The following is a 288,358-nucleotide window of genomic DNA, read 5'->3' on the forward strand; positions in this document are numbered from 1 at the left end:
TTAAGATTTGTCCTAAAAGCTGGAAACCTCCAACCTGCAAATGGGGAGTTCGTCTTTAGCATTGTGCCACATGACCCTGCTCTCATAACAACAACAGTTGTATCACTGTACACAAGTAGTACTGCTTCACCCAGCCAAACCACAGTTATGAACTTTCCTCTCATTTCCAAATCTCCATCAATTCAGCCTTCAGCGCAGGTCACCAAGGCTGTGCCAAAGTTCAAGGGCCGCAATCGTTGGGGTAACTCGAACCGCAGTGACTCACATGCCACTACTATGCTTAAACCAACTCATAGTCAGGAAGTTGTTCCAATGAGGAACCAACCAGTGAGAGTTGAGTCAGTGTCCCAGAGCAGCTCCTCCTCCAACCCCATGCTCATCATCCTCCCTCTGCTCGCTCTTCTACTTGTGGTCATTGTAGTCATATTGGTGTTACTACTGAGGCGAAACCAGCAGAAAAAGAAAAAACATTTGAATGGTGCCTCTGCTCCTAAAGCCTCTTCTGATAGAAGACACTTTGAAGGTCATCCAGAGAGGACTGCAGTGGTTCCTTTAGTGACTGTAACCCCTCTCAGCCCAAGCAACCCTGGTAGTCCTGCTCTGACGAGACTCCAGACAGGCAACCCTGCCTATGGGCAATCCATGACTCTGTACTCCTTTGGTGACATGGATCTTGAAGCCACTCAGTTCTGCAGGACCACAAACCCCACGTTGCAGCACAATCAGTACTGGGTGTGAGCTATAATCCTGTGGACAAGGATCAAATCCATCACAGTGTTTTAGTTAAAATTATTTTACATTGTTACTAGTTGACTGAATCTTTTATTGTTGGAGCAAGGTGGTAGACAAAACAACAGCTAATTTACTTGTTTGTTTTTGTAGCCGGGTCACAATTGTGCTGCTTGGATCAGCACTTTTTCAGTCTAAATCCCCATTTTTTTCACCTGGCATAAGCTTACTGAGGTTAAACCACTACCTTTCCCTTTTTTATGATGCTAGATTTAACAAGTCTGGTTCATTTGCACTCAACTTTAATAGTTTCCTTAAAAGTGGATTAAACAAGCCAAATTGAACAAGATGAACCCCTTCATTCAAATTTGACAGATGAGGTGTAGCCACAAACCTCCATAATGAGATGAGCTATAATTAACAATATACTTTTTTTTTTTAAACTTTTAAAGAGTATTCTGAAGTGCAAACCATTGGTATGGGAGCAAGCAGTGATATTGAGGAACCATAACGAAGGAGAACTCTCAAAACTAAACTGCACTAGACTGGACTAGCGTTGTGGGTGACTTCTGCTTTATGCTAGGCAAATAGACCACCACACTAAAAAAAAGGCCAAGTGTAGGAGTTGAGGCTGAGAGGTGGTGGGGGAGAAAACAGTCATGAAGGGCAAAAGGAAGAGAGGGGAATTACCAGAAGTTAGCTAGTGGGAAGTTGGAGTTGTGATCCATTTCCGTGTGTTAAGCACTATGTTTTAAATCATTATGACTACTAGATATTCTAGTATGTAATGCATTTGCTCACTGCTGGTCTTGCCAGCCAGAAGTGTAGCTTTAAGCACAAGTTTTGTTTTTTTTTAGATTTGACCGTCATTGCAAAAGCACAGCTATTGTTTTTTTTTTTTACACGAAGTGTTGGAAACACTGCTGATACAAAAACAGACCTGTGTGCAACAGCAACTAGAAACTGTGTGGTCGCATGCAAGACTTCTAGAGCGCCTTGGCTTGGAACTAGAATGCGGTAAACCTCAGAAAATTTTCAGTCTCATTTGTCGTTGTTCTGAAAAGCGCATTGTTGTCATGGTATTGAAAAAATGTGTCTCCCTGAGAGACTGAGCATGGAGGTGCGTACACACCGAGGCATGGATAGTCAATGAGACTGTCACTGGCACGAGTCTGATAGTTGTGGTCAGGGCATTGTAAACTTTAATTTACATGGTTCATCCAAAAAAAGATAAGCAAATAAGATACATACTCTGCAGCTCACTATGGGTGCTGTAAAGTTGTCCTGATTTCACCTAACACTGAGGAAAGTCCAGTGTCTATCACACTTTGTTTGAAACAATATGGTTAATCTACTATGGCAATACTCTAATGGGGATTTTAATGGATTATTGTAATTGATTAATTACTGATTAATAAAATGGATGTCTTGTCTTCCTTTCCCATCAGCAGGGCTGGGTGTAATTATTCACCCAAATCGGTGTCCCTGCTTTTGTCTACCTCAGACATCTAGGAGTGAACCGGGCAACCAAAACATGCTCAGAAAACTATTTACAAGACAGAATGTGTTATATAACTAAACACTGAGACTGCATTAAGGTACTATCTGCTTTTATTACAACATACAAGTATTTATTTCTATATCCAACTCATGTATTGTATGTATTTAAACAGAAATGTGGTACATAATTTGTTTATGGTTATTCATATTATATTAAGTACAATTATTGATTTTTTTTTTGGTATCTCAGGTATTGGGAGATTACATTAGACACTGAAGCTGCATTACACTGTTTGTTATGAGCACATGACGTAACTGTATGTTACAGTTAGCACTGACTTGTTGCAAAAACACTGTTACTATTTTCTTATTTATATATTTACATGTTGAGCTACTGAAAGCATTTGCAGTGCGTGAAAAAACAGTGCATGTTTTGCACCTAATTAAATCACAGTAAACTCATATTTCATCTGTTTGTATTCATGTTGTATGTTTAACAGTTTTTTTGGCCCATGGATCTTAAAGTGGGGTCTGGGATCTGGGGTCTGTGATGTACATATAACTAGGGGGTCTTAGACTGTATTGCTTTTTTAAAATCACATGATGGTGGTGGAGATTACTAAGAATTAAAATTACATCTGTGCAGTAATCATATGGGGTAACTTGGAAATTCTTTTAACCTGGAAGGGGTCCCTGGCTGCAAAAAGTTTAAGAACCCTTGTTTTAGGCTATACCACGTTGTCCTTGTAATTATATATTGTGTACCACATTTTACCATTTAATTTCAAATCCACTGTCCACACAGTGCTACTTTTTTTTTTACACTACATATACACTGCATTGTATAGATCTAGCTTTTTCCTTATTTGAAAGGGCAGTTTTCCCAGCAGCATCTATTGTTTTACCATCTGGATTTCTCCTCTTCATTTAGCTGAGCTCATACTGCAGGGAACATGAGGAAAGGAAGGAAAATGAATATCCTTTCAGGATGTAATTGCTATGGTATGTCTCTTCACGTGCTTAATTACTGTGATTTTAGAAGCCCTAAGGTACTGAATGTGCTATTTGAAGGCAGCAGAACTGAATTTGGTGAATTAAATGGTTCACAAGGCGAATCCCAGGAGACTAAATGTGTAATGTTTGAAGGGTTTGTGCAGAGGAGAAAACAAAGGAGAGGCTGAGTGATAGCAAATATGTGCAGAAAATGTGCAGATTACACAATCATGCAACTAATCTTAACATTTTGAGATTACTACAGAGAGTATCGGAAGGCTTCAGTATATGTGGCCTTGTTCTCAAGTGCTCAGGTAAACTAAGGGGATATAGTTTAGTCTAGGCCTTTTGTCTGGGCCATTATCTTTTTAGAATTGTTAATCACTTTTCTGTTCTTTGAAAACTAAATATAGCACAGTAGTTAATTAGCTATACCTTTTGTAGCTTCTTTACCCTGTGATGTACAGGTAACTCCAGAATTATTGGTACCCTTCAAAAGAAAATATTATGTAAAATAAACATTACACACAACGATTCAAGTTTATCATTCAAACAGTTGAATAAAGTATAATAATAAATAAACAGTTGAATCCTCTAACAAGGGTCATTCTCAAAATATAAAGTTGCACACATCATCCATTTGACTTCCATAGCTGTGGAGAACAACCAAAGATTTTAACACAAAGGGTTAACATAAAGGTTTACCTCTAAAGGTTCAAGTCAAATACTCTAGAATTAGGTCCAAGTGAACTGAAAAATGTTGGGGCTTTTTATTTTAATGGAAAATCTAGATCAGACTAGAAAATGCTGATGTGAATCACTCTACTTAAGCACTTGAAGCACACAATATGTATCTTATAGTTTTTAATACCACTGTCTAATATCAACTATTTGACAAATCTAGGCAAGGAAACTTGCAGTCTTACAGTAACTGTTGTAGGCCCATACAAATCTAGGGCAATAGTCTGAAGATACCTGGACACAGAAATGATTCAGTGAATTCAGTGTTGCATATTTAATGTTTTGCATTGGTATGAATTGAAGAGGGACGTCCACCTGCACAAACTTAGGAATATAAAGGAGCTTGAAATGTTCTACAAGGTCTCCAACATTGTTACCTACTGTAGTTAGAGGCTCAGACCTCTTATTGTCTCCAAGGAAGCAAGATGCATGGTAAAATTGTAGAAGATCAAAGCAACCGTGTTATAATTTTAAAGATGTTTCACTCATCTGAGGGACTTGGTCATTTGAATGGTGTTGAATCATGGAAAATTCCCCAGTATTTACAGTTCTGTATTTAACCCATGATGTCATGAAAAAGATGACGACACTTATTGACATCTGGAGGTGTGAACTGGTTAAAATGTTACCATGACATTGTAGTACACAGATAACATTACAATGACCTGGGTGTTGACAAGCCTTCAAAGAAATGCACTAAAATTCGACTGTGTCCATTCAATTATCTTCAGTAACCGCTTTTATCCTGGTCAGGGTGGTGGTCTGTCTGGAGCTTATCCAGGGAACAAGGCAGTCCATCACAGGGCACCATACATACACAATCAAATCTAGGGGCAATACTGAGCAGCCAGTCCATCTCATGGTTTGTTTTTGGGAGATGGGGGAAACTGGAGAACCTGGAGGAACCCGGACACAGGGAGAACATGCAAAGAAATGACACTTAGGCAGTAACCCAAGCTCAGGCTTGACCCGGTAACCCTGGAGCTGTGAGGCAGTAACGTTACCAAGACCACCATTGTCAAGGCCAAGACTAGCCAACATGAGTCAACACTGAGTCTTGAGGAGTTTGGTATTAAGGCCAAAGACCGAGTCAAGACTGAGACAGAAAAGCATCAAATCTTTTTCAAGACCAAGCCTTTACTTTAAATAGGTGGCTTCAACTGTGCATTGCGCCAATGATTAGGATATGTTTTCTAGAAGAAGGAGTTACCTCTTGTCAGCTTTTTGCATGTGAAAAGAAAAGACAACTCAAATCTTAATTTTACAAACTCTCAGTTGAGACCAAGACCATATTCAGCAAGACCAATGCCCAAGACTGAGACCAAATACAAATGCCAATAAGTCCAAGACAAGTCCAAGCCAAGACAGAAAAAGTCTTGGGACTGGACTCGAATCCTACTGCCCTAATTTTAAAATTCGTGACAGACAGGTGGCTAAATGGCTTCAGGAACTGCTCGTTAAAGAGAATCATAGGAGCAACTGACTGCTACATAATCACTTTAGGCAAACTGAAAGCATGAAGTGGTCTGAATATTCAGAGAAAAACAACAGTTAAGGTGGGATGTTCTCTGGATGACTCATAATGCGATAACACAGTTCTCTGCTAGAATCATTACCCTGCATTGTTAAACAGACAAATCATCACCATAAATCACACCTCAAATGCAGATAACTCACAAGGCATGCCTGTAACTAGTACTATTTATAAATGTGAATAAATGAGTTTCCAGCTAAACTCATTTGCTTATGATGCTCATGGAATAGATGGCTATCTGAATGAATGAATCTGGTGCTGTTATTCAGTCCAGAGTGGGCCATGCTGCATTTGTGGTCTGGAACATTGTGCTCATTGTGCAAACTCAGGCAGTAAACTCGCAGAGAGGCAACTAACCACTCAGCCTCAAGAGAGCCGCTTGGTGATGTTGCAGTTGCTCCATGACGATTTGGCATGTGGTCTTGCACACACCCTACACTGTGTTTTATGCATTGCATTCTTTTAGAAAAATGTGTACCATGAGGGACTTTTAAAGCCATTTTCACCCAACATACTGTCCATTGGTAATGTTGCTAATGTTGTCAGGTGTAGAAGCATGTCTCTACAAACATCTACTACAATAAATTCAACTTAACCATATTTGAAGTATTTTTGATACAGTAAAATCAGTTGTGCTAATTGCAGATCGTAAAAACAAACCAAACCCAGTTTGCATATTTGTAATAGATGCCTAGCCTGTGATTTTTGAGCGTATTTTTACAAATAAATTATTTGACTAGGTGGTTCCAACAAAAGACATTAAACTTTCAAGAAACACCTACACTTTTACACTCAAGACTTCCAGATACAATAAATATGCAAATTGGAAACTTCTCCACTCCATTTACCTGTTTAAATCCATGGCATGTATTTGCATATTTGAATGATAGGCTTTTTTGGTTTTAATAACTGATCATGCAATAAGATACGCCTGCCACAAAACCTAACCAGATTTAGTGAGGTTTTTAGCTCCTGTGTTTTTTTTTAAGAATACAAGAAGTATGCTGTGCTCCTCCAAAAGAATTTAATTATAAATCTCAGAATTTTACTTCACTCATCATTTAATATCTGAAGGATATTCAGTGTCTGTGTCACATCCCCATGATTTCTCAGTAGAGAAAAATGGAAGATTTGACCTCGATTTAACAATATATCTACAAGACATTAAAATGAAATATTGATGTATTTCTAAAAGCTCCAAAACATAAAGACAAATCAACAGAAACAGCCTGTGTAGAAACTCTTGTTCTGAAGAAGGGAGCCTATGAGATCTAGCAGAGTGAGAAGAGAGAGATGCATAACGACATGCATTTTATTATCTCGTTATAATTTACATTCCATTCAGGCACACAGTCAGTGTCTAAATACTAATGTGAAGATAGTGACATGGCTGAAAGTGCTTTTTCAGCTCTGTGTGGAAAGCTCTGAAACTCTCAGGCAATATCCATTTTATCTCCAGTCTTAATTGTTATTTGAGATATAAATCAGTGATAGTGATACCAAATCAACTGCAGAGAAGCATGTGTGTGTGTGTGGGTGTGAGTGAAAAATGCAGGCCTCTTGGTGAGCAGCCAGAGGGAGGAGGAAACAGTCAGTTTTTTTTTTTCTTTTCTTTTTTTCTTCAGACATGAATGAAGTCCCGCTGGACAGGGCTTCCTGAGAAGGGCTATAAAAACAAAGCAAAAAAAAAAAAAAAAAAGAGCTAACAAAGAATTCCTAGCGGTCCCACATTCCTCAGCTTGCTACCAGGTAGAGCTGACACACTCGGCCTCACGCACATCACCTCATGTGAAGGAAAAACAACAGCTGAGAGGCGTGTAAAGGTCTTTACATTGCCTCAATCAACATGACGAAAATGTGTTTAAGGCTATAAAACGTGCAAGTTGAAATGTGATCTGATTGCGGTATTGGATGAGGTGTTGTTATGTTCAAGTGGTTTGTGATCTTTGAGTTCTGCAGGCTGAGTGGAATGCGTTTAGAATTCACTGGAGAGCGGGCAGGTCTGGCTAATGGCCCGTAACACACTGCTGCGACTGCCTCATGTGCTATTTGTTTGCTTAAGCGCCGCCTGCTCAAGCTCTGAAAAATCAACACTGCCATTAATATAATGTTTCCAATTATGATTACTGAGTTGTGGTTTTTTTGGTTGTTTTTTTTTGTGTGTGTGTGTATATGTTTACATCTCTCTAAAACTTTTCAGCTGTGTCTATTAATTAGAGGTTTAATGCAACGACACTATCTGTATCTGTTTAGTGCTACAAATATCTGTATCTGAATTCAGATTCAGTTTTATTTTTATTTAAATTAAAGTAAATACGAGCTCTACCACTAAACAAACAAACTGGAAACACTGGGAAAAACATAGAGGTGGAAATGCCTCTATTTTCGGTAAATTCTGCCTCTGACAGTTCCTCACCCTCAGCTACATCACTCAAGTTTATAACTGGTTAGCAGTTATTTTTGTTTGGACCTTCCCATGATAACTGTTAATGAATTAAGTTTGTTATATTGCCCAAAACATAAACAAACTAGTAGCTTAATTTAAACCACAGTGACCTTGAACAGGTAGTTACACCTCATAAGGTGTAATGAGCAGATGATTTGGATCGATGCATCGATTTAAAAGTCAAATGAATCAATGCACAAATTATAAATTGATTATAATAAATTATATTAATTATAAATCAATTATTATCAAAAAAGTACAGACAACTGTCGAGAAAAAATTATACATATTTTTCTGTTGTGTGCAAGCAGGCCAGCAAGGTGATTTGGCCATAACTCTAAATATAAATATTAATATAAATAGAATAAAATCTCTACGTCATCATCGTTCATGAATTAACAGTAAGCCTATCCCAGATTTTGAACAAAGTTGGTCACATATTGATTATCAAATCGAATCATATCGTATTGTAGCAGATTCAGTGGAATCAAAAAAACGAACTGTTGCCTTGAGAATAGAAATCGTATTGTATCGCGTGGAAGCCTGAGATTTATAAAGGACCACTGCTTTTTGTGTCTCTGACTTGTGTACCTTTCTCACACGCATTCTTAAAAACAAAACCAAAAAAACAGTCATTAACAGTCGTGTGTGTTACTTGGCACTCTACTGTGAGTGACTTGTCTTCGGCTTGCTTGATTGTTCTGCCTAGCTGTATCAGACAAGTCATCTGACACAGAAGCCTCCAGACACAGAAGATTCAGGAAACAGGAAACACCACATCTCAAGACAAAAGCGGAAGCTAATGATTCAGGAAACAGGGCTCTTGAATAAGAGTGCCAAGACTCTTATTCACAATATTCTCATACTCATCATACTTTCCACACACTTACTTACGTACAGTCTTTACTCTTCTACACCTGTATACTGTAATGATTTATTATCCCGCTATAATTAAGGATCATAGTGAGTCTTTTGAGTCTGGTTCCTCTCAAGGTTTTTTCTCCCTCGTGTTGTCTCAGGGAATTATTTGCCACTGTCTCCTCTGATTAGCTCATTATGGATCTAAATCTACATCTTGATTTCTGTAAAGCTACTTAGCGAAAATGCCAATGAATCTGTAATATGTACTACGGTATAACAGGAGATTCATTTACACTTCTTGAGGCGTTTCTGTGATTTGTAGCAAAAGTGGGACGAATGCAAAAACTGCAAGTCAAGCTGATGACAAAGACAGAACAGCTGGATTTTCACCATGAGAAATGTGTTGGCTCATCATTTCAGGCTCAGCATCTGGCCTCACACAAGTTCCAGCCACCTCACCAAGAAGTAGCAATGGAAGAAAGAAGGTCAGGTGGCAAACTTTAGGATCTCCTAGGCTTTAGGCATGTGCTGGGAATTGCTTATGCAGTTTATCACTATATTCAACTATTGGAGCATCTACCACAGGTGTTCTGACATCTGTCCTTCTCAATGGCAACAATCTAATAATAGCAACAGGAGTTTCATAAAATAGTTAAAGAATACATACAACTGAAATCTGCAACACAAGAGCTGGGAGTTTCACAGTACAAAGGGTAAATGTGATTGTGACTCACACGCGACGTGGCTGTCGGAAGCACCCACTAAAAGATTAAATGACGCCAGTCTGCAACCATATACTCCTCTTCACCTTTAACACTTAAACATAAAGCCTCAATGACTCATCTTAAACAGGAGACATTTCCTATGGTAAAATTTTCCCTCAGACCAAAGTTTCATACATGACATGAAACTCAGTGACATGATAGTCAGCTTTCCGTAATACATAATCCTATTGGTTAGAAGGTGTGGATTAATTTTCTAAAATATCAGGGCAATAATGGAATAAATGACTTTAAAAGAGGTAAAATAGTAAAATAACATCACTCTGCTTTGCATCACATCACCCTGTCTTTGATTAGTTTCCTCAAACAGCACGTCCTATCACGTGTTATTCCTTACTGTACGACAATACAGACAATTAAAGTAAAGTTTAAAAAGCATGCTACCTGATCACACAAGCAGTCACAAACTGGTAAAAACGAATCTTATTGCAATGGGTCAGTTTATTTTAGAAGATGCAAAGTGAGGAAGTTAGGCAGAAAGAAGAAGTTGATGTGTGACTACAAGCCTGAAATAAAACGTTCCTATCTTGGCGTACGTAATGTGTATGGAACTTAATCAAATGCAGAACTATTCTCAATGTGACAGTTTCAAAAGGTATTTTTGTTCCAACTTGTGCTAAATGATCATCAGGTCTACAATCGTTGATCTCTGATCACCATCATCCCTAAACAGACAGGTATTACACACGTAAATAACTCCAGGTTGGTTTATTTGACCACTGTAGCCATGTCTGGTTCTACTGTACCTGAAGGTCATCACTGATGCCCTGAAGTTTGCGCACACAGCAATAATTGTGTTGATGATGCAATCTGACTCAGTACTGCACACTACAACCACTCTAATAAGCTCTATGTAACATACCTGACAAATAAAACTGCTTCTGATTCCTGTCTGCGACTGAATGGCATCTGCTACCACCACTGTGTGTAGAAAAGCAAACTCTTTATGCTTGTAGCTTCCTGATAGTGGACTCATGTTCTTTATAGTTACACATATCTCTATATTATTATTATAATATCACTATTATACCACAGCACAGATGAATTTGCGATTCTGATTGGTCAAGCTCGGACAGTAGTGCTGGCTAAAAGGCAAATCACAGGTTTATATTAGAAAAAGTGCATTAATACGTTATTTCTACAGCGACTGTAGGATGCGCCACATGAACGGATTTTAAACAAGCATTGATATGACAAATTGTTCTGCGAGGAGACATTTATTTACCATTTATGGAAGGAGTCTCCAGTGTCAGCACTTTGTAAGAGTCAGTTACAAGGTTTTCCAAAAGGAAAGTAAGAAAGATGACAAACAATTTTTTTCTTATTAACTTTCAGAGAGAAAAAAACAGACAGACTGGGTGAGAGAATGATCATTTATAAGCTGCTGTAACACTAGTGATTGCAGAACTACCTTGTTTTGTGACATTCCATAACATTAAATGTAACTACAAAAAATTTAGCATTACCAAATTGCTGTAGTATAAGTAGAATAATACATTTGGGAGTGTGTTATTATAGGAAAATAATCAATGATTGAGTGGTGTGATGCAGCCTGATGCAAAGTGGAGTTACAGTTACTACCCTGAAATTGATTACTTTGCAATAACAGCACATTTAGAACCCCTGTATTGCTGTAAGCTAATGCTTAAGCCTTCAGCAGGACCCTTAACCCTCTCTGTTCCAGAGGTGCTGTAACATGGCTGACCTGCATGCTGCCCCAAATTACTTACAAGCTGGCATTTGTAAAGAAAAATTTCACAGTACTATACTCGCTGTCCTTCTTTTCTTTAAATTATTCACATTATCCAAATCCTGGGATACATGTGACATTAAGCAAAGCGCAGAGTGAAGCTCTGTACAGCTGTTGGGTGGAATTGGGATTTTGTTTTCCTATTATGGCCTTTCGCTCTGACTCATGGCTACAGCATTTAACTGGAGGGTGGAACAGGAATCAGGCTTAATCTGAGCAAAAAAATCTTGGCACTCCAAATCAGTCAAGTCAAAAAGCAAAAACAGAACGTCCTCACACTGGATGTTCTGCAGTTTTACTGCATGCATCCTAACTTAAAGTTACAGCATTTATATATGTCCAGTATACATATAAATTATAAGGACTTTCTTTCCCTAATTGTGCTTCATACGATCGTTATTTGTGACAATAGATACATGACGTAAAGTTTTGACCTCTCTGTTAGGACACTGCTGTTTACTCATAGCATCTGGAAAGTATGTCCGGTAAGGCTGACGCTATCCAGTAAAATGTCATTCACAGATGCATGCCTGGGTAGGAATTTTTATTTTTTTTATTTTTAAAGCATCCTCTTTAATAACATCTTCAGTTGCAATCTTCAGTTTCATGCTTTGGCATTAAAATGCTGAAACACACTGGGCACTCTCCTTCTGGTTGCATGTGCAAAAGTTTGCATACCCTCAGGACAAAATAAAACTAAAAACATTTCATTTCACCAACACAAGTAACTAAAATGGTTCACCCACATTTCATTTATTTTTTTTAAATTACATTTATAATTATATTTTTTTCTTGTAAAATAAAAAAAAATGTAAAATAGGGGTACAGATTTTCTTATTTCTTATAAGGAATAATGCACTTGTATATATTTTCTAATTTTATTGAGTATTATGGCAAAAGATAAAGGATAAAATTAAAAATAAATAACTAAGTTAATTAATTTTTTAAAAATGTATTTCAAAATACATCACTTTAATTCATTTTTACTGTTATGACTTTTTTCTTAACATTTGATGTTAGCATTTTAATAAGCATTTTAAAAATTCTGTTTCACAGAACAATAATCCTGCACATTAAATTTTATTTCTCCCTTTATATGTAACCAATAAACACTTTAATATGACAACAGACAAACTGGAGTGATACAAGAAGATTTATGCACATTTATGCAAATTAATTTTTTGTTTTTGTGAAATAAGCAGCCAAAAGATGCACCAGGTACATCGCTATCATTACTACAAACAAGCTCTCTTTGACTTTTAGCATTCATTAACAGCTCATGGCTGTTTTGTGGCTCAAGCTGGTTTTTGTTTTTGCCTGTAGATGTCGAATGTTGTCTTTGGTCAGCTGGAAATGAAATGTTCCCATGTTCCTGAAAATTTGTACAGGAATTTGCCGCTTGTTTAAAAGAAGGCTTATTCATTGTCTTGACCAGCAGAAAAGTGAGACCGTCAAGTTGCGATCAAGTAGCAGCAGGTTCGCTTGGCATGGAGCCCTGATGTCCATCCTGCTGAAAGCAGAGAGTGTTTCTGTGTTTACAAGGAGAGCTGAGGACTGCATAACCGTGCCAGGGCCGAAGAGACAAAGAGCCAAGCCTGGCACACAGGCCATATTCCCACGCCATGGCCCTCAGGCAGCAAGTACTCTCAGTACCGTAACACTCAGATCAGCAGTTCACAGCTTCCATTTCTCTAATCTACTGCTGCAACTTACAGACTTAACACTTATCTGGAAATATTTTTATCTTGCAGTCAACACTTTCAGAATATGTAACTGTCTGGCAGATGGTGTGGAAATGCCTGGTCTAGTTTAAACATATACTGCAGCCATTCAACAGTCATTTTCATATCATTCATTTACCATTAACTAGAAAACCAAGTGCTCCTTCAAGAAGACAAATACAGTGGTAGAGTAGTCTCCACACACACACACACACACACTGTAAGGGGGGTGTCAAACTCAGTTTCAAATGACCATAATTTATGCCTATTCATGCTTCTGTTTATTAACACCAATAACTTATGCTCTGAAAGTACAACAGGACGTTTCTGTGAAAACGACGGCAAACGGAAACTATTCCACTGTACGCAGTATGAGATGTTATACCACAGCGCAGCAGAATTCTCATATTTTAATGGTCAGAAGGTGTGCATTATTTTTGTGTAACAGCACATCTGACCATAGTTCTGGGTTGGAACATGATTAATAAGTTTAATACACTAGCTCTAATATGTTATTGTTTCTATATGGGACTTGTATGGCAGATTCTCCACAGAATCTAAGACTAATTAAAAATACATAAAAAATGTTTAAGACAGAAAAATATATAATCATTAATATGGTGAAGTAGACATTTAACATTTATGGAAAGAGTCTTGAAAGTCAGCACTTTGTAACAGTCTTGGTGCTTTGCAAAGTTCAGGACAGAGGAGTTTCCAGTTTCTTGGTAAAATGACTGTATTTTTTGTGAGAGATAAAAAGGGAAGGAGAGAGAGAGAGAGAGAGAGGGAGAGGCCAGTGAGGGAATGACTGTTTTTTTGCTGATATAATTTAAGTGATAAAAGGAACTAATTTGTCTCTGGGACATTCCACAACAAAAAACTTAGTTATAAATTGTTAAAATGTGCAACATGTCATCCATTAAGAAAGAAAGTGAACATTGAAACCACAATCGTTGTGGTACAAGTGGAATAACACACTCCTGACTGTGCTGTCATATGAAAATAATCCGCATAACACCAACCTAGCGTGGATTATTTTCATCTAACCGTCTTTCATGTGATATTCCTGACACAGCTGACTAAAGGTTTTGTTTATATATGTTTTCCAAATATCAAAAATATATACTTTTAGAAAGAGATGAAGTAAGAGCATATTACATGGATTTATCTGTACTAAAAGCATACATTTCCTGCCTTCGAGTTCATTGATGGCTCTGTTTAACATAATTGTAGGTCTCTACACTAGGTGATACATTTTTGCGATTTGGAGTGAATCATTGAAGCGCACTAAAGACAAACACCTGACATATTTCTGATTCTTTTCTTTTAAACACATCTCTGACTTGCATCAAACGCAGCAGATAGGCGCTGGATTTCCGCAGCGTTTCAGGCCTGTGAGACACACACACTTTACAGGTGCTGTTTGAAAGGCAGGAAGTCACTACTATTGTGAAAAACACTGAAACGTTGAGCGGTAGGTCCTAAGGCCTGCCTCAGTATTATTTTTTGCAAGTTTCTCCTGGTTGGCAAATAGGCCTTGTGTCAGACACATGTGTCTTAGGACATCCAAGATACTAATGTTTAAATGTGCAGCAAGTGTTTAAAATGTTTTGGCAAAATTAGAATAAATTAGAATAAATGTGATTAAACTCAAATAAAAATAACACTATATTCTGCACTTTCCAAAATAGTGACATTTTGTTTAATTACTATAAGAACACAGGTTTGTTTTCCAAACCTTTTTACCAAATCTGTGTATCTGAGAGCTTTGAAATGTCTAAGCTAAAACAACAACAGGCATGTGACTGTACATTTATATCAACAAGAATACAGTCAACAAACGATAGTGCACTGGACTGAGACGAGATGTTTAAACTGACAAAGAACTGACAAAGAAATTCAAAGAAACAAGGCAGGTTAAGAGTGAAAGTGCAGTGGAACGAACAGTTCCTTAAGAAACAGGAAAAAACATTTAGTGAAATTCTTGCTCAGCATCTGACAGAGAAATCTGGCATCAGATTTAAAGCTTCAACCGAGACAAACAGTCTTGTTTGTGTAGCAGAAAGGCAAAGCATTATTACAACCAGCAGAATCCACAAGGTGTCCAGGGGATATGAAAGAGGCAGGAGAAAATTTACATCACATTCAGAAAGGGAAATTCACTGATACTTTGTTTTCCTTTCAATATTAATGACTTCACGTACACAGTTTGACCATAATGAAGCTTAATGTCACTAAATATCTACATAAAGGTATAGGCAGAAATGTAGTACACTCTGTATAATCTTCCCTGATATACTATTGAAGCCAATGCTGATGAACATTTTGCGAAAATCACGTCATTTATAGGCAGCAGTGAACTGATATACTGAATTAATCAGTGTATTACTACTGAATAACAAACAAATTTCAAAAAGAAAAGACATCATAGGGCTGAGTTACGTGCAGGGTTTATTTTGGAAAAAAGAATGAACATTTCTGAACAAAGAAGGTTTTTTTTTTGCTCAATCACAATGTTAAATAAAACATTTATGATTAAATAAATGAAAATCTCAGGGGTCAGTCCTCTCCGGGGTCGAAGTCTCGCACGTCCGGTTTATCAGATGTGTCCATGATGAAACACAGAAGTGGAGTCCTGAGTGAGCGGCATGTTTTAGTTTGTTATCTCTTGCTTTATTTAGATCCCTGCACGCTGACACTGATCCATGTGTCATGGGAATATTTTCATATCTCTTAACGAATGATTGGGCAATCAACCCAGGGCACAACTGGTTTTGCTTAATCCTGTTTTTTTGGACTGTTACTGAAAATATCGTGGGAGAAAATCAGTTCGAGAGCCAAATTAGGGCATAATTCTGTTCCCACGTTTCCTCCTAATGGAACACGCACAACTTCTGTCTTACTTTAGCAGCCAGGTCAAAAAATAAGGCCTTATAAAACATCTTAGAATAAGTACAATATATATTGTATATAACATTAATTAAAAGAAATAATAAAAATATCAGTAAAGACAGGGCTGAAAGGCACGGCAAAGAGAAGACAGCTACTCATCAGATCTCTGTAAACATTTTGAAAAAGCTCACCTAACCTGGAAGCGCTCGAGCGTTCTGAAGGTTGGCACGAAACAGCGCTGGAGCTCCTGACGTGATTTATAATCATATGTTGTGAGTAAATAAACTACTGTGTTAGTAAAGCAGAAATTGTGCTTTCCAATGGAATGCTTGTCATCCTGAGCACTATTAGTTCCACAGAGCTGTAATGTAACGTTCTCCTAGCTGTCAAAAGCCTCTGCCCTCCCTCTTTTAATCTGGAAATCACTACCTCTCCTAGAGAGGGTTAATGCTATCTTGTCACATACTTTCTCCCCTATGCTTTAGTTAGCCCCATTTAGCTGTGACAAGACATTCATCATGTGGCTAAGAAATTCATAGAAATATCAGAGAGGAAGGTTCTCTCGGTTTAGCGCATTGCTAAAGTAGAGGCTGGCTAACGTTCACCTCGCTCCTGGGAAAAGGATGAAGGGTGTGTGGTGGATTTAGGCGTTGTCATACTGCCTGAGCGCCTCCTCCAGCTTGCCTGTGACTTTCTGGAAGAAGCTGATTTGCTGCTGCAGGTAGTGCTGCATCTGGGCCTTGAAGTCGCGCACGCGGATCTGGTGGAAGTGCTGGATCTCGGCTAGCGTGGCAAACGAGATGATGTTGCAGCGCTCGGCGATGCCTTCGGCCTGCTGCCTCTCCATCTTGCCCTCCTCCACGTGTTTCTGGCTCTCTTTCACCTTGGTCAGAGCGCCTGCGGGAACACAGCGGGGTTAGATATTAGAATAATACTAAAACATATAGAACCAGTGGGGAACATGAAGAGGTGTTTTTATTTTTTCTGGCACTTTCTGTCCGTTGTGACAAAACAAGACACCTCAGAGTATACTTTTAGATTTTAAACTTCCAGTGAATAATAACTGCTGCCTTGTGTAAACTCGTGCAAGTTGACTTACTTTATGTACACAGCTCAACTACTAAATAAAGAAATGGTGTGAAACACGCAATGTTCAAAACTACAGTTACTGTAATGTACATAATATGACATAATATGATAAACACAGAGGAAAATTATAGTTAAATACACAAAAAAGAGCAGCATTTGTTTGTTGGTTGTTTTATTACACATGTACTCTCCTAACCTAGTGAATTTTTATCCTGATGTGTCACTAAGCTTAGTGAGATAATCATTATTCTTCACTTGTGTACGTGTGTGATCTGCATGCATAATAACAAAGCCTAAGATCATTCAAAGTAAAAATTGTAAAAAGTTGCATAAAATCCTGAACAGCACTAAGAGAAGCATTTGTACAGTCAGCATGTAGGAATGTTACGTTTTTCACAACTGCTTACAGTTTGTTTCATTTCTCAATAACCGAAACGTCATACATTTTGAAATCAGTGGAAGACCACAGACCTTAGCAAACACTAAAGAACGTTTCTCTACACGTCAGTATGATTCAATGTCAATTCCAAAGACAAAATTATGAAAAAAGGCACTTTTTTCAGTGTTTGCAATCAGCTCTTACGTAAATCAACATAACTCTTGCAGTCACGTAGGCAGAATTTTATGCTTGGAGTCTATTTTTTTGTCGCTTGCCCAAGTGGAATGTTAGTAGATTCTAGTAGCCATGATAATGTGAGTTCTACACTTTTGTTCGTCTGAAACTGCGATAAAAGGCTGTAATTAATCTGAAAGTCAATATACACAAGGCTACACAATGTATTTAATACACGTAACAACGTAATAAGGCTGCAACTATTCGTTTTTGTGGTTTCTGAATATGCTTGAGTAGTCTGAAGGGATAAGAAAAGCTCAAGATTAAATTCACTTTAATGATTTAATAAAAGAATACAAATCATTTGCAAGGCTCCTTAAGTTGAACATCATACTAAATTTGTTTATAGTAGACTGTAAAAATAGCAAATTTCCAAGTCGATTGCTTGCATAACAAAATGACAAAATTACATTTCTCATGACTTGCCTGAAGAAATAAAACAAGAAATAAAGAAATATAATGTTGACATCTAATTGAAGGTGAAATAACAGCCTCAATGCCATGTGAAAAGTTTAGGAAAACGTTTCTTATGCTGCTCTGGTCTTCTGAAATTGTGAAGGTGAAGGAAATGAGACTGATACAAATATGAGCCTTGTATAGCTTTCATTCACGTTTTCTTTTATTCATCACTCGTATGACAAAATTACAGTTTCCCCAAACTTTGGATGTTTTCACACGGTTGTGTAGCCGGTTTTGATTTTGCTTTACAGTGAAATATAAGTAGTTGAGGTTAAACGTTTCACACTGTCAGTGACGTACACTTGTATAGAAAGGTTTGTGGGCACCCCTTACAGTACATATCTTATTTATTGTTGACATGAAAAGAACTAAACACAATCTCTGCAAACATTAGTGTACAGTTGCTTTATATTTGATGAAAAAAAATGTGCAAAAGTTTAGACACCCTACCTAGTCAGTACTTCGTAACACTCCCTTTGGCAGATATCAATGCTTGTAATCACTTTTTGCCGCTAGCTAGTAGTCTTTCTATTCCTTGCAGAATGCTTCTAGTTATAAGATGTTCTTGGGTTGTTTTGCATGCACAGCATATTTAAGATCTACCTACATACCTTCAGAAAGTTAAATGCATAAAATAAAAATGCATTTAAGCATAATTATTATACACACAAAAGCCACATATTTTTTTTTTTTTTTAAATTTCAGGACCAACTGCAGTAAATAAATACTTCGATAAACAATTCATTAGAGATATTTTGCTCCTGCTGATGTACACCAGCTTGTACATTATGAGAAGTAAGATCAGTGCAGTAAGAAACATATTGGAGAAGTGTGTGGATTTCATTTCACAGTGGTAAGTGGCAGCGGTTAAGAAGCTGGGGTGTTTTTTTTTTGCATATCATTTGCACATGGAGGTGTGTATTATTTTGAGAAATCTGTTAGGCGGAATTTAAGAGCAGAAATGTGTGAAAGCAACTGAGGACAAACCAACATTAGCTATAGGACAGTGCAATGTTTCCTAACCCGAGTCGCTGAGTAGCCTTGCACTAAACATTTTTATTGGTTCAGCACAACTGCCCCAACTTATCAGCTAATTAACCCCTTCAATAATTTACATGCAATTGTTAGAACGGAGAAGCACTGCAGTGCTTCAGGAACAAAACTTGAAAACTAACTTAGTTTGACCAGCTGATAAAGACTTTATCATCACATGTATTATTAGGATTGATAAAGGTGAGTGTGACTTGAGGGGAAAAAAAAAAAAAGCATGGTACTCAGAATAACAGTATATCAGAATAGAAACTGTCAGCGTGACACAATAAAGTCATGAGGACATGAGCAAGATTTGACTATCTATGGGCATTTGGCAAACACTGAAATATTTACATATGCCCTAGAGCGCTGTTTCACAATCCCAGGCCCAGAAAACTACAGCGCTGCAGTTTAAAGTTTGCTCTCCTCTAACACACACGATCTACACATACAGGACATGACCTTCCTTAAAAAAAAGACTTCCTGCTGAAAAAAATTAATTCTGTTCAAACAATTAAACACGGATACCAAACACTAAAGACTGGACCATTTATTTAACGAGTAACATTATCATAAATGTACACCTACTAAAGACTGACTTTAATGCCAGCTCTTTTGTTTCTCATACGGCATAACCTTGCCCAAAGTAAAGCACTGACGTTTTCTCAGCTCAGACAGTGTGGGTAAGTTCTGACCAGAACGCCACAATCAAGCAGCCAGCAAAACTAATCTCACACAACCTTAAATATGTTATTAATAAGCTTATCAGACATGATGCACAAGCTCAAGATAGCAGCGTGTATCTGTATCTACTCTTGTGTTCCCTAAAGACACTCGTTTAAAGACAAGCAAGTTTACGGTCAACAGCAATCAATCCAGTCATAAAGGACAGAACAGGTATAATTATAGAAAGCAAAATGCATATAAACTACTTTAATGCTTAAAAAATAACACTGGATTGACCAAAAAAAAAAAAACAAAAAAAAAAAAAAACAATTCATTAATAAAGATTTGCTGTTGTGTTATTTTCTTGAAACAGCTTGTCTATGATGAGGTTAATGATGTGGTAAATTTTAAACTCTTCCCATCTAATAGCTCCTACACAACAGATCCCCAGTGTTAATGTGAATGAACACATAGTATGCCAAATCTGCTTTCTAGCCAGAATATTCTAACGCCCATCATGTTTGCTCTAGGCTTGAGATCTTCTGCAGTGTACCATCACTGACTGATGACAGTATCACTTGTGGCAGATGCTGTCTCTAGTGAAAGATAAGAGGGCTTGGCCAGAAATACGCAGTGTGTGGCATTTACATGTTACATCATTGCAGCAAAAAAATGCCAGAAGCTGGTTACAAGTCAGCTGTAGCAGCTCATCGCCAACATTAGCATTTAGTCAGTTTTTAACAAGGCCATTAATGCTTGCAGCAGTGAAGTCGGGGCCGTAAATAAACCTAACCAGTTATTAGCTGCGACTAAGCTCATTACAAAATTGAAGTTATTACATAAATTACACATGCATGTTTTCTGCGAGGGAAGCTAAGATGCATCAGAGATAAATGTTTTTTTGCCAGACAACAGTATACGACTGCAAAATAAACTAAAAGGAAACACATATTGCAGGATACAACACATTTCTGTTGATTTTTAAGCTGCAGACACCATGTTTTCTGACAATCCTACTCGCCAACCAAAGCGATAGACAGATTTGACCAAACTTAATGGTTGTCTTTGGTTATGAACTGTGCTGTCTGGTCAACATCTTTGCTCAACGGTTAAGGCTCTGGGCTACTGATCAGAAGGTCAGGGTTCAAGCCGCATTACCGCCAAGTTGCCACTGTTGGGCCCTTAAGCAAGGCCCTTAACCCTCTCTGCTCCAGAGGCACCATATAATGGCCGACCCTGCACTCTGACCCTAACTTCCTAACAAACTGGGATATGCAAAGTTTTCACTGTGCTGTAATGTATATGTGACAAATAAAGGCTTCTTTTGCTAGACCATACGTTTAAATGTGAGTTTATGGCATGTTTTACTAGTACCATTAGTGTTTAAGTTGTAACAGTGCCGTACGCAATATGCTCCTGTGTTATGGGATTTTTGCATGTGAGTCGACAATTGCTAAATGATCAGCGATGAAGCGGAGAAGCAAGAGGACTCGGCACAGAGACAATTGCTAGCATGCCCGCCTCCAAGGTGAGGCCATGAGGCAACATAATGCATCGGCTCTGACGAACATTTGCTAACTTTGGTTAACAAACATACAGAAGCAAAAAGGAGTGTATTATGTGTGTTAATATAAGGTGTAACCTCCCTCAGATAGACAGAAAAAGCAAGATAAAAGATAAGGAGCAAATGTGAGCATAACACTCTCACTGTAAAACCCTGTAGCAGGAACTGACACATTTCTACACTATCTTTGTAAGTGTCTTTATCTAGTAAATGTGAGCAAGGCAAAAATACAGAACAGTCAACACTGAAAAGCAGGCTTTTTTCAAACCAAGCTATGCCAGAAAGTTTCATTTTAGACAAGTACTACCCTGTGCTTGTGTCTGAAAACACAAATTTGTTAAATTCCTACAGGAATCAAATCAATGACAATTTATTGAGACAGAATCCCTGAAATAAAATCTAACAGGAAATGATGTGAGAGAGTGAATAAAACAATTGTGCAGTGACGGTTCATCCATCCACCTAATTCTGTCTCAGAAGCTCAAGGCAGTGAGTTTAGAGCATTTCAGTAGGATCAGCATTCGAGCAGGCAACAAGGTGGCCAAACAGAGCCGTGTGAAAATAAGCTGTGTGGATATTTTCAAGGACAGGAAGTAGGTTCTACGTAATTAGAACACAGAGTTCTCACTACTGACTGACAGGCAATAAACAAAGCAGCACTTTGGCACACAAAAATGTTCAAACCGAATGACGTAACCTCTTGTAACAACACTTGAAGAGAAACTCCAGCAGCTGAACACGCACAATTAATTAAAATCAATAATTCATTTCTGAAAAGATAAATTTTTTACATCTACACCTACAAGTAAGCACATAAAAGATCAAGAGATGATTTCAAGTTTGGCTCAATATTAAGTCCAAAGAGCTGTCACTGCCAGTGAAGCAAGCCATTGTTAGGCTGAAATATCAAAATAAATCCATGAGAAAGAGAGAGAGCAAAAACATTAGGTGTAGGCAAAATGAACTATTTGGTACATTCCTAAAAATACTGAATGCACTGGTGGGCTCAGGAACACCAAAAGGCCCAGAAGACCACAGAAAACAACTGTGGTATATTCTTTCGCTGATGAAGGAAAACACCTTCGCGACAGTTGGCCAGATCAAGAACACCATCCAGGAGGTAGGTGTTTCTGTGTCAAAGTCAGCAATCAAGAGAAGACTTCACCGGAGTAAATACAGAGGGGTTTACCAACAGATGTAAACCATTAGCAAGCCTCAAAAACACGAAGACCAGACTGGAGTTTGCCACAAAACCGTGTAATAAGCCTGTACAGTTCTGCACAACATCTTCTGGACAAAGATCAAGACAATCACCTGACCTGAATACAGCAAAAATAACAATAACCCTGTCAATATCAAAACATGTACGCACCTGACTGGTGTAACAAAATTTGTTTTTCATAAACATTGCATCAGTTCACACTGCATCAGAAACAATGCAGAAATTCAATCTAATCCTTCCATGATGTGATGAATATGTATTGTGAGTGAAGCGGGGGTTTTTCTAGCTCAGTGAGTCAGTCAGGCCACCATGAAAGCAGACTTCCTCTGCGTTGATCGACACAGCATAATAAAATGCGTCTGGAGTGTCACTTCCATGAAAGTTCCTAGGGAATTGGGCCATGTCCATTTAAATGCTTTTTAATGTCAGGTGCGTAATCAAACTTCTGCATTCCTGTCTTTCCACGAGTGAACAGTCTATATCTTAAAAGTCCCAACTGATACCAGCAATGCTGTGTCACAGTGTTGTCACGTGTTTCACTTAACATTCACCTACAATTAACTTGATCTGAAATCTACACAGTTCTGGTGCAAACACCATCATGGTACTAGACAAACAGTTCTGGACATTTTAAAGTGGGACTTTTATCCCTACATGTCGAACACTGTACATCACGTGACCACTCTGAATGCAAATCGATGACTAATTAACACAGTCATTAATTATTATATACATACACAGTGCACTTATTACCATCCTGCATATGTACGTCACTGGAGCAATTTAAATCCAATAGTGAGATTTTTGTTATTACTTATTATTACCATAATAATATGTAAGGAATAAAACATAACCAATCAGAATTGAGCATTCATCAGACTTGTGGTACTTTAATTATTGATACATGTTGCAGTTGTGTGTCTTTAATCTAGTTCAACAGACAGAAAGTAATGCTGAATTTCATTACACAATTCTGCACTGCATAACAAAGTTATTTTTACACAGTCTAATGCTGTATAAAGTAAATTTAACACAGTCTGTTCAGTTTTGTATCTTATAGACACGTTTTATTTAGTGCAGCGTCACGCAGCCCAGCACAGAAAGAATTCAGCGACACAGATGTTTGACTTCCTTTCTCACTGAAGGAAAACATGCAGGACATTCCTAAATCACCCATCCCCCAAAACGCTGCACATCCAGACGTCTGGCAACAGCAGTCTTTTCATTAGAGACACCCAGAGTAAATAACAAGCGTCTGGAAGTAAGATTTTCATTTTCTGCTTTAATTCAGAATCATCTTTTCTTACATTCATTCAGCTTAACTGATCCTAAAGCTGCACTTGTATAAAGGCTTCTTATAAAAACACTAAGGACTGAAAAAAAAAAAAAAAAAGGAGGTTCTAAAGAGCGAGTGGCAGAAGCTTGTGTTTTTCACCTCTACCGTCTACCACTGTCGCATTAACATCCTCTCCTCTAGGAGAGAAGCACCAATCTGGGTGAGCAAAGTCTAGTACATCCTGCCGAAGGTGAAAGAATCAAACAGCTAAAGGTTTTTTAATTAAGGGCCACAACTGCTTCAATACGCCTGACTCAAGTCACAAAGCCTGGTGCATCACACTGACAGAGACAGCTATAGACTCATCACATGAAAAGAAGGTGCTAAAATGACATCAGAAAGAAGAATAAAACCTGGTGCATCACACTGATAGAGGCAGCAATAGACTCATCACATGAAAAGAAGGTGCTAAAATGACATCAGAAAGAAGAATAAAGCCTGGTACATTTTGATAAAATAAGATAAATTAATATAAATATTGAAAAATAAGATTACATAAAAGTTTAAAAGGTAAAAATATACAAATGTATGCATAGAACAGATACAAATAGTAAAACAATATAGTATCATATAGCAACATCTATAGCTATACTAAGAAGTACAGTATACTATACTGCAGTTCTATACAGTGTGACGGTTCTATATACAGTATTAAAAATAACAGAATAGATTATAGAACTAGACTATGACAGAAAAAGGACAGAAGTAGATTAAAGAACTAGCACTTGACATCTTTCAACAAAATGGACTCCTATCAATGCATACGTGATATTCTATAACAAAACACTGCTCCTGAGGGAAGCTTCTCTCACTGTGCAAATGACTCACTACGACCAAGGCCGTGGTCATTATGAACGAGGCGTGCTCAAACTGATTCATTCCAAGTATCATATAGATTTCACTAGCATGTACTAATTTTCTTCCTCTTCCTTGTATTTAACATTTGTTTAAGCATTTTCATAGTTTATGCTGCTGGCACTGTGCTCTTCCTGTAGTCGTGCAAATTGTAACATTTAAAAGCACCACCTGCAATACTGCACTTGTTCAGGACAGCTGATACAAAACCACAGAGAGAATGCAAGCTTGTAAGCGTGCAGAGGTGATTTTATCTTTGCACAACCCTCACAGACGTCACGTCCGAGGTCTCAAGTCCACGCCTATTCAACTGTGGTCATCCTGCAATTCAGCATGTTACAAGAGCAAATGTGTCTGCTCTTGTACCATGCTCCCTGTGGTTGATGTATACTATTCAATAAATTCTGAAATAGAAAAGCTGTAAATCAAACATATTTTTAATTCTTTTTTCCCCCCACAATTAATACCTTACCATACACAAATTCACCATTTTTGTTAATTGTGATAATGAAAGACTGTTACACAAAAAGTTACACAAACTTTTGTACTGTGTATATATATCTGTGTAAACTGTGATATGAAGTATATACTATGCATTGTTTTGCATTGTTTATGATACTGAAATAAAAAGTAGTCTTTTCAGTCATAATTTTTCTTCATTAAAATTTTGTTCAAAATATTCTGAGAATTGAAATTAAATGAATCATGAAGCTAGTATCATGAACAGAATCTATACGTTGTGATATACGGTTTCCGTTCAAATTTGCCAAAAAGCTTTTGGCTATAATCGCCGTCCCTGATGAATCTGAAAGTGATACATGTCAAATCATTTACACAAAACATAAACCACTTGTGCACTACTTCAGAAGCCATCTGAGGAGAAGTTTAAAGCCATCATACGAAAGAGTTTATTAAAGACCTTTAACAGACTGGTGAATCAGAGTAGAGAGAGGAAACACGTGTTCACCACTCAGCACATTCGACCCTCTTTTGTAAAAGCAGCTGGAAAATCTGTTGATGTAGACGGTTTTCTGAAACTGTAGAATGATCTGTGGTCACATGCTGGACCAGTTCCTTATACTGACATGAGAATTAAGCAGAACGTATCTTTCTGCTGAATTTTTAACTGCTCATAAATGGAAACAGAAGAAAGGGCATTCCTGAAAGTCAAGAGCAATGTGGAAGGACGTGTGCTAAAGGCCTGTAATGTCTAATGGATGTTTTATAGTGATTCAGATCAATACGTTATGGTCATCCACACAAGCAGATCATGTTTCATTTGCCCCCAATGGATAAGAGATCCAGAAAAATGATCTAATGAAAACATGATCCACATAAAAAGGCATCTGTATTCTAAGGCTAGATCATTGATGTTTATTGATTACAAATTACATTTTAATCAAAATGACTTTATATATTTGGTCTTTCATTTCAGTGCAATGGTCAGCGCATTTGTAGTGGTGTAACAATGCATTGTGATGCAAAAATATGATGTGCATCGTGGAAATGTGAGATATCAGCATTGTATTAATTCTGCATCTGATGCAATTACACTGTTTGAACATCAGAGGTCCCAAGCTGCACAACCCATAGAGTTAAAATATATAGAGGGCATGCTGGTCACATGATCGCACTGGTCAGCCTGTGCCATAACCACCAATCACTTGTGAAGTGACTGATACTATGATACACATTATATGACCGACATGCGTTATACGTTGTGTGATTACATGACCACGTTATAAGAGTTAAAAAGAGCTCTTCAGTAGCTTTCAAATGACACCAGTCCCGCACTGCTGCGATCTACAGTGCCCAAGAAAAAGACCACGGAAGCCGGGCATTTTAGCCGACTTTGGAGCTCTATTTCTGGTTAAAATGACGCCTCAGGCACTGCTACAGAGCACATTATGTCTCAAACAATCATTTTCTCCAGGTCACAAACTTTATTTTTTCAATCAAATTTAAATGTATATTTCTGTAAGATCAAGACATTTTGTTTACAATATTAAACCTATGTTTGTAGAAATTTTTTATTTGTTTAGTTTCATACAAACAAAAATGTACATTGTTCTGCAAGTTTATGATTCAGAAATAGAAAATAATCTTTTCAGTCAAAATTCTGCTTCATTATAATTTTGTTCCAAATATTCAAAGAATCGAAATGAATAGAACTATTAAGCCGATTCTGTGAATTGAATCAAATCGTGACCAGAGTGTGTCAGTTATGATGATAGTGAAACAGCACTCAAGATCAGTTACTTCCCAAAAGCAGAGGAAATGGCCTTGCAGCATCTTTTAGCTTTAGGTTGGGGAAGAAAACCAAGAATGTGAGAAAGATGTCAAGTGACCGCATTACAATATCCTATATTGTTACAAAATACAGGATTATACGTCCTGCAAACCAACCAGGTTCCTGCCTTTTCTCTCCAAAAGTAGCCTTCGATCAAATAAAAGCACAATAACAACACTAGCTTGCTCTTACTGGCCCTCACGCCTTGTTACTGTTAATAGATACTTTGTGGTTTCTTTTGGGTGCGAGTTCAAAGTAATGGTGCTACATGTGAAATTGTCGGTGGAACACAATTAATTTACAACTCTAAACGCTCTTCATGAACATCAGTAAATGCAAAGTACAGGATTCAGAAAAACAGGTTCAATAATTTATATGAAGGGCACTTGTGTAAAAGTTTAAACACACACACAAACTCCTTGCTGTTCAATCAGGACAGACTTCACAGAAAACATAAAAGAAAATCAACAAAGATCAAGAATTATCAGGGTGATATGATCAAAATATCATACAATAAAGGTTGATATTTCTATGATACACGATACGTATCACGATATAAGTTTGCTAACAAACCAAAAGCAAAAGTGTTGCATTTGATTATAAACTGAGTTTAATGATCATTTATTTCTGTAGATATTACAGTAACATTGAAAAGAAGGGAAAGGGTGTTAAGGTTTTTTTTTTTCCCCAAAAAAAGGACAAAATTTTCACATCAAACCAGATGCTTCCAATCAGAGCTTATCACTGTCAGGTTAAAAAACATACAAATATACATAAAGATATGACATTAGATAAGCACTACAGCCAGGCCAGTGAAGATGGGGCAATGGCAAACTCTTGACTTCAGGATTGCTCAAAAAAAAAAAAAAAAGAAAAAAGAAAAGAAAAGAAAAGAAAAATCACTCTGCAAAGTTGTAGGATGCTCTGAAGTCATAGCTAGAAATCAAGTCATATTCAATGAGCACATCCTTCACTTTATGTGGAAGACTGCAAAGGTGTTTCATCAAATAACATTAGTACTAAAAGGGCAGCTGACAACCAAATGACCTCCGTGTTGTTATATTATCTTTCAGTTTGTTCTAACACGTTTCCAGCTGAAGAGGGAGGAGTGAACGCTGGAGCAGGACCATAAAAAGATTGTTTCTGAACAAAATGAACCAAAATGAAAAATGAATCGCTTCTAATTTAGTTACAGCATCAAGGTTTGCTGCATAAGCTTGAAGCAGATTAAATTTAAACATGGCTACATATCAAACATTTGTTTTTTGAAAGTCAGTAAAGGCATAGTTTTTTTTTTTTTTTTTAATTTTCTGGTTGTCAACAGGGCAAGTATGAAAATAAACTAATAGTCTGAATATGAAATCTGTTTATCCAGTGCACCTGCGCTACTGATTAGTCCACCCCTGAATATACTGTGCTGTTCATCACACACTATTTTGTTATTGCACACACATTAGTTCCATTTGTGGATTGAGGTAAGCTCATTTTTAGTGCAACACTTGATGGTGCTGAAATAAAAGGTTTGTAGGACTGCGTCATTTCCTAAACCTAACCCTAACCCTAGGTAGAGAAAGTGGTTAATCAAGTCTATTAAAAAACCTTAATAAAACCTACAATCCTGGATAATCCTTTCTTTTAGCATTTTTACCTCATGAAAAATAAGAACCTAGTGAGCATCTGTGAGTAACAAATGTCACGTGAGAGAAGAACAGTTAACAGAGGACCAGTTTTAAAATTGTTACACTGTGATATCATCTTACTGCATGATAAAAGATTTGACAGTCACCATGACAAGAAAATTTATTACTGGCACGTGTTCAACTGACAAGATGAGATTTATAGAGTACTCACCTGTGAACACAGACTGAATAATAAGTAATGATATTCTTTCTAGTAATATAAGATTTTTAGACAATGATCTGGTGATTAGAGATCTCGAAAGGTTAAAGTAGAGTGATCACACTAAACGGCCAGTGAAAAGCTCACTGAGTTACAGCTGAGTCAGCATGATGTCTCTACTGGTGCCACCACACAGCCTCTCAGCAGTTATATCTCTATAGTGATGCAGTTAGCACTCAATCAAAACATCTGATAATGTTTATAGTATTTTGTCCATGAGCCATTCCTCTCCTATAAAAGCAAAAGTGCCATGAACTAGTGTTTTGTTAGTCAAATCTAAACCAAAAGCCAAATCGCAACCTTAATTTCCTTAAAAACACAACACTAGGATTGGAGAAACCCTTTCCCCAAGACTCTGTAATCTTGTACGCTTAGGCCTGAAACTGTTTCTCTAGTAGGGATGTACCTGAATATATTATTTGGATTGAACAGATAACTTATTCTAAACAGATACAAATACAGGTATGAATACAAGGTGCATTACTGTTTTTTTTTAATAAAAAGCTTGCCAGGAATCTAGTAGAAGTGAGCGATCATATATGAGTTTGCGAGATAAAGAAAGAGAACATTCATTAACATGAACATGAGTCACTGCATGATGCAGTTACAGTGTTCGTGCATTTATCTTTAGCAACCCCCTGGTCAGGATTGTGGTGGAGCGGTAAAATTAGGCTAGTATTTGCTTGCACCAACTAAATTTCCTTGAAAATATCAGGGGCAGATACAAACCAAAAATAATAAATGCATGTGCAAAAAAAAAAAAAAAACAAAAAAAAAAAACAGTCCCATGCCAACCTATCTGAGACCTATATTGATATTTTAGACAGTGCTTACTTTGGGTTTAAATCAGATGGAAACACAAACATTTGAAGCACTAAACAGACACAGATAGAGGCAGTGTGTTCACCCCTATTCTTTACTAACAAAGTAACAGATGACTCAGTCTGTGCAGCTGAGTCACACTTCAATCAGCTTTTGTGGCGTTAGACAAAACATAAGAGTTATGAAAGGGCAACAACCTTGATAGAGTTGTGTAAGGAGCAAAAATCCTGCACAAGGTGGGTGTTAATGATGGCATTTAATGATTAATGTGAAGTTCCTTATATATTTTGGATTAATAGATGGTTAGGCTAAAGTCAGTGTTGGATTCTGAAGAAGAAAATGTTATTTCATCATGACTTGAGAATGTCGTCTATTTAATATCAATCAATATCAACCTTTCAAAATTACCCACTTTAAGTTACCAAGGTGCTCAAGGTGGGACCATGATATAGCTATGCAATCTGTGGTTTTATTATAAATTAGTATTTTTATAAAGTGACAGGAATGGAAATCACTTTGAACTACTGTCAAACTTACTATTTTAACAGCTATGTTATATATATATATATATATATATATATATATATATACAAAGTGAACAGTCAATTCTCAAAGTTGATGTGTTGGAAGCAGGAAAAAATGGGTAAGCGTAAGGATCTGAGGAACTTTGACAAGGGCCACATTGTGATGGCTAGATGACTGAATCAGAAAATCTCCAAAACGGCAAGTTTTGTGGAGTGTTCCCGGTATGCAGTGGTTAGTATCCACCAAAAGTGGTCCAAGGAAGGACAACCGGTGAATCGGTGGCAGGATCATGAGAACCCAAGGCTCACTGATGCATGTGGGGTGCAAATGCTAGCTCGTCTGGTCTGATCCTACAGAATAGCTATTTTAGCACAAATTGCTGAAAAAGTTAATGCTGGCTATGATAGAAAGGTGTCAGGATACACAGTTCATCACAGCTTGCTGCGGATGGGGCTGTGTAGCCGCAGACTGGTCAGAGTGCCCATGCTGACCCCTGTCCACCGCTGAAAGCACCTACAATGGGTATGTGAGCATCAGAACCACGGAGCAATGGAAGACAGTGGCCTGGTCTGATGAATCACGATTTCTTTTACGTAATTTGGACGGCTGGGTGCGTGTGCATCCTTTGACATGTACCACCTACATAAACGATGTTGAAGACCAAGTACACCCCTTCATAGCAACGGTATTCCCTAATGGCAGTGGCCTCTTCAGCAGGATAATGCGCCCTGCCACATTACAAAAATTGTTCAGGAATGGTTTGAGGAACACGACAAAGAGTTGAAGGTGTTCACTTGGTCTCCAAATTCCCCAGATCTCAATCCGATCAAGCATCTGTGGGATGTGCTGGACAAACAAGTCGCCACCTCACAACATACAGGACTAAAAGGATCTGCTGCTAATGTCTTGATGCCTGACACCACACCTTCAGAGGTCTTGTGGAGTCCATGCCTTGACGGATCAGAGCCGTTTTGGTGGCAAAACGGGGACCTACACAATATTAGGCAGGTGGTTTTAATGTTATGGCTAATTGGTGTGTGTGTGTACACACACACACAGCATAGCTTCGCTATTATAATTAAATGTGGTCCTAAGTGGTTTCAATTTCAATCTTTGTGCTTGCAGGTTGAATGTATCTGCTTGCACAAGAAATACATGTCAATTAAAAATAGAATCCTAATAATTAACGTGACCATTTACTTCTTTCTGTTGGCTATGTTGGTCAGTCGGCTGATTTGTTTAGACTGTTCATTTGAAATCTGCTTCTACCCATGATTGTTACAGACTAAAGTCCGAAGGTCATGCTATGACACTGCATAAGCACTCTATATCTGCATATAGGTAGCTACTGTATGTGTATGTTCAGGCCACACTTCAAGTACACTGCAAAATGAATCCACAGACAGCGCTGAGAGCGAAGTTACAGTCTACAAACTCTCTTATTAGATTATTCTTAGATAGTATTAGAGTAGTTGCTGTAATGTGGGATTGAAAATAGCTCTGGGATCTGTGATTTTTCTTTATTGTGTTCTAGTGTTTGAGATCACAACTTACAACTGGTATAACATTAATTACCCAGAATCAGAAGCCTGCTGCTAAAGTAGGACCATTGGCTACACTATATAAACAGTGGATTATGTTCCACCAAGAAACACACACACTATCAATAGGTCCTCTGTGTGTGTTTGCCAATGGAAAAACACACAAGTCACGTCAGCAGAGATGCAGTCCAGGTGACTTGGCATTCAAACGAAACCAGTAGCAGACTACGCTTGTGGGTTTCAAGCAAACAAATGGGGTCATGCAAACACCCACTGTGGTTTAGACAAGCCCAACCATTTCAGCTCCTCTGGATATGAAAATATGAGCATGTGCTACATACCTTTCTGAACATGGATGATGTCAGGGTAGTTGGCGAGATGTCCTTGGTACAGTGCCAGAAGATCCATCACCGGGTCCACATCTTGTTTCGGCTGCTCCACAAAGTAGTCTCCGATGGCTTCATAAGCCTCACCAGTGTACGCAATTGCGTGGTTCAGACTGGCCGAGTACGTCTGCTGGTCAAGCTCAAAAGCTTGGCTGAGATACTTAAACGCCTGGCCGACTTTCTGATATTCCTTCTTAAATCCAGTGATCTGTTTCCTCGCAAACTCATTGAGCGTGGCATTCACCTGGATCACACTATCGTCCATTTTTTTGGTGAAGCCCTTAAATCCGTCGATCTTGCTCTCGACTTCTTGGAAGTCGAGCGAGGAGTTCGGCGGGCTGATTGTAAGGAAGAAATTCGCTCCGACCATCTCGTCCTTCTCTGCCTTCCTCTTGCCTTGCTTCCAGCTCTTTTCGTCGGTGCTGCTGCAGGTGAGAAAGTGTTGGAAAACATCACACCTGGCCAGCACCGGGTGGCTCGTCATGTGGTTCATCCACCATATCAGACCTTTCCTTCTCTTTGAAATGAAATCCTCCTCGAAGCGGCCTGTAGCCTGCTTCTCAGGGATGTGTGGAACTGAAATAACTGGGAACTTCTCAACCAACCGAGTGTACAGCCAGTCAAAATGCTTATATCTTCGGTTCACTGGGTTTTGCGTATGCGTTGGGGTTAGTTTATACGAGATGTAGCTTTTCATGCCCTTAAATTTCGTCTGCTTGGTCGGATCATCGATGGTACAAAGGAAAGGGTACGGGTTTTCCTGCCACTCTGGGCCATACTGACCCATCACCACACAGATCTTATCGCCATCCTTGACAAACCCGGATGCTTCACCAAGCACAAACGCCTCGCCTCCTGACTTCACAAAAGTAGAGAACCTGTTGAGGTTCCTGCCAACCGTAGCCGAACTCTTGGCTTGTTGAGCATTGCCACCTCGGGCCATCGAGGACGTAGACACCCTGTAAGTGTTGGGTCCGTTATTTTCGAAATCGTGAAGACCTCCACGCGTAACACCTGGTTCATCAGCCACTGTAGAGCTGTCATCCCAGTCATCATCCCAGTCATCATCACTCCCTTGGCTGGCTGGGTAACTCTGCTGCTGCTGCTGCTGTTGTAGTGGAGGTGGTGCTGGGAAACCACTTGCAAAAGTCGACGTATAGCTTCCTGCAGAAATGTTGTTGACCCTCTGAGAGCTCTGGTGCGCATCGACAGAAGTGCTGTTGTTATATGAAGAGGCTGTTTGGTTCTTCAGGATCTCCACATAGGACGCAGGGAAGAGTCCCCTCTGCCCGGTACTGTTCAGTCCCTCCAGCCAGCCCTCTATGTCCTGCTCACTGTACAGAGTCACTATCTCATTCTCTTTAACCGATATCTCTCCGGGGTTTTCAGAAGTAAAGTCGTACAACACTCTCGCTCGTAGACCCGCCATTATAAAACAAATAATAAGCTTAATAATAAGCTGAGCAGTAAAATCCTTTCCGCTGGCTAGCGACCCAGCTAGCGAGCTAACTGTGGTAAATAAACGCGCTAGTCTGACGAGCACAAACCAACTCGCGCGCTCGACTCAACTTTTCTGCGTCGCTTACGTGTCAGAGACCACACTGAGAACCGTCCGGTTTCTTCGTCTATCCCTGGAAAACTTGCGAACTCGTATCCTGAGTCCATTAACAAGGTGTTTTTTTTATTATTAAAATCCCACACCACGGCGTAGAGAAATCAGGTCTCCATCGCTTGACTCTGTAGCTCACAGTGAGCAGTAACGTTAGCCGCGCGCGCCCGTCCCACTCACACCCGAGCGGTCTTCCCTCTACAACAGCGCCTTACATCATCAGGACGAGTCATCGAGGGCGGAGCTGAGCGACCAATCAGGCAGCGCCAGTAATTCCCTAGTGGGCGGGGATAACACTGAACTCAACAGGGCCCTCAGTTTTAGGGCAACTAAATGTCTTTGTATGCTGTAGTATTACAATCTTCCTTTACTAGAACTGCAGGACCCAAACCTCTTCCAGCATGACAATACCCCTGTGTACAAAGTGAGGTCTATAAAGACATGGTTTGCCAAGGTTGGTGTGGAAGAACTCGAGTGGCCTGCACAGAGCCCTGACCTCAACACCACTGAACACCTTTGGGATGAACTGTAACGCCAACTGGACCCCGGGCCTCCTCGCCTAACATCAGTGCATAACAGTAACTAACTTGTCTTGTCGACATTTCCCAGCATTAACTGTGACTATAAATAGCTAGAAAGCTGCTGTGGTATATGAGGAACAAAACACTTTGGAACATACTGTTACAAGAGAAGAATCTATAGCTTCATATCAGGCCACATCACACCATATCATTGTGGATTATTTTCTCATAACAGCATGTCCATACATATTAACACATACATACTGTACATACATATATACATACATACTGTACAGACTGTATATACATGCATACATGCATACATACATACATACATACATACATATTAAGCCACACACTGGCGGCTTTGCATGACAGTCTATATGTCCATCTATATAACAGATAACACAAGATCATTTTAACACTGTAACAGTGTGTTTTTAATACTGCTTGTCATTGGGCCTTGCTCAAGACTACAGCATGAACTGGCTGGGTGTCATAACTAGTTTATAGCAAGTATGTGTCTGTGTGTGTATGTTTGTGTTTGTGTGTGTGTGTTTTTGGGGTTGCATAAGTGCTTAAGAAATGTTAAAACTGATCTGTTCTAATTAAATTGCTTACATGTACAGTTAAGTCAAAAGTCATGCCACCTGAATAAGAAGTGTGTGTGTTCGTGTGTGTGTTTGTGTGTTGGGGTTGCATAAGTGCTTAAGAAATGTTAAAACGAATTTGTTCTAATTAAGTTGCTTATATGTACACTTAAGTCAAGTCATGCCTCCTGAATAAGAAATGTGTGTGTGTGTGTGTGTTTGTGTGAGTGTGTGTTGGGGTTGCGTAAGTGCTTAAAAAATGTTAAAACTGATTTGTTCTAATTAAATTGCTTACATGTACAGTTAAGTCAAAAGTCATGCCACCTGAATAAGAAAAGGAAAATGCTATTGCCTCTATTTTACAATTGAGCCAAAATCAACATAACAAAACAAAAAACAAGAAGTCATGTTATTTTCATGAGTCCTTCGCTCTCTAGATCTGATCGGAAGAAGGCAGTGCATGAAGTGCATGGCCAAGCAAGACAATGTCAGGAAGAATGGAGGATTGCTCATAGGACACAAAAGGTTGTAAAGGCAAAGGGTTGGCATACCACAAGTTATTGGAGAATATTTTTTTACATTCAAAAAGGGAAAGACAAAGTATAAATATTTTAACATGTGCTATTTCATTGTGTGCAGAAATATTAAGTAATAATATGAGATATTAAACTGGAGTGAATTAAGATTAAAACACAGCACCAAGGTTTAAATGCATATATTTATTATCGATCTACACTTCCATCCATCTTTCAAATGTAAAAAATATAGTGTTTCATATTTATTTTGCACATATTGGAAAACAGTATATTGTATGTTGTCAAAATTGTCAAATATATGCAAAATATTACACTGTTGTGCACACTGGCCTTATTCACATTGATTACAGCACACTACACAATCAATCATCTCCTTTTACCACTCAGAGAATAACCCCACAATCTTAAAATGACATCCATTCCTTCCTCGATGCATGTGGTCAAGACTCAGAAAGCTTTGCCAAGAGCTAATCAGATGCTGCCCACCATCTTTCTTTGGTTTCCACCACCAGTATTCCATCAAGACACAGCATGGCTCGCAGGTCTCCTGCCTGCATTTGATGATCAGGCAGCTGATACTGTCTGGTGAAGCTTCGTGACACGAAGCCGTGCTCGTCCATCCGTGCCCCGTGTTGCCCTCGGACCATCAGCCACCCCTCAAACACCTGGATAAGAATGTCTTCGGGTTTGAACTGGGTCACATCCAGGAGGATTCGGAACAGGGGCTCCCCTAAATCCTCGTCACTGCCTACAATTCCAGTACTGCTTCTGGTATCCAGTTTAAGCTCCTGGAGTCCAGGTCCTGGCAAGGCAAACAAGTGATGGATTTCTCTACACTTTTCTAGGTCCATTTTTTCAAAATGCTTCTTGTGCCTTGCCGGGCATGAGATTCCATGAGAAATGGTGACTCCCTGTTCTGCCATGGCACCCAGAGGTTCAAATTTGTTGTGTTACTGCTTGTATCTGACCAAGTCAAGTTAGGTTGAAGTAAATCTATAATAAGACCAGCTTATGTTTCTGAACCATGGGGGCAGTGGGCTGGTGCTGACGTGGTCCTTTTTTTAGAGTGAGCAAGAATGTGGTCACGTGTTAATGCCTGGTCTAACATAAAACGGAAATGAGATGAGTAAATAGAATTGTCATGCATTCAAAGCAAATAATAACCTTAGAAGGTTATTTAAAACATGCTTATAAGCCATGTATCAAAAGTCCCACATTTATGGATAAATGCAGATCACTACTTTCCATATAAAGACAATTTACTTGATTTCATTATTGGTACAGGGAGCAAAAAGGGCAAACATGGTGAAAGGATTATCTCAAGCGTGTAAGAAATAGATGTTTACTCTGTCCCATCAAGTAACTGATTGGATTGGTGTAAGTACACCTTAATACAGGTGTATAAATATCTGGGATACAGCAAAATATCGACTGTCTGGGGGTCCTGAATACACAAGTGGGACATGCTTGATTTTAGTTATTAAACAAAATATTAATTCAATTAAATATGAACAGTACAACATTTTTGCACATCACTGCTGCCACCTTGTGGTGTGCTTTAATACTACAAAAGGAAAAAGTCTAACTATTCACTATACTGTATGTGAGTTTAGCTGTTAGTATTTTTCACACTCACTACTGTGGTCATTAAGTGGGAGCAATATAAAAACCAGGTAAATATAAATTTGTAACATGAGCACTTTAATATCCCCAGCTTATTATTCTCTTAAGAATGATGCATCCGGAACAGTGTTGCTGTATGCAGGGGCTTCTTATGTTCATTTTTATAAGGAATATAGTTTTATGACCTTGGACAGTTTATTCAATTTGCCCATAATGGCTTTGTTTAAGAGTGTTGAGAGTTTGCAGAGGGCAGAAATGCATTGATTTACATATTTCTTATCAGCATCTTTACCTATTTGCCTCAAGACTTGTTGAGCCAAAATTGGGTGCCAACATTGGCCCAGTGTAATTCTGTCCAATGGGTAAAAACTGGCAACATTAGACCACCAGGAGCAGCAGACTTTAAATCCACCTTGCTGAAGTTAGCCCAACATTGGGCCAATGTCAGGCAACGTTGATCCTATATCAGCCAAAGTTGGACTAATGTCAGTTTTGGACCAATGTTGGTTTAAAGTCAGCCATTCTCTTGGGCCAATGTTGGTCCAATTAACTTTTAGCCACCTTTAAATCCACTTTGCCAACAGTTCAAATTTAGGTCCACCGAGCAAACAAGTGTGCTCTGCCTCCAAACCTGTATTGTCAATGACCTATAATAGTGATTAATAATGAATAATAGTGATTCTGCTGTTCTTTTCCATATAACTGAATTATACTGGAATTTTAATAGCAGCCAGATGAACTTGTGGTACCTTTGCACAGTACTCAAACATGAAAATAGCTGTAGACCATATTTTAACTTGATGTCAACATACAAATAACTCTTGCTTTTTGTTTCAGGTTGTTCAACGTGAATCAGATGTTATGTTACAAGCCCTTGAGGCAGTGCCATGGCATCATATGTTTTCATTCATTGTCTACTGTAGGTGTGAAAAACTGCATAATCCAATTAGCAAGGTTTATTTTGGAGGATGGTTGCTGCTCAGCTGATAATCTCTGGAGGGAAGAAGTACACTAATCTATGGCTCTTCTAGTTGTTGTGCTCTTCTCTCTCTCTCCTTCTTATTCTCTCTGTCTCTCCCTCCCTCCCTGTTTGTTTTTTAGTCTGAAATGAAGTAAGTGGTCTCCTCCTATTTTGTGAGGAGATAAAAGCAGAACACGGACCACCTCTCCTGCATGTTGACTTGCAGATCTTTAGGGCTTTGTCTCATTACAACAGCAAGATCTTCATTCACTTCCACCAGCTCAGCGTGTTTGGTTGTCGTCGGTGACGCTGTTGCTAGGCACCGTAGATGGCTGAACACATTCAGCTCTCCATTGCGTTGTGCAGGATTGCCTTTTACACGGTAAGAGCTGTGCAGTGTGACTTCATGTGAGATTGCTTAATGTGAGTTATCAGTTTCTTTGATTTAATCACTCTAAGGATTGGCCCACTGGGACATAATGAGGTTGAGATTGATAGGATTGAATGGCACCTGAAAGTGCACCCTGTAAAACCATTCACTTTTTAATGGTTCTATGTAACCTCCTTTTAATGGTTCTTTAACCTTCTGTGTAACTATAACCTCTCTAATTATGTCAGTTCAACTTATATTTACTGCATACTAGTTATCTAATTTATTCTACATTTTATTAACTTACAATTTAAACTTAAAATAACTCTGTGAACATTTAAAAGCTTCTAAATTACTTTCTTTTTTAAAGTTAAAACAACAAATGATATATATATTAGAGACTGTACTCTGCATTCAGTGTTTGCAATGGATACAGCCATCCATCCCATCTTTACACTGCATTAAGAAGAATTAATTTCAGTTTGTTTCTTGTCTTCGAAGACTTCAAGAGCTGTCGCTGTACAAGTTTACCCCCTGAAACCCCAGCTTATTATCCAGCTATTTCTCTTAAAGCATATTACTCAGTGCCAGCAGTTACACTAATAGAAAATATACAATCTTATGAGAGTGTAAATATAAGTCTGGATCCGCCGACAGATCCTGGTACTTTAAAGGATTAATAAACATGGGTTGTCTAACTGTGACAGATAATATTTCAGTCAATTATTAGGTAGGGCACTTTTGTAACCTTCAAAAAAAAAAAATTATTACACCACATTAGCTTTCACTCATCTCATTGTCATTAGAAGTCTTTAAAGTCTAGTAGGTGTACATGACAGTTTAAACTGCAAGCTAGATATTTCACCTGCTCTGCTGCTAAATTAATTGTAAATAATATTGTTTCCAGAAAAATCCACCTTAAGAAATGAAACGCATATAAATACAGGAAATAGAGCTTCTAATATCATGGGGAAAAAATCAAGGATATGCTTTTAATTATTAAAAGAGAAAGAGAGAACGAATGTCTGTTTTTTTTTTAATTTTATTTCTACCGGTTTTTCATTACTTCCGATGAGTATTTTTGTCCCAAAGGTCTTCTTTGAAATGATTATGGATTACCTGACTATTACACTAGTTTAGTAAATGTTTTACTCTCATTCACTGATCTGAAACTGAATAGGAAGAGCTAAACTATTGTCCTTATAACACTGAAGCAACACAACACAATTGAGGTTAGATCTACAGAGCATGTCCTGGCATGCACAATTGTATCATGACTCAAACCAGCTGTCAGAATCATCTTCATAACATCATAACATTAAATTCCTCTAGCCAATTATCATTTTATGATGGGCAAAACTGAAATTCTCATGTTACCCTCTGACAATTTTAAACCTTGTGCTAAGTAGATTCAAGTGCTGTGACACGTGTAAGATGTCCAAAGTACTCATGCACAACTGTGTACAATGTGGAAAAAGTGTGGCCTGGCTAAACAATGACTATGGCGTGTCCAGGCAACAGCTGTGACTCTGAGGCTGGAAGCCTTAATGCTCCTCATTAGACCCCTGAAGTGGTTTCATTAAGACACCAGTGGTGGGCCAAACCGCAGGGCTTGTAGTCATGTTCCAGACTTTTGACACACACACCTTGGCTTTGCCAAGAGTTACCTTTTATTCACACTGTATTGCTCTCACTCTCAAAAATGTCTCAGATCACAGAGAGACATGGTTATTATAGCAAAAGCAATACACAAAAATGCAAACAAAGTTGACAAACACAAAATACAAGAAACACAAATGACAAGGAGAAAAAAGTGAACCGGAACCTGAAAACCAGTAGGAAACCTGAAGACATGTCTGATTAGGAGCTGTGAAACCCAGTTTGGAATTGATACAAGTTAACACAGTAATACAATTTTCACAAAGACACAACACACTGTATGTGTATATACAGATTAGAAGAATCAAGTGAAATTACCTACACACAGGTGACAGTATTAGATCAGTAATCCAAGCTCGGAGGATCGGAGACCCTGAAGCTGTGAGGTAGCAATGCTCCAGTGAGCTCGGAGCATCATAAAATAATGTGATAATATGATACTAATGCTTTTGAACCCTGGAGTATCCATTCTACATTTTAGTGTTCCCATGTAACTCATCAGCTAATTAACAAGCCTGGAATGAGTTGAATTTGAGTGTTAGCAAAGGGTAGGAAACAACAAACAATGCAATATGTAGTACTTCAGGACCAGGATTGAAAATAGAGATTAAAGTCACAGTGCAGTATAGCTGAGTGGGAAGCCAGTAGCACTTTCTTTTGGATGTTCTGTCTATTTTTGACATGACCCCTTACAGCTGTTCTGATGTAAAATTTGTCCAGTGTGACAGGCTATAGAGCATGAGAAATTTTTATTTATTTATTTATTTATTTTTTTTAATGGGGCCCCTTTAACATTATTTAAATTTGCACAGCAAATACTTTACTTTACTGTAGACAGAGTTTACACCCACATTACACTTTTTTTTTAAATTGCCATTACATTCTGGTCGAAATTTTCTATCTGAATAATAACTTTGGAAGGTTGTGGTTTCCACCCCTGTAACTCTTTAGAAAAATCACAACCCAGACCCCACTTCTAGAACCATGAAAATAGATGGCACAGCATTAAATGCCTGGCATAATAGAGTATAAAAGCCCAGCATGGATTAACTGGATTAAGTGTGGATTAAAAGATGGTTTGAAGAAAGAACCATTTGGAACCTTTGATATAAAGGCGATAATTGAGGTTAATTCCCTTCACTCTAGTATAACTCTTGTTGCAGTATATGTTACAGTGTTAAGGATGGATGTAGCTCGCCTAATGTGAATTTTTACATTTACATCATATACACTCTATACACAAAAGAATTTGTTCTAGCAAATTAAGTCTTCAGTTTGTCCCTCTGGCGGAACCTCTAAAGCAGGGGTGTCCAATCTTAGCCACAAAGCGCCAGTGAGAGTGCAGGTTTTCATTCCACTCCAGCATGAGCCACACCTGATTCCACCTGTTTAATCAGTTGATCTTGGCTTTCAGTAGACTCAGGTGTGGCTTGTGCTTTGTTGGAATGAAAACCTGCGCCCACACCGGCCCTTTCTGGATACGATTAGACACCTCTGCTCTAAAGATTCGTAAAGATTCCCTATCAAATCTATCTATCTCAAAGTACCCTTGAGACCATTTTTATCAGAGCTGCAGACCATTTATTAGTAAAATACACAGGAAGCTTTGCATATGAAAGAAAGTAGGTGACGTTTGCACAGCAGTAGAAGTTTTCCCCATTAACTTAAGAGAATTCACCAGAAGTCAACCTTCAGGATCTGTTTTTTGGGAGAAGATAGTTTGTAGTTTGGGAGGAGACAGTTTTTAGTTTGGGAGGAGACAGTTTGTAGTTTGTAACCTAGTGAGCCAATATCAGAATGTATTTCTGATAGACTTCAAAACACTATTGTAAGTTACTCTGGATAAGGGCATCTGCCAAATGCCATAAATGTAAATGTAAATGTAAATAAAGAAATTTGAAGATCCCAAATTCCTTTTTATGACCAAAGAACTGTTTCACGTTTCGCCACTGTGTGGCACCATTTCATCAAATATAATCCCAACCCAAGCATGTACTCATATACAGCAGATTAGCATGGTCATTGTCTTGTCCAGAGAACAACTAAAATGAACTAAATTCTGAGAGATCTGTTTTTCTTTTATTATAGCACATCTCATAGATAGCTGCTTATTATGTCTATCTCTAGAGTAAAGTTTTAGTGCTCTTTAAACACATTACCCAATCAGTCTGGCTAAGACTAACTATAAGGAAACTACAGAAATGAGCTGTCATGAGGAACGAATGAAAAAGACGTGGACATTATTATATTGATCCAGTAATAATCTGTCCTGAAGTGCACACACTATACTGCAACCTGTTGTCCAACACTGCTAAAACACATGGGAGTACGATGACTTGCTAAACCATGTGCTTGTTCTTTTAAATACTACTTTTTATATATTTATATTTAATGTCTGCAAAAAACAAGCTAGTTTCTGTTATCATTTTCATTATAATAGCCGTAGACAATCATTCTCTCATCATCTTTTTTGTCTCTCTCTCTCTCTCTAGTTAATAAGATTAAAAAAAATGCTTGTTAAGTTGCTGAGAAACCTGCAAGCTCAAAGACTTTCCTGTGGTGGAAAACTACTGACAGTAACACTGGATTCTTCTTCTGAAGGGTTCAATAAGCATCTCCTTACAGAAAACTTCGCCATATCAATGATTAGAAGTTTATATCTTCGTTGATAACAACACGTTTTTTAAATCCATTTATTATTAGTCTTATATCATTGTGAAGTGTCTGCCTTATAAATCACGGTGAATGAGCTGTTACTATAGAAACAATAGTGTATTAGAAAGTGTTCATTAATATAAACCTGTATTTTGCCTTGCAGTCAGAATTTCTGTCAGACCTGCTTTTATATAAAATGAATCAACACCTTCTGACCAATCAGATTCGAGAATTCAACAGTACTGTGTATAAGCAGTGATACAAATATTCAGAAACCACTGTGTGATAATTAGAACAGCCACATTTAAACATGAGGACTGCAGTAAAAACTCCTCTAACCCATAAATTTGAAGAAATGATTTATACTATGCATATAGTGTGTTATTGTGTATCTGTGAATTTTTGGCACATGCTTCCACTTTGTATGCTGCCAAAGTAATAATATTACCAGTAGACTCAGCCTGACAGTAATTAAACCAGTAATACAGTCTGTACTTCTGAATGATGTACTAATGAATATCTTCTGGATGCATGTTGCCTATGATGCATGCCGCTTTATGTATCTACGCATGTGCTTTGATAATGGGTGGGCTTGGCGCTGTGGGCTCCAGTCTGGTTTGAATTTACTATTTCGTAAGCAGTGAGACTGTTTTCGAGATGTTGGATCCAAGAGGAATTGATAAAAATGAAATAACAAACAAATGAATAAGAATTCAAATCTGGTGTATAAACACCAAAGAGACCAGCAATTGGATTTTTTTTGCAGGATACAAGATTCCAGGGTCATTTATACATAATAAAGTCTTGGATGCAGAGAAACAGCCAGTGTCCTGCCAGAGGAACAGAACATTGGAACAGAAGAATATTTCAGCTAGCAACATGTTTATTACTGATATAATTAGTGGTATGCAAGTGATCATGAAACACATTCACACTATTCTCTGAATATCCACAGATGTGTCTTAGGCCACTTAGGCTAAAATTGGACTAGCAATTTTAATTACTTTAATTTTAATGTAGTATATTATGTAACCCTTTTTAAAAGTCAACTATAAATAAAAGGAGCCAGCTTTATAAGTCAGCTTAGAAAGGTCAGCTTTAAATAAAATGAGTCAACTTAAAAAAAACAGAAGTACATTTTAAATCAAAGAATCTTATCTTGAAATAAAAAAATTAACTTTAAAACAAGAAGTCAATTTTAAGTAAAAGAAATCAACTTTAAGTAAGAGAAGTGAAATTTAAATGACAAAACTTAACTTTAAGTAAAAGGAGCCAAAAGTAAATTAAAAAGTCAATTTAAAAAGAGAAGTGAATTTTAAATAAAAAGTCAGCTTTAAAAAAGATTGTTATCAGTAGACTGTCAAGTACAGTCTACTTTTAAACAGTCTACTTTAAATAAAAAAAAGTCTGAATAAGTCTTATCTTTGGTGCATGGCACTTACTGCACTTATTTTTTTACTTTGTTGATGTATGACCTCAGCAATAGAGGCCCAGGTCTGGTTTGAATACTATTATGTAATTGTTAACGTTGAACAGTATTTTCCAACCCAGTCCTCGGGGCTCTCCTCCCTACATGGTCCAGATTTTGTAGTTTAGATGTTCACACCTGAAGCAGGTGTTCACAACTTGTGCTGATTTGTCTGTTGGAAAGAAAATGCATCTCTGCATAGTCTTCCAGATGTGAGTGGGTGAAGAACATTTTTCCAATGAGAATTTCAGTCCAAGTTTAACAGTTTATTCAGCACATTGCAACCAAGACTGCTTCTTAAAGGAGGCACAATATAGAGTAGACTCTGTGGAAGGATATATCAAATTCAGCTTTATTCAACCAGAGGAATCCCTCAAACTGTTAGTAGTCAATTTAATTCTACTGAAGGGGGGGTGGGGTGGATGCACCATTGGTAATATGCTAGCTTGCTAGTCACCTAAATTAGTATTAGCTAATTTCATTGTCATTGTGACAATAGCTGTTTTTACATTTATCTATGTGTAGGTGATTCCAAGATTGACATGCTATTTAGTTCTTGTAACTCTTTATTTTTTTAATGTTCTAATTTTTTTTTCTAAAACTGAATCTAAGAGAAGATGCCTTAAACCATCTGAAAATTGGTTAACCCTCCTCATTCAAAAACAAGCGTTCAGCACAAGGGTGCTGACAATGGCTGCATTTTGCTCTTAAATGAGTAACAGGTTTCAAAGCTAGCCCAGGATTAGCAAATACACAAGATATGATTAACTAGCATATAATATCTCTAATATCTCTTATATCTATAATATCTCTGTTGTGTCAACAAAATATATCAATATCAATGAAAATAAAGAAGAAGAAAAAAGGATTGTGAGAATGTCCTTTTCTTCTTCCCGTGATCATCAAGAAATTTGGATGATACAACTTCCTGTTGAATAAAAATGTACATTTTTCATCATTTATAATGGATGTCTACAAAGAAAAATATGTTTTAAGCATCAGATGGATTTACAAATGAGCAGTTTATGACTTTAGAAACTTTTGATTGATTATTAATTATTACTGGTTAAATATTGTCTAAGCCTGGCTTTACACTGTATGACAAGTGATCTTACTGCTGCTTACACTTCAAGATTTGAGCTCTGAATGCAACAGCAGAGATTGGATGATCAAATACTCATTGTGTACAAATGCCTCATGAAGTAGGTGTTTATACTGGCTGAGCACTGACTCCAGAGAGAAATAGACATAGGCCTAGGCCTAGGAAAACCTTCTCTAATGAAGACAACACTTAGGGCACAACAGTGTCTGCCACCAGAGCTGTAGAACAGTAGACATGTAGTTGACCATACACATATACAACACTTGTTGTATAGCACAGACAACTACACATATCTGCTCTTTATTCCCAATATAGTCCATACTGTTGCTGCCATCTATCTTTTATATCCTTTATATTATATTTTTATATTTTTCCTTTTTCTACTTGTATACAAGTAAATTCTGGTTCATGTAATTTCTATTTTTATGTCACGGACAGTGATAAAAAGCATTTCACTGCATATCGTAGTGTGTTTGGTTGTGTGTAAAATTTGAATTTGAATTGTTGTCACCTTATACATGTGCTCATGAACACTACTGAAGAGCTTTGAAGTCAGGCAAAACTAGCGTGAGGATAATCCATTGATTATCAACTGACAGCAGCTATTCATAAGGTAATGGATCTAGGTAACTGCCTCTAGTTCTACTCCAGATGCAGCAGGAATGTTCTGATTTGCAGTAATTCCTTATGTATGTCCACAACTCTTACATCCTGAATCCATGTTTCCTCTGGCAATATGGAATGTGTTTGGGAGCACAAACACATGGAGTTGTCCCTTCCTGCATATGGATCAGGTGTGTTAGATCATGGAAATACAAAAATGCAGGGATGTTGGCCTGTTTAACAAATTCTTTTGAATTTCTTGTAACACATTACAGTCAGCAATGTGGGCTGTCTGGAATGTTCCGCTCATACAGAATTTTATAATGAAAGGAAACAAATTTTTTTCTAATGACTTATCGAGATCTCATTTGTTTTTGTTACTGAATTCTGTTTGCAAGATTTCTCACTGTCCATCTCACACTACAGAGGAGTTCTAATAAAGATAAAGTAAGACATGATTAGCTCTGCGTCTGTCCTAGCGTCTACTGCAGCTTTAGGAGAAGATTGTTCAGTCAGGTTTTTTTTTTTTTTTTTAATGCATATATTATGCAGGTTCGGATGCTTTCCACATAGGGGGAGTTTAGAAGTGAAGGAAAAATAGCCTTCTCTTTATAAACTCAGTATTATAGATTTGAGAGTGGTTCCCAGGCTCTGTGACACATATGATCTAATATACTACTATGTCCTCAGATAGTATGACATGACATTCCTCGTGTCAACAGACAGCAGGTTTTTTCCCAGCCTTCACAGAGGTGTGGTTAAATGTTGGTTTTGGCACTTAAGAACCTTTTGTCTCACAGTGTAGTTCAAATCCCCCGATCCCCTAGTATAGGAAAAACATGTAGGGCTGAAGGCTCACCCCTCAGGCAGCATGCTGGTTTCATCCCAAATTGGTTGTATGGATGACTGGAATAGTTGTGGACATGTAAACATTTTACATTGACCCAGCAGCTTTTGTGGCATTATTGAATGCTTGATTCTCATTTAGTCTGAAGGTATTGATTTATTTCCTATCACAGCAGCTCTGATGGTAGTTCCAACAGCAAGGTTTATATTAATTTGCGCTTTCTAATATGATATCATTCCTGTAGTACACAGGGCATTGTATGGCTCCATGTTCCATCTAAATGGATTAACAAACCTGTGGGATTGTTGCCGTGGTAAAGCTTTCTGTGAGGAGACATTTATTTAGCATTATTGGAGAGATTCTTCAGTGTCAGCCCAAGAAAGTTTCAGGACAGATGTCTTTGCACTCTGCAGTTTCTCAGTAAGAGGACAAGCTGCATTGTTTTTCTCTTTTTAACTTCAAGACAGAAAAAAGAGAGGCTGGTGAGGGAGTGACTGTTTACAGCTGTTAGAATGTAATTGATAACATGAACTGACTTGTTCTGTGGGTGATGCACATCATTAAATGTAATTATAAATGGAATGAAAAGTATGATGTGTCGTACTTTAATGAATAAAAAAAGATTATATTGTTGGCAAATTGTTGTGGTATTTCAGGGTGTGCTGTTATTGGAAAGGAATCAACTTCAGGATTTTTTTATTCCTATTTCTGTCATGTTTTATTACTTACTTCATATACAGTGGTATGGGTTGATTTTGGGAGATATACTAGAAATGCTGTATACTGGGGTATTTGGACATATTGGTGGTAAATTTGCATTACTTTCCATAGTAGTAATAAGGCATGAGTAATAAAAATCCTTATATCCTTAAATGCTTTTAAAAATCCTTATATCCTTAAATGAGATCAGTGAAATACACCATGTTAGTCTAATTTTTAGACACAGACCTTAAGAGCACCGAAATGTATACTCAGCATTAAGTAGTTAATAGTAGACTTCATTAGAAGTTTAAACAGGTCTGTGTGTATATGAAGTAGGAAAGCAGTTTAAAATGTCGTGTTAGATGAATACTAGTAATTGCAACCAACTAATCCAGTCACAAACAAAACAGTCACATCCTGATTTGCTAAGATCCCAAATAAAGAGTACTAAGATCCACAAAATTGCCTTTTTATTTTGCTCATTTAAAAGGTGAAAAACTTCATATGCAATGTTTAGAATTCTTGAGTTTACACATGCAGGCCTTTACGAAATCAGGCCTTGATATCTCAAGAAAAGTGGAGAAAGAAATGAGGCAATATTGTCACTTGGTATTAAAACCAGAAATAGTGGACATGTTAAATCTGGTAACAATTACGAGAGCAACTCTAAATAATATAGTGATAAACTGTTACAAAAAACCGACTAAGCATATTTTGTGTGCTGTGGTGGTAGCCATCTTCTGAGGTACCCTGACACATGGAACCAAAACTAGTGATGGACTTTACAGTATAGATCATGCATATTATACTGAGTAACATTTAGATATATTTTTATCCGAATTTGTGATTACTCACAAAATGTTTGGAAATTGTATTAGGAAAACATTAACAGGTGCAAAGGGTGTCAAAGATGTTTAGTAGCATTGAGAACCATGGCAATGAGTTCTCATTAGCCTTGTGGTCTTTGAAACATGCACAGACATCAGATGTCTCACAGGGAGGTGAAAGGCTCTCATTACCATCATTGAAACAATGCTGAAATTCATTGTCATGCATTTTTGCCTAATTGACTATTTTGGTGTGGGGTCCCTTGGATGGGTTCAACCTTTACCCTACCATGGGGGTCAGGATGGGGACTAAGTGGGCATTCAGCTGCACCCAGCAAGAACCTTCCGGAGGTTCTTTGATGGAAAAAGACCATTTGGAGCTTAGAGACCACAATGGCTGCCATTATGGATCCTTCCCTCCTGAAGGTGATTTTGTATTCGGATTGAAAATAGCCACAGTGAGAGAGATGTATAGAGGATGTTTGTTAAATATTCCAACAGTATAGTGTGTGGGGTGTGTTTTTTGTGGTGTGGCAATGAAGGGTGAAGGGGGACGGCTGGAACCTGCCAGCACATGAAGGGGCTATAGCTATTTGCATAATAAACTGTTGACACAAACTCCCTCTAATGAAGGCCTATTCAAGTTGCCGAACTCTGTACAATGAAGTTCCTGGGAATAAGCATGCTCTTGTATTGCAAAGGTTAACATGTTGGGTATATTGGCTGCCTTTGAAATTTGATGAAGAAGCATGTTAGAAATTGTTGGCCCTTTTTTCCCACAGGCAAGATATGTGGTTGGCTAACTACATTGGCCTAATATGTGTTTATGCTAGGTTTATCAGTTAACGTTGAGAAATGTCAAAGTGACATGGTAATTAATTATGTCTTGAATGATCATGGCAGACTTTTAGCTTTAATTAGTTTGAGTGATAATGCACATAAAGAAATCAAATTAGTTAGGAGGGGCTGTTTGGTTTGATATGAATGGTTTGATATGAATGTGTTTATAAAGAAAAAATTTCCATACTTCATTTCTGGAAAATTCGATTGGAACAAGATTTGTGAAAGAAAAATTTGGCCTCAGAGCCACAGAACTGATGGTCTGTAAAAAAAACTGTGATGCATGATATAGTGGGTACCCTATATCATATTTTGATTTCAGGGTACCCCGCACCCTGTTGGCCTTCTTACATTCATTCATTCAAAAGGAGGCCCTCAGGCTTTGATCCTCTATGTTGGTGCGCAAAATATCTTTTTGTCTACTTTATGTGTTGAAAACCAAAATTTTGGCCGCCTTATGCTAATATGCTCAAACTAATCATCCTTTCCAGTGATGACATTTATATTCCGTAAAGCATACTTCTCTAGACTCCTGTTTCACCCCCATTGCTCTTCTCTTGCTCCCTATAAGGTAGCTTTTGAGTATAAATGTTGCCGTGGGATGAAAGGGGAAGAAACATGAAAACACCCCCCAACCCTTAATCCTGGTTCTTGTACATTGTTAACACGGTGACGGAGTTAAATTTGTTCCGGCATAATCTTGAGATGGATAAATGTTTACTCTTTATTTCTCTAGGGAAGACAATGTGGGTCCTGATATTCTCTCAAAGGCTCTGCAGGACGTGCTGTTCAGATCATATTTCTCATGTCGCCATTTCTTTCTCTCCTGACCAATTATGCAGAAGGACAGGATTACCCAACATTTGTGTGAGAATGAGTGCCAACAAAAACATTTCACAGTAGGTTAACCATCCTTTGTTTTGCTGTCAGATTGGAAAAAGAGTCAAAGTAGTACGGAAGTAAAGACTTTCTTGGGGCTATTTTAGTTAACCTGGGAGTAATTATTACAGGGAGCACGAAACCATGGTACAAAGGTTAATAAGTACAGAAAATTCTCAGTGTGGCTGGAGATAAACTTTTGGACAGTAACCTGCTTGAGAGATGGTATGAATGGGACCCAGAGGGCCATGTGGTGAATGGTGGAGCTGCCAATATTCTTGGACCCATCACTGACATGCCTCACTTAAACCCTTCTGGACAGACTCAATGTGCTCTTTGAGTGACATTTTCCAGCCCCTCTTAACATCAGTTTGAATATAAGGCCTAAAATTAGTTTTACATCCTGCTCATCCTGAGTACATCTCTAGTGCTAATATATAAGTGACCTCTTTTCCCTGAGCTACAGAAAACTAGCTTTTAAAAATCAGTATTTATCAAAAATAGAATTAAGGATGAACTTGGGTTATTCAGTTCTGGAATGTCCAGAGTAAAGTATATTGTGTAGGAGAGTCATTGAAGGAACTTACCCTTCACAATGGCAATGGAATTGGCCCACTTTGTTCAGTCTGTGAACTGTGCAGCTTACTGCTTATTGCTATATCCAGATGGTCATGGTGAGGGAACAAACAGTTCCCCCTGCTGTAGGATCTCTCAATAGGCCGTCTAGACCAGCCATTCCAGACAGATACAGCCTCCCATCAAATTAGTGTTTGTCAGATTTATGATAATGGTTTGCAACTGCCTACCCATTGGTGACATCAAGATTTACAGCTGCACCCCCCTCTTGCACTATTTGGGGGTCTGATCACCTCCCCACACCCTTCAGTGGCCCCGGGGGCTACAGCCAAACAAAACGACCCTGGAAAAAACAACTTTCTGGGGAGACTGAGCTAACCAAGGTAGGTCATACATAGGGTTTGATAATCCTCCATGACAAGGCTGAAATTTGTGGAACATGGGCCGTGTCTGGTACTGCTCCTGTTTTTGGGTAAAGGGGTGAGGAAGCTATGATGAGGGACTCGAGGGGGAGTTGCAGACGCCTGTGTATGTGGATTACTGGGGCTCTTTCATGTGGCTAGCCAGTGGTAACCTGATCTAGGCATGGGGACTCGGTGGGAATCACCTTTTGACTGATACTCCAGTCCATTCTTAGTCCAAATGTTTTTCCAAGGCTGCTCTTAAGCTCTGATCTTACCTCTGACAGATGTGCAGCTATTACTATGATTTTAGGAAAAAGGTCACAGCCAATTATTTATAACAGCCAACACTATTTCATATTATTACCCTATAAGTAGTATCCTCAGGATGCAGCTTAACTCTATGCTCACCTAAAGCATTAGAAATCATGGCTATTTCTTAGAAAGGAAGCATAATTAACCAGAATTGAGGTGTCTGACAGAACTACTAATAGTGAGTACTATATTTTGTTTTGGAAGAAGACCATTCTCCTTGTGTCCATATGGGTTTCTTCTGGGTCCTCTGGTTTTCATCCCACTTCTCTGTCCATAACACTACTGGCAATTGTCAGTACTGTATAGTAAATTCTGGCTTTCATGTTGCTGGTCTTTCTATTCTTGCTGAAGTGGTGACATTTCAGCATGGACATAACTAAATGCTGAGTTTCCTCCCTTGAGATGCTTTGCCAGGCCTTTGCTGCAGCCGCCTTCAGTTGTTGCTTGCTTGTGGGCCTTTCTGCCTTCAGTTTTGCCTTCAGTAAATGAAATGCATGCTCAATTGGGTTGAGGTCATCTGACATTTAAGAACATTTTATTTCTTTGCCTTAAGAAGTCCTTGGGTTGCTTTCACGGTATGTTTTGGATCATGAGCCCTTCCTTTCCTTCTCCATACTTTTCTCTTCCCATCTTTCTGGTACGAGTTAATTTTGCATCAGAACTGGTCAGGCTTTTTTTAGAGGCCTTTAGCAAAGTCTAATCTGGCCTTTCAGTTCTTGAGTGTTACCATTGGTTTACACCTTGAGGTAAACCATCTGTATTTATATTCATGAAGGCGTCTCTTGATCATAGACTTTGACAATGGTAAGCCTATCTCCTCAAGAGTGTTCTTGACTTGGCTATATGTTGTGGAGGGGTTTTTCTTCAACAAGGAAAGAATTCTGAGATCATCCACTTTAGTTTTCTTCCATGGTCTTTCAGGTCTTTTGTTGTTGCTGAGCTCACCAGTGCATTTCTTCTGTTTGGAATCAATTCCAGACCTTTTATCTCCTTAATTTGTCATGAAATAAGGAGGAAACAGGCCACACCTGGCCATGAAACTGCTTATTAGTCAATTGCCCAATTACTTTTGAGCCTCTGAAAATGGAGGGACTCCAGTTAAAAATGGCTATAATTCCTAAACAGTTAGATCAATATTTTTGTTAAACCCCTTGAATTAAAGCTGAAAGTCTACACTTCAATCACATCTTGATTGCTTCATTTCAAATCTATTGTGGTGGTGTACAGAGGCAAAATTACGAAAATTGTGTTGCTGTCCAAATACTTGGACCTGACTGTATATCGATAACAAACATTTTAAATATAACGTGACATCCTGTCTTTTTGCACTCCATTCATGTCAAAAATATAGAATATATACACTGAGCGGACACTTAACAACAGAACTATAGATCATTCCATCTCTCTAATTTCACTGAGCAGTCAGGAAGAATGACCGATGCCACAAAGGCTCTATTTGGTCAGCATTCCATTTACATGGGAACTATGGAAATCGTTTAGTGCTATTTTTTTATTTTGTTTTATTTCTGTACAATGCTACAGTGTTATTATCCCAAAATATCTACTATTCTTGAACAAATCAAAGGCTGGTCTGATCATTTTAGTCATAGCAGGATAGTAATTTCTGTGATTTTTACAAGCAGAGTTTGCCTTTTCCATTGGAGAGCACTTTGCCTACTGCTACACACCATAATTGTGGACATCTACACCAATTTGTGGGCATCTACACCAATTTTCTTTGTGGACATCTACACCAAACAAACAAAAAATGATCAATCATGAAATGATGTGTGCAAACAAATAATATATTCACATGCCTTCATACTGTTTTTACTGGGAGCCCATTAGAAGGAAATAAAGATCCCACAAGCTAATGTAATGGGTTATTTTAACAGATATAGTTAATGCTCTCAGTAATGACCGATGCACTTTACATTTTATACAGAGCAATATATAAAAAGTATATATCAATATCTTAGAGAAAGTGTGGTGTTCTCTAAATAAATGTCTGATACTCTCAGCAAGTGTAATGCAAACACAGTGTAATGGGTTTGTTGGGGAAAAAAAAGCATGCTAGCACCTTCCTTTTCCCAAGTAAATTTATAGCCTTTTGGATGCAAGAGGGTTATCATGATGGAGCCATGCAAATATTTAATCGTCCTGAAAAAATAAAAATACTATGTAGTCAAGTGGCAATCTCTTTCTTTCTTTCTTTCTTTCTAACAACTTGTAGACCCAATGTTCTGTAAAAATATCACCCCTATTCCATATTTGTAGCTAAAATATACACTTTGAAAAACTTAAAAGAAATTCCTGGGGTTTGGTAGATCTCCCTTACTGATGCATCTATCACTGTGAAAATAATTTGAATTTTTATTGTTTTGTCTGTTTTACTAGATAAAGTTTCCAATACTGAGTTGAGCTTGATATTTGGAAAGATAGCTAGGGGGTGCTGTGGCCTAACATAGTGACGCGTACTGTTGCTGTGGCTGTCTGGACCTACAGCATGGCCTCACACAAACACATGGGTCACAAGCCTGAAAACAGACTCAGGGAATTGGCTGTGGTACAGGGATTCCCACAGAGACAATGGCAAGCATGACTGTAAGTTCACAATATCTGACAAGGATCAAGATTTTGTAATCTTTTAACAATACTTTTAAATTGGATACTTCTTAACTTCTTATATTTTTTGGATACACGGAAAACATCTGTGTTGGACGCTGACACAAAGTGAGAAAGAGAATGTCTAACAGCTCTGTGTGTGAAAAAAAAAAAAAACCTTTCTTACAAATATCAGAAGACTTCAATGGATTCTGCCTGAGCAGGGTTTGCACAACAGGCATGACAGTTGAGTAACCAGTCTGTGGTTGGTATGGCGACAACAAAGGGTGGACACAACAGTCTCGCCAGCATTTATTTTTCATCCTCTCTAAATGTGGCATGCCACCTCCCTGGCACAAACTCCACTATACCAGGCCCTATCTAGCTGCATCTGCCCCCTGTAAGGCTGTCAGTCCTCTGTCTAAGCCACAAACATCAATATGAAGGGTGGGGAAAAGATGAATGAAGGTCTCCCCACCACCACCACCACCCCCCATTCTCGACCGAGACGGCAGCAGCTTCTCACTATGGATTGCTGTGCAGTCGGGGGCAGTGTTATGACTGGTGTGTGTTACACACGTATCAGTTAGCACTATTGCTGCTTTGCTCCATCTGGACACCCATATAAAGGACTGTCATTTCAAAGGTCACTGGAGAGCCATGCAGACAAGTGTTGCTAGTGGTCGTCTGGGCAGGGAAGGGTCACGGCTGGAAAGAGTGTGCTCAGTGAGGGAATGCCAGGTCTATGCTGGCTCGCCTGGGTCCTCCCTGCTGTCTGTGTTGCTGTGTCTGCGACTATTCTCTGCTCCCCTCCCCCCAGCCTTGCTTCTTCAATCCCGCTGGCTTCTCCTTTAATCGTCCAGAAAAACAACCGAAAACAAAAACTGCCTGAAAAACCTTGGAAAGGCACCTTATGATGATTACTGCGCAGAAACAGATGATGTGTATTTGATATTTGTTTGGGTATTGATTATGCACTTGTATTTATGCTCATTCTTCTGCACTATAGCAGCAATAGTCTCATTGGACACTTTTCCAGACACATTAAATCTGGTCCTAGTCAAATATCTAATGGAACTTTAGTCTAATTAGTTTAATTAATGTTTGTGAAAGTACAGCCAGTGCATTACGTCATAGGCAAATAGATTTCCTTGAAGGATAATTATTTAAATACATATGACACATTTAGTTAATAAAAACTTGAAGGAGAATCCCTTTAGGAAGTGAGAACCCCCTGATTAGACAAAGGACCTTTACAGAACCTTTTCCACCCCAGGATTACATACCACACTCTTAACATTATTCCAGAGAAGGACAAGTTAACGTCAGTAACTATAATTGTTAACTATTTTCCACAACAAGAATTTTTCCACATAATGGTAACATTTGTGGTGGGAAATTTCTTTTAGCTGGTTAAAGAGACTTTATTCAAATGGTTCTTTAGGGAACAAAAGACAACTCTTTTAAGACCTCACTCTAAAGAACTTCTAGCATATTTAGTTTTAAGAGTGTAGTGTAGAAAAGTAACTGCAATTTGTTCAAAAGATTAGGACAATTAGGATTAGGATTATTGGTATTGAGAATTTATTTTGAGAGCAAATGATTTCATACACATTCATTTGCAATAATAGCTATAAACATTTATTACATGCTTATAACTGTATGTTCAAATACAAATGTGTTTTGCCTTTAAGAACATCCTTTTTTGTTGTAAATATTTATTACCGTCCTACTGAACATACTCATTTTTAAGAATGCCATTTATATACAATATACCTACTTTTGCATTCATTTCCATTACAAATAAATAAATAATTAAAATTTAAAGAATTAAAATTTCCAATCATTTACCATAGTTTGTTGTAAGTAGGGTACTTACTTTAGGTGAACTGAGCTAACACTATTTCCCAACTAGTAAACTGTCATTACACCTTACCATACACAGTATAATGAGCTTGTTCTATTACATTTACATCTATTACATTACCGTTTCTATAGTAACAGCTAATACACATGGACTTGTATGGCGGACACTCCACATAATTTAAGCCTAATAATTCAAGGATTAAGAAATGTGTTGTTATTTAACAAAACATATTGTTGATATGGTGAAGCTTTCTGGGATATTTGTTTTTTAAGTTTAATTTAATTTAATTTAATTTATTTTATGTACTTATTTTGCACATTATACTGGATGTTATTGTACTCATTACACTACTGCACTTACTATTCTTCACACTGTTTACGAATTATGCTGCTTCTCACTATAACACTGCACCTTATTAAACATTTGATTTACGTTGTTATTCATAGTGTTTTAATATGTTTGATGCTTGCATTTTGATATAGCTTATTTGCACTACATGCTGTATTGTGTCCTGTATTGTTCCGTCTGTAACCAGGTTGGCTGAAATGAGTGAGAATCTAAATGCACTTGGCCAATAAAGCTATCTTGTATCTTGTATTTATGGAAGGAGTCTCCAGTGTCAGCACTTTGAAACAGCCTGAGGTAAAGCTGCTCCTTTAAATCAAAGGACCTTCCCGTGGCAGCAGACGCTGCACTATTTCTGTCTCATTTACTTCAAGAGAAAGTAAGGGATAACAACATGGCCCATTCTGTAATATTCCTTACTTATACCACAGCGTGGTTGAAGTCTCGAATCTGAGTTAATTGATAACAGCTAGCTCTGACAGTAGTTCTAATTCTCATTCTCGTAGTAGCTCATTCTAATACTTTATTGTTTCTATAGTAACAATTTATTTTCTATCGTAACAATTTAATTTAAAGACTTGTACAGCAAACCCTTCACATAATCTAAGGCTAATAATAAACAAATTTAAACATGGTATTATGTAACAAAGAAAAACGTATGGTGAAGCTTTCGGTTAGGAGACGTTTATGCAACCTTTCTGGAAGGAGTCTCCAGTGTCAGCACATTGTAACAGTCAGTAGATTTCCAGACAGAGGACTGAGGGCTTTGCATTAGCTTTGCATTGTCTTATTAGCTTCAACAGAGAGAGATAATAGAGACTAGTGAAGGAATGACTGTTTACAGCTGCTATAATGTAAGTGATTATAGGGACTAATGTTTCCTGGACGTTTCCTAACATTAAATGTAAATATAAACTAATAAATAAAAGTTTGAATAAAAGTTCAACATGTCGTTAAATAGTAAATTAAATATAATTTATATGTAATTATTGGCAAATGAGTGTTGTACAGTATGCCAGTGCTTTGTAACAGTCAATAAGTTTTCTGCCATGGGAGTCTACAGTATAGTGGAAATTGTGCTTTGTGGTTTCTTGGTAACATGACAAGCTGTGTTTATAATTTAAGTGACAACAGGAACTGTCATGGATATTCCACAACATTAAATGTATGTATAAAAGTCCACTTTGTGTGTTGGGCCTCACTCCACCCCATGGCTGATTATTTTCCCATAACAGCCCACGCATGGTACAATATTTTCATTAGTATAGATTTCGTAATTTTGTTTTGATTCTTGAATACACAAATCACAGATGAACTGCATATGATTATAGAAAGTAATAAAAATGAAACATGTTTTCCATACTGTGGGCTGTGAGTTTTTGCCACAGTCCCAGGCACCTTCATATTTATTGGTCGTTATTTACAAAGTCCCAGATCGTTCTCATTAAATGAGCATACGCAGGCATGCCACCAATGTTCAGCAGGGGGTGACATGCAATTATGTCTTGGATTTCTGATATACTTATGTCTCCAGATCTGTGAAAGATGAGCTCATTTAATGTGAGTTGATTTAAGCGGTGGCTGTGTGTTGCCAAGTCTTGTGCTGCCTACCAAATGGTATTCTTTGCTCACATCTGTCTTTAAGAAATACATACTTATAAGCCATGCTAGTCTGATTATGTAACTGTTTAATGATATTAGGATATTAGTCATTGTTTGTGTGCCACAATAGGATTAATAATAAGGCAAATGCTTTCCAACACTGATCATAAGTGGAATTAATTCTTAGCCTTACACAAGGATGGGGAATGACATTAAATAATAAGTGGAACAAGGTTGTTTTTCTAATATTTTCAATTTCCCAGTAGATTATTGAGATTATTGAGATGATGGAAACATCATTGGCTCCCTTCTTGAGAGCAGGGGCCCAAGAATGCAATTGTCAAAGCAAAGACAAAGCCCCAGCGAAGGGTTAGCGAGATATTTGAAAGGGGATGGCAACACTGCCTCCACACAAACCCTTAGCTCTGTTTCTGCGGTCTCAGAGGGCAAATGAGTGAAATGTGAGCCATGTTCGTCTGTGTGGTGCTGCTCTCTCATTTGCTCCCTTGTTTATTGGCTCTAAAAATATAAGACTGTCCTCTAAAATAGAGCTTCTTATTGACAGACAGCTCAGCAGAATGAGCAGTTAGGCCGTCTATCCTCAGGACAGCCTCCCCACTGGCGTATGCTCCCCAGTCTCCGAGGATTAAGCCTCTTGCTTACACCATGCCAACAGTCTTCCTAAAGTGGTCACCATGACTGGTGATGACCACTCATCTCCAGATCCAGTGCAGTGCAAACACATTCCTTTTCTCCTGAGAGAATTTAGCCGGCTACCCCTTTTTTCCACATTGTGAAGGGCAGACAAGGTTCCCCACACTCCACTGAGGGCTCCATTCAGGAGAAGTTGGCAGGCGAATGAGTTGTTTTTGCAGCGGGGCATTGTTCTGTGTTGGTTCGATCAGGTTTGAAGATTCAGTATTGCGGCATTGCTGAGTGGATTTGGCCCGGCTGTATTCCCTCATCTGCCGCGGCGAGGTCTAGTGCCTTTAGATCTTTGTTTTCCTGCCAGAACCTGGACCTCAGCCAGATCTCCTAATTACATCAACCGTTGATGTCTTGACGTCTTTTTGCTTTAAATTGAGACTTGGGTTATGGGCTTATCTTGTGCTTTTTAACAGAACATTTTTTCCTCTAAAAACATATCACAGCAGTGTTATTGCTGATATCAGCTTGAAATATGTACATACCCAAACCTCCTAATTTAATTAAGTATAACTACTTAGCTTTTACTTCTGCTCCAACATCAGTGAGGTAATGTCTTGATGTCCTTTCAGACAAAATATTGCAGCCAAGACACTTTTACTTTGAGGGTAAGAAGCACTAATAAACCTCTGTTAACTACAATATTTTTGACTTCAATTTTCCAAACTGTAATTAGTGCATGACTACTTTTCAATCTTGCATATATCCCATATCACTGATACTACATCAACCACCCTAAAGGGTTCTTCTGTTTGTCTGTCTAGGTCAACCATTAAAGTTTTATGTAGAAGCGTACAACAGTGTTTCCAAAATGGCTCCAATTAGAACCGCATTAGAAAGATGGAACCCTTATCCATCCAAATATACCTTATGGAATTCTTTTTACAAAGACTGTAGACGGCATGTAACAGTAAATTTCCAGAATGGGCTTATACACAATTATATATTATATTATTACTTTCTGTAAGTAAGGTATAAAACATGATGGTGCATGCTGTTACACGAAAATAATCAGCGATGGGGTGGTGTGATGCATTACCACCACAAAGTTAATTTTTTATTTTCCAGCAATCGCATACCACGATGTTTTTATTCCTCTCATACCACAGCAATTTATTAATGATTTGTTAGTAAACAACATTTTATCATATTTTTTATCTGTTTATAGTTACATGTAGTTATGTTGTGGAACAAGTTCCTGTTTTCACTGAAATTAGAAAACTGCATACGATCATTCCCTCACCAGCCTCTTTTTTCTCTCTCTCTTGAAATTAATAAGATATAAAAACCCAGTTGGTTATGTTGCAGAGAAACCGAAAAGTCGTCCGTCCTAAAGACTTTCCCATGCTGGAAAACTTAAAGTTACCTGTTTTCATTGAGAAAATGGATGAATTTGTGTCTTTTCATTCACATAAAGTCAGAAAAAACCAGGAAATTTCAAATTATGTTGTTTTTTTTCTGACCTCAAAGAGGATTACAACAGTGTCAAGGCACTGCTGAATGCCTTGAAGTATGATGAGTATGGCTGGGAGGTCATCAGAGACTTCAAAATGATGGCATCCCTGATGGGTCTCCAAGGAGGTTTTACCAAGCGTCCCTGCTATCTTTGTTTTTGGGACAGCAGGGACACCAAGGCGCACTGCCAAAGGCAGGACTAGCCACAGAGGACAATGTCAAAATGCGGAGTTTGCTGTGGGGAGGAACAATGTCAAGTGAGAGCCATTGGTGGACCCCCGGAAGGTGCTGCCACTGCACATCAAATTGGGAAACAATCTGTCACAACTCTAGATAAGGAGTCAGCAGCCTTCAACTACCTTCAAGACTTCTTCCCTAAGCTGTCTGAGGCAAAAGTCAAAGCCAGTGTCTTCATCAGACCACAGATAAAGAAGATCCTGGAGTGCAAGGAATTCCCCAAGAAACTCACTAGGAAGGAGAAAGCAGCCTGGAACAGCTTTGTCACAGTGGTTCAGGGATTCCTGAGCAATCACAAAGCCAAAAACTATGTGGAGCTCTTTGAGAATCGGGTGAAGAACTATGGCACAACAGGCTGCAGGATGTCTCTCAATGTCCATATACTTGAAGCTCATCTTGATAAATGCAAAGAGAACATGGGAGTGTACTCAGAGGGGCAAGGTGAGTGCTTCCACCAGGATATACTAGACTTTGAATGCTGCTACCAAGGACAGTATAACGAGAACATGATGGGAGACTACATTTGGGAGCTGCTTCCTGAAAGTGATTTACAATGTAATCGTAAATCTTGAAAAACTACTTACTTCTAAATCTTTTCTGGTCATTTCTGTACAAATTTAGTACAAATACGTGTTAAGTTTGATTAATTTTTTTTTCTGACTTTATGTGAACAAAAAGATGTGAATTCGCTCATTTATCAATGAAAATAGGTACATTTCAAAATACCAATATCCTGGTCACAGAAGCAAAGTTTGAGGTGATTAATAACCATTTTCTATACTTTTGAGGCAAAAAAATTTTTTTTTTCATAAATAACACACACATAAACAAATTTATGTTTGTGTTATTTATGAATAGGACAGACTTTATCTCTGAATGAATAGTACAGACAAACTCTGCCCAGAAATGCTGACCACCTTGGCAGGCTCCAACTGAAACATTGAGGTTGTGATGATTATTTAAAATGTTTATAATAACAGTATTGTGCATATTTATTACTGTGGTTTGTCTTTACTCATAATGGTCTTCAAACCTCATATCTTTAAAGCCCCATTCGACTCTTCAGAAGTTTTTAAAGCTAACTGGGGGAGACTGCTTTCAGAGTATTTATGTAACCATGTGCTCAGCTAGTATGTGGTTGTTGTCTGATGACCTGGTCATGAAAGGTCAGAGTTCCAGGACTTGGTTTAAGCGACTGCTGTGAATATATCATCTGCTTTTGTGCACTGTAAGTGAAGGGACATTTGTGGGGGTGCGAATGGGGTGAATTCAATGTTAGTATCTCTGGTCGCAAGACCTCCCGGCACTTACAGAACCAGATGTCCAGGTCGCTGTGTGACAAAGCAGAAGCATGTGCTCCTTTCTGACTGATCACGTGTGGTGTATTTGCTATGTGAGCCTGTGAAAGTGATTAGTGCTTTTTAGGGAGAAAGATTACCAAAAGACAATCACATGTTGTTTGTATTGATAATATGTTGTTGTAAGAGCTCTTGTTTAAGCCTTGGTGAAATGTATATGAATTACAGTTCTTGATGTAAAAATATATAGAGTACTTGTGTTATATAACTACTCTTTTTTTCTAAATGCCTAACTCGAACTAGTCTGTTAGATATCTCTCTTTAGTTTTGGATCTTCACATAATGATCTCATTCATGGTTCACACTACGTTTGCCTCTTAATGTCTCCCAGCAGGCTTCCAGTCAGAGATAGTGATTCATAAACTGACAGGACTGTCACCAGCCACCAGGACCCCTCTCTCTCTTTCACTCTCTGTATGTGTCAAACAAATAGACATTTAGACATTTTGTCTCCTAAACAACCTGTTAGCTTGTCTAGTTACTAAACCTTAAGATAAAGTGAAAAATATAAAAAAAATTAGTTTTAACCCTCAAGACATTTAGTTAAACCTAGTATGCTAGATTTCGCTGATATTTTTTCATTATCACAAGTAAGAAAAATGGTCTAATAAAAATGTTCACATCTCCTTTTTCTGAACTTATTTCAAGTAGATTTTAAGTAGCATTTGGATCCTTCCACTTTCAATATTGGATGTCATGCATCTACACAAAATAACCCACAGTATTGAAGTAGGAGGAAATTAAATATAGTTTGCCAAAATAACTCTCAACATGAAGCTACCACAACCATGCTTTACTTTGGGATTTGTGTTCTCAGGGTGATGAGCAGTTGTTGGGATTCTACCATATGTAGAGCTCTGTTCCAAGGCCAGAAAAGTCAAATTTTGTTCTCATCAGACCAGAGAATGTTTCCCACATATTTGCTGAGTCTCCAACATGGCTTTTAAAAAACTCCAAATGGGATTTCATATGGCTTGCTGCTCTTCCATGAAGCACAGCTTTGTGGAGTGTCTGGGATATTGTCGTTGAGCAGCTTCTTTGCTGTGGATCTCTTTAGCTTCTTGGCCTCTTAACTGAGGCAGCATGAGGGTCCAACTGCACAGGTGCTTTTTATAATATATAGTATAGTATAGTGTATTGGGAAGGTGAATATCCTGATGAAAAGACAGGAATCTTACGCTGATGAAAGTTAAGAAGGAAGCACAACAACATAATATTATCAATGCAGAAATGATTTTTGTATTGTGCAATGCAATTATGTAGCACCTGTTTCTTATATATTTTATAGCAAATCTAAAGCAAAGTATAATGCTCTTTTGATAATCACAAGGAGATTTCTGTTAACAATTTAAATGAATAATAGCCAAAGCTCAACAACTTTGGCTTGTTTTGAAGAAACTGGCATTAAGATAAAAGTTATGGCTTTTATTGATAGTCTGGTCTGGGGACTAAGAGTGTTAATGAAATAAAAAAATTGACTTCTCCCCTTTATTTCTTTCAAAACAATTTTGTGGCGGCCAAGTCTGAGTCAATTAAAGTGTCTGCTTGTGTTTAGTGTGTGTATCTCATACTCCACTCTAGGACAGAATGTCCCAAAGGCTGGCCAACTGAAGATTTGTAAATTTGCTACCTTATTTGCTGATATCAGTTTCTTGATGTTACATTTATGTAAACTAATAAGCAGAACACATTGAAAATTATACGCTAGTCATTGTTTTAACCTTCATATGTTTTGGTAGCCCAATGTATAGGGTGACCCAAAGCCACAGTACAATAGTACAATGCCTTTTAGCACAGTGGTCAGAACGTTTTTTTTTTTTTTTTTTTCAACTTTGATCACTGGAAGACTGACAGCCAAGTGGTGGTCTGTGAAGTTAAGATTAGTTTCTATGAAATACCATAACCCTACTACTATACTATTTTTGTCAACATCTGCATTTTAAAATGGCATCCAGATTTTCAAGCTTGATGTCTAGTCCCTCAATACTCACTACAGTAGTGAAATAAAGCTCACTACTGGGCAACATGTTAACATTTTGGCATTTGGCAATTTCAAAGGGACCACAGCTGGTGAAACCATGCTGGTGTTAGTGCTTTCAGAGGACTCTAGCCAGTCAGCCAAGCAGTGCATTGCAAAAATAATCACTCTTTACAACCGTGGTGAACAGAAAAGCTTCTCAGTATGCACAACACATTGAACTTTGAGGTGGATGGGCTACAACAGCAGAAGATCACACTGGGTTCCACTCCTGTCAGACAAGTACAGGAATCTGATGCTATCATGGGCACAGACTCACCCAAACTGGACAGTTGAACATTAGAAAAAAAAAAATCACCTGGTCTTTTTCCGGACAACCCTCCTCTGATGTCTCTCATCAACAAGTTGTTTCAGACTGCAGACCCTCTGTACACAGGATGTATTTTGTTTTTTGCATCATTCTGTGTAAAGTCTAGAGACTGCTGTGTGTGAAAATCCCAGGAGATCAGCAGTTTCTGAAATACTCAAACCAGCCCATCTGGCACCAACAACCATCCCATGGTTAAAGTCACTGAGATCACATTTTTTCCCCATTCTGATGTTTGATGTGAACATTAACTGAAGATCTTGACCTGTATCTGCATAATTTTATGAATTACACTCCTACCACATGAATGGCAGATTAGATAACTACATGAATGTGCAGTTGCACAGGTGTTCCTAATAAAATGGATGGTGAGTGTATATTAACTTTCTGTTCACAGCCATCACATTAAATATTATGTTATTGCATGTAACTTGCACAAGAACATTTCAGATTTCCACCAGAGAGATCTCCAAATTCTCAAAATGTACATACTGTTGCATTAACATATAATATACTAATATAGTATAACAATATAGTATCATTGGTAATTGGTTCAGACCTTGCCATTTGTTTCTCTCTGTCATTTTTCTCATCAGTGTTTCCGAAAGCTGTGCTGTAAAGGTCCCCCCTCTCCTAGACCAGAGTATGATGTGGTATGTATTGGACTCAGCGGTGCTGGCAAAACCAGTCTCATTTCACGGCTCTGCAGCGAAGGTCTTGATGGAATTGTACCCACCGCAGGTAAAGTTTTATATCACTCACTATAGTACTCGCACTATCAGAAATAGTTTCGCTATTTTATTAGATATATTAATAGATTTTATAAGTCTAATATAAGATACGTGAAATGATCATATCATTATACATTTTCTGTGCAATTGGAACGTCTGTACATTAAATCAGTTTTAAAAGTACTCTACTTTCCCAAGGTGGTACACTTGAGGGGGACAAACACTAGCATTTTTTTGAACCACTACAGTACAAACACACTCACTTTTTTTACACATACCTGTCCCATGTCTCAGCCTTGTGATATAAACCAAACACTATAACCTTCAGCTACTTAATCTGAACTGGTGCCCCAAAGCCTCTCAATGAAATTATGAAGCACTCTGTGGATGTAACATATTGAGCCAGACTTCCAAACTTGACTCTTGTAGCATTTATAAACACCCCTTTGACACACTTTTCCAACTCTCCAAATCGTAATATCAGCTCAGTTTTTAACCAGTCACCTCAACATTGTGCTAATCTACTGACATTTGGGGAGGAGGGAGGAAACTAGAGAACCCAGAGGACACCCACACACATGGGGAGAACAGGTAAAACTCCACACTGGCAATAACCCAAGCTCAGGATTGAACTGAGGACACCTTTCACCAATATTGTTAGAGATGAGTCACTATGTCACTATGACATACTGACTTGGTTCAGAAACAACATATCTATTCTACTATATCTGCTGCTCTTTACTGTAAGATCTCAGCTGAACCTTTTAAGTCTTGCACAACACATTTACTGTTACCTGCTGTGAATTTGAAGGAACCCACCTTATAAACTCCGGTGTAAAGTCAAAGTGGCAAGTTAAGAGGCTCTACCTCATGTGTTTTGAGTTGTGTTAATCATTCCCGAATGTGCCCACCCCCCCTTGTCTCTGCATGTATTGATTTGAAATGAACATGAGGTTAATGGTGTGACTGAGTAAATCTTCAGCTTCTTCAGTTGATATACGACAGCGTGATATTACTTTTCTGTAGCATTCATTTATTTTGCAATGTAAATTTTATCGTGTCATCTCTTTTAGGTTTCAGCATCAAGGCAGTGGCTTTCCCAAATGCAGTACTGAATGTGAAGGAACTTGGAGGTAATGTGAACATGTATTACAGTATTAATATTTTTCCCTATTGCTGTTGCTTTGCTTCAATAAGCTCTATGTTGTTCCCTCTTACTCCGTGGTTTAGAAATGGTTTACAGAGTTGAACTCAACTCTCATTAGCAGATTAAGTCAATGATTTTATGGACATAGATTAATGCCTCTCTTATGTCCAGTAGAAAAATCAAAGCTAGGCTAATACTAAGAACTAATAGAGCTTCAGTAGCTGTTTACTCAGCACATAAATATTGCTCCACTTGTTTGCACTTTTGGCAGAAGGGCCTGCTAAGGAGCAGAGGAGAAAATATCAAGAATGTGATCATTTCCCAACAATCTTAGTGATCAAGTAGTATATCAGGATGTAGAAGAATAAAATAATTGAATTCAGAGTAGTATGTATATATTTCAGTAAAAATATAAAATATCAATAACAAGTGTATGCATTTTCATGGTCTAGACATCTTCCTAGAAGATGCTTATTTTTGGTGTCTTAAAGAGCTAAAAAAAATCCTCCAGGCTGAGAATGTGAATGTTAGTAGTGACCGCAGTCAGGGTGATTTATGTTTTGTGGGATGCAAGGGACAGAACAGGTGCGCTGTGTATGTTGACTTGAGGCCCAACTAAAGCACAACAGAAACATCAGCACCCTTAAAACAAAAACAACTGAAAACGCGAACATGGGACCACCAAGGGGAAGCCTAACCAAATTTGGTCAGAGACAGAAATGTATGTTGAACATGATATAAAGATCTTCCAGTAGGTGAGGTCAAAGACCGTTACAGATGTTTTTATACATACCGATGCCTCCAGTGGTTACTGTGATGACGTTTATTTATTGTCTGGAGCTTGTCACTGCTGCTCTGGCTTCTCAGGCCCCAGAGGGGAACAAAAAATGTTTGCACAGAAAATATATTTATGGCTGCCCTTTTTTTTTTAATGTTAGACTAAACACACAACACAGTATACTACTGAATGTATTTCAGGTTGGAATATATCAAATCAGCTGCATTTAAAAAAAGTGATTTGAATGGTGATAATGGTGAATGACAGTGGATTGACTAATTGATTTTGTGACTCCCAAATAAGGCGATTTTAAAGATGAGAAAAATCCAATTATGGACATATAATCTGTTTTTGTTTAGTTCTTGACTGCATGCAACTTTCATTGTGATACATCCACCCTGGTTTTGGTTTCTAATGCGTTTCATACTTTATTCGCACTATTGGGACCACTTGTATCATACAGCACTTTCCATATTTGGTCTCTGCTTCCTGTTCTTGTTAAGTCTTATTACTTGGTTAATTGGTTTCACCCATTCCTTGTTTCCTGCTATGTAAGCTTGTTGCCTCTCTCTGGTTCTTATTAAAGCTCTTTGCTTCGCCCTGGTTCATGTAAAATCTTACAAATCCAAGCAGTTGTTCACAGAGTCTGGCACCTTGGTTTCATTTCTTCTTCTCTGTTCATAGTGTTCAATATTTTCTGATTTTGATCTCTGTCTGGGTTTTGGTTTATTGACTATGGATTTGTCGACATTAACTGTGTGTGCCTCTCACTATGAGACTGAATCCATACAGGTGTCCATCCTCCTGCTTGTTACACCTTGTCTGACTAAAAGTAATCCCCTGGTCTTTTTCCAATCTTCTACTGTCCAGTTTGGATGAGTCTGTGCCCACAGTAGCCTCAGATTCCTGTTCTTGGCTGACAGGAGTGAAACCTGATGTGGAGTTCTGCTGTTGTAGCTCATCCACCTCAGGGTTTATATACATCCTGTGATGCATTTCGGCTCACCATAGTTGTTAAGAGTGGTTGAGTTACTGGAACCTTCGTACCCTTTCTGTCATCTTGAACTTATTCCACCTGCAGAACTGGTGCTCACAGTTTTTTGTTGGTTTTTTTGATGTTTTTTGTTCTTCGCACAATTCTGTGTAAATTCTAGAGACTATTGTGTATGAAATACTCAAACCAGCCCTTCTGGAACAAACATGCCACAGTCAAAGTCACTGAGATTACATTTTTCCTGAGTCTGATGTTTGATGTGAACATTAACTGACATGTCCTGCATAATTTTATGTATCGTGCTGCTGCCATATGATTGGCTGATTGAATAATTGCATGAATACACAAGGATGCAAAGTACAGGTGCTCTCTCTCTCTCTCTCACTCTATATATATATATATATATATATATATATATATATATATATATATATATATATATATATATATATACACACACAATAAATAAAAGATGTAGGAATAACATAAAGGAAGAACAGGAGGCTATTGAGGATGATTTTGACACATGCTAAACAGATTGAATTCAGGCTCTCTCTCTCTCTCTCTCTCTCTCTCTCTGTCTCTCTCTCACTTTCTCTATCTGTCCCTCTGTCTGTATGTGCGTAGTTTGAGATTTCATCTGTTGCCCATCTTCATGAAGTAACAAATCAAAGATCTGTCTGACGGGATCCAACTGGAAAAGATGAACACGTCAGGAAACGACTGAAAATTGCATCAATAAACTATCACTCCTCCACACCCCAAATTTTCAAACCTAAAACCTAAAATAACAAAACTGCAAGTCTATTGTTTGTATTATATTAGCATGATAAACCCTTTGTAATTTCTATCATCCTTTCCTTTTTAATTAGTTTAGATTAGAATTTTATTTAAAAAAAAAAAAGTATTCTCACACTCTCATCCTCACCTACCTCTGCCTGGGCTCCAATGTCTCCCTAGCATTATCTCTCATTATCACCTTCACGTGTTCTTCACTCATTCTGTAAATTCACAGATTTCTCTCCCTGTCTAGCTGTTTCTGTGTACTTACTCTTGACTCTTTTTTCTGTTTGCCAGTCTTTCTCTGTTTTATCAAAGGCTGTGGGCTTGTACCGGTTTTTGCTTGCCATGTACTATATAATTCCACTGTCAATGATATATTACAGAAAACATTGTCAGTGATGAAAGCAGAAAATAATGTTAACACCTTTACGGACACCTGTACTACTGCCCACTCTGTCTCCAGATGCTTTAGTGTTTTAGACTATTGCTACCTCTAGTGGGTGAAACCAGCTGTTTTTGCACCCTGTTTGAACAGCATTGGCTTTTTTCTTGGACAAATGATCAGGACAGAAGGAGTGAGTACGAGAAGCAGCAGATCAAGGCTGCACGCTCATGGCGCGAATCCAGAACTGCAAAGAAAATACAGGAATTCCTGGGATTTGCCAAGTTATTTCACTTATTTATGGGTTTTCAGTTCCACTTCCTCTTTTCTCAGAGTTGGACCTCACAACATGGTGGAAACATGGTATTCTTACTATACTGTTCCACTTTGTGCCTGTTTTCCAGGGATTTTTTTTCTTATCTAAACAGAACTGCCATAAGGGTAGCAGAAAACTCTTGTCAGAGATGGAAATTGTGTTTGTGTTTTATTCTGGTATGTTCTGTTCTGCTGCTTGGGCTCTTGTGCAACAAATTTAATGGCACTTTAGTAACAAGCCACTAAAAATAATTCACGCCTACGATCTTAATCTACCTTTACTGAAAATGTGCTGAACAACAGTGTAATATTAGATTAATGATATGTTTTAAAAATATTTTGTGGTGTATGATACCTTGCCAATATCTCAATTTGATGATATTTTATGCTACACAAGGAAAGACAAAACTGATAAATAATTGGCCTATTTGTACTTGTGTAATCTTTCCTGTTACAGAAGGTATTTATGAAGGCTGACCATGTCCAGTGATCATACACCATAACTATGCACATGAAATCCTCCTAACAAAATACAAAAAAAAAAAAAAGAAAAAAAGAAAAAAGTCAGTATACATGCTCTTTTTACTGTGCTGATTGTTCACTTTTAACAGAATTGCAGAGTAGTTTTATTTATGGGGAATGTTGCACCTACTAGGGAATAGGTATAAAATTTAAATTATAACTTAACACTCCGTTGAAACTTGGTGCAACCGATAATATTTTAGGAGTTAGTAAACTCAGATGTAGTGCCCATTAATGTACAAACTAGGCTACAACAGAGCTTAAGTTTAGCTGGTGCAACTGGCTCCAGGTGCTGAAAGCTGGTAGAAAAGCTCAGGACTCTTGATGCTCACTCCACCCTCTTTCATGTTGTCTTCTGTTCTTCGTCAGTTGTTCTTGGCCATCCCAAGCCATCCCTGTGCATCAGGGGTGAGGGGTATCCTTATGCTCTTGTCCTCAGCTCTCTCTGCCTTAACCTATTATCATTGGGCTTCACTGAACTTCTCTCCTTCTCCAACTTTGCCTACTTTGCCTCACACACCTGTCTAACACTTGTCTCTCACAAGATAACTTATCTGTGGGCTAGCAAAAACTAGGCTTGCCTAGCCTTGTTCAACTTATAGGCTAGCCAAAACAATCATGCAATTTGGCTGTTTGCCTTCTTTCAAATGGTTGTAGGCTGTGCCCAAATGTTGTCTATGTAAACTTCACTTAATCATATAAAGGTGCAAATGTGTGTTTATACTACTCAGGCAGTTAGTAAAGAGGTTTACACATTACATTTATATCCCCATTGTGAGAATGTATGCCACAGACCTGTTAATTTCGTGCTCAGAGCCACTAATCACAGGTTTATAATTTACAGAAGAGACAGTGAGAGTGTGGTGGTAATTAATGATAATAAATGATATTTCCTTAAAATTGGTCCCACAAATGTAGATATCTATATAAATGAAATCAAAACACAAGATTAGTGGGTTACACAGTGGTTTTTTTTCATTATAGGTGCAGACAATATCAAGAAATACTGGAGCCGCTACTACCAAGGCTCCCAAGGAGTGGTATTCGTTCTTGACAGTACTGTTTCGGATGAGGAGATGGAGACTTGCCGATCTGAGCTCCATTTGGCCCTGCAGCACCCTCAGCTCTGCACACTCCCCTTCCTCATCCTTGCCAACCACCAAGATTCACCAGCTGCCCGTTCTGTCCCAGAGGTACGGTAACTTTCCATACCAAATATAGCACTCAGGGACCTTCCTGGGCCTTAGCACCATTTTCCTCTCTGAACCTCCTCCACCATAGGTCGCTGGCTCCCACATGTACACACACTCTGAAGTGTTTGGACTGAGCAATGGGAACTGTGCATTTCTCAGGCTGTGGTGTGTTGTTGCCATGCAATAAGAGCTGATGTTGACAGTGTAAGAGGTACTCCCCCCGTCAGTCCTTTCCAGAGCGAGAGCTGATTGCGTAAACACGGAATGACGTGGGCTGTCTGAGTAATGGTCTGTGTATATGCTGAGGAAACCTTAGAAAGAGGTGGATCGCTTAAGGCAGAGAGAATTCCAAGTAACAATTGAGGATGGATGTGATGGTCTGAATCTGGCAAGTTAAAATCTTTTAACATCAGTAAACATCCAGCTGTTAACCATTTAGAAATTTGAATTGATTAAAGCACCTAATAAAACTCATAAGCTCTAGTAGTTAAGGGTAACCTGCTAAGGTAAACAACCTGCTTTTATCACCTTCTATTACCATGATAGTACTGAGTGCTGGTAGCTCGCTAATACTGAGTACTACTACTATTACTATTGCTACCACTACTACTACTACTGGTACCACTATCACTACGATTACTACTACTATTACTACTATTACTATTACTACTACTACTACTACTACTAATAATAATAAAGATCCTATACAGAAAAAGTACTAGTGCTGATGCACTGTTAAGCCTCAACCTACAATAACTTTATTGTTAACCCAAAATTACCTACATAAATGAATATGTTTACAACAATTTGAAATTTGTTTAAACTGCCTGGAGGAGGATCTATGTCTATTTTTCCCAAAGAAATTCTGAGGAGGAGGGTTTAAGAAGCAAAAGAACCTCCAAGGACTCAGTTTTGTTGAATATGGCTGTGGGGATTTATACTGAATCAGCAAAGGTTGGGCACTGAAGCTGGGTGTGAAGGTTGGTGTTTCAGTTCATCTCAAAGGTGTTCAGTAGGGTTTAGGTCAGCGCTCTGTGCAGGCACTGGAGTTCTTCCACACCAACCTTGGCAAACCATGTCTCCATGGACCTGGCTTTATGCACAGGGGCACTGTCATGCAAGGGAAATTGTAAAGCTAGAGCATACAGTATAAAGACATTCTAAACAAGTGTGTGCGTCCAATTTTGTGGAAACAGATTGGGGAAGACCCACATATGGGTGAGATGGTCAGGTATCCATATACTTTTGGCCATAAAGTGTATAAGCACCAAGTAATAACATAAATAATAAGGTAGGAGGAGGCAGTGCTTCTGTATCATTAGTCCATGAATGAGGCCTAAACAGAACATTAGACGCTGATTATCCTGTGGTCCTGAGTTCACCTCTGGTTGAAATTACAATCTGTCCATCATTACCTCAGAGACTTGTCTGCTGAACTACCACTGCCCACATTTCTAAATACTCTTACAATACAATACCTTATCAGAATGTTTTGCATTGTAGAAACGGTTACTCTTCTCAAGCAATAGCTGTTTGTCTCTTTCAATTTTAGCAGGAAAAGATGTAATGTTTCACACAAAACGAAATGGCTATCTTTAGTAGTCCACAGTCTATTTGTATATTTTTGTTTTTCCAGAAAAGGTTGAAAAAAAATTAAGTAATGAAAAAAATCAATCAATTTACCTCTTCTATTTATAACTGAATCCTATGCCCATGTAAGATATTATTGGATTTATTGTGCTTTTATTTGAACGTGGTGGCATGGTGTTGCAGACGCACCAGGGCCCCTGGGTTGATCCTGAGCTTGGGTTAATATCTGTTTGGAGTTTTTCGGCACATTCTCCCCATGTCCATGTTGGGTTCCTCTGGGATCTCCGGTTTTCTCCCATCTCTCAAAAACATGCCAGTAGGTGGCTTAGCTAATATACATTGCCCCTAGGTGTGAGTGAGTGTGTAAATGTGTGTGTGCATGGAGCCTGTGATGGACTGGCGTGGCATCTAAGGTGTATTTTCCTGCCTTACGCCCAGTTTTCCGGGATAGGCTTGAGATCCCATGAGCAGGATTAAGCGGCTAATGAAAGTGAGTGAGTGAGAGGGAGTGAGTTATTAAAACGATTCAGTTTGAATATTCAGATTTTTCTTGCATCGTCAAGGTCAAAATTTATTCTAGAATGATCTGAAATGTTGTATTCACACTTGTTCTGTGATTAATCAGTTAATTTATAGTGGTAACCAAGTACAAATTTCAACAGATTTTTAGTATGTTTATTGGAATATATGTAATTACATGATTCATCTACAAAAAGATGAGAAATTCTGCAACTGTAAGTGGGCTAAAGTCTCACAACAAACTTCAAGACGAATTTACATAATTTATGTTGGCATTTTTGTGCAATGAAAAATGAAATTATTTTGTAACAGCCCTTGCAATTGTATTATAGCAGCAGCTCTAAATATAGTACAAGTCAGGTAAATCACATGTATACATTAATGCTCACTGTAATTTTATCATTCCTGTAGTAACAACTTAGTAACAAACGTGCATGGTGGTTGCTACACATAAACAGGTGATTTGGTGAAGATTTTTGTGAGCATTTTTGGAAGGAGTGTCCGGTGTCAGTGCTTTGTAACTGTCAGAACTCAAGTTGTAGCGTTAAGTTTTCTGACATGGTAAAGTCTTCAGGACAAAGGGCTTTGTGGTTTGCTGTTTCTCAATATCATGACAAGCTGAAATTTAAAAAAAACTTTTTCAAGCTGCATTTTATTAACTTCAAGAGAGAGAAGAAGAGAGAGGCTGGTAAGGGAATGACTGTTTATAGCTCCTACAATGTATGTGATAACAGGAACTAACTTGTTTACATAGATACATACAGTAATTATTTATATTTCCATAGCTTAAGAACATAATGTAAGCTTTAACAAATAAGCCAGGATCATATTCTGTGCTGTAGATGTGCATTGCAATGAAGGCAGGACAGAGCACAGATCTGAATGAGCGCACTATCAGCTTAATATTAATTCTCGTGCCTCCGTTAAACGTTTATCCATATGAAGTTCTATATGTTTGGAACTCTAACTCAGCATGTTATGCAATGTTTATTTGTCACAACCAAACCAAAACAGACTGTTTACATCCTATGTTTACATGGAGCAGATAATGTGGATAGAGTGTGAGCCAACAACATGGCTGATCAATCCCACAATGCAATGCACGATCACAATGATTGCCAAATAACTGGTTATGTGTATGTGAACTATGGAACAAATCTCCACCAAAGGCGTTCAAAATTTGGTCTTGTGAAAAAGGTTACATCACTGATGTGCGATATATATATATATATATATATATATATATATATATATATATATATATATACTCCTAGTGGAGGGCAATGTAAGATCAAACACTGTTTTTTTTTTTTCAAACTAAAACTATGTTAAAACTATGTTCCTCATAATCTTCTCCTGACAAAGTGTGACCTGTGGATTTGAATGACTCCAAAACTCCCTAACACTTTTCAGTCTGCAGAGTAGGTCACTCATTGATGGGACCTGCTGGGCTCAACATAATATTATGAAATGTGGCTTTTCATTAATGAGTCGACTCACAGAGTTCACACAAAACATCTTCCACCAGCCTTGTGTCTGACCGCTTTTGGTGCCACAAACAGGAGCTGTCATCCCAGGGTGCCATACAGGAAGCTGGTGCTGACGTTCACTGGTGATACCAGTTATGTCACTGGCTAACAAACATGAGTCACTGGGGACAGAGTGAGAAAAGTGATGTCAGCTATTGTGGCTGCATCTGAAAGTGACACCCAGCCTCATCCGGTGTAGTTTGGATAAGGGCAGAGAGGCTTCATGTAAGATGTTTTTGTTCATGTTCTTGCTCATTTTCACTTCTGTATGGAGCAGGAATGTAACTGAATATCAGTACATTATTCAGATTGAACATATAGTGTATGTTTTTTTGGAAAGGGCTTCTGGTTAGAGGTTCTGGTTCTGTTAGAGAGACAAGAGATGTGCATCACAGGAACAAAGCAGGTTTTTACTGTCATGTGGGTAAGCAGTCAGATATGAAGCTCAAGGGAGAAAGAAAAAGACATTCATTAACGTAAGTGTGAGTCTCTACATGACGCATTTAGCATTCATTTATTCATTCTTAGTAACTGCCTGGTCAGGGTCTCTGTGGTTTAAATTAGGCCAGTAGTTTCCTTATGTTTTGGGAAATAGAACCAACTAAATTCTTAGGAAATATTTTAGGATGGTACAAAAAAAAAAAAAAAACAATAATTGTGCAAGCAGGATGGACTTAGCTACATCACTCGTGCACATCCCTTGTGTTATGTAGCTGAGGTTGAGGAACTATCAGACCCAGAATTTACACACCATGATGACATGGATGGCATTTTCATCTCTGGGCGTTTTTCAGTGTTTCCGAGGGCATAATGGTAGGGTTCATATTTAATAAAACATAACCTTCCAGGTTAGGCCATGGCCACTTCTGGCTTAAATCTAAATCCACTGAACAGATACCTATAGTGGTATCCCTTATGTGGATGTAATATCCTGCAGTTGTGTTTCAGAGATGCCTCTTGCAGCATAAAAGGAAAAATAAACAGCTTTCCCCTTTTCAGGTTCAGGGACAATTCAAAGCCATTATCCCTGTAAAGTATCATTTCACAGATACACAGACTTCACCATCAGTTCTATGAGCTTGAAATAACACTGGATTAGTGTTTCACTTTGTTGATCTTTACATTCAGGATTGCGTGCCAGCCTTAGGATAATTGTGACAATATGGCACATGTTTAAGGTCCTCCAAGCATGGCAAAGAGTCAAAAAGGAAGTCTCAATTTCATATTCAAATGTCATGAAGGTAAATTGGCCACACATATCCTTGTTTTGCCTCACTGGGATTATCAGTTCTGGCCAGTTGAAAGCCATCCTGTTTAGGCTATGCTTTTCTTTGGATATTTTTAGTGATGGAAGTAGCATTGCGATTGACCTCACTTATCTGTTTGCAAACACTAAAACACTACGACTTTGAGTCAGAGCGGTTGTTTTTGCTTCCAGGGCCAAATTAGTTCCCATTCCATGTCAGCCTACAGCCATGGGTGAACTGACTTTCCTGTTAACTGACCTTCTTAGCTTAATCCTATGGCTGAACTGTGTGTGTGTCTGAGTCTTCCAGGTGAGTGGTCACAGTTGAGACTAGTATTTCAGCCTCTTATTGTGTTCTTATTAGTAATGCAGTAAGAGGGGCAAGTCTGAGGTCAGCTCATCAAAGTCGAAGGGGTGAACCAATGAACTTGAGTCAACCCAGACAGGCAGAATTTTTGTCTGCCTTTGTCCTCATATCTCCCTCTTTCCGGCTTACATTCACAACATACATTATACATTGGGTATAATCAGTTTCCGAATGATTGGCATTGTGAGAAGAAATGATTGTCAAAAATAAAAATTAGACACAATGATTTAAATTGTTTAAGTTAAGTTGTTTTTGGGGTTTGTCAGGTTTGATGAACTATTATATGCCACCACTTTGGAAGCACTTTGGAAGGAAGGCTTTCCACAACTAATTCAAACTTCCACAATTAATCCAAATATAAATGTTTCTGGGACACAATATTAGTGTTTATCAATGGTTTCCTTTGGAACTAGTGCAGTATTCCCATTTGCTGGCTTCCTTGCTGAGCTCCAATAGCAAAGTCCTCACCTTGTGACCATGACCTCACTCTTTCCCGTTCTTGTCTATTGTTTGGGTCAGCATATAGTATTGTGGGTTCTGTGGATGCAATATAACTAATCTTACAATTTTAACATGTCCATAAACTCATAACTTGTGAATTGTTGAAACTGTGGCAACTTTCCTAATCTCTTGTTTTCCATGGTACACTGGCAATCTGTTTGTTCTGCCAAGCCCTGATGAAGTGATGGATATGATCAATGCCCAAATTGTTTGGAACATTTGCAATAGACATTAGCAGAAGCTTGAACCAACTGCAGCATAATCATGTTAGAAAAACACAAAGCATGCCTAGGGCTAGGCAAATACCACTTGTTATACTTGCCACCACAGTGAGGAGTAAAGCAAGTAGCAGATATGGCTTGTTGGGAAGAAAAAAGACAGAAGTAGGTAGAAGACTTGGCAAACAAACACAACTTGGCAAACAAACACAACAGCTCGTCACTTGCTGTTGGGACAATCCACACAGCACATAGTCATCCAGGTAAGGGACTACGCACAGACCATGGGTGCTAAAGCTAATCCAAAGGGAACTGCTCTAACTGCCAGTCAAGCAGAGGAATCATGTGTGCTTCACAGCAAGTGGAATCACACATGATTCCTCTGCTTGACTGGCAGTTAGAGCAGTTCCCTTTGGATTAGCTTTAGCACCCATGGTCTGTGCGTAGTCCCTTACCTGGATGACTATGTGCTGTGTGGATTGTCCCAACAGCAAGTGACGAGCCAGACAGAGATCTTGATCTCGCATCTCTAGATTTGAAAGTCAACTATGTGAAGAGTCATTTGACACCAGTGCAGACTGCATGACACATGGGCCATGAGAGACTTTTTGACAGAAGGCAGAGCTTCCACAATTATGAATGTAGTCAGAAAACTGAGTGTGGCCACACACTGCCCATATGTAGACTTTGTAACTCTGGCAGGGATGTTGACAGCAGGTGGTGAATTGCATGCACTGTTGGTCACATGAAGTGTCTGTAGTGGGAACCGGACATAAAATATGTCACGCTAAGGCCAAACCCATGCTATCCTATCAGATATTAACGCCATGATATATCAATAAAGCTATTTGCTTTTGCAGATGAGAATATGCCTAGACCAGCCCTGGGTCCAGTGAGGACTGTCAAGCTCTCATATGGAAGTGACTGGCAGTGAGAGGGTTACTGACCAGCTGTTTGTGTGCTTTTTGGGAGCACCATAAAGGGTAACCCTGAAGTATAACCCACAGGGTAAAAGAAGAGATCATCAAGCAAAATCATACTTGAATACAGCTGAATACATACTTGAATACAGTGCCTTCTTCCATTAAATGTGATTCGATGCACTATGTAGCAGCACTAAGAGAAATGGCCCAGTGGCATGGAGTTCACCATCTACCTTCACAAGATTGTACAGTCTGAGTGCTTCTTCATCACAGCCCATGTTCTCTGAGGTGAACTGAATGATCCTTACCTTCTGTAGAGTGGAGGACAGGCAGCAATTCATATCCTCAATAAAGTACATCTTGAGTAATTCTCACTCTCAACAGAAAGAATGCCAATTAGATCAGAATGTTGAGAAATTCTTGTCCTCAATAACAAAGAACAGTACCAGCGATTGAGTGATTTTCATCCTCAATGGCCTAAAGAACAGTATCAATACTTTGAGCAATTCTCAGTCTCAATAAAATATGGCATTGGCATTATTCATGAGCACTGTCTGTTAATGTCTGTCAAGGTCATGGTAGAAACCCTTGTAACTTACAAATTCAGGAGTCAGGTGGATATGGTGGAGAGCAAAAATTTTTTAACAATCCAAATCGACAAACAAAAGACATACGCAAAAAGGTCTGTCAATCATGCAAACAGAGTAAAGCTGGAAAAAAACCAAACAAAACGGAATACAGGAAAAAGGATGAAGTCAGAAAGACAAACAGGAAACATGCTCAGAAATGCAAATCAGAATGAAATAACAATACCTTCACCCTGAACTGTCAGGAAATGTGTTCTTAAATACACAGAGTTAATGAATGAAAATGAGGTGTGTGAGAAGGAAATAAGGTTCAGAGGCAGAGCCAGAACCAGGAATTGGAACAGAATGCAAAATAAAAGCATGTCACACTAATATTGAACAAGCTGGGCTAGTTGCACTGGGAAATACATCATGTGCTGAAAGAGATTTGTTACAGTGACAATTTTGATATACGGCCTTCACTAGTTCTGGACCGCTCTGGAAGGTTCTACAAGGTATCTACACGTTGTTCTACAACTGAGTGTAGGCTTGCCAAGCCCCCTGGGTCACTCAAGTTGATGAGAATGGCCAGAGGATGAGCGTGATGCAGTAGGGAACTAGTGGCTACCCATGTGGGGTCATGGTCATGATTGCTACTGGTACTTGTCAAGGAAATGAGCAAAAGGGGAATAGCACACTAGTTCAAAACAAAACCTCCATCAGTTATGGTACCATAGTTGCATTTGAAACCTATTGAGAACCTGTGGTCTGAAGTGAAGAAGGAAGTCCAAATACACAAATCTAAGAATGTAAAAGCGCTGGAAATGTCCTGTACACGGAAGTGGTCCAAAGTCCTCTACAAGTGCCTCCAACATTTTTAGAGAGTACAGGACATGGTTCAGTGCTGTTATTCTATCCAGGAAAGGCTTCACCAAATATTCATTTTAGTGGTGCTGATCATTTTGCATGTTTATTAAATGTTTATGAAATAAATGTAAATCAGACACAAAATGTTATTGAAGCCATTCTGTTTACGAGCTGCTACTTACGTGATAGCTCTTTGTATTATGAATCACGTGTCAGTAGTAGTGAAGGTAGAGTAAACAAAATATGTGTACCAAAGAGCAGATTTAGTCACTTGCTAACACATAACCAGCCTACGCCTCCCGGAACCCGTTGTGTCATCATGCATAATCAGCCAGGTCATCACTGCCCACTACTAACACACAATGTTTCCTCAAAGTTCTGTCACCATGTGTAAGAACTGACTTCGTTGTTACCTTTCCCCAAGAACAGAAATCTGAACTGAAATTCAGAAAACCTTACATAAAACACCTTTTGAAAAAAATTCTTTTCACAGATAAGAGAATCTGGATTAGATTGTTATATACATTTGGTCATAGTGTTGTACTCACAGTCACCAAACATGTATACCAGTTTGTAAAGTTCTGCCAAAATTTGCATGCAACTTTTCAAGATGGAGAACAGCTAATGCACATGTGTAGTGCACATTGTGATGAAGGAAAACAGCTCATGGGCTTAACGTGCTGTTGAATGCAAGCTAGTTACCACTAGCATATGGTGATATGTTAGTGATTTTGGTGTTAGTGCTGGATCACTGGATTGCAGTTTATAAGACTCTATGGGACTGTAAATGCCTCGCTGGGCCACTGCATGTGACTTGTTTTTACGAGTGAGACATACATAAGGCAGAATTCCTTGTTGACACCAATCTCCTGTTGTTGGGGCCCAAAGAGGAAGCAAGTTGAGAGAGGGGAGTTATGTGTTGATACAACACCTTAACAAAGCAGGCTGTGTGGATGCTTTGGCCTGATGGGCTGTTGCTTGCTTTATAACTGTTTCCTGAACATAGGCTGGCTAAGTTAGTGGCTACATTACTGGACTGCTGATTAAATTTACCAATGCTAGATCAGGCCCTTTAAATACTGTCTGTTCACACAACAAGCTATAATAACTCATTTTAACCATTTATTATTCAGTTATTCAGCTTAAAGCCTATTAAGCGTGATTCTGTTTGGTGAGAAGGTGTTGATAAATTTCCTATAGCAGTAGCTTTGACAGTAGCTCTGGCTGCAAGGTTTATATTAATGCACTTGTTCTAATACATTATCATTTCTATAGTAGAAGCTTAACAGGGACTTTTATGCTACATGCTCCACATCAAATCTACAGATTAAAAACATTGTAATTGTTGATATGGTTTTCTGTATAGAAACATTTATTTAACACTTTTGGAAGGAGTCTCCAGTGTCACTCAAAGGTAAAGCTTTAATTTTAAGTTTTCCAACACGGTAAAGTCTTCAGGACAGAGGGGAAGCTGAGTTTTTGTCATTCTAACTTCGAGAGAGAGAGAGAGAGAGAGAGAGAGGGGGAGAGAGAGAGAGAGAGAGAGAGAGGGAGTGGTGAGGAAACAAATTTTTATATCTTCTGTAAGTGATAACAGGAACGAACTTGTTTTGCAATCATTAAATATAACACCAACTGATTGTTCTTTAATTTGAAGGAAATTATTAGTGTTGTCATATTGTTGTAAGTTGTATAAGTGGAATAAACACTTCAGGATGTGTGGTTATTAAAAAAAAATCAGTTTTGGGATGCTAATACTAACTTGGTTTTGCATCAGGCTGCATCACACCACCCCATGATTATTATAACAGTATGCACTGTCATGTTTTATTTATGCTTTTAGATATGGCTCTCAACTAAGATTAAAATTTACTTAAAGTCATTACTACCTGGTGCAGTTTTAGTTAAAACATGTAGCCCAATTTAATGACGTGCTGCAGTACATACTTATGTTATACATACATTAGCAATCGACTTTACTTTCTTCTTTATTAATCGCTTTGCTCCAAACAAACATGGATGAAATCCTTCAATGTAGATAATAGACATATGAAGAGATAAAACAATATACTAAAATTGTACTGATGTTTTAACAATTAGAACATTTTTTTCCAAAGAAGATTAATGCTTAATTTAGCCCAAGCCTTTTTTGTGTATAATGTGTTTTGGTCACATTTTTATTTGCAGTATTAAAAGACCTTTAGGCTGGAGTTGATTTTACCATCTGTACAGAGCAATATAGAATCTGTTTATTCACTGTGGTTTTAATTGATTACATTTGCATTTTTAATACACTGGAATATGAAAGCATGTGTGTTGGCCATGACTTTGATGACATAACCAGAGTGCTGTTCAGCCCATCACTTGTTCCTGACTGCAGACTTTAGCAGCTTTCCTGTGCTTCAGTTCTCTTTGAAGAAAACAATGCCTGTTATGAGTTAATTCACATCTGGTTTCAGTGCAGCAAAGTTAAAGCTGATGTTGCTTATACGTTGTGACAAAGCAATGCCACCCATGTGAGCAAGCTATCAAACTGCACTCGGTGCTGTAACGGCGGACTGCCTCTTAGCAAAATACATCTGTTTGTTCATCATCTACTTATGTCATAATTCATTAAGTTTAAACCAAACACAAAGCTGTTTGATGCACCCGATACTCTTCCACCTTGTATATCCACTATTTCAAACACATAATCAGTTGAGCAAATTAGCTGTTTGACACTCCATTGGTTCCCATATAAACCATGGCTAGTTTGTGTCATTTGTTTGTTGAATCCCAAAAACAATTATTTGTGCATGCCTGCATCTCTCATTCTAAATTTCCTCCTTAATCTGGACAAGTGTCTTGGAAAATTCAGGTCAGAATATTTTTTTTTTTTTGCATTGAGTGTTGTTGATTGTTGTGATGTGATCGTATTCCAAACTGGGAACATCCCTTCATTTGTCAGTTGAACATGAATAAACACCCTAGTTTGGCACAAGAAAATGAACTTCTCAGGACATTTTTTCTTAATTGCAAAGTCCGGAAACTTTGATAGCTCTTGCAATGGCCTTCAAGGCTGTATGGGTGCCTGGATGTATGTGTGTGTGTGTGTGTGTGTGTGTGTGTGTGTGTGTGTGGATGGCTATTTTGGCTTATCTTGTCTGTTTTATAACTTGATTTTACTCCAACAGTGCAACTGTTTTTTTTTATGTAGATAAATGTTCTGTTTCGTTCACTTAAATAAAAAAAAGAAAAACAAACAAACAAAAAAGGTACAAACAAAAACCACATTCACTGTAATCAAATAAAAAAAAAAGCAAATTCAAAAAGCCTGACTAATGCAGATATTGAATTCACAACTATTCATGCTAGTTTTGTTTATTAGGCTAGTTAAATAAATAGTAAAATGTAATTGTCACATCCACCAGGACTTTATACTTCCATGCCTGCAGAGGGCTCCCTCCCCTGAATACTAACTAACAATACTAACTGAATACTTGTTTTCTTCTACCCATGCAACTCTATATGAATACAAAGATTCATATAAAACGAAGCCTTGACTATTCGTGTTTGTATAAGTTCTGGGATTTTGATTCTATGATTGTCATTCCTGTGTCTGTCCCTTTTCTCATTTACAGCTATTCTTTGGATTTCCCCTATTGTCAGGCTGCATTTGGTTATCTGTGTTTGACCTTTGCTTGTTGTTGACTCTGATCTTAGATTATGTGTTGGATTTTGTAATAAACCTCCCACACATAGATTCTCACACATCTATTACAGGAATATACTGTATGTAGCTAGGCAGGGGTGCTTCAAGTGGTGTATGGGGCGCAGGGTGGTATTTTTGTTGTGGGGCCTGGGCTAAGGGAAAGTGGCTTGTGTGTAGTATGTGCACACAAACCAGTGTGTGAATGACAGCATGGCAAATTAAGGGCTGTGCACCATTCAAAAGTCATCTCTGTCAGCTACTGAGTTTGATCTTTTTGTCAGATTTAGCACTGTAAACAGTGGGACATTGCAAGTTAAAAAGACTCACATATAGTAAGCATCTATGTCTATCTATAATGCAGGCTTTAATAGCAAATAAAATTGATGTGTCTGCTATTGATATGGAAATATGTGCAGCTCTCACAGAAACCTTGCTGTTTGGGTCCAGAATAGGGTGACCAGATGCAAACTGACCAAATGTGGGATGAGTAATAAGTTTGTATGGGACAATGTGGGACATATTACTGATGCTGGGAAGTAGCCTAAAATGTTGATATAATGTCTATCTAGGGGGTCATGGTGGCTTAGTGGTTAGCATGTTCGCCTCACACCTCCGGGGTTGGGGGCTTGATTCCCAATAAAATATGTGAAATAAAACAATTTCAAAGCAAATCTTTCCACCAAAACAAAATCAAGCTAGCAAGCTACCTGCTTTGGAATTCAGCAGAAACGAATCTGTTGATTTGGACATTTTGTTTTTAGTACCCTTTTCTTGTGAGACTCACATGTGCTGTGTCGCTTCACATTGTATTCCCCTCCATGAGAAATGGAAAAACTGATTTGACAAAGACTGCAGGAGACTGTCTGGGAATCCCCCATCCACCGGCCTCACCCAGGAATATGTCACAGTCCATTCTTTTCTAAAAGAACATTTTAGTTTCCTTGCCATGAATAGCTTGGCAGCATACACCTTCATAGAGATAGAGTTTATGTAAGTAGCACAGTTTCACATGTTTTCACAGTTTGCTTGTCAGCCATCACAGCCTCTTGATGACCACCTTTGCTGTTGTCTTCTCAGCTGTTGGATGAAAGCCAGGCTTTTAGAAAAGCTTCACTATGTTGTATTGATTGGATGCAACAGCATAGTTTGTGCATTTACCGGATGGGTAAAACAGCACATCCATGTGTTCTTATTGCTTAAAAAATAAAATTTATTTAACAATATGACCAATTAAAGTGTTGGATTATGTCAAATACCAATTATCTCACTATGCAGGATGCAGGACAAATGGTCAAAATGCGGTGCAGTACAACATTGTAACACAACTGCAATATGTTTTTATGTATTAGATAAAATCGGAAGGGCTATGCTAGCATGAGAGTGAATAGGTAAATACAGTACATGACTAGGCTTGAGGACCCTTGACAGGATGAATATTTCCTTCCAGTATTTCTATAATATTTAAGAGTACCAGGTTTTGAGACCTGCACAAGCCATTATAATTAAATGTTCCAATACAAATAAAATATACTTTACATGCAGCAGACCAACCATCAGGTGACTGTTCTATAACAGCTCATTTTCTATCAATAACAATATTTTTTTTTGCATGCTGATAGATCTGCCACATTTTTGAGTATCGATGCTGCTTTCTGTCACTGGGAGAATCTTCCCCCCTCTGTTTAAGATATACACACCACGCTTGCTGCTTTTCCCAGCTGAAGCAAAAGGAACATACTGCGAGTTTTATTTGTCGTCTGGCAAAATGTGCTCAGAGTAACATTAGTACTTGATCTACAATGACTAAAAAATCATTTGTGAGAGTTCTCAGTAGCTCTTGTCTATTTTTCTTGCTGATTGCAGAATTTTATCTCAGCATGCATTTCACACACTATCCCTGTTATTATCATTTTAGCTGATGCATAGTCAGCATGAGTGGCCACTGCTTTCACCAACTCTTTGCGATCGCCCTGTAGGTAGGAATTCTGACAAGATACAGCTACATTTTAACTTATCAGTCCTCTACTGATAAATGACATCCTGTCTTCTCCCATGGTGACCATCTCTCTTTTACTCAATCACACTTTCATTCCTTCATCTTTAGTAACTGCTTTATCCTGGTCAGGATCAGGGTAGATCTGATGCCTCTCCTGGGACCTCCGAGTGTGAGATGGGAATACACCTGAATGGGACACCAGTTCATCACATGCTACCATACATACACACATTCACTCACTTATTAACACCAAGGAGCACTTTAGAGTCACTAATCCACCTGCCTTCATTTTTTTGGGAGGCTGGAGGACACCAGAGGAACCTTGAGGAATCCCATATGAATATGGACAGAAACTCCACACAGACAATAACCAGAGCTCAGAATTGAACATGGGACCCTGGAGCTATAAGGTGGCAACGCTACCTGCTTTCATAATCTGTTTAACCGATAGGGCACTATGAGAAGGTGTTTTTGATTGGCTGCACAGCCCTAGCATCTTTGACATGGTTCTGAAACGTACATTAAATTATAAACTATGTATTTACAACCACTAGGCTGTAGTGTTGTGTCTATCTATCTATCTATCTATCTATCTATCTATCTATCTATCTGTATGTCTAGACATAGTGTTTAACTTTTCAAAGTTAACTTTCATTTTGACCTGTGGCTACTTGACTAATAGCTAGACATTTTTAAATCATTCTTGCATGACAAAGTGATTGTGGTTTATGGTGGTGGTTCCATTAAGCAAATGTTTTTACTTTATCATCCAATCAGCCTTTAGAGTCTTTCTTTTTAACTGTACTTTTCCATTACATAAACGCTAATATTTCACTGTTTTTCCACGGAAGTCTTTCATGTGGGGTCTGTAACATCCTTCAATACCGTCTCCCATATTCATAGCATAGAAGGAAAGCACCACAGGAAGGACAGAACAATTGAAAGCTTCCTTTAAGTGTCTTTCTCATTATGCATTAATAGTTAAATCTCTCCTCTGTCTGTCTGCACTTTCACACAAGCCATGCAGATACAAGGAATAAGGTGTGTCGCTCTAACATGCCCAGCCCAAGCCAGCTGTGTCTAGACGTAGTAACCAAACAAACGCATGTCTAGCATGAACAAACCCGAGTCGTTTTTCTGCATAGGGAGACTGCATGTTATAAAAGCATACCCACTTGTGTGGTATGAAACAACACTGATTCTACTCACTTATCCAAACACAAACATGCACAATATCACTGAGCCTTTTGAGGAAGCGGAGTTAATTACCACAAGCAAACACTCTTCTTTATGTGAAGGAAATCCATGAGTAGGTACATTGTGCGATTCATTCATTTGGTGCCAAACATACCAAAAAGGCTTGAGTTTATATCATATTGACACTTTTAATACGTTTCAATTAGAGCAGTTAGGTATAAAAAGGACAGCTTAAAAGGAAGGAAACTGCAAAACGACCACAGCATGAATAGGAAAACCACAGTATGCCAAGTGGGAAAGTGTGATAATGATAATGTGAACACTTACGGATGTCTATTCAGAGGCTTATGCCTTTAAGAGATTCTAAAGTTTGGCATCGCTTCAGACTAGTCCTCATAGATCCTGCTACAGCAAGATAAATAAATAGTGCAAAACACTGGCCCATCGCAGCACAATGCAAATCCTCAGACTTCCTCATTGTGTTATCTTTTATTTTAGAAAGCTTATCATGTGATAGCAGCTATCTCATCTGTGCTGTACGGACATTATTTTACTATCAACAACTTTGCACGTTTCATAGTTTTTTTTTCCATATCAGTGTCCCCAAATTTGGGAACCATGGTTACACATGTAAGTACACACCTGCTTCATAACTCTACAATTATACAACATAAAGAAATGCTAATACAGTTTCTTTGGTGTGCATACAGATGGGCGATTAAAGGAAATTAAGGGAACAAACAGCGACTATTATGCTGTGGAGGCATTTTGTTGGTATGGTTTGGTCCCACTTGTCCCTTTAGAAGGAAAGATCACTTCAACTCAATACGAAGTTCTTTTTTTTTACTGATTATATTTATGATGAATCATTTCTATCCTGATGTCCGTGGTCTGTTCCAGGATGGCCCCACCCCCATCCACAGGGCATGAAGACTCACTGAATGGTTTGTTGAGAATGAAATTGATGTAAATCATATGCTATGGCCTTCACAGTCACCAGATCTCAACCCACTTATACACCTGTGTGAGGATTATAGAGTGACATGTTAAACAACTGTCTTTACCACCAACATCATCAAAACACCCACTGAGGGAATATCTTTTGGAAGAACGGTCCTGAGACTTGTAGAGTCTATGCCAAGAAGCACTGAATTTGTTCTGGTGGCTTGTAATGGCCAAACACCTTTAGTAAGACACTTTTACTTTAATTTGTCACCCATCTGTATGTAATGTTCAACTTATATCTTAGTAACTGTATAAGGAAAGTAGTAGAAACTAAAGCAGGTACTTAACTTGTAACATAGGAATAAAGCAGGAATGACAGTATACTTAAACCTCCACATAGTCAATTAAGTACATAAATAAATACATAAGTATGTCTACTTTATGACACTTAATATAAAACCGAACCCTAATATTTGTATTAAGAACATAGTGTTAAAATTCAGAAACTAAAGAATTAAAGAAGCTTCTGCTTGTGTATACAGAAAGAATTATTCATGAGTTCTGCTGTGATTCACACCTCTAGTTATGGTGAAAAAGTGGTGACACTTTCTATGAAGGTCATATTTATAATGAACACAATCTTATCATGGTATAATGCATTCATAAGACATTATTTGCGTTGCTATAATTATTAATCAGAATGCACTATATTTTATAGCTATCTTTATTATGCATTATAAATTGTTAACATGATGCATTGTAAGTAGTGTTCATAACACATTATATCAACGTGAATACTAAAGAAACCGATCCCACCTTAGTATAGTGCAGATGTTTCTTGATTTTTTTCAATTATTCATTTAACAAATGAATTGTAGCAGAGGGATTTTCAAGAAACCAAATGACAAAATGTCTGAATGAAATTAAACATACACTAAGCAAACTGGGGCTGAATTTGCTGATTGGTATTGGTGATATAGGTCTAATCTGTTATAAACACTGCCAATAATGCTATCTGTTAACAATTTATAAATGCATTATAAGTATTGTTATAAACTATAATGCCTTTTCATAAATAATTATAACCATGTATATATTGCCTTATGAATCCATTATGACATATTATGAATGTAATCATAGGTCTTTATACATATAGCCTTCATGGAGTGTTAGTAAAGTGGCTCTGTCTTCTTTTTCCCTAGGTCCCGAATGACTTTTTGGTCCATGATGATAGTTAGGAAGCATCAGTGTATACAGCTGACAAAAATGAAGACAATAACCTTTTTCAGTCATGACATGTTTGACGTTACTGCTACGTTTTGGGGTGACTGTTTTCTTTTGTCTTTTGAAATGTAGTGCTCTGGAAGACAGTAACAAATATTCGTTAGTAAATAACAATCTTTTAGATTAAAATTTTTTTAGATGCTTAAACCTCATGCTTAAAACTGAGCTTTTTTAGGATGTTGTGTGGACCTTAACCCTGCAACTGTTTCACACTTAAAGTTACATTCATAGAACTATGAAACTACAATTATGTAGTTATGTACATATTACTCAAATATCACTTGTAGTCAGTTTGCACTATGAGAATGTGAACAATAAAAAGGATTCTGAGCAGATGAAACCCTATCTGGTACAGGAATTTTAAATGTCTTGGATGGCAAGATTTTCCAGAAGGTGGTCAACCCTCCGAGAACATCATTGGACATTACCATAAATGCCACCAGCATTGTGCATGACCACTTTCACCCATCCCACAGACCTTCCCCTCTGGCAGATACAGAAATAGCACCTGTCTTCAGGAAGGCCCCTAAACACCTTACAACCCCCAACACCCACCTGAACTGAAATGACCTGAACAAAAATCCCAGCCCTACCCCAGTGTGTTTTGTATCATAGCTGTAGAGAAACTGTATATTTATATATGGATGGTGTTAGCTCGAGCTAACAATGCAAACAGACACAATTTCCGAAAATTCTTAAAACCACAGTCTGAGACCTGTAGGTAATGAATGGGTTAACTGTTGTATGTAATATCACACTGAATACGCAAAATCTTGGCAACTCCCTATTCTCTCGCTAGAGCATAGCTACATGAGCATGTAAACTGTCTGAGTTTTGCAGACATGGCCGCGGGGTAAAGGGAATTACACTGTCATGTGGAGGATATGGAGGTGCCGAGATATCCCTTCTGTCACATATTTGAAACTCTTCCAAGTGGAAATTGGTATGCTAGGTGAAGAATAGAGAAAGTCATCGCCAATAAAACACGGGACTGTAACATTAATTGTCTCTTTGGAATAATCAATGGAAATTGCCTGTAACAGACTATTTTTTTTTTTGGAATATTTGCATGCTCTTGGAGCCTTGTGGTGGGCATTGGATAGTTTTAATAGCTTTTTAAATTCCATTGTGTTTTGATTAAATGGATTGGGATTAAATGATTTTCTTTATCATATACCATAAATATTATAACAGAATATTTCTATTAAGATTGGGATTGATAGCAAACATTCTTAAAGAGTGTCACCTAACAGGTTTGAAATGGGAATCATTCTGAAATCATATTTTACCTAAGAATCATTTTGTTAGAACATACAACATCAAAACTACAAGACTGCCACAGTTCAGTCGTCTTGCTATAACTAAACCACACCAGAAGGGGATTATGGCTACTTCTGTAGGAAGTACATGAGGGCTAGATTGAAGGGCAGTAACTTAGTAACATCCAAACTACTTAAAAGATTATTAGTGCAGCTAATATCCTTGAATACCATACTCACCAGACTCACCTTTACATACACTACAAACCCTGGTTACAGAATAAAAGATATGTCACATATCTACTGTAAGTCTGCCCTATGCATCATCAAGAACCACCATTTCTGCTGGTGAGACAGCTCCAGTTGAACTGTTTATCATAGAAGTTGATTCTTCAGAGTTACGACAGTCTTTTCCCAGCATCATTGATTCAAGATGTGCTTAATAATATCAAGGGCTGTCCATCCAATATACTGACTGGAAGGTAGAGGATGTTACAGGATGTTACAGGGAGTGGTACGATGTTACAGGGAGTTGAATGGACCAGGATGAGGTTATGAAGTTAACACAAATCAGGGCTATCATGACTGCAACAGAACTTGAGTTCAGCAAATTTACAACTATTGGGTTCACTGAACATGGATTTTTTTAGGTCAGAAGTTTGAGATGCTTTTCCTTTGCCTTCTTTGCTTTACCTCATTGGCAATACACACTTCACCTAAAGCCAGTCTTGGAGATGAAACTTCTTCCTGCTTCTCTGGAGATTTGTACGTCTTGTAGATGACCTCACCCAAGGTGAGAGCGTCAACTCTGCAGACCAACTCTCTGCGCACCACCTGCAAATTACATGGTGAGCAGAGACTGCTTATTTCATCCTCTGCGTGCAGCTAGGGTGTAGATGAATAATAGTCTGGCCTTGTGCCCTACAAGAGAGCAACAGTTCACCTGAATCTCTCCCTACTCTCAGATGACTAAATACAGTTTTAAACATTGGGATGAATCATAGGTCTTCTTTCCTTGTTGTGTTCTTACTGCAATCCCCAGCTAATGTGAAAGAAATTATAAATGTGGTCTTGATAGGATCTGAAGGATAAATTTCTTAGTACTAGAGGAGGGATAGAAAATGCTGGAAAAGGAAAACATTTCTTTGGTGTATTGTCATACAAGTCAATAAACAGGGATAAACAGTATAACAGATTATGCTAGATCTTATGTAGTTTTTCTAATATTATAAATTATTGTCTAATAATAAAATAATTGAAGGATGGTTGATCAGAATGCCAGCAAGGTGGAGCTGCGTGAACAGGTGCAGCAGAGTTGGGTAGTGCTGAAGCAAGTGCACCAGAGAGGCAATGCAGAGGCGTGAAGTAGCTGGGGTGAATCTTAAGAAATATTTTCTTGAGCAATGTATTGACACAAATTTACTCATCTATTAGAAGAGTTTCATGAATGTGCATCATTTCAGCAGCTTAACATTTCTGTCACATATTCACTCATGTACTGAAATATGTACTCTTAATTAAACCACAGCAATGCTGAATTCTCGAATCTGATTGCTCATTAGGTGTTAATTAACTTTTTGTAACACCACAGCTCTGACTATAATGCTGGCTGTAATTCAAATCACAGGCTTACGAACATTAAACACAACTATAAAAGGTTAAAAAGTATGACGTATTTCATTAATAAAGTACAAATTGTAATACAGGTCAACATATAAAAAGAAAAGAAAAGAAAAAGAAAAAGAAAGGGCTGTCTCCACTCCTCCACATACATGAGTTCACATATGCCTGTGTTTGGCTAGTGTTACTGTGATTGACGGGGAGAGAGTGTATGTCATTCCTCCCACCCAGACAGCATGCACAATTTTGCTCTCCAGTCTCCTGGCCACGGATGGCTATGGTATCATCAGGATTCGAACTCGCAATCCTCCAACGAAAAGGTGAACACTTTTCTGTTCACTACTCAGGAGCCCCCAGTTCCTCTGATTTTTGTGTCTAATGTATTACTTCTTATTCTTCTGGAGTCCCTACCTTTTAACTTGGAAGTGAAAAGCAATAGACTTTTTAGGAATATTGTCACTTCTAACACTTGGTAAGAGCCTGTTACATACATAAAAGTTTTATTTCCGTCTCAATATTGGTTAATATTGGTTAATTTTGTGTATAAGTATTAGTAGATTATGCTCACTGGAGACAAACAACCCAAGTTATCACCAATTTGTTTCATAAATCAAGCATCATCAATCCAGATCCTTCTTATTTTCTCAGGTGCTGTGACCACAAGGTTCATCTATCCATTCACATGAGATTAGGAATCAGTGGCTTAGCATGGCATTGGTTCACTTCCTACATGGACGTACAGTCATATCAGGTGACATGGAGGGGATTCACATCTCCGACATGCAGATTCTCCACTGGTGTCTCATAAAGATCAGTGATTGGTCCTTTTCGGCTTTCTCTCTATACCCAGTCACACAGCAAAGCAATACGCACATGGCTTTTCAGACCACTGCTATGCTGATGACACACAACTCATCCTCCCCATTCCTCCCTTATACACTCAGGTTTCATCTCATCATGGATAGCAGCTCATCACCTGAAACCGAATCTAAAGAAGAAGTTGCTAAATATCCCTTGCAGCCCCACATCAGCCTCTTGTCATCTCCCTAAAAAACTGTGTGATCACAGCGAGTGATTAATGCACGAATCCTTGATGTAGTTCTGGACAACCGCCTGTTAATCTTTGCTCATACTGCTAACCTGACTTGGTCACGTAGGTTCCTTTTGTCTACACGGAGGCCACTCACGTGCTTGGACTACTGCAACCTATATTTAATAGGTCTTCCTATACATGCCATCATATCCCTACAACCGAGGCCCCATCCACACATACACAGATATTTTTAAAAAGTAGTTTTTACCACTCCATATTCAAAAAGATTTCCTTCCACAGTCCTGAAACAAAAAATGACAGACACAAAAATTCATATGTGTGGACTGACCATGGCTTGGAACTACTCCTTCAGTTTACACTTGAATACAAAATCAACAAGACCCAAGAAATCCAAAGCCAAAATCTTGTTCTCTGTGTAGTTTGACCACTACAGTACATATCATATTCTGGTGTTGCCACATGATAATGTAATAATAAAACAAATCAAAATTAAATTGCAAACATCATATCAAATAAGAAGGTACAGACCACAAAGTAACAACCTGGTCAGCATCCATGATCCATGAGTCCTAGCACATTCATAACACACAAAACTGCAATGGGCATGCACACGGAGATGCTTTGATTTCAACATTTTCAAAACCACGTTTTTTCCCAAAACACAGTTTTCAAGTGGACTCAAAGAAAAAAATTATGTTTTTTGAAAATTTCTGTATACATGTGAACGGAACCTCAGTCACAGGCTGTCTTCAAATGAAGACTAAAGACTGAAGTGGGGACTAAACCTACTTTAGAGGAAAACAAACCTTGACTTGTAAACCCTTGACTTGTTCTCTGTTTTTAATACATGTACTAATGTCTTTCTAAAAGGGTTTTGGTATTCTTAGACCCTGGCCTATTTTCTTTTTTTTTAAATGGCTACTATAAAGCACTTCTGCAGCTCTGGATAAAGACATCTGCCAATGATGTAAATGAAATGAGTGAAATAAAAATAGTGCTTCTTTTTGCATGAAGAAAGAAAAGAAGTAGCATGAAGAAGTAGTACTAGTTATATGGAAGGCACCACATTTCTGAGTGTACATAAGCTGTCAGAGTGGAAGTCTGTGGTGTTGTGGTGTTTTTAACACTATCAAAAAGTGACTACAAAACTGACTAAAGGTTTTCCAAAGTTTAATGACATCACTTTAACAGCTATCCTAGAATGATAAAAGATAATTACTGACATGCAGTTTTAACAAAAACAATTTTAAATAGCACATTTTCCCAGTGTGTTATTCACATCAGTTATGTGAACCTATATCAGTAATAGTTCACAGGTCTGTAATACATGTGTAATCGTGTGATAACACTACTTGTAAAAAATTGCATTTGTCCACTCATTTTTGTTACAAAACAATAAATCAGTAGCATTAACTATATAACCACAACAGTAAATCAGGAAAAATAGTGGTAACAAGTTGTATTTATCCATAAATTGCATGTTAATTTTCTAGTTGTTGCTAAATAATAAGTCAGTAATTATGGTGGTAACAAGTCAGTAATAAACTCCCAGGGCACATCAGTGTGGTCAAGACTTACATTTCTTACTGTTATTACTACATACTTTTCCTGAATACTTTATAGTAGCTACTGAATAATATGCTTTAAGATGAATAAATAATAAGTGTTTAAGGGGTTATTTTTTCAGTAGTGATTAAAATGTCAATAATCCTGAGCACATAGTCAGTCATTGTAGCATTGCTTTTAGTGCAAAACCTTTGCTTAATAATACTTTTACATCTTATCTTTGTTATTTTAAGCTACTATGCTATACTATGCTAATTTACCCATTCCTCCTTTGTTTCTTAGCTGTAATGTTTTGAAATGGTCAGGTGTAAATGGACTGTAATGAACTGTATCTGAAACTAAATGGTACTGGAGCTGTAAAATTCAAACATACTTTTTTCCGTTTAAATTTTTAGCAGAGTCTCAAGGCTAATTTGGAGGATTGGATTAAAATATGTGTAAAGCATTCTGAAGTACTTAAACTACTGTAGTTGGCCCACTTAGAATCCACCAGCAGGCAGTCATGCAGAAACTGAGAGATATAGTGATGCTTATTAGCTCTCACTCAGCCACCCAGAGTGCCACTTTCACCCTTTTCTTTTCTTTTCTTTCCCTTTTTTTTTGACTGATGCCGCAGTAGGCCTCAGAAGCTTTGCCCCTTAGCTCTGATAACAGAACTTGGGAGTTCAGGCAAGGAGGTGTGGAATTCTTTAGGCAAGTGGAGAGCCTTCAAAGTAAGTAATCTGTGCTGTCTGGTACATTAACTCTGAATGAGGCCCATGGGAGTCTGGGGGCACACAGAGGATGCACTCTGCCCCCTGGGGACACAATAGGCCGACACGGTCAGTCACTCCTTCACTTAAAACACCTAGCACCTTCCTGCTCTTTCCACACATTCATATTTTTTTTGAGGTTGCTCTTTTTCCCACCAAGGGAGGGAGCAAGCTGTACTTGTTTACAGCAATTAAAACGCCTGACTTCTGTTTTGGGATTTCTGCAATAATATGGCAACCATATTGCTCTGAATGTAACCTGTTTAGAGCTGATAGGTTATAATAGGTTTTATTTATTTATTTATTTACATAATTTGCAGTTTTGTGGTTATAAAAAAATGCTTAATTGTGTCACACGAATGAACGAACAAGAAAAAGACCATGTTTAAAATAATATTTTCAAAAAAATAAATTTAAATATGTATTGAAAAAAATTTGCAATATAGCAAAAAAGATATGAATGCTTTATTTTGGCATAATGCTAATTTTGGCTGCCATATAAATGTTAAATTGTATAAGAACATGAAAGAAGAGGGAAGTTAATAAACTTTTAAGCAGATTCATATTCATTTTGATTAAAAAAATGCTGTTTATGTTTATGACATTAATGATATTTGGAGCTTTAATGTTTTGCTTTTGGAAGACCTGTGAATCTTGTACAGTGATTTTTTTATAGTTCTGATTTAACAAACTCACCTTTTACTGTTTGCCATGGTTCTTCTAAAAACAGACCTCATTTATAGCATCCTGCTCTCTCAAAGAGTTCCTTAAAGTCGTCATCTGTACAGCAATGTAATACACCCTAGTAATGGCTTGGCGCCCGTCTATTAGTGGTGTCTGAAGAAAATCTTAGTAACCGCTCTTAGTAACCCCTTAAGTTCCTGTTCATGTCATTGGGTAAACACCACAAATAACAGCACGACTGTGTAACGTGAGCGCCTTCTCCACTTTTAGAATTCAGCTGCACTGCTCTAGAATGGCATTGCCCATGGGATGTGTTTGGACTTGTTTTGACAACAAGAAACTTTTTTGTCCCTGCAAGATGTTCTAGAAAGTCACCACCTACTGCATCATCCAAAAAAATATTTTAGATTTTACCTTCACAGCAACAGTCTCGATGTCTAACCACTGAGATGCTGGTAGTTTTAGGTCTATTTTGAAGCTGATGCCTTTTGCTGAAAATATGCAATGTGTGTTACTACGAGTATTAGTAGTGTTTATGGGCGTACGATATCTTGTTTCTTAAGTGCTTCCCTTTAGTTTAGTGATAGGATTAAAAAAAACAAACTTTGCAGCAATAGAATACATTTATTGTCCATTTTTTATTTCAATAATATCGCATCACATTCTTGGCAAATTGCACCACTGATAAATAGCCACCATAATATTATTTAAATAATATTCCATTATAACAACTACAATTTAATTAAATTTAATCACTGTGCAGCTCTATTAAATGCTCAGGGATCTTAAATAACAATTAACCTCTTTTGTAATATCTGGCTTTTATAAAGAACATATTAGCTTTCATGCGAACCTCCAGGTATACAACTTATATTTAAACACTCCCACAATAAATATTTGGCAAAGCCTTCGCTGGAGAGAAAACAGCACGGAGGCTCTTCCTGTAATGTCTAGCACGGTTGGAGACACTTATAGAGGATTTTTCAACTCTCTTTCATGCAGAACATTTAAAGCTGCTTCATATTCTTAGGTTTGTGCATGTGGTTTTTCCTCTTTAATTCAGGTTTTTATTAGGGTTCAAATGAGACGGTCATTGCAAAATACTGATATTGTGTTCATGCAACTGTTTAATTAGGATGTATGTTTGTGATCATTTGTGGTCATTTTTTATTAAGCTTAAATGCCCTGGCACATAGAGAAATCATATCATCAGTCCTTACAAGAGCCCCCAAACCACCAGCCACAAAACACTGGCTAGGCCTCAGTGATCCACCATCATGTTTTACTGACATGATCTTTTGTCTATGCAGTCCTCATTTTGTTTTGCAAAGCATGCAGATGATGCTGTATGTGGTCTAAAAGTTTGATTCTGGTCTCATCTAACCACAACACCTGATTCCAGTTGTAGTTTCAGTAACCCTTGGTGTTGTTGCAGAGCTACATATTGGTGAAGCCGTGCTGAAACTATGATTGTTATCATGTTTTCATAATGTTTATTTTTTGTATTATTTTTGCCTAGAGTGCTAATAAATCTGGAGATGACTATATGTACTTAAATCTAATTTGCATTACTTGATACTGAGACATGAACAGCTAATTTGTACTGTAAGCTGTTTTGATCATCATAAAGGATGTTTTATACTACTATACCCTGATGCCTTTGCATATTACCCCAAATACATCTGCAAAATTACATGTGCAGTATATTTGTACATACTTTCAGAATTGTATTCCTTTCTTCGTTCTATCTATCTATCTATCTATCTATCTATCTATCTATCTATCTATCTATCCCAGTATCTTTGAGTATTTACTATTTAAGTACTTCTTTTTTCATTCATCATCTTTCTAAACAGCTCCCCTCGTGTACTATTTTACATACCTCAACACAGGCTTATCACCTTGCTGTGTTTATTACTTGACCCCAAGATTTGCCCCAGCATATCAGCATGACAACCATTGCACTCCATTGATTTTGAGTCCACTTTTATTACTTTCTTTAATCTGACTGACAGATTTACATTAACTCATTCCGCCCCACCTCTGACATACACATTTACACTCTATCAGTGCCTGGTTTCCAAAGCAGATGTCTGTAAACAAGCAACATCAGTAAGCCTGGCTCATGGCAGATACCAGATTATATGCGACAGGCCTCTTAGCAGGATAAGTAGATGCCTGAGGGCCCGCACCTGAATCACCACACAGTGCCTTACACAAATACAACCTCACTTTGGACAAAAGGTGATATTTAGAGGAACTTTTCAGAGCTGTTTCACTAAACCCATTCCGTGTGTCTACCAAAGTAACCATTTTATTCTCTAGATTATTCAAGGACATGTATGTACCTGTTTGAGATATTCTTGTATAATATACCAAACAGCTCTTTTGGTAGTGCTGTGAAAAGTCCAGGCCTTTGGGGTCCTAGAGGGACCACTCCTTTGCTCAAGTAAATCGTACTTGCTGGGTACTTAACACTGTTCAAACACTATTTACTTCCTTTCATCTTTTTGGTTTTAATAACAAAGGAGTAAGTGTGCTGCTGTACAGTAAGGATATTGAGACAGATGTTCTTGTGAATTGAGAAACAATGTTGATCCTCTTGGAAAGTGAAGGCTTTTTATCAGGAGGGCTTTTGTGTGGTGTGTTTGCACAAACTTGTAATCTTTTGTGTATCGGTATAAACAAGGTATGCATTTGTTCCTCGCATATATCCATTTCTCACATTTGATTTGATTCTTTAATTTTTTGATGTACATTTTTTTCCAGTTGCCAATAGATAATGTTAATAGTTGTTTTTGGGTATGCTGAGCGTGGCCCTTACGTGTAAGTGAAAATACCTCAGTTCCTTATGTGATCAGAGAAAAAAATCTCCACACCCTTTGAGGATTTTCCTAATTACTGTTTACTGTCAGTAACATCAGCAGGTTTTATGAGCTGTTTCCATATCACAGGCATTCATCTTTGCGCCTTAAATCCGTAAAAGCTCCATTTTGGTTTTGTAAAGAAGAGGCTTAAGACTGGATTTAAATGTACATAGGATTTAATGAAGCACACAAGGGTCAGGTTGAACCTGAGTCATAACACAGCAAACAGGAATCCAACAGTAAGAGTAAATAAGTTTAGTGTCAAACAAAAGAGGTCATGAATAGGCTATGTTAAACGATATACGTTTTGCAGGGGGAGTGACAGGGGAGTGAAATGTGTGTAAGGCAGATGCCCATGGTTACCCAATGAGTGATGGGCCAGGGCCCTCCCACACCTACCACTCCCATCCCTCCCATCCCATCCCATCCCATCCCTCTCACATACCACCACAAAATAGCCATCAAATCAACTCAAACAGCAAATCTGATTACTACAACACATACACAATACAATTTTAATGAGACAATCTTACAGTTGGGCCACTTTTAGCCCAAAATCTAAAATACCCAATAGATATAGGCCACATTTAGGCCACAATTCACTTGATGTTGCTGTAACTGACCCTTCTGAGTTTAACGTTACAATATTTGGGCAGAATAGCCTGCTATCTGAGTAGCAAGTGGGCAACTAATCACATGTATGGTGAGATATTTTCTGTGAGATCTTTATTTAGCATTTTTGGAAGGAGTCTCCAGTGTCAGCATTTTGTATCAGTCAAAGGTAAAGCTGTAACTTTAAGTTTTCTGACAGGGTATAGTCTTCAAGATGTAAGATTTGTGGTTTCCAGTCACATGACAAGCTGCATAACAGGAACTTTTCTCATGTATGTTACACAAATGTTACATAAATGTGACTATAATTGGTTAAAAAAGTATGACATGTTCATTACTAAATTAAATATTGTAACAGTAGAGAAATTGCTGTGATATAAGAGGAATTAAAAAACATTTTGGGATTTGCTGTTATTGGAAAATAATCAACTTTGGGGTGTGACAGTAACTCTGCTTTATTGTTGATTATTTTACTACACTATTCAAAGACAATATAAGCATATAAATAAATAACACATTTAAATTCATAATAAATTCAGGTCTAGTAGGTGGTATCATTCCATAATGAAAACACATAATGAAAAAACAACCTTTTTAGGTGAGCAGTCGCCATTTGACAATGAATTTAAAGGGTGCAACTTTATTATTTATAGCCATCCTAAAGTATCCTAAAGTACCATATTCTGTAAAGGCTCATAGCCCATAACTTCTTGTAGAATCAAAACTCTTTTTGCTATGATACAAAACATTTTGATACATTCTTATCAGACTTAACACAGAGCCACAGAGATTTAGTGAGTTGTGCAATCTGTGTCTTTCTTGGTGAATTGTATAGCTTACTGATAAAGTAATCTAGTTTAAAGAATTAGATCTAAAAAAGCATCTCGAGTCTAGCACACATTACTAGTGTTGACCCTGATTGGCTGATTTCCAAAAAAAAAAAAAAAAAAATTACATATAGTTAATGCCTACAGCTGGGGAGGTGTCACATCAGACCTATAGCAACAAAGCTATAGCAACAAAACTACCGCCTCTCTCAAAATGGTGTAATAAAATTATATGATCACAAATGATCATTAAAAAAACTCTTTCTAAAAACATTATAATGAAATATTGTTTTTATTTTAAAATAGCATTTTCTCTTAATCCAAACAAAAAGCTTTGTTAAAGGCAATCTTCCAAAATTGAGTTTCCTTTCCATAACATCTAGTGAAATTTTATATATCCTGGTATTTGTGTGGATGTTATGATCGTTTGTAATTTAGGCCCTGTGGAACATAACAGCAATCAAATCTGATCTGAAAAAGTATTGCCCTGAAGCATTTATGGTTAGAATCCAAAAAACATATCAGATCGCTATTCCCACACACATCTTCCAATGGCATTGTGTCAGGGTGGGCTACTGCAATCCACTGCAGTTAGCTAGAGTATCAAATCTGTCAGTTTATGTCCTTTTCTCACATTCTTATTATTATAACCAGGACACAGAGCCCTTTTAATCTGATCCTGCAATTAAATGAGCCTGAACATGTCTGACAAGAGTGGAAGGTTCTGAAAATGTTTTGAAGAAAAACATCTTATTTGTGGCTGATCTTGGAGAAGCACTGAAGCTTCTATTCTAATCATATTTCACTTATACTTAAGTAAAAATCCTTAGCAAGAAACTGCCTTGGATTTCATCCATTCATAATGCAGTTTTAATCAAATGGAATTACAGTTCTGTTAAATGATTTAACATTAAGAATTTACATTTCTTAACAAGAAATTGTCCCTTTTTATCATTTAACTCCTAAAATCATCACTTTACTTGTTTGAATATTTCTCGTACTGAAATGGCTGGAGACATTTATAAACAGAGAGACACTTCTGTTTTGAGTTCCTTCCTGAGTTGCCAGCTCCTGACACATTAATATGCAGCCAGTGCTAAACGGAGTCTTCAGGGAGAGAAAAGACCTTTATCAAGCTTGTTTGGTGGCCTCTGCTATCACAGGTTATCATTTTCTCATCCCAGGTCAGTATAAACAGACCCTTTTGTTGCATATTTTGAGTAGGATTGTGGCAGGTGACTTTAGTGGCACCCACATGAATCAGAGTACTTAGGTTGTTTCCTACCCTGAAAAGATTTTCTCTCCGTTCTCAGCACCTCTTTTTTGTATTATGATAAAGATCAATTTCTGTCTGATTTAGAGTTAAATTCAGCTCTCTTTAACATGGGCAGCACTAATGTACTCAGTTGGATGACACTTTTATCCAAAGTGGCTTATAACTGGGACAGGATACAATTGAGCAGTAAGGGTCTTGCTCAAGGGCCCAACAGTGGCAGCTCGACAGTGCTGGGATTTAAACTCACAAGCTTGTGATCAATAGCCTAGTGCCATAACCACTGACTCACCACTTCTCCGAGCTGATCCCCCAACATATATAGTTGTTTACTCTATTACACATGGTGCAATGATTGAAATACTTCAACCTCTTTAAATACAATTAGTGATCATTTGAGGCACTGGTGGTTCAGTGGTTAAGACTCTGAGCTAGTGCTCGGTAGTGAGTTCAAATCCCAGGATTGGCAGATATCCACCGTTGGGATCTTGAGCAAGGCCCTTTACCCTCAGCTGTATGCTTGGATTGTATACCCTCTTAATGTTGTATAACTTCTCAAAGCAGCTTGCTTTGAATACCATCTTCTGCCAAATGTGATTAAAATAGGGTACAAACAAAGGGTCTCATTGATTAAGATGGATATGAATGGATTTTTTTTGTAAATCATTTGTAGGAGTATTTATACCAGAAATTTGGTTCTTATTCTACTCATGCTCCTGAGTGTGTGTAAATTTAGTCATAAGAAGACTAACTAATGTAAACCTCAATTGATTGACTTCAGTAATTTTATATATGAATTAAAGTTTAATTTGCTTATTGATTTACATTTACAGCATTTAGCAGACCCGAAAAAGACATAAAAACATGCCCAACCAACCAACCACACACACACACACACACACACACAAATCTGAAGTTATTAGTTATTATTTGACCTTTCTCAGTGTACGCTGTTTTCATCGCTCTCACTACGTCACTAAGGCGGACACCCGATAGGCTTAATTGCTTAATTTACTCCGAAGGCGGCTTGTTGATTCATATGCAGATTGTTAATGAATGTCCTGTTTCAGCTTGGCACATTCTGAACTTTCGAGCATGAGGTGGTGATAACAATTACTCATCCCGCACCACAATTAAAAAAAGCGTTGAAAGTTCTGGCAGCCGTCTGGCACATTGTGTGTCATTGTCAGCTGTGACGCTAGTTCACCTCATTGATTTCAACACATCCCTCCCACCTGTAGGAACGGGCCAGGTAGAGACTCAATAAAATCAAAGCACGGCAAGTATACAAGTTTTTTTTTTTTCTTGCATTGATGAGTAAACTAAAGGAGATACCTACTTGGTGATACCTACAACTTTTTGCAACTGCAATGAAATATATTTAGTATCTGCTCTCCATTATGTATTGGCTTATTCTTATATATACACTCACTAGTCTGTTGCCTGGTCTTTTTCCAATCTTCAACTGTCTAGTTTCATTGAGTCTGTGCCCAATGTAGCCTCGGATTTCTGTTCTTGGCTGGCAGGAGTGGAACCCTATGTGGTCTTCTGCTGTTGTAGCCTATCTGCCTCAAGGTTCGAAGTGTTGTGCATTCTGAGATGCTGTTCTGCTTACCACGGTTGTAAAAATGTTTTTTTTTTTTGAGTTACTATAGACTTCCTATCACTTCAAACCAGTCTGTCTATTTTCCTATGACCTCTCTCATCGACAAGGTGTTTCTGTCTGCAGAACTGCTGATCACTGGATGTTTTTTTGTTTTTCGCACCATTTTGTGTAAACTCTACATGAAAATCCCAGATCAGCAGTTTCTGAAATACTCAAAGCAGCCGTCTGGCACCAACAACCCTGCTACGGTCAGAGTCAGTGAGATCACTTTTTGCTCATTCTGATGTTTGATGTGAACATTAACTGAAGGTCTTGACCTGTATCTGCATGAATTTATGCAATGAACTGCTGCCGCCTGATTGGCTGTTTGGACAAGCGCATGAATAAGCTGGAGGCAGGAGCTAATAAATTGGCCGGTGAGTGTAAGTATGAAAATGATTCTGAAAAATGTCAAAGGTCTGGACATGCTCGCTGTAATCCAGACTTAAACAATACATTTGAATCTGATTGTGCAAACCTTTGTGATGTGTTCAGCCCGACATAACGTTAAGTAAAAAGATTTATTGAGTCATCACTTGCTAATGATGCTAATCTATGAAATAATTTTTTTCTTAAGCCTAACTAAAGCCACCTACTGCAGACTCTAAGTAAATTGTTTATCTAAAATAAGCAAATCACTTAATGTACTTTATGTACTTTACTGGAGCAGCTCACCAAAGGAAAATATGGACAAAATCCATGTTTTCTGCTCTGATTAATGACTGACATAGCACCAATAAATTTGTCAAGTAACGTATTGGGTATTGCTCAGAGCGAATGTTTGCCTGCAACTGGGGCCCATGTGTGTGGAGCTGACTGATGACTGTTCTTCCGTGCACTGACAGATGGAGTCCCTCACACTCAAACAATAACCAAACTTACTTGCAAAGTGTGTGTGTGCACATGTTTGTGGCTATCTTTTCTACGTTATGTGCATGTTCAAAGTATTAAAGCATCCATGGTTAATCCTTTACACTAATTACTGGAAGATTGAAACTGAGTTTTGTACATATATAGTACAATAACTACTTTTGTTTTATCTTCTCCATGTTGTCATGGAAGTAAAGTGCAGTGATTTTTTGGGGGTGCTTTGGGACAAGCGGTTGGACAGCTTTGGTGCTTCATAAATACTGAGGTCGGGATTTATGTTTTAACAGTTTAACTGACTAAACTGTTTGTTTTATGCACACCTTGTTGCCTTGAAAACAGTGAAGAGCATGAAGGTTATTATGAAGGCTGAATTGACATTATTTAGCCAGTGTTAGCCAGTCAGTATTTCAGAGCGCTCTAGCATGCTGCCAAATTCCATCAAGTAATTCAACAGATGTCAGTGTGCTGTAGAGGAGTACCATACAATGTGAGACTACACTGAGCCATGCACTAAGATGAGCCCATGGCCAAGTGAGTCTTTTTCTGTAATTAAGATATTTTCCAAAAAGGTCTTTTGGCAGCCATTGTCAAATGAGGTCATTGCTGAATAACGAAATACTCCTTCATGCGGAATTTAACAGCCAATGGGAATTCAGGAAATAAGGAATGATTTAATCCAGTCAATCATGTTGATCATGCTATTAGTTAGTCACTAAAATGGATGTGTAATGCTACTTTCTAACAGACTGAACTGTAAATAAGAATCACTGAATGTCCAAATCTGGATTTAATTTATAATTTTTTCATATTTAAGAAATCTCTCTTTTATATTTAGCATCACTAGCTGTATGAGAAGTTTAATTCTGGTACACTGAGCTTGGTTTATGGTTATACTGAAATATACTGTGATCTTTGATGCACTTTATTTTGATAAGAATTATATTTTCCATCAGTTTTTGATATGTAGAAGTTGGACAATACCCAAATTTTCAAATTCGATCACTTTCATCCTAAACCTTTCTTCTGTGTATGAACTTCTCATATTCTTTTTACCATAAATAAAGCCATCAGCAATGGAAAAGTACTTGTACTGGTTGTGTGTCAAGTATGTGTCCTAAAGTATGCTTCCAACAGCCCATTTTGTGGAAATAGATTGCCTGCATGTTGCACTGTGGCTAACCAAAACTCAAGAGTGAATTCTCTTATTAAATAACATTTACATATTGGTTTAAGTGCTTTATTACTTAATGTGATAAATTGAACTTAATGTTCAATGAACTGGGTGGCATTCAGTGTATCTTATGTGTACCTTCTCAATTCTTACCATTATAACAACCCAAAACATGAGAGAGAAAGAGCAAAATATCAAACAGAGTATGTGAGTTTCATTTTTAAACAAGGTTTTGGGCTTTAAATGAACGCAAATGCATCAATTTCAACTTTTCTCTAGGTAAAGCCTCCAACGGAATGTATTGCTAGCTGTTTTCATGTGGATCATAATTTGCTTTATACCACAGCGCTGCTGAATTCTTGAATCTGATTGGCCAGAAGATGTTGTTTAATGTCTGAACAGTTCTATAGTTACAACTTACACAGGACACTATGGAGGTTGCTCTATATAAAAGATTTTTAAAAATGTGTATTTGGTTATATGGTGAAGTTTTCTGTGAGGTGATGTTTATTTAGCAATTTTGGAAGGAGTCTTCACTGTCAGCGCTTTATAACGGTCAGAGTGATAACAGAAACTGGCTTGCCTTGTGGATGTTCCACAGCAGTGCACCTAACTATAAATGGATAAAAGGTGCAATGTGTCATTCTTTAATAAATAAAAAAATGTTAGTATTGACAAATTGCTGTGGTATAAAAGGAATAGAATACTTTGGGACATGCTGTTATGGGAAAATAATCAACAGTCACATCAAACCACATTTCACCACCCCACTGTTTATTATTTTCCAATTATTTTCCTATAAAAAATAAGCACTACTTATTTAAGAAAACCATTTTCAATTTGTACAGACATAGACATAAAAATGTTTATTTTCTTTATTGTTATTTTTTTAATTATTTCAGATAACACATTAATTTATGACTGTCTGTATACAGAAATGATACCATATTTATTGGAAAATTGGCACTGAGCAAGAATCACTGGTAATTGTCAATATGCTCATCTTCCTAAGCATGTGAAAACAGATAAAAAAAACTATCTTAGATCAGAGAAGTTTGATAAATAAAACCAGAAGTATGTGAATGTCTATTTTGTAAGCATCACCTCTACACCCATGGAGGACAGGCAGACCTTGCTTGAGCATGCCATGATCCCTAGCCTATCTGGTTGAGAGAACATGCATTTTGCATGTGGTTTGATGGATCTGGGCTTTGTCTAGCTATCACATTCCTCTTTGGAAGGACTTCAAAAGGGAAGTGGCGGGAGAAGTTCCATTGTAAGATGGGTGAACCCGGAAAGCCCTTGCCTCTTGTGTTTTTCAGTTATCACATAAGAAGACTGGGATGCAAGGTCACGGGTTTCGGCCTTTCCCTCACTGCTGCATGGTCATACGTGAAAGAGCCTAACATGTCCTCCACCAACCCAGAGTGTTACGTTATTACGTTAAACAGTAAAGCTCTAATTTCAGACACATGACATGTTAATGTTATCTAGTTAATAAGGCATTCGAATGACACACCAGACACACCACTGGGAGTAGAGAGCTTAGAAGGTTTTCCCACCACTAAGTTCACCACTTCAGATCGAATAAGAAACCAAATGAGATATGTTGTTCCTAAATTGAACCTATTATGCCCCTTTAAGGAGTTGCAGCACATTCAGCCAGTATGTATTGATTGCCTTTTTGACAAATGAAAGCATGATATGTGATGTTACTCCAATGTCTTTGTCATTCTTTGTCCTTTTTCCTAGGTCTTCCCCCTTGCAAACGATGTCTCCACCCTTTGTAACACGGGGCCACTTGTTGGCCGGCCTTAGGATTAGATCTAATTGGGTGAGGGGCAGCGGGCAAGATGTGTGGGCATCCTGCCTGGCTTTTCCCACACGTCTCTGTCAGATGTAGGTGAACCTTGACCCCTATGAGTCCTCTCCACCACGGGATGAGACACCATTCAGTCGGCAGTTTCTTTTCAGTGCCGTGCCTCCATTTAAAAACCAGGCTCACATTGTGACCATCCTCCCTATTGTCTAGCCAGCAGGCGAGGTCAGGAGACTGGCCGCTACAGGCCAAGATGAGACTGCTGAAAGCTCATTCACATCTGACCTGACCTCCCAATTCCACTGCTGAGTCATAAGGATCAAATGCTGGGAATCCGGTGTGTCTCCTCTCTTTAGTTATTCTTTGAATGAAAAAGGACCAATGGTGCAGTCGAGGCCATACGCACGTATATGCAGCAGTCTTTTTTTACTGGGCTATTTGTGTATAATGCCTTCTAATGGCCAGTTTACTCGGTGTACACACAGTATACCCAATACAAGACTAGACAATATCACTGAAAAGGACCCACAGAATATTTAAAGACCCACAGACTGATTTTCTTTTAGTCACATGTCTTAGCATGTTTTAAATGTAGGGTTCTGAGTGTTATATTTCAAAAGACCAGAGCAATTGGTCACATTGTAGTACTAAATGCTAAATGTCTAAATCATTTCTAAAGGTCAGGAGAAGTGGTAGTTTTTAATTTTTTCATTTTACATTACTCGTTTATTGTCCTTTTTCCTGCTTGTGAAAAAAAGTCATAAACTCTCCCAAAATACCATAATCCAACACAGAGAATAACAAGTATTGTCCTGGTTTGCCAAACATGTACAGGTTGGAAAGGACAGTGACCTTAAATCAATTTTTCAAAGTATTTGATTCAACACCTTGCATATAGTATAGAATAACAAAAGTAAAATAACAAGTACACTAATTTATTACCTATGACTGGGACAAGTGTCTCATCCACAGTGACCACAAGACAAGGGTTGTATATCTGAGGCAAGTACTCCACACATTTGTCCAAGATAATCCTGATCCCTGACTTGCCTTGCAGCTCTGGACTCTCGGTTGTCAAATCTCATCGTGGCTGCTAGTGTGCTGAACATCTCCAGGGACATGGTGGAATGTGTCATCCAGTTTCAGCTTGCTAGATACTAGAACCAGCTTCACTCTTGGATCTGTACTAGAAGCCCAAAGAGGGCTTCCCCTGCATACTGTGAATTGTCACTCTAGTTTCAGTGACAATTCTTTCTGTGGCCGTTGGAATGAAGAGCTGCAAAGTTGATAAAATGTTCTACAAATGGGAAAGTCATATGGGCACTGGTGTCAATGACATTTCCTTTGCTATCCTCACTGCCCTTAGGTATGCTACTTATAGTGTTGTTCTTCAACATAAATGCCTCTCCTTGCTCCCTGATAATCCTCTTCAGGAATCTCTTCATCTTATTTATCTGAAGAATTGTGATTTTTTTGCTCAGTTTTGCTCCAAATTGTACTCATGCTCTGACACTTGTTCTTCATTGTCCTCCTAATCTCCTGAATGTTGTCATGAATTATTCCTCTCAATCTTGCTCACGGTCTCCTACAACGATGCTGAGAATACCAAACTGTTTCATTGTTGCAGCAAAGCTGTGATTAAAATGAACTAGAACTCAAACAGGTTTTATACATTTATAGTCATAAACCCAAACCTGTTTCTCCTGAAATGAAGAGCTTGTACATGAGTTTACACACATTTATGGGTCTACATTCGAGTAAAATGTAGTAGGGTTGTAGTGGTGCCTGTTTTCCCATGGGAACAATTTTGGAGCTCAAGACTGTATCAGGGCTCCCCTGGAGTGTCGCCACACTTTCCCATCCAAACAGTATGCCTACTCACAGGTTTACTGTTTCACTGGTTCAGGAGCCCCTGTAATTCATTCATTACATGTGGGTCAAAACTGAGTGTGTAGCACCTGTACAAACATTTGTTTCACTACCTTTAAATGTCAAAATGAGTTAAATTTGACACAAAACCACCACTGGTTGTATACAGATGTTTGAAAGTCTTTGCTTGATTTGTAAAGTTTTCAAGGTTTGAAATGTGCTCAGTTGTGAATAAACAACTTGCAAATGTTTGATTGGACAACATAACCCTTGACCCAATGAGCCTGCAGTGCCAAATATGTTCTCTTATTGGAATTGACTGTTATATTAGCGGTTAGCTTCTCTGATCTTTGCAGTGGACCTAAAGCACTACTGGCATGTGACAAGAGCCTTCTATAGTACAAGCATCAAGTGATTTCCTGCTCTCAAAATTTATATCAGTCTACCAGCTGATCTAAAATTTGTTTGAAAATGAAAGCTACAGGGGCGATCATGTGGATGGCATACTGCAATGAAAACATGACTAGTTATTTATATTTTGTGCCAAATAGCCTGCAAAGGCTTTATAAGATTATAAGATAAAATTCAAATTTACAAACTGAGCACTTGTGTAGTATTATCTACATTAGTTAGCAATGGTTCAAAACATTCAGGAACTTTTTAGAACGCGTAGACATATTAGCTCATGTTATTTCTTTGGCAGAAATGTAACTGAATTTAAAAAATCATGGAATTAACAGGAAAAGTTAACTGATAAAATGCCAGGTATAAGAAGTTGTTTATGTGGGTCATTGTTTCATTTTACATTCGTCTAGCTGCATAGCTCTGCTAATTTTTGAGAAAAAAACGAACTTGTAATAAAATGCCCACAACCTTAAAAATTTAAAGAATAAAATTTGTGATTAGAAATCTCACAGACTCATCTTTGTAGTGCTAAAAAAAATGCAAATTTTGATATGTAAATGTACTTCTGAGACCAGGTGACAGCTCTCTCTCACACTCACAGACACTCAAGTTACACTTGAATGCACGAATTCCTCTTTAGAAAAGCTGTACAAACCATGAACTGTAATTCATAGGCTGTACTTAATAAATACCATTTGTTCTTTTTCTTCGTCACAGAATCAATCCAACTGGCTGTTTGAAAAGTTGTTATATGGATCATGTGCACACAAATGAATGACATTATATGAAAACATGACTGGTAAAAACATGATTGGAGGTATGAATATAAGAATTTTGGTTGTTCGCATTACAAGCTTAGGCCTATTTTACAGTAGTGCACTAAAGAACACATGCTAATAAGTAAATTAGTAACCATTCAAGCTGTGTGTTTAGAAGATAATGAGTTTTCTGTTTCTCACAAGCATTGCACCTAAACAGTCAGATGATGTTAGTAGAATTAAGACTTACAGTTACTGCTATAAAGCTTCTGAGAATCTTGACCCAACTTGTGTTGACTTGTTTAGTAAGGAATTGTTTAATACAGACGGCTGATTCTTCTCCTGCTCTAACTCTCTGCTCTATCAACATTCATGTACTGGAACCTCAGTGCCTCTGTTTTTAATTTACTGAAAACCATCTACATTCTCTCTCCCTCTCCTTCCTTCCTTCCTGTCTCTTTCTCCCAATTTTTTTTTTGTGTTCAAAATGTTGTCAAGTATAGCACGCGAACAGAACTAACACATTGTCAAGGAGGCACAACATGCTGTTCAAAAGAACCTTGAATTTAAATCAATGTTCCCAAGCTTGGGGGTAGAGGAACTAAGGAAATCATCTGTAGAGGGTCTTAAGATGTTCTATGTGTGCTGAGGCCCACATTTCTGCATCTCGGTCCAATGGATAATCTGTCAGTGTTGGGATAGTAAAAAGTGGGGAGCTTGGGATTGCAAAGAAGGGGGGTTCCCTTTCTTGATAGACCCGACCCAGGGCCCCACTGTGTGGCCTGTTGTTCTGCCAGCCAGCACCACGACACAAGCTTTATCTTTTGAAGAAGCAGACAGCTGATCCAGAGAAGGTGCTTCTGCATTGGTTCCTGACTGTGTCTGAGTAGGCAGGCTGCCAGCTCAACCAATTCAAATAGCCAAGACCAGGTGTTTGCTGTCAGGAAACCCTTGGCAGCTCTTAGTAAATTGAGTTACTGTAAATGCATAATATGGCTAGACAAACAAAGTCTCCCTTGTGCACCTCTGCAAGCCATTGTGAGGTCACTGTTGTGCTAGAAGCATGAACTAGTCAATGACCCAACTGTTTATATTTATAGATCGATGAAGCTGAGCATGGTTCGACTTGGTTTTTGCTATGTTCACCATATGCAGACATCTGTATGATTAATATCTGGAAATATATTTACCTTTGCATTTTGTAAAGCTGCTTCCACGCATGTGGTCGCTGCATAGTGGTTTTTGCTGTTTTGTTTCAGGGACTAATACAGAGTGTTCTCGTGTGCTCATCTTTTCCTGGCAGGTTCACACTACCTGACACACTCCTAATTTTTTTCACTCCATTCTTTCAACCATGCTTATGGTGTGACCTCAGTTGTATTTAAAGAGCCAGCAAAACCCGTTAGCAGTCAGTGGTTTTGCAAGTCATTTGATCTTGTCAAAAGAGAGAGAAAAGATAAATGAAAACCTTAGGGGTTGTAAAAAATAAAGAAAGAGAGGTCAAAATCCTCACTGTCCAAATGGGAATATCTTCAGGACATCTTTTATGCACATTTGAAGCCCCTTCCAATATGGAAAGTACATTATCACAGTCCTAAGACCTTAAGTGCAATAGCATTGTTCTGAGGACTTGGAAGGGCCTCTATGAGCATCCCTGTGCCTCCTGAATTAGATTTATGGTGCCCTGGAGGTTGGTTCTGATCTGGCACTGGTCAGCCAGCTTTGAGCTGAGAGTGAGTGGTGAGACAGATCTCTTTGAACCATTTCTTACTCTACCATCAGAGCAATGAGGACAGTAAATCTTCAGCCAGGATAAATCTTCAGCCTAAAGTCTTCATTTACTGCCCACTGAGACCCTGGCAAGTCTCCAGCACAGCTCCAGCACAGGTTTATTGATCTTGGCTATGACTGCTTGTTCTCCTCGTAGGGATATTAGGAACCTACCTGAGGATGCAGGAATTTTTAGATCCTCTCTTTACTTGATCTTTTTCTTCCTGTCTTTAACTAGCTCACTGCTTCTTGTGCTGCCATTCACCTTGGGCTGTGGTATTAATGTCACATGCTGCTTATGCTCAATTAACAGGTAAAAAGGGCATTAACTTCAATCGACTTGAAACCCTATGAAAGTTCATGTGGCTGCTGTTCAAGTCAGACCACTCTCCATCCTGGTGGTATATAGGCTACATTTCCAATAAGCAGTTTTCTTTTCTTTAAGGTATGTGATTTAAAATTCAGACTGCTGCTAAGCACATGAAACGAGGCACTTTAGGCGTAGAGGAAATGAACAAGACCAGCTCAGTTTCATGGTAAGTGCGTCTGGTGTTATTGATTCACATTCTTTTACAGTGCATGCCATTTCACAGGTCACTGATATCACTGGGGGTGTAGCTTGTCAGTTTTAGTAATTGATTGTCTCTGATATTTGAGCATGGTCTCTTTTACACAGAAAGTGCTTTTCGGCAGTGGACTTGTATGTGTACAGTAACAAGTGCAAAGTCTGGTGTGTGGATGAACATACAGCCATTAGTAGAACATCTTGCACTTATGCAAGACCTCTTATTTTTTGGAATTTGAAAAAGAAAACTCCATATCTATAATGCACTGATGCAAATGATGCATATGTCTGATCAAATATTGTTAGGTGCTTTTAAATGACGTTGAAATTAATGTTCAGCTTATTTATTGTTCACTCTTGACAGAACTTGACAGAATATTTTACACCAAGCAAGCAAATAAATAATGGTTTGGTTTTAATATTAAGCAGAAATTTATTTTATTTTCATCTGGCAATGGTGTTAGCCCAGTGTGGTCACGCAAACTTTCATAATATTCAAAAACAGTAACATGAACCCAGTATTGCTCACTTAACTCTGACTTGTTCTACAACATGAACTCCTGACTGTTTGTCTGGGCAGGTAACCAGGTCTCCGAACCTGTATGGAATTTCAATGTTGCACCCAGGAGATTATCTTTCTCAAGAGTGGATTTCGACAAAACTTTTATGCCTGCAGTCAAATATTCAGTGGTTAATATGCTGTAATGGTGTGGATGCAATTCACAGTTTGTGTGCGTTCAAGATCACTAGGTCAAGTAGGATTTACTGTAGCTCTCTTGGCCAGATGGCTCTGTGGGGATCGTAGTGTGGTTGCTGGCAACTGGCCCACTGGTGCAGTCCTGCTCTGTTCAACTCATGCAATGACCATCTCTTTCGAGGCAGCCTGATGAACTACAGCACAGATAAGCATGCTCGAATAAGTAATAAGAAGTAATAAGTGTTTTAAAACACTTTTTTTTAGCTTTGTATATTCTGATAATTATTTGTATTTGCAGCATTGTTTTCAGCCCATTTACAAACAGGATGGATTCCATGAGGTCTGAAATTTATTCTGTTGACCCCCCGCTGACCCTGTAGGCCTTACTTTGTAAACCATGAGATGTAATAGTTGTCTATACAGGTCAAAGAGCAACTGGACATCCTGTATCCTTGCAATATATTTTTTGTCAATTGGTTAAATTGGGAATACCTTAAGATATGCCTCTCACCTTGTTGCTTCAGCTGGCCGAATATAACAAGGCATCTATGCTTAGGCGAAGTGGATGTATCCCAGTTGCCTTTTTTAAACTGGGAAGCCTTATCATTTCCTTCACATACAGTTGTCTCTTCCTTGACTACTGCTGTTAGTTTCTTTCTTACACTGGCTCCACTTACTGTAACTGGAACAAGATGCACAATGGCATTGTGCATACTTTGAAGGAAGACTATTTGAAATCTATAATAGATGAGGCTGTTTAGGTGCAGAAGATTTCCTCAAGGGTTCTTCGGTCAGCCAAACAAAAGGGTTCCTCAAGGATTCCTTAAAGTTCCTCAAGGGTTGCTTAAGGATTCTTTGGTCAGTTCTTTGAATTCTTCACTTTCAAAAGCAGTTATATTTGAAACCTTCTCTGAAAGGGAAATCCCCTCTTATTGGGTTCTACATTGAGCTCATAAAGATTACCCCTTAGGGACACACTGAAGAAACTTTAAGCGTTCTAGATTTAATCCTTTTTCTAAGTGTCTATACAATAGAATTTTAAGAGGTGCTTATACATTCATTTATGTTCATTACCCCTGATCCAGGTTGCTGTGGATCATATCCCGTGAACGCTGGGTGTGAGGCGAGAAAGCCCCTGGATAAGATGCCAGTCCACTGCATATTTATATAAGGAAATGCTATTTTAGACATGTTGTGCTTTGTCTATAGTATAGTACATAAGCGTTGAAATCTCAAAGAAGATGCAACCAGACAATTGGAAAACACTGATGTTATAAAAGACTTATGTGAAAATATACCAAAGTATCTCCAAAATGTGATTTAAATCTAATGACATTCACAAGTTTTTCATATTTATTGAGCCGTTGAATCCTGAGAGTCTAACTAGGAGAACCTTTTTTGACTTGTTTAGGGGTATTATGGAGTGGGTAGCATTGCTGCCTCACAGCCATCTCTAGGGTCCCTGGTTCAAATCTGAGCTCAGGTTACTGCCAGTTTTGCATTTTCTCCTTGTGTTCACATGGGTTTCCTCTGGGTTCTGCTGTTTCCTCACACTGTCAAGAAACATGCAGGTAGGCAGACTGGCTAAGCTAAATTGTCCCTAGGTGTGAATGATGGTGCGATTGTGTGACTGGTGTCCAGTGATGTACTGCTGTCCCATCTGCAGTGAATTTTCTAATCTCGCACCCAGTGTTCCCAGATTTGGCTCCGGATCCACGCGACCCTGTCCAGGATATAGAGGTCACTGAAGATTGATGAATGAATTGTGTAGATTGTAATGTATTCTTTAAGGTTTTGCTTTCTATACTGCTTTTGTTGCTACATGTAGATTGGCTCCAGAGAAACTTCACAGATGTAAGCTGCTTTCTCTACTCAGCTAGATACTCTGATCTCACATACACTGATCTCACAGGAGGCTGGATTGGGTAACCTAGTGTATATCCCATGGCAGCCATCTGCCATTATTACGCAAGGTTTATCACAACTGTGGTGTAACATTTACCAATTGTGTACTTACAATTTAAATTGAGATGAAACGTGTTTCCTCTCAGTTCTTGCACTTTTAGAATGCTTCAAAATAAACTTGTTCCCAAGAAGAAAATGAATGTGCAGTTGTCATTTGGCTAATTTATATCTTTTTTTCTTCTCCCATTCTAGACAAATGCACAATTTGTAATATACGAAATACATTGTTGCACTCTGTGCATCCATTCTACAATGTTTACATTAGTGCAGGGAGGGAACATTGGTATGAAAAGGATGTATCCTCTACAAGTCGGCCTGCCACAGACAGACAGACTGTCAGGAAAAGCAGACGAACTGCCTCAGTGTTGGTCTGAGGCGGCTCCTATTACCAGGATGGATTTGTTAACACTGTTTGGGTCAGCCAGGCCCCAGGGCTCACGCCCGCTGAAGTGACTTAATCTGTCATTAAACTCCTGTTACACTATGACCGAGCCACAGCTCAATACGCCCTAAAGACTCTCCAGGAAGAAAGATGAGACGCAATCTTCTGACTTGTTGCAATGAGCCATCATGGAAGAGGCAGACAAATTCCAGTGATACATAGATCCCTTAACTAGAAAGTACAGAGGAACAGAATTTATAAAGCACATGGAGTTAGTATTATTTTTATATACACACTACCTAGGTGTTTTTATGATTTTAACATGATTAATTATCATAAGTATTCTTATAAATAACTTCTAGCACTGCCAACTAGCAATTAGTTGGTGTAGATTCACTGTTAAAAAATAGTAGGCCTAAAGAATGAGCTGATGATTAGGTCCATAAAAGCATACTGATAAAATCAATGCTGTTCCCATCAGTTTATTTCCAGTCATACAGCTATAGTATTTTTAATATAAACAGTGATAATCTTTATGATAAACAATCTGACCCATGGGTTATACTTCCTTCTCTTTAGCTTTGAACTATCAACAGGAACATTGTTTTAGCAGGTTATCTAATTTAGTTAAGGAAATCTGATGATAAATATCAGCTTTTTTTAAAGTGGGTAACTGATAAGATTAATCAACTTTCATCAGCTTATTTTAAAAATGTGGTTTTACCTCATGTCACATCATTCATTCATTCATTTATCTTAAGTAAGTGCTTTATCCTGGTCAGTGTCATGGTGGATCCATAGCCTATCCCAGGAATCATGTCATATCAAATAATGTTAAATTGCCATCATTAGAAATGGTTTGGAAATGTTATTTCTTGTCATAAGTCATTTAGTGGCCTTTATAATATTTATAATCTGTAAAGTGAGTGAAGACTCCCAGTGGATTATTATTGTTAAATAACTAAATGGCTCTTGCACATTCTTCGGGGCAGTGGACCAAAATATCCTTCCTTCTCTGTTCAAAATGTTCTGCATAACAGATGGTTTTCGTTTATTCTCGGTGTAATGAAGTGTTGACATATAAAAGTAAATTATGTATAAAATACCGTCCTAACACAAGATCCTTATAATCAAATGTTACCGTATTAACCAAATGGGTTAATTCATTGCATACAAGAGGTCTATAGCCTTGGCATTATAGCTGTCAGCGTTTACCGCTGTACTGCTCCTACTGAGGTTTTCTTAATGGTTTCCTGACAGCTGTTTTTTCCCCTTTCTCTTAAAAGTGAAGATTATCTATAGAACATGGAAAACTAATTGAGGCTGTGTAATAGAGTCACCACTTTTCCATTCCCCAGTTAGAACTTTTCAGGCTCTGTCATTTCCATTTCAATTCTCCTGGAAAAGATTTTTTCCTAAGGCTGCCAGACATGGCATACTGAGCAAGACCAAACATGTCCCCAAATAAATTGTCATAGAGATAATGCTTTGGTTGATGCTATTTTTGACAGACCAGCCTTAAGCTACATGCCATTATTAAAACACAGCCATGACTAAATGAGTGTATCTCATTTCTTCCAGATAAAGAAGTATTTTGAATTGGAGCCACTGGCAAGAGGGAAGAGATGGATCCTTGAGGGCAGCTCAATAAACAACATGGAGGCTGTGAGGGAGAGCTTCAGGCAGCTCATCAGCCTTTTGGAAGAGAAGGAGCTGCAAAGCATCAGGATATGATTCAGCACACAAGCTCAAAGAAGAAAACCAAAAACAAAAAAAATAAAACAATTGTCCACAAAAGAATTTGTGTATCTGGGGGACTGTTGTTCATCTGAAGGAGATGCAGGGGTGTTTTATTTTTTACCTCTCCTTCAAAAGATGTTGTTTTTAATCACTGAACAGAAAAGACAGACATTGACCCTTAAACACCAGCCGCACGACTCATCGCAAACCTTTAGGTCTACGATCAGATGTTTTTTGTAACTGAAAAATCTGGAGTATTTAAGAGAGTTGTTTTTTTTTTTGTCAATAGCCAAATAATTTTTTTTTTATCTAATCAGTAGGCAATTAAGTATGTGTAGTGTAAACCATTATGTAATGTAAAGCTTCAAGGTACAACAAGGTACTGCAATTTACTACTCTGATGACTCTGTAAACATTTAATTTTTTCGTTTAAAAGTAAAGCATCTTATGAATTTCCAAATGTTTTTATTTTTGTCATCGGTTTTATGCGTATTGGAGAGTACATTAAGTTAGTCACTGTTGTGTTTCTCATTAGTATGTATGTATATAGGTATAATATTCTCTTTTCTAAGTTGCTCATATACAGGCGCCTTTGGTTATACTGTTAATTTTGTTTTTTTCCAAAGATGACACACCCCTTTACTAGGGAATGCCTGGGCTGTTTCAGGTTTGGTCTGGAATACAAACTCTATCAATCAGTGGCTACAACAGCTGCATTTGACAAGTCCCTGTCCACTAGTCTAATGCCTTCCAACTGTCTATGCGGACCCCTCCCCGTCTGCCACCTCGTTTCCTGGCCTGCCACTTTCTGAGCACCCTAACCCGATGCTTCCCAACAGTATTATCCAAATTACTCTCTGTAAATTTAGATTACTGACTCTCTCCAATGTGTGATATTTTATGTCTCACAGGTGTCTCATAAGCCTCTTTAAAGATCTGCATCAGAGTTGTTCAGACCTGTGAGTCTTCATTTCAGCACAGACATGCTGCACACTGGGCTATTAATAGCTCTAACTATGTCATGTTAATGCAAGACATTTACATTTTGATTCTTATTTTACCCCACATTCTGATTAAACATTTGATATAACATGGCTTACTGATAAGCAATCAGGTCCATCTCACTTTGTTTTATTGAATACATTTTTTTATGTGTATCAGAATGATTTGTCTGTCATGATTTCAGAAAAACACTATTGGAATTTTCAACAAGACTAAAATATATGTACACTACAATATATCTTGCACATGCTTTGCTTTTCTGATGTTAATTAGAAGGAAAAAGTCTAGCGAAAACTCTACAACAGTCACTACTGCTTTCTTTCATGTTATGTAACCACCAATTAATCACCAGTAATCATTTTAAATTTACCCTATTTGCCCTTTGGAAATCTTTTCTTCTCATCACCTTCCCACCAAAACTGATTGAACCCAAATTTCCTGGACCTGCATAGATAAGAACCTAACCTCCTGATCTACACTACCTCCGCTGCATCTTTTTTCTTCCTCTTTCCCTCCCTTTTCAAATTGCCCATGTTGCTTTAATACAATGTGTGTCACACAGGTTGCCCTAGCGACTCTTTGATCCAGTTTTCCGCCCTCCCCTACGTCTGTGGCTGACGCGCCTCTCCAGTCTGTTGCCTGAGAAAGACCTGTGCCCCTTTCCCTCTCTCGCTCTCTCTTTCGGTCTGCTTCCCTTTGGTCACGCCGAAAGAGCCCACCCTCAAAGCGGAGGAGGTGCATCGAGACAGCCTCAACCTGCTGGAGGGAACACACGAGGGCCCTTCTCTTCCCCGGTGAGGCACAGTGTGACCATGTAAACAGGATCGTGAGACCCTTACACCATCAGTTAATGTTCCCCCAACTTACAAGAATGCTTATTTACTTTCTTTAACATTTCAAATTGTAGCTATATCTACAGATTTTATAAAAAGTGGTGGAGAAAACATCAGCATTTATTGATACTATATCTATGTATTCTGGAAATCATTGTAGCATGGATGATAGGTGGCATAATAGTTACAACTGGCTTAAAAACATTAAAGAACTAATATAACACCAAACCCACCAGTGTCATCTACATCGAGTCATCTACATTTTAACCAATATATCTACAGTCTCAACTCGTAGAGGTCATACATATTTTATGTAAATGTCTATACATCTAACTTAATAACATACATAGAATGTTAGGGCAGAATAATATGTAAAATATCTAGTCAATATTATTATCCACACTGAGGATTATCATTAAAACACCCTTCATGATGAGCACCACTTGCTTTAACTGTATTTGCATTTCATTTTATCGCTGGCACCAGCTTTGTCTAGACAGAACTTATTTTTAGAAGTCACTTTGCATTTGAATTCAGCAGCACCAGCGCAGTGATTTTTCTCTCATTAGGACCTTTGGAAATAAGGGATAGGCATTTCGCTTTGATGCCAATTTAAAGACTTGGGCTCTTTTCCCAGTTGTGTTTACCCAAAGGCAAGGTTACCCCCCTCCCAAATGTGGCTATCTGAAATGGTAATGTATGACTCTTGAGGGAATCTTTCTTTGTTTACAAGAAAAACAAAAATGGCCTTTTTGAAGAAATAGTGGCTGTTTTTGCTCTCCCTCCTTCCATCAGTGCTGTAATCCCCAGCTTTCACAACCTGTTGATGGGACTCACCCCTGTGGAAATGCAACAGATGTTCCCCTGACATCCATCTGGTCCTTGTGATCCTTTCTCTTCCTTTTTTTTGTATGAGATCCTGTTCTTTTCCGTCTTTTTATGTTTACAGTTTCCTAAGATGCTTGGCCTTGTTGAGTTTCTGATCCTTTATACTGTAAGTGTCCTTTGAATCACAGGATTAAAAATAAGCAATCAAGACCTTCTCGCCCAAGCCGATCTTGACAAGATGTTTTAGAACAAAAGCCAACCAGTAAGCCCTTGTTTGTGTTCACATATTTTTGTTGTGATGCATGGGGGTGTATTTACATGTGACCGGGGTTCATTTAAAACCGTTTTCCTAAGCATGCCAGGGTTCCTCAGCATGGCACCCCCCTCCGGGTAAACCAAACAACATTTGGGAGGTATCTGCTGCAGGGGGAAGCACTGATAACACTGATAGCACTGATGTAGGTGACACAATGATAACATTAGTTGTTTACAGCACCTACAGTATGGATCGCAGACAGACCACAACACCTTATGCCCTTTGTACAGTGATTCTTTCAAGTCTATAATACATGACAGCACGTTATCCTAGTTAATCATGATTGTAAAACTGTAACATATACCAGCTGAATGATCTAAACCACAGAAACTGACAACTAATACTGTAAGGAGCATATCTTAATCAAGATATGGAGATGATCGATTTCACAATGCGTCAGCACCATATCAAAGCTAATTTAATTGTTAATAAAAGTTGTGAATTTATAATAATTAAGTCTAGTTAAATATATCGGTATGAAGAAAGCAATAGACAAAAGCAAGAAATTTGCCATGAATGTTTAATATTTTCTCTAAATTTATGATGCCACCAAATATCAGCACTACCAAGCATGCTTCATGCAACCAGTTGCAGAAGTTTGTGTCTGATTTTGTGGCTGCTTTGTAGATTGTCAGTCTCACTTCCTGTCTCTCTTTTCCCCTCAACATGCGACATGATGATGGAGATGTGCATCCCAGGTGGCCTCCTCATCAAAACACAAGAGATTTGACTTCTTAATTCGAGCAAACATCACTCACTCTCTTTGTTTGCCAAAGGAAAATATGCGGCAGGCATTTGTCCCTGGAGAATTGATCTTCCCGCGTCACCTACCAAAAACTGGTCTTTGCCTCCTGCCGTCACAGAAAGCTATCAGTCAAGAGGGTGTGAGTGTGAGGTCTGTTGAAAAAGACTGTCCAGTAGTGGTCATTACTGCCATTGTATATCACTAATGCATGGTGAAAGATACTCCGACGACTTTGCTCTAGGCTGATGTCCAGATACAGAGGAGAATACTGTATGAGGCTTTCAGTGTCGTACTTTCCTAAAGTGTTTAAGTGTTTTAATCAGCATACAAATTAACACTAATTTAATGTTTGGACTGTATTGTTTCCTTCTAAAAGGTATGACCTCTGTCTGCTTTGTGTACATATTTTACACTTTCCATTCTTCTTCCTATCATTCCTGTTTAAGTGTGTAGTAACAATAGTTTAATGTGAAGTGAATTTTGATTTGAGCATTAACGAAAAGAACAAATGAATGGTGTCACAGGGTTACTACATTTTGTCATTAATTGTTGAAAGGTATGAAAAAAAACAAAAATGTTTGAAAAAGAAAACCACCTCAGTGTTTCATAAAGCCAAAGTTTTCAGAAATATTGACTGTATTGCAATATTAATAAACATTATTTTTATTATTTATATAGCACCTTTCATATATTTAAAATGGAGCTCAAATTGCAAGTGTGAAATATAATAATAAAGAAACAAAAAAGTTAAATACTGTATAAAAAGATTGTAAATATATAAAGAAGTAAAAACACGAAGTCAAAATAAACTAGTAGAATAGGCAAATAATGCCTTAAATAATGTGACACCAAGAAGTAAAAATAACAGTATAAAACTTTAAAATATATAATAAAAAAGTGTGTAAAAAGTACAATAATTAAAATAATATGATAATGTAAAAGTAACATACCAAAAAATAAGAAAAATAAGCTAGTTAAATGCTAAAGTGAAAAAAATGTTTTTAGCCAACAAAAGTAATATAAAATGATATCAAAAATATGAAAAAAAAAAGTTTTTTTATTGTTAATCAATTTATCCTCCAAGAATATATTTCTGTATAATTTAAATAAACATACAATCCATTATTATGGTTTTCAGAATATACTATAACACTTTCACAAACTTTAAATGTACTGTAGTTTGTATTTGATTGTTTAATCATGTGAATTTTTTCTAGCTTTTTGAAACAATGTACATAAACCAAATCCTCATGTTTTTAACAATTTTTTTTTTTTTTTACAAATCTTGTAACATCTTAAAGGATTGCAGTACACTTTGAAATAAATGTTGATAATTCATTATCTTTAACACTACAGTGTAATATTTTTGGTGTAATTACTCAGAATTATCTGTCAGTATACACTTGGAGTGACATATTTTCACATCTCCATCATAAAGTAGATGGAAAAGTTTTAAGCACGTTAGGTTTTTTTAATGCACATTTTGTCATAGATATCTTAGATTTTATGTTTTCTGTATTCGTGTGTCAGTAAGAAAGAGCAAATTTGAGATTTCCACATATTTAGTACCATTTTAAGTAAGATAGTAAATAATAAACGCTTGATCAAGGCAGAGACAATCATAAAGGCGAGCACATGTTTGCAGAAGAATTGCAGCAGGTTCTGTAAGATGTTTGAAATAAACTACCAGATGAATTCCTTATAAACAGCATTACAGTTTAAGAGAATTTATGCAGTTTTGGTGGTCACAGCAAATATTGACTTGATTTTAATCATTTCTTACTATTTACTCTTTACAGTCATTTTTTTTGATATTTAACAAATGTTTGCTATACACAATTTCTTAACACATGCCTAAGACTTGCACAATACTGTACAAGTAAATACACCTACCAGATACTTTGTTCCACCTACCTGAACTCTGTTCTACATGAATATTGTGACAACCTGACACATATGCTACTTGATTTGCCAAATTCTTGACACATTTTAGGGAAATAATCAATTTACCGAAATAGATTCAGAAATTTATTCAGAACTGTGTCAAATTAGGTTTAGAATATAATTTCAAAATTGTAGTGGACAGCGCCCTGGTTCTGAAATTGTACATTGTTTTAGCAAATACTACTGAATTATTTGGAGTTTGTGTTTCAGGCAACCTGAATCACTTTCTATCTTGAACACGGGTTACTGTGACTTCATTGTGCTCCTTACACCATTTTTTCCCCAAAGTACTTCATAAACATAACACTATGAGCAACTACATTATGCTATAACTATTCCAAGTAGTTGTACTATTCAAGAGTAGTCAAGTACATTTTAATCTAGGTTAACATTACTTTTACATTTTACCTTGGAAAAAAAAATCAAAATAACCATAAATTTAAATGTAACGTAAAGTTATTAAAATGGTAGTGTACCAATTTGCACCAGTTTGAATCAACTTAGGCTGTAAGCTAGGAGTTTTTTGAAACAATTGACTTGATGTTTGAATTTTGTCTATTTATATATTTTACTGAAAGCAGTTAACTTGACCTAGCAGTAAAATATATTGCCAATTATATTGAAAATACCAACAATTATTATATAATAAGCTTATACATACAGGTATAAATATTTCCCAGAACGCTTGTGATTAAGACTTGCTATTTCCTGACAAAGAGCATTGAACAAAACGAATGGCTACAGAAAATGTGGACTGTACTACAGGACACTTAATTAATCAGCTGCAATAGTGTTGTAAATATTTGATTACCCTTCTAAAATTGTTCGTTTGAGGTCTCTAGGGCTCTGTTCCAAGATCTGTAGGTGGATTATTTCATTAAATCCAAACAGTTTATACCAGAAAGCAGCCTCGCTTACAACACTGTGTGGGGAGCTTGTTGCTCACGAATACAAACGTAGCAGATGGCAGAGAAAAAAAAGTAACTTTTTCATCGTCACTGTCTGGTAAACACTGAAAGTCTCTCAGGACAGAAAACACCTGCACCTTTGTTAAAAAAAAAAAGAGAAAAAAAAACTTGCTCTGACCCCATCAAACCAAAACGGTTTCATTTAAACTTGTAAAGAATTTGAATGAATTGAAGTGAGTCATCCAGAAAAGCATCTTCATTAAAAATATTATGAAAAAGACAAATGAAGTGACAGACATCCTCACAAATATGACTTGAGTGTAGATTATATGAAATTCTTTGCAGAGAGTTGTTTTTATTTCAGGGAAGAGCAGAGGTACAGTGACGATTTACTGTCTCAGACATGAGACAACTGCGGTTAGAGAATAGACTTAGCGTGACAGACAGAAAGGGGGTTTAATGGGGTGAGGATTAGGGTTAAACCTTACAAAGGTCAAACCAGGAAGCAGTTCACATTCACGTTTTGGTGGAAGAAGCTGCAGAGTGCCAAATTGAAAAACAGCTTAAGTAAAGCACTTGCTTTGTTAATCATTATTGCATTTTGGCTGTGAATTTTCTTATTACAATTTACCATTCAAATAAAAAAACTAAACACCATAGGCTCAAATATATACATAAAACAACGATAATAATCTCACAGAATCTCCAACATTTGACGCAGCTACTGAGATTGATGGGAAAAATGAAATTGTCAGAGTTGTGATGGATCCAGGGAACACTGGGCATAAGGTGAGAATAGACCCTGGATTGGACGCCAGACTGTCACATGGCACCATGCACACACTCATTCACACCTGGGGCAAGTTTTAATAGTTGCCAATTCACCTACCTGCATATTTTGGGAGGCGGAAGGAAACCAGAGAACCTGGAGGAAACTCATGCAGCCATCGGGAGAATATGCAGGATAGAACCTGGACCCTGGAGCTTGAGGCGGCAATGCTACCTGGTACACCTTCAAGCCAGATTTAGACTCATGGCAGAAGGTTTGGTCACATGATCAAGCATCTTCATGCAACTGGTCACTTGCGTTTGCTTTGTAGACAAATCAAGCTTATTTGATAGCACAAATCTGAAAGAACTAAAGCCACATGGGTAATGTTGGAAACACAAATCTTGCAGCCGAAGCGAAAGTTAAAGTAGAAACTTCATGAGTCTATGTGTGTATGAAGTCTATGAATGTCACTTAACAATTTTCTTATTTCCAGTGTGTTCCAATCATGTGCAATGGAAAAAATGTAACCCTTGCTAAAACGCATCCTCACAATTATAATTTCAAAGCCACCTAATCAGATACAGTATACAGAGTTATTACTTTCTGCCTATTCCAGTTCATTGTTGTGGATTTACAGCAGTACGTCAGAGAGCCTTGCGGACAAATGCTGGGAATAATTTAGCTTCACAGAGCAGCAAATCGTCTGGTAAACCCTGCATGCACCACAACCCAACCATTTCTGTTTAAAATGTCTTGTGTAAACCGCTGTTTACATTTAGGTTCCTGTGCTACAGTTTTCTCTTAAAATAGCCATTAATAGAATTGAAGATACTCTGCTAATAATGAATGAAATCCATTTTTCTAATGTTCCTAAAAGCAGAGTAATAAAACGTGTAATCAGAGGAGTAAGGTATAATGTGTGGATATACCATACTATCTAAAAAAGTTCATTTGTTATCTGAGTTATAGGTGTATTTTGGTCACTCCAGTGTAGTAATGTTACTTTGTATTTATGTGTCTAGTTTATTTATTTATTCAGGAAACCAAAAAAAATATATTGCACTCTAGCAATTTATTTTTAAGAGAGTACAAAATTCCACCTTTGTTTCTCAGGCTTTTTAAATGTACAAGAGTCAGATAATGCCATTTGCAATTTCAGTGTTTTAGTTAGTTGAACCTGAAGTACTTCTATAATGTGATTTTTTTGGTTTTAGGAATTCCTCTAAAGGGTCTCACAAATAAGTTAATGACTACATAGACATGAGCAGACCACAAGATCTTCAAGCACATCATCAAGACTGTTCCACACACGTAAGATTAAGTAGCAAACGTGACATCCAAGACCAATCGGGCCACCCAGGAGAACAGCGACCAGCGGAAAGGCTGTCAGAGCCCCCCTTTACACCATTAATCTTCAATCCTCTCCCGTGCTGCCAACTCGCATCTCCTTCAAAATGCAACACAGGGAAGAGGGGGAGAGAGAGAGCGACAGAGCGCGAGAGAGAGGGGAAGCAATTCTGTTTTTCTCCTTTCGCACACCCATAGATTAACTCTTTAAGGGATAATGGGTTACCAACTGGTTGCTTTGTTTCAGTGTGGTGGTGCAGAAGTTCAGAATTTGACATAAGAAAAAGATTAAAGACTTTTTGTCTGAAACATCCCTGTTCTTTGGAGACTTTGTGAAGTACTTTGAATTTTTTTTTTTTTTTTTTTACCACATATCTACATTTATTACTGAAATACATTGCAGTTACAGCTTGTATATTTGTATATAGGTTGTTTCAACCTTACTGCATCTTGTTTTAGATAATAGAAAATAGATATTTATTACAAACTAAAAACAGTAAAACTAATAACTAGTGGCTTTACATCTGATATAATGTTATATGAATGAAATAGATACACCAACACTAACTTTTCTAATCTGAATTTTTAAAATGCTCCTTTCCCTAATTTATGCTACATGTTGGAAATCAAACACAAATGCATTTTCATCCAAGAGACTGAGAGACTAGTCAATTACACCCTCACTTCCTCTCTGGGTAAGTGTTGATGAATGAGGTCTCATTAAAGCTAAATTGAGATTCCGGCAACTGAAGTGCAGGGAAGTCCCTTAGACCCTTCAGCTCTTTCACTGATCAATAGAAACTTTGATCTCATCCTCCAGCTCTTTTAGGGGCCAGACACATACAACCTTATTTCAATGAATGGTAAAATGGAAGAGGACAAATCCAGGGGACTGATAAATAGCGGAAAATGAGTGTGTTATGACATAGCATGCCTTCAGTCCCAAGGGGGGGCTTTCTTGCTTCGCTCCATTCCTGAGAACCAAGAAGGAAACCAGCCATCTAAAAGTGAACCCTTTGAAGAGACCCGGACTCAGATTAAGTGGCATGCCTTGGATGCTTTCTTCTGTCTTTTTCTTTGCAAGGACCCCCCTTTTTTCCCTGTTTAGGGGGTAAGGGGAACCATATATTTGTCAAGCTAAGGCGCCATGCCAATAATAGCAATTTGACGCATCATGGACCGTGTTATAGAAAACAACATGGGACGCTTAATACAATACTTCTAAAATGTGCATTAGACTAATTTTTTTTTGAAACAGGACATATTTTTAGTAATGTGCTTGTATTAATTAATTTCTTTATACACTTTGTGTAGAAGTTCTCAGAAGTGACTGAAACTGATGAACTGAAAGCTGGAATAAATTGGCACAATTATCTCAATAAAAAAAAACTACTATGACACTACAAAACTATAAAACTACAAAACATTTGATGGACTTAATGACACAACAATATTTCAAAAAGAAATGATTAAAAGTTAAAAGGTGGAATGATTGCGATAAGATCAACAGCCACACATGCTCAGAACTACAGTATTCACTGAAAACATGCACATCCAGAACAACTGTTGCCTATGAGTAGTGTCTGTAACATTGATCCATTGTTTTAAACAGAAAAGAAATATTTCTGAGTAATCCGAGTATTTTTTTTTATTTAGGGTCATGTTTGTGTACATCTGAAGGCTTATGTTCTGAAAACTAGCTTTAAAAATTGTTAACCCATTTGTTACCCATGAATTCTAGGCCAGAGGATCGCAAACATTTTGCAGCCAGGGACCCCTTTAACTGTAAAATACATTTCACAGACCCCCTTCGAACATAATCCAACTATTCAAATATTAGGAACATTATTTCAATGTGTACAGTGTGCAGCTTATTGGTGCCATTAAGCTTTTAATTCCTGAACTTGTCCCTGGCAGAGTATAAAGTTGACATTATAGCCCACTTGTTTCACTGTTACTGAGGTCTCAATTAAACTCATTCGATTTAAGTGACCAGGCTAATAATGATAAGAATTCAATAAGAAATGTAAATTTGAATATAATGGGCCCCACCTTGAAATCAACTCTTCTAGGCATCGCTGTGGTCTGTACCAGAGGTCTAAAGCATTTAAATAATTATACTTTACTAGTATACTTATTGTTGTACTTACTTACTTGCTTTATTTTAAGGGACCTGTACTTTATCTTGTTTTTCTTCTTCTTTTGGCTGCTCCTGTTAGGGATCGCCACAGTGGATCCTCCATCTCCATTATGGAAAAATCTGACGTGGCACAGGTTTTACGCCGCCCTGACGCAACCCTCTGATTTGATCTGGGCTTGGGATCGGCACTGAGATCACGCTAGCTTGTGCAACCCCTGTTTTTGAGTTTGGCGTCTGACGTGGCGTGCAAACCCATGACCCCGAGATTATGAGTCTTATTCTTTACTAACTGAGCTAGCGGGGCACCCTGTATGTTACCTTGTACACTTTCTAAATTACATTTCCATGACAAAAACCTCCATTTTTACTGCGTATATTTTCATTCAAATTCTCCAAGTACTTGTTAGCAAACATTTTAAACATCATGACTCAAATATTTGTTCTTACAAACCCAAATGCCAATCTAATCAGTCCTGCTCCAGTGCATTCGAACTGTTTTTATTCACTCCATTTAAAACATTCTGTCAAATCCAAACCACAACCAATCATTTTTGCACAAGGACAATTCACCCATTAGTCTCATTTAGATGACCTAAATTGAAAATACTGAGTCATGCAAATGGGCTGTGAATTATTGAATTAAAAAAAAAAGACTTCTAATAATATTTTTAATAATACAGAATGATTTACCTTTTACTTCTAAATACTTTTAGAACTTTTTAACTTGAATTCAACTGTAATAGTAGAGCAGCTACTTCCCATGTTAAGTGAATAAGATTTTGACATAATACCATTGTACTTTTTCCATCCCTGATCCATAGATTTTTGAGCCAATGATCATTGATCTGAAATATATGAATGTTAAAAATATGTGAGGCGCTCTTCATAACAACCTATGTGCATGTTTCAGATAAATAACTTTAAAACATTAATAAACATATCTCCAGCATTGTTGCCCATTCCAGACCACTATCATGACATTATATGTTGAAATATAATCATAGAAATATTTTTAAAAATCTTATTTTTGTGAACCGATTTAAAATCTTATACTTGAAACATTCTTTTTCATGACTCATCCATTATTGTTTATGAAAAATGTACATTTTAGTGCCCCACAACCCTGTTACCTGAACACATTCACCCGTATGAAATATTGGGAATATTCCACAAACCACTTGTTCGACAGGAAGTTGCATCATCCAGATTTCCTGAAGATCATGGGAAGAAGTAGCTAGGTAAACACATTCTTTAAAAAATATTTGTTATTTCTCTGCTTAAAACCTCAACCTTGTTACTTTCAATCCTGTTACATATTTATGAGCAAAATGCAGGCATTGATGCCTGAGATGGGTTAATACAATTTTGGATGTTTTCTTAGTTTCAATTTTGAAAAGCTTAAAAAATTTTGAAAATTAAAAAAAAAAAAAAATTTAATTAATTGGTTAATTTTTTAAAGATTTACAAGGGCCAAATGGACCCCAGTTGTGAAATCCCCCTAAAACAAATAAGAGTTTGTTTTCTGAACAGTTATTTACTCTAGTCCGTATCTTTGAGCTAGACTAAAGGATTTGTTGCAGAAGGATCTCCGTCAATAGTAAAACGGTGTCCATAACTGGACACATTTACTTTTTTACTTTTAAGCTTTGTTTGACACATTCCACCAAATGTAGGGGTGGAAAAATAGCTGAGAAATTATACATAAGTGGAAGTATTGATAAGGTGTCAAAACCTTACTCAATTAAAGGAGGAAGTATCCAGCCAAAAATGTACCTAAGTGAAAGCAAAAAAGTTTTTAAATGTGTAAAAATATTAAAAAGTAAAAGCAAATGTTATAATTGATAAAATGAAGTAATATCATGTTTCTCGTGAAAAATAACTTGTATTACTCATCTAAAACTGTTATAAGCGACAAAACCTCATGTACCATGCAATCTGTGAAAGTACACTGGTCATCTCATTTTATGAGTCTTTGCTTACTTCAGGATATTGAAACATTTTACTGAGGTAGGGCCATGAGTGCTCATCCTCAGGTTCCAGTGGCTTATACATCTTCAAATGCTCATGGATAGCTATAGCGTTAATTACATTGTCTAGCATGACAAAGTCACAGCAGGTGATGAATTGTCACCATTCTTAATTTTTTTCTACACTGATGAACCTGATTGGCTGCTTTAAATTGAAATGTGAATAAAATGTGTGGGAGCCTTTTCGATTGATGTGTAGTGTACAGTATTGATTACATGCACATCAAATGGGGGGCCTAACGGATAGAGAGTCGGACTTGCAACCTGAAGGTTGTGGGTTTGAGTCTCGGGTCCGGCAGGGAATGACCAGCGCTCTCTCCCACCCTCAATACCACGACTGAGGTGAGACCCTTGAGCAAGGCACCGAACCCCCGACTGCTCCCCGGGCGCTGCAGCAAAAAAAGGCTGCCCACTGCTCCGGGTGTGTGTTCACGGTGGTGTGTGTGTTCACTACTGTGAACACATTCCAAGTGTGGGTCACCATACTTGGCCACAAGTCACTTCACTTCACTTCAAATTCCATTTAAGGTCTATATTCAGGTTGCAGCCATATCTGAATATGATGTTTATATGCGTACAGGCATCGGAATATTCCTGTTGTTTTAATAAGGGAAGTGGTAGCTCAGTGGTTAAGATGTTGGACTCCTGATCAGTAGGTTGAGAGTTCAAATCCCTGCACCACCAGGCTGCCACTGCTGGGCCCTTGAGCAAGGCCCTTAACCCTCAACTGCTCTGTTGTATAAATGATATAATTATAAGTTGCTCTGGCTGTAAAGTATGCCAATCTACACATGTGCTTTTCCTTTCTTGCTGTTATTTCCTGGGAGATACAAGATGCTTCCGTTGGTTATAGAGTATGCTCAGTTATTAGTTGTTTTACTACTTTTTCACACTTAATTTAGGATTCTAACACTCCTCACCATCAAAAATGAGCAGGCAAATATATTTCCTTTCAGTGGATTTTCTGAATAAGGTTTAAAACAGGTTTACATGGCTCAATACTAATATTAGAATACTGCCAAATTCAATATCAGATTATTGATGTGCATGTAAACGTAGTCATTGGCTAGATGAGAGAAGAGACCGTTTTGATTTGTAACATGTACTTTGAAGGTCTACATAGAAATGCAAGGAGTAAAAAGTAAGATTTTTTCTTGAAAATGTTATTAAATAAGAGTACAAGTATTCAATTTCATGCCAAGTATAAATCCCCAAAATAATACATAGTAACCAAGTACAATTACTCAAGTCTTTTCCACCCTGACCAAAATCTGCTTTTTAAATAGCCTACATTAGACATCAGACAACTCTAGAGGACCGCAGATCTGTGATGTTTAATTTTCCCTGCTCTAACACACCATTCATTAAGCAGTTTAATGACTGGAGATACAGTTAATGAAGTGGAAAGAGCTGTGTTAGAGCAGGTACAACTGTCACTCAGAGTTTTCCCTCTGATCAGACACACCTCATTCCTCTAATGAATCGCCTGATGCTGCTTTAATGCCTTAATAAGTGAAAAGTGGTGTGTTTGATCATGAAAAACACCATCTCTAAGAGTACAACTCCATAATGACATTATTTAGGACGACAATATGCGGTTTCTTCTGGTGTTTGGAAGAGTTCCGTCCTTACTTCAGGCTAAAGAAATCGCGTTTGCTAGGTTTTTGGCCCCAATGCGACGCGTAGAGTGGTGTCTGATCTGTCAACATGGCGTCCTCAATGTCACTCTTGTCTGGTTTTGAGCCGAATTTGTTTTCGCCATTCAATCACAAAAACACCACTAAGGTAATAACGAGCGCTTTGAATTACTGTATGATGTATGTATTTTGTGCAGGTTATTGCACTTGTCAAATAATATGAGGATATTTAGCAAAACATCAGGCTACGGTTAGCATTATTTACTGTTTCATTATGCATCCTGGCTCGTGTTTAAATACCTTTCTTTTACATGGATTTTTTTGAAGCTGTCCAAATGATTATTTAGCACGATTAGTATTTGTGTCTGTTAGAGTTAATTAGCTTAATAGCTCCCTAACTATGTTCTGACTAGCTAAACAAGCTAGCAAGCTAACAAGCCTTTGAAGAACAGTGAAAAGGTTACACTAAATACACAGCTCATATCGTAAATACAACAGAAAGCGAAGGAATTTAGCTTCTTCGAGTAAAACAGAAACATAAAGATGATGTAGGAGCAGCTTTTCAGGTTTCCTGCTGTAATAGCACACAGTGTTGCCAATTGTTTTCAAGGCAAAGTAGCTAATGCATGCTAGCAAAGACACCAGATTCCGTCATAACCTAATTTGCATAGTAATTGAACCGTCATGATCATTTGCATATTAAAACGTGTTATTTTATTAGAATAGCAGATAATGAATTATTATCTCTTAGAAGAAGTAGTGACCTTTGGTCATGGCACCACAAACAATCTATTTACAAATTTACTAAGTATTATTTTTACCTAACTTCTCTCAAGAACGCAGACAATATGAAGCAGAGTTAGTAAATAGTTTATAAAGAGACACAAAGGTAACGTTTAGAAATAAAATAACTTGATTTTACTGCTTGTAAATATTGCGAAGAAGAGAGTTTAAAATGAAGAATAAAAGTGCGTGGGTGGGACGAGCAATGATGACCAGTGATTGGTCATCGGAAACAATGGTGATCAGTGATTGGTTATCGGAAACAACGGTGATCAATGATTGGTTATCGGAAACCATGGTGATCAGTGATTGGTTATCGGAAACCATGGTGATCAGTGAGTGGTCATCCGAAACAATGATGATCAGTGATTGGTTATAGGAAACAATGGTGATCAGTGATTGGTCTTTGGAAACAACGGTGATCAGTGATTGGTCACTGGAAAAAATGGCGATCAGTGATTGGTCATTCGCAACCTCGGCTCAGGCAAGTGCAGCTCACTTAGGCTTTAGGATGCTAGTGGTGAGTTGACCGACTCATATAACCAGCAGCTCTGATGTGAGCTTTAGAGTCGTATCAAGTGCAGGACAGTCGCTAACATCTGCTCGAAAAGTAGATTTGTCACTAGACTTTTTTAAATTGCTGATGTTGTGTCAAAAGTTGCTAAATCTAGCAAAAAATTCACTATGTTGGCAACACTGTTCGAAACTACAGACCTACAGTTCGGCATTAATGTTGCTAAGAATGACATTGACTAGCAAGTGCTTTGGGTTAATCTTTATAAATCTTTATTTATTCATCATAATCACTTTCATAAAATCCCAATTTGTAGAAATTGTTTTGAAATGCAGTCACTAAATCTATATCAAGCCTAAGTATCTATGTTTACCACTAACAGATTGTTTTAAAGGACAACGCCACCTTGAAACATGTTAAATATGTTTATATGGAAATATTTGTGATGTGTTTAGCGACTCTGCATTCTCATTATTCCTGGGAGAAGTAAGCGGTTGTCTGCTGCTCATGACCAATCTCAAACATAAGCAATAACGGTCAGGGGGTAGGGTTGTTATGGTGGTAAGTTTTCACGGTTAGTCACAGGGTATGATCAGACGTTTTCCTCACAGTTGACTTTTTCAAAATATCACTTAAAATGCATTTTCATCTATTACGGTCTATTTTTGAACCTGATCAAGTGCCTTACTCTAGTGATTCTCATCCTTTTTGTGCCTGGCTGAGAAAACTTTGCTGTTGTCTCTCCTCTGGGCTCCCCCAAAATCCTACTGCATTAACCTCAGGGGACATGGACTGCACTGAAAACCCTTTGGTCGTGTAATCTGCTACTGGTGTAAACATGTTACACTGCTCTGTCTGCTGCCACTCCTAGCATGTGGTAACTTCTTCATACATGACAGCTATCAAATGCACAGGAGATAAACAAAACAACTATCTATTTTTGGCTGAGCAGCAATGCACACTACCACACTAGTTAGATTTTTTTTAAGCTTATAATGACAGTGTGATAAAGTTGTTATCAAAATATCTACCTACCTATCTAGGTAAATATATGCCTAAGAAGAGATTACAACAATAATTGGGGATTTGATCTTTTTCCATTTGGTTTTATATCTATCTATCTATCTATAAAACACACAATATATATATATATATATATATATATATATATATATATATATATATATATATATATATAATACACACAGTATATATAAACGCTCATGTGTCAAACGCTGTTTCATTCCATTGTATGTGTGGGTTGAAATGGCAAAAGTTCACTTCATATTTGCAATCTAAATCTTGCAAACCAAATAATGGAAGCTTGCATGTTTCTGCTGCCAGAAAGATCTCTCTTTGCCAGGAGAGATGTGAGAAAGGTCACTGAGGCTTTCCCTGGCATTAGCTTCTGTTCGTGACAAACCAGCAACCACACGTTTTTCTCATGCTGCTGTTCTCGGGAGACTCTTGCTCCAGAACGCTCCGGTGGTAGCTGTGGATCGGTGAGCTGATATAAAGTGCTGTCTGTTGCTAACTGGCTAATGGGAGCGTGCCAGAAAACCAGCAGACAGAAGTAATAGGAGAGATTCAGCATGCACTTCCCTCTCCCTATTCTGCCACAGCATTGTGGTCGCCTTTGTTTACTTTAGTGATTATTTTTCATTTCAGTCTCATTTTCCCCCCTCAAACTTCCTGTCTTGCAGGTCAGTTAGCACATCAGGATGTCTGGCGCAGAAACAAGGGCAAGAGTCGCAGCTCATCACAGTGGATGAGAAACTGGTAAGAGTGAACATGCTGTGTTTGGTGTTAATGATTTGTTGACGGGGGAGTTGATTCAGCTCGGGTTTCATTTTATGTCAAGTTTATTTAAAACAAATGTGTATAGGCGAGACACTACAAGTAGAAGCAGTAATTTTGGTCACGTCAGTTATGTCAAAATAGAAATATCAAAACTCAACAGAAAAGTTCACTGTGTTTGTGCACTCATGTCCACTGTGTTTTCTTAAACTTAGCAACTTTGTAGGTGTTAAGCTCCGCCCCAGTGGCATAATCATGTCATATATCTGAAAAGCTTGTTTCTTGCTCTATATGTCAAGCTATGTGGCATATAGCATACTTGTCAACTGTCTAAACAAACCTTACTAGAGTTTAGCATTTAACCGCATTGTATTTTTAATAATGTTTTATTTTTTTTTTTAAATCAGGGGTTTCTAGTGAAAAATTGTACATGTTCATTCCTATACTCAATTAGAAGGATATTAAAGAGGAATTTCCCCACATGTTGATAATTGTTGGATTTATGTTAGATTTCATACTGAACAAATAATAAAAAAGCATATTTCTAGAACAGGTTCTTTGGTTAAACAATAAAGAAATTATTTTCCTACAAATTGTTCTGTTTAAGCCTTTCTATTGAGAGTGTCTTCACAGTAAAATAAATATTTAAATTCTAACATCATCCAAAAGACTAACAAATGTTCATTTCTGAAAAAGTTCCAATATAAAAAACGTGTAATGTCTTACTTTAACTGATCCATTCACACTTTCTTTTACAATGTTAGTTGTTCTATACAATTGTCAGTTCAGAGTGATTGTTTTTTAAAAATCATATAAGAAATTTCTGACATTTAAGAAAAACCACACAACTCATGACTCTGTACCTTTTTATTATATTATATATATTATATATTATAGCCTTTTTATAAATGGACAACTTTCTTGACAGATAAGTCAAGTTTTATTCACCAGAAAACCTCAACTTTTGTTTAACCTATTTCAGTAGTTTCTACTTCTGCATGCATTAATTACTAAAACTTTGCATACAGTTTGCTATTTGCACATAAGCTTTAACTTCATGTTTGTCATTTAAGCAACTCATTTTCAAAATTAATCTTACTATAATCTTATATTTTATATCTATTGGTGTAGAAACAGGGAAATGGGCAAAACAGCCCAAAACATCCCTAACCTCAGTTAGATCCTGGTTCAGAATCTGTCTTTTTGACTAAATAAAGGTTGACCTGTCTTTCTGTGGGTCATTTAGCACATCAGCGTGCCTTGAGTAGATGGCGAAATGCTACAGATCTTCACTCAAAGCTTTTACAGCAGAATGGTGGCATGAGGTCATGAGGTTTAAGAAGCACAGCTTACCTGGCCTCACCTTTATCACGAGACATGCAAGTTCTTGCCTGATTTAATAGTACTGTCTCTTATAATTATTTTTTTTCTCTATGATATTTGTCTAACATTTTAGCACTGTTTATGTCTGAGTGGTGTGTTAGACAAAATTAAATAAAGATTAAATAAAGGCTGTGAGTAAACTGGAAAATAACATTAAATTAAGTAAAAAATTAAATAAAAGAAATCCACAGTTGTCTTCAGTGACAATTATTAAATGAAGACAAAAAAGATAGAAAAAATAAAGGAAAAATAGATACTATTAAAGTTGCCAAGAAGCCAATTAGAAAGATGCAAATTAAAACACAATTATAAATCCAACAACAAAATCTTGTAGAATTTTAACTAAATAAACAAGTGTAGTGAAATATGCACATTTTAAAATATTTTCCCTGTATACAGTACTTTTGTAAAGTAACTTGAAAGACTTTCTTTCCCAGGAAAGTGAACAGAAACATTACTGAACAGTCTTAAAATGCCATTTGTTGTTTTCTTTATCATTTGCCTAACTGAGGAAAATGACCCTCCTGTAGTGGGTATTTGGGTATTTGGGTGGGTGCGTATTGTGTCTCTTATCGTGTCTGAGGCTGCCAGGATGAGGGCTCTCACTTCAAGCTTGGGGCCGCTCCGATTTAAAGCCGATTAAGGCTTCCCGAAAAGAATGGAGCGAAAAGAGAAAGCAGGGGGAAAAATAGACGAGACAGACAGTAGCGGCTTCGTCTGGTAGGAAAAGGCCGCCTTTTTCCTGTTGGCCACTGAGCTTTCATACTTATTGTACTGAAGATGGAGTGAATAATGTTGGTCTCAGACATGTGCATGGTGCATGCTGAAGTTTCCTGACATGTCTAAAAACATCAGAAAACACTATTGTTTCATTATTGTATTAACAGGCAGGGTGCTTGAGTGTGTGTGTGTGTGTGTATGTGTGTGTATATATATATATATATATATATATATATATATATATATATATATATATATATATATATATATATATATATATAATGTGTATAAGGAAAAATGCAACCTGAAAAAATCACCTCATTATAATGATGCATAAATTGCTGGAATAAATACGTTACTATGCATAAACTATATTCTTGGAAGAAACTGTGTTTACATTAAATTTCATGGTTTGATGTTTACCACTTGACTATTACAGTAGCATGTTTTAAACTGAGTCATTTACCCCAGGTCATGAATGAAAAGGATTGTGTAGTGAGTTACACATCTTTGGCCAGCTGTGAAAAAGTTGCTTAAACAGAGGAGGTGTGTGTATTTGTACTTGATGACAATCTCTGTAAAGGTTGCAATATTCTCTATGTTTTATAGAGTTCTGTTGTGTGCCTCATTATATTTTGATGCTCCATTTCAGTGTAACTGATAATATAAATTCTATGCCAGTTTACTCTTTTCTTAGATGTAAGAGTGGATGATTTGGCCAAAATATGTCACAATAACTTGGAGATTTTCATGATACACTATATATCACAACTTTTAATTTTGCTGAGGTTTTATTAACAATGCATCAACAATAGCCACATAGGTTCAGAGATTTTTGTCCAGCATTTGTAGAAAAATGTAACATTTTTGTGAAAAAAAGTAGGGAAAGTGAAACAATTCATTCAAAATGTTTAATGTCTAGTTAGTTACTTGTTACAGTGTGTACCAAAGTACTGTAAAAGCACTGAAAACCTGATGATAATGACAAATACGTAAAGTGTATTATGTAATGAATAAAAGACCACGGGGCATGGTGTTATTGGAAATTAATCAGCGTTGGAGTGGTGTGATGAAGTGAAGTTACTCACTGGAGACTTCTAAAAATGCTAAATAAATGTCTCCTCACAGAAAACGTCATCTTATGAACAATTTCACCCGTTCGCACGTAAATCAGTTTGTGTGGAGTGTCCACTACACGAGTCCCTGTGTAAGTTGTCACTGTGGAAATGAGTGCATTAATATAAACCTGTGATTTGCTACTGAACTACTGTCAGAGCTGCTGGTGAAGAAAATTAATCAACACCTGACAAATCAGAATCAAGGAGCATTATGGTTTCTCTTAAACATATTTGGCCTCTCTCTTACAAGAGATTGGAAACAGCATTATCAACATCCTAGAACTTGAACAGCTATTTTTACAGAAATGTAATTAGACTCCATGTTCTTGTCTGACCAGAGATATGAAAGTGGAATTTCACAACGGAACAAAATGTGCAAAGCCAGTGCCATGCGCTCATGTGAAAGTGCTTGCATATGGAGAGCTTTTTGAGCAGTTGAAACGTGTGGCATATCAAATGATGGCAATTAAAGGCCTGCGTGATTGTGGCTGAGTCCTGGCACTCTCTCACTCTGGTGCTTGCCCTGGCTTGCTTTTGTTCATAATTACTGTTTGATTAAGCATGCTGAGCTGTGAGACAAACCGCATGGCTGGCCACCGATACGCAGCTTTACACGGAATGTCTGATCAGTTAACAATATGCACCTAACATCCCAAAGCAAGTTTTGTCACATGCTTTCAGTCTGAGAAAGAAGATTTCTGTACAGCTGAAAAAAAGGCCTATGACTCTTGACTGGAAGTGACAGTTGGCTGCCTGCCCTCACAGACAATAAAATACTAAACAGGGGATTCAGGTATAAATGCAAATTACTAGACTGATACCTTCAAGAGTATTCCTTTTGTAGCTTTAGAGGAATATAAGTGTAGAGGAACATCAGAAAGACCACTCTGGGTACAATTACGTTTTTTTTTCTTTTTCTTTTTTCTTTTTTTTTACCTTGAGGGGCAAGACATCATATATAGCCAGTCCTACATCCACAGTGCGGTTCGTCACTTTCTTGTTATCAGCAATGTCATCGTGCTCGTTTGCTGAAAACGTAGTGTGTGATTGCTTTGTCTGCAACAGTACGCCTAAATAGTTATACTTTCCATATATGATTTCAAGCTAAACTAATGTAAATGTGTTGGCACGATAAAATGTTGTAATCCGCCCCACAAATTTAGAATCCGTGTCCTAAACTGAAGTCGTGTAAATGAAGTGACAGGTTGGAAATAAGACCTAATCTCTTATTCCATTCAGGAGTAAAAATGGCTCAATAAACTCAGCTACTGACAAATTGTTCTAAATCATTCTTCATTAGGAAGCTAAAAATCTGACATTGTAACTGTTATTATTTGTACCTTTTGGATAATTTCCTGATAATCTAACACATTTAAGAGGAGTCGTTGATGTATTGTTGGTCTATGTAACTGAGTTTTGTTTTTTGTTGTTTGACATTGGACTAAGTGTAACATGGGCCGTTATCTAAAATGATTTAGAGTACAATACCTTAACCTTAACCAATGAACCACTACTACCTCATGAGTGATATCTGTGCAAAGAGGCCACACAGGTTATGTCCTGACTGACCACTTAAATGAGCTTCAGATTCTTTATTTTATAGTAATTTATCTGTGGTAAAGCTCCGGTTATACTGGATCATGAACAAACAGACTCTCAACCACCTTGAAATCTGTAGAGCCTCCAGAAATGAGCATGTATTTCTTATTGAGACAAACAAGGAAGATTAGATGTTGGTTTGTGCCAGCTGTCTGATTGGGATGCAGTGATTGTCCTGTCTGCTTGTCTCATTAACTGAACAATTCCCCTTTGGTGACCGTCAGTGTGTTTGTGCCAGTCCACCAGACAAAGTTTGTTAATTAACTCAGTGTAGGTTTCATTGTTGCCTTACTTCTTCTGAGACCCTACAGAGCTTAACTCGGAGAAGCAACTTTCAGTAGTTTAAATCAGAAAGTCGCACTGCACAACTGTGAAGCGTGTTATGTTTAAACGTAGCTACATATCAAAGGAAGTAGGATTTTTCTTCTTCTGGTTGTTGAAGCTACTTGCTCTCCAATCAACTATGGATAAAAACCTAATAGTCCAGACACGAAATCTGCTGCCAGGGCTAGTGATTTGTCCAACCCTGTCATAGATTTGAAAAAGATTCAGGAACAAACTTTATATTGATCAATTCTATGGGTGTCTCGAGTCACTCAAATTAATGGAACAGTCTAGATCTAATGGAGATCTAATGAGTAAAAACGAGACAATTTCATATTGCAGAGATGTCTGTGGATTTAATGGCTTCATCCTGTAGGAATTCTGTCAGAAATGTAGAGAACATCTAGCCCTTAAAGAGACTACACTGACCTGTCCTCCCTGCTCTCCCTACACAACACACACACACACTCACATCTCAAGTGTCTGTTTTGTCTAAGTTGTTCCTCCTACCAGGTGCTTGCGTGAAAATTTCAAGGCTGGACAACTAGGTCAAAGGATATGTCTCTTTGAAAAGGACCTTACAAGAGGCTTTGTGCATTAGCCGTTAAATAGTATTTCATTTACTTAGCACTCAAGAGAAAGTAACCTTTAAAGCACCCTTCAGTGCGTGTCGCCTTTGTGTGGCCGAGGAACGAAACTTATTTCAACCGTGCTGCTTCGTACACTCTCTTCTCCCACCATTTTGTTTGGCATAAAAAATTTGCATGTTGGTCTTATTTGTGTCACTTTTAGTACATAGTCTAGTTACTGAAAAATTCAGATGGTAACTTGTACCGCTATGTAGTGGTGTGTTTATTTTTCAGAACAATGTAGAAAAATAGTTTTGTGTTTTTGTCTTGTTTTAAAGGTCCTGTAGCACATCCCAAATGGCCCTGTACGCTTGGAAAATATTTTATAGTATAATATTATATATACATATACAGTGGGGTCCAAACGTCTGAGAGCAAGTGAAAATGCTTCTATTTTGCATTCTTTTCTGATTTAATACATTTTTCATTACAAATTACGTCTTAATAAATAAATCTTGAGTGAAAAGTAAAAGCTCTGAAATATTTACATGAATTTCAGTTTCTTAGTATTTGGTACGTCCCTCTTTTGCTTTAATGACAGTGTGCACTCGAGCTGGCATGGACTCCACAAGTTTGTGCAAAACCTTATGATCCATTTTAGATCCAATTCATTAGAGTGTCGTCTGAACACATGCTTCAGTAGAAGAGATTAGGCATGACGAAAATCTGACCTTTTGTACAAAGCAGTTAACATGCTCAATATCACAAATTAGCTTACATTTAAATAGGGACCTAGAAATAGTGCGCAATCTTGAATATTACATATTGAAGATATTGAACATTTATTTTCTTTGTTTTAAATATTTAAAAATTCCAAAAACATCTCTTTATTTCTTCTGATGTTATGTATTTTTACATTCAATTTGCTTTTCGTGAGTTAGTAACAGCTGAAGTTTTCATAATTGAAAATATACCGATGATTATTTGGTTTAATGTACGTTTTTCCTGCAAAAGAGGTTTTTGTTCTTTTCTATAGCTTTTAAACATGTTAAGGGATTTTCATTTCCATGTTTCAGCTTTGTTTATTGTGTGAATAGAATTCCTTTTGCTTCTCTTTTCGCTCACAAAAAAAACAAAACAAAAAAAAAACCGCATGTGGTCATTGAAATTTATTATATCATATGAAATTTAGAACTGTTTTGCTCAGGCACAGATCAGTATGCACACATTTTAAATTATGCTACTCTCGCATGTCTGGAGAGTGTGCAGATACACACATGCTCAAAGTCATCATGCCTGCACGCAAACGTTTTTGTACATGTGTTCCGGTTTCATTCCCCTCACACATGGCATTTCAGCTCACCGATACTGACAGAAGTTGACAGTTAATCAGAATTGGTTAGTTGTTATTTCCATACATTTTTATTAGGGTTGACTCTAAAAAGCATTTTTTTTGGAAAATGTTCCTTAAATCGGTCAGCTGTTTATTTCAAAGTCCTTTCTAATTTATAAATACAAACTATACTGTTAGATTTTATTTAGAAACTGTCTGTTACGCTACCTTACAGTTTCTTTTGTAACAAGTTGCTTTCTTCTTAAAGAAAATACTTCACACCATTTCAGTTGTTTCTTAGTTACTGAGCTATGTTTTCTACAAAGTTTGAAGATTAGTGTTTTTTTTTTTTTAACCTGTTTGTTGGTGATCATGCCTGTAATTGACTGTTCGCATCTTCACATATCCGTCATTATCACCTTCGTCTGAAAACTGCGACGCTCCTGGCGTGTGAGGTCATTTTCATGCTCTTCGCTAAATATTGACGCACACATATGGTACCATTTTGCCACATAATGTCACAGTGAATGCATTCTGTTCCAAAAAGTGCAAACAAGCCAGATGGCTTGCGAGTGACACTTAAAAAGGAACTCTGTTTCAACAAGACACGCCAAGCTTTTTCCATGGATATTGCCTCCAAACAAACAGGTGGCATGTGGCTAATAGCATGCGGAAATGCCTCTTCCCACACACACACACAGTCTGCCCCACCCAGACTGCTCAGTGTAACGTGAGAATAGATTTGACCCTCAGTGCCAACTGCACCCTCCTTTCACTCACACAAGTAGTACATGTTGTTTGTTTCTAATAGTGACCCCGTACGTCCGATCTGTTATTAGCACAGTCCTCTCACTTCAAAGATGGCCAACCGGGACGTGTTGCGCAACAGCCGACGCAGACACAACTCGGCTGGTGAGGTTAAGGGTCGGGTTTTGCTTCCTTTTTGGAAGTCTAATGCTCGTTGGCTTAACAATATATGACCTAGTGATGAAATCTGTCATCATGTCTGAGAGAGGTCAATCCCCATCCAATAACATCCTGATTGCATGGGTGCTGAAAGCTCACTTTTCAAGTGTGCACACAATGTGTGTGATTGTAAAGGCCTTACTTAATGTTTGATTTTGTGTTTCTCTCTCTTGTGTTTCTGCTTTTATTGTTTTTGTGTCTCGGCACCATTATAAACTTGCACTCAACATGATTTCCGAGATTTAAGCAAATCTATGAAATGAACACAGGCCTCAGGGATGTTTACTCTGGTTAAATGAGCACAGCTTTTTAAAAGACTCGTTTGCACTTTTTTGGATGAGGACCTACCCCTAGATTAATAACAGGAAATGATCCCCCCCCAGGTGATGAACAAGGGCAAAGTGCTCATGTAATAGCCAGGTATTATTTCCACAGTCTGGCATGGGATAAAACAAATGCTTAAAAACCACACAGAAGAGTTTCACTTACGTGCCAAGCTCAGTGAGTTAGTGATAATTTATTCACTTCTCATTAGGAGTCTTCTGGTATAATTTCATTATTTACTTATTTTTGTGCCAACTGTGAAGGGTGTTATTCATTTGAATTCTTTTTGTTTTCCAAAATTTGCATTCTGTTCAAGGTGAATTTAACTTCTGAGATTTTTTTTTTTTTCTTTTGTGGGAATGCCAGTGGGGTGGTTGCTACATCTAAGTTCTGTGGAATCATTCATCCGAATGCTGATTAAATTACACCTGGGAAAGGCATGAAAGGTTCCACCTGTATCTGATGGGAATGACTTACTATCTATGTTCTCATATATTATTTTCGACTCTAGAGCCTGGCTCAGAAGTTTGCCTCGGGTCGCCGCCACATGCACTGCTTTACAAGTCAGATTCCCTCTCCGGCGCTCATGGGCCTGCGATTGCCATCAGCGGCGTACAGTCGTGCTGCTGCTTCTGCTGCGTGTGTGGTGCTCCAGAGCACTTGTCTCAAAGGCAGCTGTATAAACTGTACTTCACTAACTTCATGGGCAAGGGAGCTATTTACCTGAGTGTCGGGGACGACTGAAGCTCCTCCGCAGGGGGATTCCCACAGCAACCGAGCGTGTCCAAAATACAAAGCTCTTCTGAACTACAAAACATATGCTTCACCAAATACCTTTTTGATGAGAGACAGAGTACCAGGCATTTTTGAAAAGCAGTATTTAAGGCTTACTAAGACTTATTTTTTGGCTGTTGGAAAGTTAGATCACTAGTGCTGTGTCTAAATTCAGTACATATTTAAAATGTTATTCCTTTGGCAAGGAGAATGAATGAAACAAATTAGTGCTTATTGGAAATTCCCAAACTTATTTCCTCCAGCCATGTACAGGAAGCATAATGAACAGTAAACAGTTTGACTTAGTGGTGCAGGTACAGCATGTTTTTTTTTCCCTTAATCTTTCTGTGCCTTCATGTTTCTTTGCATATAAATTTCATCAATATTTTAAAAAAAAAACTCATTTTAAGTGGCTCCCAAGTGAAGCAACAGAAAAATGCTCAGACTATTGTAACAGGCGATTGCGAGGCGTTCGTAACCGGGAGCCAGGGGAGCAAATCTGGCTGTGGCGTACTGTCTCCCCTGTCAATCACAAGGACATTAGCCAATTGCAGGCATATGTGAGCTCATGTATGAGGAAGAGGGCGAATAGCGCTTTCCTCCAAGTGTGTTATGCTGCCCTGTGATGCAGCATGAGCACTAGTTCAAAAAGATGCAGTTGACTGGCTTCACATATCAGAGCAAAGTGTGTTAGTGCGTCGTATTGGGCATATGTCTCACAACTTACTTGGAAGCTGAAGTGCTCCCAGATACGATACGATATGTTGTATCATTACTGTATACCATCATTATGGCATAATTGTGCCAGATAACATAACTAGTAATGCTTTCTATTCTAAACATTTCATAATACTTTAGAACAGGGGTTGCCAACTGGTGGACCACAGTCTGGATGCAGACCCTGCAAAGTATTTCAGTGGATCGAACCGAGTACTGGAAAATACTCCAGCAGAATTTATAGCCATGTATTAATCATTAATGGTAACTGTTGTTGCCGTTTGGTCACGTTAGTTGTTTACCAAGACCTTTGTAAATGAGAAATTTTATGTAGCTGGACCTTTACAAGTTTTAGTTGAATACTTCTTCTTTAAGGAGGATGACCTTAATTAGTTCCAATGCTCGCACAACCCTTTCCCAGAGCACCTTTGCTCATAGTCTAGACGTCCAATAAGAGTTGGGCTCTACCTGACTTCAGGTGCCTTGTTTTTGAAAAGTATCCTCTTGTTTATACCCGAGGTATCTGATGTGCTTGTCTCCTCATCCTTCTCCTGACCAGCATGCCCTTTGGTCTCGGTGTGAAAGGACTCCCATGTGCTTTATTCGCAGAGGTGTCAGAAATATAGACACGCTTTTACGTGACGAACACTTTTGCCAGCTTTCCTCCCCCGCTCTTAAGCCTGGCATTCTGTCTGCATACCAGGGATTGTAGGGCCCCGTGAATAGTGTCAAACTTCATAGTTCTCATTTTGCTTCCTGTACATGGCTGGAGAAACGTGCAGCGTTTCCCCCCTTTGTGGTTCCTTTTTTTTTTTTTTTTTTTTTTTTTTTTTTTTTTTTTTTTTGCACACCAAATTTTTTGTCCCCTCTTTTTCTTTCCTAAGAAGCACCATATTTAAGCCACCGTCTCCTGCTTTGTGCACGGGCCATTGTGCTCTCGTCTGTTGCGAGGATCACCCTCCTCGTTTTTGTTGCCCTAATGTATGCAGGCATAAAAGTCTAGACTACACTTTTTTTGTACATTGCAGGGGCAGTGAAGTGTGTTTTTCAATGTGGACCTTCATCTGAGCACAAATCTGAGCATTTAAAGGCTGCGTTGTTCTGTATGTTACTCTTCTCGTCAGCAGTTGATGTAAATATAAATGCTTACTATAGTCTGTCCTGTGAAATTCATAGATTTGTAGATGTTTAGTCTGTGATGTTAATTCCACTGATCCCCACAGACCTCATAGCAACATTTGGAATGGCATATCAACTGTTTGTCAAATTCTGGTTGTTTTGGCTTTTACTTTTATCTTTCTGTTAAGACTCAGTATAACATAAAATGTCACAATAGAGGCTTAATTAAAATGAATTTTTGGACTGAAATGAGTACACATTGAGCATCTTCACAAGAATGCACATCTTCTTTAAATTCATCTTGTTTCAATATTTAATATTTTTCCATGTTTACTGTTAGGGTTAGTAAACACTGAGATGTTTATTGAGAATTTTGGTGCATTTTTTTTGTGTTCTGCATTATATTTACTTTTATTATTATAAGCCCAAATGCCCAAAGGCGAAAAGATAACGATAAAAACACATTTTCTTTTGAAATTAGGCTTACTCGATATGCTGTAAAATGACATGATATAACCTTGTTGATAAGTCTCAGCCCCGTGACTGCATGAACGAGGCCTTATGCTACTGTATTTGGCCATCTATTATTCAATCTGTCTAAATGTTATGCGAAAACTCGCCACACACCAATCTGAGAGTGCGTGTTTGTCCACAGTTCATGCTAAAGAGCTGCTTTTACAGTGAACTGACGGGCAGATGACAGATGCTGATCAAAATTTGATTCTTTGAAGTTGTAATGGTCATTGAAATGTGTGAAGGAGAACTGAAAGGGGAGCTGCTTCTGTGGCTTGGAGCCTTGGGTGGCTACCGGTAGCATGCTGTGTGTGTGTGTGTGTGTGTGTGTGTGTGTGTGTGTGTGTGTGTGTGTGTGTGTGTGTGTGTGTGTGTGTGGCCGACTTCCCAAAGCTCACTGATTAATTCCTCGAAAACTCAGCTCACAATCTTTCAGCAGAACCTGTTACTCATAAACAGGTAAAGACTGCTTTCAGAGCAAAGTGTACTCATTACTGATTGAAAGGAGTTGATTTTTAATATCGACTCCATGCAAAATTCTATATTATTAAAATCATTACATTTTTTTCAAGCAGTGAATCCACCAGTCATAAAATTGTGTTACATGACAAAAAGGTTTGATGATTATTTTTTTTTTGCCAAAGGTTTTCATAAATAATCTAATTTGTTTCGTTTCAGAATCGATGAGCTGTTTTTGCTTGCTAGAAAGTGTTTTCTTTTCACTCTTCACACCTTAAAACCCAGGTTTCTGGCCTGTGACTGAAGCCCTGTGGTGAAAAAAAAAAAAATCACAATAGGCCGTCTCGCAGCATTTCAAGTGTGAGAAATTAGCTTGTCTAGACAAAGTACGCGTCTACATTCAAAAGGAAATATTTGGGCTTTTATGCCCTTTAGGTGTAAGTGTGTGAGGCCTGCCAAGCTCTTTAATGCTGCTGCTTTTTTTCTGCCCTTCCTGGCTGCCTACCATGAGCTCGAAATCACATTTCACCAAACATAGACTATGGGATATTTTTCCAATCATGTTTACCTTCTAAGAAGTGTCTGAACAGAAATGATAATTTAGGAAATTTCTCTCTCTCTCTCTCTCTCTCTCTCTCTCTCTCTCCCCCCCCCCCCTCCCCCTCCCCCCACAGGACATCACAGCAATAACCGGTGTTCCAGAGGAGCACATCAAGACTCGGAAAGTGCGCATCTTTGTGCCCACTCGCAATGCCATGCAGTCAGGCGTCCAGAACACCAAGAAGTGGAAGATGGATTTTGATACGCGTGAGCGATGGGAGAATCCTCTGATGGGCTGGGCCTCTACGTAAGTTCATATCTCACGTGTAAGATCCAGTTCACTCTTCACAAGTTTAGTACTCGAGGTTACTTGGAAAAAAATTGGATTTTAAGTCATTTTTGTGTAATGCCTACCACTTTTATACCTGTGCATACAGTTGAGTGTGAAAGTTTGCACACCCTTACAACAAAATAAATTGGACAGAGGAAAGACCAAAACATTTTATGTATTCAGTATCACAGAAGTCCCTGGGATACTTAAGATATTGCAAGTGCAAGTTAAGATATTGCAAGTTAAGTGCCAGTTAAGATATTAATAGTGATATAAATATTCTCTAATAACCTGTATGTCCACGCTTTGCCTTTATAACCATGCCCAACCCTTTTCATATACTCAGAACAGATTTTTATGGGTTTTTTTTTCAGCTGTAGTATTAATAGTCCCACCAGCTGCATCTTATTGTCTTATAATTTATTACAGCTAGATGTCATAGACTGCCTTCTTCCAGACAGCTTTGGAGTCTCTGAGAACCATGGCAAAAGTTCTTTTAAATTGTCTTTTTGCCTTATGTTCTGGATTGTTGCCTAGTATGCACTCACATTTCAATTGATCTAATTTAAAGTGTAAATTAGAGGTGTCATGTTTGCAAGCTTTTACACTTGACTGTGGATATGTGCCTCTGTCTCATTCATGGCTTTGTCTCTTTTTTTCTTGGCCATGATTTTGGGAGTATGGTTTTTTCATCCAGTTGATTTTATTATTTATGTTCTTCAGGGCTGACCCTCTGTCCAACATGGTCCTTACATTCAGCACTAAGGAGGATGCTGTTGCATTCGCTGAGAAGAATGGTATGCGATCTGTCTTCCTTGCATCACGAGTTTTAAATCCAAAAAAACATCTGAGAAGGAGGAAATGTGTTGCTAATGAGCAGATTTCCAGTGCTATAATGTAAAATATGCATGGTAACTTCTTCACTGTTCTGTTTGTTTCTGCAGGATGGAGTTATGATATAACGGAGAAGAGAACACCCAAACCCAGAGTGAAGTCATATGGTGCAAACTTCTCCTGGGACAAAAGGACTCGAAGATCCGCCAAATAGACGATCAGTCAGATTGTTTAGATCCGTTCGTGATCTCTGTTTTTCTGTGACAAATATTGTAAAATGTACATTTACAGAAATCTAATAAAGCATCCTGTAGTAATTCATACTTGTCTTTTTCATTGTGTCGATTAATATTTATTAGGCGATTTTTCTTCCGCTAGCTTTACAAGGAGCTTACGCATATAACAAATAGGAAAGTCCTCATTTTGACATAACTGCTGAACCACACTGTACACTACACAAGAGCTTTTTTAATAACTGAAACTTGCTAATGTGAGTCCCGGGTTCCAAACAATTCCAAAGATTTATTACATCCTTCCTTTTGCTAATTTGAAACATCTTTAAACTTGTACACATTGTACGCTCAACTCTAGAAGCTTGGCAGTGAGCGGAAGAGGCTATAAAATAAATCACATACAAATTACATGTTGAGCTTAAAGATATGTGGATTTATTTTATTTTTTTTTACTTTACAAAATATTTTTTCTGAAATTCCTTCATTCATTAATTTTCAGTAACTGCTTTATTTTGGTCATGGTTGGTGATGGATTCGGAGTATATCCCGGGATCACTGTGAGTGAAGTGGGAATACACCCTGCCGGTTCATGACCGGGAACCATACTCACACACACACACACACACACACACACACACACCTGCATCTACTGTCTTATTTTTAGGAAGGTGGGAGGAAACTGCAGAACTCAGAGGAAACCCATGAGGACACAGGATATGAACTGGAGACCCTAGAGCTGTGAGGCAGCAACACTCAATGGAAGTGTTTCCAATCTTAATTTTCCTTAACTAGTGCAAAACACTAGTTTCAAAACTAATGGCATCTCCACAAATAACAGCTAGTGAATCTTTCCCTGAACAGAATAATAGCACCCTGTCTTTTCCTGTAATGAACACTTGTAAAAGCATCAATAAACCAGGACCGTCTTTTACAGTGGGTCGAGGGATCTTCTTTGTATGCGGACTTTTGTCACCAAACATGCCAGTGGTGTTCCTGACCAAAAAGTCACATTTTGGTCCAAGTTTTGTGGGTTGCTCTCAGAAAAGTCTTCTTTTGTGCAGCTCTTCCAAACAGCTGCATGTTACAGAGATAGTGTCTGATAGTTAATTCTGAAACTATGATCTTGGGCTCTTCTTTATGTCCTTCAGCAAACTGCTTACTGTGTGTGGGGACGGTATACTCTTGGACATGACTGTACTTATTGGAACTTTTTTTTTTTGTTTAACTATTTCTATATTTTTTCCAACCATTATGTGACAACACTCATTTGTCTCTTTTGAGTTGAAAGGTTCCTGGTTTTCCTCATGGTGATGGATGACCAAAAGTTTTAACATGTGTGCAACCTCATATTTGGTCAAACGCAACAATGTGATTTCTGGAAACTTTATTTAAAAAAAAAAAAAAAGTGTAACTTTAGGCATAGCAATCATTTTGCCAGCTATTTTAATAATAAAAGTGCTCATGACAGTGGCACAGTGGTGCAGTGGGTAGCCCTGCTGCCTTACAACTCCAGAGTACCTTCGATCCTGAGCTTGGGTTGCTGTCCATGTGGAGTTTTTGTGCACGTTCTCTCTGTGACTGCCGGGTTTCTTCCGGGTTCTCTGGTTTCCTCCCATATCCCTAAAACATGACAGTAGTTGGACTAACTACTTTAAATTGCCTCTAGGTGTGAATGAATGCATGTATGGTGCCCTACATTTGACTGATGCCTACCCAGGATAGACTCCGGATCCAATGAGACCCTGACATGGATAAAGCTCTTACTGAAAGTGAGTTCTCTTGATTTTTGAATGATTTTTGTTGGAGAAACGGTAAGTAGTCCCACCCACCCCCCAATTGTTTGAGTATAAAGTTTTAAATATATGTAACATTCATATTATAATTATCATTAAGGGTGCCAATAATTCTGGAGCTGACTGTAATGCCACAAGCTCATAAAACTAGGGAAATTTATGTATATGAGTTCTTCAAATACCATTAGAAGATGTTTAATGGTTAAAATCCATTCTAAAATCACCTTTAAAGTTAACAACAGTTTACCAAAGCAAAAATAAAGACCTCCAACTCACCAAGATAAAATCACATTCATTTTATTTTTTTTATTGTTTCACTCTTCATATCTGTACAAATACCATCAAACTTTGTATATACATATGACATTTACATTAAAAAAATACAAAACTATATATTTATAACTATCTTGTGATGTCAGAAAATAAAAATGTACTTTAAAAATGACAAACAATAAGTGATAATGTTCAATATGTTGATACTCAGTCCTACATCACGTAGCGGAGGTGTTACAGAGCAGAACGTTGGCCATGAAATCAGAAATGTGTTAGTGGCACATACATAAAACTAAAACACAACACCAAAATCTGAAAAATCCTGAAAGACAAATCAGTTTTTTTCTGGAGAACTGGCTCATGAATGAAATATTACCATTTTGCACTGTATAGCGAAACGTTGAGGAAAATCCATTTGGTCAATTTGAAGAGTAAACAAAACCAGAAACGTCATTTACATTAAAGAGTGACAGTTTTTTTTTTCTTCCCAATAAATAAACACACAGGCTGACATGCAGATAAGTGTGAAATAAACATCTATGATAGTAGAACAGATAGCAATAAGCGGATTTTTACAGCAAGGGGAATGCAATTTACAACTTGCAGAAGACTTGCACACTTTACACTCTATAGCGTTCACAATAAATAACACTGTTCTCTTTGGACAAATATAGTTCGTAATAATAATAATAATAATAATAGTAATAATAATAATAATAATAATAATAATAATAATAATACAACCAAGTGAACACAAAAATAACATGATCAAGATACGTACGTCAGACATTGTAAAGGTATAAATTATGAAACACTGCATAAATAAACATCTATCAGACTGAACTATATGTATACTTCCTTTTTTTTTCGTCGAAAAATAAATTAGCATACACATTTGTACAGTGTGGACATGGTTTTCCTTGCCACAGGACTTTTCCCCCCTGGCTGATGGCTGTTTATCCGTCCAGTATTGGTGATAAATGGACGTAAGCCATGTAGTCCTGGTCTTCTTCATCATCATCTTCATCATCATCATCATCATCATCATCGTTGTCCTCCTCGTGGTCTTCAGTAATGGCTATATGGGAGAATATACGGTAGCTGTTGTATGAATAAAGACCACAACAGCGCAGAATCTAAGTGAATGTTTGTTTTTTTTCCTTCTGTGATTGCCATCTAGTTTTGGCTAGTTGTGTGCGTGTATGGCTGTGTGTGTGTGGAGTGTGTATGTGTGGTGTTTGTGTTTAGGCGATATTGCAATTCTGCCCTCACACTTAATTACGCAACAAGCTTTATGTAATCATGGAAGTCAGTACAACAGAGTTCTGATCATGGGGGGGGGCATCATTGGCTCAGCTCTAATTTCGCAGATTCCTGTAAGAGGACAAAACAAAAAAAAGTGCTCTTGCGTTATAGGATTGGCTCTTGTTGGTTCTTATTTTCCATTTCTGACACCGTGCACGAAGCTCGTCCCATGCTCTAGACTGACCTCAGCAAACCAGTCACACTTTTGAGGTATATCATTCTAAAGAATTCTTTACAATGGGAATTTGAAAGAAAAACAAAATACACAGGCAAAGCAATGGAAAAAAAACCAAATATGCAGTCCATTATAAGGACTTGGAACCATGAGTGATGTCTCAAAGACGTTACAGACTTTCTTAATGAACACAATGAATCTTTAGCCAAATTGGAACAAATGGTTAAAAAGTTCAAGTGTTTCTCTGGTTCCAAGCCCTCAGTATATCCTCATAAGACAAGACATTCACAACAAAGCTACTCAAACACAAATCGTCGTAAAGTAGAAATAAGTAAGCACTGTTTTCTGCTTTGTCCTGCAAAATGCTGCAGGTTCCATAAGGTGATCGTAAAGTTGGTCCCGTTTTGATTGTTAGATTGTGTTTCCCAGTTATTATTTAACTGGAATATCACATATATTACATTAATTTAATCTGATGGCCTAATAGGTAGTCTATGATGTAAAAGAAAAGAAAAGAAAAAAAGAAATAAAATCACTGAATTTAAGCTTTAAGCACCAGCACCAATGTTACAACCACCTTATGCTTGGATGCTACTGGTTTCTGACCCTCGTACAGATTGGCATAGCTGTTATATGTCATGGTGACATAGTGCATTTTGATATGATTGATTACAGCCATAAGCAAAAAAAAAAAAAAAAAAAAAAAAAAAAAAGACAACAGACAATAGTAAAATAAAATAATTTTTTTTTACATGATTATCATGAAATTAGCATTATGGAATTTACAAGCTGGTGTGATTTGATATTGTACTGTCTATAAGAACTACATCAAAAGAAAAAAAAATAATAATAAAATAAAAAATTAGGCAGCCTGCTGGGGTAAATGATGGCAAACTTGAGTGGGGCTCAAAGGTTACAGTGTGTTATCTCTGCAAAAATAATCAGCTGATATATTATTGTTAGTTGTATGAATTAGTAGCTACTCTTCAGTGATTTTACACAATATTCATAAATGAGTGTAACTGAATAAAGCCAGTCATGCACTTCCGATGTTGAGTCCTCTCTTAGATCTGGGCAGTGGGTTGGCTTGCAATGCATTTTACGAAGAAAGCAAGGAGACTGATGCTGGAAGTGTGTGATGGTGGCATTGGATTGTCTTTCTTTCTTTTTCTTTCTTTCTTTCTTTTTTGTTACTAGGTGTTACTTACAGTTGCATGATCCTGAATGCTTAACCTCCAGCAGCACGCCGATGGAGCATGCAGCCTGCTTCATGGCGCACGTGCTCGGGTACGAGGTGTTGTCGCTCGCGCACACGGCCTCGTCCGCGCGACTCTCGGGACACGGCTCATCAGGGCAGAGCGCGCACCGGCCGCGTCCCAAACGCTCATCCCACAGACACTTCTTCCCTCCGCTGCACTGGATATCATCGCACGATTTGGCCTCTGGAAAAAAAACAAAACAAAAAAAAAAAGCCAGAATATAAACCGTTTTATACAGATGACGACTGGACTCGCGGGATCCGCAGAAACAGAAAACAGATGCTTTGTTTTGGATCTACATCACATGAGGCAGAAGGGACGAGCAGGCTTGTTGTTTAACAGCGCTCGGGAGGTAGAGGTTGCACAAAGTTACACTCGATTTGTAATAAGAGAGACAGGCTGATGTGGCCAACATCTGCAAGCAATTAGACACCCACGACTTTTCTTTGCAAAATAATAATTGCGAGCAATTGTCATGGGAGTAAGAAAGGTCAGGACTGGTTCGGAATGTTGGCGCTAAAATGTGCGCTCTAAACCTGACTAGTTTTCCACCATGTCACTCACTGATGCATTTGCCCTCGTAGGCCACGCCGATGGATTTGCCCTGCAGGCACGTGGCTCTCCGTAAGTGACACGCGCTGGCGTAGACGATGCCGTCATTGCCGCACAGGTACTGGTCGGGTGACGTCACCTCGGGACACACGCGGTTGCACGTGACGCAGTAGGCGTTGTTGGTCTGGTCCACGACGCACGTCGAGCTGCCAGGGCAAAGCACATCACGGCATGTCTCTGGAGATGAAAAAAAAAAAAAAAAAAAAAAAAATCAGAAGGTAATCTTGGATGGATGCCTTTCTGCTTTTCTCAGTCCCCCCTGAGTGGTGAGTGCACGAGCTGCCAAAAATCTTGAAAATCTCTCTGCTTTGCATTAAAGAATTGTTAGTCTTTTATATTTTTAGGGCTTCAGAGTCATATGTTCAGAGTAGAACCTTCTGACTGAAACTGGAACATTGTTGATTTCTAAGCTCCTTATTCATCCTTTCATCCATTCATTCATTCATTTATTCATTCATTCATCTTCACTAGGGGTTTTATCCTGGTTTGGGTGCGAGTGAATCCGGGGAACACTGGGCATGAGGTGGGAAAACATCCTAGATGGGACACCAGTCCATTGCAGGGCACCATGCACGCACACACACACACACACACACACGCACACACACACACCTAGGGGCAATTTAAAGCTGCCAATCCATTTACCCACATTTTTAGGAGATGGAAGGAAACCAGAGAACCCAGAGGAAACTCCTCGCACCCAAGTTCAGGATCAAACCGTGGATCCTGGATCCATGAAGTACCAACGCTACCCATTGCACAAGTGCACCACCCATTTATATGTTTGTTTGTTTTTAATGATTTTGTGGTTGTTTTTTTTTTTTTTTTGCATTAGTGTAACCCTGAGCACAAACCATCACTCACTTTTGCATTTGCCCTGGTACTGCACCTCCAGATCGGGGTGCCCTTTACACTTCGATTTCAGGAGTGCGCATTCGTCACGGTACGTTTTTCCATCTGAGCCGCACACCGGCCCCTTCCAGGTGATGTTGGAACAGTCAGGGGCGCAGACGCAGCGTGGCTTACTCCTCCTGTTCATCTTACACTTCTTCCCAGGTCCGCAGTCCACATTCTCACACGTCTCTGAAATTCAGCAAAGTGGAAAAACTCATTAGATTCAGTTATGGGGTTGATCTTATTGTGTAAAGGAATTGAATGGAAAGTGACAGATCTTTTAATAGAAATAATTCTATTATAGAAGAACAACTTCTTCATGACATCATCTTTTTTCAATGCATGGTATTCACTCATCCAGGTCATTGGGAATGTCTGTTCAGAATGTCAGAATGTCATTAGCATTTTAAAGTCACAGGATTTGTGTGATATTGTTTTCCTGGATGTTTTGCCATTTAGGTAAAGTCTTAGGTGAAAATCCACACACTTTTTTGCAGTTGATCAGCATTCAGAATGAAATATATAGCTGAGAAACTACACACATGGTGCTCTAAAGTTCTCTAAAGTAGCAACAACAACAAGAGCAACAAAAAAGGTTCCTGGAAGATCCTTGGAGATCTTCAGAACTAAATGAAGGTATCTTGCTGCAAAGGTGTTTTATTTTTTTTTTTTTTTTTTTTGGAACATGAATGCTTTAATAAGACCCTGTTTCTGCTAGAGGGTTAATTTGTTTTGAGTGCACTGCCACTCGCACCTTTGCATGGCATGCAGTTGGGCGCCCCTCCGTTAAAGATGGTCCAGCGGAACAGGGTGCTGTTCGGGACGTCCTCCTCGGTCCAGTAGGTTCCGAGTCTCCCGCTCCTGCAGCACTCCTCACGGCTCATGCCTGGCATGTAGAGCACCTGGCAGCGGCCGTTCTTCCCCTGCTGGAGCCAGCAGTTCCCAGCTGGAAGAAAAAATAGAAGGAAGGGGGGGTGAAGGTGGGAGGAAAAAAAAAAAAAAAACAGCCAGTCGCATTAAAGTCTGAAGCCGCTGACCCAGACACAACACGTGCAGTCTGTATTAGCCGCGCCGCCTACCGACTCTCCAGGGTTGCCAGATTGGTGCGACTTACTTCTGATGCAGTCGCGCTTCAAAAACATCTCACTCACTACATTCCATCCTGCTATCAATTGTTACTAAAATAAACATCCTTTTTTTTTTTTTTTTTTTTTTTTTTTATTAGCAAGAGCCCAATTGTATCCAGCGCACTGTGATTAAAATACGGCGGGAAGACGCCCAATCCCCACACACACACACACACACACACACACACACACACACGCATATCCCTCCCCCGCTGTCTCATTTATAAAAATTATGATTTATGTAGTCGGATTATTTTTTTAAACAAGAGCACGCCTTAACCCCAGACAAACGCAACCAGTTTGACTCTTAACGTCCCAGATTTTTCCCCGGAATGATCAAACAGGAGTAATTTGTGGTTAATGAGGTTAATGCCGCCCATTTAAACAATGTGAACACCAGTCTAGACTCCAGTTCCTCAAGCGCTGTGTGTCTGCGCTGCCAGCGTCTCACCTCTCCTGCACCCGACTGTGCATGCTCACAGCACCAAACACGAGCGATTTCTCATCTCTAAACAAGCATCTGTGCATCACTAAATAGCAATCTGAGAGCTGGTCTTAATACAGCTCAGACACGCTACCCTAATGCCCTATTTATTTATTAATATAGCAGATCTTGTGCCCCGGGGAGTCCATGCGCCAGACAGTCCAATTAAAGCCTTCAGTCCCAGCAGGGTTCATCAAACTTTTCTGCACAGGATCGCATCACTTAACGCCTGCATTCAAGCTGAGCATCAGATGAGAAAGAATTGCAAAGCTTCTTCTTCTGCTTATTATGATTCTTGGTTTGAAATGATGCCTCAGGGATTTGCATTTTGCATGGACAGCCAGGCGTCTGCTCAGGATAGCAGAATGCACAGAAAGCTGCTGGTCAGTCATCTAAAAATAGTCTGATCAAACTCTAAATCATTTCCCATCTGACATGCTTCCACATGATCCCCCTGCAGCTCGGAATGCTGAGCTTCCCAAATGGCGCTGTTCATGTACTCTGTGGTTTCTTCTATTATGACTGATGTTTAATGCTTTGCACCTAAAATGAAGCAAAACTTTACTGTGCACACACACTGGCCTAAGGTCATCTTTATCTGCTCAGTATCTAAACATCCTTTTTCTCCTGGACACATCAGACGCACCATGAGACGCACCTGTCTCTCTCCCTCTCCCTCTCTCTCTCTCTCTCTCTCTTTCTGACCAGCACAGAAATGCAAAAAGCATGCCAAAAACTTTTGCATAGCTTGCATTACTCAGAGCATGGCACATTATTTGCCGTGAAATGATCCCCAAAACAACCAACCAACCAAACAAAAAAGCAGACTGACATCTTGAGACATGACATGCAGAAGTTAGTACTCACCTTGCACTTTTTGCTCTTGAATGAAATGACAGAGCCACAGGAGTAATAAAAGCGAGCCCGGGCGGAGCTGAACGCGTTTTAGCATCCTCAACATGATCAGGGGAGAAAAAAAAGTGTTGGAAGAATACAGAGACAATCTTCAGCGCAAAAAAACCTAATCTTCTTAGAAAGGCAGTGCTGAATGAAGGCTTGTGTAGGCTATGTATGTGTGCGCGTGAGTGTGATCCACCTCTTTTTAAGTGTTTAAGGGGGTCTCGGGCCGACTGGCTGAGTGGGCGGACCTTTCCTCACTGGGGGCGGGGACAAGGAGTGTTTTTTTTTTTTTTTTTTTATACTGAAGTTTTTTTTCTTCCTTCAGTCCTAATCAGGTGACGTCTGCTTGAAACTTTTTTTCACTCTAAGTCTGACATCAAAGTGGAGGCTACTAGATAAACTTCTTGGCGGAAGTGATGTGGATTGTAGGCAGATCTTCCAAATAACTTGGATAAATAAGTTGTAATGAGCCAAAGTGATCTTCAGGTCGGAGGATGGAGAGACTTGATGAATGTATAAAGTAGCCACATTAAAATGTAGCTAATTTACCAGTATTAAGACTCATCTGGTAATGGATATTGAGGCAGTGATTGAAAAAAGAAAAAAAAAAAAAAAGCATAAGACATTTTTAAGCATCTGATCACTTCGACCTAGTTTCATATTCTGTAATTTTAATACTAGCCTGGGGTGACTAGCATTAAAACCTTATTACAAGTTGTGAACTTGTAATAAGGTTTTAATGGTAGTCACCCAAAAAAAAAAAAAAAAAAAAAAATTCCAGAAGGCTGAAGCTCAGAGAAATAAAATTGGCCCACATATTAAAAGAAATTAAGCAAAAATGTCAGGAAAAAAAGTTTCTTTCTTTTTCTTTTCTTTCTTTTTCTTTCTTTCTTTTTTTTTTTTTTATTTTGCCATATGGTCCTACTGCATTTTTGCCTTCTGTATTCCCTGGCAAAGTAAACTATGCTGGCATAACTCACTTCCTCACTTCAGTGTAGCATTCAGTTTACAAAACAGTGGAATTTAAATCAGAAGGAAGTTCATATTAAAAGTGACAATTGCTGAGATTTAACCAGACTTAAACATCATGTTCAGTTTCCTAACAGCCACTGGGCAAAGCTCCCACACTTCATTTTCTTATGAGCCATCAGCTCTGCAGCCCTGTGGTTCAGAAGCCATGTGGAGAAGGCTTTCCTGGTGAAAGTGCGACCTCTTCTGAAAGATAAGCACTACTACAACCCCACTACTACTCTACTGAACAGTATAATAGTATAGACATCCAGTACAATAATACAGTAGGATGGATAGTAGGTTAGAACAGTAATCTAATTAAAACTTTAACCACCCAAAAGAAAAGAAAGAAGAGCTTCAGGGGAAACTAAAAATAACTGTAATAGTAAACACTCAAATAACCATGCTTCTCAAGCAGTGTTAGAGACACTAAATTTACTTTTCTGAAGAAAATGAACAGTAAAAGCATGACAGAAGGAAGGAAGGAAGGAAGGAAGGAAAAAGAGAAGAAAGAAAGAAAGAAAAATAATGAAGAATGAAGACAAGGAAAAAGGAAGTATGAAAGAAAGGATATATATGAATTAAGATAAAATGAATCAATGAATCGGTGAATGAATGAAACAATCTGTCTGTCTGTCTGTCTGTCTGCCTGTCTGTCAGTCACTCTGTGATGGACTTGCGCCCAGTGCTCACGGGATAGTCTCCGGATCCACTGCGATCCTGACCAGGATAAAGCAATTAATGAAGATGAATGAAATGAAATGAAATGAATGAATGAATAATTGAACAAAGAGAAAAGTAGACAGGAAAGGCAGACAAAAGGAATAGAATGAAAGAAACAGAGGGAGAATAAGAAAATGAGAAAATTTGTGAAAAACAGAAAAATTGAAAAGAGAAAGACTGAGAAGGGAGAGGTAGAAAGTGAAATGAATAGCTGAATGAATGAATGAATGTACTAATGAATGTACTAATGAATGAATGAATGAATGAATGTATGAAGCAAGAAAGAAAGAGCCAGGGGTAAATTAGCGAGCTAGCTAGTTTATAATGTAAGTGTAAAGTATCTCTATGTCCAAAACCCTCATAATAACTACATACATAATAAACTAGTTTGGTAATATTATGGTCTGTCTGAAAGCATAGTGGAAAACATCTAGTGCACTTCTGAAATCCCACAATGCAATGCAGTAGATTAGGGTCCAAATGAGTCGCTTAGGGCAGGGTTCCCTAGTTCTTGTTCTGTGCCATAGAAAGTTTTTCTTCCTGTCCTACATTAATTGGCCTAGATAAACCCGAACAACAGGAGAGAAAGTTGCCAATAAATGGAGAATATTTTTTTAAAAAGAAACAATAAATTAGATGTAATGAAAACTCCTATCTAAATTCAATTGTAAAATACCAGTACCTACATATTATACCCAAAACTGTATAATGAAAATAGTATAAACCCAATAATGACGAAAAATAGTATAACCTCAAGTGGTGATGGATTTGTTTAACATACAACATCCTATTTAGCAGAAGGTTTTGGATAGCAGTTAAAACTTAAAAAGTATAAGATTAGATCAAGTTTGTCTCTGCTTAAACCTTCTGGATTTGAAAGAGATTCCTGATACAGTTTACGCAATGCTTTGGCATACAATAATTATCCTAAATAAAAGTGCATGAACAGGCAAATCACCTCAGCAAATACAAAATAAAGGGATCTTATGTATAATGCAAAAGCTTTTGTAATGTTGTGGTTTTGCAGTATTGGCATAAGTGTGATCTATTTATGACCGAGTAAGATATCACATGATATTACTAAGAGTAAGATAAACTACAATAAGAAACTACAGAAAGTATTTCTGTCCTTCTCTCATCCACAACACATTCCCCAGAAATCACATACTTGAGTTCAAAACTTCAGTACAGTGGATTCCAACACAGTGCGGTGATCTTTTTCTGTACAGTGTTAAGTATTAAGTGTTACAGGAGGAAAAACCACCTACGTCTCCGTCACTTCACTTTAGTAGCTCACTCCATTCTCTGGTACTAAGAAGTCCCTGTTCACCATGCTTACAGCTTTCCCTGCTCCCAAAGCATCTGATCCAGCCATACAAAAATGATGAACTGGCTCCAGCATGTTTGTTATAAATTAAATTTGACAGTGTTCTGAATTGTGGCTCCTCAGAACAGGATTAGAATCTTGCTCTAGGAAAAAAAATAAAAAATGGTACTTTGTGCAGAGTAAAAATCAGTCTTAGCTTTATAAATGTTACATGTCCAGGAGTTAAAGTGGGGAAAGTGCAGGAGTCATGGTGCTCCCCCATCTGTGCTTTATGTGAACAGCAAGCTGAACTGACCTACTAGAATTTAATGTTAATATAAATCATAGAATAGTATAATGGTGATAATGATAATGATGTAATACTGTGCTTTATTGAGAATATTCTTTCCATAATTCTCAAGAAATCTAATGAAAGCAGTTGTTAGCTGTTGTTTATACAGTGTGCACTGTACATTACATCAAAATGCAAAATGCGTTCATTTTGCTAATTTGAAGGCTTTAGGCTATTGTAGCTCGTTGTGAGAAAAGGACGTATTTTGATACAATGTTGATGTAAAGAAATTTTAAATCACATTTCCGTGATGTTGAGAACACCTCGTGTATTGAATGAAGCTATTCCTACATTGCTGGCACCCAAAGAAGGGACGATATGTGGGCAGACCTACCTTAAAAAAAAGAGTAAAGCTAAAGCAGCCTAAATTAATCAATATTTTAAAGTAGCCAAGCATCAAAACAGGCAGCTTAGTGTAGTCAGTTGCTACGCATAGCTACTACACTTTGTAGTCTGGCTATTTTTAACCTCCTGAGGCCCAAACTGTGCTGGTGTGCTGGTGTGTGTGTGTATGTGTGTTTGTGTGTGTGTGTGTGTGTGTGTGTGTGTGTATCTTTTATTAAGCCTAGCACCTGATAACTATGAAAAACAGTTGTGAAGATGTCCTCTCATGAGAACATGGGTCTCAGCTGTTCATCCATGCGCAATTACAGCAGAAAAGTACACAAAGATAGTCTTAAATTTAGCAGAGATATCTTGATACAGTAGGCTACTGTAAAACTGAAATGTTATTACTTAAGCTACAAACAAAAAAATGCTAAGTGCAAGGAATTGCCTTTTCTCTCATATTAAAGGAGCCTGAGGACTGGGGCAAAATTTGTGTTATGCAGTGCTGACATCTAGTGGCACATTTGGGCTGGTACATTTTTCACCAGTTAACTGGCAGGTTTAATGTGTGTTAGAGCAGAGAATTCACCAACCTGTGCTGAGTCTCTGAGACTGGAGTTACTAATCCCACAATAGCACATCATTCCTTATTTCCAGTTCTCTAACACACTTATTTGAGCTCATATTGAGCTTGAATATTAGCATGATGAGCAATGAAATATCATGAATCTGTGTAAAACAATGATCAGGACTGGAATAACGCATGTTCCCGCCCCATTTTGATTATTTTCCTAAAACAGCATGTCCGAAAATGTTCTATTCCTCTTATATAGCATTGCAATTTGGCAACATTATTTTTTTTCTGGTAATTAAAAAAATATTAAAGGAACTCCACCATCATGAAGACATTCCTGTGTCTGAAAAGTTACAGTTACAGCTTTAACTTTAACTCTGACACTGGAGACTCCTTCCATAAATGCTAAATAACACAACTCCTCACAGAAAACCAAACCATTTACATGCTTTTTAAAATCTCTTTATACAGTATGAAGCATCCGCCATGCAAGTCCCTTGTTACTATAAAAAAATTAATGTCTTAGAATGAGCACATTAATATAAAAGCTGTGATTTGCCTTGCGGCTGGAACTAGCTGAATACTTGACCAATCTGAATCGAGAATTCAGCAGCACTGTGGTTGTCTACTACATTAGTTAATATTAACGAACCATGAACTTTTGCCATAAGTAATGTTAACAAAGCAGTTAAGCCCTGTGTTATTTGTTTTTGCTTTTTAATATGGAACCAAATAGGCCAAATAATGAACACCTGGATTAATCAATATTTATTTGGCAAATCTCTTAAATGATGCGTTCTAATATTTATACCTAGAGATCTGTGTTCAGTTCATTATCAACATTCAGTAGCATGTTGCAGTTTAATTTAATTTAAGCCAATTTACAGTATGTGTTATTTTTGTGCATTTTAAACTGACATATGTTTAGTTAACATTTAAACAATGGCTCGTAAATTCAAACGTGTTAAGTAAGGAATACAACGTGCTGTTATAGCACCCCAAAGTTGATTATTTTCCAATAACAACATGACCTGAAGTGTTTTATTCCTCTGTAGGAATAAAACACAGCACTTTTTTATTCCTCTGTAGGAATAAAACACAGCACTAACAATTTTTGTGTATTAAAGCACAATATATTGTAAATTTTTACAACACTAAAATACTTTTAATGTTGTGGAACTTTGACGAAACTTTAAGTTACCACTTAACAGCTGTTATAGTATCTTACCAGGTATTTCTCTCTCCAGATTAATAAAACAAACAAACAAACAAACAAACAAACAAGCAAACAAACAAGTAGCTCATTGTGTTTCTGAGAATCCATAAATCCCTCCGTTCTGAAGACTTTTCAGCATCGTAAAACTTCAAGTTATATATTTATGCATGACTGTTATTGAGGTAGTGCTGACACTGGAGATTCCTTCCAAAAAAACAAACAAACAAACAAAAAAAAACTAAATAGATGTCCAAGCCATGCTGTTATTTATTAATTACTCAACACCTTGTGACCAATCAGATTTGAGAATTCCACAAGTTACAGTATAAGTTACTATACTTAACATATTTTACATTAAATACACAAATGAACCATAAATGAACAGTCCATAATTGTTCTCTGTAACAGACCTGCATTTATATTTTTACAGCTTTAGATGTTTTTCAGTGGGACTGATTCCACACTGACCATTTTCAAATCTGTATGTTTTCTCTCAGTAGATGGCAGCATTCAACCACAATTAAAATGTCTTTCACTTGAGAGCCTTAAAAAAAAAAAAAAAAAAAAAAAATTAATTAACTGTATCATTTAATTTGTTGTATTCTGGCACTGAATTAATGACAGCATCATTGCTATTTGTAAAAGTGCAATCTATCTGAATAACCATAAGGTGAACAATGTATTTTGCAAGGTCTTCTATCTATCTATCTATCTATCTATAAGAATAATAATAAGAAGCAGATTTATTGACTTGAACCTTCTAGTAGGGTGGATCTGTTTTTCTGGTTGGAATTTGAGCTGAAGCAGGTTGGGGGCTATTTGGACACCGTGTCGGCCTGATGCTCTGCGACTAGACTTACCCACAGCATTGATCAGTGAGCCAAAGCATTCCCACAACGCTCCACAAGGATCCCCTTTCACTGGAAACGCCAGCTAAAATCAATCACCGTCAGCTGCTTGCTGGACACGGTCAATACAAGAGGATGTTGCCACTAGAAACAACGTCTTCAGAAGTTTTTTTATTCTCTCATTCATTCATGGCTTCGAGGTTTGTTTGTTTGTTTGTTTTAATTACGAAAAAAAAAAAAAACCAAGATGGCCATAACAACAAATTCCTAGGATCATTTGTCAAGTATTGTCAATGTACATTTAGATATTTTTGTAGCCTTGAATGATTTTGGTCCCTTAGGTCCTTTTTAATCTTTATTGGGTTAATAATCATGGCTGTGGTCTGGATACAATATGATTTTACTTAATAATACACTGGAGCACACACTCCACACCGTGATCGCAGTTGCAGACTCATACGAATTGCTTGAGAGCTCATACTGGATAGTTGTGAGTAGTCAAGATTTGTGAAAGGGGATAAGGTTAATTTTTGTAGCTTTTCTTCTGACTATATTTATATGAAATCCAACAAACCTATTTTCACTTGTTACTACACAATCATGACATTTTGGCTGACTATTAATTGTCACACAAATAATTGCGTTTAACAATTTGACTTTTTCTGTTGATGTCACACTCCACATACAAAGCCATTTCAAGACTAAAAAAAATAAGAAGACATAGCACATATACACAAATAGCTTACTGGTCAATAAATTATGTAGATAAATAATAGTGCTATTCTGTACTAATGCACTAAATCTCTTCATCTACAGCATGCTTTAGCGTTCTGTGGTCAAACAGCTACAAATAATTTATAGACCGACTCTGACTGCATTATCAGTGATTCAATTATGTTGATAAAATAATAAGAATGAACATTATTTGGGCAAATTCATATATTTTTCATGGAAACCTGATTGTTGAAGCTAGAAGTTAATCACAATTAGCTTAGAGAGACACATACCCTGTAAACACAATTTTTCTATGAAGTGCTCTGTTTTGCACAATAACAGACACAGTGAAGTCAAGGCTGTGAGGAATTCAGTGGCTTATGTTGAACTAGGACTATTTACGATACACTTTTCTTTTATCAAACTGCATAAAATTCTGTTTTGAGCTGGACAACAGTTTATGGATTTGAATATTTTGGAACAAAGGGCATCATTTCTTGAAGACAATGTCGCTATGATTATGGCATCCCTGATAGCCCTGAACCATTTTGCTGCCATAAATGCAAGCTATGCTGATCTGATGTACTGTGTACTATTCAGTAATATTTGTGGAATTCTCAAAAAAATGCTTTCATTTTATAATTGTTAGTATTCACTGCATGCCAAAATTATTTTCATTTCATAAATATTAATTCCATATATGCATATTTACATATATGACAAAAAAACACCTTTCATATTTATGTCATTTTGACCTGCATATAGTAAAATGAAGAAGAATTTATGAAAGGTAATTTTTGTCTCTATGACCTTCCCTCTGTTTTTATTAGAAATTATTCTTTTCTGCTAATAACTTAAACAAACATAGGTTATATAGTAGGTATATGGTTATATGGTAGCATTTTAAAATACAGCAAATACTGTAAATACAATTGTACTGTAATGAAAGCAATCGCGACATCAATAGGACATCCATTGTTTAGTATTGAGCAGTTGTGTTACATATACTGCTTCACTTCCACTATAAACTCTAAACTAAATGTAACAGAAAGTTGAAAATGAGGCCTAATCTGTGCTGTGCTGTGCTAGGAGGCAAAGCCGCTATTGTGTTGGTCCACCGCTGTCACTCCCCCTCAGGGTGCATTATTGGGTCAAACCAGGCTGAGCATTTTTTTGCACTTTGGAAAATATCGACAGGGAGCTCGGGGTTGTACCATTGATTTGAATTTGATGGGAGGGAGTGGGAGGTTGGTGCACTGGACCGCCACTGTATTGCCGTGATTAATTATAAAGCAAATGTTTTTTAGCACAGCTGGCTGACTTGCACTACAGGCTGGAATGGTGGAGAGAAGAGAGAGAACATAAAAAGGGAGGGGAGAGAGGGGGGTGTAGGGAACAGACTCAGCTCTGGCTGGTCGCGTTTAGCTGTGAGGGAAAATGGATGAAAAACATTAGCCATTCGTGCACTGCAGAGTTTTGACAGCTCCTGCTCCAGGGCTCCTGAATTTATGAGCCATTACTCAGGCCCGGTTGTCGGAGCTAGTTGGTGCATTATGTTCCGTGTCATCTCCTATTTGTCTGAACAGAGCTGACGTCCATTGAGAAAGCCTGTTCTGCTCCAGAAGTCTGCTGCCTCGTGCTCAGCCACTGACAGAAGTATGGAACGGCGACATTGTTGTTTCCCTTTTCTTGTGCAATCAGCTCAGTTGATGCAAAGTGAGACCTTGTGTTACACACACGCTGTCCAGATGGGACAGACTAAATAATATTTTGTAGTCAGTGGCCTGATTTGGGGAAGTCGTCTATCAGATATCCTATCATTGAAACTATTGTTGCAGTCTAGGTAAATTCTACAGAGACCTCTACACTAAAATTGCTGGGTTATTTGGGTCAGTTTGGAACTCCAGTATAGACTAACCTAGCATGGGTTTTCTTAAACAAGCGAGGATGAGTTAGGATGTTGACCCAACATGCTGGCTTGATTTTTTTTTTTTTTTTACCCAAATTGTGAATTAAAAATGACTACATTCATGGGCTACAGACTCCCAAGTTGTTATGGTTATAGGATTCCCATCATATGAGCTGCTTTTTTTCAATATCTGCACAAAATAAGCTTCACACAAAAAGCACGTTGTGTGAAATCAGCCTTACTCGAAAAAAAAAACATGATAATATCAATGACGTGTTCTAAATAATGAATGACTAATATCAAACATAGGATTAGAATGAACTCGAGGTAATTATTAACTAGCTAGTAATGTTAAGTAACATTAATAGCTATGCAGCAGCACAAAATTAGATAATGTAATGTTGACTGTAAAAATAATTATGTAAAGTAGATTATGTAAGTAAAATGTAAAAGACTTCTTGCACTTGTAGTTGATTTCTTTTATGTCACACCTTCTCCGGACAAGCAGGTCCACATCCCCAACCCAACATCATCACCTCGACCCAACTACCTGACCCAACAAGCTAAACCCAGCAACTGAGTTGTAAAAATAACCAAGCAATGTTAGAGTGTACAAATAGGCTAGACTTAATTTTATGACATCACGGATCTTGAGTGTCCCTATTGTTCAATATATGTCCAAAATAGTATCTTGAATCTTGTGTCTTGCTTCTCAAGTTTTTAAATTTTAGACGTGATTGCAGATCAATAATAAGTGCCAGAAAATAGCTTTCATAACGTTTAAGATAGAATCATGTCCAAGAGTGCAATAAGCTGCTGATGTTTACTTATCCCTCAGAAGGTCAATGTATTGAGATCCTATTGATCTCCACCATGTGATAAAAGTGGCAGCTTGATGTTCCATTAAATAATCAATGTGGTAAACAGACTTTCCTCTCTTTTTGGGGGATAAACGCCCCACAGACTTCAAAAGGTCAGTGTTTGTTAGTTCATCGGCGAAGTGATTAATCAATCAATAAGGGCTTAGGCCTCCGATCTGTCAGGCGCAAGGATGAGATGATTCAGCCCTCTAAAAGAGAAAAGCTGCTTACTACAGTAGTGTATGAGATGTTAGAGTCTTTATGATCACACACAGAACAGCGGCATCAGCTCAGACGTTCTCATGAATAAATCATCAGTAGCGTGGCTTGTGGCAAGATGAATTCTTTATTCCCTTTGCTCATCAGCTAAAACATTGTGATCAGAAAGTTGCACTCCACTCTCAGTGGAAGATGAAGCAGGTGGGGCAGGACATGGTTTTGTGCTGTAACATTTCTGATTCATAATGCATGCAGTCTAATGGCTGGCACAGACCTCTGGAGTGCTAGTGAGGGCCATTACAGAGGCCAAACTGTTACTAATTAGAGTTTGGAAGCAGGACTTTGATATACTGTATCAGATTGTAAGACACACTCAGGCTTAATTCATTTCATTAAGAAAGATAGTTCTTGACGTCACCACAGAGGACATTTTCTCTGCCTGAAGGTTTTTCTTTCATATGCCAGAAAATGTTACAGTGATTGTCACTTATTTTTCACTTATTTATCAAAACTTTTTCACAAATGGAGAAATAGAATGAGACAAGAAAGAGAGACTTTTTTGAGATGAAAGGAGACTACATTGAGAAAGAAAAGCCATCCTTATCATTATCAGCAGAGTGTTCGCTTTACCTATATACCACTCATGAACATTAACTGATATAAAAACACAAATGGTTCTACCTGACTTTCATCATAAAAAGAATAAATAAATCAAGTCACTTTGCAGATGACCAAACTACTGCCCAGTAAAATCAGGTTGAAAACAGTATTTAAGTAAAAGCAGAATGGAAACTTTTAAAAATGCATGCTCTAAATGTATTCTGAATTTTCGGGTATATTAGGTTAAAATTTACTCACATAACATAAAAACAGAATAAATAATTTAATGCAGACCTTAAAAGTTTAAATTAGACTTGAGTATTTAGCAGAGCTGGAAAGAAACAAAGTATAATTACTTTTTATCACTGTAATTATGTCTAATTATCTGTACTAGAGTTTTTCTTTCACTTAATACTTCTGACTTTTACTTACATTTCAAAAGACAAAGATCTATTTTTTTAAGCATCAGAAATCTTCGATTTCTAACAAATCTAACCTTAAACAGATGTGACAGTGAGAAAGAGACCTAATACACATCACTGTAATCTATCTGCTGCTACGTACACTTTGTATTTATCAAGGCAGTTTGTATTGTGACAGCTAGCTATTAGCATTCAGCTAGTTTGTATGGTCAGATTTATTATCATGCTAGCTAACACATGAGAGATTAGGAATACAGTTGTTAGTCTTCCATGCATACAGTATTTTACATACATTAAAACAAACATGATTCCACTTTTGAAGATTTCAATCTTGTGTCCACTGTAGCCTCAGATTCCTGTTCTTGACTCACAGGAGTGGAACCTGATGTGGTCTTCTGCTGTTGAAGCCCATCCACCTCAAGGTTTAGCATGTTGTGCATTCTGAGATGCTTTTCTGCTCTCCTGATTCTGATTACTGTAGCCTTCATGTTAGCTTGGACCTGTCTGGCCATTTCCCTCTGACCTCTCTCATCAACAAGGCGTTTCCATCCACAGAATTGCTTCTCACTGGATACTTTTTGTTTTCGCACCATCCTGTGTCAACTCTAGAGACTGTTGTGTGTGAAAACCCCAGGAGATGAGCAGTTTCTGAAATACTCAAACCAGCCCATCTGGCACCAACAACCACGTCATGGACAAAGTCACTGAGATCATATTTGTTTCCTCAATCTGGTGCTTAATGTGAGCAATAACTGAAGCTCTTGACCTGTATCTGCATGATTTTATGCACTGCACTGCGGATACATGATTAACAGATTGGATAATTGCATGAATGAGCAGGTGTACAGGTGTTCCTGATGGTGGACGGTGAGTGTATTGTTGTCTGCTTGATGATAGGAGTGGGGGTTGGGGACCCCAGTAGGATGTTGCTTAAGGTCCCTAAAGGTTCAGAAACAGCCCTGCTTACAATTTATTCACTGTACCTGAGTAAATGTAGCATGTTACTACCCAATTCTGATGCCAACATAGCAGTTAAATGGAATAAAATGTCTAGAATCTAATTTACTGACAGAATTAAAACCATTGTATCACGTCCTTCTTGAGAAAGCAACGTTAATACGTGACTACAGAAATTTCACACTGGTTTTTTGTGTACATGTTGTAGTTCGCGGCTTTGTTGACACAGCCAAGCTCCAGTCTACAATTGCTTTCCCCACTGCGAAGCAAGTAACAGAGCACTAATCTATAATTAGCTTGCTGGCTAAAGTAAACAATTAAAGAACAAAACACACACATGGCACCCTGCGTGACGCTTCTCATTAAGAACTCCGACTGCTTCAGTGGTTATTATTTAATGGAACTGAAATTTCTCTGATTGAAGTTTGTCATTCTTGACATTTCTGTGCAACAACCCATGGTGGGGCATGTGCTGAAGCAAAGAAAATGAATAAACTGTGTAATTAAAGAAATTAAGTGTTGCTTGGCTAAAGCAGGATGGAGACTTGGCAGTGTTAGTTCATTAGTAAATTGTTTCCTCTTGAATGAGAGAGCAACAGACCAGCTGCAATATCCAAGTTGTCCAAAGGGTGGCAAGAGTGACTTGTTTCTGAAATACTTATCCAGTTGAACCAGAGCTGGACGTCTTCATTGTGCATCACTGGATTTCATACATTTCTCTTGCAGGCATGTCTTTTGGTTTTGTGGTGATAGTATATACGTGCTTTTCTGCTGCAGGAGATCAGGAAGCTGGAGTCTTTCCTGTTTGGTTCTTTCTCAAATGAAAGCCCTCTGGCATGGTACACCAAATAAAGGAGGTGTGAAATATTCTCTGTGTTATGTGAAGAGATGAGTTTGTGATGAAACTACACAGCATTTCCATATCTTGATGGACAGGAATATTTATGAATGTTTTAAAGAAAGGCAGATCTGCAGCTGAAGATCAAACACGTGGGTTGTAGTGTTTATGGCCTCTTAGTGATATAAAGTGGGGTCTAGTAGCTTAAATCTACTAGCAACAGCTGTGCTTATTTAACAATTTATCAAAACCAAATGCAATTCTGTTCAATTCCCTCTTTATTTCTTACATACGATTGCGTCATTCTTAAATAATAAAAAGATATATTTGAAGGAGTAAACCTTTGGTGCCTCAAGGTTTCTGAATCATTAAGGGTTCTTAGTTTCCAAAACAGGTTCCCTCTTTGATAGTGGAACACTCTGAACCTCTAGGGTTCTAGATTTCACAATTTTCTGTCTAAGTATGCATACACTCTAGTATAAATGACGTTTCTTTGTCTTCTTTATTTGTATCTGGGGGTGTGCAGACTTTTGCACTGAACTACATTTGACATTCAGGCAGAACTTAGTTCCACATGGATTGTTTGTGTACAAGTTTAGCAATGTTGAAAGTGGTTCTACTTGGAACCCTCTCATAATAAGGAAATACAATAAGCAAACACTTTATTCATGTATTACTGAGTGAACAACTAAAGCGAATGATGTGTGAACACTGATTTCTCAAGGAGCAAAAAACTGACCTGCCTCACTGTGAAATAATGTTTATTATACCACAACGCTGTTGAATTCTCTATTCTGATTGGTCAGAAAGTGTTGACTAAGTTTCTATAACAGCAGCTCTGACATCAGTGCAGGCTGCACGGTTTATATTATTACACTCCTTCCAATACATTAGCGACTAACAGAGCATCTTGTATGGAGGACACTCAACATAATCTAATAATTTAATAAACAGATTAAAAACATGCTATGATATGGTCAAGAGTTCTGTAACAAGATGTTTATTTATTATTTATGGAAGGAGTCTCCAGTGTCAGCACTTTGTATAAGCAAATTTTTCACCACAGCAGAGTGCTTTACACTTTTTTGGTTTCTCGGTAACATGACAAGCTATCTTATTAACATCAGGTGAAGGAAAAAAAGAGGCTGATTAGGGAATTGCTGTTTGTAACTGCTATAATGCAAGTGGTAACAGGAGCTAACTTGTTTTGTGGATGTTTCACAACATTAAATGTAACTATAAATGGATAGAAAGTATTCTTTAATTAATAAAAAATGTATTTTTTGGCAAACTGCTGTGTTAAAAGAGAAATAAAATGCTTTGGAGCATGGTGTTATAGGAAAATAGGAATAATAATAAAAAATAATCCACATCATGGTGGTCAACTTAATTGTTTTTCTTATACTTCTATGTTCATATTTATGTTTAACTTGTATGTAGCACCGTGGTCCTGCGAGACACGACATTTCGTTCCATTATATGTCCACACATGTAGCAGAATGACAATAAAGCTCGACTTGACTTGACTTGACTTAATGGATGACATCACCCTATACTATACTATACTATACTATACTATACTATACTATACTATACCCTATACTTTATTCCTTACATAACTGGATTAAGAAGTTTAAACCCAAATACATACATTAACACAATGAAACCATTTTTAGATTTAAAAAAACAACAACACTACTGAAACAAAAGAAGGCAAACCACTGACAGGAGAGAAACTGCTAGAAATCCCTTTCCATGTAAACCACAGCTAATTGCCAGCATCCTGTTCTGTACTTAAAGGTATATCTCTACTTCCTCCCATTTAGCCACACTATTAATGACTCAACACAAATCACAGAAAAGCTCTTCGGTGTGATGTTTCCATCCTGCCATGTCCTTGACGAGAGGCGCTGAAGGTTGACTCCTGTGCACTTTTACAGGTGTAATGCATACGTGGCCAATCTCGCAGGAGATCTCCCATCAGCCTCACAGAGCCAGTGAGTAATTCATCTGATGAGAAACTGAGTACAAGTTGAGGATTGTACATGCCACCAGGTTAACTTATCTTTGATAAGGGCAATCTATGTGCAATATCAGCTTCAAAGATGTGGCGTGGATCCCAGTACCTGTTGCCTGAGGGCAGATTTGTATCTCCTCGGGCCTATAATTTTCATCTGATGATACACAGATCCTGATTCATTTGGCTATTTGTTCAGGGAAAGGGAAGGGGATTAATTCAATTCAGTACATTATAGATTTATTGGAACAACTATACTGTATGTAGTAAATGATTACCAAAGCTGAACAGTATTTATTGTTGCGGTTGAAGAATTCATCACTCACTGTATGCTCATTGCAAAACAACACCAAGAATTCTTTGATGTGCAAAGGATTTTGAAACATATCCTCCTTACATATGATCAATTAACCATACTGTGTTCAAGATGAAAGACCAGCATGCTCCAAGACAAGAGGAGAGAGAAAAAAAGAGTTTGATACCAGCAGATAGCCGATATCAATCTCGCTAGCCAAGAATTTCTTCCAGAGAAGGGCTAATCTTTCATCACATGCTTTTTCTTTCCTTCCCTCCTCACCAGCATGCCTCCATTGTACAGCAGAGAGATAGACAGACACTGAATATGATGAGAGCCGGTGGGGTCCTGCTGTCACTCTGTACAATGTAAGAGTGTGTGTGTGTGTGTGTGTTGGAGAGAAGAGAGAGAGAGAGGAAGAGAGAGAGAGAGAGAGAGAGCACTTACCACAAGGTCATGGGGAACGCTTTGAGCGGAGACGATGCTCTCCGGGCAGACCTTTACCTCAACCTGCAATCACTCTGAGATTCCACGACCCCTCCTGCCCAGCCACTGGGGTGGAAATACTATTCATCTAGCAATCTCTCTTCCTCTTCTCTCTCTCTCTTTCTCTCTCTCTCCCTTTCTTTTTTTTATTCCTTATTCGCCTCATGGCCAGATGCCAGCTATGTTTCAATAGCAGGACTGAAATATAAGAAGATTCACCATTGTGTTGTCTCTTGTCGATAAGAATCAAGAGCAAAGGAACTGAGACAGTAAAATTGTTAACACTATCAAAATATGGTGGTGTTCTGTGTGAAAAATTATTAAAATGATTCAAAGATATTATGGGATAAGAAAAATGCTCTGCTAAGTTTATTTCCTTTTGGAAGAATGAAAAGGGTCAGAAAAGGAAAAAAAAAGTGTCTTACAAGTATATTAAAAATGACAAAAAATATTGTAATGTTCTTTGTAATTGCCATTACCACTACTACAACTACTACTACTACTAGTAATAATAATAATAGAATATCTATGTCAATATCACAACTTTATGAGACCACAGAATGTATCCCAATATGACTATACTGTTAAATCTTTTAAAATTAGATTTTACAGTAAAATATTTTGTTGATGAACGACTTCAGATTTTAAAAAAGTGAAATTTCTTGTAAGTTGGATCTTTAAAGAAATTAAAGAAATGCATATATGATCATAATGTGGTCTAAGATGTACCATAAGATTTGATCAGTCAAATTTTCTGTATGTAAACACAGGACATTTTCAAATATAAAATGATAAAATGAAGATAAACTCTGGTCATCCCAACATGTCTCACAGACTCTCCCTGGACCCTTGTGTGTACTCTTAATCCAGTAGCCCATGAAGGCCTCCAGCACAGATTAGTGTGTTAGCCTGCAGCACTTTCAGCCTGAAAGCAGATCTCTTGCTCTCTCTCTCTCTTGTACCCTCTCTGTATGTGTGTGTGCGTGTGTGACCCCGGCGCTGAGATGTGGATGAGTGACATATGGTCGGAGATGGCTCCCAGAGCGAAATCTGTGGCGTCCAGTTCCTCACAGACAGCTGGCCTCTTCAGCCTTTTTGGGTGGCCATTGGGGCCAAAAACATGTGCCACTGCTCGTCTGCTAAATGGTGCAGATACGGATTAGTGTGTTCTCACAAAGCTGTGGATATGAGTGAGGCAGCGGGAAAAAATAAAGCCTAGGAAACACGTGAAATCCTGTTCTTTGTTTTTGATAGATAACTTTGCAAAATTACAGGTTGTTTATTTATTTATGCAATTATCGGGGACTGGTATCACCAGATCAGCATACATTTTAACAAAGAAAATAAACAGATTTAGAACAGAGGATTAAATCTCCAGCATAAAAGATTTCAAGTAGAACCCTTTTTAGGAAGCTAAGAGCCCTTAACTATCCAAACAAACAAACAAACAAACAAACAAACAAACAAACAAACAAACACAACAACAAAAAACCCTGAAGATTCATTGAAAAGCTCTTTTTTTCAGTTTCTAAGCATGTATAATAGTAAAATCATTAAATCATTTCACAACTCATTTGCTGAATTTCATCAATTCTATATTTCAGTGTTTTGATGACTTCTATATAACCACAATATTCATTTTTTTTCCTATGTCTTTCAAACAAGTACTTAAGTACATTTAATTTAAAATCACCAAAGATATCTTTTTCCACACCTTTAACATTTCTTTATGCTCATAATAATAGATGTTACAATTGTCCTAGATCAAAAAAATAATGTTAAATGTATTATTAACATTTATGTTAAATGCAACAGATATTGATTTACCATTTACTATTTAAGGATGACAAATAAAATGTGCAAAAGAAACAACAAAACAGTTGTGTGTCATTCATAATAACTTCATAAATTTTAACCATCTTTAGGCATTTATTGTTGTTTACCTAATTAGGGAGCAAAATTAAGAAAATATGGAATATGGGTATTTGTATGTAATATTTATCCATTAAAATCATAATATTCATAATGTAATCAATATCCAGATCTTTATATGAGAAGTAGCATATTACACCACATAACTTGCTTTTGATTTCCTTGAAATGACAAAAAAAAACCTGTAACTAAAAGGTAGAGACAGCAGGAAAAACATGATGTACATTCCATCTGTCAAAACTGCAGCTAAAATTCCTTTTTTTTTAATCATTTTGCTATTACGTCATTTGTGGAGTAAATATTGCGTAGAATTTTCAAATGAACTTTTCTTATTTAATTGTTGTTGCCAGGTAAAAGTCATGCTTTTCTCCAACGACTATTCATGATTAACATATTCCAAAAGAATTTCCCTCTGGGGCTAATATATTTTCTTGTATGGAATATGTTTTGGTAGTAAATGCTAACACCTTCCACTACAAACTGGCTAAAATCCTTCACAGAGATAGAAGTGCTATTAATGACATCTTACACCAGAGGTATACTTCAGAAATGAATATCTGTGTCTCAGCAGCTTGTTGGAAGTGAAAGCAGACAGGTTGTGTGAACAGTAACACAGACATATGCATGTAATTCCAGTCCTGCAAATGCAAGCCATATTGGGGACAGGGGATTAAGCTGTAACCCAAGAGGTCTCTGAGCATGGCTGAAAGTGCTGCTAAAGGGTGAGATGGCACTCTGGGATTTGCTCCATAGCACTACCGTCTACCCTACTATCATAGGGAACTTTTAGGGGAACTAAGCCAAACTTCGGAAACTGCTTTAAATCTATTTGGTGACACTTTCTATGAAGCCCATATACCTAAATCATTATAACCGTGCAAACCTAAATCATTATAACCCTAATAATGCCTCATAATGCTGTAATAATGTGCCATAAATAAAAACATCACAAAAAAAGTGTCAGTATTCATTATTATGCCCTGCACTGTACAGGAAAACATATAACTAACAATGACCTGTGAAGTATAAAGTAACTGTAATATACTTACATATTAACAGTTTATAGAAAATATATGAATAATTTAACTTCATTCTTGAGAAAAATGACAACAACACAATTACAGTGGGGTTCAAAAGTCTGAGATGACTTTTGCTTTTATATTGCATTCTATTCTAATTTAATACCAACATTTTCAAGACAAATTATATTTTCAGCATATATTAACTTGAGTGAAAATCCTCGAAATATTTATATAATTTTTTCAAAATTTCATAAATCATAAAGATTTTCATCTCCTTTTTGACTTAATGACAGCATGTACTCGAGCTGGCATGGACTCCACACGTTTGTTTGTTAAACCTGGCAATCCGTGTTAGATCAAATCCATCAGAATGCTTGAATGAAAAAGATAAGACTCGAGGAAAATCTGACCTTTTGTACAAAGGAGCTAACATAGTCAAGATGATAAATTCACTTACTAGTAAATAGTGATCTAGAAATAGTGCAGGAACTTGAATATTCAGCATTTTGAACATTTCCTTTCTTTCTTTTACATTTTTCTAAATCTTTCTGTTTATTTCCATTTTTCCCCATTTTCTCGTCAATTTGGTCACCTGCCAATTCCAACCCACCAGCCAGCTCTGCTCTATCATACAACAGCTACCAATGAGCTGCTGTTCATGCTGCATCATAGGGCAGTGTAACACACTTAGAGGAAAGCGCTATCTGCCCTCTTCCGCATACATGATCTCACAGACACCCACGATTGGCTAGTTTAACTGTGAGTGACAGTGGAGAGACAGTATGCCATCCCTCCCACCCAGAGAGTACAGCGAGATTTGCTCCTGTGCCTCCTGGCCAGGGATGCTATTTCCAGTTTTAGTTGAAAAAAAATCACAGATTTTAAATGTGTATGTGTTAATAATTTAACATAATGTGCCTTTATTATTTTTTTAAAATTAAACTTTAGAAACTTCAACAATGCGTCTGTAAGTGTTATTGTTTGGTAATTGTAATGTTTCCATATTACATTACAAAAATAAAATCAACTATATCATGAAATGTTATATGTAAAAATATCATTCGCATCATATAAAATATCATAAAAATATCATTCATTTTTACATGACGCACTCACTGTGATGACAATTTAGCATTTATAATGTTTTTAATTTATAATTGTTTATAATTGTTATTAAATTTTACAGTTGCTTTATAATTATTCACAGGTTATTATTAGTTATAAAGGGTGTGCAGTTAGCACACGGTGTTATAATGAATAGTGACACTTGCTTTACAACAAGATTAGTTTTTGAAGTTATCAGCTTACTATAGTAATGATTTATGAATAGGGGCTTCATAGAAAGTGTAGCATCCTTCCTTTAAGTATTGTTGTTATGCTGATATTCATCATGCTCATTGCTTTTTCTCTTGATGTGTCATGACATTTATTTTCCAATTCCTAAAAATAATAGCAGTGTGACAGGAGAAACGATTCCCATGCTTTGATATGATTGTGCACAGAATTGCATTGTACTTTTGAGGTAGAGACGCTGTATAGATTGCTTCCTGGGGAGAGGTAATTTCCTAAAAGCACTCTGAATTATTTTGTTACCAAAAAAAAAAGTGATAGAACAGCCATGACTCCACTTCCAGGCTGTGAAGAAATAGGAAATCAGTGTAAAAGCTCAGATCTCTGGCCAACTGGCTAGCAGACAGGTCAAAGGTGCCATAAGGTTGTTCTGCGAAGTTTTATACAGGGCCATCAGAATGATGAATCTTCACAATAAAAAGGGGGGAAAAAAATGCAATAATCGTAATAAATTCCCAGTTTTAAGAGAAGAAAGTGCGCAGTGGATATCTATATACAGTATGACTGGCATCTGCTGGGCTGCTTGATGCTCTTACATAGTGAAAGGAGATTATGCTCCAACATAAATGGACCCTTTACTTTCTTCTCTTTTTTTATTCTTAAATCTGGCAGCTTAATCCAATATTATCCCCCTTGAATCCAATTTTTAATGCTGGCTACACATAGGATTAGAGGAGTGGTGTTCTCTTGGTAGGCCATTTGACAGAGATGCAGCATCTGTGCTAGTGCCTGAGGGAGAAGAGTGTAAGATCAGCAGAACAGAAGGTGCGCACCAGTCATCCTTCATACCACACACACACACACACACACACACACACACACACACACACACACACGCACATAGTGCCCAGCTAATTTCTACAGGTTGCACAAAAGATTCATATCTGTAACGGTACCCTTAGCATCAAATGTAAATGTACAGTATATTCTGTATAAGTGGGTCATGCCTCTAACAAATGAAATCCACCAAAATAATCATAAGCTATGAGTTATAAATATACATTTACATATAACGACACACGTGTAGCCATGGGTGAGACCTTTGTATGACCAGATCCCAGCAGATTTAATGAAAGCAAAAAGCGCGCCAAGCTTAAACACTTCTAAAGAGCTTTAAGGGACGTAAGGCCGTATCGATGAAGTGCTGAATGAATGGTGACATTTCAAAGTGATACTGGATTAAACATTCATTTTAAGCAGATCGAGATAGTCCCTAGAGTAAAACCTCATACGTGCGGAAATGCTGTACAGTTTAACAAGCATTAGCTTTTTTAGCCTTATCTCTGGAATGCATGCATTTTATCATTTTATATTAGATTATATTGTATATAAAACCGTGAAATTTATAAGAATGGAAATAATCAGATAGATAGATAGATAGATAGATAGATAGATAGATAAATAGATAGGTAGATATATAGATACGTTATTGATCGCAAAGGAAATTGCATGATCTGCAGTAAACAAAGATTTACAGATAAACATATATACACATGTATATACTGTAAAATAAGCACAATATAAACACGGCACTTGAATGTTGTGCATGTGTGCAAGAGATTAATTAGTTCATAACAATTAATTTAAATCAATTAATAACAATTAGTATTAAAAGATATATCAAAATATAAAAGCTATAGCAAAAGGTATATTATAATATTATTATTCATATCTGGTGAGCAGCTAAATTTTGTGAAATTCTTTTACCTGGTTTAATTCATTGTCCTTAACAGTTGATCGAAAGTACAATCTGAAAATACATCTGTTTTTCTCTGGAAAAATAAAATCTAATTTTCTGCGTAAAAAATAAAAATAAATGTAAAGATGAATTTGCTGGATGAATGAAATGAATAAGTTGTTTTTCTAAGCGACACATTTTATTTTTCTAAATATATTTTCATTTTAGGGTCACATATATCCAGCAGCATTTAAATAAGAAATTTATTATGTTATCATTTCAAGGTGTAAATATATGATGTGGCAGCCAATTTTTGTGTATTTTATCTAAAACTGGCACGCTTTAAATCCACAGGCTCCTTGACATCATTTATCTGTAAAAGCAAGTAAAGTAAGTCATTCTCGCACTCTGTCACCCAACAGGTCATCCTTAACATGTTTGTATAAGCTGTTTATATAGTGATAAGCCCAGGTGATGTCAGATTTCCATGCTGAATAAATATTTGCCCACGCACAGGCAGCTGTTTGTCAGGATGCCATTAAGCGAGTGGGTCTCGTAGCACCTTTCCGACACATGCTCGGCATTCCCTCGTCTCACAGCATTTGCAGGCTCTCGCTCTACCATTATGTGTTCAAATACAGCCGCGGCCAAGGCAGGGCTTGCTGAGGCTCGGAAGGAGTGCGCAGGTGCATAAAAAAGGCCATTGTTTTCAGACACAGGCTGGAGCTTTGCATGAGTTGTTGTGTAAGGAAATATTTTAGTTGGGCTGCATTATACAGCATATGTTCTTTTCACTGCAGATATAATACTGCTATTTCAAAAAGCCACAACATGCAATGTATAAAACAAAAAAACACTGTGATCAAACCATTACTATGTGGTCAAAATAATGCTGTCTAAGCTTTAATTGTCCAATATCAAGTTCTCACTTGTTATTTTTAAAGCTATGATATTTTGAGTTTAGTTTTAGTTTTGAGGTTGGATTACTAAGCCAGATTTCCTAATATCTAGTATCTAACACCATATACCATAACACCATATGATTACATCAGTTCAATTTCTTTTTAATTCCCACTTGTAACTTCCATTTATCCTAAAACACATTTCCATTGTAGTCACTGTAAATGGTTTAGCACGTCCACCACTTTGCATCATTGTGCTTATTTGTCTTCAAAATAACCAGCTGGTTGACCTTTAAAAAAAGTACAGAGTTTTACCCCTGACTATTTAGTCCTTCTATAAATGGCACATAATGTTATTGGCGTCCCATAAGCAATGGATCATTAAGCAATAGATCATTCCCTCTGGTGCTTGGTGAGGGAAGTATGACCGCTGCACTGGGTATATCACTAAGCACAGACATCAGAGCCCTGAGTGTAAACATCATTTGGAAACTGCAGTTTTTCTGCTTGAACAGGTTTGATGTTGATGAAGAGAGACCTCCTCGGAAAGTGCAACGATCTGCACTGTGTGTGATCAATGCTGCCAGGAACGGCCCATAATTTTTCGTGCCACTGATAGGAAAGCTCTGCAACAAAGATACAGCATGCTGCAATACTCTCACTGACCAAGTCTGGCATCAGACATTAAAAGATGAGGTGTGTAAATGTGTGATGAGGTCTGGCATGGGTTTGGTTTGGGTTTCTCCAACGTCAGGGAATATTGTATGATCAAAATATTTGTCCCTGGTTCACTGCAGATTAGAATCAAAGAGATTGTTCCTTCATAATATGATATGCTGTTTGAAAATATTCCACTGTGTGGTTTTGAATGCTTGATTCTGATTGGTCAGAGGGTACTGATTATTTTTCTATAACAACATCTCTGACAATAGTGATGGCTACAAGGTTTATATTAATGCACATGTTCTAATATGTTGTTGTTTCTATAGTAACATGTTACACAGGGATTTTTAACAATGTGCTGTAGTATAAGAGGAATAAAACACTTTGGGATGTGCTGTTATTGGTGCTGTCACACCACCCCGTCATTGATTATTTTCCTACAGCAGTAATCCTACGGATTGATGTGTAGGCATTTCTACTTCTTACTGCAGCCCTTATGTTTGAAGATTTACTTCCATTTCTTTTTGAAGCATATTTTGTTTTTGTTTGGTTTTTTTTTTCCTGAAAATATAATTCGATTAAATTCAACTGTGTATCAAGGACACTGGAAGGACTGTTTCTAAGCACCACATTTGTAATGTCAACATTCCAAAGAGTTGCTTCTTTACCAGGTTAGCTATGTCCCTCTTTATCAAATGTATCATTTAGGAAAAAAGATGAAAACAACTCTAACATGACATGCATGAAAACAACCTGACAACCTTGTCAAAATCCTTATTATTTCTCATTCGGATACTTTCTTCCCCTTCAGCAGAGAAACTGAATGCAGAATGCCCCAGTGGTCAATAACGTAATGGGAAATTGAAAACTTCTGACAAAAAAAAAAAAAAACATTCTCGCTTTTCTGGCGAGGTTTTCACGTTTCTGTGCCGAGATGCACATTTGGACATCAGGTACTGTCATCAGTGGGCGACAGAGTGTTTTCTTCTGCATGAGGAGACACTGTGCTCTCAGGCCTGCAACAAAATACAGGCTCTGCCCTGAGAGTGATTTTTTTTTTTCCAGCAGGTCGCTTCAGCCATGCATGCATTCACTTTATTATAAAATGTAAAAAAAATCTAGTCAATTTTATTTAATCAGCTGAAAAGGCAAAGCATTTTCCAGATCATTAATCAAGTGCTCCTACCCAGAGGGGGGTTGTCTGCCGAGCAAACCTATTCTGCTTACAGAGTCATCAAGAGAAAGAGGAAGAAGAGGAAAAAAGAAACAGAATTTCACAGTGGCCCATTCATTTAAGAATAGGCCAAGCATCCTTGGATGGATGAAGCCAAGCACACTGCAAGACAGGGACAAGGGCATGATTTCTCAGAGGTAGGTTTGTTCCACACTTTTGTGTTACTTTGAAGGTTGTATTGTTAGAAGTGTTCATTTATTCAGACCCTGTGTTTGTCTGCGTGTGTATAATGTAATCAATCTGCTATATGACAAGTTGCTAAAGTAGTAGTAAAACACTTTTGCACCATACATAAAGTGCCAAAAATGCTACACTTATGCAAAACCTAGTAACATCCTCCATTTCTATGCTGATGTCAACTTTGTGCATCAGAAATAAAAAAACTAGATGTTGAGATTTTGTGCGTTTTTCACAATGCCCTCAGTGCAAGCACTAATTACAGAGCTCTAGTCCTATTAAAGTCTGGTTTTATATATCAATAAAGTGTTCTGTCTCCTCCACTGTCCATAATAAAACTTTCCCCGCCATCACAAAACTTGAAACAGGGTCTAACGTCACAAGTTGAACCAATCACTTTACTTGGCATGCAGCACAGACAGCGGACAGCTTCCAGTTTGACGGAAGCAAGCCCCAGACCACTGCTTTCAATAGGACAAGTGATTGGATCTCTGGACTGCTATCACACTCGGAACCAGCTTTCACACTTCACCAAATGCACCAAACTCTTTTATCCATCCATCATATATTTAGAGTCTGGAAAAAAAAAAATTCAGTGATAGCTGATTGCCATTTTGAATGGAAGGGCTAAAAATTTCTACCTGAAATTTTCATTGTAGACATAAACATAAAAGTGTTATGAACACACACAAACACATACGCATTCATGCTGACTAATTTTTTAAGGCAAATTTTTCAAGACAGTGATCATGTCATGTCAATTCCAAATAGCAAACACACTAAACAGAAAAGCTGTGCTTGCTATAAGCCAACTTCTTCTTTCAAACTAAAGAATACAAAACCTACATTCTGCCATTTTTCCCATTGCACTTTCTGAATCCCTACCAATGGCATGTTATAGCATGTCAGCAAAGCAGACTTAAATAAATTAGGAAACCAAATCTGTGAAAGTTCGGTGAATCTGGACTAAAAAGAAATCAGCCCCAGCATCACTACTTCATATCTGTAACTTTTTCTTATGACCACTAGAGGTGCTGTTTTTTTTCTGGTTCCACTAAACGTAAAAATAATCAACTTCAACCATTTATTAACAACAAATAAAATTATGTGGATGGCAGAATCGAACCTTATTTGTATTTATGAGCCCTGCTCATATTGAAACCCTACTCAGACCCAATATCTTGTAAATGTTTAATGCAGTCAGTCCTGTTTTCCCATCCTGCGTATAACTGTCTGTACACATGTGCTACTATAATTTCTCATGAGCGTGATATCAAAATCCCACTACCCAGTATCACTCAGAGGAGAATGGCTTCCCTTTTGAGCCTGACTCCACTCAAGGTTTCTTGAGAGCCATCTCGGTGAGTTTTTTTTTCTTTCCACTGTCGCTTTTTGCTTGCTCATTAGAGGTCTAGACCCAGATTTCAGTAAAGCTGCTGACAATATCTGTTGGTAAAAGAGCTATACAAATGAAATTGAATTGAAATTGAATTGAACTAAATAGCTGGCGGATGTGCTGTGCAGAGCCGGAGGACATTCTCTTCCCAGCAGGCACCTATTTGATCACAGCTATTAAAGGCAAGATGACAGAGATTCTACAAGGCCAACAATAAGAGACAGTCACAGGCACAGGGGTTGCTGTGGAATAATAGCTGTAGCTTTGTACAGTTTCATTCTCTCTCCCTCCCTCTCTCCTCTGTGTTTGATTTTTTTGGGAGCAAGCATGCACCTGAAGTATGGAGGTATTATTGTCAGACAACAGTGAATTATAGTGATCATACTATTTATTAGAAACTTCAATTAGTAATTTGATCGATCGATTAATCATTCACCTTTTACTATAAATATATATATATATATATATATATATATATATATATATATATATATATATATATATATATACATTTATACAATACTTTGCAAAAGTCTTAGGCATATGCAAAGAAATGCTGTAGAGCAAAGATGCCTTCAGAAATAATGAAACTAAATGTTTCTACATAAAAAAAATACTATAAAGAGCAGTAACCAGTAATAAATGAAACAAAGTCAATATTTGGTGTGGCAATCCTTCGCTTTAAAAAAATAGTAGTCTCAGGTACAACTGGTGCAGTTTTATAAGGAAATGAGCTGTAAGTGTTACTGAGTATCTTGCAGAAGCAGCCACAGCTCTTCTGGAGACTTTGACTGTCACACTTGCTTCTTATTTTTGCAGCAAAACCCAGCAGCCTTCATTATGTTTTTTTGTCTGAAAAGTGTCTCTTATGTAATATGCTGCTTTCTTTACTGACATACAAACATTATTCTGTAACATTTAATTTTGTGCTGGAAAACTACTGTTTGGAAATCTAAAATGTTTTTGTACTGAATCAATAATGTAGAAGTCATAAAATAAAAATCTATAACAAAGTTTGTAGTAAAAAAAAAAAAGGTGCCTAAGACTTTTGCACAGTACTATATATATATATATACAGTCAAGTCCGGACGTATTTGGACAATGACAGAGTTTTTGTGATTTTGCCTTTATACACCACCACAATGGATTTGAAATAAAACAATCAAGATGTGGTCAAAGTGTAGACTTTCTGCTTTATTTACCATTTAGGAATTACAGCCATTTTCAACAAAGTACCTCCATTTTCAGGGGCTCAGAGGTATTTGGACAAAGTGACATAATTGTAAATATAAACATAATTTAATACATGGATGAAAATCCTTTGCAGTCAATGACTGCCTGAAGTCTGGAGCCCATGGACATCACCAAATTCCTCCCTGGAGTTTCCTCCCTGGAGATGCTTTGCCAGGTCTTCACTGCAGCCACCTTCAGTTGCTGCTTGTTTGTGGGTCTTTCTGCCTTCAGTCTTGTCTTCAGTAAGTGAAAAGCATGTTCTATTGGGTTGAGATCAGGCGAGTGACTTGACCATTGAAGAATATTCCATTTCTTTGCCTTCAAAAAGTCTTGAGTTGCTTTCGCAGTATGTTTAGGGTCATTATCCACCTGCACTGTGAAGCGGTGTCCTATCAGTTTTGTAGCATTTGGCTGAATGTGAGCAGAGAGTATAGCCCTATACACCTCAGAATTCATCTTGCTACTTCTGTCAGCAGTCACATCATCAATAAACACCAGTGAGCCCGTTCCATTGGCAGCCATACATGCCCATTCCATAACACTTCCTCCACCATGTTTGACACATGATGTGGTATACTTTGGATCATGAGCTGCTCCTTTTTTTGCCATACTTTTCTCTTCCCCTCATTCTGGTACAAGTTAATCTTGGTTTCATCAGTCCAAAGAATCTTATTCCAGAACATGGGAGGCTTTTTTAGATGTTTTCTGGCGAAGTCTAATCTGGCTTTCCTGTTCTTGAATGTTACCAGTGGTTTGCACCTTGTTGTAAACCCTCTGTATTTACATTCATGAAGGTGTCTCTTGATTGTAGATTTTGACAATGATACGCCTACCTTCTCCAGAGTATTCTTGACTTCTTGACTTCTGCGATCATCCACTTTAGTTGTCTTCCGTGGTCTTCCAGGCCTTTCGATGTTGTTGAACTCACCAGTGCTTTCTTTCTTTTTAACAATGTACCCAACTGTTGATTTGGCCACATCTAAGGTTTTTGCTATCTCTCTTATAGATTTATGTTGTTTTTTCAGCCTAATGATGGCCTCCTTCACTTGCATTGAGATCTCCCTGGACTTCATATTGGTAGCTCCAGTCGAACAGCTGCCAAATGCCAACTCAATACCTGATATCAACTCCAGACCTTTTATCTGCTTCATTTGTCTTGAAGTGACAAGGGAATGGACTGCACCTGGTCAATTAACTTCTTGTCAGTCAGTTGTCCAAATACCTTCGAGCCCCTGAAATTGGAAGTACTTTGCTTAAAATGGCTGTAATTCCTAAATGGTAAATGCCATATTTTTGCATTTATTTTGCATATTTTTGTGGAACCTCTTAAAATAAGAGCTGAAAGTCTACACTTTGATCACATCTTGATTGTTTTATTTCAAATCCATTGTGGTGGTGTATAAAGGCAAAATCACAAAAACTGTCATTGTCCAAATACTTCTGGACCTGACTGTATATATATATATATATATATATATATATATATATATATATGTTGATGATACAGATGAATGGCCAGACTGATTAGAGCTCACAGGAAGGCTACAGTCACTCAAAAAACCACTCTTTACACCCGTGGTGAGCAGAAAAGCATCTCAGAATGTCAAATGCTGAGGCAGATGGGCTATAACAGCAGAAGACCTTATCGGCTTCCTAACAAGCTGGGATATGCTACAAAAGAATTTCACTGTACTGTAATGTATATGGGACAAATAAAATCTTCTTCTTCTTGTTCTTCTTGTTCTTCTTCTTCTCACCAAGACTGCATAGACTAGTCAAACTTCTTCTGGTTTTCTGCAGTTTCAGTATTATCCAGTATATCATATGTGTACACTACATTTGTAGTTCATATAAAAGCACCAGATTTCAGTTTTATATTTGGTTTTTACTAGTATCTTTATACTAGTACAAAATTGGGATATTGGGTAGATTTGGATGAATACAGATCTTGTTTTTGCTACATTAGCAGGAAATTCAGAACTTACTAATGAGAAGAACTGAGTGATGGATTTGTACTAAATTTAGACAATCATTTAGCACAATCTTAAACACACAAAACAAAACAAAACCTTTTAACATTAATAGAATCTCCTTTCAGGCTGTAGTTGTACTGTATAATGTAGTGTATATTAATAGTGATATGTAACTCTTCACATGTAACTAAATAATCAACAACTTCTAAGAAGTTTAAGAAGCCTTTTAAGAAGGGCTTCTTATCTTTTAAGAAGCCCTGATTTTTTTTTTATATTTTGGTGTTAATACTAACCCTTAGAAATAATTGCCAATCAGGCTATGAAGTTTACACTGAAGAAATGCTCAGTCAGTCATTTTTTTAATGGATATCTTTTCAAATCACTTGTTTTTCTGTACATCCCGCATACATATTTTTTCATACAAAATGAAGCACACTTAACTTAGCCACAGTTTGATAATGCAAAAGTTATGTTGTGCATCTATCAGTGTGGGACATAGTTGTAAAATACTGTGCACTTACACTGATCTTTTTTCAGCATTAAAAACAACATGGCTTTAACAGGACAATTAGGTAAATAGCTGATTAGGGGGATGTCCCTCATAGCTTTTCCGAATAATATAGTGCAGCTCTAAGAGGCCTTCCCTTGCAGCTTTCCAACACTTTTCCAAAATGGCTCGAGGGAATACTGCCCACACATTTTCAGAAAAAAAAAATAATGAAGCATGTGTGACATTATCTGTCGAATTCAGGAAGAGCGAGATGTTTAGTTCCCATTTTGTTAATAGCGCACGGATGGTACGGTTATGTTATCACCCTTTTGTTGCGTTGTGCCGAGGAGTGCAGCCACCATGGAAACCTCAGAAAAAGCATTAACATGCCTGGCTAATATTTCTGTTATTGAGGAAGGTTAAGAGCCCAAGTGCCTAATGCATTACAGTTGGCTGAGGTCTACTGCTGTGGCTTCTCTGCCTGGGCATTTAGTGCTTTTATGCTCTGCGTAAGACCGAACCGGATGTTGAGAGAACTGAAAGTAGACCATCATGAACAGATGTAACACTGTTCTGCAACATTTGTGTAAAAATATGCAAAAATATTTGCATACAGTATGGAACAAATGTCTGCTGCCGAGAAGTATTTTATTCCTGGTGTCACGACAATTAACAAGTTAATGGTGTGCATGCAGGGTATTCAGCTACATCTGAATTTCACAAAAAAAAAATAAACCCAGGATCCATTTCAACAGACTTTTTTTCAGCAGAATAAAAAAAGGATAAAAAAACATCGTCAATTCTAACAAGGTTTTTCATCAACAGTTTCCAAAATGCTAAATGATTGATATTTATCCAAAGGAGTATTCAGATATTCAGATCCTTTTTAAATTTCACATGAAAATGTCTTGATATACTACTACTACTACTACTACTACTGCTACTACTACTACTACTACTACTAGTTCTGCTACTCAACTACTACTACTACTACTATTACTACTACTAGTAGTAGTAGTAATAATAATTTTGAAATAAGAATAAGAAATGCCTAACCAGTACAAAATACTTAATTCACTTTTTAATAAATGATGAGTTTTTGGTACTTAACATTTCCACTGATATTTGGTGATACAATTTTCATATTCATTATGCATATGGAAATTTACACTACTCAAAATGAAAACATGGAAAAGCAACTTTTATCACCAAAAATACAACTAACCCAAACACAGTGTGCATGTGAAACTGAACCCAGGAGACACTCTATAGCTGTGCTGCAGTGCCATCAGGTGTAGGAGGTTTCATGGCCACACTGACATCACCGGTCTGTTCACCATCACTAAAACCTCCACCACCACCACCACCACCACCCCCCCAACACACTCCCTCACACAGAGTCCATCCCGAGCCCCTGAGCAAGGTCAGAGCTACTGAGTGCGTAATGAGTGGGAGCTGGCGCAGGAGCCATTATCTTCGCCTACGCCATCGGAGCGGTGCAGTGACCTGGCATTCTAACAAATGGAGGGGAAAACTCCAGGCCCGAGATGTAAACCCCTCCTTTGGCTCCCCCGGCGAATAGTGTGGCTCAGAGGCGCTGACCCGAACGAAGCGGGTCCACCCAGATCAGAAATGACAGCGATGGGGAAAGAAAAGGTGGGGGCTCTGCCAAGCCAGGGTAAGGTGTGTAAAAAAGAAATCATGATTAGGGAGAATAAATGAGATGTCATGCTGAGCAAAATATAGCCAAACAGACTTCTGAAGGCTTTGACTGTTAGGCAGAGCGAAAAAAAATGCAAGATGCAGGACGGTGGCTGTTTTTGTTTGTCCCCGAGTGTGTGTTTGTGTGTGTTGTCTTAAACATCACCATTTGCTTCTCATTTCCATTTCTCTGAACTTTAGTGCATATTGATTTAAGTGATGATCCTAAAAGTGGGATTTTTAGCACTCCTGCGATTTGAAACCCCTGAAGTAGCTTCTCCTACTAACACTCAATATCTCCATTCTTATTGACCTTTTAACACTGCTGTGTAGCCACATGCCTTGAGAATTAAAATAAGTGCCAAAGCTCAGCTGGTGTGAAAACGGTAAACTCGAGGGACTCCTGAGAGCCCAGCAATGTCCTTTTACACCTCCACAGGGCTGAGCATATTTCTCAGCAATTTAACTCCTCTGATCCCCCACTTCAAAATAGTTTGCTACATTTATTTCGCTGTACAGCTACATATTTGCCCTGAAACAGACAGACCAATCATGATTTTCAGTGTTTCAGTGTATCAGTGTAATTCAGTAACACAACAGTTCATTGGCAGTAGTTTAGAAAACGTGCTAGAATATTGCATTCAATAGATTTGTTAAGATATTTTCTAGTTGCCTGCAGGAGATTTTTCCTTTTAAAAATTAAGCCATAGTGTTTTAGATGGTCAAGAGTTCCAGGTTCACCAAGAAACTTACAAGCTTGTCTAATAGAGATACTCTCTGTTGTAGAGTTCTGCATAAAAGCTTTATGCGTTTGTACAGACACATAACCTGAAGAAAATTTCATGTTGTTGGATGGAATATTTACTAATGTTACTAATGGGGTCACGTGTAAGAACCTTTCACATGGTCATGTTTGGACACTTTCTATCATATATAGTTCTGAAGAGAAATATTTTTCTCTTTTGCACATACTTTAATCAGAAATAAAGTGGTAGCATTTTAGCATTCTGGTTTTAAAAACTGCTGCACATGAATTTAAGTTTATTTCAATATAATATGTAATAAATAAGATTCATGGATTACAGACTAATTAAAAAAAAAAATCACACCCATTCAGTAGCCATCTGCTGTATCCTTTATTTTATTTCAAAACACAGCAAATATCTTCTATAGATTATATTCTTGATTATATTATAGATTATACTGTAAGATATACATACTAGATTTGGAGTCTCAGAATGTCATTCTTTTAGAGTTAACCTGATTTAATATAATCTGATCTGGAAGGATTTGTTAGCAAATGTCCCACCTACCTCTACATTTATAACCTAATCTATTTATGGAAAATCAACATTAGTGACACTTCATCAAAGATTATATGGTTACAGTGGAAATTATAGGCTAATTATAGACACTCTGTCATCTCCTAATGTAAATATCATTCACAGCATCTGATGAAATGGAGCCTCATCATTGTTCTTGACTGGACTGATTAGTCTTCGCTATTACATCAGTACTGTATGTTATGTTTTGTTTGCTAAATTTTATATTTATGGTTAACATTCCAACATTGCAACTTTGTCCTTGGTGATTTCAACAGTGTCAGATCTCGCCTATACATTGCAGATAATATAACACCTGGTATTTAGACCTTTTACAACCTGAACCTATTAGCTCTGTTAGGTTTGCGTCTGTTTCAACCATTGCATGTAACCAACAGCTTGATCTAAATGTGACATTCAGTGCATAAGGAAAGCATACTTAGCAAGCGAGCTAGCATTTACAACATCTATAAGAAGACTGTCAGTTTTTCAAAGCTGTGTTTGTTACACTGGCCCCTTATTGAACCTAACCTCTGCAGCAAGGTTTGAAAGTTAACAAAACATTTCTGATGAAATATATTTAGATTTACTTAGAGATGTCCAAGTATTTTATAAGCAGAAAAAACTATTTTGGTCTGTTTGTATTAAATTAACCATAGCAACATCTGATGGGTTTTCCCAGGCCACCACACATAAACATTAATTCATAGCTAATAAGTGTTCACATAAATAACCACTGGATTGACTATTTGGCAACCTATCCAGCTTATTAGAGGTATTATTTTTCTTATATTGCAGATATTAAGTACAATAATATATGCAATATGACAGACAATTACTGTTTCTGGAAATGTACTTGACTGTAATATAAAATGTTTTGGGTAATATTTCAATGAATACCCAAAAACCTAACAAGCCTGTCACAGTAGCGACAGTAGTCAACCCTGGGTGTGACAGCATGAGCAGCAGTTCAAAAAATTGTAGTTGGCTGGCTTCACATGTCTCAGAAGAAGCACGTGCTAGCCTTCGCCCTCCCTGGTTGGTAGCTATGGTACGATAGGGTAGAGCTGGCTGGGGGGTGGGAACTGGCAAGTGACCGTTATTCTACCTGCTGTAACTACCAAGTACTTTGGTACTGAGCACCTACAATTAAGAGCAGTTATTTAAAAGGTATTGTGTCTTGTTTTGAGACAGTCATTTGTTAATAATAATCATTTTATTAATCATTAATTAGCCTGCACATCTTCACAAACAGTAGGTATTAAGGGAAAGTGTACAATATAAAGTAAGAATAAAATATTATACACACACCTGAGCTGAAGTGTTACCATAGTTCCAGTATGTAGTTATGATTACTTTTATAATTAAAATATAAGACTAGGGTTATTGGATCCACTCAAGTGAATGGGAATGAGTCACATTGCCCTATAATGCTTAGCCAGTTGGGAAATTATTCAGATGACCTCAAATAAAAAAAGAAAAATTCTGATCAAGTTGATAGTTTTATGACTTCCAAGATTTATTCATTGTCTCAACTTTGAAATGAGTAAGAGTGACTCATTTTACTCTGGTTCACGAAGATGATTCATATGAGTGGATCTTTATAAAAACAAGATTTTGCTTTTTCATTAGATTAAATGGTCTGAGATTTTTTTTTTTTCAAAGCCTTCACACTCAAATAAATTTTAACTACAGTATGTAATCCCAGGCTATAAGAATCATTACATGCAATATTATCAACCAAAATTCAGCATACTCTGCAATGTGTTTTAATTCATTTTTATTTTAGGGCATATTTCATATAGTGGATTGTATTCTCATAACGTGTCTTAGGTATGAGGAATTTTATTCCTATTTCACGAATTAAAGATTTCTGAAGACTGTGATTTGCTTATTTAGTCAGAGCATTTTGAGGAGGAGTCAAAACAATATAAAAAACATAAATAGACTAAAATCTCCAGATTTCAGTGCGCTGCAGTACGGCAGCAGTATGTAGATGGGATTCATTCCAAGAATTACTTTAGCAGCTTGGTGTGCCCTTTCGTCACACTGCTATTAAATCTCTCCTATAGCTGCTGGGAGAAGTGCATTAGGAGTGCATTAAAGCACTTCATGACACATTTATGGCATTTCACTCACTTATGATTTGTGATGCTTCCGCATTGGCTGAACTTCCTCTAGTCTGGATGGAATTGGAGCGAGGCCAAAGGTTGCACTCCTGTGGAATATGGCCTACTTGCGCTGTGTGATAAAGGACTCCAGTGGTGGAACTTAATGTGTTAGATTATTGATCACACACTGAGCAATACTTTTTGAACAATTTGAATTTTTCTAATTTGAGCATTTATAGTTTACCCCTCAACAAACAAGACACTGAAAGCAGTGAATAGAAAGTAATCGATGTAAAGCATGACAGCTGTGATTATTTGATCTTCCAATGAAATCAAGATCAAATCATATGGCTCAAAATAATACTGTAACATTAACAGAGTATTTTTTGCACCAAAATAAATGGAATATATTAATACTCGCTCAGCAAGGTAATGTAAAATGATCTCATGTCATTCAGGTGGACCGATAATCACAGATCGTAATCTGTTCTTTCCTGATTATTATCGCCTGGGCAGCTTCTGGTGAGCAGTTCAGAGAGAATATCAATTTACACCAACAACGCCTGACAATAGATTGTGGCTAAGAAAGACAAGACCTTTGGGAAGTCTTGATGACCTTTGTCACCATGCAGACCTCAGTTGGGTCCTATATACCTGCTGTATCAGTCCAGAAGGAGAAGCATGGTGTCTCCGACCTGACCTCCAAGATCTGCCCACTCAGCTGTGAAGGACTGGTTTTGTGGACACACATGAATACACAACCTCTCACAAATATACCGGGAACACACCGGCCTCACAAATTCTCTATGTTCCCAGGTTCATATGGATTTCATAGAGGAGATTTTACTTCACAGTGTGTAGCCTCATCTTTCTGCACAAATTGATTTTTTTTTTAGGAAAAAGAGCTGCTTTTTTCAGCTATTCATTTGGATATGCACACCTGGATGCATACATGTGGGCTTATTCATTATTGTGTCTTTTTTTTTTTTGCAGGCTCAGGTCAAGGGTAATATGAAGATAAATGCAAGGGCTTGAAGTGAAGCATTTTTTTGATCTCTCTCAAAGCAATGTCTCTAATCAAGGGACCCATTGGTCTTCGGTTCTTTAGCCTCCCTATTATTGTGTAGTTTCTATGAAGACTCTTAAGGCTTTTGGGCATAATGAATACCTCTTGAATGAGTCAAGATTCTCCTCCATGAATGTATCTCTGGAGCAACATATGAAGTACCACCAAATGACATGTTGTGTTTTACATACAGTGGGGTCCAAATGTAAGAGACCACAAGTGAAAATGTTTCTATTTTGCATTCTTTTCAAATTTAATACAACAATGTTTATTACAAATGATATTATTGACAACAACTTGCATGAATATTTCTTTGAAATATTTACATGAATTTCAGAGTTTCTTAGTATTTGGTACGTCCCCCTTTTTTGCTTTAATGACAGTGTGCACTCGAGCTGACATGGACTCCACAGGTTCATGCAAAACCTTATGATCCATTTTAGATCCAATCCATGGGCGTGTCGTCTGAACACATGCTTCAATACAAGAGATTAGGTTTAAGAAAAATCTGACCTTTTGTACAAAGCAGTTAACATGCTCAATATCACAAATTGGCTTACATTTAAATAGGGACCTAGAAATAGTGCATAATCTTGAATATTATCTATCTATCTATCTATCTATCTATCTATCGACCTATCTATCGAGCTATCTATCTATTTATTTTAGAAAGCTTGCTAGCAAGGTTCACAGGGCATCTTGTTGAGACTAGAGGTGTGCATCAGGAAAGGAATCCCACAGGATGCGACAAAAAGTAGCACAAGTAGGACATTTGTACTTTCATTTTTACTTTCATATTCTGAAGCTTATGGGACAGTGACAACATTCATTTACAAGTGTAGAACTGCAGCAGTTCTGTGGGTGGAAACAGCATGTTGAAGAGAGGTTAGAGGACTGGTACGAGCTGACATGAAGGCCATGCTAATGCAAAAAAAAAAAAAAAAAAAAAAAATCACTCATACAACTATGACGAGCAGAAAAAAACATCTGAAAACAAATGCACAACACACCATCTGTGAGGCGCCAGACAACAGATTAGAATTTCAGCTTTCATTTCCTGATATTTACATCTAGATGTGTTAAACAACTTAGAACATGGCACCTTTAGTGGCAGACCACCCAATTTTTAGGTGAGCAAAAGCATAGGAACAGATAGTCATAAAGAAAATTAAAGTAAATAAGCCTTAATATTTGCATTCTTATTTTATGATGCTTTCTCAGGCTTGTACCACAGCTTCTTTCAGTTGGTGTTTGTTTTGGGGGGTTTCTCCTTTCCGTCTCCTCTTCAGAAGGTGAAATGCATGCTTAACTGGGTTAAGGTCTGGTGGTTGACTTGGCCAGTCTAAAACCTTCCACTTTTTCCCCTGATGAAGTCCTTTGTTGCGTTGGCAGTGTGTTTTGGGTCACTGTCTTGCTGCACGATGAAGTTCCTCCCAATCACATTGGATGCATTTCTCTGTAAATTGGCAGACAGAATGTTCCTGTAGACTTCTGAACTCATTCTACTGCTACCATAATGTGTTACATCATCAATAAAGATTACTGAGCTCAAGCCCAAGCCATGATATCACCTCCAACATGCTTAACTGCTGAGCTCATATGTTTTGGATCATGTACAGATCCTTTCTTTATCCACACTTTGGCCTTTCCATCACTTTGGTAGAGGTTAATCTTGCTTCCTGAACTTTTGAGGCTCATCTCTGTAGCTCTTTGCAAATTCCAATCTGGCCTTGCAATTCTTACTGCTGATGAGTGGCTTGCATCTTGTGGTCTCTATATTTCTGCTCTCAAAATCTTATTTGAATGGTGGATTGTGATACCTTCACCCCTGCCCTGTGGAAGTTGCTGGTGATGTTGCTGACTATTGTTTTTGGGTTTTTCTTCACAACTCGCACAGTGTTTCTTTCGTCAACTGCTGTTGCCCAACCTGTTTGATGTCTGGTTATTAGTAGACCAGTGATTCCTTTATTTTTCAGGACATTCCAAATTGTTGTATTGGCTATGCCCAAATGCTTGTGCAGTGGCACTGATTGATTGTCCCTCTTTTCTCAGCTTCAAAATGGCTTGCTTTTCTCCCAGAGACAGCTCTCTTGTCTTTATGTTGGTTTATCCTTTTTTAACACCAAATTCAGTCTTCACCGGTGAAACCCAGGGCTCAAACCAAGAATAGACATTCAGAGCTATTAATTGTTTAAACAACAGATCTAACAGGGCACACCTGGGTAACAAGAAACTCCTGTCAGTCACATGTTCCAATATTTTTGATCACTTGAAAAATGGGAGTGTTCAAACAAAAGTTGCCATATTCTAAGTTGTAAATATGGAAATTAAAATGAAACGAAATGAAAGCTGAAATTCTGTTCTATCATCTCATAGTCATCTTTTGATCTCAAACCCAAATGTCTTCAGTGTATAGCAAAAACAAAAGAATTGGCCTTGTCATTCCAATACTTTTGGAAGGGACCGTATTTGTGCACCGAGTCTGCGTATGCTCCCTTAAATGCATTGCAGGCAGGGTCGCTCTCGTTCTGAGTTTATTCAGCCCTGAATCCTCAGACAGGATTACTGTTATTAGAGTGCTGGATGGGCATGCTGTGATTGAGAGCTAATCTACAGTAGCACAGCAGGCAGTAGAACAGAGAACAAGAGGAATGATGTTTAATCAGAAACAGGCAGTTGTATCCGCAGGGCTTCATATACCCAACAAGGATATTTTGAATCAGACAGGCCCTCACTTGTGAACAGTGAGAGGTGTTAGGCATGGTTCCATGTGCATATAAGACTCAAAGTTTTCCTACTGACTCAATACTTAACCCTGGTGCCAGGATTGTAAAGCTTCACAGAGGAAAGCAGTCCTGAGACAGATTCTCAATCAGCATTAAGAATAAGATCGGAATGGACAGGCATAACCACAGTCTTTATACCGCCGCACTGTTCTTGATTCTGATTGGTCAGAAGGGGTTGATTAATTTTCCATAACAGCAGGTCTGACAGCAGGCTATAATTCAGATCACAGGTTTATATTAATGCTCTTGTTCTAATATGTTATCGTCTCTATAGCAACAGCTAATTTACAGGGGCTTATATGGCAGACTGTTCACATAATCTAAGGCAATGAAATCTAAGGCAGATGAAAAATGTGTAGTTATTTAACAAAAGAAAAACTGATATGGTGAATTTTTCTGTAAGGAAACGTTTATTTAATGTGTATGGAAGGAGCCTCTAGTGTCAATGCTTTGCAACAGTCATTAATTTTCTTCTGGACAGAGGACACACCTGACAAGCTTTGATTTTTTTGTCTTATTAACTTTAAGAGAGAGAGAAAAATCTGGTGAGGGAACGACTGGTGAGGGAACGACTACTTATAGTGTAGATGATAACAAGAAAGAACATATCTGTACGTAAAAGTATGTTAAAAAGTATGATGTATTGTTCCTTAATAAATTAAAAATGCTGTTTTTAGAATATAAACTTTGGTGTGGTCATACCTCCTTGTTGTTGAAAAGCATGCACTGTCATGATTTATTACTTATTAAATAAAAAGCAGAGAATTCAAGTTCAAGACTAACAAGTTAAATTTGTTCGGTTGATAATGTTCAATACCTGATATGAATCTAACATGAAAGTTAGAGACAGACTACATTCACAATTACTGTATATTGCTATCTGTTTTTGTTTGTGTTAATAAAATGAAATGGCAGCAGAAAAAATTTGCTACCAGGAAAAAAAAACTAACTGAAACCAGGTCAGTTATATAGAAAACAGCAGAATATACAGTAGATTTTAAACGTAGTACTTTGTAGCTGTATTAGACCAAATGATTAAAGGCACCAAAAACCATCCTATCTTTGCCCCATCCAAAAAAAGAACCTTCTATATCCATCTATAACCCCTCTATAATAAATTACATGGACCATTAGTTTTGTATGTTCCATAGCACTGACTTCGCGAGGGAGTAACCCAGTGAAAAATGTAATTCGGCGTATTGCTTAGATTTGCAGTACATTGTTAACTGTAACACATTTGTCTCTTCACATGCCTTGTGACTGCTGGGAAATTCATAGAGATCTTCTTATTCCATGCAGCTGGGGCTTTCTGGCTTCTGTGGGAAATGGCAAAAGAAGGAAAACTACTATTGTAATATTAAAAAAACAGATACAGATGGAAAGCTAGGTCCAAAGACTTATGCAAAACTGGAAATTTGGCCAGAAAAACTGGAAAGTGGTTGATTTGACCACATATGAACTGGAAGTTTCAAAGGAGCCTAATGGGTGCATGTCCATCATCTACATTTAAATTTACATATATTAATTTGGCAGATGTTTTTTTTTTTCCAAAGCAATTTACATTTGAGCGGAATAGTTCAGGGTTAAGGACCTTAGTCAAGGGCATCTTTTGGCAAACCTGGTATATAAAACCAGGAGTATCCTCAAAGTGTTTTGATAAAACCAATCATCTACATAAGAGCCTTAGAAAAACTGCACATGTTCCCTGTGCATGTAAAGTGCTAGGAGACACAATTTAATGACTTAGGATCTTTCCAGAATATTGGACCCTGGCCTTCCACTGTGGGTTTTTCCACTGTGGGTTTTTTTTTTTAACCCACTTGCCTTGACTGTTCTTGGGTGATAGGAGACCTGCAAGTTATGTGACGGTCAAGTTAGTGTTTTATCCAGTCTTTCCAAACACACTCAGCTGGTCTCTACAGTGCTCAGGGGTATACAGTGGTCAAGCATTAGAGGTTTGAGGATGACATTTACTTGTTAGGGCACTGACCCAGACCTCACCCTCCATCATTTCAACAAGATCTGGTGCATTTGGAGAGGGAGCCTAATGGGAAACCCATGGCATACGCATATAAAGGAATCTTGTCCACTTTTTCTGTTGTTCAGTGAAGTGAGGAAGCCTTACAACATGATTTCACATCTGCACCTTCATTAAATTTTCACAAGCCAACTCACCTAAAATGGTGCCAGTGACTGAAGTTAGGTGTTTTTTTAAAACTTCATTAATCAGACAAGCACTAGAATAAAATATAGATAATTAATTATGAGTAATTAAGAAAGGAAAACATGGTTTATTTAAAACAATGCTTAATAAAACAAAAATATATAAAACTGTAAGGATCTACTTAACTGCAGTGACTCTCTCTCTCTCTCTCTCTCTCTCTCTCTTTGGTATCACACAATGGGATTTCTGAAGATACAGCAGAGGGCAGTCTTACTCTAGGATGTCTTCACATTCACAAACACCAAAATCTAATTCAATAATGTTTTTTTTTTGTTCACTTTAAGAATCAAGATATTATACTAACCATTATATGTACCATGTGTATGTACACTGCTGTGAAACACAGTGGAAAATGCAAATAGAGACAGAAATACTATGATATAAACACTATAATGTAGTAAAGCATAAACAAACAAACAAACAAACAAACAAAGAAAGAAATAAAGAAAGAAAGAAAGAAAGAAAGAAAGAAAGAACTGCAACATTTGCCATCTGTCTATCTGAATTATGAACTTTGTATTAAAATGAGCAAAGAACAGCTGAAAGAATAAAAGGAAAACAATACAGTATAGCAGTGGGGAAACAGTTCTTGCAGTTCTTCAGTATCTTGCATATACAAGTTTTGTAGCCACAACTATTTAATGCACTTGCAAGATTTTCTCCCATTCCTACAAATACAGCCTGATAATACTGGTGGCCATAAGCATGCTGAGGGGCAGAGGAACCATCAATGCTCTGTGGGATTAACCCTTTAATCTTGCAAAGCATACTATTCAGTAACTACTATAAATTATTCAGTAACTACAATGAAACTAATAGGAAATATAGGAAATGTCTGTAGATATGAAAGTGACCCTTGCCCTAACCTCAGTAAGCTCAGGAAAGTGGTTGCTCGGTGGTTCAGGTTACTGGGCTACTGATCAGCTATGCTTTTATCCCAACAACATCAAGATATCATTGTTGGGTCCTTCAGCACAATCCTTAACCCTCAACTGCTTAGCTGTGTCCTGTCTTGTCAGTTGTAAGTCATTTTGGATAAAAGCATGAAAAAATGCAAATGTAAAAAAAATACATGGCAATACATGGTATGAATCTGGCTCTCCTTTGCTTCTAAAGGCATTTGATGAGAAAAACCCAGGAAACTGACCACTTTGAGCTCATCTTTAAATTAAGAGTTTTTAAAAGAGACCTGGGCTGACTTCCCCAAAAGCATCTCAGTGTTAAAATCACCTTAACTAAGAAAGAGAGTGCTCAGTGTGATGATCACTCTACCATTTAACAATGATCTTTGTGCTGAAACGCTTTTGGAATACTTGGCCCTGATTAGTTTTGGTTTTGTCTGGACTTTATGAAGTTAACTATAGGTTTTCCCCTCATTTTATCATAGGAGCTCTAAAAAACACACTATAAACCCACATAACTTGCAAAATGTGAAATATATACGTAAATAGAGGTGCTATAAATATTGGAATCCAACCTTTCATCCATTTTTAGAAAACAACCAGGCCAACAATGGTGATTTACACACTCTTATTTCAGACAGTTAAAAGCACATATAAAGTACATCATTGCAGGATGGCAGGAAGCTCTACCTGCTTACAACACCTCAGGAGAGTGCATGATCTCTGTGGACTGAAGCCATTTCATTGGGTGGATCTGAGCCAGCTTATCTACCCCTTTCCCCTCCTAAAAGGAGTCTGGGGAGCAATATGCCAGCTTGTCACTTCAAACCTGTGGCAGAAATACGCATTTACTGTTTGTTATCGTCTCTACGTAGATAGAGTAATCGGTGCTGCCATGGTGCTGGTCTAAATATTTTACAGCAGAGTAGGCAAACAATTCCCGATTGCCCTTGTGTGAGAAAGTGAGCTTTGATTAGGCATAAAATTACTTTTTGATAACCAGATATAGGAAATTGTGTAAAAATGTTTAATTTATAGTCATAGTTTATAGTCTCGGTTTTTATGAACTTCAGTAATATGCTTAACGACATTTACATATAAACTTATAAGTGATCATATAAGCATTTACATTACCTTCTCAGCAATGAGAGTTTATTGTGCTTTTAAAGGCAGTCATGGAGAGCACATTGTGCAGATTGACCTTCATCATACAACATACATAGACAGGGCAGTTACACAATCAGAAAAGAAGCTACGATAGACACAACAGCGGAAAGTAGCCAGTTTGAAATTGTCCAGTTTAGGTGGTTGCAGAAAAAGTGCAGGCTGGACCTTCTTTTGTGCTGATATGAAAAAAACCTCATGTGACACACACTGTAACCATAACAATGCTCTTACCAGTCTTGGCTAGGACTGGTAGCTAGCTACCTAGCCTAGCAAAAATGTATCAGAAATAACGATGAAATAAAGATTTATATAAATTTGGCACATCACACTGCGTATTGCTGAATGTCCCAAAAATAGCATTGGAAAATTAAAATTTTCAATTCAACATGTCATAAATCCATCTCTAACAACCAAATTTTCACAGTCACTTTGTCCTCCATGTTGGTTTTTTTCTCGCCTCTAACTTGCAGTCTGATTGGCCGTGAGGTAAAATGTGTGCTGGGACTCATTGCCAAGTGTGAAAGCACTTGATTATCTACTATTACTCTTAATCATTCCTAAGTAAATATTCTGAAATATACCACATTGTGATATAATAAAATGTAATAAAACTAGCATGTTTAATTATAGCAACAACATGTTCATACTCATCAAGGCATTAAAGATTTCTCAGAATATTTCATTCATTCAGTCCTTCAGGTTGTGTAACTTTTCCCAATGCCACCAAAATTCTCTTTTTTGCGCAGCACCAAATGTGTCTCCAGTGCATTTTTCAAGGCCTTCTGTAAGAGGCTTTGGCTTTGTAAAACAGAAATAATAGAAAGAAGTAATATCTCCAAACAAAAAAATTATTATTGTTGCATTTTTTTGTGTTTTTGCCAACATAATAGAGCCTAGCCAAAATGTCGGTGTCACTAAGGACGGCTGTAATTCACTCACTCTTGATCCAATTACATTTGTGTCTCCGAAATAAAAGAAAAATGCTGCAATTTGCTCATATTTCTGTATATATGAATCTTGGAACTCTTCAAAGCCCGTGACAAAATACCATCGGATGAAGATCAGGTGCCTCAAAATAAAGCCATTTTTACACAATGAAGTCATTTTGGAACCGAGGCCTTGAGACTGAAAATCAGGACAATTACTTGCGCGGAGCGTACAGAGGAAAAGAATATTGTTTCAGGCTCATCTCTTCTTGACTATTCAAGGCTCAGAGAGGCTTGGAGGCAAACAGACACAAACACACACACACACACACACACGTCATTGTCCAAGTCAGGTCTGCACTCGATGTAATTATGTTTGATGCATTTGAAGGTGGATGTCTGACAGCTGTCTTCCCAGCCTGTCTTTGATCGTCACTGATGGCAGGGTTCGGGCCTGGCGATGCTTTTTCTCTCTGAAATGTGTGATATAAAGAAAGCTCCTGTGCTTTTTCCTTTGATATATATCCTTTGACAAAGGCTGTGAGATTCTGTTTGCTAATTGGTATGATTAGTCGAACTAGCTCTAAGTCAGCATGTAGTTTTGCATAAGCAAATTTTGAAACAACATGTGGTAAGTGCTAGCGGATTAGCACTAGAGTTCTTTAAAGGTAAACAATTTATTTATTTAACAACTGGAAGCACAAGGGAATCTGGTGCAAATTTGTTGGTGGTGTAGTTTTGTTATTCCTGTGAGAAGCTAGCAGTTGTCTGTTGTGCTGATGTCACAGGGGAATAATGCTAGCACAGTTACAATGGTGTTAAATAGGAGAAAAAAATTGCAACAATCTCAGACATAAAGGATAATGATCAGGTTTTGCTGTTAACTCCTAAAAACAAAAGAGCAAGTACTACTTACCTCATTGACCATTTCCCAGCAACATTCAATGACAAACTAATGAAAAATCCAATGTAGAAGAAGCGGAGACCACATATGTTGAACTCTAAGTTCCAGAATGCAATGCAGAGCGATCTACCAGATGACGGGCGCAATGGTGTTGATGGTGGATTTAGCATGAAAGTTGAAGCTTTGGAAGCTGATCTGTTTGAGCAGAGTGTACAGATGAGGACATGAGTGAGCTGGACAGACTCAAAAACTAAAGCACTGCTGCATCGGTCTATTTAGGTAAAGATTTTTTTCATTTCAAAATAAATCTTTATGCTAATTCTTTATTGAAAGGTCAAAAGGAAGTGATTGTGTCTATATTTAACTATGTGTATAGTCACAATATGGCTAAACAGGGCTTTTATTAGGGGTCATACATTTTCTGTATTATTTCATAATTCACATAAAGTGAAATGGATGTAGAGATCGATTGAACTGTTGTGAGCAGTTATATCTGCTGAACAGTACATCCTTATAAGAGCTGGTTGTGTTCATATTTATGTCAAATGCATGATATATTACAAATTCAGTGGAATATAACTTTTTAAATTAGTACACAATTCCATCATTCAGAAGAAAAACCAAAAGCTACAATATTTGTTCATGTGTGAGTACTATATGATATTTGATACTAATAAGGTGGAAAGCCTGATGTACTCAAATGCCTACTGCAGCCAACTTTTAAACTGCACCAATCACTGCAACATCAATACACTATCCCTAACTGACCCCTTGATTAATGGACCTACATTTCAGCTTTATTAAAATAAATAAATAATAAATAAATAAATAAATAAAACAAAACTCTGTGTACATTCAAATTACGTATCACCTACTGTACTACCACATGTTACTAAGTGTCACTAACACATCCACTGCTGTCTGGAAGTCATCCTTTGAAAAAAATAAATGAAAGGCCATTCAAACGAAGCATCAATGCATTCAGGAGGAAAATAAGATTTATTAGTAGATGACTGTTTCAGTCATTAACTGAGAGCAACCCCAACAGGAGTCTATCCTGCATCCCTACCCACTGAAAAGGCAGCAGGTGTATTTTCAATTACGCTCTTCAACTGCAGCTAATTAGGCTTACATTAATCAATACCACTATCAATAGTACGATGAGGTCTTTTATCCTGGCACAGGATTTATTTGAGGGGCGAATTTTAAGACCTGCTGGGGTATTTGACTCCAGCGCAAAGGGTCATCAGAAGGGTCAGGAGAGCAGAAAATAGTTAATCTGCACTGAAAGAGCTATAGATTCTCAGCTTATTACTTTACCATGAATGAAAAGCTCCTTATGGATGTAGTACGTATGGCTGAAGTGCTTCTCTTCTATAGCTATATTAGGTCATGTTATACTCAAATAGTACTTAAAGATTCAGAATCTTTCTATAAAATGCATTCTATAAAAAAACGACCAGTAATTTACAAAGCTTATACTATTATATACTATACTATACTATGCTATGCTACTTGTACAGTGGACGCTTCGCATAATCTGAAATCTAATAATACACAGATTAAAAAGCATGTTATTTAACAAATAAAAACATACAATCGTTGATATGGTGAAGCTTTCTCTAAGGAGATGTTTATTTAACACTTATGGAAGGAGTCTTCAGTGTCAGCACAATGGTCAGCAGGTTTTCCACCACATGAAAGTCTTCAGCACATAGGAATTAGTGCTTTCCTGTTTCTTTGTAAAATGACAAACTGTTTTTTTTCTCTCCATGGCATATGATGTATCTAACCCTTTTTACACCATGTGAACACTTACTCACTTTATTAAGGGGATCTATACTTTCTATATTTTATTAACTTTTAACATGTTTTTTTTTGTTTTATCTTACCCTGTCTTGTGTTGTAATGTTGCTGTCCCTTTTTAATCTCAGTTTCCTCTCAGCTGCACAGCACTTTGATCAGCGTCGGCTGTTTTAAATGTGCTCTAGAAATAAAATTGAAATTGAAATTGATAATTATGAACATTAAGAGAGAAGAACAAAGAGAGGCTGGTGAGGTTTATAGCTGCTATAACATAAGTGATGACATTCCACAACATTAAATATAATGATAAATGGAAAAAAAGTACATTTCATTCTTTAATAAATTTCTAGAAATGTTCATTGGCAAATTGTTATGGTATGTAAGGAATGAAACCCTTTGGGTTGTGCTGTTATTGGAAAATAATCAACGTCTGAGTGGCATCACACCACCCTGTCATGTTTTGTTCCTTGCAAATCTGTTAGTTATGTACAATAGATTGCGAAGGTTTTTTTTTTCTTTTTACCAGAAACTCCCTAAGCGCACAGGTTTAATTGTGTCTCCTCCAAAACCATTTTATTGTTTCATATTTATTTAAATATCAGTATAGACTGAAGTGCAACTGCTAACCCAGACTGAGCCTTACTATTCCTAGAAACCCAGACTCAAGCTGATACAGCTGTCTGCATCCAATCTTTACCACGTTCAATATCTTTGGGCTAGCCGATACCGACTATTCCCAGTGGCCGGGAAGGCACAGACACAGTTTTGGCGGCCCTGTCAGCAGAGCTTTAACTTCCTCCAGCTCAAGCGGAGAGCTCCTGCAGGTAGAGCTTTCACAGCCACTGCATGACGGATAGCACCTCGTCTCTGTGCTGGAGTCAGGAATCCTGCTCCTGTCTCTCAGGGGAGGCTGAGAACTTGCCATTCACAGCACTGTAACCAGATCGGCGCTAAAAAGCTAACAGTCTGGACTCGGAAGGCGTCTGTGGTCAGGCTCTCCCTCCTCTCTTATCTCAGTTTCCTCCAGCAGGGCAAATGGGGAAGAGCTGCCTTCATTTAAAGTGAGACAAATGAGCAGTCATGAGCTGCAGAGAGCTTTCTGTACAGGATTTTATGCTAAGTGAGCATGTTTTTGTTGTTGTTGCTGTCGTGGTTGCAGTTTAACACAGTAGCAATAATATACAATTATTACTAATGCTTTTGTGTTTACACTTTCTGAAATAAAAGTACCAAACTGTACTTTTCCTCATTGCTGGTGTGGTACCATCAAAAGTACCCATATCTTTTACCTGGGAATGTTCATGTAATATACCTCATATTAGATTTTAGGCAAAGGAATGTATTTATTTCTTTATTTCTAAGAGTGTATGTCCAGAATGAAGGGTAATATTTGATAAGTTGTGGTAAAATTCCTGGTTATTTAAAGCCAAAATTGACACTTTGATACTGCCACTTTGACACTGCGACAGATTTGTAAATTTGCATTTGGATCAAAAATTACAGCTGGGTCAGTTTAGGTGAAGGAGTGAAGTAAGCAATTTTAGATTTTACTTTAGTACAAAATGTTTTCATATGCTATAGTTCCTTCAAATATTTCATTTCAGGAACAGATTGCTTATGGGTCTATGCGGCAGTGGCTTATGACCAGAGATTTTGGTGAGGCAGTATGACATTAATAATAACATAGCCTCATACAAAAGGTAAGATGCTATCACACTTGACTTATGCTATAGGCTACTATTCAGTGAATTTTTAAAGTAATCCTGTAATAGGAAGCTGAGATTTGACAACATACAGTCATCCAGCATAAATTCGAGTGGCTTGTTCTGACTGGTTTTATACCTAACTGTGTTTGATACATCAGGTGTGTTTGCCAGGTTTCACCAAATACATCTCAAAACCCACACATAAGACCTGAAACTAGCCCATTGGGCATTGGAAAAGGGGATACATTTTTTCTACTTCTCCGTCACAAGGTCACCGTGGTGCACACGCATTTCTAATGTTATGGACATTGTCCTGTCCATAACCCCCCTTTCTGTCTCCCAATCTTTGCAACATATTTTGCAACAGAAATCGTTCTGTACATCATAGACAAACTGTCTGCACTTACACTTTGCTTTTATTTGTATAATGTATTAGATTTAATTGGGATTATTTGCTATAAAACATGATCTTGAATTTTCATTGCTAGATAAAGCTTAAAACACATTTTATCGAAAAATGGTGACCAAACAGCAGCCTAAAAACCAGCATGTATACTTCATTTATATTAATAAATTTAGAAATACAACAGTAGAAATGTTTGGCTTATGTGCAGACTTTGTATTTTACGAACAGTACGCCTTAAGTAAGATTTTATGATATGCAAGCAAGCACTGGAATTACACATAAGTTTTAATAGTTTACACTCTAACACCATTTATTGGGCTCTAAAGGATTAATGTATGTCACAGCAATGTCATTGGGATAAAGCAGATAATGTACATAGGCTATTCTCCATTTATAGAGCAGCTCAGTAGGATCAACAATGTCTGTATGCCTTTCATATATTAACTTTTTTTTTCCGGTGGTGAAGAGACCTGACTCTTCGGAAAGCCTCTAGGAAAGAAGACGACCCTCATAGCACAAGGCAGAGCCCAGATTCACAACAATGTATTGATGTTTGCCCCTTCCATTCTCCTAGTGAGTATATGGTTTCAGCTGCTTCCAAGGTTGGCGCCAAGCTCTGTCTTCTTTGGACCACAAACCAGAATTAATTGCAAATCAATCGAACAAAGTACAACTGATCAGTAAACCAATTAGTAATTTTAGCAGGTCACCCTGGTTTGGCTTACTTAATTCATTTTTTCTTTATTTTTGATAAAACAGTGTTGCCTTATACTGTTGGATTTTCTTTTTATTTTATTTTGTATTGAATGATTTTTGTTTATTGTTGCTTCCTGTCACTTGAATTATCCAGTATATAACTAGAACACTCATTTCAGATGTCATTATCTTTTCAGAAATGCATCATGGGCTCTCCAAATATTCATCATATTTAAGTTTAGGAAAGAAGGTTATTTCTTGTGGACAGAATTTTCAACTTGAATTTTAAACTATATTTATATATAAATGTGTAATTTGCATTACAAAACACTGCAGTGGAATAAAATATGATATCACAAAATTGAAGGGCTGAAATAAGGTAAAAAATATTACAAATAAACCTTGTATTAATGAAACATTCATGAAATATGTATATATGGGTTATATACAGGGATCATATATACACATGCCAGGAGGAAAAATGACTGACCTGCCTAATACCGTGATGCACCATCTTGAGGCATAAGATCTTTTAATGTATTCTCTGGCTGTGCCTGAAAGGAGGAAAGAGGGAGTTGAATAGATCCATTAATTTAATTGAAGCACGGCTCTGACAAGAGATAAAACATATCCCACATCTCTCCAGGCTGCTGCTTGCTTTATAGTAAACAACCAATGATCCATAAACAAAAAAAAAGAAGAAAAAAAGAGAAGGAGTGCTAGAGAGAGAGAGAGAGAGAGAGAGAGAGAGAGAGAGAGAGGCCCACTCTATAGAGACTTCAAGGCCACAAAAACATGACACAGGCAGAAGAGAATGGAGAGTGAAGAGCCCCCTCTTCCCAGCTCTCCCAAGCCCTACATGTGCATTCAGCTTGGATGGGGCTCATTGTAGCCCTGCTTTGGGATTTTGATGTTGATAATTCTGCTCCTGGTCTCGATGCTGGTGGTTGTCAAAGAGAAACCTGCAAGTGCAGAAAATATCCATGACTTTTTTGAAACAGGCAGTGCTTTCTCCTCATTCAGGGCCTATTTAAAGAACCATGAAATGATGGTAGTCATACGACTGGTTCTTTTAGTATGATGTTAAGGAAATTTGAGGAAAGGAAAGGAAGGAAACTTGATGTTCAGTCTGGTTCCAATATATATTAAATAAACTACGCTTAAGGTCTGTGCTGTCAGCCATGACATGAAATATCTTATGTGTTGCTCAAAAATTTAGATATTATTATTATTATTATTATTATTATTATTATTACTATAGAGTGTTATTATAGAGTGAATTGTGTCTTGATTGACATTTTAGCTATGAAAACATGGTTATTTCTTATTTTGTTTGAATTATAAAGAATTATACCACAACACGGTTAAATTCTCATTCTCTAATCTGATTAGTCAGAAGATTTGCATTATTTTTGTATAACAGCATGGCTTGGACAGTTGTTCCGGCTGTAACATGAATGAAAGGTTAATATTAATGCGCTTGTTCTAATACGTTATTGTTTCTATAGTAACAGCTCATAGAGAGGGACTTGTATGGCAGACAATCCACTAATAAATAGCAGATTTTTAAGAAAGTGGGTTATTTAACAAAGAAAAATGGATAATTATTGAAGTGGTGAAATATTTAACATTTATGGAAAGAGTCTCAGGTGTCAGCGCTTTGTAACAGTTAAGGTGCTTTGCATTGTTTCAGTTAGTAACAGTTGTAACAGTTAAGGTGCTTTTCAGTTTGTAACAGTTAAGGTGTTTTGCAATGGAAAGTCATCTGGACAGAGCAAGTTGTGCTTTTTGGTTTCTTGGCAAGATGACAGGCTGTGTTTTTTGATTTTTTTTGTTTTTTGAAAGAGAGAGAGAGAGAGAGATACGCTGTGTAAGAAAAATTGTTTATCATTGTTATAATGTGGTAAGTAAGTGGTAGCAGGAACTAACTTGCCCCAAGGATGTTCCACAACATTAACACTGCTGCCAGAATCTTAACTACGACAAAAAGATGTGAACACATTACTCCAATACACAGGTCCTTATGCTGCCTCCCAGTTATGTACAAGATTGATTTAAAAGTGCTACTTGTTTATAAATCGGGTCCCTGGAGGACTAGTGGTTAGGCCACAGGGCTCTCACCGCTGCGGCCCGTTCGATTCCGGGCCAGGGAACCAACCCCAGCCACTGGGGTTGCGTGCAACAGTGCGCTCTCCGTGCTGGTCCCAAGCCCGGATAAAATTGGGGAGGGTTGTGTCAGGAAGAGCATCCAGCATAAAAACTGTGCCAGATCAACTACGTGAACCAATGATCCACGGTGGCGACCCCTAATGGGAAAAGAGGAACAACAACAACTTCTTGTTTATAAATCAATAAATGGATCTAAATACATTTTTGATTAATTCATTCATTAATAAAAGAAAACATTGTAATCACTGCCAAATTGCTGTGGTATAAGAGGAATAAAAGACTTCAGGACTTCCTGTTAATGGAAAATAATCAGCTTCTGCTTCACTGTGTGCCACCTCACACCACCCTCTTTTTGATTATTTTCAACACATCCCGACAATTAACAACACATCCCGACATGTTTTATTCCTTACATAACACATTCTTAATTCTTGAATCTGATTGGTCAGAAGGTGTTGATTAATTGTCTTTAACAGCAGCTTTGACAGTAGCTCTGGCTGCAAGGCAAATCACAGTTTAAAATGATTGTGCTCCTTCTAATAGGTTATCATTTTTATAGTAACAGCTCATTCACAGTGACTTATAGTGGACAGTACATGTTATTTAATAAAGAAAAAAGTTATTAATATGATGAAGTTTTCTTTAAAGAAACATTTATCTAACATTTATGGAAGGAGTCTTGGGAGTCAGTAGGTTTCTGCCACTGGAAAGTCTTCAGCAAAGAGAACTTTGGTTTCTAGGTAACAGAACAAGCTGCGTTTTTTTTTTTTGCCTTATTAAATTCAAGAGAGAGAAAAAAAGAGAGGCTAGTGAGGGAACAAGTGTTTATAGCTGCTATAATGTATGTGATAACAAGAACTAACTCTATGTTCCACAGCATTAAACATAACTTTAAATGGTTAAAATGTATGAAGTATAATTCATTAGTAAATAAGAAGTTTTTGCAAATTGCTGTGGTGTAAGAAGAATAAAACACTTTGGGAGTGTGGTATTATAGGAAAATAATCAATGATGGTGTGGTGTGATGCCAGCACTTCCTGTTATGCTTTATTGCTTACCTGATTCAACTATTATTTTACAACCATACACTGCATTGTTACATTTGCCTCTATAATTTTGTTGCAGACTATGGGACATGGGATATAATTTCCCATGGGGCATATGTTGGGCACCAGCTATTCAGCTATGTACAGTCAAGTCTATTGCATTCCAATAATAAAGGGATCTGTTTATTTATTTATTTATTTTACTATAGAGTGAAATACAGCATGAGAATATCAATTCTTGCAGCCACTGCCTTTGAGAGAATATTTACTTTTTTTTTTTTTTACAAAGAGCAGTGAGACAGGTTTAATTTCACATAAACTGACAACGTGAAAGTCTATGCTGTTCCTTAGGAGGGAGACAAATTATAGTGATTAAATAGTAAAAGTATTGCACAGATTTCAGCATTATCAGGCTGGGATTGAGTTTCGATGGAAGTGCTATCCTAAGGGGAAATAGTGGTGTGTGAATAAGCAGCGATAGTCTCTCTGAAAGAGACGAGCAGAGAAATCTGAGCTACTCAGGGTAAAGCAGTGCAACACACAGGTCCACATACTTAGTCTGTTAATCGTGAAGAGCTTGTCTTATTAGGTGAAATGTAGGCTAATTTAAGTTAGAAATCTCAGAGTTACTAATCCAAAATTGCATCTTGAATTGGTGCAATCTATTACAAATGGTCTTATTGCTATGTTTTCATGTTCTAGGTAACATATTTTAGTTTTTTCCAGAAATTCACTTCTATTTTTTTTAAAAAAGGGACCTGTTTTTTTTAAAGGAATATACATTCCGTAGCAACAATCATAGAATAAGGCTATAAATAACTGTTGAAGGTTCAGATCCTCTTAACAAGCTGTAAATGATATTAGTCACTTAGTGTGACCCTCTTTAAAAAAGTAAAGAACATCATCTGAGATAAGATATATCTCATTTTAACACCCATTTAAAAAAAAAAACTGTGTTCTGTCTTACCATTGATACATCTCATCTCATTGTATTTGCATTGCTAAAATATAAGCAAGAACGGTAAATGTTCTAGGCTAAGACTAAATTTCATTTGGTACCATTCTCATCCAGTAAATTTAGAAGATAAAGGTAAAGAAAGCAACATTTGAATATGTGTTTTGCACATACTATTTGTTCTTGAAACCACACTGAGTCTGGATCTCAAGGGACTCCCTGAAGCCTAAACTTGAAAGACTGAAACTAAAACTTGCTGCACATGCATAAGTATTTGCCAAGAATAACACCCATTAAAAGTGATCAAACATGTCGGAATACTGTTCAAAATATGAAACGAACCCAAAATAAACAAGTGCAGACATGAGTATGTGTTCTGTTTATAAGGTACACTACCAGTCAAAAATGTGGACACACTTGCTCATAGAAGCGTTTTCTTTCTTTTTAATATGTTCTACTATTATTGGAATAATATTGATGAAATGACACATACGGAATGGCACCATGAAAATTTAAAATTTTTATCTGCTTTCCTGATGAAATTTTACACACTCTTAGCAGCTTCAGCTTGTTAGGTTTAGTTTTTTTTCTGGATGTTATGCATAAATCAAGTCATCGGAAAAGGCGACTTTTCAGTAATCTGTGTGTCATAACCATAACTTATTCTACTCCTAAAAGTAAAGCCTGCTAGCTCCAGAGTGTGCTCTCCTTTCACAACATTATCACCTGCAAATTATTTGCCTTCTTCAGCTTAGTGCTGTAAACATTAGACTATTTGATTTGATTGGCTACAGCTGCCTCTACAGGACATTTATCCAGGATCATGATTGGTTGGCTGTAATAGTGAAATCCACTTTCATTTTAAATGTGTAATTAGACCCACTGCTGTTCCTCAAAGATTACAGTTACACATGTGGTACAATAACATAAATTTAAAAATTCATCATTATGGTACAAAAAAAAAAGGATTGGAGATGCTTTAGCTTTGATTCTTTACACTTTTAACTGTCATTTTTCCGGTCACTGGTCATATCTTTCTGGAACTTTCAGAAAATGTGAAAACAGGGCCTTTTGAGTATGCAATGATATCACCTCCAGATCATGTGCCTCCTCCAGCTGTACTGGTATGCCTAAATGTAACTTTAGAATATAGTGGAAAATCAATAACAAAATTATCCATTTTGCCTCCCTATTCTTATCTTACATTATCTACAGCACCGGCTCCAGTTTTAGGTGCAATTTGCAGAATGAATGGCTGTCCTGTGAAGAGATGGAATAGCAGGATTAGAATGTTGCTTTAGAGATGGATGTTAAGTAGTTCATATATCCCTGTTAAGTGGTCTGAAAAAAGTCAGAGTCTGTCTCTTCACCACAGACTGTATCATCTCATGACCCCCCCTTCTCAGTCTCGTCTTATGCCTACCTCAATGTACGTTTTAAATTTTTTTTTCCCCTCTGCTTTGGGTTATAACACACATTTAGGAGAGTCTAAAACAGTGGCAGATTACAGTTTCAGCCGTAGTGCCTCTGAGGTGACAATATGCACCATACTCAACCTGAAACAGAAACCTGTCCTCTCAAGGTCATTTTCCTCACTGACAGTGGAGACAGTGGAACCAACTTCACATCAAACACAGGGATATTTTAAGCTATGCTTCCCATAAAATTACATAAATTCAGTTGCAAATGGGTAAATTAAAAAGTAATACTGCAATGATGAAATATCTGTGTGGGAATACCGTATTGTGGGAAACTTTTTTTTTTGCCTTGTAAGATGAAAAAGCAAGAATGTTATCAGTGATCAATATTAGTTTAGGTAAATACAATGCATTCCAGAATAATAATCTTACCTTCCAAAGATAAATAATGGAAATTTCTGATCATGTGAGCTGCCTTTGAGTTATAAGCGATTAGACTATTTGTTTGAACACATATCGCTATGATAACATTTGCTGCTTATCAAACTGTGTGCTCAATGCTGATAATAAAATGTGTTACCTTTCTGTTCAGGTTTGCCTTATCATCTGTGTATTGTGGTTGTTTTTGTATGACAAAGGAATAATGAGTTAGCTTTCCCAGGCTCGGTGCAAAACAATGCAAATAACCTTCGTCAAAGTTTATGTCTACATGCTACATGAGGTTTAATATTTACACAGTATAACGTACAGATGAATGCTTTGTAAAAGTCTTGACTTACAGGACCTTTTCAGTGATGTAACCAAGAATGCGTTGGTACTAAGGAACCAGGGCTGCAGTGTTGGTAGCACTTTATTTTAAAGTGCAGTAACTATATAGTACTTAAGAAGTGAACACTGTATGTCATAATTACAAATAATGTCTGGTACATACCCTGGATGTTGGGTATTTGACAAAGTAGTAACTTAAGTGAAAAATGCTAGGTATGTAGAGTGGTGCTTGGTGCTACTGTACCATAATTTAGTATTTACATGTAATGTTTGATACATACTGTTTAAATAGAAAATGAAAATACAAAGTAACTAATGTAAAAAGGTCAGTTGCTAAATTCCACATGTGGACAAAGGAATAACCAAATACTTTCATGTAAGTGTTAAATAATTATGTATTTTACCACAAATCTTAAATCTGATTGGTCAGAATGTGTTGATTAATTTTCTATGAGCTCTGAAACTGTAAAAATAGCTCTGTCTGTGAGGTTTATGTATGGTGGATACGCCAAATAATCTAAGAGATAATATACAGATTATTAATTAAAAATGTATACTGTGAAGGTTTCTGCAAGGAGACTTCTTTTTTAACATTTATGGAAGGAGTCTCCAGTGTAAGCTCTTTGTAACAGTCAGTAAGAATTCTACCATGGGAAAATCTTCAGCAAAGAGGACTTTGTCTTATTAAGTTCATGAAAGAGAAAAAAGAGACAGAATGACTGATTATAGCTGCTATAATGTAAGTGATAACAGGAACTAACTTGTCTCACAGATGTTCCACAAAAAAAATATGTATATATATATATATATATATATATATATATATATATATATATATATATATATATATATATAATGGATAAAAAGTATGTCTTTTTTAAATAAATTTTAAAAAATATAATTGTTTCGGGCATGGTGGCTCAGTGGTTATCACTGTTGCCTCGCACCTCTGGGGCCGGGGGTTGGAATCCCCAGTGAGTGAGCGGAGTGGAGTTTACGTGTTCTCCCCGCGCTTCCTTCATTTTCCTCCCCCAGTCCAAAGACATGCATTGTAGGCTGACTGGGATTTCCAAATTGTCCATAGTGTGTGAGTGTGTGTGCAGTTGTGCCCTGCAATGGGTTGGCACCTCGTCCGGTGTGTCCCCCGCCTCGTGCCCCAGGTCTCCCCCCGCGACCCTGTGTAGGATAAGCAGTACAGAGAATGGATGGATGGTAATTGTTGGACAGTTGCTGTGATATGCTGAATCAATGTCAAGGTGGGTACAGTAATGCTTTGCATCAGGCTGCATCACTCCATTCCATTGTTGATTATTTTCCCTTAAGAGCATGCCCGCGTTATGTTTTTACCCGGAATAACTGTATGTTTTTTTATAAGTATTATTACACATTTATTTATTGAGCTTGCTAACTCCTTTCAGTAAGATATGCGTGTATTACTGAAACAGTTTGGTGGTACCTACCACTATTGTGCTGAACAGTAGCTCATATTGTTCACATTAGTTACTAAGTAATAACTTCTACATTATTACCTATTAAATATAAGTAATTAGTGCATTGTAGCACAGATGTCCTCAGTATAAACCTTGGAGTTAAGATGTTCAAGCTAAAATGCCATATCCAAAGTATATCTACTTGCTTCACCACTTACTTGCAGACTCGCCTTATAAATACTAGGTACTAATTCCCATAAAAAATCTGGAGCAGCATTCCCCTGTACATATCTCATCTGCCTTCTTTTGTCCCTTAATATTTTTGTAAATGTTTTTGAAGCCAACGAACACTCACTATGTTTGAGTAATCTGAGCTCACCTTTTGAAAGAGGTTGATAAAGCCACGTTGTGTAAATACCCCTATTCCTTCAACGTCTGACATCTAATCTGATTAGGCAGTGTTATTGCCCACACCTTGGTTTGATTATCTGATGAACTACCATCATCCCACATAGCAAAATGAAAAGGCGAAACAGAGATGTAACACTCGCAAAAAACACAACACCTTTACTTCCCTCCTGAACATCTGTGCAAGAGGACATGGGGAAGCGTGGGTGCTTCTTCATGTGATTGTACAGGATTACAGTTATATTACAGGACAAAGTAAAACTATAGACTTCTCTCTCTCTCTCTCTCTCTCTCTCTCTCATTCTCTGTGTGTGTGTGTGTGTGTGTTAAGACACACTTGCCTGCAATGTCGCCTTTGATCAGATATGTTGAAATCTCTCAGGAAGCTGCCCAGGCATATTTGGCTCCAGCTCTTTTAAAGCTGCCAATCAAGAATCACAGCACAGACATGAGAGAAACTCAACTGGATCAATCTGTACAATATCAAGTGTCCATCTAATAGATCAGCTGTATATCTTTTACATGGGAACAAGAATTATTTACATTCTTTACAGGCCTATTTCATGCCTGTGTGTGTCAGGGAAACAGATCTTCTCACACTTACTAACATGAAAATGGTATTCTTTGATCATCCATTTTTCTGAGAAAAAAAGATGAAAAGCATGGTTTGGCTAATTTTCAAATTTCAAGCAACAACTGATCTTCACTGATCAACTACATTTGGGATAAGGAGAAAATTGTGGAAATTTCTTTCCTTTAATACTATGATGTATAGTGTATAACACTAAATAATATTTTAAATAATGCATAATATTTTATTCACTTTTATTCTGTGTGCATATTGTATCTTGAATAGTTGTTAAATGCATCTCACCTCCTTTAACTGGAGTAACACTGGATGTATATTTATGTGTGTGTGGTAAGTTGTACTCTGAGATTGATGTCTCATATTCAGGTGTAGAGCTGGACTCACTGGATTCAAATAGCACACATCTTATTTACATATTACCTTGCACGTGATGTTACTCACACAATTATTCTTTGTAAATCCCCCACTAGATGTAGGTGTAATGTAATCTAATGTAAAACAATTTAACTATTTGTATAAAAAAAATGTAAAATAAATTAATAACCTCAATTCACATGTAAATACTTTTTGAAGGTAATTCAAGAACACAATTAAGCTGACCCAAAACAGCAATGTAGGTTAATATTATATATGAGCATTAATGCAACCAGTCTTGAGCAAGGGCATTACCATAATATTTGTGAAGTACCTTCTTGAATCATTTGTAGGGATGTCTCTCTTTTCCACAGAAACAAAAGAATTTTGACATGCTGAGTTCAGCAGAAGCAATTCAGCAGCAATGAACGAGTCAAAGACTTTATATCAGACCGCCTGACTTATTTAATCACTACAAGTGGTAGAGAAGATAGACTTTGATTAAGCATGGCTCACAGATCAATAAAAGTCCTTGAACTTGCATAAGTCACTGCCGGATCCTGGCAATATTACTGATAGCCTATGTTTTATTCACAGGGGCTCTGAGAGCATGAAAGCCCACAGTGGCATGCACACCTGACTGATTTCCTGCCTGATAAAGACAAATGTTGACCCCTTTTTCGTAGAGCTATAGATGTGTCTTAAAATGGGATGAAATCTGACTTCTCAGCAGCCATAGTGCCTCCCTGTGCACATGCACACACATAATATATGACTCTATGATGATAATGCTGAAGGACTTGTGTGCCATCTCTGTTTTGCTACTAAAGAGGTCAGCTACTGACCTCTGTAGCAGCAGAGTCAGGATACATGGCTACCGCAGCACAATCCCCAACATAAGCACCGTACACAAACCCAAAATCAACTGTTGTTGATTAAATGTAGATTGAATGATGGCAAAAAACTGACATGTCCTGTCAGGGTCAAGCCCTTGGTGTCATTGTTTAATAGACCCTGACAGATTCAATCTGCTGAGCTTGTAGGAAGGTCATGTGTATCAGTTGCTGGGGCCACAGACAAAAGGCCAAACCTCCCCCGTAGCCTCACAGGCTGACCTGGGCTAATCATCCAGAGTGGCCCCTCCCCACACGGTGCTATTGTTGCTTCTTACGGACATGGCAGCATCCATCTTGTCGGTGTGACCTGCTAGATGGGGGCTCTCTCCTTTCATCTTGAATAGAGAAAGAAAGTGACCTAGGCAGATTGGAGAAAGCACCTTGATTCGGTCGATCCCTTGGACAAGGCTAGTTGGGAGTGGAGCCAAATGCGGGTCTCATCCCATTCAGGCAGGAGTGACTCTGTGTCGCCTGGCATTCAGCTGGAAGCACATTGCTGACTTTGACTGCACAAAGAAATAAGACTAGAAGGCTACAGGGTTCCAGTTTTCCACATCCAGCCTGGAGGAAATATGCAGGGGTCTTTGGATAGCTTAAGAAATTACATTTTTTTGAAAATTTGAATGGAAACACATTATTAGTAAATAACGTGTTTATAAGCAGTGGTTTGTGACCTTAGATTTTGGTGGAGCAGGACAGTAATAATAACATACAGTAGCTTCAAACAAATTTAAGTCAAGAGGCTATCACAGTTGACTTATGCTGTAGTGAATGTTTAGAGTAACCCCATAATAGGCAGTTGAGAGTCGACAACATACAGAGAAGAGCTAATATCATTAACCAGGTTTGCCAAGTTTCAGAAAAATGTCCAGCCCATGTACATTTTAAAAACCACACACAAGTTAAACCAAAAAAAATCAGGCATTCAAACACCATGGTGCACATGCATTTCTGATACAACGTCACCATGGTGCACATGCATTTCTGATATACACACATTATCCACTCCATAATCTTCCTTTTCCTCTCCCAATCTTTGCAATATATTTTACAATAGAAATTGTTCTGGATCTCTATTGGATATACTGCATTTACAATTTAATTCTGATTATTTGCAATAAAACAAGATATTTGCAGCTGCGGAGATTTTAAACTGCACCTCTAGCACCCCTGCCATTTACTTTTCTGTCCACTTTTCAAATGTTCACAGAGCAGGCATGGGGCAGTGTGATTCCTGCCCCAATGGACCTCTGCTAGCACTTGTTGCAGTTCCCATTTTGACCATTATATAATAACTCAATAATACTCAATAATAATGCAATAATAACTCTATGGGGCAGTGAGTGTGCTGTGCCACATTTGCAAAATGTCTGGAAAAGCGAACAAATCAATGGAACATTGGTTTATGTCTGCCAAATGGCAATATTCTTTTTTTTAAAAATCATCAGTCACTCAAAGAGCTAATTAGTATTTCAATGGAACTTAAAATGTATGGAGTTGTTGAACAGCTGAAGTATATATGGTGGGGCTCTTCCCCACCTGCACTTATGGATGAGCCGACACTGGTGGTTTCAACAAGCTGTGCCCATATGCTTTCTTTCTTTCTTTCTTTCTTTCTTTCTTTCTGTCTTTTCTTTCTTTCTTTCTTTCTTTGAAAAGCAATATAATTACAAAAAAAATCAGAATGAGAGGGGAAGTGAATAAAAGTGTGCTAGTCTGTATTTTATGTGTAAAAAATAAATAAATAAAAAGACTGAGAGCACCAAACTAGATAAATGGTGGATAGCAATATGGTCTTTGTTATCCGACATTCCTTTTTGTAATCCGCAGGTGGGCTGGCAGGTGGGACCCACTTGTAAAAATGAGTAAATGAAAAGAGACGGCTTTCAGCAAGGTGAAATCTCTCAAATGAAAAAGAAGACTCAAAATACATTCCAGGTACTAAATATATATATATAAAAAAAGCACCATTGTGGTAGAGTATGAATGAATTGGTTTGTAATTTTGCTTATTTAAACTGCATTTCTGGTTATGGCTGCAGACTCACAATAGCATGTCAGTGTAACATCTACATTATTCCAGAATGTAGACAGTCAACAATAACCATAGATAAACAAAAGTATATTTACAGCAGAAAGGAGAAAAGAATGAATTGGTGTAATAAATATAAACTTGACAGAAATCATTCTCATATCATTCTCATAGCTTCTCTTATTTAATAGTATTTCTTGAAAAATATCATTCTTGAAAAGAACTCTATGTAATTAGAATGTAAAAAGAGTATATGAGTATACTGCTTCTAAACCAATGAGGAGGAGGAGGAGGGAGGAAAAGAAGACCCCATGCATCATAGTTTCAGAACTGCTCAGTGTTATCTGCTTCTTGAGCTTGTCAACTTTCATAGTAAACTAGAAGATTTCAAGTTTTAACTACTAGATGCCAAGGGTATTGAATACAAGGAAAACGATCTGACACCCACTCAATATAGTGGTGGATAATGAAATTTGGCTCAGTTTTATAGCTCAGGGATTCTTATGTTGACTGACAAGAACAAGAATGAATTACACTAAATACCAGAATATTTCAGCACAAAACCTGGTTGCCTCTGATGTGAGGTTAAGGTTTGGCTTTCAAAGGATCTTTCAGCAATGTAATGAGAGTAAACAAACATTTAAATCAACTCAAATTCAGTGGATTTGAACCCCAGTGAAAATGTGTGGTATGAACTGAAAATCACAAATCTAAGAATATAAAGGACCTTGAAATGTTCTGCATTTCATAGTGGTGAAAGATCCTCTACAAGTGTCTCCAGTCTTGTTATACATTACAGGTTCAGTGCGGTTTATTTGTGTATTATTTGTAGTGGTGTTGATCATTTTAAAACCAAACCAGAAAAGTATAACACTTCAAAAAGCTTAAAGAACACTTAAAAAAACACAAAGCTTCTTGAGAAACAGGACATCCAGATTTTGCTTGAATCGCTGATTAACAGGATATTTTTCTACGAAACTTCCTGTTTCTCAAGGTACTCAATTTATATTCATAAACATAATAATATAAATAATATAAACTGTGAACTATAAATTCACAGGAGATGCTGATTTCTAAAAATTTACATTCATGGAAATTATCGTTGTTTTTAGGTTCTACATGGTCTCATAGTTTGTAACAACTTAAGTCATATGACAAGGTATCAAGGTGAAGTTGGGAGAGAGGGGTGGCATTAGTTTTGCTAAAGATTGATCAAAGTTCAACCACATCGCCATCATACATTTGACAGAAAGTGACCTAAGAACAATATGTCGACTGCACAAAGAAATAACATAGGTCTAGAAGGCTACAGTGTTCCAGATTTCCAATTCCAACCATTTGAATGAAACATAAAGGTAAATTTCTTTCAGCTCAGCAGTGTTGTATACTGTATATATGGGGTGTTTCCAGATGCATACAGATGCCCCCATTTGGTTATTACATACTGTAACACAAAATATTTTGTAAACCTTCAAAACATTCATAAACTCCTTCTACAGTCAGCTGTGAAAGCAACTCATTTACCCATACACTCTTCTCTCAATTGTTTAAGCAAAGAATACTGAGAGCTGCAAATAAGAATGGAGCTTTGTCTTTATCTCTCATCCTCTTTGGCTTTCAAAGGATGTGTCTGTCATCTCTTGGTCGGTGTTTAACCGCCTACCTGATAAAGGCAACAATTGGGGGACGGGGAGACCTGAAATGTGTCCATGCTTGTACAGGACATGCCAAGTAGGCCATGAGAACATTGTTAGCCCCACCTATGTAGTCTCAATGACTGAGCAGGATGGAGTCAATTCTAGGCAGACTCGCCAAACTTTTTTTTTTAGACACAGAAAGAAAGTCTCTGTTACCTCTCTGATTATTGTGAGGGGGAAATCGGACACTCCTGTTTGTTTGGACACATCTCAATCATTCCAGCAGATAAGTGCTTGGGCCCCTATGAAGTTATAAAACATGTAGGTAGATATCTAGAGTTAAATGCAACAACAAGCTCAGTGTAACTGTACACAAGCATTTAGGAGTTTACCAGAAACTTGTGATTTATGTACAACAACAGACATATTTTATGTTTCTAAGACTTCTGTGTTTCTTTATAGTCAGCTTTCAATCCTTACTGAGATTGTTAGCAAATTTGCCAAAGTTGTTAAACTGCTAAATCTATTGTTATTGTTAAAAAAAAAACAGTTAATTACTCTTTTTACCATGGAATGGTCAAATTCTGGAATCTGATTGGTCAGAAGGTGTGAATTAATTTCCTATAAAGCAGTTCTGACAATTGTACCAATTACAAATTCAAATTAGAGCTTTAAATCAATTTTTAATCATGTGCTGTTTATTATCAAAGTTGAATAATCATTGATGTGGTGAATCTTATTGTAAGTGACATTTATTTAATATTTATGGAAGGAGTCTCCAGTGTCAGCATTTTGTAATGACCAGTAAGTTTTCCACCAAGGGAGAGTCTATAGAACTGAGGACAGTTTCTTGGTAACATGAGAAGCTGCATTATTTTTTTTTTTTTATCTCATTAACTTCTAAGGAGAGAAAAAAGAGAGACTGGTGTGAGAATGACTGCTATACCATGAGTGATAACAGGAAGTAACTTATCTTGAGGATGTTTCACAACATTAAACATAACTATAAACAAAAAAAAAAAATCATTTAATAGCAAGTGTCATTCATTCATAGATTAGAATCCCTGTGGTATAAGAGGAATAAAACACTTCAGGATGTATTGTTACTCTACATTAGAGTAACAGTAACTCCACATCATGGATTATTTTCCTATAATAACACATCCCATTGTGTTTTATTCTTTACATAATACACCCTTAACATGGCATCCGGCTGTACAGGCAAATGGCCACCGTGATAAAAAAGTGGACATTAGTCATGATTGAATCTCATACAACACAAAAACCTAAGATAATCTTGGCAAACAAGGTCAAATGGGGCAGAATGTCCACCTGCCCTGTTTGCTTGCCAGACTCTAATTGAAACATGATAAATTTCCTCACCGAGTCAGATGCTACGTCCCTCCAAAGCAAGGGTCATCCCAGGTCTCCAGGAGGGAGCACTCCTGTTCTTTATAGTGTCCACTAATTTGCTCAGCAGTTGATTTGCTCAGTTACTCAGTTGCTCTTCCCCAGACCTTACTGAGGCAGAGGTTAATGGCCACTGGTTCTCCTTGTGGAGAAATCCTTCATTATACTGGTTCTTTATTTTATTACTGTTGGTGAGGATCAATGGAAAAAAATAATTTATCTATTTTTTTTTTTTTTTTTTTTTTTTTGCTGGGGACTATAAGAGCATGGGGCAGAACATAAAGACGGCTTCAGAAATGGACTTGGTCTGCAATAAATACAATGCTATATTCATTACCAGATTGTCACACAGGTTGTCTGTCCACCGTCTGTGAATCACCAAGTGCATTCAGCTACTTGCTTACAGTAGCTACAGAAAGGGTCAAATTGATCACAACATATAGTATTTAATTCTCTTTCTAGTACAGTATATGAAATGGGTCTATTTTTAAAAAATGGCATTCAAATGCTATTTCTGGGTTCATTATAAAAATTAAAGCATCTGTTTTAGCCTAGACACTGTATTCATTACTTCCATTTTGGTGAAAAATTATTTTAAATAAAACCTACCAACACATTATTTTAAACAAAGCCACCAACACAAAACTGACCACTCACATAGGGATATGCAACTTTTATGCTAAAACTCTTTGTTTTGTTTGTTCTGTTTATAATTACTGTTGAAGTGGTTCAGAAATCTATGATTTTTAAATGTATTTTTTATATAATTATTATCCACTGAGTCACCAGATATTGCCATCATGGCAACACTCAATTTGTATGAAAGTTACTGGTTACATTTAAGCTTAATGTTAGGGGTGGGGTAATCACTTTCTCTTTTCCTTATTAGTTCATTTGTGTGAAATCCACACTAGTTTGTTCAAATTCTTACAAATTTCTCATAAAATCCTTGGTCATAGTGGTAGACTGAGGCTAATTAATCTCTATTCATGATCTCCACCGTGTCATCGAGCCTCGTGTCCTTGGTGTCGTCTTTAAAATGAGTCAGCTGTCCAGAGTCATAAAGTTGTAGACTAGCCTTGTGTGAATGGTGACAGTTGTTTGCAGCAGCACTTGGTGAATGAAAAGAAGGACACACACATGGAGTTTCAAGGCTGGTGGCCTACTTATAAGATGAGATTGCTTGTAGTTTGCTATTTAAAGGCATCTCGTCTGTGTGATCAGAAGGTGACTGTGCCATTATTATGTATGATGGGTAAATGACACGAATGTCTATTGTTTCTCTTTAGTTTGAGACAATGGCGTTTGGTGGCAAGCAAACAAGAGAACAAACAAGTGACAGATTTCAGCCGATCATAAAACGTACAACCTGTGCCATGTGACAGAATGACCTGCTTTCTTTGCATATTGTTGGGTTGAGATGGAAACACAAATTAACAGAAAAAAGACATTTATTATATTCATCTTTGGCTGATGTATAACAACATGTTAAATACATGGCCATAGGCTAAGTTCTTAAAGTGGAACAAAATATGTCTGAATGAGAAAAACACACAAACCCACGCCCTGCACTCTAATCCTATTGAGCTCCAAAATGAAGGACTAAAAAGACGGCTGCTGGAATAAAAGTGCATCTGCCACCAGGGAATTAAGACCAGGGGAGGGGAAAGGGACTAGCTACTTGAGTATAGTTCATATGGTGAGGATGCATGTCGCTGCTCGAGGGAACAATGGCATTAACAGGCCCCTCATGGCCCATATTCAGACTCCAGCCATGTGGCACATGAAAGGGAGACAGTCGTTCTTTCGCCTGCAGCCGCAGCTTGCCCTCCCAGCGGTGCATTGTTAGCACACAGCAAGAGACTAGCCTGACTTGTGGCCTGCTTCATGGAGGTAGAGCTAAGACTCTTTATCAATTTGCATGCCCAGACCCCACTGGATTCATGTTCTGTGGAGGTGGCTAAAAAAAATAATAATACACAACAGATGGGCTCACTTAAATTTGATTGGATGTAGGGGTGGACACAGTGGCAACTGTGTGACTGTTTCAATCTTAATCGGCCTCAGCACTAACCCCTGTTGCAGCCCAGGACAAAGCAAACACAGGTTGTCTAGCTACATCAATGCATTGAGAAGGTTGATATCAGTTTGGACAATGCAGACCATTTCACTGAAAATACAATCTGTCAAAGAAACTAGATTTAGCACACCAGCAGGCTTTTTTCTGTCTATGCTGTATTTTCAGTGTGTATGATTTTACATAATACAGTTTTTACAGAAAGCATCTGAGTCACCTTTCCTATTGGTTTAGATGAGGACACAGTGAGAGTTTTTTTCCCCATCCTTTGACACACTTGTCCCCAATCATCATAGCTCATGCTTTACTTTCTTTATAATTTGCCAGGTCTAATTAAATCTTGCAACTTTATTTGTAATGAACTGAAGTCTATATCAATAAATCAAAGTCTCTGCCAAATTTGATCAACTATACTCTTGGGGAAGCTGCCAAACACCCACCATGAACTCCAACAAATCAGAATAATTTAAAGTTGAACTGTATTTTTTTTTTTTTTGCTGTTGCTGTTTTAAAGAGTAAAAAATAAAACACAGAAATCTGGAAACTGTGCTGCCTAGGCTGCCTAGGTGGTGATTTATTTTTTTAATACAATATTTGTTGATTTAGTTTTCTGCCATACTCTATGAATCAGGATTTTTTTCAGTGTTCATAAACATAAACTACACTGGATTCTCCCCATTTCAGATTAACACACCACACGTCTAATATACACACCTCTGACAGCAGGCATCTCGTCCATCTTTGCGTTGCTGCTTGTTGAACTTTGATGAATGGCTGTGTTTGATTGAGTTGACTGAGGTGGGGCCAAAGCCCCTCTGATGAACCAGAAAATGAAATGATTACTATTGGGTCTTATTGACTGGACTGGGAGGTACATTCACTGGAACATCACTCCAAAAGGTTAATTGGACTTGAACCCAGAAAATCAAGAGGTTAAGCAGGGTCAAAATGACAGCAGCCTCATTCATCATCCTCCTGAAATTGGTGCTAATCAGATAAGTCAAGGGGTTCTTGATAAACATTTATCTTATGTGAATAAATATTCTTTCTAGACTTGCTTAACCAGAAAACCAAATACTGTATATAATCACAGTGAAATTAGATTAGTTGTTTGAGCTGGGTTTAGACTCCACATTCTATACTGTGATCCTTTTATGAATACCAGGATCATTAATTCCATTATCATTCCATGTTAATCACAACAAGGAATTTGACCTGGTATGTGTCAGTTCAAGTGTTTTAATAAAATGTAACATCATAAAAAAGTATTTTAGTCTTGAAGTGTTAAACTGCTCTATAGGATATGAATTTTGAAGTAGTTATATGGAGGAATGACAATACAACCATCCTGACTTGATTGTTTATCAGCAAAAAAAAAGCTTCAATGAAACAATAGTTAGATTTAAGGTGGCGTGGCATGCCGTTATCATTGCTGCCTTACATCTCCAGGGTCTGGGGCTGGATCCTGAGCTCCCTGTGCCCTCATGGGTTTCCTCATGGTTTGCTGGTTTCCTCCAACCTCCCAAAAACATGCTGGTAGGTGGATTGGCTATTTTAATTTCCCCTAGGTGTGAATCAATGTGTGAATGTGAATGAATGTGTGTAGGGTGCCCGTCTCTAGCGCCCATCATTCCTGGGATAGGCTCCAGATCCACCACAATCCTGACCAGGATAAAGACGAATGACTGATTAGCAGATGTTCCATGTGCAATTGAGGCTGGAAGACAGAGATCCCTGACAGTGAAGGAAAAATTGTTAGGTTCGCTTTTTGCTTGTCACTATGTGTCATACATTTTATGTGTGGAATCTTGTGTATGTGTATTATCTTTCAGTGTGGATTTCAAATTGAGATACATGGAGTTTTTAAAGGAGTGCTTCTCTTCATTTAATATTAAATTTTAAAAAGAAAAAAAAAGTCACAACTGGATGATAATAAATCTTTAAGAAAAACATGTTTGGTTATAAGCTTGCATGCAATGACAATTGTTTAGCATCGTAAACCTAATACTGTCCTCTTTTCTTTTGAAGTCTTGCAACGAGTAGCGATTTTAGGGAAGACCTCATGCCGTGCATGTTGCTGGTGATCCCTGCTGAGTGTGACATTCTAATTTCATGCCCCCCTCCCCGTTCACCCGTCTACCCCCCACCCCGATTCCACCTCCTCCCACCCACCTTACTCTCTCCCTCAATTCCTCCCTCTTACTCCAAGAATCCCTTCTCTCTCCCAGGAAGCATACATGAACACTGGTGCACAAAGCTTAATTAGCATGTCATATCAAGGCTCAGCCCCCCCAGGGTCTATGGCAGCGTGCCTCTCTAAATGAGCTGGCAGTGGATCATGTCATAACGTCATTCATTCACTGGTCCAAATGGAAATGCGGTTGTACATTTCAGTCTGCTTATATCGTCCAAAAAAGGCATTGCTTATATTCAGTAACTTTAGATCTCTTAAGAATGGTCAGTCACACAAACTTCATATGTTAATAATCACATGATTCACATGTAAATTTTGCACACTTCATATTTTGTGTGTGCATGTGAATATGTGTTTATTTTTCCAATTGTTTCACATGATTCATCTATATTATGATATTCACGTGATTTCACATGTGTTGGTACTTGAATTCTCATATGCAATTTCAGGGTATAACATGGTGAAATGTACCTTCACATCTTTCTCATATAATCACATGTTGTAAGCATATGATCACATATGAAATGTATGTGCTATTGTCCGAAAGATATGGGTCCTTGTAGAACATTTGTGAGACAATTGTGCATATATACATACTATTAAGTAAATTGGGGGGATGCTGTTATAAGAAAATAATCAACAACATGGTGGTGTGATGTGGCCCAATGCAAAGGAGTTACCACTCAGTTATTTTTTATGTCTTATTCCCCTTGTATAAGAGGAACTTGCCAACATTTACATTTTTTATAGATTAAATAACACCATACGTTTTATCCATTTATAGTTACACATAATGTTGTGGAATATTCTTTAAATAAGTTTCTTTTGTCACTTACATTAGCAGCTATAAACAGTCTTTCCATCACCAGCCTTTCTTTTTCCTCTCTCATGAAGTTAGTAAGAGAAAAACAAAATCCAACTTGTCATATTACTGAGAAATGCAAAACAAAAACTCCTCTGTACTGCAGAGTTTCCCATGGCAGAACATTACCTCTGACTAATACAAGTGTTAACACTGGAAACTCTTTCCAAAAATGCCAAATAAAACATCATCATATCAATAATTACTCATTTTTGAAATCCATTTGTGTGGAGCTTCCACCATACAGTCCTTGTGTGAATTGTTATAGAAACTATAACATATTAGAACAATCATCAGAGCTGGACTATTATAGAAAATTAATCAACACCATCTGACCAATCAGAATCGAGCAACGCTGTGGTATAAATAGGCACAATTTATATAATCAACACTCAATATATTAATATAATATATAATTATAATGCAAATATGCCATACTTTACATCAAGCACAACATGAAATTCCTTATACTATTGTACTTCATAATGATTTTTTTGATAGCATGATGATTATTTCTTCCATTATACTATACTCCCTTTTATAAAGCCTATGCCAACCAAACACCTTTCATTGTGTCTTTTTTATTTGCTCCTTAACAATCTCCTACTACACTTTACCTCCTCTATCTCTTTTTCAGTTTCCCTTTGTCACTATGAGAAGGTAACTGCCCCTGTCCTGTCCAGTCAGACTGTTAGCATGTCAACACAATCTTCCAAGCTCCTTTGAGTGAGGATCCCTCTCCACTGGCCCTTAACAACACCCAGTTGCTCAGCTAGGTTTATCTGAATGTGAAAGGAGGATAGAGGAAGGGGGGATCGATGGTACCCTCACACCCCAGCACATCAGCTAAATTCTTCAGTGACCACCATCAAAGGGACACACTGAAAGGCAATGGAGGGATCTTTCAGTGGCTGGCTTGACCTCTTTAGTCCAGTCTCGACAGAAGAGGAAGAGAAGTAAGGACAAGAAGGACAAGAAGTGAAGAAGAGCTCATCTAAACTTGTCAATGCAGTAAGACAAGCTGACCACTAGATGACACCATGATAGCATGGATTATATTGATTTATTCAAATGATCAGACATGAAAAAGAGCCTGAAGATAAGGGGAAGTGCTCCAGTAGTGCAAAAGCTAATTTTGGTTTGCTGGACTCGAGTGGAATGGCGCAGGGCGCAAATACTTCCTCCATCCTGTCCCATCCCGTAATGATTTCTGAGTCAAATCCGTAATTAACCAGGGACAGAACTGAGAGCGTGTTTTAGAAATAAATTTTCAGTTCGTCCATCTTTCAGGCGGCAGGTAAGAGATTAGGGAGCATATGCACTCATCTTATTATTGGGTGCACTTAAGTGGAGTGTTCCAAAGCATATAATTACCTTGTAGGCTTCTGGCCCTGAAGTATATACGTGGAGAGAGATGCTGTGTATTCATGAGACGTGGAGGCCACTCTGGCAGACTGAAGCAGCGAGCTCTCGCCACCCCTTCACCCTCTTTTGTGGTATACACCCGTTGCCATGGGTATTAATTGAATAAAATTTCAGACATTGTAGTCTGGGTGGGAATTTCTTACCACCGTATATCAGTTTTGCTCATATAATGCTATGCACGAAATGCTGTGTATGCAAGATGAATGTGGTCAGAGTCTTTTATTATTGTGCAAGATGCAAAGAAATGTTGAAATATCTGAAACAAAATCATTGTGTAATTAATCAATTATTCATGTACTAATCTTGATGTCTTTATGCCAAAGCTTTTAATTTTTTTTAAGTTTTAAATTGCAATATGATGAACGATGAATCAAACCCAATTACACATTGCCTTACACCAGTCAAATATGACTATGCGCTAACATGCCTGTGGTTTTCATTAAAAGAAATTCAGTATACTAATTAAAATTCTAAAAGCAAATAAGATTTTCCTGATTGAGTCCTATTAAGTTTTGAAATTGTCCATGAAAATTCAGCTGTAATATTATGTTCATGTTAGGTTATGCTCTACCATGATACAACTTGCCCTTTCAAAATGATTTGCTAAGTGCTAAAGAATTTGTGTGCTATCAGTATGAGAAGGTGCAAGCAGACTACAAAACGTATTACACTGTTTTTTTTCTGACAGTCGTGAAAAGACCGACTGACTGACATTTTGTGCCTCATTAGATTATCTATAACAGACAGCCACTTGAAGGACTATGAATAAATCCACTCCCCCTAATCTTCTCACATATTCAGTTCAGGGGCAACTGTATTTAAGGACAGAGATTGTGGAAAAAAAAAAAAAAAAAAAGCAACAATGAGTAATCTTTTGTCATACAATTTGCATGTAGCTTCACCTGTATGACACAGGGGTTAATTTTCCCTTCTGTCCCTAAAATATGAGTAGGTAAAAGGTTAACTTGAACCAGTGCATGACTTGTGGAGAATTAAACTGCAGTATTTATGCAGAAAGCCTGCGTATCCAGAGCGCTTCAACATTTAAGCCCCCCTTCACACACACACACACACACACACACACACACACACACACACAATTCATTTCATTCTCTGAAGCCGCACATAAAGCAATCCATTAGTGTCAGCTTTGTCAGAGATTTTAAGTGGACACCTGTCCATTAAGACTAGCATTTTAGCGTGGCTCATCTCAAATTATTTGCCAGAATTAAATTCAAAAAGTCCAGAATGAAATAAGTGAAAAAATCATGTTTAAACCATGTTTCTATCTCCTTTCCTGCATATGCTAGTTAAAGACACATCGCTTGCTCTTCAGAAAACGAGTGGGGTAAAGGTAAGTGTTAAAGCATGTCAAATAATGTTTCCCTGAAATCCTCCATGTGAAAAGGACTATAGCGTATCAAGTTAAACAGCATTCTCATGTTTAGGTGCTTGTAAGGTGGACACCCTTCTTCTCAATTCTCAGTGGGGGAGTGTTCAAGTGCAACTTCTCCATATTCAACAGAGAAACAACTGCAGATCTGTGTGGCACCTTAGGTGCATCTCCTCATTTCCATTGGCTTGGGTTTTAGGTTACAAGCATGGGGGGATAAGGCAAGACAGACGTGTCAGTGATAAGATCAAAAGAAGTGGGGAGGTTCCTGATCCCTCATTACCAGGCCAGATGATGCACTCTCCTCTGGCACATTACAGCAATGAGATTTGGGCCCCGAGTGTTCACCCAACAAAAGGGATAAAACCCTCGCGAGCAAGACGGCTCGGCTCATCTCCACTCAAATTAATTAGAGCCTTCTGTAAAGCAGCCCTAGATTTAGGAGGTTATAGAGATGGTTGCTCATATGATGGCTGTCATTTGTGATTTGTAAAGCTCATGTTTGGCCATCAGATATGCCAGTAGCAATGTCTACTGTACCTGAGTTAAGAATGGTTCAAAAAAGATATTGATTATTTTAACGCTTATTATTTTAATACAAAAGCTGTGCCATTTTAAACCCCTTAAGGCCTATTATTCAGTAACTACCCATAGTCAAAAGACTACAAAACACACTGACGTGAGTGAAAGCACAGCTAAAGAAATAATTCACTTAAAAAAGTTCAAGAAAATTACTCAAGTAAGAGTAAATAAGTCATCTGGTGGAAAAACAACTTGAGTAATTAATATACAAATTACATTTATATGTCTGCAATTGACAGAAATAATCCAAAAAGTATGTTAACTAACCAAGTGAGCTATGCTGACATGAACACCACTTTGATTATCAACAGTTTATATAGAAAGGTAACACTAGCAGGCCTTGCTTTGTTGTTAGCTACCTAGCTAGCACATGTTAATTCACACATGTTTCAACTACATAGTTAGCTATCTTGCAAAGATGCCACTTACATATTATCATGAGCTTTGTCTATAAGCTGTTTAGATATTTATAACACAAAAATCAATCACTAACTAGCAAAGATAGGGCTAGCTAGTGAAGCTCATTCATCTAGCTTATGGCTTATCTGGCTTATCTGTACTTTTTCAGCCGATATGTTCTCAGGCTTTATATATATATATATATATATATATATATATATATATATATATATATATATATATATATATATATATATATATATATATATATAAAACCTCAGAAAACTGTAAGCCAACTGTAAGCCAATTGTGCTCTATATACATATATATATATTTTTTTTTTTACTCTGTAACAGTGTTCAAAAATAAAGGTTGGTGAATTGTACAAAAAAAAATTCAAGTAAAAGTACTACGATTCAATTATACTCACAAAAGTACCCTTAGTACCGTTACCCTGTCAATACTTTGTAATACTTTTTTTTACTGTAGTCAAGTACAGTAAAGAGATTACATGTATTTCATTGCTTTCCACCGCTAGTAACTACAAAGAATAGATAAGTAAAATTTGTTAAACTAATTGTAAAAGGTATGTAGTAGTAACAAGATTGAGGAATGTAAAGAAAGACAGACTGGACCCACCAAAGACTCCTGGCAGTTTAAGAAGCACTTGGATTAAATGCTTTTTCTTGGAGGAAAAAAAAAGTCTTTCAGGAAAGGTGAAGCACTGAGAAAATTTTAAAAAAATTCCCTGTAACTTTCTATAATCAAGAATAAAAAAAAACATTCAGACAAAATGTACATTTTTACTAATGGATATAGCCACTTCCACAAAAAACAGGCTATTTAAAATAAATTGTTTAAAGAAATCCACCAATCAACACAGAGGTCCTGTGAAAAAACAAGCTTAGACCAGCTTGAATTCCAATCTGGTTTATGGTGGTTAATGCTGGCTAATGCTAGTTTAGCTAAAATCATTTCTGGGTGCAACAGACATGGTCTGGCTGGTTACCAGGTATGTTAATCCAAGACTTTTTTTATCTTCCCCAGGGAAGAATAAACACTAGTGTGGCTTCTCATGACTGGAGACAGCCCAAAGGTTTGAATGGTTTGAAAAAGCAACGTTATGCTGGTTCTAGGTGTATTGGACAGGTAGTTATTTGCTTGGCATAACATTATTTTTGGTGCAAAATGTTGATGTCATTCATTCTTTCCTTTTTAGTAACCTCTTTATCCTCTTCAGGGTGGCAGTGTATTCCCAGAAACACTGGGCGCAAGGCAGAAATACACCCTTGAAGGGATCTAAGTCCATCATAGGGCACCATGCACACACACACATTCACACCTAGGGGTAATTTAGCATAGCCAGTCCACTTGGGAGCATTTTTGGTAGACGGGAGGTTTTTGGTAAACGGGAGGAAACCAGAGATCCAAGAAGAAAAACACGTGGACATAAGAGAACATGCAAAACACCACACAGACAGTGACCAGAGTTTAGGATCAAGCTAGCTAAAACTATTCACTAATTGTGACTAGAAGACTCAGTTCTAAATTTCTCAAGATTGGTATGTTGCTGAACATGGTTGTTGTGTGTTTCTTGGAATGATTCATGCACTTGTACATTCTGTGTCTTATCCATGTTTTCTTAGATAGTGCATGGTATTATTTTTTTGGGGAGGGGCTGTGAAGTGAGGTCTGCATGGAGGAGGGAATGGAGTCTCGTTTTTAGCAGTTAGCTAGCTCTAACATCCATCAGAATCACACAGAAAATAACTCTAATCTTACTGTTTTTGGGCAACCTCACTAATTTTGAACTTGTATAATATAGCCAATCCATATTTGGTAAGAAACTCTAAAAATTATTTGCCAGGTATGTTGTTTGTCAGGAGAGATAAAGGAATAAGAAAGAGAAGTAAGCGTGAATCTTATTTCTTCAGTCAGGTAGGCCTGTGGACTCAGCAGGTGAATTTTTTTGGTTGTTCTGGGCAATAAGCCAATCCTTCATTACTAACAGTTTGCTTTGTCATGTTAAAGAGATAAACGGATATGACAGCACATTAGTTCTTAATGTCAGATTTGACTTAAATATCAAATAATGCCATTGAATAATGTCTGGCCCGGTGCAAAAAGCTGCAGCATTTGCCGTAAGCATCAAACATTTCTTTGTGGCATCAGGAATATCGTCTTTAAAGTTTTAATATTCGGGTCTAAACAGGTTTACTCTAAACAATATTTGTCTCTATTATCTGATCTCTGTTTAAATTCATGCCAAGATGGGGCATTCCAGATATAATATAATGGTAAGCCAATTCACATGCACTTAAGTTGAATTCCCCGGCACAGAGAGAATAGTTACCAGCTAGTAGGCATTACACAATCAAGTATTGTGAAAAGATATGAAAGAAAGCAATTGAGTTAGCTGTCATGGTGTTCCTGTTGGGCTCAATTTGGAAAGTGGACATTTTAAGAGAGGTCCCCTGACTTTCAATGCGCAGATTTTGACAACGACAACACTGCCCCGTTGTTAAAAGGAAGCCGGCTTGAATTTCATGCTTGGAAATCAGTTACTCTATTGGCCATTTAAATCCACGATTACTGGCTGGACAATTGCAAAGCGGTTGTAATGAAAATGTAACAAATCACCATTGGCGGCCCTCTTTCCTTTTGTGCACACATTTATCACCAAAGACTTCCTCTGACATTACAGCCTTCTGAGCATAGAATAGAGACAGTTTGTAGTGTGTGCAGAGTCGCCTTTTCTTTTTGCCTTGTAGTAGTACTTAAGTGTCATGTTATGCCCGAGGCGAAGGAGACTCTCAATGACCTGCTCTGGCTGGATTTTTGTGTTTACTGTATTCTCTTCAATAAGCACCACTGAATCCCATCTCTTATCAGTGCATAAAGTCTAACAGATTGCCGACTCGAGTTTCCCCTTCCAGCCAATGTTGGTTTTTCTCCTTTGTCTGCCTTGACAATAGTTTCCACATACTCCACAGCTTGAGTTTCTTTCTTCTTTATTTGCGGGGTATCACCCTCTATGTGAGGAACAGCCATTTGAATGATGCAGGTCCAGCCCTGAAGAGGCTCTTTCTGGGGGAGAAAGATAGGGATGCCAGCGCTGCTAAATAGTGTTACATGGCTAATCTTTTTGGGGATAAGGGATTTGAGGGAACACAGTTCTTGATTATTCAAGCTGCATGCATAAATGACTCAATATCATAACATTCTTCTCTTTTTTCATCTGTGTTTTTCAAAAAAAAATTAAGCTTAGAAGCTAACAAAAGTATTTGAAAATGAATTTTGCATATTTGAATAAAAAATCTCAAAAATGCACATTTTCTGTAAATCTGAGAAGGCTAAGGCGAAACATGGTGAAAGAGGAGCTACTTAAATACGCAGAAGCTAGTTTTCTACAGTGATGTTAAACACTCAATGCTTAGTACACACCCAGTGTAATTATTTGGGTAACATTCTAGCTAGTTAGGCTATATTAGCTTGTTAGCTTGCTGGCAATCTTTACTCTGCCAAAGCTAGATGCTTAATAGAAATTTAGCTGTTTCAATGGAACATAAAAACTTTAGACACGTTAACTTCATTATGGTTCATAGCTCTCTTTTTGAATCCATTGAACTCCACGTTTCTTCACTTCACTTCACTTCACTTCACTTTGTGTTCATAGGCACAAGTGTGACATGAGTGTGATTGGCTAAATGCTGAGTTTGACCTCTCTGAAAGCATCTATTTTTCTTTGGGAAGTCAGATGCTTCACCTTTGGTCAAATTTAAATAAAATCTCTATTTTTTGAGATTGAATTTTTGAGATTTGTATTTAGGGTTCTGAGTTTTAATGTGCTGTGTATAAAACACAAATATCCAAAATATATACTGAAATACTTTTGGCAGCATTCAAGCTCCATTAAAAATGTCATTGGCAAATTTGTGTATTGTCTCTCTCTCTCTCTCTCTCTCTCTCTCTCTCTATTTGTTCCTTCACCATAAACTTTACATAAATTTGTCACTTCAGAATATCAGATCCAGTAACACAGTGACACAGCAATACTACCAACAAGCAGTGTGGGGAGCTACAACTTTACACTGCTCTCAAAAGTCCTAAGATGTGTTTAGATAAAATTTCATACAGTACAATGATATACTGCATTCAGAATGTCTGGGCATCCATCTAGTACTGTATCTCTACAAATCCTAAGCAAAGTTAAGTCAGATATTCAGGACATATACAGTGGCTCCTCCTGAGTAACCATTATGCAACGTCTTTTCAGTTAGATGTCATGCTGCGATGATGCCTGCCCATTTAGTATGTTAAGACTAGAGAAAAAGAATAGAGAAAAAGAAAAAGCATGCAGAGATCTGACACTCAGTGGTGGTTAAACCACATTCTGTTGTCCGGTAAAGCTATTTCACTACATTACATTCAGAGGATGCAAAGGGAAAATCCTTAGAGAGAGAGAAAAAAAAAACACCACAATAAGCAATTTGTCTCTGAATGCTTCAGGATGTTCATAACAGAAACGAAGCAAAAAAAAAATTTATGCTTATCTCTATTTGAGCTATGACATGATCTGTAATGTATGTTGAACTAATTGCAATAATAATAAATCCTGATTTCTTAGTATCCTGGTCCCTTTTGGTGATTGAGGTCTTGATTATAATGCTGTTTTTCATTCTTGAGTGCACATAACAGGATGACTTCTGTTGAGTTCAATGTGTTTCGGATGTGCAAAGCCACTAAATATGACATTATTTAGTAAGTATTGCCTGAACAGATTAAATTGCACTTTTTAGGATTGTCAGAACCCTTTGTATGTCTGAAATATTGAATGCCTGTGAAAAAATCTAATCAATTTTAATAGGTGCTAGCCAATTATTTTTAAAAAAAAATGGCAAAAATACCAAAGCAGAAAGACCTAAGTGCATGTATTCATCTAATTTTGGACACATAACAGAATATGTTCATTGTTCAAAATCATCTTTTCACAGTAGTCAAGAAAGTACAGCTAGACCCATCACATGTGAAAAAAGAAAATTCTCGTTCTTTTACCTGTACGACTGCAGTCCTGCACAAGCGTAGCCATTTTTTTGGGGGACTAGTAGCGTATAGAGAGAGGCTGAAATTGTTGCAAGGTGTCTGCAAGATGTGCGAGTTGACCTCAGGTCAGTTCTGAGCTCTGCTTTGAGGTCAAAGGGAGAGAGTCTGGCTGATATGAAAGGATAAGAAGACCCAAAAAAAGTCACTGTGCATGTCAAAACAAAAGATGGCTGCGAGGAATGTGGCATGGCTGGAGATTATGACTATAAAAGGATGATGAAGTCATTATAGAAGGATATTTTGTATCTCTTGGCTGTATGGCTGGTACAATTACACAATAAACTTAATAAAATGAAATTAATAAAACACATGCAATAAGTAGCGTTAACATGTCGGGCGGTTGTATAGTACATAATAATAGTTGTATGTTTTTTCATACAGAAAAATTCTTTTTTCCTGCAAATCCGGGTTTCAAAATTATTAGTACTCCAATATGACAACAGTACAGAGCTTCTTTCTGTATATCTAACAAGCTTAAATAGGATCTTTCACCACTTCTCCTTTATATTCTTAAGTTTGTGCATGAGGACTTCTCTCTTGAATCCAGACTACAGGTTATCAATACGGTTCAAATCTGGAGCTAAGATGGTTGTTGGCATACACTGACTTTGTATTCCTGCAGCCATTCCAGTGTTAATTTGGATGAATCATGGCTCCTGAGTGGTACAACAGAAAAGAGATCACTCTAGCATTGACACAGCCATCCAGGACCTGAAGCCAAGGCAGCAAAATTGGCCATGCTCTCTGGGTGGGAGGGATGGCATACTCTCTCTACCCTGTCAATCATAACGACCGGTGTTGGTGATCTCACGTATGCAGAAGAGGGCAGACAGTGTTTTCCTGTGAGTGTGTTATGTTGCTTTTGGTTTAGCATGAGCAGCAGCTTGAAAAGATGTCGTTGGCTGGCCTTATGTCTCAGAGGAAGCATTTGTGTGCGTTCACCCTCCCAGGTTGGTAGCTGTCGTATGATAGGGGAGAGCTGGATGGTGGGTGGGAATTAGCAGGTGACCAAATATATAAAATGAAGGGGGAAAAAATGGATGCGTCAGTGAGCTTGTCAAAAAAATCCATCTCCAGCCAAGTCTTAACCTCCTGGCAGAGGCAACCAGGCGTTCGTTAAAAATATTCTGGTATTCTGCATCATAATGTTTGCTATCAGGCTTCACGAGAGCCTCTGGATAACCAGCTACAAAACAGCTCCAAAGCATCAATGATACACCACCATATTTTTGCCAAACAAGTTGATGGTTCAGATGGCAGTACTCTGATTTTGGTCTCATTTGGCCACAGCAAACTGTAGTTCTAAAGATGCTTGGTGAAGTTTAGGACTGTGCTTCTGAAACAATTTGATGTTGTCTTTGATTTATGAGTTGTTGAGAAGGAGTAACATGCACTAAGTGAGTTCTGGAACATGACAATATCAGGAAGGACAAAAATAGTTGTAATCGAAAGACGTTTCCCTGGAAGAATTGCTCATATATAAACCTATAACAGGTGTTTCATTATTTTCTCACAAAGTGAATATCCAACTATGCATCCATGTTCATACAAATCATATAGGATTATGTTACAGTGTTTAAATTGTAATATAGTTGCATGGAATACATTTAACATTCATCAAACAACTAAATCACACAATTTAAACAACTGCCCTTCCTTTACAGTCAAAACACTACCTGATAAAGGTAATTACCTGGAAGTTTCAATCACCTAGGTCATTATAAGCTGAGGAAGTCAAACCCTGCCAGAGAAAACATGAGGCCAGGGCTTTTCAAAAGAAAAAGAAGGGAAACCCCCCTTACACAGTACAAACAACACACACACACACACACACACACATACAAACACATTAATACAAAATTAATATCTTTAACCGAGACATCACCTAGTCAGTTTGAATGAAGATACAAGAAGACAGAACTCATGTGGTGATTATGATAAGTGCTTGAAATTAGCATAATAAATTTTTGTGTTTTTGCATCACTGGCACATGTGTAGTCTATTATACTCTAAACAAAATTCTTATTTTGAAAATTTAGCATAAAACAGTACAGTCACATAATACATTGGGTGCCATGAGCTGTGACATAACACCCCGCCCCCACCTCTCCCAATCCCCCCCCCCACAGACACACACACACACACATACACACACACCTCAACCGCAACTAGAAATATAACGAAATTGCTCACTCAAGCCTTGAAAACCAAAATTTATGGTCCAAATCAACATATTTTGCCAAAAGCATGAATACTGAGAGAACATTTTATTCACCATGCAAAACAAATAATGCAGTGCAGTGCTAGTGCAGTACAAATGCAAGACCATGCTTGTTGGTGCTAGACTCAGATTTGAATATGTCAGAAAGTGCCGATCTCCTGGGATTTTCATGCGCAACAATCTCTAGACTTTCTGTAGGCAGAGACACCATGTTGATGAGAGAGGTCAGAGGAGAATGTCCGAGATTGCCCAGACTGGTTCAAACTGACAGGAAGGCTATGGTAACTCAAATTAGCACTCTTTATAATCATGGTGAGTAGAAAAGCTTCTCGGAATCACACTGTCACATCATTCACATACTGTATATATATTATACTACAACAAGAAACAACATCAATTAATATAATGTTACAGACAAATATGAATAAATAAGATTAACAATTAAATAAATACGCATGTTGATAAGAAAAGTCAGCCATTGAAATCAGTGGGGTTTTTTTTTTGGTTACATCTTACCCAAGACCTTTCATGCTCAATTACACGCCCACAGAGGGGAGAAGGGAAGCCACTACCAAAACAAGGACATTCCTTACATTATTTAGGCCTTCATCACAACAGAGCCTTATGTTTCAGCAAGATAACAAGTGTGCAATATTTATTTTTAGGCTTTTAAACTACAAATAAGTACTTTTAAACACAATGAAATGATCTATTGTGCTGGCCCTGAAGATACGGTATTATTTGTTCAAACATTAATACTCACTGCTTACATACAGAAGCGCTGCAGAAAAAAGTGCCTCCATATCAGATAAGAAAAGGCTTTGTAAGAATGAAGTGCAGATGCAAAATCATCAAGCTGTCAGCTATCAAAACCTTAACACCTTCAGTGACTGCTGATATTAAAGCAACACTTATCCACACCATCATCTCAGGAGAAAAAAAATGGCCCCAGTCATATTTAGTGCCAGTATAAGGCAACACCTGACTGCCAATGAAATATAAATTTATGCAGCAAGGAGACACATTCCTGTTTTTATGATCTGGCTTCTTTATTTGAAGTTTTTTTTTTTTTTGGAGAGGGGCGGCTGGTGTAATAAAATCTTATCCCTAGCTTTCACTGCAGACATCTTGGCTTTTAACCGCTGTCTCCGGGGCACTTTAAGTGTCTGTTTGTGTCCCCAACCTCCGAACGTGAGACCTTATTTGCTTAGCATGAGAACAAATCAATAAAAGGCCAAATACTGTGAGGAAGGTCTCTGGTGACATCAAAAGATGTTAGATACAAAATGCATATGGAAGGTGTAAAGAAGAATAATAAGTGTGGGAGAAGGGAAGAAAATGCTCCAAGATGAAGCTATGAAGATGTCAATTGCTACCATTAACACAATGTATAATTTATTGCTCAAATAGTATAATCAATCAAATAAATGATTGGATCACAAAAGCCTGATCTTATTATTCTTATACGTGCCTGTACTCTTCTTGTTGTACTTAAATGTTTGTTGTACTAATATTATAACTAATTTATGAAATTATAGAATCAGTTATCAATCATTCATTGTTACATGTAACTGCTATGTATTATTTTGAATATTTTTCTACCATTTCTAATTTATTTTAATCTTGTTCAGTGATACAACTGCAATCCTAAGAGCAAAAATATTAAATATCTTTATTACTGAGCACATTTTAATTAGCATTCAATTTAAGTTGAAATTATTTATATATGTTTTGAAGTTTTTGAAGAACTAATTAAAATCAAGTGACCGGCCAAACTGGCTAATAATCCTAAGAACTTTAAGTCAGTAACTAAACTGTTCCTCTCCTTCATCTTCTTCTCTATACTTTAGCTATATCTAATGCTTTCTGAAAGAATTTATTTGTGTAATTCGCATTTTTGCGCAGGGAACAATTGTCATATTAGTAATTATATTTTTAACCAATTTACATTATTGAGCTGATGCACTAAAAATACTTTTGATATTGATGAACTTATGTTTACATTTTGGAAGGAGTGATACTTTTATTAGAAATACATGCAGAAGTACATATTTGTTAGAAATACACGCAGAAGTACATATTTGTTAGAAATACTTGCATAAATACATATTTAAACACTAATATATTTATTACTATACTTATTAGCAGATGCCTGTGTTTGATGCCTGTCAGAAATCTGTCACTGGGTGATTGGTTTCCTGTGTTTTGTCTTAATCTAAGAGGGAAATGAGCTCTATAGTTATGAGCGCGTGCTGAATGTCCTTGCCTCCGCGGCATTGTGAAACACAATGCGAATTTTGCGTCTAATCAGCTTACTGTTACCACAGCTAATTAGCTTTTGCGGCTCCCTAACGATGTGTTGACAAACACATAGGATAAGACATTCAGGAAAATAGATGACGGCAGTTAACTGTTTTTGTCCCATGCTTATCTCTGATCAAATGGACAAAGGGTAATTAGAAACTGTTGTGTTACAGAAAAGTAAACACGGCGCCGTAAAAGAAAACACAGCGCAGTTCTGGCAAGACGTTTGCTGCCTTGAATATGACAATTCTAAAATGGAGTGTTATGTTTCTCAAGTGCAATATTTTACCTTGTACAAAAAGCAAAGTCAGTAATTTTAGTTATCAAGTTAAAAAAGTTTCGCAAAGATGCTTAATTGTATTTGGTGGTTGATAGATATTTTGTTAAGCATTTTCTTCCTTTGTAGCATGGTCTTGTTTTATAGTAATTGTGGAGTTATGCAGACACAGAAGCATTCATTTAGTTTTGGAGAATTATCTCATATGTTGGGTCATGCTTAAATTGTAGAGGAAGGAAGAGTTTGCATGATGCAGTTCTAGGCTCTTTGCATTATGGAGTATACTCGCATTTTCAGATTTCCAAAACAATGTGAAAAAAATAGTGCTGGGCTTGGTCACTATGGCAATGCAAAGTTTACTGTGCAGACACCACAAGCATTGCTGAATATGTAAGAAGCTAAACACTTAAACATGCAGTTATAAGAAAATAATGACAACGGGGTGGTGTGAATGTGGCCTTACACAAAGCAAAGGAACCACCACAAAGTTGTTAAAAGCACATCCAGAAGTATTTTATTCCTCTTATATCCCAGCAAGATGCCAGTTATTATAATTTTTAATGTATTAATGAACATAAAGTCAAACTTTATAACTTTACGGTTGCATTAACGTTGTGGAATGTCGTTGATACAAGTTCGTTCCTGTTATCACTTACATTATAGCAGCTACAAACAGTCATTCCCTCACCAGCCTCTATTTTTTTCTCTTGCTAGAGTTTAATAAGACTTATTGACTGTTACAAAGAACTCACGCTGGAGACTCCTTCCAAAAATGTTAAATAAACGTCTCCTTACAGAAAACACCGTTTCAACTATTATGTTTTTCTTTGTTAAATAGCAACACATTTTTCTGTTTATTATTAGTCTTAGATTATATAGCTCATCTGCAGTACAAGTCCCTGTCAATGAGTTGTTACTATAGAAACGATAATGTATTAGAAAGAGTGAATTAATATAAACCTGTGATTTGAATCACAGTTGGAACTACTGTCAGAGCTGCTATGAAAGAAAATTAACCAACACCTTCTGATCATTTGAGAATTCAAAAGTAATTTGTGTGTAACAGACCTCCCCTACTCTATAACTAAAAATTACAAAGACTTATTCACAATCTTCCAGTATGAACAGCAAGTTGTGTTCTAAGTGTTTGTGTTTTTAATGGATATGACATTATGGTATACCGTGAAGGAAGTCAGAAATAGTCATATTGCTAATGTTATGTTATAACAGGATAGAATATGACATTTAAAAGCTTTATCTGATGGTGCAGCACATCCTTTGTAATATAGTACAAGTAGTTAGCTCATATTTAAACCCTTAAACACCTAGCTTATTATTCATCTTAATGCATATTCTTCGGGAGCTACAGTAAAATGAATAGGAAAAGGCATGTAGTTATGAGTGGAATGTATGTTTGGATCTGCAAACAGCTCCCGTGAATTTAAGGAATTAAAGAGCAAGGTGTGTATTTCCATATTATTTTATAAATTCTTGAAGACTAAGGGTAATCGTCTTAGGTCTGAATATTCTAGCAATTTCCCTACCCACATAATGTAATTTCAAATTTGCAAATAAATTGTATATCAAAATCAGTGATATTGGGCTATAAAGTTATCTTACCATGGACTTTTCATACTCTTTTACCCAGAGTTTCAAAAGTCTTTTTTTTTTTTTTAACTATAATTCTATTATGTATTGTGTGCTTGTTGACATCAACATGGACCAGTTCTTGGCTTCCGCCTGCCATGGCCAAATCACTGTTTTTTTCCTGGCTTGGTGTCATCAGCCCAACAAACCACAACTCATCATCAAAGCTGGAGGAAGTGCTTCATTCCACTGAAGGCCCCATTAAGGCTGAAGTGGAACCCCCCCACACACACATTTTATTGGCTTTTTAGCCTTTCTGACAGCAGCGTCCATTAGCACTGATGGCACTCCATAGTCTGTCTCCAAGCTCTCCAAAGTGCGAGTATGGCTCGGATCACATGGAAGTAATTAAACCATGTGGTTCAAATGGAGTCCAAAGAAGTATTAAGAAAAAGTTACTGTTGTGCTTCAGTGGATATTTTTGGAAAGAGTCTTATTTTGCCATCAGCATAGTGTTTCTGCAGTCTTCAAATGCCAAAGAGATTTTATATGAAAAATACACAGTACCTTGATGGAACTAAAAATTAAAGAAGAGCATGTTTTTTTTTTTAAATAAAAAAGTTTTACTTACCATTGAACTTGATTTAAACACAATTTTAATTAAATAAGTAAATAGTTTAAGGATAACACCAGAAAACACCTTGCTCACAGGTTAATTAGAATAGTTAATAGTTTTCTAACTTTCTACCTAAAACTGTTAATATAAAGCTGTTACCTAAAACTGTTGGAGGGTTCCACATAGAACTTTTAAGAGGTTCCCTAGAAAGACAAACCGATAACATGCTAGGTTGAACCTGCTTCTCTAACCTGCTCCAATGCTAGTTTAAAGATTTATATTTTGTCTCATTATACACTTTTAGAAAAAAAAAAAGATTCCTCAGGTGTTCTTTAGATAAAGCTTCTTAACTTCTTATAAAAAGAACAAAGAAGCAAAGAACCATGATTCAACCATAGATTCAACTTTTTGTATTATTATGCTTGCGAGGACCTTCCACTGACAATTATTAATGCAGCTAATTAATTTCATGCATACACCCAATCCTAACCCTTACCTTAGCCTCTATAACCAAAAGATTTTTTTTAAAAAATACTGGGGACCAGCCAAATACCTCCACAAGGTCAAAACTGTCAGATATTGCTATCCTTGTGGGGACAATTGGTGGTTCTCACCAAGATATAAAAACATGCCCACACATACACACACATGCAAAACAATCTATTGGCAAACAATTTCATTAAGATCTCTCAGCTTACTGGAAAACCCAACTTCCCACCCCTTCACATCCACCACCACCACCCCAACATCCTGCTATTACATTTCTTGTAAAGAAAAAAAAAGATAAATAAGGGTTAAGCAGAACAGAGTAGAGTCGAATCTGACCAGTTCCATTTATTTGAGCCAGAAAAACACACTTCATATACACAGAATTCAGAAATAGCCATCTTTAACCATAGATCACTTCAACATTAACATAGTCTCATGATTGCAAATTTCAAGGTAACTTCATGAACAGTTATGAATGATAAAGATAAGGCTGAGGGTCAGGGTTAGTGATTGCAATTTGACCTGTAGGAATTCCAACTGAATTCCTCTTGCTTGTTGGAATTCCTGTGACTTTTGCATGAGACTGGGGTGCTTACATGCTCACCTGCTTCGCTACAATGCATTAACCTTCATACGTGAATTATTTCTTCCACCTCAAATGCCCTCGCTTTGAGGCATTGGCGCTATGAAATCTCAACTTTTTATACCAAACCCTTTATCTACTACCAGTAATATGGCTCTGTGTGTTTCTTACGACTTCTCCACACCTGGAAAAATAAAGAAGGCCAACGTTGGCACAAGCTTTGAAATCTTAGCAATGATTTCTAGGATTTCAGAGCCTTTGACAACCTTAAGCCTGTTATTAGTTCACCTTACACCTAATGCATTAACATTGGAATCTGCTGGAAGCACGATGAAGAATAGCACAGATACAGAAACACACGTTTCCTTTGTAAATGGTCAGTCTGCTGTTGGTGCGGAATTATATATATATATTCAATAATTCAAAAAGTTCCTTGGCGGCCAGATGCCTTGCTCAGCCTTGCCAGACCATGGCAGCTGCACAGTGCATCTGACATGTTGTGCAAGTAGAAATGTGACATAAATATTTCACAAATATCTACCGCAGACTGGTGGCCCACAGGTAAAGTGACTGGACGAGCCACTGCTTTTTGGCCACCTTTTTTTTTTTTTTTGCTTATGGAGAGGAAGGCATGCATCTCCAGCTCCCTGATTGTTATCTCTTAATAAGCATGCCCGACTGAAATCTTTTCAGAGCAAATTGTTGAAGACATCTGGCAAAGCTTTTGCCTGCGACACGCGCACCGCTGAATGTCCCTCTCCGCCAGGTTGGCATGGCAACATCTAACTGCTATTCAGCCGTCGTACAGTTTGAAAGGTTTAGGGCCCTAGTTGAAAATCCATTTGGGCCACTACCTGTGTATTCCCCCTCCCCTGCATTCTCATGTTGAAAGTGCAGTAAATCTTACCTCCCACAAACCCCCCTGATATGAATCAATGGTACCTTTGTACAGGCAAACTAAATAATCCTTGCAATTTTTCTTTTTTTTTATCCTAACGATGCTTGTTTGTCCCGAAAGAGCCTAAAATGCAGAACTTTCAGGCACTATTTCAATGCTACCATGTCGATCTACGTTTGCAGTCATGTGGCTGAATTTAAGGTCAATAGAATGAAAATTGTTCATGGGTATAAATGATGAAAATAAACAAAAAGCAAAAATATCCTTCACCCAGTGAGGCTTCATTAAGATTGCAGCTTAATTGTTAAGAAAGCCAAGGATAAAAATCACTGATATGCTGTTTTCATTATCAGAATAACAGGAACCAACTAAAACTTGATGATGAATATTTGATGAATATTAATTCTGCTAATTCAGACAATCATTTACATAATTTACTATGTCATGCTTTGGCAATAACCTCTGAATACATCTAGGCCATCGTGTTTGTACATGAATAAATTAAACAAAATGAATCAGCCAGATCAGCTCCACTCATTATTCAAACATCGAATCTTATTTTGAGATAGAAATAATCCCTGTATTATTACATCCTATTAGGGGTATGATTACAATGTGTGTTATAATGTGAAATAATTAACTGTTTCAGAGATGGCTCCAGTTCACCATGCTGTAAGCCGTAGATGAGACAGCTCACATGTACTGCTATTTTATGAGTGATGTGTTACAGGATTACAGCATTTAAACTGCACAAAGCAAATTCTGTAACAGTTTACTATAAGGTCCACAAATAACTAATTAATAATGAATTAATACATGCACCAGACCCTAGCACATCAGGAAATAATGAAGTGTATACTTACATTAACAGGCTCTGATTCCTATATGAATAGCCATTAATAACGCTAATAGTTCAGTAGTAACATCAGTTTAACTTATTCTGTTGATTAATATCATGGCTTACACAGTATTAATAAAGATCATTTACATTCCCTTTTTGTACACACAAACTTTAGGCTTTTTAAGTAACTTGGAACAATTGGCAATTCACGATGCAAAGCCAATACGACTAAGAAGTTGCTCTGAGATTACAGGATCCAAATCAAACCACTTTATCGGTGTCATGTTATAAAATGTTGCAGGAGGGTGATCTATTCAAACACATGTTAAGGACTGTGGCATGTGCTAATGAAAGTATTTGTTAAGGCTTAACTTAGATTTGTGTGTAGATGTGATTTTACAACACTGTATTATAAAACAGTCAGTTCCATTAATTTGATTGGATAAGCGGCATTCCAAGAGTGCTGATATTTAACAGCACTGATGCATTTCACTGGCTGCATCACTCCGCTTGTCTGTGTTTGCTATATAAAATTCCAATTCTAGCAATAGTTCTTTGTACTGAAACCGTTACTACACTTACTACGGGCTGTCAGTCAGTCTGTGTGTTGGCATGGCAACATGCAATACTCAGCTGTGGCTTCTTTGCAAACTAATTTTGTTGATGGAGCAAAAATAAACAAACTATTTGGCCATATTGTGTCTAAAATGTCATTTCCTTGATATTAATTTCTTGTTTATAAAACTGTTGCGAAAAAGCAATATCACACTCGTAATCATGCGGTTATACTGAATATGGTTATAATTACCTGCAGATTTTTATTTATAATATATCCTGTGTTAAGGTTTAGTTTAGAAATAAACACGAAAATTCAAAAGCATTTCACACTTGCATTATAGCTTATAGTTTGAGTTAACGTAGATTGTTTCCAAACATTTTGTAATGTAAATGAACTTAATTAATACTGCATAAATCATGATATTAATTAACTGAATTAACAGAATGAGTTAACAAGTTGTTAATACTTAACAATTATCATTATTAATGGCTATTCATACTCAGAGGCTGTTAATATGTACAATCATTATTTTCTGATGTACAAAGGATTAGTGCACGTATTAATTCACCATTAAAAAACATTAGTTCAGTATTAATATATTGTTTTGTAAATTATTGTAAGTAAAGTGTTACTTTAAATTCTGTAATCTCAGAAAGTCTGTCTTTGTCATGTCTTTCAATCCAGCATAATATCGCCTATAATGTATAATAGCAGTCCTTTAAATTATGGCAGAAATTATAACCACATTACAGTGGACTGCTCTGTCATGCACTTTTATCTTTATTTTTTTTTTTTAACGTATGATTTAGAAGGAAGTCGTTGATTTTGATAGATGGTAGAGAATCCTGAGATACATTTTACTTTCACCTTCAATGGTTTTATCTGATCTTGCACTTAAATAAATTACTGCATAAGAAAACCATTTGGGATTTGCTATGACTTCCTTGATCTGCTTCGCTCCACTCCGGAGAGTATGACCCTTTTACAGAACTACTAATCACTTCAATGTTATCATTCTGAAGTCTTAATGATCCTATAATGCCTGGATCAATATGTAAGTAGCAGTACTTTTTCATCTGAAAAATTAATGTTGCCTTAAATAGAGTGGGAGAAAATGGAATTTATATTTCTTTTTAACAGTATAATGGGCCATTCTAGCAAAAGACCTTTGTTTCATTATTTCTCACTAAAGTCTTAAAAGCTGGTGGTGATTTTTCATTTTAGCATCTTTCAGACTTAATCCTTAAATCTAAATTAAATAGTGGGAGGTGTTTTGCTATCCTCAATACCGGCGACCTCCAAAGCTGTGAATAAAAGTAAAGGTTTAGTGAAGATGTTGTTTTGATAATGATGAAAAAGCAGAAAGGACATATTTGTAACTGTCAAAGACCAAGAAAAAAAAAAAAATTAACAGTATGAAGCATGCTTCTACCCTTACAGTGGGGTGAGACATTTGACCTACATCCTAACAGCTGTAATTAGCATGCCTTTTGTACCATAAAATTATATACATAAAAATTTCAACACCCAATCTTCCAGTGATTAGCACTGAGCCTGTGGCCTCTACTTTATGTTTTTATTTTTTTTTAAAAAAATGCAATGCAAAGCAAACCTTCTGTGCCAATGTGTTTCCTCAGTCAACATTTCTGCAAACACAATCATAACATTTGTACAATTTGGACTACATTTAATAGAAGCAATTTTGGATAGTCATCCTTTCTGAAAAAGGTCTAAGATTCTTCAAAAAAAAATCTTGTCACCTTAGAGTTTGGTCTTAAAAAAAACATTCAACTGTTTCAGACAATTTCATATTAAAAAAGTTCTAATTCCTTACATTCTGGACAGCCAGGATGGTTTCGGAAGGTGGAATCGTCTGATTTGCACGCTTCCTTGCCGTGTACCAATAGTAGAATCATCACCTCATGACCATGACTTTACATGGGTAGTCTATAATTCAATTCAATTTTTAACAATAACAATAAATCTTGTCACAAAGCAGATTTACAGAAATCTGCATCTAGATTTAGATCCCTACTAATCAAGCCACAGGCAAGAATTACAAGCAAAATCTCCCTAAGATGACATGAGTCAGAAACCTTGAGAGGAACCAGACTCAAAAGGAAACCCAACCCCTTCACAGTGACACCAGATAGTCAGATTATGATTATTATTATTATTACTGTTCTACAACAGTATACTATAACATCAAACTAATAAATGTGTTAAAAAGGGTATACATTATGAGCATCTCAGTCTGATTACAGTGATTGTCGTGATTACAGCAGCAGTTCTCAGGTATAGAACTACAGTATCCAGAAGAGATTGTCTAAAGAGTGTGACTGTTCCATGTGCAACCATCCACACCAGCAGAAAGTGAGTCAGAGGTTCCGAGCAGAAGTAGAGTATCAGGATGAATCAGGCAGATCTGAAGGGCGAGAGGAGCCACAGCAGTAGAAGCGTATCAGGATCAGGCAACGGCATCACATCAGGCAGCAGGAATACATGTACAGCTCAACAGATAATGATAAAGAACAGATTATTAGGTATGCTCTGATCCTACAGTGGTTTAAAAGGGCGTGCGCATTGTGATCAGAGGGCAAGTGAGGACTCCAGCAGGTCTAGCTATGACAGCATCACTAAACATGAGAGCCAGAAGGTAATACAGTCATGAGGGCAGCTGGGAACATAAAGCATCCCGCCACTCCACTGTCAACAAACCTGAGTGATTGCGTGACAGAGGGAGGTCAACAACATAGGGGTGTTTCCAATTTGTGTATTTATGCATATTTATAAGCCCTTGTATTCTTTAGGAAGATAAAAATGCTCATATGTTCCTAGGCCATTTTACTAGTTTACTGGACAAATTAGTATTATTTACTACTTTAATCATTTGAAATGACAGATCCTTTTTCGATATTGTTCTGAACATTTCCAGTTTAACTCTCCATTTGCCACAGCCTTGCACTAGATCTCTCCTGCTTAGATAAACCCAATCTAAAGGACTTTTTAAAATTTACATCCAGATAGATAGATAGATAGATAGATAGATGTACTTTAATTATCATCAAGAGGAAATTTGGTGCTAGAGCAGCAAAGGACATTGACGTACGAGACAAAGTTATACCATTCAACATACAGTATATATTAAGAGACATCAAAATACACTGCCTGGCCAAAAAAAAAGTCGCACATTCTAATATTTTGTTGCACTGCATTTAGCTTTGATTACGGCACGCATTCGTCCTGGCACTGTTTCAACAACCTTATGCAACTTCACAACATTTATTTCCATCCAGAGCTGCATTAATTTTTGGCTGAGATCCTGCATTGAGGACAGGAGAGTCTAACGACTCCGTAAAGTCTTCTCCAGCACATCCCAATGACTTTCAATGGGGTTAAGGTCAGGACTCTGTGGTGGCCAGTTCATGTGTGAAAATGATTCCTCATGCTCCCTGAACGACTCTTTCACAAGTTAAGCCTGATGAATCTTAGCATTTTCATCCTGGAATATGCCTGTGCCATCAGGGAAGAAAAGGTCCATTGACGGGATAACCTGGTCATTCACTACATTCAGGTGCTCAGCTGGCTTCATTTTATTGCCACACAATGAGGCTGAGCCTCGACCTGACCAGCTGATGCAACCCCAGATCATAACACTGCCTCCAGAGGCTTGTACAGTAGGCACTATGCATGACAGGTGAATCACTTCATGCATTTCCCTTCTTACCCTGACACGCCCATTGCTTTGGAATAGGGTAAATCTGATTTTATCAGACCACATGACCTTTTTCCATTGCTCCACAGTCCAGTCTTTATGCTCCCTAGCAAATTGAAGTCATTTTTTCCGATTAGTCTCACTAACAAATGGTTTTCTTGTGGCCACACAGCTGTTTAGTCCAAATCCTGTAAGTTCTCATCACATTGTGCGTGTGGAAATGCGCTTACTTTCACTATTAAACATAGCCGTGAGTTCTCCTGTTGATTTTTTTACGAAGTGACATCACCAAGCGTTTTAAAGATCTCCGAACACGATCATTCAAGATTTTTTTCCGACTACATTTCTGCTATAAAGTTGACAGTTGACACCGCTATCCTTCCAGGCTTTAATAATGCACTGGACATTTCATAACCCAGTTCCAGTGATTTCACCAATCTCCTTAGTTGTTTTCTTTGCTTGATGCAGGCCAACAATTTTCCCCTTCAGTAACATCTTTTTCACGACCATGGGATACGTAATCTGCCGTGGTTGTTTAAGAAATGAGAAGCTACACACTGCATCAGTTAAGGATTAAAAAACTGTTGCCAGCTGAAACATATTAATCACTGCAGTAATGATCCAATCATAGGCTCTTAAGTATTTGCTTAAGTATTTGCTTTTGGCCAGGCAGTGTATATATTGATATATCGATATATGATCAGCACCATTTTTGATACTTTGCTTGATGATACCAAAACACAATCTTCTTTCTGAAAGATTCTGTAAGAGTGAATGGCTAACCAGTGAAATAGCACTCAGACACATCACTCTAGAACAGTCATTAGTCTCCCATTTTACTGAATGCTAAAAGTAACTTCACAGGAACAAGGTTATGACAAGAAATGTTGCTGTTTTAAACCAAATCACACAGTAGATAGTAAGCTACAATTACATTCCATAGAGTCCAACCTATTATTGAGGGAAATTGTTGGTGCATGGGAGAGATTTGGTTCTGAAAACATAATTCTACCATTCTTACTATTGACAATGTTTTGGACCACAGTACCAATAGCTTTAATCCAAGTACACACAATGGGATGCAAGTGTGGTTTTTGTTCCAGCAGATCACAGTAAGTTTAGCTTCAATCTGTTATTGAACCAAATAGAAAATATGTAGCAGCACTGCTTTTGAATTAACCCTGATGGATGTTAAGAGATGTTGGTAATTCTTTTAGTGAATCACAATGTCTGTTTGAAAAATGAAGCTGAGAGTCAGACAGGGATTCGTGTGTGATACAGTAAATAGCTCCAGGGTGCAGAACTAGTTGATTCTAACACAATCACATTCTTGATCATACCTGATAATACTTGAGCATCATAAGTTTCATCATAAACTGTGAGGAAACTGCATGTTTGTAGTTAGCAAAATGGCATGTCAATATTAACCCAATCAGATGAACCCACCCACTAGCCCAGCTAACATTTGAAGTTGTTTTTTGAATCTTTTCATATAAACAATTATATAAACATATAAACATCACTATAACATGGCTGCAACTCGGGGCTCAACAACTGGGACTAATTTTCCAAGCCACAAAAGCCACAGAAGTATATCTGACCTAAATACACTTAATCTTCACTACCAGAACAGTGTGATTCTGTTATAAAATTGCACTTTCACTTAATACATTTGCATTGTTCTATAACTCGAATGTTGCAATCGTGTTATTTCCTACCACACTCTCTCATATTTATTCTCATGTCCATTCCAATTAGTGTCCTGTACCTAATGTTGTTTGTAATTAAGCTTTTTCTTCTACTCCAATTGTGTAACTATGTTGTATGTTAAATTATTATTGATTTGCACCTTAACTAGCCAAACAGTATTTAACTATGCTGTATCCCTGTGTATATGTATTATTACAATAAATCTGATTGAAATTCAGCAGTATTAAAAGAATTTCCGGGATATTTTCATGTTTAGGACTTGTACATATTATATGATTTATGCAAATAATTGATCAGACCAATGTTACCAAATGGGTGTTTCATTTTTTCCCTCTGCCTTTTCATCCCAGTTGCTATAGTAACCCCCATCCAGGCTGTTTATTAAGGAGGAGTCATGTATAATTGATCCACTAATGCACTGCCTTCCAGTCACTGGCTGCAAAGTCTTTTGTTTCCAGGTCATATTCACGGTCCAGATATTTGCATAAAAGCTTTGCATTTGCTCAAACCAGTCATTATTAGTAATTTCCCTCCTAATCTACTGGTGATGACTGCAGTGTAAACACAGGTTTATAAGTGGTAAATATTGCTTTGTTGGGGATTTATTACATTATGGGTTTTTGGCTTAAGATGTTTAGCCAAAGTAGTAATTGCAAACAGCGCCTTGATTAAGCAATTAGTTTTCCTTCCCCGTTGCGAAAACAATTTGCGTTGCACTGCTGAGGTTGAAATAATTCTGTTTGGCAGTTACCTTTGTGTTGTTAATAAATAATGAGGCATTTCCGTTTTACTAAATCCTGTGGTACGTAAATGAAGCCAAAATGAACAGTGCATTGATATTTTCTTGGCAGCATTGGTAGACTCTTTGGATGGTTAATGGTTCTAGCTCTCTAAAGGGGTACTACCTAGAACCTTTTGAGAGAGGGAAAGAATTCTACACAGGACATTTAAAGGTTCCCTCAGAGGAGCAAACTGAAGAATGTTTTAGGGTGTTAGATTTATATTTTCATCATAAAGCATGCCTTTTTTCCTTTTTATCGAATTCTGGACTGCATCAATTCTATGGGTCAGAACAATAGTCACATTTACATGGACACTTTTTGTTTCAATCGGAATGAAATCAATCAGATTGATTAATCCGATCGCAGTGTTTACAAGAATGCTGAATAAAGTAATCAGGTTGATGTGCGCATTTACATGACAGAATCGGATTTGATCTTCGGACATGCGCACAGTGCACGATTACACGTTTCCCGCCATTCCAACATTTTATCGCAATTGTATTTTTCTTCATATAAGTAGGAATATGAAATTAATGCAACCGAGTGAAACCTGCAATCATGATTAATTGAATGATTTATTTATTGATTGCCTGATTGATCCATAGGTTAATACACTTTTAGAAAAAAGAACCATTCAAAGATCTTTGAATTGGTTCTTACAGCTTCCTCGAATGGTTCCTATTTTGATACAGAAACACTTCATTGTAGGGTTCTACACAGACTCTTTCAGAAAGTCAACTGAAGAGCTTACATTTTTCTAGATCTAACCTGGCATTTCCTCTCTTTTATAACCTATCATCATCGAGCCTGAGTGTTTAGACAATTGCCATATGCATAACACTTTAAAATTGAAACAAATCTTTATACATCTTCCAGAAACTTTAGTTGATTCTAGAAGTACTGGTCAGTATAAATATCACAAAATAAATTATGATCAAGTTTTTCTAAAGAGTATCTTATCTTTTGTGTCCTATGGCAGTTGAGCATAGATTTTTACTTTGTTTCTGAAAAGCATTTACCATTTAAACATTCATTCTCTGAAACCAGGAACACACTGCATATAATGGATTTGTAATATAATGAGCTAACAGAGTAGGAGAAAATGCAAGCTAAACAATAGCAAAAGCACATTGAAAACTAAGGACAAGCAGCACTCCATATGCATTAGAGGAGTAATCTGTGCACATTTTTGCCTATGTGTACTGTATTATGAAGTTGTAGTTGGACTTGTAGTGAACTATTTTATATTAAAGATATGTGGGCTTTAGATGAGTGGTTGCAGCCCACTGCTGGGATCTATTGCTTTCACTGGGTGGGGTGGCCTTTTAGTCACATATATAGAATATTGTTATATTAGTGTTTTTTTTTTTTCTTCCATCCAAACATCATACTCTGGTATTGCTTGCATACCCTTCTATACTGCCTTATATCTTTAGGTTTAAGGATTTGAACCTAAGCCTGCATTTCCTTTCCAACTCACAGTTTTTAAATATACCCACCATCAGAAATAATGAATGATGAAGTATGAAGTCTACAAAGGTTGACAAATGTTGCTTGTGACTCTGTCCAGTTGTTTGTGAGTCCAGTGTAACAGATGTGCTCGACACACTCTGCCAATCCACATTACAGTCAGATCAATCCAGCCCAACTTGGTATATATTACTGTGTACATTCATGAGATGGGTTTATTTTATGATATCCAGTCTAATCGCAAAAATCCACGTGCTTTCTGAGACCTGTGATAATGAAGTATGAAGGCTTCTATGCCTGCACATGCATTGCACTTTCTAAAATAAGAACTAGCCCAAACAGGAAACAGGAAACAGCAGAATTCTGGACTGCATCAATTCTATGGGTCAGAACAATAGTCACGTTTACATGGACACTTTTTGTTTCAATCGGAATGAAATCAATCAGATTGATTAATCCGATCGCAGTGTTTACAAGAACGCTGAATAAAGTAATTGGGTTGATGTGCGCATTTACATGACAGAATCGGATTTGATCTTCGGACATGCGCACAGTGCACGAATACACGTTTCCCGCCATTCCAACATGCAGATACTAGCAGCCACTCTCTTGCCATTGCTTCTTTTTTTCGTTTTAAAAAGTAGACTTAACATTTGCCTATTTCAGCTGCTAATTAGAAGACGGCGAGCACGTGATGTGTTGTGCGGTGCTGCGTGTATTTATCAAGCAATTAAAATGCCCCTTCCCGAGCCCAGAACAAGGCGTCTGTGGATGAGGGTCCGAAGCAAGGACCGGTGGGACAATGTCGTCTTGCACCACTTCACAGACGAGGAGTGGAAGGAGAATTTTAGGATGACACGACAGTCATTTATGACACTATGCTCAACGGTGGAGGGAAACATGGCACCTGGTGAGGCTACAGTCAGAGCCCCAATACCACTGACAGCCGTGCGTCATACGTCATTACGTGATTTGTACGTCATTGCACATGCGCAGAACTATCTGGTTTCATTTTCAATCCGATGAAGTGTTTACATGTCCTCTCCATTGGATTAGAAAAGGTTTAAACCACCCCTTACGATCCGAATGAAATTTTAATCGGTTTTGGCCAATTCATTCCGATTGACGTGTTTACATGTGACATTTTAGATCTGATTGTGCTTCTAGTCCAATAACGATTGGATTATTAGTGTCCGTGTAAATGCAGCTAATGACAGTTCAACATATAAGAAAGCATTAGATGGTATGATTGGCCATTTGGTTACCTGGTTAAATTAGCTGCACAAAGTGAAGTGTTGATGAAGGGGTTTTGCATTTTGTCAACAATAAAAATGGGAAATTCTGGACCATGATGAAATTATTTTAATGTTTAATTAAAATTATTATATTTTGACCAATATATTATCTTTTTCTGTTCATATTCTGTCTGTGTCTTCTTGATGTTCAGGTTCTGTGTATGCTGGTATGTTGTTTTTTTGAGAAATTAATTGGTTGTTCCTGCTGAGAAGTAACACAATGTGCTTTTGATGGCACAAACATAACACCAATGAACCAGGCTATTGCTTTATTATTATTATTATTATTATTATTATTATTATTATTATTATTATTATTATTATGTGTTTTGTGTGACATTATATAGTGCCACTGGTCTCAGCCCAAGTACAATTTATTCCTGGATCTTTTCTTATCCCTTCTTATGGGACTTCTGGCCAGTGGAAAAAGCACCCTAAACTCCAGTTTACTAGTGCCAGTACAAGTTCCAGTACTTTGTGCAGTGTAAAAGCTACCAGTGCAAAGAACAAAACTCGTTAAGCTATTTGCTAGACAACAATGAATAGTACAGAGTTAACTAGATGAGTCACTTACTGCTATGACCTGCCTACATAAGGGAGATTTGTTGAGTAGCCTCTTTCCTCTCAGTATTAAGATCTACTCAGTGCCATGAAGGGGGTATTTTAACCTTCCCTTCACTTACTTAGACCTGGATTTCTCAGGAATCAGAGGTGGTTTTAAGATCTTCATGGAGCAACATATTAGGAACACTAGCAGCACAAAAAAACAGTCCTAAGAATCAGCATGAAGAAATAAAAATACTATTGACAACTGTTTAAACAGAGTTAAAATGTCCACATCCGTTTTGGGCCCATTTCCTATTAGGTTAATTGTAGTTACATTGTAATTAATAGTAATTACTGAATAGTATGTTTTAAAAATAAAATATTTATAAATAACTGAATAACAAGCAAAGAGTTTAAAGAGTTAAAATAGTGGCCTACATGATACAGAACAAATAAAAACTAGAAGAAGATCATTTTAGTGCCAATTTTCCAGACCGTTATTAAACCTACACTCAAATTTACCATTTAAATTACACTGTCAATGGAAAGTCTCCACAGCAAATCCTTATAAATCCAGGACTAGGTTTGGTCTGCACCCAGAAACACATTCCTTAAGCTATCGTGTATCCCGTAAGCTTAACGCTAATGCCAAAGTTATGCAAATTACAGGCCAAACACTTGGAAAATGATGCCATTTGAACATCAGCTGTCATGTTTGCATGTATCAACCTCCTTTCATGCAAAGCATCGAAGACAAGTATGAATTTCTGTCTTCAAGAGCGCAATAGCAGGTTGAATTATTAATTATACAAGTCAGTAGTACAGGAGTGGCTAATTATAGATGGCAGATTGTGATAAATGTCGTGTAACTAAATGTAGGGTGTAATGTCCTCACCTCCCGAAAAACCACAATTACATGTCATTTACATGTGGCTATTATAATTGTGCAAAATACAAAATAGTATTAATTATATTTTTTGTCACTGATTTGCAAAATTGAAAGTAATATTAAATAATTTCCAATGCCTGTGCCTAATTTCCACATGCTTTATGTAATGGTTTTTTGCTCTTAACTTGTCATAAAATAAGCTTTTTTTGTTTCATTTTATTCTTTATCACAAGGAACAAAGGTACATCCTGTACTCTAATGCTAAGGACACACACGCAACGATTCATAGTAGGTTCAAGCACAAAGGGTCAAACCAAGGCAGATAAAGTGAAGGAGGGCAAATCCATAACCATAAACTAAAACAGAGACAGAAATACTGGCAAAGATAAAAGCTGAAAGAAAGACACTAGTGCATGAGAAGTACTGGAAACTAGTGGTGTGTATGTGGGAAGATTTGCAAATTCTATGTAAGTGTTAATGAGGCCATGAATAAGTCCATGAACACGAGAGTGATCTTGAGCAGTAGGTGCCAGAGCTAAACTTGGAGCTGGTGTGGGCTGATGGGTTGCGGTGGTAGGATTTCCTAGGATTTTTCCTACTAGTTTTATAGACATTTCCTTGCCAATTTTGCTGCTGGGTCAAATTTGTGGACACTCCTGGGCCTCTGGCCTCCATCTTATGACTGCAAAACTGGAAATACTAATAAACACACAGTGTGCTTCCATCCAGCTTCGATGTACCATGTAATGTACAATACTTTGCATGTGAACCAATACAAGTATAAATTGCAAGCAATGGTCGCAAAGCAGAGTTAGTGTTAACACCCCCAAATTATTATTTTTGTATAAGAGCACATTCTGAAGTGTTTTATTTCTTTTATACCACCTCAATTTGACGGCACAAATTTTTTATTTATTAAAGAATGACATATTGTACATATTATCAGTTTATAGTTATGTTTAATATCGTCCACAAAAGTCAGTTTCTGCTCTCACTTGCACTATAGCAGCTATATACATGAGTTCCCTCAACAGCCTCTCATATTTCCTCTCTCTTGAAGTTAATAAGACAAAAAAAAATTTACAACATGATGATACTGTGTTGGAAAACTTCATGTCACAGCCTTACCTCTGGCTGCTACACTGGAGCTTCCTTCCAACAATGATAAGTAAATGTCTCCTTACAAAAAGTGCCAGCAAAATTTTATCAACAATTACACGTGAATTACGTGTAAATCCATCTACGAGGAGTGTCCACCATCCAAGTCCCTCTGTAATTTGTTAGTATATAAGCAACACCAAATTATAACAACTACCAAACTACTGTAAAAGCTGCTGTTATAGAACTTCTGACCAATCAGAATCCAAGAATTCGACAGCACTGTGGGAAATGCAGCATTAAAATGTAATGGGAATAATAGGATTGTTGTCTTTATCTTGCAAGCAGTACACAGCAGATGGAATATATACTCTAGAAAATAGAGATTGTTGCATGGTTACGATTTCTTATCTTTATATACTATATGGTCTCTACTTGGAACCCTCTTTGATAAAGAAAGAGTCTGTAAGGTTCTAAACAGAAGCTCTAAGGATTGTGGTCTGTTTTAAAAAACTTTAAAAACATTCAGCAAATGCAAACTTGGCCTCACATTTGAGACGCATGCTCTCAGTCTGTATGTGAGTCTTTAATGCTCTTTATCGATTCCAGCCACTTAACATCGACCAGTTAGAAATTATTTTCAAAATCCTAAATTATACACACACAATTCAGTTAATAAAGCCTTTAGGAGCATCTGAATGTGTATATCAGCTTAGCATTAAAGCTAGCAGAGGATATTTTCAATGATGTAGAAGTAAAAACAGATCCAAGACTCTAGGGTTTTTTTTTTGTACAAAACTCAGGAACTCTTAAAATAGAAACAGACACTTCACAGCCCTTTATTAGGTGCAATTATGGCCAAGCACCCACTATTTACACTGATCATATGTTTTTCAATGTCTTTGTATCTTGACTTGTTCCAATGTCTATACTTTTTAGCAATTTTCAGCCAATCAGCAGAATCAATAAAAAAAAGGGTACATTTAGAGAACAGAAGACATAAAATCAATGTCTTTCTGAACCAACATCTTATATGTGTGGAACAATTTGGAAGGCTTTATATTTATATATGCCATTTCAATATGACGCAGCGAGGTCCAGATGTCATCCTGATGGCTCCAACTATACACTACAGCACCAAGCATGAGTGCAGGGTCCTGCAGAGAGCCGGACACATCATCTGAAAAGGGCTCCTGAGCCTGAAGGACTTATCTACAATAAGAGATGCATGGCAAAAGACACAAAACTTACCATAATAATGCCTCCAGTCTCCTTCACGAAAATAAGCAATAATTATATAGAAAGAAAATCATGTAGTTAAGTCATATAAATATAGCATAATTGATTTTTATTCAACATATTGCATGAACATATTGTTAATATCCTCTGTACATGTACCCTATTTTTTGTTTTTGTACTTCTGACTTGCATAGTTTAGCTGTGCATTGCACTACACGTTGTACATACAAAATGTACAATAAACTACAAAACTAGGACACGAATTTGATCTTGAAAACATTTTTTTTTTCTGTAAAGACCACTGTCGGTATTGGATTTATTTAAATTCAAACAAATAAGAATGAAGAAACAGTTCAGATTTCACAGTATCCTTTGTATGAGCTTGAACATGATAGACATGAGGGTTTTGGTGGTTTCTAATAAATGGTCAAAAATGTATTTATTTATTTATTTTTGCTTATTTTCTGGAACAGGTGAACAGTGAGTTACACTTGGGGACATGGATTTAAGAATAATGCTGAATAGGATGTCCCAGAAAAGAATCCTGAACTGATTGCGAGACAACCTGGCCTGATTGTAAAAGATTTTTTTTTTTGGGCCCAAGCTGCACTTTTCCATGACACATCTACAATAGGAGGTAAGTACATGGGATGAAGTGGAGGTCATGGGCCTGCTGTGATGACATTATCCATCCGTCTTCCTGGAAAAAGGCAAAAATGTGATGATTTTTGTATTCTTTGAAAAATCCTGGCATTCCCATGTGGACACCATGCCAAATTAACAAACATACAAACAGCTAGACTCTAAATGGGTTGAAAAATTGGGGAAAATTAGTAATGTCTAACTCATCTTTATTATAAGATAAAAGATCAAATCAGCTTTTTTTCCCCTTGTGGTTTTAGGCATATCTACTAGTCATCCATTTAAACGTGTATATATATATATATATATATATATATATATATCCTCAGAGGAAGAGCTACAGTCTCTCTGGCTGCCTCAGGCCCTGTACATGGGAGGAAAAAAAAACATGTGGACCAGCAACGCCTTGAGCAATCAGGACAAGAACACATCGCCATACTTACATGTCAATCCAGAAATACACTGATGAAAAAAAACATGTATTTCTAACAAATGGCATACTTTGGATGCAAGTAACAATAAGAATAAACAATAGTACAAAATGATATGTGATTAAACCTGTTAGGTACTACTTCCTGGAAGCTTTAAGTCAATTCTTACAAATAAAAATGTCCAATGTCCAATGTAACTGAAACAATGTCACAGTAGCAGTGGGAATGTCCAGATTAAGATGTTATGAAAGCATAGCACCTTTTAAATTTATATTTTTAAACAAAGTAAAATATATAATAATAATAATAATACTCTGTGAAATGTTTAAAGAATCAGAAAATGATCCACAACAGAGAAGTTTTTCAGGAAGTTAATAAATGAATAGATAAGTAGTAGTAGATAAGTTAAGCTCGCACTTATCGATATCTTTCTCGGTGTCCAAAGCGAATAAAACCGTCTCTCTATTTGAGTTTAATAGAATTATTCTCAATTTAATAATTATCGGTGTAATAATATCTTTATCAAATAGCAGAACAATCCTTATAAAGTTTTAATCCTTCAAAGTTTTTTTTTTTTAATACATAATTGTTTTATTTCATATGTGAAGACAAGAGATTATATATTGTGTCTTAAATGGTATCCCAGCTTTCTCATTTTAGCTGTGACGTGTCCCAGATGATTTGGGCGCTTGTTGAGTGATGGGTTACAATTCGAAACTGTTGGCTAAATTGGTGTTATTGAAATGACCTGAAATAAACAATGCATGCCAACCCTCCCTAGAAAACACAAGTTAATTAATTTGCCAGAGACTGTATGGCATCAGTAAAATTCCCACGGTCTGATTTTGCTGCCTCTTGGGTTTGAAGGCACTATTAAACATTCCCCGATGCTGAGCGAAAGGGGGAGAATTTAATTACCTCCAGGATGTTAGCATCAAATAGGACCTGAGGAATGTCATTTAGGTCAGAGACCCATTCCTTAATCAGAATCGCTGTTTTCTTTTTTAATCAAAGCATGCAATCTCTGGCCTGCATGCCAGGTTATGATGCTGCTTGGTGGCTTAATCTTTCCTATTCAGATTTTATTGCCTTTTCTGTCTTTAATCTCTAGAGCTGTCAATCTCCACAGGGATGATTACTAGAGTAGACAGGGTGTTCCATGGAAATTAAATAGGAACGTGACACGAGTGTGACACTGAAGGTCTAGCTATTGATATACATAGACTCATACTCACTGTGTCAAAGCACTGATTCAAATTACTTTCATGCTTGGTAATGGACTTGGTCCAACCAAGTGCTTTTTTTTTTATTTGCTGACAAAAAAAATTGAGTGTAAACAAGACGAACGTGCATCATATTTACTGGATGCCATTAGGAACAAATAATTGTTTGATTTAAGGGCAGCATGGTGGTGAAGCAGGAAGTGTTCGTGCCTCAGAGCTCCAGGGTCTGGGGTTGGAGCCTAAGCTTGGCATACAGCCCGTGCCAAGTTTCATGTGTGACCCTTCATGTCCACATGGGTTTCCTCCTACAGTCCAAGAACGACTATATTTGCCCTTTGTTGGTGTTCACATCATGCAGGACCTGTCATAGACCTGTCATGGACCCGTCATGGACCTGTCACATTAACACTCTGGTGAAGAAGGCCCATCAGCATCTTTACCACCTTAGAAGTGTTACAGGTCCCGGGTGTGGAGACCTCAATAACAAAAAGAGTGTGTCTGTAAAATATAGGTGTATTGTTAGAGAAGTGACGACAGGAGCATGCGGGTCTTTCTCCAAATTGCATCTATTCAACATCATCCAACAGATAATACATGCAATGTACACTATGAGTGCATAACTGTCCATACAAAATAAATATTCATTTTATACAAACCAAGTATATGTACTTATTGCATAGATTTTCCTCAATAACTCTCAATCACAGCTCAAGTATACATTACTACACCTTCAGAAGTGCTTAGTGCTTCTATAACTACTAGTGCACCTGGACTGAGCTTCTTTAAATCTGGCCAAGGCACCTTTAAGTGTACATTCATCACTTTTAACTTTAAACTCAAAACACACTGTACAGATAAATCCCCATTATTTACATTCCCCCTCATTAATTTCCGTCCTAGAGCTCGGTGAACCTATGCTAAATTTTGATAATCTGGTCTTTCAAAGTGAACAGGAGCAATACACAACGTTATACGCAACAATAGTTCGTAAAATACAGTGCATTACTGAAACAAACCCACTCGGTGCGTCTACCGGCACCTCGCGAGAAGTCGCGTAACACCGCGAGAGTACGCGTGCGCGGCTTTCCCGCCGTTAGCTACCGCGGCACTTAAACTTAACTTGTTCATTTCAACATAACAGTTACACAAATGACCACAATAATATCTCCAATGAATGAAGAGGTTAAAACTAAGCTTTTAGCTGCTAATCCTGACAGTTTTAACAGAATACTAACCTGTAAAATGTAGGTGTATTGTTAGAGAAGTGACAACAGGAGCACGCAGGTCTTTCTCCAAATTGCATCTAAAGGGGGACAGGAAATTGGCCTGCTATAGGCAACCCGGACGCGATTACACCGCTGCTAAAAGGTTCCGCCTATCGATACACTGCTCAAATGCCTATTATTAATACAGGGCTAATTAAAATAATTACCTGATAATTATTTAGAGTGTCATAACATTGGAGAAGTGTTAATAAGATGAAGCATGACCAATTTCTTACAAATAATCACCAATGTGGTGACACATTTTGGGATGCACCACAGAAGCTTAAGGGATTTTAAACTGTTTTCTAAGGTGCTAAGGAACTTTTACATCTGCACCATCGAAAGCATCCTGAAGGAAAGCATCACAGTTTGGTTTGGGAACAGCACCAAGCAAGATAAGCGGGGTTTCCAGAGGTTGGTGCTGAGCGTACCATCCGCACTGAGCTCCCTACTCTGCCGTCTATCTACAGCAAGCGGTGCTGGACCAAGGCCAGGAAGATAGAGTAGGACCACAGCCATCAATGGATTCTTCTCTCTGTTGCAGTCAGGGAAGCACTTCCACTTCCTGAAGGCCAACACAGAGAGAATGAGAAGGAGCTTTTTCCCACAGGTCATTCGGGCCCTCAACCACAACACATAGGACTAGAGCTTGGACTTGTTTGCACAACACCCACTACCTCAGCCTGATGTTGCATTCTGGTTAATGTACATTCTATTATTATGTCACGGACAATTGAAACGCATTTCACTGCACATCGTACTGTATATGGTTGTGTATGTGACCAATAAAATTTGAATTTGAACTGAATTTGTCCCTAAATTTGTGAATTTGAAACTGTCACAAAAACACAATTTTTACTCCTTCTTCTTCTTGTTTATTTTCTTAATTTATTAATATGGTATAAGTAATAAGTATTGTATGAGTAATAAGTTAATATGTCTTTAATTTATATTTAGTATTTAGTAGATACTGCTCCATCACACTAAATCCAGTTGATTTCTAAAAAAGTATGTCCTTTTTTGTCCTTTAAATCACCTGCTGTAGTGACTGATATATATATATATATATATATATATATATATATATATATATATATATATATATGTATATATGTATATATATATATATATATATATATATATATATAAGAGACAAAGTACTGTAGTGCATTTATCTAATCTTGACTAAAATCCCCACTGAGCTGTACAATCGATAAACTTGTTTTAGGCAAAGCTTTTCTTGTGACTCCAACATTAACCTTCCATTAACTATTACAGAAGCTGTTAAAAGTGCCTCAGTCAATAATGCTAATCAGAAGAGCTGCTGTATAAGCTGTTAAGAAATGTGTATTCATATTATGGTAAAGTGACAATCTTTATTATGGGCTATTACAAACTAAAAAAAGTCAATTTGGAAAGGTAGAGATTTCATACCAAGGTGAGTTATGTTGTCAGAGTAGAGTTCTCAGCACTAATTTTCAAGAGAGGTCAGCTTTTTTCCCCTTCTTGTCAATGCCTTTTTGAACATTGATATTCAAGTGATGGTGAGACTCAGTGTGTGACTTTAACCTCACCCTGTAATTTTGAGCAATAGCAGATAACAAATGGTGTGTATAATTGAACATTACTTTACTGATGGATTCAGGCACTCACAAGGGAAACCTCTTAGAGTTGACACTAATGTCCATCATGTAGCGTGATGACTTTTTAAGTGAAGAAAAACATTACCTTGGCCTTTGCAAGTAGTAAATGAATTCAAGTATCATATATACATAAATAATTTTATCCATGATGTAATGGGGAAACATACTAGATACAAATGAACAAGAGTTTCATATGATTGACAAGTTGAAGAGAAAACACAAGGGGTACCTGAGGGGAACCAGCTGCAAACAGTACCTGGGTGATTACTACAAGGACGCAGAGCTGGCCTGCTTGGTCACCAATGTCCTTTACACATCACTCGAATTCATAATTGGTCTCAACTAGAGATGTGTGCAGTACTTTTTTTTTTTTTTTTAATCCTGCTTATGCAGATTGTTTGTACATGCCCAGGAGTTGCTTATAATTCCCAAACAAGTAGGGGACGCCTCCACTGCCAACAAGTCTAGTCCTTCTTGTTACTAATTTGTATACCTGAAATAATCTTCAATATACTTCAAACAGGAAGGAAGCTATTGAACAAAAATATGTTTCAGACATATATTTGCCAGTTTGCCATGCCATGCAGGAGCTGATGTGACACTGTTCATCCTTGTTGATTGGTTATGTGCCATGCCTGGAGGGGCACAGCAGTGTTACCAAGGATACCAATAGGTATCACTGTCTTTCTCTGTAATGTATTGACGTCTGATCAGATCTGAGACAAGGTATTATACTAGGATTCATTCTGGTAGATTGTCACATCAAGTGACCCGGATTTTCAAGCCTGGCTTACTTACACTTTGCTTCCTCCATAACCTTGACAATAGTTTCCCATTTAAAATATATGTGTGAAAGGGATTTCATTGAACGTGGTACCAGGAAGTGATGGGACCACCAAGGTCAATCACATTTCAAAAAGGGCTGTGACCGCCCTTCAGCCCCCTCCTCCCCACTCCCCCCATACTCTTAGAACTGCCCCTGGACATAAATATCTCACATGTTAAGTTTAAACAGTGAACAATCACACAGGCAGATTTGGGGGCATTTTTACCGTTGCCATTTTATTTCCAGCCATACCTTCATATAAATGTAGAAAAACATCTGATCTGAGGTTTTTCCCCTTTCTGTCCAAATGTATCCAAGCACATAGTGGCCTGCATTTCTACTGGTTTGCACAGAAATGCAGGGATCAGCCAGTTCATCTATGCAACATTCATTCTGACGTTCTGAAATGTCCTCATTTGAGTTATATATGGAGAAGTTTTAATTAAGACAAAATAGCTCAGTTTAGCCTGTCATCTACTCATTGTGCAGTTGAGTTTTTCATTACGGTTCAAAGGAGTGCTTGTAAAATGGTCACTGAAAAATTCAAGCCCAATTACAATGTCAGCCTGTCGCACAAATTACCTTTACTGAGGGCTCTGTGACAGGTGTATTGTGGGAGAATTGATTCTCACAGAGGGATAAGTGAATTGTCATTATGTGTCTGTTTCTTATGGCATCCAGCTGGATGTCATCTGATTTGCGCAAGCAGATTCAGATCAGCACAACTGTACGGCTACGAACTCACATTAGTGCTTAGATTAGAGAAGGGGCTAAAGGCATCCACTTCATGGGTCAAGAACTACATCTTTCCAAGGTTATACATCAGCCAAGAGGGTCAAGATATCCATTAAATAGACCTGAAAGGAAAATGAGAACAAAACAAACTTGCCAAAGGAAAAAAAAAACACAAAAGCCTTTTTATTCATTTTTTACATAAAAAGAAAGAGAAGTGAAGACATGTTGCATCTGGAGAGCCAAACCTATCACTTCTAAATGAGACCACATATCTATAGATATCAATAACATATTGTGGGCTCCATTAAGTTGATTTAGAAACAGGATGTAGTGGGAAAACAGACAACTTTATTCCAGGGATTATGTAGGATAAAAACTGCTTGACTCTCTGGATTAAGAGTAGAGAATGGGGGTGGGGGATGATGAGGACCATTTATAGCAGAGAGAGGATTCAGTAGCTGCTGAAGTGGAGTGGTTGACATGTAATCCAGTGGACTCTTGGCAAGCTGCTCATTGACCAGAAGGTGTCTGTAAATGGAGTATCAGTGGTGTATTGCTTGGCACAGGCGGTAATCAACATAGGGGAACCCTCAGGGCATTCTAGGCCTTCAGAGAAGATCTAACATTTTCTAAAATCAAATTTTTTGTTCTCTTTTATATAATAGGATAATGGTGCTTGCTGTACATACATTGCTTTTGGAAAACCAAAAGGGCATATTCCATTTGGTCTGTCTTGCTTCATTCATCATTTGGTTTGAAGCAAATATTTTTTACTGGAATAGTAATATAGCGAGATAGCAAGCTCTTTTTGCAAACGCCTTTGTCCAAAGGCAGTGTACCGAAAACCATTGAGAATCATGATCTATGGTTAGATGCTAGTGTTTAAAACAGAATTCAAACATGTTATTATGACATTAAATGTTAAAGAGTTTGAATTACTACAGAGTGATGTTCTATAGAGGGTCCAGATACAGAATACTAAACATTTTAGATACGAGATCCTGTCAAAAGTCCATTATAGTAAAGAAGCACGGCAAGTTCCAGTTGGAGAAAGAGACAACTACTTGCAGGCTAATGTACCTGTGCAGCATGTTGGTAAAGCAGGTAGTGCTGGTTACTCCACAATGCTTAAAGCTCATTTTCAAGTCAACATGCCAGTAAGCAGATTGGTTAATGAGTATCTGCAGTGCTTTATACTTGATTGGTGTCCCATCCAGGATGTATTCCTCCCTTGTATCCAGTGTTCCAGGGATAGACTCCAGTTCCAATGCGACCCTGACCAGGATAAAGCAATTTTAATCATAGATTATTTATGCATCATGCCCAGTCTTTTTCAACATTTTCATATCAGGTTTATGAATGGGATGTAGAGTGGCATAGTGTTGCATCAGGTAGCATTGATACTTCACAGCTGCAGGGTCTCTGGCTCGTTCTGGAGTTTGGGTTACTGTCTGTATAGAGTTTGACATATAGACATGGGCTCCTCCGATTTCCTCCCAGCTCCCAAAAACATGCCGGTAGGTGGCTTGGTGACTCTAAATTGCCCGAAGGTGTGTATGAATGTGTGCATGGTGCCCTGAGATGGACTGGCTTCCATCCAGGGAGTATCCCCTGTCTCGTGCATGGTGTTCCCAGGATAGGTTCCACCGCAACTCTGACCAGGGTAAAGAAGTTACTGAAGATGAAGGAATGGGATTCAAACATTTTGTGACACAGCATATTATTTAAACAATTATATTTCTCTCTTGAAGAGCTATGCCACTACATCACTCATGGACAAAGTAAAGAATAATGCATGACAGACCGTGCTGTTATATGAAAATGATCCAGGCCTGAGTGGTGAGATATGGCCATACACAAAGCAAAGTGGATCATCTGAAGTGGATTATTGTCATATAACAGCATGGTCTGAGGCATGTTATCCCACTTATACCACAGTGATTTGCCAATTTTTTAGTTTATTAATGAATGACATATTGCTTTTTTAACTGTTTATTACTGTTTACATGTAATGTTATGGAACATCCACAAGACAAACTAGTTCCTGTTATTGCTTATATTATAAACTGTTACTCCCTCACCAGCCTCTCCTGTTTGCTCTCTCGAAATTAATGAGACAAAAAAAAAAACAGCTTGTTATTTTACTGAGAAACCGGAAACCATAAATTCCTCTGTCCTGTGCCAGGAAAATTTACAAAGCATAGACATCCGTCTTTGTTACATTGACATCTCCTAAAAAAAAATTTAAATAAATAAATAAATAAAAGAAATAAAAAAAATAAAATAAAAAAAATACAGGTCCCTGTGTATGAGCTGTTGCTATACCATAACATATTAGAATAAGCGCATTAATATAAACTTATAGTTTATGTTATAGGTGGGACTACTGTCAGAGCCATGCTGTTATATAAAATTAATCCACACCTTCTGACTAATCAGAATCAGAAAGAGCTTTATTGCGATGTGTGTTCAGACAATCAAGGTATTTGACTTTGTAAGTGAAGCTTCAAGTACATACACAAATATGACAGCAAGACACATAAGAATAAAAAAAATGTATAGAAGACACAATAAAGCTTAAGACAGAATTGACATGGTACAGATGCTAGAATTCAAGAATTCAACCATGCTTTGGTTTAAAGGGTAATGATGTTTGAATTCATTCATGTAAATTGGAGAGGAAGTCCAGAATGTTTACAGTGCATTCAAATGTATATGTAGAATAAGTACACTTATTCATTATATTATTATATCACATTATTATTCTGTCTATGGTGGCTCTGTGCATGACTTTCAAACCGCAATCATTAGATGATCATAACTCAATGCCTTTTTAAATCAGTATCAGATAATAAGAAGTGTTTATTGTACAATTTATTGTCTCTTGTACAATACATTATCATGGCATTATGTTTGAGCCAGTTGCAAAGGAGATGACCTTCACTGACTCATCCCTAGGAAGAGGAAAGATGAGATGGAGGCTACGCTAAACAGAAGCGCTTTCTAATACAGGCACCTCCTGTATTTCAAAAGACTTTGTTCCTACGTAGGTCCCTGGCGCCCAGCTGCATTCAGCAGCAAACATTTGGACGATTGTTGCATCATTTAAATGGGTCAGAAGTACCACTGGCCTCTGCTACATAATGAGCTGAAGAGAGATGCAGTTTTTTCAGACCCTGACAAAAGTGTTGCAGCTTTTTATTCTACCATGAAACCTGACCAGGAAGAGGACACAGGTCTCACAGAACCACTGAAGAGGACACAAGTGACCTAGTGCCAGCCTACGCTGCTGAAACAAGACAGAAAACTATTAATATCAGTCCAGGGGTAAAATTCATTCAGTGCATTTCATACACCAGCAATGTTTTGTTTGTCCTCTGCCTCCTTTAGACTATACATTCAAAGACTGCCTTGATTAAACATTCTGCACTAGTACAACCTTTAAAAGCTCACACAATCTCACATGTTGCTGTTGAAATTAATATACCCGAAGTGATATTCAGTGTAGTATTCATAATGCAGTTCAGGGAAACGTGATTTGGAAAGGCAATGAACATGGAGTTGGTCTCTGATTCTAAGCCAAGCTATTTGCAGAACAAGGAAGTATCATTTTCATCACTATTTGCATGAGTCCTCAATCATTTTAATTAAGTTGTGTCAGTCTGACAGCAAGCCCTTTAATACAAACTGTGTGAGTGTGAAAAAAAGGATGCACTCAAGGATCTGTGAATGAAATGCTGTAAGAATCAGTGAAGATTAAATGTTGAATTGGTGACGGTTGTTTTTTTAGTGTAAAATCTGATGATTAATAAATATCACTTAGCCAAGCAATATCACTTAACGTACTGGAGAAAGCCTCTGGCATTAAGTCCACTTAATTAGAAACACAATAACCCAGTGGTGACAAAAGTCCAAGGTCTCCCACTGAGGTGGTTTAGTGAAGGTGATGATAGGCAATAGCGTGCGGAGTGATCTCGGTGTCAGCCTCCGACACTGCAGGCCGTGACCACGGCAATTGGGGCAATGCGAGAAGAAGGGAAAGGAGCCAACTGCTTAGTGACCTTGAGACGATACGACTTGTTTTTGACTTGTCCTTTGCTTCATAGGCTGGAGTAATGACAAGTTAAAGACACAATGTGGTTTCTTTTTCAAGGAAGGCCTCAAGAATTTGCACACAAGCTCAGTCGGTGTTAAACCACATTGTTCTGAAGCACTGAAAAAAAAACCTGACAGATCCATGTGAAACTATTAAAGTCTCTCAATAATCGATGTAAGAAATTTTAGAAATATAAATGAAAAATATGAAACATAAAACAACAAATAATAAATACCATATATTTATTTATTGCATATATAAATAATAAAATTTATAACCAATAAAAAATAAAATTATAAACCATAATAATATAAAAATATAGCCCAATTCACACTGTCACTCACATACAGTACTGACAAAAACAAAATGATGACATTGCAAAGATGCCTCATCACAGATTTTTGTGAACTGAATGCAAACAAACAGCTGTACAAAAGCAAGCAAAACTCCATCATGTTCAGTGTGATACCAGGTTGCTGAGAGGACAGAATAACCCCAGGTTTATTCTGCAAATAGTATAGAATGTAAGAACAATGCAATGTCTAAAAAAAGCACCAGTAACCAGGTGGTAATATACTTAAGGGTCACAAAAACCTTCATGGAAAAAAAAGATAGAGGGTGTACAAGTTTCCTAACTAATAAAGGCTGAATAGAAAATGTGCCATCCTGACCTAATTTCACCTGGGACTTGACAGATGAAAAGCAGCAATCAGCAGGCACAATGTGTTAGCCCTTGACAGAATATGTTTGAACTTGTTAAAAAGACCCTTAGAGGGTCCTGAGAAAGAATGGCAACAAAGACTGATTACTGACTAATGCCGTCAACCTGCTTTCTAACGCATGGCTCTGTGAGTCCCAAAATTAAAGAGTAAGCTAACTCAGAACACTGTAGAAAGTGAAAAAAAGCAAACATTGCATGCTTAGAAAACTTTTTACCAAATGAATTTGGTTAAAAAGCACATTTGTGTCAAAAAATGACAAATGGTCCTTTCAGGAATCATTACCGTAAGGACAACTCCTGCATTTGTGTGGCTGCAAGGTAAGCCAATCTTCTCATGAGGAAGGTCCATTCACACTAAAGAGGCAACCTACTTAATTCACTCATCTCCCAGCCTGGCAGTGTGGAAACAGCAAACAGACAGCGCTCATTTAAACAACAAAGCCCATAGACGTCCATTCAGGCTAAAGCTGTCCCCTTTCAAACGCAGATTCTAAAGCCACTTTCTGTCGCCCTCATCTCAGTTACCCCCTCTGCGGACCAGAAAACCGAGTCCGCACAAAGTCGAGCGCTTGGTGTGAGCAAGTGAATGGGGTGGCCTCTCGTCCTGAAAAAAATAAATAAATAAATAAATAAAAGTGGGACCAGCACACCTGAGGGGTCTACCTTTTTTACATTCTGCTGGGCTTTGTGTGGAAAAAATAGTGAAGGAGGAGGAGAAAAATCAAACAGGTGCTCGCTGGCTATTGTGGTCACGTTTATGAAAGATTCTTTGATAAGGATAAAGGTGCCGCTGGAGCCGCAGTGATTTCAGACGAGGTCATTGTTACCGCACTTCTAAGGTTCACTTTTCGCACCTTGTGGGCAAAGACTTGTGTTTCGTGGGGCTACTCCGTTACAAAACCGTACATGTGTTTGTTGTTAAAGGTAAGCCAAACTGATTTACCTCTCTGGCTCAAGTGGTGCAGTTAATGCAATTGTGGCAAACAGATGATGTTACATGTGCTTTGTGCTATGCCTGGTTACCAATTTTGCTATGTGGCAGGGTTTTTTAACTGAGAAAAAAGTGAATGCTCAGGAGGCTTGGTGGAGGCTCTTTAACACGTGTTTATCCTACAGTATTTAGCTTCATTTTGCAAAACGCAAAATTTGAGGTGCATACTGCTGAGTTGCATTTTATAGCGTCTTATAATTTTATAATTATATGCCCATGCACACACAGAAAAGGTTAAAGTTTTGCCAGTTTTGGCTAAGTTAGGGTTGCCATTAATTAGATTTTTTAGAAAACATGCAACACTTTATAAATCATAAAACTCAGTATTCTTTAAGAAGCATGATGACACATGGATGTAAAAGTTTTCAGCCCTGAATTATCTACAAATGTGAATTTAGTAATTATATATTATATTATAATTTATACAGTTTCACATCACCTATTTTGGCCATTTCTTGTATGTAACAAACTCCAAACTACATACTAAAGCTTTCAATACAACTCTATTCATTATTGAAGCTATATTTAATACTGAAATAGTTCCATAAGGCAGAGTTTCAGTTAGTTTCTTTTTTCTTTGTTTTTTTAACCAAGGAATAAATTCAAGCAAATTCAAGACATCTGGGTCCTAATGTTGAAAGCGGTTAACAAACCTTGCTTCCAAACTTAAGCAAAACTTGACTTCAAACCACAGACAAAATCTTTAACTGGGCAAAGTTTTTTATTTTTTATTTTTTTTTAAAACATATTTAATTAGTGTTTATTAGTATAGTAACTCTAACTGAGTGATTTGTACCACATTACTTGTTTCCAGAGTTATGACCAGAGAGGTCCGGACTACAGTAAAATGTTGCCATGTCACCACTTAATGATGGATCTATATACTAGGCCCATTTTTGTTTCTGATCATCACTGCTATTGACTATTTAGTACTGGTCTGAATCACAAGTGCGCAGCACATTCCCAAAGGTTGTGTTCTAAAAATATCAATATTGCTTTTATGCTAGCATACAATGCGTCAGTAAAAGAGAACTAGAATTCACTAAATTGTTTAGCTAGCAGGTGGTGATGTTCACTATTCAGGTACATAACATCCAAACTGGATATGGCTGTTATCCTACTGTGTACCAATAAACATCATTAAAGATGGTGTATATACACAAATATTTATAGGGAAGTAAAACAGAGAAGAGGACAACAAGATAATGCTAGCTTTAGGCTAATTATTTATATTTGTTTCAAGCAATGTTCTCTGCATGTTGTGTATCTGTTCTGATATTTTACAGTATACAGTATATGCCTGATGTGTAATGACAAGTTACAGTATATTGATTAATGACATCATCAAGGAAATGTGTCATTACATAAATTATATAAAGGTAATTGTCATTAAAAAAAAAATCACTCATAGTAACATTTAACCTGTTGGTTTAGGGAACCAGTAATAAAAAAAATAATTAATTAATTAATTTTTAAAAAATGTAAAAAAAATAAATAAATAAATTATGTAATCAGACATTGGAGTTTATTTATGAACCCTTAGGAAATAATAACCATAGTAAAGAAGACCTATAGAGGATTTTAACTTCTGGATTGAAATATTTTAGCATCCAAAGCTGAATCTTTTAGCATTTAAACACAGTACAAAGACCACAGTTACATGCAAGGTGAGAGATTCAATTATTCAATTATTATTGTTTTTCCATGAAGCACACAAGGATGACTTTAAGACTAAAAACTTACTTAAGACTAAAAAGCGGTTGTAACAATAATGAATATAGAATAAATAAAATTTAGTTTACTTTAAATAACATATGATAAACCAGGTTACAGAGATAAAATGGTTATCTTATACAGAGCACGTTAACCAGGCAGTTTGATGGCAGTCTCTAAAATGATCTGCTCTGATGTACCATAAAACCAAAATTATTATGTCTAGCCATAGCTATGCATTCTGGATTAAGATATTGGATATTACTTATCGTTAATTGCACATGCTAATATGATAACAATATTTGGATAAGAGAATATCACATTTTATAAAAATACAAAGTGAAAAAGTGACAATTATCAAATAAAAGTGTGTTAAACTCAGTATCAAGGCTACTGTAGTTTACAGTACAGATCATTCTTCTGCTTCCCAGAGCATTCAGGAGTCAGTGTTATCACTGGTTCATAGATAAACGTTCAGGATTAACCACTGAGTGGCAGGTGATCAGCAGAAACAGACACTAAGCAGATCTCTGCGGGTCAGCTGGCCACTATGGGAAAAAGGGCAAAGGTGATAGGAATGAGATAACACACACTGGCTACCAATCAAGAAAGAAAGAGGTTGAATTTTTTTTATTCTCACATTTAGGTCATCATTGTATCAGAATACCGGATGCACCAAATTCTACTCCCTGTCTGTTTCTCTCTTTCTTTTTCTCTCACTCTTTCCCTTAACTGTCCCTTCCTGAGTTCAAACCTCTTGTGGATTATGTAGCTGATATAGTGTTACCTCTTGAGCCACCTGACCATGAAAAGAGTGTTTTACTGTGGGGGTCAGTGACGCTAGCCAGGAGCTGTTGCTGAAAAACAGCTGTTACTAAACTCAAAAGGCAGAAAAAACAAAAGAAATGGAGGAATATCGGAGGAAGCACAAGATTTATGTGTCATTTTTTATTACTGTTATTCCAAAAGATTTCAAGAGATTTTTCTAATAGTACTTTGGGGGGGAAAAAATAGTGTTTTGTACTAGTTTGGAACTAACTTTAAAAAAGAGGTCATTTAAAACACTTTTTTATTATTGCAGTTCATTTCTAAAATCTGAATTAATAATTTCTGACAATTTCTCTCTATCTCAATACATCCTCCTTTCTTACTAAGGAAGTTATTTTTTCTTTTACATCCACTTTCAGGAAGTCACATTTACAGCATTATTAGCTACACCACAAAAAGCACTTTGTAAGATAATGCTATATACAGTACATTCTGTCAGTACCTAAATATAATGCACATAATTAGCCGACTTCATGTGGATGGATTTGGTTTGATTTTACACCTAACTGCAAATCCCGTCCCAAACCCTAACCTTCACAACTTTTATATAGACTGAATTGCTGCGAATTTGCACTTTTGAATTAGCACTATTATGGAGATATATATCAGTTATCAAAGAGAGATGTTCTTTCATGCCCATGGTTTTGTGCCACATGTCCCAAAGTGTTGAGTTATAAAGTAGTGGTTATTGGTACAAACACTAATATCATACAGTATATCTGAGTGCAGTTTTGATTCAGAGCAGTTTTGAGTCAAGACTTCATAAAATATCCAGTACATAAAGCCCTGAAATTCCAACATTGAGAGAACATCCAACAACTTACATAGTTGGTTTTACATGCTATGAACATTCGTATAGTAGTAAGAAAACATTCATGAATAAGATGCTTATTCAGAGGATGTCCTGAGAACGTCATTTTGTTAGCTGTGTTCACACTGTACCTATCTGTTACATAAAAGAGCCAAGATACTACTACTGCAACATGGTCTTGCCATTACTAATTCATAAGAATGTGCACAAAGCAACTCATACAAAAAATTACAAACAGCCAGAGTTAGTGACCAAAGTAGAAGCAGAAGACCCAAGACAACTAGGAAAAGTCTAAATTGTGTGTTTGCTCTTTTTTCATTCATATCAGATTGCTTTGGCTCATTAGAATTACTACAATTTTTTATCAGATCAGGTGGAAATCCTACAGCATTCTTCAGTGACGACTATGTGTCATCAATCCAACCATCCCTTCCCCCTTAAATGAGCCGAGCACCATACTGTAAATTCTCTTCCTGTAGTTCCTCCGGCAAAGAAGCGCTCTTCAATGTGCTCCACCCAACCATATATCGCTCACTGCTTTAAACTTGATATGGCATGAACAAACGGAACAGTGGGATTCATCTTTAAAAATAGATATCCAGTTGAAAGAGCACTTTCTATATTGTCATTAAATAAAGCCCAGGAGGTCATGAACTGGCTCAAAGAATAAGTATGAAAAAGATGACACATCTAACATCTAGTGTTGCCTCTCTAGTGTATAGGACGGCTGGCTTTGTGCTCTGGTGGCCTTAACCGTTTCTGATATTTAATTTCACACTTCCACTCTTTTGACACATGTTAGTGTAGACACATTGAGGTTTTCTTTTCCAAATTGGTTACAAGCATCAAGCGTCTTACACCTCCCACATCTCTACATTTCACCATGTGCTGGATAAATGGCAGGTTATTTCACTTGTACTTTTCAACACTCAAGCCTGTTTATTATACTGCACCAGATCATCATGAATATTTTGATATTTTATGTATCACGAAAGGGCATTTTCTTTCTTCTATAAGTGCCTGAAAATGTCAATAATGAACAAAATATTTTAGAATGGTACTAAAAAGCAAGTGTGATGGCCTAAAAACCTGTCAGATGTCACTGGGACTGAATTAGGGCAAATAAAATAAAAATCCCCTGAAAAACCTGGTTTGGGACAAAATATTATCTTTTTTTCTGCCCGTAGCATTTTGACACCTCACATTAAGAAAATATAAACATATTTCATGGAAAACAATATAGAATTTTTAAAAATTAGCTTTTTAATATAATCTTCCTGCAAAGTTGATGTTGGTTAAGGAGCCAGTTTAACCAACATGGTGGTAAAAACCAGTTGGGTGGCTAAAACTTTTAAAACCTCGAGTGCTTTCCTCACACAGTGGATGTCACGCTTCGATCAAGTTGTTGGAGTCACGTGCCGTAGTGAAGCAGACGTAAGCCTATTAATCAATTCAGTTTGTAATCAGATACCGGCCGTCCGCAATGCTAACAGGATTAAACAGACTTTAAGTTACAACTTATCTATATCTATTATATCTATTAGAACTACAGATATAAAAAAAAAAATAAGTACAGAATCAAGAGTGTAGAAAGTTCAACCTAAAGCATGATCATTGCATCAACACGTTCAGTGACCCAGAGGAATTAACGTAAACCACCTAAATCGAACTGACAAATCAGCATGTGATTAATAAGGATTTTGACCCATTTACATTCTGTAGGAGCTTTAGGTGAAGATTAATTTTCTTTCACTAATGTCTCCTCTCTGATTTGGGAATGTACATTGCTTGGCAACTACAGGGAAATAAAGCAGACTTACAAAATATAAGTCTGACACCAGCTATAAGTGACACCTCTGTGTAAAACAAGCTGCTAAGTGTATAAATGGCCCAAAACCTGAAACAAATTATCACTGTAGGAGCAAATTTTAAAATAATAAACTTATAATAAATTTTTACATTTATAAGTTTTAGAATTTTGTTTATTTAGCTTTCTGTCTGTTTAATATCCCAACAGAAAGTTCAGCTGTGGTTCCTATTTGAACAAAACCACATTATTTAATTATTTAATTATTTAATTATTTATTAAAGAAGCGTTCAAGTCCATCACTGCTGATCCGGAGTGCTCTCGGAATGCTAGAGACCCTCTCTACAGATCTGTGTTATATGCTACTGTGTACACTCACCGTTAGCCTGGCTTACAGATCAACTTTCTACAGACATATAGACTGACGTCTTAGACACATCTTTATAAATCTTTGATGAATATGCAGTCTATATATAGACATTTCTGCCTTTAGGCTCTGCATTGAGTGACCTCCAACATGTCTGCCTGTAGAAGTACTATACTGTAAGTGCAATGCAAATGTGTCTGCTGTTTAGTGGCAGGATTTATTTCATATTGTCCTTTCAACTGGTCCTTTCACAGATGGGCCTATGTTGCAGTTGGACTTTTGGCTGTGAGTCAGATAATGTCTACCCATCTTAATGTTACCCATTATCTGACTCAAAAAACAAAGGTAAAGTGCTATTCTTCTGTAGCCTCACTTTATCTTGTTTCATTGAAATCTTAATCTGTAGAAAACATCTGAAAGACACACACGAATAGGAGAAATAGGACATTTCAGAGAAAAGTCCTTTATCAGCCTTGCAAGCAAAGAGCATTGTAGCAAAACTGCTATGCTACACTGGTCTGGAAATATTTATTTATTGTACCAGGTGAAGTTTTATCTCTTTTATCACATTCTTTTTAGCCTTAAGTTAGTAGTTCTAACTAGGATCCAGTCCCAGCATTTTATCTTTTGAAGTCTATTATTGGAATTAATTCTCAAGATTAGGATATGATAAACTGCAATAAAAAAAAGTTGGGAATGGCTACAGTTATGATGATGACTGGAGTTATCAGTTGTGTTCAAACGAAATCCAACTAAACTGCTCTTGCATCTTAACCTCATCGGTGAATCCCGACTACTCCTCACACTACATACCTGTCCTATTAGTGTCACTGTTGTTACTGGATACTTTATAGTAGTTTTTAAGTAATATACTTTAGATTGGAATATTTTACACTGTTTCTTGAAAAAAGTATAGTTTGCCATTTTCATTCTGAAGGTGAATTTATCTGAGCTTACACCATCACAAATCGTTTTTAAATGGTTGAGCAAGCATTACATTCAATACTCTCTCTCCCATTCCAGGTGAACTGAATAAAAGGGCAAGAGTATAAGGGGTTAAGATTCCTAAAAATGAGCAAATAAATGTTAATTTAAAAGACAAAAGGGATAAGTTAGAATATGAATTAACAAAATCTGAATTTGAGCTTTGTTGAAAATGCTCAATAAAAATACAGTTCCTACAGTAACTGCATAGCGTTCTCACAAAGGCAAATGTAATAATTCTAAACTGATCTCGTGCAAAAACCAAAAAAGTCACAAAAATTCTAATAAGCAAGAGCAGGTTAGTTGGATGTCATACATAAATCATAACAAAAAATCTACATATATACCACAATCTTTCCCCAAACGTAACTTCTCATACAAGGTGTAATGTACAGTCAGTTAGTTTATTCAATGTACAATGATATAATGATTGAAAAAAGAACCCAACATGTATTTAGTTGTTCGTTAGCAAAACAATAACCAGCAGGTGATGAGCATATAAATAATGAGATCATTATAAACTACATAATCAATAAAAAGTGTAATCAGTGACTTGCTAAATACTTACTCCACTACTCAGTAGTAATTAAGGCTTAATAAATATATTAATTAATCAGTGGCTTGAATACAGCATGGTGGATTTAATTAGCAACTTTACAGTTCATGTAAAGTGTTGCAGGCAAATCTAATATTTCATGCATGTAGAGATTTTCTTTCCAAGTCTAATTTCTATGGCTGCAGCCAAACAGAAACACAAAAATAGTACTTTGTGATGTCAGTTACGAAATATCTGGATTTCCCTCTGCTTTGACGCTGATCTTTATCATGCAAGTCAGACAGGACCTGTTACAATGACTTAACTGACAGACATGTCCTATTTGTAATTCTGAGAATTTAGACCAAAACCCATAACCATAGAAACTGGATGCATCAACAAAATTTCCAAACAAAAATCAAGCTTGCGTCCATGATAAAACTCAGGTTCTCTCATTCACATTTCATAAAATGCTTTAATATGAACGTATTGCTTTATTAAAAGCAATATGTTACACAGGTCAGGCCATGGATAAGGTGGATAATTAGTTGTTGCGGATTCCTTCATCCTGGTTCTGCAGTGTTATGCCTGTTTTTTTATGAATGCTTGTCCATTAATAAAGCAAGTCATTTTGTTCTAAGCACATTGGTGATTTCTGCAGTTCAACAAAGTGTTATATTTAAGGATTTACAATTTACAGAGATGTAAAAGAATTGTGAAATTGCAGGTGATTTTATCCCAGAAGTATATTTTCAGAGCATCCAGAAATGATTTTATATGTAGTATTCCTCTAGTATTGCTCACAATTATGTTTAACACAGCTGCTATAAATCTTCTGTTTATAGTAACTGTATTTTCAGTCTAAATAAAACCACAAGCCATGAGTTTTACAATTGCATCCATATTTAGAAATGAATAGACAACAGAAGTGGACAAAGTACTGAGAAATTATACTTAAAATCTTATTCAGTCAAACATGGATGTATCCAACCAAAACATAATTAACATTTACTGTACCACTTTTAAATGTACTCAAGTATTAAAACGTGAAAAGTAAATGTTTAAACTGACGAAACCGAGTTAATGCCATGTTTTCATGCAAAAACTAACTTTGATCAAATTATGAAAATGAATTTTGTTTTAAAGCAACTACATTGTTTTGTCTGAAAAAGATCATTTAATCTCTGCAAGTTTGCAATATTTACCCGTTAGCTAGAATTCAACTTGCTGCCTAGCCAAGTACGTTAGCTACTCGAACTGATGTTTCCTGGCATTGGCAAACAGGCTAACTTGGAAGAAATATAGCCAGTTAATGTTAGAAAATTAGCCAAACGTACCTCAACATGCTTTTTTAAATTAGATGGAGTTCATGTCTTCTGTAGAGGAAAAGGTGACACCTCATTTTATATGAGTCTTTGCTTATTCCAGCATATTGAAACATTTTCTGAGGTAGGGCCAGGGGCGCTCATCCTCAAGCTCAACACATTAAAGTTCCTTTATTTCTATGATACTTAATATGTGCACTTAAGAAGAAAATACAAAACACCACACTTTCACTCTAAACACTGCAATTTAACACAATTTATATATTTACAGCAAAATTACAGCATATAGAAACATCAGTGAGAGAAATCTAATGACATTGCCAATATTATCTATATACAAGATGTTGATTTCTATTAATGAAAAATGTAAAATATTTCTCTTTAATAAATGACCTGATATAAAAGCTATGAATGGGGAAAAAATGCTTTTAAATGAAGAGTACCAAGTATTATTACTTTGTATAAGTAAATTATTTACAACATTAAATTATTATTTAAATTTATTTAAATTATTTTAAAAAGTAAAAGTCAAAAGTTATTCAATCTGTTTTAATTTATTTATTTATTTATTTCTATTTAGCTTGAGCATTCAGTCTGCAAAATATTCTCATATTCCATACTGATTTATCAATAGCATAACTGTATTCACATTCCCTGTTCAATCGAGGCTTTATTATATAGTGCTGATACATGAGAAAGTTCTCTGCTTTTCTAATGGAGATGGGTTATCTATACTCCAGGGTCCTGGCAATGCCACCCAGCCCAAAAGCTCTTTTCTTTTGATTTCTGTCAATGACCAGACAGTATTGAAAGACACTCCTATTGTACCCAGACATCCTTTCAGGCTGGCTCCTCCTTTCCTGTCTAAAACTGCTACACTGAAAACGATTACTCATAAGGAAAAAGCAAAATCAAGATTGAAGTCTACTGACAATAAGGTCAAAGTTACATGACAAGATATAAAAATATCATGTTAATAACCCATGAAACCAACCAGCATAAAAGGAGGTTAAGAGGTCTGTTACCACTCTGTATTGCATGAATGAGCAGTCTAAATGAAACTCTTTAGGCAGGGGAGCACAAAATAAGCAATCTTGCCTTGCCTATGTCTCACTGTCTATGTGTCATTTTTCCACATTAAGCACTGTCAACTTCTAGAAAGGTTTCTAAAGCCACAGCAAGAGGTAATGTATATGATCTACTCTCATACACTCAAGGTTAATGTATAGTTAATAATCTTGACTCATGCATTTCAGTAGCCACACTGAAAACCATAATGAAAAACTCTACTTAATAAACACCAGTTGGTCCAAAGGTTCAGTTAACTGACTATTTTATATTAGTCCTCCTAACCAGCAGAGACAGTGTGCTTGATTGTTGCCTGTAATCTTCCAGAGAACTCTTGAGGAACCCTTTTAAAAGAGTTGTCTGATATGCCTTATAAATACAAGACTCTTATTACAGTTCATTTATTTACTAGTTGAAGGTCAGACAGTATCTCTAAATCATGCTTTCTGCCAAGAGGTCTTGTGACCTGTTGTCACAGCCACACATCCTTTTGTCCTTTGTAACCCACTCTTTCAATCAATTAATTGACAGCTGATTCGTCTTCACTTGCAACTCTGTTGAGCCAGTCTGATGCCTAAGTGGTTCTCAAAGCATCTGCCAATGATAGAATTTAAGATTATAGAATTCTGCAAAACATCCCCCAAATGTGACCCATGCATCACAATGAGAAGTAAACCAAAGTACATTCTGTCTTATTCAGGTGTTGATAAACATCTTAAGGTCCAAGCTTCATGCCCCAAATGTCAACATAAATAGATGGCAACTAATTAAGATTTAATATGCATATGAAGAATGAGTTTAATACATATAGGACTGGTGTCCAAATATGTGAGCAACACATGGCTCAACATGATTTCTTGAGAGATACAACATATAGGGGTGATGTGTTTTTTTTTAAACAAATGAAGTCATAAGAAAAAGTATGAATTCAAACCCTAGCTATAAGCTTGATTTCAGAAAGAATGTCGCAGCAGGTAACATTGCCGCCTCCCAGCTCCAGGGTCACCAGTTTGATCCTGAGCTCGGGTTACTGTGAGGAGTTCTGCATGTTCTTCCTGTGCTTGTGGGTTTCCTCTAAGTTCTCTGGTTTCCTCCCACCTCCATAGACATGCCAGTAGGAGGAATAAGGTGAATTTCCACTGTGACCCTGACCAGGATAAAGCAGTTACTGAAGATGAATGAATGAATGAAGTCAGCTCGAAGAGGTGAAATGAGAGAGAGCAGGATGGAAAGGCCACAAATACAAAAGGGAAAGCAGGAGGTAGAAAGGTAGCCCATAATAGCCAAAACTCTAAGAGGGAGCTTGTAAATAGTCTGTACCAGCAGCGTACTGTCTTTATTGCTTCCATGAACCTCTTTCTGTCACTTTTCATTGCATATGGATAGTAAGTGTTTGCTAATTTCAGAGAAACTGCCAAATTGGCTCTTTTAGGTTTTTGTTTGCTTGTTTGTTTTAATAAAAGCAGTTTTTCTGGGGGAAAAATCATGTAATCTTATTTGTCCCTATAAACATTAAACTGTAAGAATCACCCCTGTAGAAAAATATGTCCAATCAGCTCAACTGAACTCTGCAGTTTTTAATTTAACTTGGCCTTGAGATGAGAAACTGGCTAGTTTCTACTCAGCTCTGGGGGATAAATTGTTCAACATTTCATTATTTCTGACAGAATGAATCTTATATCTACCTATTTGGGTGTTCTCGTTTCGCCAATATCTCCTGAACACCATAATTACCTCAAAGGACAAAACAGAGGTTTCAGGTAAGATCAAGTCTAATTGATGGATAGGTACACTTACTTTCATGTCAAAGCCCTTAACTTCTCACACCTCATCTTGTTTAAGAGACGGAACAATTACTGAATAAATAAATACTAAACTATTGACCCAGGTGACCTTTGTTTACAGAGCCTCTGTATTTTTGGCTGTCATGCCCATCTTTATCTCATGCAAAGTTCATGAGCAGGGGAGTCTGAATTAGCTGAATGATCTGTGTTGTACTCTGCATAAAAATAATAACCTAAACCCTTCTCCAGCAAATAATTACATGGTTTACAAACTACTTGAAAATGCAAATACAAAGGCCACAGACCCTTTTTAAGCTATTCATAGAATAGGTAATGCTGAAAGGTGAAGAACTGAATACCACTCAGCAAAGCAGTCACTGAGCCAAATTAAAACAAGTGTGGAAAAAAAAAAAAGCAAACCGCATCATAAAGAGTTGAGTTATTAAAATTTTGGGGTGTAATTTAGCTGACTAAGTGCCAGAGGTTCTGTAAACAGGATTGAACAAAGCAAAGAAAGAAATTAGCAGCTACTTTTTTCTTATGTGTGTAGGCTATTAAATCCTTCCTCATGTTAAAAACTCCAAACCATGAGAAAAATAAAATAAAGACTCGGGGTTTCATGTAGACAGGTATTCCATTCCTTCTTCCTTCTGGCTTTTTATCGTAAATACAATTGCTTACAATAAAATTCTACATTGCTATTATTTCAGGTGGAGTTTTAGTCTGATTTTTTTTGGTTGTTTGTCTGGCTCAGGGGTCATTATTGTAAATTATTGGCTTCCTGGGGCAGCACACAGGCCGACGCTGAAGTAGCATTGCTACGTCAAAGCTCCAGGGTTCTCGGTTCGATCCTGAGCTCGAGTTACTGTTTGTGCAGTTTTGCATGTTTATCCTGTGTCTGTGTGTGTTTCCTACAGGTTCTCCTGTTTCCTTTGACCTCCCAAAAACATATCACTGGGTGGTTTTGCTACTCTAAATTACCCCGATGTGTGAATGAGTGTGTGCATGTACGCTGCGATGGACCGTAGAATAATTTAGTTGAATGAAAAGTAACTTTTGCTAACTTTTCTATCTCTGCTGGTAGCATGAATTAGCACCTTAACTTTGAGCTTACCAGTAATAATGTGGGAACCCACAGAGCCACTGGCAATATTGCTTAGTGACACAGGGTGCTTAGCAACTGTTAGTGTTACATTTGCTTTCATGTGAACACACACTGGTAACACCGTTTTTAGTTGCACCTGGGCTTGGAGATAGGTGCAACAAATGTGACGTCTGCTTTGCTTTTGCCTTTTTAGCAATTAAAACTGCCTTAGTTATGAGCAGTCAGTGCAACTGGACCACAAAGATCTCCTAACCACAACAGCAGAACAGGGTTAATCAACATTACTTAGCTTCCTTTTCACCATTAATGATCTTTCCTCATTTCAAATTAGCTTACCCGTACCGATGCAGTGTCATTTCAGTGTGATCATTGATCTGATTCTTTCTTTCCCGCAACAATGGGTTTTCTCTCACCACTCAGCTGCTTCAGGCAGTCTTCATGGTCCAGTCAGATACTTTCAAAGAAATCAACTCTTTTCCTCACAGAAATCCCAACATATCTGTATCATGTAAATATCAACTATTATGTCATTATTTGTCTTAAATAAACTGTGGAAAAAGTGTTCAGTTTAAATGATGGTCTGTTGTAGTACTACAGAGTGTAACAGCTGGATAATTCACCAGTCATCAGTGGAACCGTAATAGAAAAGTGTGCCATTTGAAAATGGCTGTTTTATAATTCAACCTATTACTAAATTACATGCTCTTTCTGATTCTGATATTAGTGCTTTCATATAATAGTACTGGTAAACAAGAGTGAATCCATATAATTTCCAGCAAAGCCTGCTCATAATTGCTACCTCTGTCTAATTTGCCATATAGGCAGCTTCATTACCAGGAAAGAAACAAACTATAGAATTCCATTAATATAGTAATAAATGAAGGAATTAATTGCAGCAATGTATGCATGATTGCCATTCGGGTATTGCCATATATTTATTTGTCAAAACTGGTACAAGACAATAAATCGTTTTAAAAATGGATGTTCACTTTTTGTCTTTGCAAGAAGGTTTGTTAGTGGAAGACTTTGAGAAATGGTGATGTGGTGTATTGCTGGTAAAAGAAGGAATTGTTGGCCAATAATAACAACTTTAACTGGTTAACTTTCAGAACACTCCAATGTAATTTTATATATCGCACAGCATACAGTATGTGGTATCAAACTACAGAGAAGCTCTATGTGCTATATGCCAAAAGACAATGATAATATTGCATATACATTCAGATGAGTGACAAATTAAAGGGAAAAAAAACAATATAAAGTGTCAGTAAGGTGTTCTGCCATCCCAAGCTTTGCCATCATTCTACATATTTAACTGGAACTGTACTGGAGTGACAAACATTCTTTCAAAAGAAAAATTTACTCAGTTGGTATTTTGATAATGATGGTGGAAAATGTTGTTTAACACATCAGTCCAAAATCTCCCATAGGTGTTTAACTGGGTTGAGATCTGCTGAATGTGAATCTCATGGCAGAGGATTTACATCATTTTCATCCTCATCAAACCATTCAGTGACCCCTTGTGCCTTGTGGATGGGGGTGGGGCCATCCTGGAAGAGACCACTCCCATTAAGATAGAAATGCTTCATCATAGGATAGAAGCGAACATAAATCCAAAGAATTTTGTATTGATTTGCACTGATTGATTTGAAATGGATTTAAATGGATTTCATAGCATATCAGAGCCACCAGTTTTTCCTTTAATTTGTCACTTGTGTTGTCAGTGTTAGATTAAATACATAAATTGTACAGAATGTGGTGTTTCTAGAGCAGAATAAGATCACGTGTGCTTTCCTGCAGCGTGTGTTTTGATCACACCTCTGATCTCCCCTCCTCTATCCACAAAGAGCCTCACCTAGTTAAGGAGCCCTGGCTTATTAGATTTTGTGCTGCTGAAGTATCTGAGAGAGCCAGAAGAGGAGTACAGCATATGGACATAGACTTGTGTGCTGCCTAATTACGGGCATTATCTCATTTGCTTTTGTAAGACACTGTTGTGCCATCTTCCATTTATTTAATTACGCTTTTCACATATTGGCAGGGACCATTTGGACTGAAAATCCAAATCCACATGGGGGGATGGGGTGGGATTGTACTGTCTGGAAAGAAAAAATATGGCTTTTTCAGTAATGTGGAGCAATTTGTCAAGCAATTAGCTGCACTAATTAAATTTTTGTAGCTCTAATCAAACGAATATGCTAAAACATTCTTGGTGCCGCCAGTCCACTGTCTGCTCACATTTAACTTGATGGTTTAAAAGAGGCTCCTACTCTGCCTCCCCACTTCACTTAATCACCTCATTTGCATTTTATATTGGTAAATCAAATTAAGCACCCATAGCTTTTAACTTGATTGACTATGGCCAGGGCTGCTCGTGTGGGACTTTTCCGCTGAAAATTAGACCAATTTTAATGTGCACCGAGCACTGCTTCCCGCATCCAGCAAATCACATTCACTCAGCTAATTAAAATGATTTTCCCCGTCGTGTGTGTGTGTGTGTGTGTGTGTGCTTGCTTGATAGCTTTGCCCACCTGGTGTTTTCTGTGTCCTTTTCATGATTTTATGACAGAGGTTTTGCTTTTCATCCTGCTGGCCTGTGTAGATTCTCATCCACATTTCCAGTCTTTTTGTCATCTTTTGTAACAACAGAGGTATGCGAGGGATCTGATCAATATTGGAATATTTGCAGGGTATTGTTTGCTTGTTTTTTTTAGATTCATCTTACCAGAAGGGGTATTAACATTTTTCTAGAAAGGTTTTTTTGCTTTTAAAATATTATAAAATAGAAATTCATGACAACCACTTATTCATGTAGCTATCCAAATTTATTGTTATTCGCAATATATTTACTCATGTTAATTAAAGTTCTTACTGCGTTTTTTTTTTTTTCTACACATTGTATCGTAATACAAAATCCAAACATGGGCTCTTTTTTAATAAGCTTTGTATTGGTTAAATTGTAACTGTTACATGCTTTACTATCACTGAATAGCACCAGCAGAATGCTAAACAATGAAGATAGTAATAAAAAATAAAAACGAGCAAGAGAGAGAGAGAGAGAGAGAAAATGTTGGGGAAAATAATGTGGTCTTGTGGGAATAATCCTGGGTGGGTGAAATGGGCGCTGAGGCCTGGCGCGTCTGCCCGTGTGCTCCCTGGGATGTGACAGTCAGCTTAATTGCAGCTTTTAGGATCATTACTGCTAGAATGTGAATGTCAAAATGGACAAGGCTCTCAGCCCCCTTGACAAACCAGCACCTACCACTCGGCAGTCTGAGCAACCAAGGATATGGAGAGAGAGATAGAGAGAGAGAGAGAGAGAGAGAGAGACCTTTCTTTTTTCATTCTGGCTTAGGGGATGGACCCTTGGCATTGTGTGTTTGCATGGGATTGGATACAAGAAAAAAAAATAGATGGCTGAATGATGTTTATTCCTTAGCATGTGGTGATTTTGTTCAGCATGTGTATTGATGCATTAACTCTCTCTCTCTGCCTCTCTCTCTCTCTTTTAGATTAACGCATTTGTAAAGTGATTTAATAAACAGTCCGCTCTCTTCTTAGACCTAATCAGTAACAGGTCTTTGTTCAGATCATGAGAGGAATTGCTTAGTAAAAGTGGTAGGCTCAAATCTTTTTCCTCTGTGGCATTGACTGTGATATCTGTTTTGCCATGGATTGCCATTTAATAGATTGCAGTCATTGGTAATAAAATGCTATTAAAAAATGCTATTAAAAAAACTGAAAAAGAAAATGATGCAGGTTCAGTTGTGCATCCATTTGTCAACATATACGGTTAATTAAAATGGACACTTTCTGTTTGTGAGAAAAAAAAAGCATGATAAGAAGTCTAACTGCCACTTTGCTAAACCGCACTTTTCACAGAGCTCACTGCCCTCTGCCTATCACGCAAAACTGAAGCGAGGAGGGATCAATTTCCCAGTACAATATGCATAATCACTGAAGTGCTTATTCAATGGCTTTCAATCAAGCTTGTTTTTGTTTTTGCACGTCTGCACAGCTGTTTTGACGGCAGCCCTGACCAAAAAACTGGTGGATTGGGTATAACAAAGGTCGCCACTCTCAGAATTTCTATGAGCTGAAGAGAGACAGGGCTAAGTGTGTTTTTATTTTTGCTGGGTATGAGAGTTGCTATGATAGTCACACACAAATATCAGCAGATGAATGTGTGGGTGGCACATTGTGTGAGTGTGTGTGTATCTTTTTAAAAGGCTTGAACCTGTAGGATGTCTCTTTATATACCAGTATCATGTCTATAACACTGTCTATAAGAGTCTCATTATTGTTATGGGGGCAATTATTTCTAAGCACATGTACAATAATTTCCATAATCTACATGATATGATCTGATATTCTGTAACACTCCTCTGAAATGAGTCAACATTATGGTAATAGTGAAAAATAGTGAAAAAAAAAAATAGTGAAAATAGTGATAGTGATTAATTAGCCCCATAACACAAAAATTGTTTGCCTGTAATTGCTAATTATTAATTACAATTACAGTATATGATTATTTACACTTTTGAATCACTTAAATGTACGTGTCTGTCAAGTATGTACATGTATATACACACACTGACCTGTTCCCAATCAAGTGGCAATGGTGCAATGCCAGGAATCAAGCAGATATCAAAACTGGACAGCTAAAAAAGACCAGCTGATATTTTTCCAATCTTCAACTCTCCAGTTTTGGTGAACCTATGCACACTGTATCCTCAGATTCCTGTTCCTGGTTTAAAGGCTTGGAACCCGGCAACAACAGAATGTGAAACAAATGTGATCTCAGTGGCTTGGGTTTCAGTGCCAGATGGGCTGGTGTGAGTATTTCAGAAGCTTGCTGAGGAGAAAGGTCAGAGGAGAATGGCCAGACTGGTTCAAGCTGAGGAAGGCTCAGTATCTCAAGTGACCACTGTTTACAACCGTGATGAGCAGAAAAGCATTTCAAAAAGCACAGCATGTTGAACCTCGAGGCGAATGGGCTACAACACCAGAAGACCAGATCGAGTTCCAATCCTGTCATCCAGGAACAGGAATCTGAGGCAACAGTGTGCACAGGTTCACGGAAACTGCACACAGAAGAGTGGAAAACATCAGTTTCAGTATCTGCATGATTTTATGCATTGTGCTGCTGTCACATGATTGGCTGATTGGAT

General features: G+C 37.4%; 6 protein-coding genes across 11 annotated transcripts in view; 3 read left to right on the top strand and 3 right to left on the bottom strand.

Moving 5' to 3' along the window:
* cspg4ba (chondroitin sulfate proteoglycan 4ba) overlaps nucleotides 1-2,708 on the top strand; it is a 23,756-nt gene extending 21,048 nt beyond the window's left edge. Inside the window, exon 10 of the mRNA XM_026931389.3 lies at nucleotides 1-2,708. This exon is cut by the window's left edge and continues 1,292 nt beyond it. Within this exon, the coding sequence (XP_026787190.3) occupies nucleotides 1-738 (738 nt within the window). The 3' untranslated portion in view covers nucleotides 739-2,708.
* Nucleotides 2,709-15,491: 12,783 nt separating this feature from the next.
* Nucleotides 15,492-34,063, bottom strand: snx18a (sorting nexin 18a). The gene is made up of 2 exons (XM_026931260.3): nucleotides 32,204-34,063; nucleotides 15,492-16,846 (listed from the first exon to the last, which is right to left on the bottom strand). Exons 1-2 carry the CDS (start codon nucleotides 33,675-33,677, stop codon nucleotides 16,593-16,595), a joined length of 1,728 nt encoding a protein of 575 aa, XP_026787061.2. The 5' UTR covers nucleotides 33,678-34,063; the 3' UTR covers nucleotides 15,492-16,592.
* Nucleotides 34,064-35,654: 1,591 nt separating this feature from the next.
* On the bottom strand, nucleotides 35,655-36,499 carry hspb3 (heat shock protein, alpha-crystallin-related, b3). The gene has a single exon (XM_026931264.3). It carries the CDS (start codon nucleotides 36,425-36,427, stop codon nucleotides 35,972-35,974), a length of 456 nt encoding a protein of 151 aa, XP_026787065.1. The 5' UTR covers nucleotides 36,428-36,499; the 3' UTR covers nucleotides 35,655-35,971.
* A 1,654-nt stretch (nucleotides 36,500-38,153) lies between these two features.
* On the top strand, nucleotides 38,154-120,697 carry arl15a (ADP-ribosylation factor-like 15a). Of its 5 annotated transcripts, XM_053228744.1 has the most exons (6): nucleotides 59,861-60,588; nucleotides 64,447-64,591; nucleotides 65,655-65,714; nucleotides 70,487-70,695; nucleotides 86,806-86,849; nucleotides 88,053-89,173. In XM_053228744.1, exons 1-5 carry the CDS (start codon nucleotides 60,490-60,492, stop codon nucleotides 86,833-86,835), a joined length of 543 nt encoding a protein of 180 aa, XP_053084719.1. In that variant the 5' UTR covers nucleotides 59,861-60,489; the 3' UTR covers nucleotides 86,836-86,849; nucleotides 88,053-89,173. The 5 variants fall into 5 exon arrangements, with proteins under 5 accessions (XP_026787063.1, XP_053084717.1, XP_053084719.1 ...); XM_026931262.3 differs by lacking the exons at nucleotides 59,861-60,588; nucleotides 86,806-86,849; nucleotides 88,053-89,173 and adding exons at nucleotides 38,154-38,470; nucleotides 116,146-120,697; XM_053228742.1 differs by lacking the exons at nucleotides 86,806-86,849; nucleotides 88,053-89,173 and adding an exon at nucleotides 70,784-73,009 and having other exon boundaries at nucleotides 59,856-60,588.
* A 10,161-nt stretch (nucleotides 120,698-130,858) lies between these two features.
* Nucleotides 130,859-147,841, top strand: ndufs4 (NADH:ubiquinone oxidoreductase subunit S4). The gene is given in 6 exon segments (XM_026931086.3): nucleotides 130,859-130,903; nucleotides 130,905-130,951; nucleotides 133,804-133,879; nucleotides 146,490-146,662; nucleotides 147,410-147,483; nucleotides 147,631-147,841. Coding segments are annotated over 6 exon segments (504 nt in total). The 5' UTR covers nucleotides 130,859-130,873; the 3' UTR covers nucleotides 147,735-147,841.
* Nucleotides 147,842-149,827: 1,986 nt separating this feature from the next.
* Nucleotides 149,828-156,776, bottom strand: fsta (follistatin a). 2 transcript variants are annotated; one of them, XM_034298860.2, is made up of 6 exons: nucleotides 156,543-156,776; nucleotides 154,819-155,010; nucleotides 154,035-154,253; nucleotides 153,123-153,347; nucleotides 152,508-152,741; nucleotides 149,828-150,897 (listed from the first exon to the last, which is right to left on the bottom strand). In XM_034298860.2, the coding sequence occupies exons 1-6, from the start codon at nucleotides 156,634-156,636 to the stop codon at nucleotides 150,776-150,778; spliced, it is 1,086 nt and encodes a 361-aa protein (XP_034154751.1). In that variant the 5' UTR covers nucleotides 156,637-156,776; the 3' UTR covers nucleotides 149,828-150,775. The 2 variants fall into 2 exon arrangements, with proteins under 2 accessions (XP_034154751.1, XP_034154752.1); XM_034298861.2 differs by having other exon boundaries at nucleotides 150,755-151,193.
* Nucleotides 156,777-288,358: the final 131,582 nt, after the last annotated feature.

The sequence above is a fragment of the Pangasianodon hypophthalmus genome, chromosome 24 (assembly GCF_027358585.1).
Source record: "Pangasianodon hypophthalmus isolate fPanHyp1 chromosome 24, fPanHyp1.pri, whole genome shotgun sequence".
In the NCBI taxonomy this organism is placed as follows: Eukaryota; Metazoa; Chordata; class Actinopteri; order Siluriformes; family Pangasiidae; genus Pangasianodon; species Pangasianodon hypophthalmus.

Excerpts from the sequence above, each read along its gene's own strand:
- snx18a (XM_026931260.3), bottom strand. The coding sequence starts at position 33,677 with ATGGCGGGTCTACGAGCGAGAGTGTTGTACGACTTTACTTCTGAAAAC. Across the intron at positions 16,847-32,203 it reads CATCATCCATGTTCAGAAAG|GCGCTCTGACCAAGGTGAAA; the intron begins GTATGTAGCACA and ends GTGTTCCCGCAG.
- hspb3 (XM_026931264.3), bottom strand. The coding sequence starts at position 36,427 with ATGGCAGAACAGGGAGTCACCATTTCTCATGGAATCTCATGCCCGGCA.
- arl15a (XM_053228741.1), top strand. The coding sequence starts at position 60,490 with ATGGCACAACAGGCTGCAGGATGTCTCTCAATGTCCATATACTTGAAG. Across the intron at positions 65,715-70,486 it reads GAATGTGAAGGAACTTGGAG|GTGCAGACAATATCAAGAAA; the intron begins GTAATGTGAACA and ends TTTTCATTATAG. Across the intron at positions 70,696-116,145 it reads CTGCCCGTTCTGTCCCAGAG|ATAAAGAAGTATTTTGAATT; the intron begins GTACGGTAACTT and ends CATTTCTTCCAG.
- fsta (XM_034298860.2), bottom strand. The coding sequence starts at position 156,636 with ATGTTGAGGATGCTAAAACGCGTTCAGCTCCGCCCGGGCTCGCTTTTA. Across the intron at positions 154,254-154,818 it reads CAACTGCATGCCATGCAAAG|AGACGTGTGAGAATGTGGAC; the intron begins GTGCGAGTGGCA and ends GCTGAATTTCAG. Across the intron at positions 150,898-152,507 it reads GCATTCAGGATCATGCAACT|CCATTACTGAAGACCACGAG; the intron begins GTAAGTAACACC and ends TCTCCCATATAG.